The sequence below is a fragment of the Coloeus monedula genome (genome assembly GCF_965178545.1).
Source record: "Coloeus monedula genome assembly, chromosome: 6".
Taxonomy (NCBI): domain Eukaryota; kingdom Metazoa; phylum Chordata; class Aves; order Passeriformes; family Corvidae; genus Coloeus; species Coloeus monedula.
In genome coordinates, this window is record NC_138786.1 from 44292416 (window position 1) to 44531020 (window position 238605).

Consider the following 238605-nt stretch of genomic DNA (forward strand, 5'->3'; position numbering starts at 1 on the left):
TCAGGGGCTTAGAAGGGAAACTGTGAAGTTGCCAGAATAGATGAAACAAAACTTCCTCTCTGAGCTGGGGGCTCAGCAAACACAGTAGTGCACTGTGGCACTTTGGCATAGCAGCAGGGGCGTGCTGCCTTCCCAGGTCCCCTTCCTGTTCTCAGACTGTACTACAGATTATGCTCTGAACTCCCTCCAGGGTAGCGGGACACTCGACTACTGTCATGCCAGGCAGCCCCAAGGAGGATAAGAAAGGTATTTGCTCTTACTTGGGCAGACCTTGATCATTCCCTTGATTTTTTTGTTTGTTTGTATTTTTTTGTTGCTGCTGTTGTTAAGGGGGGAGAGAACGTTTTCCTAGCCGGAAGGTGAACAAAACAGAAGCAATTTTGCATGTCTTTGCAGCTAAAGTACCTGTTCCAATGCTGCCTGGAGATTTCTTTGAGAGGGGTAATTTGCACCCAATTTCTGTCCCCCTCATTTGCATCTGAGTTTCCAGAGCTTAATGAAACAGTTCTATTGAACTTTACCCTACTGTTCTTCTCTGCCTTTCTTCAAAGACAACAGGGAGAATAAGGCAATATTTACTAATAAAAAATCCTGAACAAGTAACTGCAACCATTAATTTTACGCTGGTACCTGAAGTACTAAATCAACTCAACTTCCAATTCATTAATCAGGTTTAAAGCAACAGCAACTGAGTGCTATGGCACAAAACCGAATAATCCCAAAGCCTTGGGGAACTGCAATTCACATGACAGGCATGTATAGCAGCTCTCAGCCAGGGCAGCAAGCAAATTATGTGAAATATTAGATACAGAGTAGGCCTTGGCATAGCCTACTTCCCTAGTGTGTTATTTTAGATAATTAAAATTAAATTCTTCATATTTCTTTTCTTTCCTGAAATAGCAAAGAAGGTTGGGAGCAGGATCGATGTTTCCTGACAGCTGTAAACAATCACAGGCTCCTGCCTTTTGAAGTACTTTTTTTCCTTCTGTGACTCGTGCATTTGCTTTCAAGGTCTTCCTGTGTTGATTTATTTCCAATTCCCCCAACTGATATCTAATTCTTCTCTGTACTTGGCATGGCTGTTACCCTCAATTGCTCACTTACACAAACTTAGAAAAGCAAAATCTACAGACATAATTCAAGGCTCCTACCAGTTTTAAAAAATTCAGAACTGGAGAGTAGAATGGTATCTTACATTCTGTGATGAAGAAAGTGCCACTGCACTCTTTTTCTGCTTCGCCTACTAACAAAGGCTACTCGTTAGATTATTTAATGTCACTTTTAGTGCAGACTTTTACCCATAAATACCTAAAAATATTACTGCAGTCTTTCAGATAAAGCAAGGAGACTTGGGAGTTTAGATAAACCAGGAGTCTTTCTGGTTTAGCCACAGGTCTGCAGCTTTGGCCAAGACAGTCCACATACCTGGAAATTAAAATGAAAATTCAAAGTAGATATCACTCCTTATCTACCATGAAAAACAAGAGGGCAGGTTTAATTACAGGCTTGGCATGTAGGAAGAAAAGGTACAGAAAGACTACGAATAGTAAAACATTTTGCAGAAGTACCAGCTCACTCATGCCATTCAACATGCAAGGGCTCATTATTCTCAAATATAATACTCATTATTTCATTTACCAACCAGCTCCATTGCATCCACAGTGTATGGCATGTAGCATTAACAATATAATAAATAATACTTAAAACTTCATCAAATACACAATAGAGAAGGCAAGCAAACACTAAATAGAGTAATGGAGCATTGAAAAGTAAGCTTTTATATCTCATCTCCCATGTAGCTTCCAGGATCCCACTGTGACATTGTTTCAGTACTGAAACAAATGGAACAACCCCTGTTGCGTCACCCACATCAGTCCTTCTGGCACCGTGGCGGATACCGCTGTCAGCACCGCTCCACTGAAGAACAGCCCCTCCCTGCAATAACCTCTCCACTGCCTGTAGCACAGGCATGGCTAGAAGTAGGTCAAGACTCCAGTGGTCATAAGAATTGTTAAGGAGGAACACTCCTATATTCCACAAAACAATGGACTTCCCCAGAACCATTAAGTTTGAAAAAAGTGGATCCTTCAGGATCAGACAAGGAAGAAAACACTTCCAGACAGGCAGAGATGAGAGGTGATTTAAGAGCCCAGTTGTGCACAGCAGTGGCTGTTATTTTGCAGATTAAATTTTGTGTATGCTTGAAAAAAATTTTAGGTTTGCCTGCACTCGGTACTATCTCACAAAGGGTAATTCCTTTCATTCATCTAATAGGGAAGAAGTTTTCTTCCTAGCTGCAGAAAAGCAACAGCCTCCCCACACATGTCTAACCAGAAAAACAGAACAAAATTACAAGTTTTGGTTTAGGAGGTTTCTGAGATACAGTTTGCAAGAAGCTGGGAGAATAGTTTGAGGAGGCAGTGCCAGATGCTTGCCTAAACTCTTGCCTAGCAATTTATTCCTTAACAGTGTTGGAGACAGGGCACTGAGCTAGATGGACCTTTGCTATGGAGCAATACAGAGTAACACACACTTGCTCCCAGCCTTGAAATTAGCATGGGGACAAAAGCTGTGAATTAAACTTTGTATCTTAAATCACAGTAAATACAATATTTCCTATCTAGGAGACTGCAGAAACACCTTGTAACATGGTACATTCTGAACAGCAATTAACAAGGTTGGACTTGATGATCTTGGAGATCTTTTCCAACTGTAATGTTCCTATGATTCTTAATGATCCTATGTTAGTGCAGTCTGTTGAGATCCAACAAAAGATTACGTGGGCTTTGAATTCCAGAATAAAACAACAATCCAATATGAAACATTAATCTTCTACTGTGAGATAAAAAGACCCAGTTACAGTTATTAGTCTATATCTGATTAAACTAGGCTACTTGAGGGAACAGGGAACACTGATTCTTCTCAACTTCATTCAGAAGCTCTACTTTGAAGAAAGCAGTTTTGCTATGCCCCAGGTGTCTTCTGTCCATCCATTCCTTTTGAGCATCCAAATGAGCTAGTCTCATTTATTTTATTAGCCAGACTTACCTGTTCAGCAGAATGCCTTAGTTCCTCAGAAAAAAAAAAGTGTTCTCTTAAAACTAGACTATGCCTACAGGACAGACCCTCCATCAAAGGTCACAGAATCTGTTTCACATGTTGGCTTCAAAATGCTACAGAATAAAACCAGAAGATTCCAACCTCTGTCCAGTAGCTAACAACTCCAACAGATCTTTCTTCCTTGTTAAAAAAATCCCATCCAGATGGGATCCTTGTTGCTAAAGCGCTTGCTACCTATCAGGCAGCCACAGCAGAAACTGATGAGGAAAGAAACAACTTGAATCTCTTCCTTGCCACATTATTTTTAGAAAAGCACTTTTCATGATAAAAGAAGGGTCTTCAGAAGGCAGAATTCTCTTACTGCAGTAAGAATTAGGTCACTTGAATGAGAACATTGCAGGAGGCATATTCTGAAAGCTGACCACATCTACACTGCATGATTATGTCACAGAACTCTTTTGCTAAAAGACTCTTACAGATGATAAAATTCATACAAGTTTTAAAAGTATCAGCACAAATTCATGGAAGCAAAAAGAAACCTCAAGTCTATCATTAACTAGGAGACTATCACCAGAGGTTCAGGAATTCCATGAAACGAAAATTGTTACATGCTGGTAACATACCCTTAAAAACCCGCATCATATATTTTCAAAATTCTCAATACTTCTCCTTGGTATCTGGAGACAGAATTCTAGATTAGATGACATTTGGTTTGAAATGGTACCATTGTTCCAGGGTTTATATTCCCAAAAAAATATTGCCTTAATGTGCATTCAGGTACTTTTCCTTTTTAAGTGAGCATTTGTGTGTAAGCAGTTTGCTCTGAGCTCTGTTCTTGCCAATAAAGTATGGGGAAAGTTGGCTACATCAGGGGTTACTGCCAGCCAGTGACAGCTGCAGCCATAGCATCAGGATACTTCAACTTGGCAGTAATGGAACATGTGGAATAGCTGGAAATGAGTAAGAAAGGTTTCCTTCGTGAGTCTAACTGGCAAGACCCCAAAGGAGCTGGAACATATAATTTGCCCTGGACTAGCAAGAAGCTTCCTTACTGAGCAATTATGTGCATGTTAAGCAAGGACGCGATATCAAGAAGAAAAATCTCTAGTCAATTTGTGACTAATTAACTGTCTTCTGGTAGAAGACCAGAGTAGCTGTCTCCTCCAAGGACAGAGGTTGGAGCTAAAAACAGGAAACAGGAAGGAGAATTAGGGGACAGACTAGAATAGCTGCCAGAGAATGAACATGAACAAAAAAATGAATGGACAGGTGCATGTAAACATTCCTGCTGAGCAGAAGGCTTCTATAATTGTGAGAGACTGAAATGTTAAAGGTTAAAAGACTTTAAAAATTGGCCATTTGCAAAAGCAGCAGGTGCTTTGCTGAGGCCAGGTTTGCAGCCCCCAACCAAATGGGAGGAGGAGAGTTTTTGTGTGCTGTGGTAAAACCTCTGATCCGCATAACAGCCCAGGTGCAGAGGGGGTGCGCTCCCACCTAGAGAGGATGATCACAACAAACCAATCTTGGTTTAGAAACAAGCTGGGATTTGAGCCAGATTTGAGTGAAAAGGCTGATAAGCAGCAGATCCTTCGAGGTGGGAAAATGCTTTTTATCATGTCAATGTCCTCCCTCCCCATGGGGCTCAGGTGTAAAATTCCCCTCCCCATGGAGCTCAGGTGTAAAATTTCCCTCTCCCCACCCCTGGGAGAGGCACTGGGACATCTACACGTAAGTCTGAAGGTGTTCATCCCTTCCAATAAGGCCCAACTGGCTCAACTATGCAGGTGTGAGAAACAGCCATCATGTCTTAGAAGGGATCATAAACTACCAGAGACCCCCTGAAGTGCCCCCAGACTCATTTCTGCAGCCTTCCACCAGAGAACGGAGCATAATCCACAGTGTTGTATCAGTGAAAACTCCCCCACCAAGGCAGGAACCTGGGTGTTCCCACCTGAACTTGAATGTACTGAACTTTTGAACCCATTGAACTTTTTGTTTCATGGGCTCTCCCCACTTCCAATGGATCAAGACAGCGACCATCACTTCCATCTACAGACATTTAAATTGCATAAATCAAGTATTGTTTGTGGATCCAGGGGTTCCTCTCACTGTCTACTCTTGTCGTTTCTTTCTACTTTTCTCTTTTCCTTATACATTTTCTTATGTGCTATCTTTATACTTTTATATTGTTATATTACTATAGACAATAACCATTACCGCTACATACCTCCTTTCCAGCGCAACCAAATTGTTCCAAAATAAACCTTATATATATGCACACACACACATACACACACACCAGTGTGTGCCATTTCACTGTAACACACTCCAACTAACCTATTAACAAGAATCTCAGCTACCCTGCCTCAGGGGTGGGTCCTAACAAATGTTTAAGCAAGACAGAGGAAGATTGAAAGTATCTCTAAAAAAATTTTCTCCTGCTCACAAATGAGTCCTTTCTTTCAGGCTTGGCCTTAGATTAACAACATGATGGTTTTCTGAGATGCAGCAAATGATGCCCAGTGCCTCCTAGGTCCCCAGGAAATATTATTTCCATCACCGCTCAGGTATGGCTGTGTATCTGTACTCTCCTCTCTGCAATGTCCTATTTTCAACTAATGCTGAGTTCTTCCTGTCCAAGATCCCCATCTCACATATTGAAAACTTTTCTGCCTAAGCATATTCAGTTACTCCCTGGGGCAAGTCATCTTCCTGCCTTTTTTCAAAGGTTCTTGACCCCATCAGTCTCAAACAAATAAAGCAAATGCATGGGGACTACAAGACAAAAGGATTTGGGAAATGGGAGGTTGCATGTGCCCTGAGGGTTAAGATCAACAGAATCAAAAAAATTACTACAAACCTGGCTACAAAATCTGAAAATATATTCTCCTAATCTGCATTATGCTAGCAAACTTTGTTATGCCTGTATTTAGTGGATGTCTTAAAAGTTGAGTTTATTCTATTTCTACCCCAAAACAGAGTTCACCATAAACTAAGAGAAGTAACTGCATTTCTAGGCAGGATATATGCAGGAGAATTTTTGGGACCATCTCTTAGTAAAGTCATAGTATAGTTTTTTCTAAGGGACTGTAAGGAAATCAAGCTGCACTCTTATCAGTGTTGTTGGTTGCAGGTCTATGCTAGATTCAGTGTTAGACATATCATTGCCTGTTTGGAATTTTTGTCACAAAACTGACTATTGAAAATTACTATATAAAATTGACAAAATTGATTGTGGCTTGCACTTTGCTGTCAAAAGCTATTTCAAAAACTATTTCAAAATTCTCAGCTCCTGAGATAAAATCCAAATTGTAATTTCAGCATTGTCTATTGTTCTTTTTTCACAGTTTTGGGGAATCTTTTGTGGACCTAGTCCTGTACTCTGGTTTAGTTCCTATCTGAATTTGAGGCACCAGGAGGAACCCAGGGTCAGGCCAAGAAGAACCATCACTTTATAGTTCAATGGGTTCCTGGCTTAAAAAACAAGCATAAGGTAAGGTCCACACTACTAACTGAGGGCCAGCTGGGGCTTCTATCTGAGGTCACAACAAATGCATTTTTCTGAGACTACAACTAAAATTCTTATTAAACCAATTTGTCCACTCTTATCAACCTACTTTCCTTACCCATTGAGAAGTGTTGTTTGAGCTGTAGTGGTGTGCATTGCCAAGAGCATCAGAGATGTTGATTGACTTGTCTTCATAGTCATCCTGTCTCCTGTAGAACCATTGATGCGTCCAGCAGTAGTTTTCAGGCAGCCTTTTCCAGACAGTAGTATGTGCTGCTTTTGAAATTCTACCCAAGGATCACATTCTGAAGGTATCCAAAAGGAGACTGGAATAAACTACTTGTTTTCACTTGTAAAGAAGCCTGTAGGGTATTTGCCTGCCATCACAAGAGCTCAATCGTCAGGGCCAAGGCTGAGCCCATCAGCAAAGGTCGTAGAGCTTCTGGGACAGCAGATTTAAGAAGGGGGGGAAGTGTTGTGCAACAGCTGCTGAAAGAGAGGAATAAGCATGTGTGAAAGAAATAACTCTGCTATCACCAGAGTCCAGAGAAAAGTAAGTTTGTTATAAAACAACGGCAGATCACAAAACTATGTAAAATACATGCAAAACTTCTTAACTCCAAAAGACAAGGGAATATGCAATTGAGGAGAATGAAATTAGTAAAATAATTACTGGCTTTCAATAACTGATTTCTCAGTATATAAAGAAACTATTTTGGCTTGTTGTGAGAAACAAGAATAAGAAAACTTAATTATATGGAATTATGCAATACTTTTTTTGTTGTTGTTTTGGTTTTGTTTTACTTTGTATTTTAAAATAAAATGCAAGGCTTTGTCTTCCATTAAATGCTTCCATAGAAATTTAGCTGTGTGGAACTTCCCAGCAACAATGATTTTTGTTTCATTAAATACTGTCACGGCTCAATCTCTTGTTTAACTGCATCCCATTTCACTGCCTCCAGGGGTGTCTCTTATTTTAGGTAATAAAGAATTTACCATGGAACACAGATAAAGCACACATGGATAGACCCCACTCTGTGGGTGGACATGGTACCTATAATGCAGGAAATAAGCATCTAAGGCAGATGTCTGGTTCTCCTTTTTACTAAATGGAGATTTAAACAATATAGTTAGAGCAGTTCACTGCAATTTGATCAAACCCTAGCTGCTTACTTTGGGGTGAGATGAAGGATACCACTGATCCTGTTGACTACAAAGGCAGGTTCATTTAGATGGAGGCAGATGTTCTGTTCAGACTCAAGTTCAATGAGATTAATCCTGTTCACACTCTCTAAGAGACTATAGGCACTACAGCCTGTCCTAATTAAGGGCACCTCTGGAAACACTGTCAGTAATGGCCAATGTAAAGACCCGCTCCTATTATAACACTATAATACAAATTTTGAATACACACTTTTGAAGAAAACTGCGGTGGCCTGTGAACATACATTACAAGGGACAGAGAGTTTTCAGTAGGACAAGTCCCTAGTGCCACAAGAACCACTTTACGTTCGGGTGACCAGAAAGGCTTCTCCCAGGCTGCATTGGTCTGTTATGTTCATCTACCCCAGCTTGGATTCCCGGGTTGCCCGTCAGCCTCTGCCCCTCGTCACTCCCCCAGAGCTTCCCCATTGGTCCCCGTTCCCTGGTGCTGCCTTTTCTCCGCCCCCGGGTAAAACTGTGAATTTTGGGGTCACGTTCCCATTTGCCTCTGCACCCTTGGACAGTGTAGCAGCAATAAATGCGCCTGTGGGAACACACTCTAATGCCCTTCTTGACTCTTTGCTCCCGACTGTAACACTGAACCCACCCGTGCTGCTGTGGGGGCACGCAGGACCCCACGGAGCGGGGCAGGGACAGTGTTAGAAACCTACTTATTCTCACAATGAAACTAGCATCTTAGCTTTAAAGAAATATTACAGTAGAAGAAAGAAAATAAAAGAAAAAATCCAATTGCTCCTAGAGACAAGTTAAGAAGAAACTTGGGCAACACAATTCCATATCACACATCTATATTTCACAAAACTAAAAAAGATCAATTACATAAAACAGGCCTTTACAAAAGTTTGGCAACGTCAGGTAATGAATACAGATGGTATGCATTGCTTGGAAAAATAATTTATTATGTTAGTTTACAAAAATGACAAGTTTTTACTTTATACTTTAAATTACAAGTACAGCTAGCAACTTTGATCCTACAAAAGTACCATCTATCTCCTGAGATGCAATGAAGACTTGCAACCCTTCCTTCAGGAATTGCTTGGAGTAAGTCCCAAGTCAGCAAAAGTGTAACGTAGCTTGATATTTTTGTTACTGCCTCACTGGCTAACATTATATAGTCTAATTGCAGAAAGTAGGTACAAATGTTAATGTTAAATTAACATATGAACTTTCCTGGTAGAGCCTTAACCAAATTTAAACATACCTGCAGATTGTGCCAAGCTTTCAGTTTGCAGCAACATGCTCAGAGCACAAAAGACAGCTTTCATATACTTCATACTGCAATCACTTGACAAAGTCTCAGCACTTAGTAGTTTGATTGGTACTTAGGCTTTATACATGAGGCTTCATATTGGTACAAATCAGGCACAGACATTCTGAAGTCAGAGCAGCAACTCAACAATAAAATTGGTGTTCTGGAGTGACATGAGTCACACCTCATGTGTAACCACGTACCTCAAACTTCACAGGTTGGTAAGGACTTGTACATCAAACCAACATGGTAACAGCTCCTCCTTTTATACTTCTACAATGCATTGTTGCTAAACCTGCACGAGGTGTTCTGAAAATCCAACCTGTACACTCAGTTTTATGTGCATCCATGCGATTTACAGGAAGTAAAAGTCAAGCAGTAGTTTGGTTGAACTTGATCTAGAGGGCCTCTTCCAACCTAAGTGATTCTAGGGTTCTATACCTTTTTAAATTCATTACATACTTCTCAAGATAGTCAAGTTGGATTTTTTTCCTCCTTGAATAATGGAAAAAGTGGACTGCAAATACCTTGTGAAGCTATCTTGAAACAAAAATATCATAGAACAAAATAGTCAAAACTGGGTTTATTTCATGAGTCTTTTGTAAAAAAAACCAAACCAATAGGGCTGGAATTTAGATGTAAGATATAATTAGCTTCTATCTACACACAAAAAAATTCCCATTTTGGGTACTCATTGAATTACTAGATCAGTTGAAAGACTGATAGGAAACAAAACATTTAGTCACAAGTGTGAAATACAATTGATACACATTAACAGATGAACTATCTCTCCGTGGAGATGGCTTCATTATTTTGAAAAAGCTGTAGTAGACCACATTGAAGTGGAACAAAGAGCTGCAATGTTTCATAATTTTTCAAATTTCATAAGCTTGGATTAATGTTATTTAGAAGGACAATGGTTTTTATTATAGAACTAACTTAGATTTAGTCTTCTTGAAAAAATAAAAGAACCTAAATGAACTCAAAATTCATTTCTCAGATTCTGAAAAAATATAAAATATAAAAATGACATAGTGTCAGATTATTCCAAATGTTTTGCAGTTTGCTACCAAATTATTTTTATAAGAGCATGTATTTTTCAGCAAGTATTTGTTGCTCATCAGACCAACATACTGTAGACTTGCAGACCTCCATAATGCAATGAAAAAATAGACTAAGAAAGTATTTCTCTCCCCTCTTCTAAAAGACAGCATGAAATGGTAACTCCACTGATATTACAGACAAGGGCTCTGCTACTTTTACTGCAGTTAGGATTTCCAAGCATAAAAGGATTCATTTTCTTTTTGACCAGTAAAATTGTACAGTGTATGAACATGTTTATACACGTCAATGTCTATAACAAAGAGACATAATTATGTGGACAGGATATACCTGATGCCTACACAGCTATTATAAGTCTGAACACACCTTTACATTTCAGAAATCAAGTTTGAAGGAAACTGCAATAGTTCTGGTTACCACAGTAAGATGAACTTCAACATGTATGAAGAGCTGGATTCCTTGCTAAACTTTCAAGGACTTTATCTCAAGAAATAATTCAATGTTGAGGAATTTCATTCCACTATCCTTATTTCTATTACGTTAATCAATACAATAAGGTTTGGAAGTATTAAACAGACCTTTCTGACTTCACACCAGCACAGAGACATTTCGCATCCATATAATTTGTTGAAATTCTGTAGATTCCTTGTTGTTAGTTTATACTATACTGCAGTGACAATAGCTGACTGGGAAATATGATGTAATATGTTAAGTGTCACATGAATGAGATGCCTGGGCAATCTTAGTTTAAGAATGTCCCAACCTAAATACTAGTTCACAAGAATAATTTTGCTCCAGTTTTAGGACACCAACTGCAAAAAACCACTGTATTTCATTCAGATGAAATGAACACAAAGGATCTGGAGGAAAATGACTCATGTATCAACTAACTTAATTAGGAGTGCTTGTAATGAAGTATCAGAATTAGATGGTTGGTTTTTTTAGCTAACCCCAAATTAAATAGAAACTGGCAGCATGAAATGGCAAAACATGTTCCAGAAATCAAAAGTGAGTAACATATTTTCTTCTCATACTCTCCAAGGGAAAAAAAAAAATAGGATATCAGCATTTGCTAATAAGGACATATAGAAGTGTCAGCCTCAAAACTGATACACCTTCGAAACCTCAGTAATACACTGTTATTGTATTGACACTCTTACCTACAGTCTACATATTTTTCTATTTGTTGCTTTCTTCTGGCAATGTAATACCACAGCAGAAATTTGAACATTGGAGCTATTTGTTAAAATACACTGCAAGAGCCAGTATTATGTCTGTAGCACATCAGCTGTCTCTGGTGGATTTCAACTTTGCTATTCAGTGCAAAAACACATAACAGACTTTCCCTAAGTATGGAACACAGTTAAGTCTAAATCAAAGTGAGCAAGTTTCACACATTAAGAGATGCCACAAAGTGGGACTGATGTCTGTTGATTAACATATTCAGGAGCTTCATTTTAGTATGTCACTCTAGTGAAATTTAACAAATTACTCACATTCTGGAAATATGAAGTGTTTCTTGATTTTGATACTTCATTTTTCCATTTTCAGAGATTTTTTGACTATCAAATAAGAATAATTTGTCTCACTTTTTAAAACTTTGTAGATTAGTTGTTTGTTAATTCATAGACCTCTAATCAATCAATGGACAACATACTAATGGATTCACGTTCCATGGCTAGTGAGCCTCCCTGCTGATGTAGTTCATGCTGAACAAATGTTTCTGCATTTTCTAGCTTTATGACTGCACTGGAAACTGCTCCAGAGATGACAAAACAAACAGCTCCAAGGTTTCTGATGGACTTGTTGACATTCTGCTAGTCAAAACATGTAACAAAAGTTCTGCCAGCTACATGATATCTTCATGGTTGCAGCTGTTTGAATGAAATGGTGCTGTCAGTGCTGCACCCATCAGTGAAAGCCTCAATAAAAATGGTGCACGTATTGCACTCCATACACCAAACAGCCACAAATGCAAACTGTTCTCTTGGCCAGCAGCAAAACACAGGTCATCTTCATCATTTTCCACATAAAAAACTGTGTCACTGGTGGCTTCTGTGAAGAGCCTCATGCCAGAAACATAAATTGGGCTGCTTCCCAGTTCCATGCTTGTTTAACAATGTGAGTGACACAGAAATCCTTTTGATCATCTTTAGCAAATTTTAGTATCACTTTTCAAAAATATTTTAGGTGTCAGCAACTGTTAATCATGAAGGTGATTTTAGTGATATTAACACACTGAAGAAATATACTTTGTAATATGAGTATTTTAGGTTCTAGACTAAGCACTTAGACAGATGTCCTTAATTAGGTGTAGTCTCATTTTTTGCCTTGAATCAAAAATATTTAAGGGTTCTTGCAGCAAAGTCTGTCTTTTACCATTTCCTTCTACAAACTGTTAGTAAAGTCAATGCTGGCAATCAGAAAATCTAGGCAAATGTAGTAAGAGACATACACTTTGTGGAATAATCTTTAAAATTAGACAGCACGTGACCTCATGTTAGTCCATTTACTAAGCAGCTTTTATTTTAGTAAACAAGTAAGAGTGTCAGAATTCATATGAAAAGAGCTTATAAGAAACAACTGCCTTCAACACTAATGTGATTCCATGGGAATATCAACTACCAAAATTATTGACGCAGAGTATGTGAAGAAATGATGGTATGTCTTCTGACATACTAGTGCACTGTAGATGGCAGATGAGAAAATCAGTTTAAGATCAAAACAACTCTGGTCTGAAGACAGATGAAAATAACAGATAACTCAAGAACAACTGTTGTACTTAAACAAAACACATATCAAGGAGCCATGTCCCTAAAAAAAGATAGCAAAATTATTCTAAAAGAGTGCAGTTCATGTTTTTAAATGTAATAATTTAACATGTTAATAACTATGTTCCAAAAATATTTAGTTCCAAATAGCACCCGGAAGATTCCTAGAAATTTTAAAATATCATCACCGCATATTTTCACACTACAAATTTTGTCATTATTAGGGGAAGAGAAAAAAAAAATCTAATTAATTCAGCCAGAGAAATGACAGATGTGCAACTTCAGCTTTAGAAACAGGAGAGCTGTTGTCGTTAGCACAAATGATAAATGCTAGATGTTGCTGGATTTTAACCACAACAATCTCCATTTTTGTTGTCAATATTCCCAGAAGCATTGCAGATTTTTGGAGGACTTGGTTATCAGATTCTGCTCTTTTGTACTCCTGTATAGAGCACTAAAATATTCTTCAGATTTAAAATCTAATTTAGTTATTTACATAGAAAAGCAAATAAATTCATATTCACAGAAGTCTAGACATGCCTACAGTAAAGAGTTGAGTTGAGCTAGAGTAGAAAGTACTTAAGCATGTAAAAAAAAAAAATTATCCAAGATGGAATTTTATTTAGGGATCACTTTTATTCAGATGTAAATACTAGCTCTAAGGCGGTTTTTAAGCTAAGGCATCAAGAATAAAAGTGTTCTGAAATTATAATTTAATCACAAATTGCTTTCCATCCCTTCTACTGCTGCTTCTAAATTCTACAATTAGATCAAAACCACAGGAATTTGGGTGACGTCCTCCCGCACATCCATTTTTGACAAGGCTGTATCATCAGATATTGACCTGCAGCTCACATTAGTTTCAGTATCAATTACTTCTGTGGGGTGACAAGGGCTTAGAGAGAAATAAATTTGTTACTAACACACTGCAGACACGGGGAGTTTAACATAGGTACAGTAAAATTTGACTGTAACAAGCAGTGCCACAAAAATTTATGTATCAATTTTTCTGCACATTATAGATATGAGAACGCATCCAAGTTGCAAACTTCTCATTTTTAGCCATAAAGTTATATCAGTGTTACAAAAATGCCTACTGATTTCCTTTCAGGGTAGTACTGGCATTTTCATTCATGAAAACCCATTCAGTGCTACACAGTGCAGAGACTATTCCTTGCAAGCCAGAGATGAACTGATATGTAGATTCCTTAGCTCAGAAATGGATTTTAGAATAGTAGTTTCTTTGTTGGATGGGTTTTTCATATATTTTCTTTATTTACTTTGCCGTAATAGTTAGTAAAAATGTGGCTGAGCTTTGAATATCCAAGGAGTACTTTCACCATCATGGAAGACTGGCTTCCAACAAAAATTTGAGAAGTAAATATAAGAAAATAGCTTTGTTTTGCACTGTAAAATTTTATTTTTTATTTTTATTTTGACATTTCTTGTTAGGATGACACAATTACACAATAAAAATAAATAATTTGGGCTATTTAGTAAATATAATCTCAAAAGTAATTAAGTAGTCTCAAGTCTGCTGTAAAATGTTAAGGAACTGAAGGGCATAACATTTATAGCTTATTCATGTGACAACTATTTGATGCTAAAATAGAGGGCCAATGCATTTTTGAAAGCACAGTACTGAAGCACTGTATTTCAGTACAGCATTAAAAGAATGCCTGATACTAGCTTATAAAATCTGTATGTACTTAGTACATACATAAAAGTTTGCCTGATGTACCAAATGCTAAACAGAACAAAGAAATAAGCCATCATTTTTTAGTGTGTGCAATACCACGTTTTTGATTATTGAAAACCACTGCTTTGGGCAAGAATTGGGTAACAGGTCATTAAAGGGTTAAAGTATAAAAAAATCTGGCTACCAGAAGGGACAGCAATTTATAAGATGTGCAATATACAAAAGGTTTTATTTAAAAATTATCTGCTTTTCTACTTTAAAAACTGAAACTGTGCAGAAGAGTATTATTTCAGACCAATATGGAAAAAATATTATTTCTTAAACCACAAAGGGACAATTTCACATAATGTCATGAACGGAACTTTTGCCTTCAGTAAAGAGGAAACAAAATTCACTTTGTAATATGAACCTCTATCAAAGGTGGAAGAGAGGCAAATATTACACGCTATCTAGACTGCCAGGCCAAGAGGGTAAATTTAAGAAAGAATTTCCTGGCTTTGGAGTCCATAAGTCTACTCAGTAAAAATATTTTTTTTCTTTTTTTCTTTTTTTTTTTTTTTTTTGGTGTGGTTTGATGTCTCTTCTGTTCTTCCAGCCCTTTTAGAAAATTTTATAAAAGGATATAAAACTGTTGAAAAGCCAGTCACATGGGGAAAGGCAAATATACTAAGCACTGAACATACTTAAAGTCTTAAAGCCAAAATTTTTCACCCAGTAGTAATTTCTGTCCTGTATAGTACAAAAAGAGATCCAATACTTGATGTAATAGTGAGGGAGATCGGACTGCTTATCCTTAGTTTTCTAACAATATAAAGAAGTAGTGATCCTATTTTAGGAATACATATTTCAGATTTCTAAGTTACAAGTCAGGAAAAAATGTATAAATACATAAAATGGTAAGTTTTTTACAAATTCCTTAGCAAAAAGAGAGGACATTACATTTCTGGTATTACTTCTCAGCTCAGACTCTTAAAGACCCATTCATTTATCAACAGGCACATTTATGTCAAAAAAACATCTAAACTTTGGTACAACAGGTAAGGTACACATTTATCCATCAGCAATCAATGCACCAGACCTTGTTACCACATAAGGTGATTTGAGAGCACAAGTTTACTGTTTCATAATATATTTTAAAGTGACCTTTCTGTGTTTTGGCCATAATTTGTAGGTACCATAAAGTCTGCAAGCTGGTGACATTTCATTTTGCATTTTTTAATGTTTCAGCAGACCAAACCAGTTAAAATATTTTAAATGCCGTTATTTCCAGCTCTGCTCTTGATCTAATAAAAAAAATGAATTACAAATGTTGGATCCGCTTAAAGTAAGTTTAGTTTATAGTAACTGTGGCTTGAGGTAAACACTGTTTCATGACATCCACACTCTTTGTAGAGAGCAGAAGTTTATTTGTTGATTTTTTTCTTGTCCCTGTCATGGCTGTTGAGATCAGAACAGATGGATGTGCCCGTTTTGTTTTCTTGACCCTCTGAATGAGCAGATGTGCCAGAAGTCTGCAAAAAGCCAATGCCAGCACTACCATGCACAGCATAATACACAGCAAAAGGTAAAGAAAACTTTTTAACCAAATCAGATTTTTTTTTAAATTTTAAGCAATTTAAGTTCATGGAAAAATGAATGGAGAATAAACTCAAATATTTTTCTCATTTCTGTGTCTGATTTTGATGTTCTCAGCATGTTTTTCTGTTTGAAACAGGTTGAATACAAGGTGATTGTCAAGGAAGAGCACTGTCCAGAGCACCCACAGGAACAACAGAACATTTCATCAGAGTAGGGAAAAAAAATTTTTAAAAACCCTCTTTTGAGATGGCACTTTGTGACCTGTGAATTATGCCTGAGACACCTACAGTGCTAAAAAATGACAGTATTTCAGACAAGAAATAGGCTTCCTAAATATGACAGAAGTCTGCAAAACAAAATGGTTTGAATGGTGTTAATGTTGCTACAGTACTCTGATAGCTTTGGCAAATCTTTTAAGGCACACTAGCAGTGATCCAGCCAGAAGTAGCTGAAAGGAGAATAAAACAAGAACTATCAGAAACACTTGCATTTCTTTAGACAGCAGAAAATTCTTCTATGATTTGCTCTTTGAGACCACTGTAATGCAAAATTGTGTCTAATTTGTTTAGAATATCTGAACAAATACAAATGTGCAATATTGTATTTCCATAGTATTTTACAATCAATATGACACATCTTCTCTAACAGAGAACAAAACAGAATAAATAAATGAACACGAAACCCTGCTATTAAGATTCTCATAGCCACATCACTTGATGCAGATGGGTGATTCAGATTCTTTAAAGTGCCTTACCAAGGCCATCTGATAAAACTGTTCTGGCGAAAAGAATAATTCTTATAACACATATATCCTGAACCTGAAACCAAGTTAAGAATTTTCACTAGCTTTTAGAAAATTTTGTTTTATCACTTCTTTCTTAAATGATTTTTTCAAACTGAAAGACCTATAATCAAAAATGTGTCTGTACAACACTGTATAATGACTCTCATAATAATAGGCAATTTCTGAATATTTTTGCATTATTAATAATGTTGCTAAATGTAATAAAAAAACAAGTGTCAGAACAACTCCTGTATAGGGGTAAATAAGCTCATAGCAAAGATTAATGTCACAGGTATTTCACTTCACAGTATTTCAGGAATACAATAAATTTAGTCTAGGAGGACTGCAGAAACAAATACAAGAGAATAGCAAATCCCAGAAAGCCTTTGGTGTACAAGTCCCCTAAATTATCACAAGAGTTCATCAGAATCACTCTTGGTGCTCTTCCATTTGAATGTTTGGCAATTGCTGAATCATTAAGGGTGCATCGCTCCTATAGCAGATGGAATTACTACTGTTCAAACCCAAAGAAAGAGTGGAATGGAATTTACCACAGAGAAAACTGGTGTGGTTTTGTAAAATATTCTACTGCTTTCCTCCTTCTGCTTGCAGCTTCATTTCACTAACAGCAACACTAGTAGAATCTTCCTTGGTGGCACTTGTATCCAAAGGAACCATCCCTTTCATAAGTGCTAGAAAGAAGTCACACAAAAAAACTAAGTAAGTATCTTCAGAGACAGACATGAAGTCAGTTAGACTCAACAATCATAGAGGCCTTTTTGAACCTGTGATTTGCTGATTTGTTTGACTGACCATTAATGTTTATTTAAAACATGTATTTCATTATATGATAATTTATTCCGCAAGTAATATGGTGTTCATAAATACTCAATATTCGTAAGGCTATGAATTGAGAAACTAACTTATTTTTCTAGAGAAATAGATTTTTATACTCTATATAAACACAGGCATAGCCAAGAGCTTTCCTATACACAAGAAATGTAGACTGCATTTACAAAAATTTGATTATTTCACTAAGACCTATTTTCCATTTATTTTTTGAGAATTTTTGTTTAAATAAAATAAGACAAACTCTCAAAAATTTTGTGAAGGAATATCTTTACCAACAGCATGGACTAAACCCACCAAGTAACACTGAACAGGTGTTCATACGATGTCATACTGTGTATATACCTTCACAGCAGGGTACATAATATATAGTGCATATTTCTAAATACATTATATTGCATCACAATCCAGACAATATGATTTGACAAAACATCTTATGATAAAATGCTGAAGAAAAAAAAGTCAAAATATCCAAACATTTAGCAAAAGGCAGACATTAAGGGAAGGAAAGTGGCTACCAGCTTATACAACATCTCTTTATCCTAATGGCCTTCCTTGTATCACAAGCATATAAGAAAAGTGGTCCTACTGAATATCCAGAGTGCAATTTTTAACGAGCCAGTAAAATTGTAGCAGTACATAACCAAAAGTTATTTAATAAGAAGCAAGAATTCACAGTTTGGTTAGGAGAGTTTTCACTTTCAGAAGAATGAAATCTGTGTTTGGGACGTTGGTGTGAGCTCTAAGTTTTCAGAACTGGTCCAAAGCTCTGCTACTGTATGCTATGTCAGTGGTACCTCCTGTGGACAGTATTCAGAGTAAGGCGAAAAATCATAAAGAAAGTGCATTGCTTAGCTAATTCAATTTGCATTTTTCTAAGTGATGATGTCAAGTTTAGAACCTGCCATTCCAGGTTCTTATGCTTAAGCAGCCCCAGGTTTTGTTCTAGAAGGGTGTCTCATGGCATAGTGATGTTGCAATGTCTTTTTACTTTTAAGTACATTACATTATTTATAAATGCCAACACAAAGAGTCTTAAGAACTTATGAAAAACTGTACACAGAGGGATAAAGACAGGCATCAGCAATACAGTGCAAGAGTTAATTGTTATGACAATAAAGCCTACATTCTGGACAACTTGGTTTTATTCAGCTGTGCTATCAGTCATACTACATACCATGTTGACACAAGAGTGTTGTCTATCACAGCTTATGAAGCCCTGGCACATAAATTCCCAACAACAATAGAAAGCCTCTAAGACATATGGTTTCTGGGAAGCCATCCAGGTTAAAATCTCGAAGTGATGAAATGTGCAAAGAGAAAGGCAGGACTCAATTCACAAAGCTAATGCAAAGCACGTGTAACTCTAGGGACTTTTGTACTCAAAAATTCAGGAAAATACAGTGGCCATTAAAAACAGTTTCTGAGGATTATTCTTTAGGTAACAACTAGTAGTGACTTTTTGGACCAACCGTTTTGGTCTGATAATAATATAGACTGCAAACCACGTCTAGTAAATGTTTCCTTGAATAAATTATTTTCTCATTTAAACTTCTTCATTTCTAAGAAAATGGGTATAGAAATAAAAGCACATTCCCTCAACATATTTTACAATATGTTTGTAATGGAAAAGCTGTTATAATTGCAGAAATTATACCAGTAACAAAACAGATGTTGATGTTAATTACTTTCCTTTTAACTGCTTGCTGCATTGGCAACTTTTTAGTAAATGTATATATATGGAAACAGATTTTTGTTCCCTTATCTATTTTCCAATACTATTTGTCCTTCTTTCTTCAACCCATTTTAACTGAAATCCCACATCACCCTCACAGATAAGTTAAATTATATCAAATGAGTCTGCTCCCCTTCCTCGTGCTCTCTACAAGTCACAGGAGACCCACATTGGGAAGGAAGATTCTAGTACTAGTTATTGACTCTATAATAGTCTGTAAGGTTTCATGAATTGAAGAGAGATGGAATGGGGAAACATAAATCACAAAGACTTGCAAACGGCTCCAAAAGGTAAATGAAAGAAAAAAAAATCCATTCTTCTATTTCTGAAGAAGTAAGGAGACAATTAATCACAGAAAACAGATGACAACATGTACAGGAAGATTTATTAAAAGCTACAGTAGGTTTGGGGGCTAAGATGTCAAATTATACTTCTCTGTCAAAGTCTCAAATGATAATTAATTAATATCATTACTGAAATTAAAAGTTCATGGTGTTTATGTGACTATCATGACTGAAGTAGCTGACTTTTCATTTGCCACTCACTGGAAAATCTCCTTAATGCTAATACCACTGCAGAATTTTCACTGTCCTCAAGAACTATATCAACAACTTCAAAATACGCATTTAACTGGTGGAAATCAGCTTCAGCATAAAGTGACAATCAGTCACAAACCAAAGGCTATGGAATAATCCACATATCTTAGTGCCATAAGCACTAAGTAGTGAATTGAATCACTACTGCCTTTTGTTAATCTTTTTTTTTTTGTCTCCAGAAAGTTTAGTACTTAGTGCTGGTAAAAACCAGTTGAATCAGAGAATAAATATGCAGAACTGTTTCATCAGATTGGTATTCAGATGACATGGATCCTATTTCTCTTAAAACTGCCTAAAATTTATTAAAAAGTATTAAAGTAACTAAGTCCTACCTTGTTTAATTTGGGTTAAGCAGTGTAAAGACATTGTAATATTTTAGGAATATTTATGCTGCCTTTTTAAATTTCAGTAAATTTTTGCAGTGAATCACTTTCGGAATTCTTGAGATTGGAAGGGACTACTGGAGGCCATCTATCTGAACATGCTGTGAGGCATGGATTACTCCTTTTCTATACCCACAACAGGCTCAGCTGTACTTTGATTTGCAAGACTTTGACAGGGATGAGGTTTGGGAAAATGGAAAAATCAACTGTGAGTCAAGGTAAAGTGTTTCTAAAGTACAGATGATACGGAGATATTTGCTCCTGTGCTTTATTCCTACTATTGTTATTCAGTATGCTCTGCAAAAAGATATTAACCACAACCCATAGATTCTGAAAGGAAGAGAAACCAATTATCTTTAACCTCATCAGATCAGCTCAGGACTTACTGGTGAGCAGTAATGTACCACAGCACTCATTCTAAGACGCAATGCTTTCAAAGTGTAATGAAGCCTGAAATAGGACTTACCATTACAATAGAATGCAACTTTCTGAATAGGTTCCCAGTACACAGACTGGTTATATTGAAAAGAAACGGAAGATGACACCCTTCTGAAGAAAAGTATTTTAGTATCCATGTACTGATGTGCTCAAAAAAAACCCCCTTAAAAACCTTTTTGACACTCATGCAAAGATGTGCTTATGTACCTGATAAGAACTAATACGTCCTATGTTTTATTGAGCATTTCCCAGCTGTATCAGAGATCCCATGACTTTGCATGAACAACACAAGTTGTATACACACAAGGGGGTAGAGAAACCAGTTAAAAAACCACAATTGAAGTAGAATTAGCGAATTCAACTTTCACTGCAAAAATGCTACATCTCTCTGGTCCCTCAGAAGATACACAGCTTACACAGGTATGACTCATTATGCAGATTCAGAACTCAAGGGCAGCCCTTTTCTTTGGCATAGGTTTGGGTGACAAATAGAATATATTGTATGTCTCAGTCAAAAAAACCCAAACGACTATCCATGGGATGTAATCAAGTACTTCCTAGGCAAAGACATCCATCCAGTATCTAAAATTAACACACAGAAGGATACTTAAGATGGTTCTAGCACTTCTTTTCTGAAGAGTAGAAAACTCTTTCAAGTAGAAAAAATTTTTAGAAGAAAAGAGTACGTTACCTGTAGATTTTTTCTGTGATATAATACTTACAACCTGAATTGGAGAGCAGTGAGCTGCACAGAAAGCTGTTTTGAGTTCGCCAACTAGAAGAGTGAGCAGCTGCTTCTATATCAGAAATTTCAGCATCCCTTTTCACATCCTATAGTAGCCAAATAAAAATAATTTTATCTGTCACTATCAAGCAGCTGTAAATTTTAACAAAAAGCATACAGTAGCACACATATAGGCATCTGCTGTGATTTCACACATGCTGGAAACGACTGATTTGAATTCTCTGAATTCTCAGTATTGCAGTTAGGTTCAAATTAATTTGCTTATGACTTTTATCCCCATTTCATCACTATAGAAGGTCTGCAAAAAAACTGCTTTGCCTTGAGAAAAGTACTGGGAGCACTGCAAGTCTTTGCCACTACAGTAAGTTGTAAAAATGCTCTTTCCTGTTCACATCACATCCACAGTTCAGGATATGTCATATCAGCAGGGCAGACATCAGTGAATGATCACCTCCTCATCAATGAATGGTTCATATTAATTCACTGAAGTTATACAAGTAGTAACAAATATTAGATCTATTTTCCCTGCCACTTAGGAAACTTAAAGTTCACTGATTTCTCATATCAAATATCTAAAGGTGCTTTTGAATTTTTTTGTTAAACCACGAAATAAAGTCTGAAGTATAATGTTACTATTTATGGCTAAATCCATACAGCATAGCTTCTTGGTGAGGAAAGTCATTTGGTCTATAAGCTAAAAAGAGAAGATAAATTTTAAAAGGTCTTTTAAACAAAAATCCCTGAAAAATCTCTATTAGCTCTGCAGCAAGTAGACCCCAGTTACAATACCATCCAAAATAAGACTAAAAGCTTGTCTTGGTATCCAAATTACTCAATTTCTTGAAATGAGAAGAGGTAATAATGAACAAATGCATCAGTTCATAAAACACACAAGTTTACCACTGAATTCTTATCATAAACAGCCTCAGGGAATTTTCTTAAAACATCTTGCAATTTATCATTCATGCTGATACTAAGATTTGAGAACTAAACAGAAAACAAAATAAAATTCTACATTAATTTAGAGATACAATGAGCTTTTGTTCCATCACTGAAGAACGATTTACTCCTATTAAGACTAATGGGAATTATACATATTAATCCCCTTATGTGCTGATGAGAGACTTAATACCTAAAGTGTTCATAGCACAAGAACAACTTTTAAAGAATAAAAAAAGTTTGTCTTTCCATTCTACTTCCAGAAATGCTTTAGAAGAAGAGCTTTTAAACAAGAAAGGTGCTTCTACCAGTAACTGCAATACAAAATGGCTCTCTCTTTACAGAAATTTTTATTTATAGAATGCGCTTCATTGACAATTACATCTGTATGTTGTGTTTGAGAAAATGGTCGATTGTCTGTGACAGTGAAACTCCTAAAATATTTTTATCTCTGCATCATAGTATTTATCTCTAGTTTTCCTCTGTCTTTCTTTTTCAATTTTGCTTCTGTTGGTATTCTTTTTTACTATGTTATATTTATGGGGTTTTCCCCCCAGTTTAATCTTTACCAACTATAATTTGGCCCTTTCTTAGTTGAAAAATCAAGATTGTTGTACCTGATGGTATTCTACCAGCCACTGCCTTATTATTATTACTGGAAATCTTCCATTTTAACACATACAAATAGAAATTACAATTTTTCTGGGCTTCTAAGCAACAGGTATTTTAAAGCCATCTGACAAGACTACAGAAGAGTAAGAAGATTGAGTGGAGACAAAAGAAATCATAAGAAAGGAAGAAAAAACCTCTTTTAAGGGAACATTCAACTTTGGTTTAATTTTTTCTCCTTAAAATGAAAAAAGGCTGGGACACAAGATTAGATAATGGCTGTCTGAGATCAGTGTTGGCAAGCAAGATGAAACAAGTGTATTATAAGAAAGGCTAGAAAGATAAACATAACAGAAGAGAAAGATTAATTCCACAAGTAATTTTATCTACAACGATTGCTATAAAAAATTTTGTAACAACCACGCATTTTCTTATCACCTATCAAATATCTATTTTGTATAGTAGGGGCACTATGTACAGAGCATGAACCAAAAATATCAGAAAGAATCAACTTTGATGTCCTCAAACCTACACTCTTCCAGCAATCAATTTTAGAGACTCCCAACTGACAGTAAAAATGAAAAAAACTAAAAACCAATGCATTTGAGTTAGTTCCAAAGGAGGGTAAGAAAGGCAAGCATTAAAATGATTTTTTTTTTAGTCTAAGCTAGCCTGATCACTGAAATCAGATTAGCACCCGTCTGTTACTTGGTTTTGAACATTCTGTTCTATTTGCAACAGCCGTGACAGCAATGAGTACTGTATGTCATGCAAAAACCCAATTAGGCCTGACTAAATGGAAGCCATTAAATGCTCTCGGTTGTCTAAAGAAAGAGAATTGTTTTGGAATTAGCTTTGTACTGGATTCTGATTATTGAGTTCAAGTCACACAAGCTCAGTAAGTTCAGTCAGCTTAGTGCAGTGTTATGTTCTACCGTCAGCTGATTGCATTCCACTTAGCCTTTCAAAGTTGTCCAAATTTCAATAGCTACTAATTTAGTAACGTTTGTGTGGAGGGAGGAGAAATTCAAGAAACTGAAGATTATCATCAGCAACAGACTGAATGTGCCTGTTTCATCCTTTCAATTCTTTCTTACAGAAGAGCAAGATGGCTTTTTCAAGTAACTTAATACCTTCTTATAACAGCAACTTAGTAAGCTAAAATATTCTGTATTTATTTTACCTTTTCCACTTTTTAAAAGACATACTGGTAAGTATGTCCTCATTTTGCAGAAGGAAGATGGCTACAGATGAGTTGGGGAACACAAACATCTTTTTGATAGAGTATGTGATCCTTGATTTGAGCTCAATTGCTTAGAGACACAGGTATGATAAACTGCCAAAGAAACTGATTTGATTGAGATACATAGCAGAAATACTAGTATGATTCTTCAGGTCTAATCACTTATTTCAATCACTTCCATAAGAAACTGTAGTTCTGCTGAAGCAAGCCACTGCCACAATGACAGTGATATAACAATGAACAAGCTAATAAGGGAAAGAAAGCATGTTAACAATTGGAAAGTTGAATTCATTACAAGCCAAGTTTCTAAACAAGAGCACTGGATCAGTATTGCAAGGAGTTAGTTATTCATGCTTAGCACTGCTATGAGTCCAGTGAGTGACCTTTAGCAAATCACTTCCCTTCTGTTTGCCTGGATTTCATTTATGTATGAAAGAGACATCATACAGAATCGTTTGTAAAGAACGCAAATATCAACTACTGAAAAATTACCACATGTGATTTATAAATTAGTCAACCTTTATATAGAGGAAACAGGTTTCTATATCTTTTACTTGAAAGGACAAGAGAAAATTGAACAAAACAATTTAAAAATTGCTGTAGACAGTAATTCGACAAAGCAGATAAACATTTCAGAGTAGTAAGACATCTTTTTATAAAATTTGAAAGATTTTTGGAAATTATATCCATGGCACTTAAAATGAACGTAACCCCTAATTCATCAAATTTCATGCCATGTCAATATACCTGCCATGCCATCAGCCATGGCAGCTATATGAAACAGAAACATTCATGCGGGATTTTAGTCTGTGTTTGTACTAGGAGTTAATAAGGTACAGTTATGTTGCTGATTGAAAGTAACTGGGACACAAAAGTGAAGTACACACAAATACCTTGACTTGGCCGACTCTTCGCTTTGAATCTTCCAGCTGTTGCTGTAAGGAAGTTACTATATCTTTATACTTCATATATCTTTCCTCAATCATCTCCCTTCGGCAATAGGTCTCCTAGAAATGCATTGAAAGATTTAGATGATTTAATAACATGAAAAGTAGTCAGAAACTCTGACTATTGTAAACACAGGTTTCGTCAAGGACTTTTACCACAGCAAGAATGAATTAAGTACTAACTTTCAGAGGCTGAACTACAGGGGCCATATAAAAGCATAATGTTCTGTACAGAAAAATAATGTTAAAACAAATGTAGATTAAAATGGAAATGGCCTTATCCTTAACTGGTGAATGATTTCTTGTAACCCTTTCTGAACTTCAGCAATATCATACCTTCTAACAAAGAAATTCTGTAATGTGAAATATTAATTACAGCACTGCAGAAACAAGCACTTGAAGAAAAAAAGGTTCTAAGGATATGGACAAAACAGTATTTTTAATAAGAAAACATAATGCTACTCACTGAACTAGCTAATGATTCGCTTGAATTAACAAACCTCCTACACAACCTGAGAAGTTTATCAAAACTTACTTCCTCTTTCGTTCTCCCTCCCGATAAAGACATTGAGGGAAGAACTTGCTAGCATCGGAGAACAATGAACAGCTTTGAAATACTTCATTCATGCATACCACTTGAGAGTAAAATATGCTATTGTACAAAAAATCCAGTATGTTATTTGCAAATAGAAACCGTAATGAAGCTCCAAACTGACATCCTTCTCAAAGTTAAGGCATAAAGCTTAGCTCTCTTGCATAATAAATTATTTCTTAAACAAAACACTGTGTTGAAAGGGACTCATCTTCAGAAAACCATCTTTTAAAAACTAAGCATGATGGAGAAAGACAGAGCCCAATTTAAACCAAAGACTTTGCATTCCACTCTCACAAATATTGGCTAAGTTATAACTAGAGCAAACCAGAAAATGACACTGTAATTTCAGAGCAGTGTTAAGCAAGAGAGGGCAAGTGTGAATGAGATTGACAATATCCCACATTCAAGCCTTTGCTTTGCCTGCTGAGAGCAAAATTTTTCCTTTAGCAGAAACAGAAGGTAAACACAGACCTCTGTCAGAGCAAAAAAGCTCTTCTGGGGATACCTGGAATGTGAAATTAAAGCTATACATCTCAACAATATTTTTCATAAAAAACCCAAACTTTTTAACCAGTATTTGCATTACCAAATCTGTTGATGATGACAGCAATAAAATGGTGTACAATTATTAACTGATGACCTTGTGCAGGAACACAATAAACAATGCTCCAAACAAGTATGTTTTGAAATGTTTATGACTACCACAGATTGAGAAATTTTACATAGCAAATTAAATGCAAATCATTACGTATTTGTTGATCTGTGGTTTAATACTGACTTAAAATTTATACTGTGTAAGGAAGTTCCAAATTCTTTTTTATTAAACCACCCATTTCATATATGTAAAGTAACTATGGTACAGGCATTTAGCCACTTAGCCACTGAAAATCTAATCTGAGGTTTATCACTCTTGACAGTATGTTACCACTACTGTTACTGTGTCCTACTGTGTCCAAACACACCTTGATTGGATAGTGGTGCTAAGAAAATAAGTGACAAGTACTGTCATTATGTCAAGACAAAACAAAAAGTTGTAAAGATCATCTACCTTCACTCATTAAGTTAAATATTGAAACTACTGGCATAATTTATTTAATTATAAAATTTTAATTTCTTAACATGTAATATCATTCAATAAAAATATTCTGAGACAGTAATTAACATATGACCAGTTACACCCAGTTATCAATGTTTGCTTACATTATGGAGCAGTGTTAATAATTAGAACTAAATTTTTAACCAGAAAAAAATCTGAAAACCTGAAAAAATAGACATGAAAGTAAATTGCAGTATGTTTCTGTCTATATAATACGAACATATGCAACTGTAAATGCCTTATTAAACAACTTATCTTTACATTCATAGAGAATATTAATTAACCAAAATATTTTAGAAGTACTGAGAGAGTCAAATGAAATCTGTCTCACTCCAGTATCTTTGCAATCTTCTAACAGGCTCAGTTTCTCAGGCACAGACTCCAGGTGGTCTAAAGCTACTCGAGTACTCTGAAGAAACAGAACACAAGTTAAAACATTAAAAATTACTCCATTCTTTCAGCCGTCTCACACATTAAAAACCCCAGTCTTATTAGTGTACTAGTTTAAGCTTCCTCAGTTATGGTGTTGCCATGCCCTAAAGCTCAATCCCATGTAGCTGTGGGAGTCACTGAAGCAGCCATGTCAAAGGCTCCAGCCAGGCAGACCTGCTGATGGGAGATGGAGCTCTCCAGGTCAGAGGCTGCCAGGAGTGCCTGATGCCTCTTCACGAGGCTGGAGCTGATAGTTTTTTTGAAGAAGGTGAGCTGTGCTTGAGGAGCTGGTCACCAGGTGAAGGAGCTACGGGAGGAAATGAATAGGCTACGTAGTGTTTGAACAAACAAGCAAGAGAGAGACTGATCATTTTCAGAGTCTCACAGTCGCAAGAATCTCAGGAGCCATGAACCTCCATTGTAGTGGAGAAGCAGATGGACTCAGAACCCTGCAGGGTAATTAGACAAATGACTGCTAGCCAAGGGTCTGTTAAAGATGAAGGCTGGAAGCAGGATACGGCATGTACTAGGAGGAAGGTTCCTCCACCTTCTCAGAATTTGACAGGTGGGACTGGCACCTACTACAATACATGTGAGGCTCTGGAACTAGAAGGCCAGACAACTGATGAGGCAGGTGAAGATCTTTCTGGGAGAGTGAGGCCTCCTAAAACAACACCACCTGTACTCTGCACCAAGACCTCCTCTGTTAACAGGAAAATGAAGGGTAGCTGTAATAGGGAACACCCTTCTAAGGTGAATGGAGGGCCCGATATGCAGACTGGACCCAGCTCACAGGGAAGTCTGCTGTCTCCAGGGGCTAGAATAGGGGACATTACTGACATGGGAAGACTACGGAGATGCTGCTTGTCACTGTAGGGAGAAAATTCATGTGGCCAAAGCTCTATTGGAGTTGAAGCTGGCCAGAAATGTGGAGGACAATAAAAAGAGTTTTTTCATATATATTAATGGCAATAGGCAGTATAGAAAAACGCTCAGTCCCTTACAGGATGAGGATGGTCACCTCACAAACAGGGACAGAGACAAGGCAAATGCATTAAATGCATTCTTTGCCTCTGTCTTGAACATGGATGATGGACCAAGGGGATCACTGTGCCCTGAGCAGGAGGACCATGACTGTGAGAATGATCAACTCCCAGTCGACCCTGAACTTGTGTGGGACTTGCTGCTCCAGCTGGATTCCTACAAATCTATGGGGCCTGAAGGGACTCATCCAAGACTTCTCAAAGAGCCACCTGATGTCATCACAAAACCTCTCTTGATGTTTTTTGAGTGGTCTTGGGAATCTGGAGAGGTTCCAGCTTACTGGAAGCTGGCAAACCTTGTCACAATTTTAAAGAAGGGGAAGAAGGAGGACCCCAGGAATTACAGGACTGTCAGTTTCACTTTAGTGCCTGGTAAAGTTATGGAGAAGATTATGCTGGGAAGTATTGAAAAACACCTGAAAGACAACACAGTCATTGGTCACAGCCATCCTGGTATCATGACAGGAAAGTCCTGTTATTATCAAACCCGATTTCCTTTTATGACCCCCTTGAGTCCTGTGAGCAGTTTTGGTCACCACACTATAAATAAGAAATACATTAGAGAGCATCCAGAGGAGGGCAATGAAGATGGTGAAGGGCCTTGAGGGGAAGCTGTATGAAGAGTGACTCAGGTCACTTGGTTTGTTCAACCTGGAGGAGCCTGAGTGGAGACTACACTGCAGGCTACAACTTCCTCGTGAGGGGAAGAGGAGGGGAAGGCACTGATCTCTTCTCTCTGATGACCAGTGACAGGACCCAAGGGAATGGCCTGAAATTGTGTCAGGGAGGTTTAGGTTGGATATTAGGGAAGGGTTCTTCACCGAGAGGGTGGTTGGGCACTGGAACAGGCTCCCCAGGGCAAGTGATCACAGCACCAAGCCTGCCACAGTTCAAGAAGAGTTTGGACAATGCTCTTGGGCACATGGTATGACTCTTGGGGATGTTGCTGTGCAGGACCAGGAGTAAGACTCAATGATCCTTGTGGGTACCTTCCAACTCAGCTTATTCTGTGATTCTATGGTTTATTTTTTTAAAAAATAAAAATATATGCAATGAGCACTGAGCTAAATATAGAACAATCAAATTTCCATTTTTAGATTAGACATAGTAGTGTGTACTACTGAAAAATGAATTACCACTCTAGGGAGAGTTAGGGTTGGACTCAACAATAAGATTTCACATTCACACCCATCACACAAAAAATGTAGTCTGTTGCAAGCTGCAAAGAACTGAAAAAAACAAATATCATGGTTTTGGTTTTGTGTGTAGATGAAGTTAGTTGGTCATGCACAAAGAACAGTCATGTCCCATAGGCCAGATGCCTCTGCAGTGTCTCAAAGACTGCCCTTTTATTATTTGCTGAAGAGCAAGTAAAACCAGTACTGTTTGTACTTTCTGAACAACAGTCAGTATTTCCTCCACAATTCCAAAAATCACACTTCTTTGGATAAGGCTCTGCTAGTCTGGTATTCAATCTACCAACAATGGGCTTCATTAACCATATTACTGCCCTGGTACTTCAAAACAAAATCTGTAAAACAAATAAAATTCATCAATCCTGAAATCAAATATCATTATGTTGTAAAGCCTATGCAAACCGAGTTAACTTGCCCTTAACTGCAAAAGCTCTGTTGCTAGTCCTGGAAAGTCTCGATCTGACCAACATTCTGAAAAACATTCCATTTAGATCCCAGACTTATGACCTGAAGAGACTAAAAGTTTCAGTCACAAGAGGGTAAGAAAAATCAATGGGAGCCTCTCAGCACAAGTGCAATCAACTTCAAAAAGATGGAGACTAGGAGTGAGGAGTGGAGAATCAGAACTGAACAGGGTAACCTAAATGAAGACACACCATCCATTTAAAAGCAATGATGTCTGCCTTGTTGTTAGTTCCAAACATTCAGTTTTTGAGGTTTTAAGAAATATCCATAACAAACAAAGGTCAAATTTTATAAACAATGGGATTCATTTGCAGCTAACAGGATTGAACTTGTAGTCAGTATTCAGTACCGATAAACTAAATTAGGCAGAGGATGTGAAACTCATTCTTCTGTTTCTGCAATTACATGCGTGCAAAAATATTATGTGTACAGAAATATTTCTCTATTTTCTGTGTTAGGAAAGATTTGTACTGACAGTTAATATGCTGACAATATCAGGACATATTTCTATAGAACAAGCATATGGTTAAATCAGTTTTCTGGGTATTTGGTTGGTTTTTTTTTCCTTGTGAGACTAAAGTTTCAAACAATATCTCCAATTTTCTAGGAATAAACTTTTACCCTTAGATTGTAGGCTAGATGAAACAAGGCTCTCATCCCACTGTTACATTCTGCAGCAGGAATGCAAAATGCAGTAGGAAAGAAATGGTTGAGAATTCCCAATCTGGTGCTTTTTTCTCTGAATAATTTCTATTCTTCACACTGTGCAGAAGGGAACAAGAATACATTGCAGTCAAATGTGCTAGAACAATAACAACTCCATTATCACAGGGAAAGAATTATTCAAGAGGGTTGGATGAATTGTTGCTTTAAGAACAATATGAAGAATAAACGACCTACAAAATGGGGTAAAAGGACTGATCAGCACATAAGGATATTTTAGATTTTAAGAAGTACAGGAAGAATTGTCCAAAGTGAAACAGAGTAAAAGAAAGATTTGTTAGTCACTTAGCAAGAACAGGTAAATAGAAATGAGACAGGAAAAATAATGTTGAGATCATTTAGGTAAGAACACAAACCAGAATGAGTAGTTTTGCTTTTCTTTAATACTAACACATTAATTCAGTTAGATTGATAAAAATTTACAGGAATTATATAAGACTAACTATATGAATTATGCCTGAAAGATAGGTATATCACTTCCTGAAATGGGATGCCCTGAGGATGCTCAGTACAAAAAGGTCCCTAATTGCAACATTGAACACTGCCCATGGACAAGGCCTGAAAGGACAGAAAGGTGCACACTTGTGGTGAATAAGGAAGGGCAAATCAATTTTGTAAAACTCAGCTTTAGAATTAATAAAGGATTTTTCTTCCAGCAAGAAAACAGCACTTTTTTGTTTCTCACCTGGTGAATGAGAAAGGAAGTTCAGTGATTTTCACACTTACTTAGCCATGTTTGGACCAAAACTACAATCTATGGTATTATCTTTATTAGAAGTCTTATATTTCAGTGTGTAACTTAGTTTGCAATATATTTTTTTCTACTTGCAAAATTCACCTAACAAGGATTTTCTGTAACATATGGTTCTTTACCAGAAAATTATTATGGAATCTGCAGTTATACATGTTAATAATAATGTATAAAATTGATTCTTTTTAGTATTTCTGGATGTAATCAAGTAAGAGGCCTACATGTTGCATTTAAAGTGTTTTTCACAGATGATAGCGTAGAAATATTTATATAGATATAAAATAGCTTCTTTTTTCTTTTCATTTTTTCAAGTGCTACTGTACATTCTCACTTGAAAGTAAAATTGCCTAGAGGTATCTATCAATCTCTAATGTTTCCCTCTCACAAGAATCAACCACTTCACTTTTACCACAGTAAAGCAGCATTCATTCCTAATTTGTGCTTCTTTTACAATGGCTGTATGATCAGCAAAGCATAGATTTTCCACACCACTTTCGTACAATTAGATGTAATGTTTGCTGCTTCTTCACAAAGTAGCCCCTGGTATTGGTCTGTATGTATATTTCTAAGCTGAAACAACAGAGCCTGAGGAATCCAAACTTGAAAATACATATGAAAAAAATCCTAATGTTCAGCAGTCATTCTAGTATGACACGGATTTGATGGAGACCAAGTCTGCAAAACTTTTTACTTTGAACACCAACAACTCCCCTACCCCATTAGAAATAAAATGCCTCCTCACAGGAAATAACCCTGAAATTGCAATGCCCTTCAATCTCTCTTCTTGGTCCAGCATCAAATTACACTATAAATATTTTAAGCTTACGGTATATATTACCTAACACATTTTGATAAACTATTTTACTTATGAACTGCAGAAAAATCTAAATCTGAGATGTTACATAGAGTTGAAATAAAGTTTTCTGGGACACAGGGCAGACTTAGTGGAGTAGCTCCTCATCATGCTATACTGTACATCCAATTTACAGCAATTTCTTTTTCAGCTATGAAGATTTTTCCTTTCTTCCCCACCCTGTTTTAATACAGATGACTTGTGACCTGTTCTCATCAAAAAAGGAACTCAGGCCCCAGATGTAAGCCCATGCCTTAAGCCATCCCATTTTTCAATTCTTTCTCTAGTTTCAGTGCCAAGACCACATGTCAACACTGTCTGTAAGTGGATTTAAGGAAGACGTTAATTGTCTGTTCTTCCAAAGTGTCTCCTAAATATACCCCCTCTATTTCATGCACTTCTTGTAGGGAAAAAAAAAAAATTAGCTGTGTCTCTGCTAGTCCTTATTAGTTACATTATTAAATATAATCCTGAAAGCAGAAGACCAGCCTTTGGGTTAGATGCCCACTCAGTCCTTGGTTTTTGGTTCTGTTGAGAATCATGTGGATAAAGAATGGTATAGTCTACTTGGATTTCTGAAAGGTATTTTAGATTCCTAAAGTTTAAATATAACTTCACACTCAAAATGATGCGTTTTAAGGTAACCATTACTAGTCAGGAAGCAGATCATGGGGTAATGATATGTATTACCAAGAACCTGCTAACACTGTGTTCAGTATCAATCAGAAGAGCAAAACCAACACTCAATATAATCAGGAAAGGATAAAAAAGCCAGAGAAAGAACATAACTGTCCCAGATTATTAATCCAGTTGCATCTTGACTGCTGAGTGCAGATGTGGATCTTTATTTCAGAAGGGAAATAGGGAAAGGTCAGAGAAGTTCAACAAGAATTTTCAAAGCCATGGAGTGGTGTTCCCAGGTGAGAAATTATTAAATACAATACTCTAAAGAACAGGACTCTTCAGCCAGGAAGAAAGATGCCTGAGGGCAGTAATGACTAATTTGCATAAAATCAGAAGTCACATAAAGATAGAAAATTTCATAAGGCTTTGAGCAGAAAACTGGGCAACTTCATGAATGAGAAAGAGCATAGAATGGTTCCAAATTCACAGAAACTACATCTAAGTCTGGAAGCCTTTGAGCTTTGAACGGCTGGACTCGGAATGAGTGGGAAACAAAATACATGTCAGTCCTGTTCATACAGTCTTCCCCAAGCATTTTATTTCAGCCATTGTTACGATGTCTATAGCTGGGCTAGACTGACCTTTGGTCTCAACCAGAATGGTTCCTTTTATATTCTAAAATTCTCACAGTCTTCCGAGCAGTTTGTGGAGGGACTTGAACAGGATAACAATTCACATGCTAACATTTTCAGGGACAGAAATGCCTGCCTTTTCCATAAAATGGATGAAAAGAACGGTACTGATGTCCAAATAAAAACAGAAAAAGAGAAAAAGCCACGTTTGTTGTTAGGGGAGATTCAATAAGGAAGGTGGCAATAAAAGGATACACTGAAGAATGTGAGGGAAAGGTGATAAAAGACTTTTAGCTGGCCCACAGAATTGGTCTGGTAATTAACAAAAAGCACAGCAAGCTCAAGATGGTTCAAATGCCATACTTGTATCATTAATGACTACACTCTATTCTATTAAAAAGATAGATTTAGACACACAGATAAAATGTGAAAAAGGATGTTAGAAGCACCTGATATAGAGGGCAATTAAGTACTGTTAATTTTTTTCCCAGAAATCAGAAAGCTGTATGCCATAATGCATTACAAATAATCCTAAAGACAGCAATCACATCTGTCTGCTTATGTATAACAAGCAACAGCAGGTACTGACCCAGTGCACTAACGGTACTGATAAGAGGAAGAAACGCCCACTGTACTGGCTGAGGCAGTATTAATTGCATTTTACTTAACAGCAGTTCACCTCAAAAGACTGAGTGCTACTAATCTTTCTGTTTTTAAAATAAAGACTATTTACTTTATTTTAAAATAAAAAGGGACGTTCTATGTTTTCACAGAGAATAACAAAACAAATTACTTATTTTCCATGACCTAATACAAACACTTTGATGTTTAAACTGCATGTGAACAGTTAATCCTCCTATACTGATGTGTTCTTGGTAATTGATGGTTTCACACTGTCTCAAGGGACAGATCTAAATCAAAATCCAACATATTTTATTTTTAGTCTGAAAGCTGCACTGCTAAATGCAAATAAATCAGAGCAGGTTTGTATATAGTACTCCTAAAGTTTGCCTTTATAGTCAATATATTGAAAACACATAAACATAAACCAGAAACCAAACTTCATTGACTTTCAAGTACAGTACTCCTTTCTTTTCTGAGGCAGGTAAAAACAAATGGCTATCTGTATTGCACAGATATTTTTTTTTAATTAGAGTTGGCTTAAGTACCAGTTAGCTAATCCCCAAAGAATAACCATAAAAGGATTAAATGCAACGTCATTTTAACTGACTGCAATGCATGTCAGCAGGCAGTTACTCACAATTGAAATGAAAGATATAATGTTAGAGGTGATCTAAAATGACTTGTTTTTAAAATACCTTAGTGTACTGAATACCTAAATAGCAAGAATAGGATGCACCCAGCATGTTTAAAAGTATCCTTTACCTTCCCTGTTAAAATCTGTAAAACTATGCACAACCAGCTTCAATCTCCAGCTCTCCACTGATATATCATACACTTTCCTTTTACAGAAGTGGTCCTGCTTAAGAGGCCTGAGATGCTCTGCTGACTTTTATATACCAGGCAAATTCCATGACAGCTGCGACATTCTGTGAATAGTATATTATATATAGAGAGGGAACTTTCAGACAAAACAAAAAAAAGTACTTTGTATCTTTGTATTCCACGTGTATCATGACTCCAATTACACAATTGTTTGATTTCAGCATATAAAGAAGTCATTACCTATACAAAGGTAGGCAACACATGTAACTTTATCAAGTTACAAAATGATATCAAGTTACATGCTCAATTGGCTTGTTTTTCTGTATCATTGTTTCATGAGTTTTAACAAGTAAGATTTTTTAAATATTTCCTTAGTGTAGTTCAAAAACTACACTAACGAAAAACAAATGACCTTTGCTAACAAAGCATTGCCAATGTCAAACTACTTGAACATTTAATTTAGATTCCAGATGTTTCGCATGGAGTAGACCACATTTTAATTAAGGGAACTTAATGGATGCTTCCTTTCCTGTTTGCAATGACATGGACTGTCTTTCCTCTCATTCATGAGCACATGACATCCCTGTGCTAACTAGGGGAATTGTTTACATGGGAAAATATTAGAAATGTATTCTATGAATTTGTAGTTGTTTGATGCATACTAGCAGCTGGAAACATGGAGGAAACTGTTGTCTTTTGGCAAGCCAGCTTTCTGTGAATCCACAGTCAGTGCTCCAGGTACTCTGGGGGTCAACAGGACTAGTTTTTGAGAATCTATTCTTTATTTTTTGCTTACATTTTGATCAGAGACATCCAGACATAATTCCCGGAAATTAAAACAAATATAACACAAGAGGCAGAGTGTGTAAAGTAAAGCAATGTTAGTGGGAACACATTCTTAAAAGGTGTAAAGACTTCCTTGTTGCTCATCTTCAACATTATGGAGCATTGGAGGCTAAAAATCCTTACATGTAATTTATGTTAAAGTTTTGTATGCTAACAGTATTTCATCAAGCCTTCCAGAAAGCATTACAAAAATTCAATTTTCAGCCTTCATGGGAAAGAAGAAATATCGTTCCGTTTTTCAGGTGAGAAAAACTGAAGTGCAAAGAGAAGTGATTTAAACAAGGATTCACAGCAAATCAGTGTCAGAGTAGAAAAAAAATTAAGAGTCTTCCTTATGGATTTCCCTATTTTAATAAAAAGCTGCACAATAATGAGAGAAAAAAAATCTATGGTATTGATGCCTGTGGTCCTATGGTTATAATTAGATCAAATATAAAGCATTTATAGCTAAAAAGAAGGATGTAGCGGCACACTGTAAACATCTAGTCAACAGTCTGCTGTCAAACAAAATTTAACTTATTTTGTGGTATATAAAACAAACCAAGAAAAATAAAGCATCTATCTATGTCTTATCAAGTTACATTCTGTGGAAGAACTCAGATACATATTCTACAGATGAAAGGCCAACATAATTCATATAAAAAGCAACTGAGGGAGCTGGAGTCGTTTATCATGGAGAAAAGGAGACCCAGGGAGGACCTTATCACTCTCTACAACTGACTGAAAGGAGGTTGTAGCCAGGTGGGGGTTGGTCTCCTTTCCCTGGCAACCAATGTCAGGAGAAGAATAAATGGTCTCAAGCTGCTCCAGGGAAGGTTCAAGTTGGACATTAGCAAGAATTTCTTCACTGAAAGGGTTTTTAGGCATTGGAACAGGGTGCGCAGGGAGGGGGTGAAGTCACCATCCCTGGAAGTGTGCAAGAAACAACTGGATGTGGCACTTGATGCTATGGTTTAGTTGACAAGGTGGTGTTCAGTCAAAGGTTGGACATGATGATTTCAGAGGTCTTTTCCAACCTTAATGATTCTATGATTTTCTGATTTCTCAAGAGAAATCAGATGGAACTGATCAGATGGAACTCATAGGATCTCTCTTTAAAATTACATTTACATACATATACCTACTATGTTAAAAAAAAAGTGAGAACACTGTATATTACTACTCCTAGTTCAACTGAGATAAATAACTTTAGGTAACTTAAGTCTTTTGCAATAAGGATTTTTCTGAGATTTTTATTTTCTCTAATTAAAAACTGAAGGATTTTGGTTTATTAAACTTTGGCAAAAATGTTCAATATTTGCAACATGTGGAATGCATTTTCATAATTTTGAAAGGAGCTTAGATAGAGAATGTAGGGGTTGCACCAGGAACATTGCCAGCAAGTCAAGTGAGGCGATCCCTCTCCTCTCATCAGCCCACATTTGGAGTGCTGCGTCCAGTTCTGGGTTCTCCAGTACAAGAGAGACATACAAGAGTCAGTCCAGAAAAGGGCAACAAATTTTTTAAGGGACTGGAGCATCTCTCTTGTGAGGAAAGGCTGAGAAAGCTGGGATTGTTTAGTGTGGAGAAAAGAAGGCTCTGGGAGGTCTCATCATTGTGCACAAGTATCTGAAGGGAGAGTATAAAGAAGAGGGAGCCAGGCTCTCTTCAGTGCTGCCCAGTGACAAGCAGTGGGCACAAACTGAAACATGGGAGGTTCTGTCTGAACACAGGAAATGCTTTTTCACTCTGAGGGCTAGAAAGCTAAAGATGATTGTATTACAAAAATACCTCAAAGAACAAGTGAAAACCCAAATAGGAGGGGGCAGAGGATGGACAAGTAGCTGGGTATTAAACAAGAGCAATAGATACACAGGATGAGAAGACAACATCAAGGAAGAAGGGAAGAGAAAGCTGAGCATCAGGAGAAAAGAAACAGCAGGCTGCCAGCACCCTCCGGAAGCAGAAGTTACTTGGTGGTAATGAGTAGAGGAAGGACTCCGGGAAGCCCAATGAAGGGAAGTGACACACTGGCTCACCGATGAAAGGAAAGGAAAGGGCGAGGCAGGCAGGACAGAGGATCTCAAACTGCTCCTCCTCTCCTGGTCATTTTTATAAGATCAAAGAATGTCTGTGTTCCGGGAGGACCAGAAGGCCTTTGATGTAATGGTACTTTTGGCAAGACACTAAAGAATCAAAGAAAGGGGAAAAGAAAGTATTAACCCTTTGAAACAGTATTTCCTCAACATTTATACAAGGAAAGCATGAAAATCATGAAATAATCTCAAGAGCCAACAGCAAGACTTATTTATTGAGGGAAGGCACACTGAAAGAAACACAGAGAGGGAGAGCAAGCACCTAAAAATGGATGGTGTCAGTTAGTCACATAATCTCTCTGCAAAATGCATTTAGTATTGTTATCCTTTCAATTCTTGTTTTGAATTGGATGATAAACCAAAAAACTGATGCAAATTTGAGCCTGCTACTACAGGATAATAATCTAATAGCTTTTACATTGCTGAATGGATGCAGACAGAAATTTGTTTTACTGGTGTTCAAAACCTTACTTTCACGAACATAAAAATGAGTTACTACAAAACGCATAAATGTTCATGCTGAACAGAAAATTCATATTAAATAACAGTTTTGCTGAATACTTACAGCATTACTGGGATCAACCTAGATTTATGGACATTGTAACAAAAAGTTGAACTGTGTCCAGAAAACTCTGGTCCAAGTATTCTAAGAAAATGGCAACCTCACTTCTGGGTTCTCTACTGAAAGCAACAAGCTGTTTTATTGATCAAAGGATATAGAATGCATATGTTCACTGGAATAACTTCAGGATGTGGTTGATTCCAAACTAAATTTTGCAGTCTTTTATGTCAGACTAGTACTAGTAAGGCAGAGGAATATGATTTGCAGCCTATGTTCACAAAGAACTGTATGTAGTTTACAGAAACCCAGTAAAAACCCAAGCATGGCATAGTAGCAGTGTGCACCTACAAAATGCATCCTGATCTCTTTATAAGAAATAAATACACTTTCCATTGTAGCCTCATCTGAGAATACAATGCAGATTTTTTCTCAAAAAACCATACACCTTTCTCTATAAATAATACAGAGCCAAATCTTGTATGTAACAACTAAGCTATACTCAAGATTAAAGTAAATCATCTTATTTAAAGATAAATCATATTAATTCTCTTGAAATGCCAGACTACATAATTGATTACTAAAGTAATCAGGGTATTTACTTGTTAATAGCTACGAAATAATTAAATTCACTTTATTAAACAGCATTTAACAAAATAAAAAAGCCACACAAAACACATAATCTCTAGATACTCAAAACCTCAGTTTTGCTTGTACTTGTGACTCCTCTGGAACTTCTCAACAGTTGAAGGATCATTTCAGAAAACATCTTGGTTCTTCAGCTCCTTTTATATCCACTAGTGAGTCTGTCTAATTAACCTTGTTCTTCCTTACCTTCCAGCTTCTGCTCCTGTCCTGTACAACTTGCTAGAGCAAGAAGTAGTGTACCTATCTATTGAATCATACAGGAAAATTGATCTGATTGAAAAAAAAGAGCCAAAATATCCAAAAGCTTCTTCTGATGGGTACTTTTTGCTCTTAGGCTCCTTAAGGGAGTGATCAGATCATGTGTAATATCTTGAAGGAGGTTCGTGATACAGCACTTTCCTCTGGAAACAGGAGTTGGCTAAGGAAATAGAAGACCCAAGAAACTGTCTGGTACAGTAGACAGGAGATGGAGCTTCCAGCTCAAACAGACTGCTGAGAGGAGAAGGAGCTGACAGGGCACAGAGAGAGGCAAGGGACCTCCTTGTTTGCAGCAACTCACAAAATCACAGAGTTAGATTAAGGTAAGCCTGGAAGGTTAATTCACCCAGAGCTCTGAATGGAACCTGAAAGGTTCATGTTACATTCCTTTCCCAACTTTTTTTTTATTATCTAAGTTGGCAAGTTCATCACATGGCTGCTACAACAATTTTATTGGCAAGTGCAGGAGTTAGAAATGAGTCAATTGTAGAGAAATGGAGGACAGTGGGATAGTATGATAAATAGGTTCTCCTTTTCTTCTATCAGAACAATAACTTACAAATCTTCCTTTATAAAGTAGGACACATTGGAAGTATAAAAGGGAGAAAAGCTACAGAAAAAATGAAAATAAATATTTGTCATAAAACACAGACTCAATTTGCAGGACACTGTAGTATTTGCAAGCAACTACCCTCTGCCTGTGTCAAAATAGCTCTGGGAGCAGAAAGGACAAGGAACTTGTGTAGGAACCCAGAGTGCAGAGAATATTTCTCTGCCTGTTTTGAAGGGTTCTACTCCCCTGGACAACACTGTTTTTGACCTTTGTCAAGGAGGCGAGCACAGAGACGTGAATCAGTGTCAATACTGCTGTTGATGCCACAGACATCAGTTATCTTTCTGTGCAAGAACTGTGGACTGAGTCTTATGCAAAAGTGCGGGAAAGTTAATGGTATAAATTTTGGATGTAAGAGTGTGGTACAAGTTGTGTTGCAGATCAGAGATTCCCATGAGATAAAGCTGTTGAACATGAAGCTCAATTAGGTATTACACTTGTGCCTTATCATCTCACTGATTGCCTTAAGCAATGCAAGCTTTCCCAGTGAAACAACCAAAAGAAAATGTCTGGGAGACTCTGGCCAATGCATCAGGCCTAGACACCATTTGTCTAACTCACTCAAGACCAAAGAATCCATTCTCAACATGTTTGGTTGACAGCAGACAAAGGGCTACCTTCCAAACATGTTCATCTAAAACTTTCACAATTCGGTTCGAATTCAATGGAAAGTTGAGATGTTGGGACCAAATCCCTTCCCAAGGCTCCTTATGAACCTCAGGAATTGGAAATTCTTGGTTCAATAAAGATGAAGTTTTGTGTAATATTCAGTTCTCCAGGGTTGAAACAAAATAAAGTCAAAGCAACAGATGTTACTCCAAATTACAAAATATATAGAAATGCAACATCTTGGTGCAATTCAACAGTAAAGATGAACACACCATCCAACCAGGCTCCATTACAATTACCACAAGAGATGTTTCTCATTTGTAGGGACAGAATTTGGCCTGCAATCCCCTCAAATGCCAAGGGCAGTCCATGCAGTTTTGGGAAGCTTTCCTTGCTAACGCTTAACGCAGAAATGATAGAAGAACATAAGTGTAGGGAGAAAAGATTTGTTGAGCAATATAAATCTGATTGTAATGACAAATTTGCAGCTTGGAATTTTGGACAAAGGTTTACTGCAGCTCTTCTTTTACCTGGTGCTGCTGCAGGAGCAGCCTTAAGACAATTGGATCAATTGGGCTCTTGGCTAAGTAAGAACTCTCGTGCTGTCTCTCTCACACTGAGCGATATGTTAACTGATGTTCAGAGTGTGAGACAAGCAACTCTGCAAAACAGAGCAGCAATTGATTATCTTCTATTAGTGCATGGACATGGATGTGAAGAATTTGAAGGTATGTGCTGTATGAATTTGTCAGATCATTCAGAATCCATCCATGGAAGTATACGGCAATTAGAGGATGGAATAGCTAAACTTGGAGAAGAAAGCGGATCACTGTTGAACGATTTGTTCAATTGGTTTGACCTTACACCCTTATGGAGAAAAATTTTGAAGATAGGTTTGTATGTTTTAACTGTTGTTGTAATTTTTTAGTATTTGTGCCTTGTATACTCCACTGTGTTAGACGAACCACAGACCAAGCTGTCAAGGAAGTGGTTTTGGTTCAAACAGGAGGGGGAGATGTAGGAACCCGGAGTGCAGAGAATATTTCTTTGCCTGTTTTGAAGGGTTCTACCCCCTTGGACAACACTGGTTTTGACCTTCGTCCATGGAGAAAATTGCCTACCCTCTGGGAAGAATTAGAATCTACACTGGTGTGAATTAGAATATTATGTAAGATTGTCACAGGGTGAAAAATTTAGAGGATTTGGGTTTGTTAATATAGTAAATAGATAAAAGCAAAAAACTTCAAAATTGAGGATTATTGTTGTTCTCCAGACCTTCTTCTTCTTCTACTACTCCATATTCTGCAGTAGAAGTAGTTTGGGATGATTGGATAAAGAATTCTGCAGTTCCTGTCTACATGACAAAGTAATTTATTGAACATTGGTGGAAAAGTGAAAATATCTTTCGTTTTAATTTTCATTGGGTGATTTACCTGTAAAAGACTGTGTAATCTTGATAATTTGGCATTCTCCTGCATTCTCTGCTCTGTGCTATGTCTGGATCATGTTGGTAGCTCTATTTCTCTGATAAGACTTAATAAACAACTATCTGAAAGCAGAGAAGGCTGAAGGTCCCGTTCATCTCTCGGACTCCTGGCAGACTTTAAAAACTCTCCCCCATCAGGGGAGGCATAATTATGGCACGGACAGTGTCAAACTTGCAGGCAGTTAAACTCATGGTTGATGAGAAATGGATGGCAATGGATACACGCCTGACTGGTTGTCATGTAAGCAAACCATGAGTAAGAGAAGGTTCTGATCAGAATTAATGTCCTGTCAACACCTGACAGTCACACAGCACCACACGAAGTGGCAGGACACTGAATGTCAGCATTAGCTTTCTGCTTCCACAAGGCAGGTGCTGCAGCACAGCAGTCTAATTTCCAAAGGGCCTTTCATGACTGAATGAAAGCTTTTTCTAACATATTGAATACATTTTAAATATATTTTTGAAATCAGAAATTGTTTTCAGAGATGCAGAGACTATCAAAAAGAATAAAATAATAATTTGCACAAATAAATGTTAAAAATTTATATTTGCAGCATTGATTTCATCTCAGTAGTGGTTTCTTTAGATGAAATTTTCTGGATTTTTCATGAAAAGAAACTATGGACCTGATACAAACAATTTGTGATGTCTTACTGGACATTCCTACATGAGAAGAAAGAAGCATGGTTCCAAAATTATGGGGCAAGCTGAAACTCATTCCAGCTATTCCACCTGATGGACAAACTAGCTTGGGACATCTGGATAACGCATTCATGGCATGTACAGGCATGAAGTTTTGTTCTTCCAACTTAGTATCAAATTATATTAATTAAAGATTAAAATTACATTCCTTTACGCTTTTAGTGGCAGCGTTGATATGGGCAGATGAACTGATTCTGTCTGCACCTCCCAGACCAAACAACTAAGCACACAGAGCAGTCACTGAAATATTACATCTATCCCATGGACCTCAACCACTAGAAATGTTAGAAAAACAGCATCACTGGTAGGGATAAAATCAACAACATTTCTCTTCCCAGGGATGGGATGAGGACTGAACTGCACAGAAAAATTACAACACTGAAATACACTGTATTTCATGTAATGAGTACACAAGTACTGTAGTAAAAATCTACACAGAGAGGTGCAGTTCAAAATTATCACATCTTCTCTTAAAAGTAAAATGACAGTTAAAAACCCAGGACTGCAATCATTAAAAAAAAAAAAATAATCATAATTTAGACAAATTATCAGCAATGTCATTGTGGTAATGAGTATTTTGGACCAAACCACTACACTAAGGTTAGGAAATTAATTTAAGAAACTTACCATTTCTAAGGCCAGAATACGTTCCTAAAAATGAAATAGAAGATGCCGTTAGAAAGCAAGGAATATAAACACAGTGTCAGTCAAAGAATGGTAAATAGGATTCATTTTGGGTGTTTGGTGGTCACACGTACAGGTTTTTGTAAAAATCTCACTGAACAGGAACCGTTGTACTTATTGGATGTCTAACCTTTCTATACTACTCCACTTAGTAGTTTGTCCCAAAAAGAAGAAACCACCCAGAAACAAGGTAAGAAGGGATTTGAAAAAAATTACTCCACAATACATTTTTTCAATTAGTATATTAGGTTTTCAGTATTGTTTATTTTACTCTTACATATCCCAAAGAATGATTTCTTTTTTTGATCATCTCAGACTGTAAATCTAGCATGTTTTGGAATTCATGTCGTCTTAGCATCAGGCTTAGTTTTCTTTTACACATTTCCTTAGACAACTAAAAAAGTAAATTCCATATCATTATTCTTTCATCCAGAAATAGCTCTGAATAATGTTTTATTAATAACAGGATGACATTAGTCAAACAAATAAAACAAACTTGTGTCAGTTTTAATCCAGCACAAAATACAGAGAACCCAGAATTAGCTAATTTATTGCATATATTTTAATATTCTTCTCCCATTGCAAAGTATTTTTAAGAAAAATATGAAGCTATTAAAATCAAGATACTGTACTCTGGTACTATATCCTGACTAGGTATGGTATTTTAAGTAATCTGACAAAACACATATTCAAGCGCTTAGATGAGCCCACATTCAAAGTACATAACCATTAAGACATTACAGGACATCTTACCGTACTCAAATATTACTCAAATTTTTCTCATGAAAGGTAGTATATCACATGCTAAAGTCTTTATTCCTTCTCAGAAGCAGGTCTGAGATACAGAGTATTTTTTCGTACATCAGAACAAACTTATGACAAAAAATATGCTAAAAACTCAGAAATTTTTATTCTGAGATGTTTGTTCCTCCACAAAATTGCAGTGGCAAACACTCATTTTTAAAGATTCTGAAACAAAACACACACTCATTACCATAAAAAAGATGGTATTTACAGATCTCATACATTTTTGGTGATAATGAACAACAATTCAGATATAATTTTTTTCACTTAAAGAGGACTACTTTGAAAAAAAAGTCTTAGAGTGAGTAGAACAGTTCCAGTGATAGAATAAATAGTGTTTTCAAAATGACTCATGCGTTAAATAAAGTGCATGGTATAGTTATCAAATTCTAAAAATATAATAAACTCTTACAATCTCACCAAACAATTTTCTGAAGACGAGCATCTAATGTATTAGGAAATTTACCATAGATAATTTATACACTACTTGACTGTGAAAGCACAGATATCTGAAGGAAGAAAAAACCACATCAAGCATTTGAATATAAAAACAGCACTACAGAGCACTTCAATTCGCTACAATTCACACACTCAACCAGAACTGCCAGTTAGGGAAAGGAATAAAGCAATTTAATCAGTCAGGCAGGCACATATAGCCATACAAGACACTACCATGATGCAACTTCCTGAAGTCTAAAATTACTCCTCATTCAGTCAGAAGTAATATCATTAGAACAATTTGTCAACCATAAAGCTTCACATGAAAGCAGATGCAGAATTGCTTCACATGAAAGGAGATCTTTTTACATTGATGTAACTAGATATGCACCTGTGTAAACTGCTTGCGCAGACAAGCTCCCAGCCTTGTTGAACTTGAGCTGCCAGAAAGCCAGGCCAAGATTTTTGTTTGAACAGGAAACAGCTGGATTGGTGTGTTGTGTAACTTTTGGGTCTTGCAAGTTGTCTTTTCTTTCTGGAGCAAACTGTTTGTACTCTAACTTCTTTGATACTTCTAGCCCTCAAAATGCCTTCTATTTATTATATGAGAAGGCTTATCTTCAAACAAACTCCTATGGTCAAAACTCAGATCAATACATAATTTCATTTTCCTTATGAGCGTTATCTTCATCAGTTCCCTCACAAATGCCCTGCTTTCAGTACACTTACAGAATGCTGACTCATTGATAACCTCCATATTGTATGTAAACTTTTTTTTATATTCATATTGGGAATTGTTTGCAGCAATTTGTTGTTAAAAATTTCTTTTTTTCTCTCTGTATTCTGAAGAATACACACATTACCCTCCCTCATAGCCTCCTGAGCCTCACAATTCAGACATTCAAGCCTGTTTTTGCTTTCTTAGCCATTTCCATTTGAAAGGAGTATGTTTTATTTGACTGTAAGGCTTAAATACTATTCCAAAGCCGAACTTAGGGTAAATCTGACTTTCTAAGTGCAACTTGAAAGTTCTTAGCACAAACAGCCTTACTGCTAGAAGGATTTATAATATTCTATCAGGTCCTAGCAAATATTGACAGGTCCATTCTTCCTCAGAAAGGTGGTTATGAACATTTAGTACTTCTGAGGCTTTAAATACTTACTTAGAATACTTTACTTTCACAAAAGAAAGTAACGCAGCCCAGAGAATTTAACCCAGCCAGTGAAGAAACTCAGCAGTGAGTATTACTAGCTATTGGGTCTTACTTGTCTGCATATACTTCCAAATCTGAATTCATGCTACAAGGCAGTTCAGAAAATCATAATGCTGCAATACAATTTGGTAATTTTAAGAAATTTAACAAAAAATGTAGCTAGCTAATTGAGCAGAAAATATACCTGGAGAGCTCCCATTTCTTCCTCTTTTCTGTGTGTCTTCTCTAGTAGCTCTGCAAAATGAAAAATAGAACTTGTAAACTCAACTTTCTGTCTCATGGCCTGATAGAAAAAGCACCATGTAAAATAGTCATTGAGTTTTTATTTTACAGCTTTCACAACACCCCTTTTCAGCTGATTAAATAACAGATGAAATGTGTCAGTGATATGACTGTTTCCAAGCATGGGCTGTTGAGGTGACTAAAAAACAGCCACAAGAAAACAGAAAGACAATTTGACTGGTGGGGGAAAAAAGGCTTTCAGATTCACAGACAAACTTTTCTATACTGAAATCAATCTTCTGGTGTATTTTTAGAAATGAATGAAAAAATCAAAGAGATTCTTTCTAAAGATTGACTAAAACAGACTGTCAAAGCTACACAATTATATATGAAAAGTTACTGTAGAATACTGCAGACTATTTTGACTGACAATAATTACCTCCTCTCACTAAACTGGAACAAATTTGCTAAGGAAAATAATTCACTGTGACAAAATATTAGAAAAGTTTCTTATAGTCTTTATAACATAAAATCCTAGTATCTCATATTGTCACATGTGCCAATTATAGACATTGGCACATATATGCACATATGTAACATTTCACATTAGAAATTAATTTTGTTGGAATTCTGTGGCATATGTTGCGAGTTGCTTTTCTCTTATTTCATTCACATAGTTTTATGATTAAAATTATGTTTTTGATAAATTGCAACATATTTAGAATTCTGGGAAACCTTAAAGTTATAACCTTATAAAGAGCAGGAAAAACAAAAAACCATGCTGCAGGCTTATTACTATTTTAACTATCAGAAGTTCACTCAGGAGTTTTGCATGAGAAGAGTATTGCTTTATCTAAGCCAGAGACTGACTTTGAATTCAGATATGCTCCAGTTTGCTAGCAAATAGGAGAGTTACGAGATTATGAAACTGCCTTGACAACATCAGGACTGAATTCTGACTGTCAATTCCCTCAGTATGCAAGGAAGAACAGCTAATTGAAAGTACCTGTGTTTACTTCCTTAAAAAATAAAGTTCACTGATACTTAACATAGTCATAAAGATAAGCATCAATGATTTACAATAGTAGCTACATAAAATATTCTACTGATATTAATTTGTCATCTTTCCTTTATATCGCTAATCTTTTACTTTTCTATCTCCTTCTCTTGTTACAAAGCCTCCCCATGAGAACCCCAACCCTCTGTTTTCATAGCTTATTATTAATTTCTGATTGCATGTAGATTGAGACTTATTTCCAAGCACCAGCCCTTTAAAAGGGATGTAGATAACATGCAAAAAACTTTAGTTAATTCTTTCACAAGCTGAGAGATTGACTTGCTATTCTTTCTTCATAGCTTCTACACAACTTTTTCCAAATCCTTTCTTAAAATTAGTAAAATTACCGTTTCTTCACTTTGTTTTGGTGCATTTATGTTTTTCTGCATTATTCTTTGGTATGCTTTTCAGTCCAATGATTCAACTGACATACAAATTACTGTAGCCAAATGTGCTGCCATCAACATTAGTACAAGAATTTTGGGTTGAAAAGTAGCTGCCCAGTATGTTTTCCTAGGGTATACTCCAGTATTATATGTAAGTTGATAAACATTTTTAGTGTAATACTAGCTTTAAAAAAATTTAGGAGTGAGGAATAGGTCTATGAGAAAAGGGTGGGAAGCGAAAAATTCATCCCCATGTTCCACCTGACCAAAACCCCTAAATTAGTGTACTTGACTTTGCTTTATTTTCATTCTAATGTAGTAACTAAGATTCTATTGTACAGACATTATTGTTCTAAGTGAAAAGGTTGCTATTACAAGGTTCCTTTCAAAGATCTTCTACAAATGTAAAGTAAGTTGAACTAATTTCTGCCAACAGTCTCTAGATTTGAAAGTTCTGCATCTCAAATTAGGGTTATCTAGAATCCATTTACTTTATTGTTCCCCTGCCTACATCAGCTGTCCCGCAGGACGCTTCATAAAACTCTGTCCCTGGAAGGGCAGGCAGGTATTGAAGGGCAGGCAGGTGTTATTTAACTGACAAAATATACACCTGCACAGAGCCATTCTTAATGAACATATATTTGAAAATCAAGTTCTGCATTTCAACTGATGATTCCATTTAGTATTCTATCTAAAATAATGACGTTTTCTCCAAAGCTAAAGTAAAAAAAATTAAAATTAAAGCAATCTATATTAAACAGCTACAAAAAAGCCATATATAGCATATTATATCATTCTTCTGGACATTTACAAAGATAGAATAACTTTGCATATTTGATCTGAAAAGCTCTGTTGATTTGTTTTATCATTTGTACAACACTTCCCCTATTTAAGTTCTTATGCAAACTTAAATATGTTTTATGTTATGTGCCAGAAAATAATGTTGCAATAAATTTAAGAGAATGCATTGTGTCTGCAACAGACTAGGTCACTGGCCCTAGTGGAGGCTCCTTTCATCCATCCTATGAACAGCTTCTGAGTTTCTCCAATTAGAATTTTGTTCATAAAGGAAGTTGCACAGTGGCATGGGTTGCTACAACAATCCTGCTATCATCTTCTTTCAAGGCCTAATGTAACCACAGGGTACTTGGGGTTTTTTCAAAGCAATGCATCATTAGTCTCACGGGGCACAGACCACATCCATTTATAAATTTACTAGAAGAAATAGCATTATTGAAAAAGGCACCTTTAGGCATTGATGGCTCTTCTCAAAAGATGAATAATACATGGAAAAAGACAACAAGATAAATGAAATGTAGAAATAATGATATTCATTATTACTTTTTATTTCTAGCTAAATATGAAGCTTACAACCCAATAAGGAACTATAAGCTAAAACTATTAAAAAATCACATATATTTCAGGTATTTAAAACTGCTCAAAATCAACAAGCTCAGGATATTGTCTGCAAAATTAGGGATCATACTTTTGGGCAGTTATACAAAAACAATTTATTTACAGTGCTTAAATCCCAAATCATTTAAAGATTATATCTCACTGAGCTATAAACATTGAGTGTCCTTGAAGTTACACTACAGTGACTTAGATTTGACTAATGAAACTTACAGGAAAAATACAGCTTATGATTTAAAACATCCTGCCAGAATCATTATCTCTTGCAGTTTGCCTGACACTGAACCACCACAGTACGCTGCAAAATAATGCAAATACTAACCTGGAGATGCAAGTTATATATTCCATCATACCACACAGATAAGTGAGGAAAAAAGGGTATGCAGTTATTTGAACAGGTTTTTTTTCCACAAACACCCCAGTTGTAATTTTTACTGCTGGTGAAAAGTATCAGAAAATAAATTGAGGAGCAGGTATTTACTGACTGAAACGAATAAAATGCAACAGTACTATCTTATTTTTACTAGCTGATCCATTAATACGCCAATACCTACCTAGAATGTTAAAACTCCTTCATCAACTAAAATGTTCAACTCCTTTATCTCTGTGCTGGGTGTAACAAAGGTGGGAAACAGGACATTGACTTTATATTAATTGGAGCAGCAACTTCTTGATTTCAAACACTGCATGACCTCCCATTTTAAGAAACCGAAGATAATGATAGACAACATTCCTCTTCACAATCTCAGAGAAGACTGACATGCCAGAGAAAAGTCTACAAATTGGACCAATACCACATTTTTACGTTCACCTTGTTCCAGCCAAGGGGATTGCACAAATATGGAAGTGTACACAGAATCAATTTTTACAGTCACTGAGATCTACTCATACAGTGAAAAATCCTAAAATGTGATTCAGAGTACTCTGAAGTTGACACTCACACTACAATTCAGATTTGCATTCATAGGTAATATGCTGTAAACTATCCTAGATATCTGTAGGCTGATGGTAGATTTGACTCAATACTCTCACTGCTCTGAAGCAGTTGCAGATCACACAGGGAAACACAGAACAACTCACACAGCACAAAAAATACAGCTACTATGTGGCATTAAAGCAAGAAATATAGGTTATTACCAGAAAAGAAGGGCAGTTTGGAAAAAATTGTCAGCATGATTTTTGCATCATCCAGCTAAGAAAAGCTCTTCTCCAAAACACAAATCAAGGCTTTCAGTTATATACTAGCAAAACTATTTTGGATTTCCCAAAGTTTGTAACCCTAGATATTGAGGTTTTAAGTTACGTAAGTGTATACCAAACTCTTGAGAAATCACTTAGTTAGACACCCTGATAATATTACCTTTAAATTTGCTTTGATCATAAAAATGTAGGGTTTTTTTATTTCAAGTATTTGCCATTATTCTCACTTCAAATACGCATCCCACAGCTTTCAGTTACCGTTTGGATATGTCTCCCACAAAACTGCTGAACAGATAATGCAGCATTCCTGTAGCTGCACAAGGCAGCCAAGTGGGTTTCCATCAAGTATGAAGGAATTTTCAAGCAGCTGAGTAAACCAGTTTCTCTCAGCTAAAAATTACTTACCTTGCTCACATCTACACAGCCAAGTTTAACCACATATTATACCACTTACAAGTTCTTCCCTTCACACAATGAATCTGACATGAAGGCCCTATTTTGGGGGTGAATCAAGATGTTTCTAGCCGAACCAGTTTAACCAAAGTGTTTCACAAGATAGAGATATAGATAGATAGATATAGATACATATATTCATGGCTAGTAGAGGCAGAACAACTGCAGTTTTTCCCTGTACCAGTGTTAGGTTGTGATGAATGGCTTCATAGTACTGTGACAACTGTCACAGTCTAGAAACACTCAGTACTGAAGGATGTTTCAATGAGGCTGAACCTTTGTACTGTCAGGCCAGACACCACAAATCACCCTGGCACTAAAACAACTGAGATGTAAAACAGTACTGTCACATGCTTCACACTATTTTAATTGAAATATGACTTGCCACACATGCAAGCCATTAAAGGAATTTCTACATAACCATATTATTATGATCTTAAAAGAGCTTTAGAGAAATAGGTATTTCTTAGTACATTAATTTTTGCTAGTGTGGAACAAGGCCCATAAATTACTAGTATTTCAAAATGTGTTTACGTAATCCCAAGCAAGATTTTAAAAAAAAATCAAAAAACCCATAGGTTGCAAGTGATTTTTAATACTGATTAGAGCTTTCTAGTCCATTAGCAAACTGTTATATTAACATTGAGCACATTCCACTGTCTTTAAAGATTTTAGTTCTGTTTCCACCACTGCAAGCAATGCAGTATTCATGATCATCAAGACCAGAACAGCTATTCATCTGTATCTAAATCAATAGTTTTCTCACCCACATTTAAAAAGAGCTCCAGACTTAAAAGAATACCATTTTAAAAAAGGGATTCCCTTTTGCAATATTCTTTGCCTCTTTTGCTGCTAGCAATTTATTAGCTACTGCAGTTGTTAGCAAGTAACACAGTCAAGACTTCAAAAGAATATACCTTACACAAAACTTCTAAGTTTTTTTTTAATTCGTTCATTCTTTTTATATCTTTTAGGTATACACTTGTATTTTTACTGTGTAAATTCAAAGCAGATTCTTGAAGCTACAGTAATGCATTTGCTTACCTTAACCTGAAGCAGCACCCCTAATCATAACAGAAAAAGAAATAGAAGATAGGTGTCAGAAGCTAACAGAGATAGAAACAGTTCACTGTTCAGATTCCCTAAAAGACTTAACTACCATACAGGAAACGGAACATACTCTTTTCTTTCTATTCCCTGAGGCTTAGGTAGGTCTGATGTACTGAGGCAAAACTTATAAACATTTGCATCTCCAGTCTGGACTGGTCTATACTTCTTCATTTGCAAAGAAGATAATTACTACTGGGGGAAAAAAAAGGATAGCTTATAGAAAGGAAATGTAATCATTTGGGGGCTGTGAGGGACAACAGAGAAGTGCAACTTAATCTTCTCAGAGAATTTCTATTCAAGTCATATTCATGACTTTTACAAGACTTCTAGGAATGAGTGATACGTTACCGGGTTAGGCCTAAAATCATGCAGTTTATATCTAACTTCAGACAGAAAGCATGAGCAGGCAGGGGGATAAAAAATGTTAATATTATTTACTCTAATGGCAGCTTCCAGAAATAAGCATCTGAGAACACCTAAGCATCTGAGAGAAACAGGACTACATCTGGACCATCCATGACCTAGCTGACCTCCATAAACGTGACTATTTCTTTAAAAAAACTTTAAAAAAATATGTTAATGGCAAAAAGCAGTGCACAAATAACACTGGCCTATTACAGGATGTATCCCTCACAAACGGACAGAGACAAAGCAAAGATGTTGAGCTGGGGTCCCAGTGCCCTGAGCTGGAGAACCATGGCTGTGAGAACAATAAAACTCCCGGCCAATCCCGAACTTGTGTGGGATTTGCTGCTCCTGGATCTCTAGAAGTCTATGGGGCCTGATGGGATTCTTTCAAAAATACTTACAGAGCTGGCTCATGTCATTGTGAGGCCTTTCTCAATGATTTTTGAGCAGTCTTGGGAATCTGGAGAGGTCTCAGTTGACTGGAAGTTGGCAAACGTTATCCAGATTTTCAAGAAGGGCAAGAGGATGACCACAGCACCCATGGAAAGTGACCTGGAAGTCCTGGTTGATGGCAAGTTGAACAGGAGTCAGCAGTGCCCTGGCAGCCAGGAGGGCCAACCCTGTCCTGCGGGGCATCAGGCACAGATAGCATCACCAGCCAGGCAAGGGAGGGGATTGTCCTGCTCTGCTCTGCAGTCGGGTGGCCTCACCTTGAACCTTGAACACTGTGTGCAGTTTTGGGTGCCATAATATAAAAAAGACAGGGGGCTACAAAGATGGTGAAGGGCCTTGAGGAGAAACTGCACGAGGAGTGGCTGAGGTTGCTTGCTCTGCTCAGCCTGGAAAAGAGGAGGCTGAGGGGAAACTTCATTGCAGTTACAACTTCCTCATGAGGGGAAGAGGAGAGGAAGACACTGATCTCTTCTCTCTTGTGACCAGTGACAGGCCTGAGGGAATAACACGAAGCTGTATCAGGGGAGGTTGAGGCTGAATATCAGGAAAAAGTTCTTCACCCAGAGGGTAGTTGGGCACCGGGACAGATTCCTCAGGGAAGAGGTCACAGCATCAAGCCTGACAGAGTTCAAGGACTGTTTAGACAATGCTCTTGGGCACATGGTGTGATTTTTGGGGCTCTTCTGTGCAGGGCCAGGAATTGAACTCAGTGATCCTTGTGGGTCCCTTCCAACTCAACATATTCTATGATTCATTGAACATATGTGTTGTTTCGGACGCCAGAATATTTTGGGACAATGAGTTTCTGTAATTGAAGCATGTATTGCGTAAAAGAAAAAGTTTCCTTTTGTTTCTAACATGATATCTGGACTGCCAAAGATTTTTTATATGTATAATTCCTGCTTCTAATTTACTTCCTTCAATAAGTCTTCCTCGTGTTTCATCCTGATATTTCTCTTTATTTCCTTTTCACTTTGATTGGTATTGGATGTAGATAATTTGCATATGAATATCTCTAACACTTCATTTAGAAAACCTCTTCCAACTTTCCACTTGTCCCAAGAAGCAGTCTAAAATTCTCACTGGTTTTATAATATCTCTGTACCTGTCATTACCTGAACTATTACAGTGTCTGCCTTACAGTGAATTCAAAAGTTCAAGAGTGGATACATGTATATTCAAATACACAGCTTAAATACACAAGATATTTGGCCGAGTTGCTGTAGCCTCTTCTACAGTCCAAATATGATTGCATTGTAAAAGTTTTCTGAACATGAGATTAAATATATTAAAAAAACTAAACTATAAGGTTACCAATCAAAAAATTGTAGGTCCCAATGTGCTGTATTTTAAGAGGCTTTTATCAAAAGAATGAGAATTTTTTTTTCTAAAGCTTACATGAGATTTTTTCTATCTATTCCTGGCTCCCCACTATTCCTGGGAAATTTTCTGTGCTTTATTTCAACATGGCTAAAGAAAATATTTCTCTATCTTCTGACGTGAAGTTCAAAGTGCACTGAAATCCATGCAAAATATTCCTATGAACTTATGAATACAAAAGGTGACCACAGCCCAAAACTTCATTATGTCTTAGCAACTGCATAACTTATGAGCTGGGATAGAGATTATGTCTATTATATTTGCTTAGGACCATATTGATTCCAAATTGAAACTACTGCAGGAGGAGTATGAGGGAGGGTTGTGAATATATATATATATGCGGTTAACACATCTTGAAGCACAGCTATAAGCATTCTGTTGTTTTCCTTTGAATGACGCTTATGTAGCAGCAGACATACTGTAGAGGATTCCAAAAGCTCCTGAGGGACCTTAGGGTTTCTAGTTAAAAAAAACAAATCACTGAAGAACAACTTCCCAAAACAAGCATCACTTCCTAGATGCTTTAGTAAGTTCCAGTAAGTTTAATTAAGAAACAGTGACACAGACAAATAAGAAGGCTGACCTTGAAGTGATAAAATAAAAATGTCTTGTTCTGATTGAAAGACAATTTCATTATGAAAATGTAATCAAGGACCAGGTCCTCTAGCTCTGTGGGGTTGCACTTACTAAGGTGTGTATATTTATTTATCATCAAGTTGTGTGTGTGTATATATATATATATATATATATGTATTTATTGTCAATAAATAAATATACATATATTAGGGGGGTATGCTCACAACTTTTTCACTGATGGCGCACGCAATCAAAATTTGGATACTAGTGCTCAGTATTCAGAACCTTGAAACAATCTCACTTCTGAAGTAGGCAGACTATGGCCGGCAGTTAGCATTCAGAATTTGATTTTTTTCAATAAAGGCATTTAGTTTTTATACAGCTGAAATGCTTTCTAGCCTTCTACTCCAAAATTCTTTCTCCTTTATACATCAAGCAGCATACACCATAATGCATAGAATTGAGAGGAAAAAAGCAAAGTTCAAGTAAAAGCAAGGTCTAATGAGAAGGGTGTCTATGGGAAGGGAAACTGTGTGGGAAAAATGAGGAAGAGAAGAAGGGACAGAACAAGAATGTGTGGCTTATTACTCAAATACAGGCTCTCCTATGAGCAGCGGATCATATCTGGAGACCTTACTGTATCTTTTGAGCCACTAGTGATTGGTACCAACTAATCTTGAAGTGGCAAACACATCTTCGTATCTAGAAGAGAACTGTCAGTATGTTAATACAAATCTTTACTATTTTTTATCTAGAATTATTAGTGTCTTCTCTAAACAGCTGCCACTATTAGAAATTCAGAGGTGGTAACCCAGGTATTGCTTGCTCTCTAAAGCAATGTCCAAATAAGCAAGCTGAATTCCAGCCAGAATAGAATCAAGGATCTCTTCTAGAGAGATGTTATATCACAATTAACACAGCTGGGATAGCAATACAGCTATTAACTCACAGTGAGACACAACTGAAGAGCTATAGAAAACATTCTGTTTGCATTATTTGCTCAACTCTTCTCTACAGACATGTAAAAGCATATAAAAAGCATATAAAGTCAGACCACCGGAATTTCAGGCAGACTCATTAATCAATCAATTGTCTCAGTCTTAGCAGCCACTTTTCATTGCCAGGAATACAAAATCTCCTATCTGAGTGTCCTTGCACTACAGACTTTAATCTGCTTCACTGCTGTAGGATGATACCACCACCATAGCTTTTCTTATTGAAGCCTTTACTATGCCATGATTCTACTGACAAAAAAAACCACTGCAGGCTAAAATTTTCTCTATGCCTCTATTTAACAATTTCTCAAAATTTTCTTTTAATATACATATTTCACACTAAATTAATAATTTAGACAGAAATAAGAACTTTCTTCTCTGAAAATATGAACTACAGATATCAAGAATGGTACAACAACAAAAAAAACCCCAAACATGAACAAAATCATGGAAAATTGATCCAGTAAATCAAAAAGTTTATCTGAAAGGCATGGCTTCTGCCATGAAAATTAAAATGGGACACACCAGATACCAAAAATGCAGTTGACTTTTTTTTCCCATTACCTTTAATTAATGCCTCAGTTAGATGGTTTGAAAATGGCTTGGGAGTTTCAGAATGTTGACATCTTCTGATTATACATTACCTAGTTATAAAAACTATATCCCCAAATCTGCTGCAACCAGAAGGTTGATGTGAAAATTAAAAACAAGTCATACAGTTGTTGGTTGAATCTTTGCTCAAATTAAATATCATTTAAATATCATTAAATATCATTAAATGATATTAAAACAACCCTAATAATTGCAATTACTCTTATCTTGTAACATCCTTTGTGTCAATACCACTTTTTTTTTTCATTTAACATGCTTAATGATAAAAAAAGTAGGAGAGAATATAGAAGGAAAAGCCAGCATTGTTACCGTCTATGCCCTCCTCTTACATGAGCTAAGGAACATTGTCCTGTAACTGCACTTTAAACACAAAATCCAAATCTCAAACAATAACAACAGTGAAATCCCTGTAGTCATTATAGATTCTGGATTATGCCTTTTATTTGCAGGCAAAAAGAGCAAAATTTTTTTAAGTGCAAAACAAACTTTACTCATGGCAAAACTTCTAGTACCATTAAATGTAGTAATAAAATATTAATGTAATTTCGGTAACAGAGAAAGTAATTTCAAATTCCATCTTGCTTATTATCAAAGATACATATGCCAAAAAGAATTTGTTAACACACATACACATGGTATTCAACAGTTACACACTAGAGTTGGAGTATACTGCTATGCTTTTCTTTTGGCTACTATCTACTGAAACATCTATCAAAAGACTCAAGTTCTTCTTTCAGACTATTACTAGGCTGTCATGACTTGACTAGAACAACAGAAATCTTTGCAGTTATAACTATGCAGAATTTCTTATGAGGAAAAAAAAAGATTTAAAACCCTAAAAATAAAGCTAATTGAGGAAATAATTGAGATTTACTAAATTTAGAAATTATTCCGACACTAGAAACTCAAACAAAACACAAGCCATAGTGACATTCTGAATTTCTGCCACTAAGCTTTGTGTCATGATTATTAATGCTTCTAAGGCTTTAAATGCCAATTACTTGATTCTACTTCTAGATGAAACTGTTATCATGTGTATAGGTGTTCATTAGTCATGCAGCAGTAACACAGCCAATCAGTGCTGGAATGCAGGCAATAATGTTCCTATTAGAAACAAATCTAAAGAACAAACCTTTTAAAAAAAATGTAACATACAACGGTCGTGAATAAACGCTTCCAATTTTACTTGACAAATTTTGCTGAGAAGCCATCAAACTTCAACCCTAACAATCTAATAGCACATTTATACTGCAATGAAATTCTTTACTTAAAGCTTCAAATAAACTAGTTTGGGTACTAATGAGTAAGTAATTACTCTTTGTGTCCCACAGAAGCTAGTCCAATCCAGCTGACATGGTGCTAGCACCAAGTGCTCCAGTTCCACCAGATGTGGTCAGATCACATCACAGATGGCATCTGCAGCTGCATTTGCCAGAATGCATGGAGGTCTCTTTGCTCCCTGCCCCTGGCATTGCTCTTGCTTACTTTGTCCTGCTTCAGCAAAATGACAAACCTGGACCTCCAAAAGGTCTTAGTTCATTACAATGAGAACAGCATACTGGCAAAAAACCAACAGTCCTATGCGGCTAATATTGAGTAATATATGATTATAGTCGGGTTCAAAGAGGAGGAGCCATACAACAAGGGATGGAGCAAGTAGCACTGATGGGAGTGAGAAAAACAGAAATAAGAATTCAGCCTTTTGTCTGCAGTAATATTAAATGTCTCCATGAATGGGATACTGCAATTTGACCCACTAACTCATGATTATCTTGGATTTGTGTATGTGAGCTGTCATCATAACTGTAACACAGACCTATGTAAGGAAACCAAACAATGTTTTTTTCTCCCATAATTTTGATTAGAAAACCTATTAAATAACCTGGAAAGAAAAAAAATCAGCATTATATAAAAGAAAATATAGTAAGAAATGTCTCAAAGCAAGGTCGTCATAACAGCTAACACTTTAAACAGCAAATACAGCTGAACACTCTTTTATCACTGCATATAACTGTTACAATTCTCTCCTGAATGGAAAAACATTTCCTTTCTGATAATGAATAAAATTTTCCAGGAGCACAAAGAAAGAAACTGAAACTTAATTTGTTTTCATTTACCAAGTGCAAGCTAGAAAAGATAATTTGTCATTTCTTGGTTTAGAAAATTATGTTGATATGTTTATGGGCATGGTAGCTATATAAAAATTATGGCATGGCATATGTAAATGACAAAACAGGAAATTGAATGCCACTTTCTTCAGTAAGCTCTCTCTCTTAATATCATAGGATTTTCTTTTTTTGATGTTTATCATCCCAACCATATTTATGCATATCAGCAAATTTCCTTTTGGCTACATCTGAAAGGCAGCTGCAGATCTTAATGCAAATATACACAGAACTGATCTTGGACCTATCAGCTAAGGAATGGTCAATGATTAAGGGTATCAAGGCTTTTGAAGCAGCTAGTGCAGCTCATTTGAATTGAAATAACTGGGCAAACCAAATGAGGCCAACAGCCGCAGGACAGAAGGCTTTTCTAGCCAAGGTCACTTGTTACCTGAGATGAGTAATTGTCCCAAGCCTAGAAGTGCATTTCTTAATTGGGCTGTTTGAAGATCAGAGCTAAACAATCCATTTGCGATGTTCACAGCATAGGAGAACAGATAATATTGGAAGCTCAAAGATACTGGTCCGGAAATTAAGTTTCTCTACCAATCTCAGAAAAAAGGGACTTTTAAGCAGCTTGGATGTCTTGTCAGAAGAGTAAAGAACACAAAAAAAGTCCTATCTCCATGGGATTCACTCCTTGATAAATGCTGTAAGAAAGCTTTTAATTCTACTACATGGCCCTATGTATCCCTAGGACCCAAAAGAAAACATTTAGTGCAACCAAACAAACATACATGCACAGAGGTCAGTATGACTTGTTGACACCAAACATAATGCAGCTAGAAATTATATAACACCCTATCTATTACACCTGCTATAGAGGAAGGTGCAATAAACTGAGCTAGCACTTATGAAGAAAGCCATTACAGCAATCCTTCTAATTTTTTCAGCTGTATTTAGCCTTTAAGTTTATTCCTCGGTGGGACAATCCTGTTGTTGTACTGTCCCGTGGTAACTGATGCTATACAACTGAGACTTAACAACTCAGCTGGTAAACATTTCAACTTTTGGTGAATGGCACATTTCACTTAATATCTAAAAATCTATTTTGAAAATTACACTATCTAAATGCACTAACTTATTCCTTCCACACAGCCATGTGCAAGAATCTACAGTAAAAGAAGTCTAGTAAATTTTTTCAATAAGAACTTTTTATACATAGATTTGAGGAAGAAATCTCTCCTACACTCCAAAAGAGAAGAGAATATTAAGAGGAAAATTATATATAATATATTATAACTGAATAGCAACATCAGAGCTTTTGTTTTTCTTTTCTTTCTCTTGTGCAGTGGAATAAGTGTAATTTTCAACTGAGACTTGATTTCTTATTTCTGATCAGTAGAATTCCTGGAGACTGATCACAAAAAACCCAAATTTACTCTGCTGTTTTCACTGAGTAAGAAGGTAAGAGGGCATTACTCTCACAATGGAGATTACATGGAGAAATGTATATCCAGTATGAGCAGTATAATAAATGTACTATAAAAATTTTATTTGTTATAAAAAGACACTGCAAATCTTATTACAAGGTTGATAAAAGCTGCAAATAAATTATGTTTATTATAGAATTGCTTATCCCATTCTCTCAACACTACATAATTTCTACAGGTAGACGCATTCAAATAGCAATCAAAGAAATGGCAAAATGACTGTCAAAATCCCACAAAAATGCACTGTAAACAGGAGAATACATTGAGTATTCTACAAACCTAATCCTTTACCTATTTACCTTATAGCTGCACGTCTGTTTAATCTCAACAGTGCAAACGCAAGGAATAAACTGAAGTTTGCAAAGGTGCTAAAATGTCTGATATGTTTTTATATGATGCCTCTTGCAGCCCACATTATAAAGTAGATTGACAAACACAAATTTGGAAAGTGCTTTCAATAGCTGGAGCATCATCTCCAAGGTGAGGAATGGAGAGGTACCAAGCAAACGGTGAACGTGCTTCACTGGAAAGGCCCCGAAGGGTACAACGGTTATGAGACATAGGTTAAAATATGCAGTGATCTGCTCATGCCTGTTGAGAATAGACAAAACAACAGAAAACTACTCTCTTAATGTACACCTAATGTTGAAAATTCATACTGTAAGGTTTTTACATCCTCTAGCAATCTTATTAAATGATTAAATTTCTCTTCCCTTGGGTCCTTCTATTACATACGACAAAATATAATTACAATCAATTAAAACTCCTCAGACTAAAAGTAAAGGTTTAAGCCTTAGGTCTGAAATATGTTTTGTACTGTGAAAATACAGTTCTAAACTTTCTTCAGAAAACAAGAAAATAACGAAAATGGAAACTTGGGTTTGCTCTCAGAAACTGTTTTTTCTCTCTTACAGAGAAGTTTGTATGCTTTTCTGTGGCTTCTATAATTTTACCCCTTTGTCTAGTATAATTTTCCTTTGCTGCAACATTTGTTGCCAGCATATTTATTTCAAAAGGCCTTTTATTTGACATAAGGCTTGGAATTTTTTTTCTGTATGACAATCTACAATTTTAATAATTACAATAAAATACAAATCATGGAACCCTTTCAGTTTCAAAGTAATATTTCAAATTAATCATGCTGAGTTTCTCTGACTCTATCAAGCTTTCTGACAGCATCTTTTCCAGACCTACACTTTACACATAGTACAATGTCACAGTGCAACACACAACTGTGCTTCTCCTCTAAGTTCATTTGTCCCAAAGAACTAGCATGACCAGTAACAGATTTTTTCCCATTTAATAAAAACTTGTTTTACTGTAAATATCTGTTCCTCTGCTGTCTTGATGTGTATTTTTTATACCCTAGCAAACCAGTTTACTTGAGCTGAAGTACAATAGTATTACAACTTCTTCTGGAAAAAACTTTCTCTTGGATCTTGTTTGCTCTGCTAAGGCAGAGCAAACAAAGCCTTTAGAGCAATTTAAAAAAACAGAGCTGTCTCTTAAGGACACAGATTAAAAGCACTGCTCGGGAAAAAGAGCAATGTCAGACGTGCAACTTGGAACCAGTGTACACATGCAACTTGCATACTGTGTACTTCAGAGCGCACATCAGATGAGAACAAAACACATGCAACAAATTTTAAGGTACAAGACACTTGATACTACGTTTTCTTGACCTGGCATCAAAATATTATTCATATTGGTGATTCATATGGAGAAAGAAAACTACCCAGCTTCTGATGACCACACACTCCTTATGTAGCTCTGTAAAAATGCCCTGATCACAGCTGGCATCTGTACTAGTGAACTGACACTGAGTACTGACATTTCTTCCTGACCTGATGCAGCATGATTCATGATCTGTCCAATACTGTTATACTACTACTCAAGTAAATTAGACTATTATAGGTTAGCAAATCATCATCAACATAATTCCTAATGAACAAAACTAAATTAATTACAAAAACTTTATGAGTAGCAACAAATAGAATGCTCAAATTCAATCACACTATATCTGTACATGACCACTTCAGGAAATATGAAATGCTAATTTTGTGAACTAAAAGCATTTTATGTTGCCATTCATATGGTACTAACAGATTAACGCATGAAAAATGCATAATCATCTATCTGAATGGCCCACATAATCATACCATTGATTCTCAATTACAGTTAAGGATGGAAAATTTCATAATTTAGTAGTAATAACACTGGCTTTATTGAAAATAATTCTTTGGAAATCAAAATTCCTTCCAGATAACAGAAGAAACAAAATCTGTTGCTTACTGCAAGACTACAGAATACTTATTGTTATTTAATCAGGTTACTTTACAAGTCACACACTGAAATGTTTTAAGATCAGATCAAAATAGGAGTTGTAGAGTACTGTAAACACATTGGATTTTAAAATACAATCATTTTTGAAACAGTCAAAAAAGAAACCTTAGGAAGCTTTCAGTTTTTATTGCCCTCACAATGCAATATTCCACAATGTCAGAAGCCAGCTTGATGATGCTATACTATATACATAATGTATATAAGATATATATATTGGAAAGGATAGGATATTTTTGTATTTTCAAATTTGAAATGTTTTTGCAACAAGTTAGAAACATTCCAACCCTAAAGTTGAGATCTTATCCTACTCTGTGGCTTATCTGCTAGCATCATGTGTTTCACTGTAATATATATAGACCATGGTACAAACTCATTAAACCAGTCTGTGTACATAAGCCTCATGGACCAAGAATGAAGTATTAATATTTCTTAAGCTTTTACAAGAATAAGAATGTATATAGTAGAATATTCACATTCCACTCTTACTTAAGAAGCCACTCTAATAAAACATAGCCCAACTTACTTACAATCCCCTTAATACACTCGAAAAGCATCAGCTCAACATTCCCAGCTTGGAGAAGAAAGTCTCTTCTTCCTCAGACATGAGGATAATATGAAGCTATGCAAAGCAAACTTCATCTCAAGTTCCATGACGTCTCATGGCTTGACAGAAGAAGGGCATCTGAAAAACTAAGTTCTCTGCCAATTTAAATATGCTTTTGCTAAAAAATAAACTGTTTTTTAATATTCATTAAGAACTTGATAGGGAAACTATGGATCACCAAATAGCTGTAAGATCGTTGCATTATACTCAATAGTGTCCTAACTTAATTCTGTCCTTTGAGCTCTTCCTTAATAAAAATGTGCTCCATGGATTTTAAGCACACCGCATTAGAACAAAATAATTTCCCTAGGATTTTTTCATTTTATATAGTGTCTTGCAAGGAACGGAATACTGTCTGATCATTTGATTTTTCAAGTAGAAGCAGTTTTCCATACAGACAACATTCAAGAATTATTTTCAGAAAATGCTGCTCCTAGAACATCAATCCAATCAAGAAAGTAACGTTTTAGGGCCGAGTCATCAAATATAATTAAAACCAGGAAGGCAAAGTTTTTGTCCTGGCAGCTGAAGTACGTACAACATCGATGCAGTATGTACATATGCATGAAGAACAGACATATATATTTCAATAGATGTGTTTTCTTGGGTTTGCACTTAGCTTCTTTCTTTAGTGGTAGGCATCTCAATTTACCAGGTATACTAAAACAAACAAACAAAATATCCACAACAAAATCATATGTGTTAATTTTTGTTTCACATTCTAAGTCGACAAATTTTACGTTTAAATGTTTCCACTAAACAGAGATTTACATACTGGCAATATATAATGTTGCACAAGCGTAGTGCTCAAATACTCAAAAATAAGTACTGCAATATGAACATGTGTATTTTAAAAAATAGTTCTCAGAGTAGAATTACGAATTAAGAAATTCAGCTGAGGAATATGAGACCAAGCTCAGTTCTCTCTCTTTTTTTTTTTTAATACCTAACCAGGAGCAATTCTCTTTATGACTCAGATACTGTATCTGTTTTAGCAAAAAAAATAAAACTTTACAACAACGTTTACTAAGAGTGCTTAATCACTTGCAGTGCAACTCCTTGAAAATAGACAGAAGTACTCAAATCATGCCCTTGACATGTTACAGCTTTATCCTAGAGACATAATAGATGCAGACAAGAAAAATACTGTGACTCTCTCTGCCCACTCTAAAGATTCAGAAATATGTGCCATTATTACATGTGAATTTTTTAAAAATTACATAGAAGGACTTGTTGTTTAGTAAAAACAATTAGTAGCTTGTTGCTCTGATCACTCATACTGCATGAACTGTATAGCTAATTTGCTTGTCTTACTTGTCTCTAAAACACTTTTAAGGATTTTCCCTTTTAACTACAAAATAGGTAAAGCATTCAAAAGTACCAATCACAGTTCCCATTTTCTTAAACCAAAACCAAGAAGGAAAAAAAGGTGTTAGATACAGACAGTTGTTATTCTGAACATGCTCATCAGAGTAAATATTCAACCTAGTAATTTGTCATATTTAAGCCACTAGAAGGAAAAAATGTGCAAACAGATTAAATATCACTTATTTAATCTTTATATAGAAAAAATAAAACCAGCTAGATTTCCTTTTTTTCAAGAATTCACTTACATTGTATATTCTGTAATTAAAATTATTTTGTTGTGTACAGTCAACATTAAGAATTGGTTTTACTGATGACTGAAGCTCTTCTCAAAGTGAGGAATTTTTTGGTACTGACATAGGACTTAAACTTCAATTCTCCAAATACACAATATCATTAAGACACCGTTCAGGAAAAAAAAGATTTTAAACAGCATGTCAGCTGACAGGATATAAAAGCTATTAACATAGCAATGAACTACAATGAAAACCATATTCTAGACAAAAAATTCTAGACAAAACCATTACACAAGCTCTAATTTTGAAAGATATTGAATCTATGATATAGCAAGATGCAAGATTTTAAATACTTCTTTAATTTCAAGAATATTACTATAATAAATCTTAGATAGCATTTTTTTCCATTTCTGTTCAAATTTCCAACATGATTCATCTGTATTTTAGACTAAGGTGGCTTTGACCAAGGGAATAGGTACAATAGGAGAGGAACATAGAGCCCTTGGTTCAGTTTCATTTCCTATAAGAGAGTATATTATTTAATTAAACTGCCATCTTATCAGATATTAAAGAGTTTCTTTAGGATGACATTGTTACCTAAAGAAGACTAAATGACAGCATGTGTCTGTAATGTACTTCTCAGGAAAATATTGAATTCAAGACAAGCATGGAAGTGTCTGTGTTGGGGTAGTTTTTGTTTGGTTGGTTTTTTTTTCTAAATTTAGTAACTGTAAATTGGTGATATCAGTCTGGTATAGAAACATAGTACATAACCTGAAAGCATGACAGCACCTTTCATATTAATTCAAGGAGTCCTGATAAAGTTGTACAGTTGATTACAAGATTCTCTTTATTATATAGTGTTAAACCACTGTTAAGCTGTAATTGTGCTTATAAATAGTCCTATGCCATCATTTCAACAGCTGTAAAAAAAAAAAAAACCTCACTAGTTCATAGAATACCATCTATTTTAGCTTGGTTTAAAGAAAAAAGTCATCATTCACAAAAGGAAGAAAAGATCAAATAATACATTTAAACTATTTAATATATACTGAGTCCCCATCCCCAGGTTACTCTTGTTAATTTTGATTTAGTTTCCAATATGTGCAGATAAACCCAGAAGTAAAACTAACAAATTTAGTCTCTTACTGTTAGTGAGCAGTACAAACTCAGCAATTTAAAGGGCTCATCATGCTTTCCAAACTAAAAATCTGTACATAAGTTTCAGAAAATCATCTAAACTATGTGATTCAGAAAGAAAAAAGAAATCAAAGGAAGTCTTGAAAACATCTTAGCTACAGTCTGATCCCATCTCTTACCTTCTCTTTTTCACAATGGCAGCCATATTTTCATGAGTGCATAAAAAGATAATGTCAAATGGAAACGGCTCCAGAAAAATACTAGATAATTACAGCAATGCATGTCCAGTCAGATATTTCCAGTTTTCCAATTAAAAAAATTCCACAGGGTAAGATTTCTAAATGATTTGGGTTTATTTCCATTCTTCTAGGAATCTGAACGCAGGTTCATTTTGGCAAAGTTTAAAATAACTTAGAAGTCCTCCCTCCTCCTTCCCCCATCACATTAAAAAAACCAAACATTATTTAAAGGGCAAGAACACTTATAAGAAGAAATAAATAATTTTAATAGTAATGATATTTCAACTTTATGCATTTTGAAGCTCACTATGAAAACCAAGTACAATGAAGAGTTTCTCTGAAATCCTTCAGATTCCTTCCTGTATGTATGCTTAAAAGAGTGTTCTCTCTACTTGATGCTCCCGATCACTGTTCAATAAAAGATGACTGGAAAATACCTTGTGATGTTTCTTGTTGCCACAGAAAGGACTCTTGTTCAAACAAGGGCAATATCATGCAATATATAAGAAAAAGAAAATTAATAAAAAAGAAAGAAACAAAGCTGAAGGGGCAGAATCAGACTAAGTTGTCTTCAAAACAGCATATGTATTTTACTATTAAATGAAATATAATAGGTCATAATAGAAAGATTTCAGACTATTTTGATTTTCACTGGTTCCCAATTTCATATGTTTCCTCAGTTTAATAACAGATTCCTCAGTGTCAGCGTATTTGCACTCAATGCACTACACTGTCTCTTACTTTAAAATTTGCTCTTTCTGCTTTAGTGTTTCTAAACAAAAATTGGACTTACTGACTTTAAAGTAGAAAAAACCAGGAATATAATTTGAAATATTAGGTTTTGTCAAAGCAGAGTTTTACCTACATTTTTAATCTACTTTAATATAACAGGCTCTTTTGAGTGTACATTATCCACAGCAAATGAATAACAGATAATCCTGACTGAACCGAACAGAAAAAAAGAAATTAAAATAAACTGGTGTCTTGCTTCAGGAATCACTTACCAAAATCTTTGTAAAATATACTTGTTTTCATCGCAAGTGATGAAACTAGAGGTAACTGTAAGATTCATAGAGATGATACCGTCACTATAGCCAGCTAAAATGTAAGTCTTTCAAAATTTGATTTTGGTATCCTCAAATCTGAGACAATGCACAATGATAAATGCATGAGGGATAAACTTAATGCATAAAGCCAAACAGCACAGACTTGTCCAGTTCAGGTTTGTGCTTGTGACAAAAGCATCTAACATTAGTCTATCATAGCTCAGGACTAGAACTGTTACCTTCTTAAGCTTTACTTAGCAGTATAACCTGTAAAAGAGAAATTCTAAATATGTAACAATATAAGTGTGATTATAGAGTATTATCTCAGTAGACAGTGAGAACTGGTACAGAATATGTCCTGCATCACCTGGGACGTTGTGTAAAATAGCATATTTGCAGAATATTTTGAGATAAATTATATCAGTCTGTAAATAGGAGCAATGCACCTGCTCTTCTTACATCACTACAGCCTCACTAACATTGTTTCATTAAAAAAGAACAGATATGGCCTTGCCAAATATGTCAGGTCTTATTTTGCTAAACATTTATGTGTTGACTATCCATGTCTTCTCTGAAGTAGGAGTATATTATCCTAAAATAAAAGAACTGTGCAGACTTCATGTCCACCACTATACAACACATTATGTCTAGCTTATATAAATGTCAATATATTCCAAAATTTTCTTGGAAAGGCAATTAAAGTACATCTGAGCTTCTAAGACCAATGGGTGCACCCAGGATCAAATATAGACTTTCACTGATTCGAATGATGAACTTTTCAGACTACACAGTTTGGCTAGACCATATAGAAATGCAGTAAATGAAAGAAATTTTTGCTAGGTCCTGGGTACAATTCTTGACAATGGCATTAAAAAGATAATAATAAAAAAAATACTTGTTACCTAAACTAACTTTTAAATTATTTTAAGAACACCTTGGCATGCTCAGTGATTCCAGAATGCAAATGAAGCTTAGTTAAGAAACTGGAACTTATGTGTTTTATTTCCTCATACCCTTGTTAACAGATTGAATACCTAATGCAATGTTTTTGAAATAAATTTGATAGTGAGACCAAAATCACTCTAAGAGGAAAAATGGAATCTAAGTTGTTATTTACTGAAATATCTCGTTGTGTAGCATGCTAGAAAAATATATTAAGTAGTGAACTGTATCCAAAGTACAAATCTGCAAACCTGAAATCAGAACCCACATCCTCTTCAGTTCTTCTGTATTCATAAATATTGCTAGACTTCTGAATTTCTAAAGTCTCCAGCATGATACTTTTACCAAGAATGGAAGACAAATGTAGCTGATCTTGAAGCATCACCAGGTAACTATGAAACTTCTGCTACTCTGTAAACAATCCTGAAACTCTGTCCTTCACAACTGTACTTTGCTTCATTCTCTATTCTCTCATTCATGAATCTTTATGTTAGCTTACTTGTATTTTTCAGGATTATACCACATGGACAGCCAGTTTATACCACCACAGGTACCATTGTGATAATGTTAACACTTCTACAGAGATTCACAAGGAGGATTCAAAAGCCTGCAATATCATAGGTATTTACAAACGCCTTGGTGAAGGGAAAAGACAAGAAAACCCCATAGTTAGAAGTTTTAGTAGGCCTATTTAAGCTAATAAAACTTCCTTAAACATGTTCATCAACAAAGCAGTTTAAATATTTATCCTACCTACTTTTGGTATGTCCACCATAAATCTCTATTTTTATTCTTTCTCCCAAAAAAACTCCAGGAGTAAACTACATTATCAGATCCATTGAAAGGAAATTAACAAATTAATTTCTTGAGAATACAATTTCTCTATCTCATTTTCATAATTCTGACATAAGTGAACTTAAATTAATGGAGTATTTTCACACTATATCAGGTACTCAGACAAGTGGTTTGTGTCGGTGGAGACACTCAACCACATCTATGGATATTCATGGTTATTCACAGAATCTGATAAAATGCTCCCATCTAAAATCTGTGTCATTCCAAATGCAGCAGAAAATATTTTCATCCATTTGATCAAATTTGATTGAATACCCATTTAATTTAGCAATACTGTTAAGGATACGTTGGTGTTTAAAAAAAAATAAAAAAGCGAAGGGCTCTTTTTTATCAATTAAATACATTCTGCCTTCAATTGCTTAATTCCTGCACCTGGGATTTGCCCAAAATTTCATTACTGGGTGCCTTAGTATTGTGTAAGTACTTCCATTTTCTATGTTTAAGAAACAAAAGCCAACCAGCATTCTGCATCCTAAATTTAAATTTTTTATCATTTTGATGGATTGCTTTCTCCTTTTGGCTTAACACCTTTTTTTATGCTTTTACCTGTGTTTTCTTTTTTCCCCTCTGGGAAAGTAGTTTTTCCAATTTTCATGTTCAAGTCATTGATCCATTAAACTATTTACATGTTTACATTCTACTACTTGCATCATAATCAAGGCTGGGCTTTTCATTCAGTATGTAAGAGTATCTGTTCAAGATATAAAAGCAGTCATATTTTGTCTTGCACCCTTTTTAAAATAAAAACAACCCTTTTAAAACATTTAAATGAATCACTTGATACAAAGAACAGTACTCAAAACTCACATTAACAGATATACATTCTATTATTTCCCTATCTTCTACAATTTCTAAAAAAAAACTGACTTGGTATAACGAAGGTCATAATTTTCAAATTAAAAAGAACAATCTAAGTTGACATGACTGTAAAACAAACCAATTAAATTCATGTGGAGATTGTAGCTCCATTATTCTTGCATACACTGTCACATGCTCTGTCATTTAATTAGTGGTACAAGAAAATTATATTAAATACCAAGTCAACCTGCCGATTGGTGCACTAATAAAAAGTTCTTAAAATTTTGTTCAATGTTTGTAAACATTATTATGAACTTCTGACTCTAGCTTCAAATTCAAAATTGATTTAAAAGCAGTAAAAATAAATAATACATAATATTTCCTTTCTTGGTATCAGGTAAATGAAATTAAACTATTCCAATGCTATTCCCTTTTGCGTACCAAGAAAGCTACCAATTTTTTTAAGGCTCCAATTTTTATTATCATATTCCTACTCTTCATACTAAGCCCACTCATGAAGAAAAGTGAGTCTACAGACCAGCATCTCTGAAAGAGTACCAACTATCCCTTTGTCACTTAGAGGAGCACATTCCTTACTTGAATTTATCATTCTTATATTTAATCATCGCATCAGTACTCCCCTGCACAGTTGCACGTTGAACACCATACAGGTGACAGCCATACTGTGGCTTCTGCTACATCTATCAGTTATTCAGTAACTACCAACTATTTTATCAAATTAATGACAACAGGAAGTTGGGCTCAGACGTATTTTATTTCCCTATCTCTAATTAGAATGAACACTTACTGAATTAATAAAGTCTTGAATACTATTAAGAGAAGCAGACACACTCCTGGAAGGGCTGTAACACCACAGGGCTAAAGCTAAAAAAATACACTGGTACTGAGCCAAATCATGATAACTTCATCTGTATGCACAAGATTGCTGATTATCAGATCTAATCAAAATGAAACATGACAAAGTGAATTATAAATTGACAGACATGAAGAATATTCTTAATTGTGTATATAAATAATTGGCTGTGTAATTGGAAGTACCTGCATCTCTCCTCCAACACTATTTTAATAGCAGTGCCCAAAAACAAACAAAAAAATCCCACCAAACAACACACCAAAAAACACCCTACCAATCACCACCTTACATGACCAGGTTTCAAATTATAGCTCATTAAAAAACCATGGCATGTCAAGAGACAACAAGATGCTTGATAGCTGCTTATGAACACACTCCTGACTCCCTATTTCCCCATCAAACAGTAAATTACAATTATTTAAATCAGAAATAAAATTCAAAACAAAAATTAATGTTTTATGAATGTTTTTAAGTGAAGACAGCAAGGAGGATATCTTGGGAAATCCACTAGCAGCAGTCAAGGTTACCTATCTTCCTCTGTTGCTATCTTCATACCCATGTATCCTCAGATCCTGTGTATGTATCCTGATCCCAGGGTTTAAAACTAACACTGGCCTGCATTGTTGGCACTGTGTCACCTTTTTGTAAGTTCTATTTCTCATTCTTTATTTAGTGGAATTTTAAACAATGTTTACTGTTTTCTGCTACACAGAAAACTTTAACAACTATTTAACAGTTACTTCCTTTCTCTTACCTACTTTTAACTAGCATCCACCTCTAGAGAAGACAAAGGAGAACACCATTTACTTAAAACTGCTTAAGTTGTAGTATGTGAAGTAACAAATGGAACTGAGCATACTTGGAGGGGAAAAAAGAAAGGGCCCTTATAAAAAGAAGGTATAAGATTACACACTATTTTTTGTGCTCAGTTAACAACATTACTTCTTACCACTCTTTTCAGTTTAATAACTGCCCATAATAACTTGACCTACAGCTTGAAATTTAAATGCAGGCTGTGAATTGTTCCACGAAGTCTAAACTAAATAAGTACAATAGAACAGAGATCTAAGTAAGGTTTGCTTTATTTCCTATGCACTTGCATTAAAAAGGCAAATAAGGCTTCAGGGAGATCATCTTAGTAGATAATTATTCAAATATAAAAACACTAAAGCACTATTAATGTCATATCAGGGTCTGTGTGCCATCTTTCTTAACAAATGAAGGACAGCAATAGAAACATTCAAGCTTGAAAGATCAAAGCACGTTCTCTTTCAAAGTTCTTTGTAAATGGAAGAAGAAAATTTTGACAGAATCTTACAATTCTTTTAAAACAAATAACCAGCACTGTTCTATAAAATATTTACAAGAATGTTTTTATCTGTTATTGCTGTTGTGGTGGTGGCTTAATCCCAGTTGGCAACTAAGTACCATACAGACACTTGCTCACATACACACACCCTGTTGCTGAAATGGAGAGGAGAAATCAGAAAGAAGCTAAATCCCATGGGATTAGACAAAAGCAGCTTAAAAATTAAAAAATTAAATAATAAAATTTTAAAAATAAAAAAGAAATAAAAAAGAAAAGGAAAACAACAAAAAAGATAGAAATAAAAACAAAAAAACCCCAAGTGATGTAGAATACCACTGCTCACCACTGACGTCCAGCCCCTTCTCCAGCTGTGATTGGCTCCTCCCAGACAACTCCCCTGTGTTTATATACTGCGAATAATGTTCTAATATACAGAATATCCCTTTGGTCAGTTCCCCCAGCCTGGCCATGCTCCCTTGCAGCTATTTGTGCACCTGCTCACTATCGGATCATGGAAAACTGAAAAGTCCTTGACTTAGGGTGCAACAACTAAATCATCACTGTGTTATCAACATTACTATCATACTGAATCCAAAACACAGCATGTTTCAGCTACTAGGAAGAGAATTAACTTTGTTCTAGCCAAAATCAGGCAGTTTTGGTTTTGCTACATTTCACAAAACATTTTCAATAGTAAGTCAGCCACTAGAAGCTGTAACTACACTTGCTAAAAGTTTACGCTTATCTGAGTCTATATCAATCAGCACAAAGTGACAACTAACAAAATAATTGAAGAGAATACTTATTCTGTCCAGTTCTATCAGTATGGAGTCCTGAATAAAGACTGGAACAAGATTTCTGAAGAAAACCTAAAAGGTGACACCTTTCTTTCAAAACTGGGGGAAGAGAATACCATGAAAGATCATACCACGACACAGCGAGCTATGCAAATAGCAGTCTAACTCAGACAGCCTCAGACTCTTGTACAACCCTTTTTGCCCGGGTCGTGCAATGTCCCAGAAGGTACAGCTGGAAAATATTTCTATATCCACTGTGCATGATGTAAACTCTTGTGTTATTCAGCCACTGTAATGGGTTGAAACACAGTTGACTGCATTTGCCTTTTTTGTCAGCGAAGGAAAACAAAAACCCACAAACCTAGCATTTTTCTTGGTTATCACTAGCACATTGCAGTTTGCAATAACTAGTTGATAAAATACATCTGAATGTGCCATAGAAATTACAATTAATACAATTCTACATTCTTTCTCCCTTTTATCAACAAAAATCAAACCAGTAACATACCTCTTTTTTCTCTGTGAACTTCTTCCAGAAGTTTTTCTTGGTTTTTTATCTGTTTAAAGAGAGACTGATGTTCAGTCTCCTTTATCTGTGCAAAGTGCTTGAGCTGTTCTCGGCTTTGCAGCAAGTAGCATCGCAGTTTTTTTTCCTTACTTTCTCTTTCCTTTACCTCCTCACACAGCCACTGAAGCTTAGTCTATATTAAAAAAATGGTACAATAAAAAGTAAAGAATTCTAATGACAATAAAAGGACATAAATGTTCACTGAGCAAATTGTCTTTGGAGTTAAAGATTACTCATTTGTATCTATCTGAATAATAACAATAGGGGACATTCAGATATATGACGAGAACATATGTGGACCTTCAAGAGACTCAAAAGACATATTTTGGTTGATAATTATATGTGAAAAGACAATATAGTGATCTTCTTTTATATTATTGTATTTCTTTTTAAATAAGAAGTATGAATTTGCTAGGGTAGATATGGAAATTCACTTTGAATTAGTGCACACAGACACCAAGACATAGGCCTTCCTTTCAGAATACCTTTTTCTCTTTATTTTATGTTGAAAGAATATAAAGTATTTCCCCTTTCTAAAAAAGTGTATTTAAGGTTTACTCAGAGGAGAAAAGATCTCATTGATAAGGTTGTGATCAATATAGTAAATCTAGAAGTGATCAAATGAAATACTTTCACACAGCCTGTTTAACGACAAAAGAAAATAAAAGTGGCATTTTAAGTAGTCATTCATTCTAAACTTCCCTCTGGCAGCTAAACAAACTTAGGTGAGAAGTGTATGCAAAATATTACTAGGCACTCTTTGAAAGTTCTTTTTATTATGTCAGTGTCACTTTTTCAAGTGAAGAAAATACTTCCCCCGTAACATTTCTCCTATGATTCCAATCTTGTCTCTGTTATCTATAGTGGTAGTGTTTCTTGGTCTACAAGTCTTACCCAGACCACACACCATGAATAACCTTCTCTTACATGAAAACATTCGCAATTTTTTTTCCTTAAGTCAATTCTCCTGTGGCTTTGACCTTTCTACATGAAGTAAAAACACCAGTTGTCTTCCAGAGTTTGTGATCTATTTTGATCATGAGAAACTTTCTTCTTTTAAAAGATATGGGTAAGAAATATGCTTATGTGTGTGAGTTGAGGGTGCTAGAGGAAAGCTACAAAATGAAAAGCAAGATTTATGAGTTACAGTCATCACCTTGAAGATGTTTTCAAGCATATGTGCCCCCACATTATAGGGCTTGAAAGCTTTAAAGTGGAAAGAAAAATCGTTCATTTTCCAAGAATCCAATCTAATACATTTCAGATTTAATACCAGCCTTATTTAAAATCATCTCTTGCCTTGTGATAATGCTAAAGAGAAACTTAACCCGCTGACTACATTTTCATGCTTTACTTGTCTGAAAAAGATTTGAATCAGATCTAAAGGCTATCACTGCTCTTACTTCAATGCCTTTATTTGGTGATAACAACATTGCTATTTATTTTGCTACAGAGATGGCTATATCTTGTTGATAGAAACATTCGGAAAACTATTCTGTCAGTTGAAATAACAGTCTGGAAATACCAGAATTATTGCCAAAGGAATGCTTTTGTATTTTTCCTTTTACACTTTAAGTGCCATTTTAAACAGACCTTCAACTGAATCAGATCCATCCATTCACAGACTCACCCCCCTCACTCAATTGTTAGGGCTGAAAAGGACCTCAGGGATCATCTAGTACCTAGTTTCAACCCCCTGACATGTGTAGGGACACTACCCACTACACCAGGTTGCTCAAATATTGGATATCAGCTTATTCAGTGAAATTTCAGGAGTTTTGACTATTACCTTTGTTTCTGCTAACCAGCGATGAGGATCATTCAGTACTGTTGGTGTGAGGGATATTGCCTATGGAAAAGCAGGAGACAGAGACGTAAAATGGGAATTAGACATAGAAGGAAGAAAGTCTTTCCTGATTACTGGAAATTCATCAAACAAATACATTTTTTATCAAGGAAGATTAAGCCTAGTGTTTGACTTCTCTGAATACAAGTATTTATCCATCAAATTCCTCCTTGCTCACCCAAGTTGCAGGGGCAATTTTTTGAAGGGTGAAACTTTTTAGAAACCTTGGCAATACCTAAAGTACTGGGCAGAGGAACAATATAACAAAGGAAGCTGCTTTTTTTCTTTTTTTTTTTTTAAAAACTAACTTTTTTTCACATTAGCTGTCTAGTCAAAAATTCACATTCAGAACTAGTTTAATTTTGCCAGTGACCAAAAAAAAGGAGAATTGTACAAACAGGGATCTACAAAACTTTATCCAGAAACCAAAAACTCTGCACAAGGTGGGAAGCAAATCCAAGAAGGTATGGCTCAATGATCAAGAATCTGGCAACCAGAGCAGATCACAAAACTTAATAAAAAGCCAGACTGAGCTATAAGAATACAGAGGAGAAAGCTTGTTTGTCAAACACATTTTCTTAGAATTCTCATCTAGTTTTGTGCTGCAACATCCCAACTCCATATGTAAGTGGAGAAATGGTGTCAATTGTGAAAAATTCCTATTACAAAAGCAGCCTAGCCCAGTCAAACGACCAGGAACTACAAAGTATTCTCTGTTTAAATAGCAAGACAAAAAAAGATGTAATATGAATGTACTCCGGGGTTGCAGCTAAGGCTAAAAATCCACCAGGTCAAGCACTTGTGAGTGTGGCAATGAGCTGAGTCATACATTCCGTTCTCTTTATTCTCAGAAATGTACGATGTTGATTTAAGAGGATTAGTCATGTAGAATCATACGAAGGGAGGAAGAGTGGTTTCTGAACCTGGGGAACAAATGAGAATACTCAGAAGAAAAGCTACAGGGAGACAGGGGTTGCAGGAGAAGTAGTAAAATAGTGAAAAAAAAGTTACAGCAAGCTACCAGTTTCCTGAAAATTTGGGGCTGAGTTTTCTGGATACAAGGACCTGCTCCTCAAAAGAGGAGGTTTTAAACTCTTTTCATTTTCAGTATTTAGTTCTCTACATAAAAAAACAAAGCATCCAAGTGATTTTTTACCAAAACCTTTCTTACATTTTGTCCCAATTTTAAAAGCATTTTAGGTCTTTCTTGAGGACTTCCCAACTCTAGACTGCCTAAGAAAACCTACCTCAAAATTTTGGCTCATAAAAGGTCTTTTCACACAAGCAAAAAGGAGAACGGTTTCTCACAAAAAAAAAAAAAAAAAAAAAGGGAAAAGAAAGCAGTACCAATTAATGCATGGACAGTTCTTCATAGCATCCCATTCTAATACCTAGCAATGTCCCTCTGTACCAGCTAAATATCCATAACTCTATTAGAATGATTATCTATACAACACTGACAATAATGCATACAAGTTCTGCTGCAAACTTGCATTAAGAAAATAACAAAATGTGAAGTATACTTAAAACTAGAATTACTTTGAATTTCTCCATGGAGTCCCGAGAAAAGATTTCACAAGCAGCATCAATTTCACTTCCTATCATGGAGAGAACGGATTGCTGTTCCATTTCTAAGTGACGCAGCTGATCTTTAAACTGCAGTCTGGCCTCGCTCATCTTTCTCAAATGATCTTCTTCATTGCTGATCTGCTTTTCCTGGAGAGACAGAGGAAAAACAAAACAAAGATAAATTATTGCATTAATAATGTAACATACATCATTAGCAATATACCTTTCAATCTTATAATCACACTATACTCAGTCATGCTAATTTCAACTCTTTGCCCTGGAAAAATACTACCTGCTAATAGCACTTTTAAGTTCCTCCCTTGATTCTCCTTATTATCCTGCAAATCAGTTAGGAAGAAACTGCTACCAAATGCAAACTCAACAATCATAAAGCGTACCCTCAAAGTCAAAAATAGATGTTCTATTACAAATCTCCTCATGAGTAGAAAAAGAGCCCGGAGCAAATGCTCCCATTATTACCTTCTGCCTGAATCAGTTATAGGCACCTAATCTCTATCATCAGAAGAGATCCCAGAAGGAAAATTTTATTGGCAGTGTGCCCTCAAAGGAAAACTACTCAAAGAATATCTCATAGGAAAGTGAGTGGCACTGAGGAAAGCATTTTATGTTATCATCTAATGTCAGAAAGTTGATTAAATATGTTACATATGTTTTTAAAATTCAGATTCTCTTCTTTCATATCTATGATAGAGCTGCCATGTAAAACCAAACAAAACTGCTGCTGGATTACATAAAGTATTGAATTATGCATCATAATTAATATAGAAAAACCTATCTTGTGAAAGTAAGTGAAATTGAAACACACCTGTCCGCTGCTGAGATCAGGAGGATGTAATGCAGTGAAGGGTGAACACTTTAAAGGCACATTCCAGTGCATGCAAGTTGCACCAAGAATGGTGAGAAGAGCAAGAATTTCAAAAATTTATTAATTGTGGACCTCCACAATGACAAGGTACAACAGTTTGAAGTGTATTTGATGGAAATCTGCATACATTGCTCTTATGAGACACCAGCGTCGAGTTAGGTAATGTCTAACACAAGTTCCATGAATGGGATATACATGGAATCATAGAATCATTTATGTTAGAAAAGGACTCCACGATCTTAAGAGTCCAACTGCAAACCCCACACTGCCAAGTCCACCACTAAACCATGTCCCTGAACTTCACCACATCTACATGTCTTTTGAACACCTCCAGAGGTGGCAACTCAACCACTTCCCTTGGGCAGCCTGTTCCAACATGTGAACAAATTTTTCCTAATATCCAATCTAAATCTCCCCTGATACAGCTTAAGGCTATTTGCTTTTGTCCTACCACTTGCTAATCGGGAGAAGAGACCAATACCCACCTTGCTACCTCCTTTCAGAAGGTTGTATACATATATATGTATAGGTGTTACTTCTATTAGCGAAAGAGGTGTTTTTAATATAGGTGACCTACAAATGTGTGACACTCACACTTGATAAGCAGTCTGATTTTTTCATTTAATTAATACAAAAATACTTGAGTTAGATGGCAGTTATTCCAAACTGAAGAAATCGTAAGATTTTTACAGATGGACAGGTTCCAGTATTTCTGTACTATAAAGATGGGAGCTGAACAGTTTTGACCTAGGTAAGTATTTTGAAAGTAATAAGATTGCATTGTATATATTTCCAGTATCAGTGTTCTGTTATCTCAACTATTCACTGAACGCAGTCCATCACATGTCTAAGTTCATTCCCAAAGACCATGATTAAAACAGAATATGTAAATTTATTTATTTCTTATCTGCCTGATTTTCTGAGTGTGCTAACATTCCTTAACATTCTACATCCAGAGCCCACAGGAGAATCAAAGTCACTAATGACTCAGAAGTGCAGAAGTAAAAGGAAAGAAACCAATCACTTTACCATTATTCTCTGCTCCTCCATCTTTCATGAAAAAAAAAATCCAAGGTAGCTATAACACCTATGCTTCTTTGAATTAGTATTTGCATTAAGAACAGAATGATATTAGAAGTATAAAAAGCATGGAAAAGGAAGTATTTTGTAACACAATAAGCTTCTGCTGCATTGCCACAACTCTATGCTAGTATGAGATTTCTCAAAAGGTAATATTATTTCCCCCATCCTAACACCCCTTTTGACAAGCCACAAAACCACAATAGCAAATATTCTCTTAAGTTAACTATTAATGCAATCTAGTACAAGTCTCCATCTGCATTTACCTTCAAAAGTTGAGACCACGGGATTGCACGCTTAAAAACTCCTCTGATCTTTTTCAATTTAGAGATAAAAGATTATTTTGGTCTAAAAACAGTGTCTTCCCAACATTAGGTAAGGTTGGAGCTAGGTCACAACAGACTACAGAAGCCTATGTACGCCCCTATAAACACGTTTTCTTAATAATAGATATGCTAGAACTAAAATGCCAACATAGAAAAAACGCATTTTGAATTCTCATTTCAGATACTCTTTATTAGTCTGACAAGTTGAACTTCTAAACCACTTCCTGACAGAAAAATGTTAAACCTGGAATTTCTTTAGCTTGCTAAACTATCTCCATACTATCAAAAAAAACCCCAAAACACAAAAAATCCTCCACCCCAACATTAGTTAGAATTTCTTTTACTATGCTTATGTTGCATATCTCCTTCAAATTACATCTAAATTATTCAGACCTCCACTGCTTCTTGAAGAAAAATATGAAGAAAACTAGAAGTGGTTGGTTAAACATTTGTTAGTTACCTATATTAGAGATCAGGCAAGCAACAGGATTTATATTTCTAGTCCTAAATAATATTAGCAAATCTTTGGAAGGCTACAGTTCATAACTCAGCCAAAGCACTTTTGTCTTCTTTCATTTATACAGAAACTGTGTACTATGGTATGACAGGGTATATGCTTTAATACGTACATGCTGGGCTTTTTTAGGTTTACCATCTATTTCTATAATCCATCATTTATTTTGGGTATTATCAGCAGAGAAACAAATCATGGTTAAAATAAGTTAATTTTACCTTTTTCTCCAGTTCTTGTTTTACAGACTCACATTTCCGTTTTAGTTTTGTATTTTCTTCTTCATTTTGGGTTAATTCTTCTGACAATTTATCACACTCAACTTTTATTTTTTCCAGTTGTCGAGACTGAGTCTTAACTCTGTTTTTCTCTTCTAAAAGTTCCATCTGATGGTAAAGGGAAAACAGATTACAAAGTCACTGTACTGGTTATTTTAAAACACACACAAACTCTACAGTTTTAAATCAGTGGAACGCTATTGCCAAATGGTAAATGTAAAAAATCAAATTGAGTTAAGTTATACTAAGTGCAATCACTTATCTGAACACGGAAAACATGCATCACAGAGTAGAAGAACCAAACAGTGCTTAAAAGCAGAAAATAGAAGTCTCCGATTCTGAATTTCAACTCTGCTACACTCATCAGCTTACATCATCCTGAGAAGCCTAGTATTTATGCAACTTTTCCATTACTGAAATAATTTGGAATCAGAAAGTCTAAAACTATCATTTAATTTCAGGAACAAATACTAAATTTATATTTGGAAGGAAACAACTGCAAAGACTTAGTACTTTTAAGTTCTGTAATTGTGTGGGTTTAGTGCTACTATTTTGTGTGATTAATGCTACTCATGAAAACATTGCAGAGAAAAATGAAGAAAACACAGAAAAATGAAAAAAATGACTGACTGAAAATGAAAGATTTGAGAAATGCTCTACAGTATCTAGAATTTAAAAAAGAATATAACAAAGAACAAATTAACACACACATTACTCAAAACCAGTTTCCTATTAGATGAATTGTGGGATGCAGTTAAACACAAAAATACATCTGCAAAGTAAATTTCCTTCTGAGGAAAAGCAAAAATTCTATTTCCCAATTACAAGATAGATATAACTTCTGTAAGGAAGAAGGGCAAGGAGAGAAGTTTTATGAGTTAATTTAAACACTAAATGTAGACACTAATTTAGACACTAAAGGGATTACAAAAACCCTTCCAAGGGACAATTTTAGAAAGAACTTTGGCATCCACAGTCTACAAAGACTTATGACCACAAAGACAAGCCTGCAATGCCCAAAACATTTTCTGTGAATATGCTTATAAAAATCAACTTCTCAGTTCCTACTAAAAGGTAATTGCATTATAATACCTGTAGATGGAGACAATCAAAGAAAAAAAATCCCTCACCTATATTACCCTTGAGACACAAAAGAGAAAATTAATACTTATTAATTTTCAGGTTGGACAAGGCAGATATGACTGTAATTTAACTGATCTTTATTGAACCCAATTTCAACACTTAACAATCTTCAGGAAAAGAAGGATGGCACAATTGGAAAATGTGTAGAAAACAATTAAAAAATAAATACACACATATAAACAATTTTATACGTATAGATACATATCTCTATATAACCTTAGATTAAAGATTAATACTACAAATACTTCCATACTGTCAGGCATTAGGACATTTTGTACGTCATCATTCTAAGAAAAGAAGCATGTTTTTAAAGCAAATGAGGGTATGTATTAGAATTAGGGGACAGATCCATAGCTTCTGAGCATATAGCTGAATGGGGACCACTAAGCAAACCACTTGAATTCCTATGACTAATGTAACTACAATTTTAAATAACAAATAAGACATCATAGAGGTATTGGTTGGGAATCATTTAGGATGTTCTAGAAGAAACCAAATTAAAAGTTTAAGTATCAGAATCTCTGTAATGAGACAGTAAGATCCTCCTTAACACTGTTATCTCAAAAACTCTATGTTCTCCAGTTCTATTCCATCATACAGTATTTTTATGGTACCTTCCCTACCATCCCACAAAATCCTTAACTACCTAATAAATTTTCAATCCAGTGCCACACTACAGAAAACCAGGCAAAAGTGAGGCAAGGGAGGAAAGAACAACAAAAATCGAAAGTCACTCCTTTTTACAATCTATGCAGCAGTTAGTCCTCTAAACACAGGACTCTGCACCCTTGATTTCCTGGAAGTAACTCATAAATGCATCCTCTTTTAAGTTTAAGGCTTTGGATCCTACAAATACATTAAATTTCCCTTTACTCCTCAAGTCTCTCTCAACTGACCTTTATTTTTAAAGCTTTAACTATCTTTGGACAGGATATGTATATTCCTTTCCAAAAACAGTTACAAAGGTTGGACGCAGCTGAGACATAAATAAGGTCAATTATTACTGTAACATTAAAAGACAACTGGTTGCTAGACACAAGCTTAGCAGTCTGGAAAAAAAAAAAAAAAGGTTTAAAAAACCCCAACGTTTTCTGTTGGATTTCCCTAAACGCTACGTTAACACTAAATTTAAAAAAAAAAAAAAAAAAAAAAGGATAAAATGCATGTTACATTTACCTTAATTTGGAAGAAAAGTATTTCCATAAAATTGAACTCCAAATGTAATGTAATGATGAGTTCAGACAAAAAGTAACCAAATCACCTGCAGAATGACATGTTCTCATCAGATCTTCCTAGAGATGGATATGATTTCCTATTTTGTTTCATTTACAGTCACTCAGTCAAGAGAATCTTGTGCACTATCATTTTGTATACTTCTAAAACAGTTGCATACTCTAATATCTTAGAAAATTCACCTCCCTCAAGCCTTCCACTCTTAAAAAATATACGTAGATTTAGGATTCTGGGAAAGTCATGGAACTGTAAATGAAATAATGGAAGTGAATTTTTTTAATACTCCATCTAGGTTCAACAATCAGTAACAATAAAAAGGTCCTAACTGTAGGATTTGCCATTTCATAGAAGAACACAGTCACAATCAACTTATTTTTTTCTTATCCGCATCCAGAATACACTTTCCTTCCCTCCACTTTATATCAAATATACACTCTTAATCTCAATGTCATTACCAAAGAAAAAACCACATTTGGACAGACCAGTTAAATAATGCTATACACACTAAAAATTAAGTCCCCAGTGTTAAGCACTGCTGTCAAAATATTTAATCTTAATGATCCTTCTACTAAGAACCGCCTAGGGGGTTTTTTATTGCTATCTTCACTTAAAGGTTTCTGTCAACTGTCAATTATTAAGCCATGAATGATACATTAAATAACTAAACACTAGTCCCAACAGAGATCCCTGAGGGACACCACTCATCACTGCTGTACATTGGGACTCCATATGGACTCTGAACTGTTGACCAAAACCCTCTGCATGTGACCATTCAGCCACTTTCTTATCTATCAAACAGTCCACCTACCAAATCCATCTCTCTCCAGTTTAGAGAGAAGGATGTTGTGGGGCACCACATCCACGGTGTTGGGGTTTTAGTTTAGTTTTAGGTTTTTTTCCTGTTAAAGGAATTTTCTCCCATATGCATGTTGCTAGGGGACAAATAGCTGTACTTAAGAAAGACAAAAAGGGGGATGGGGCGGGCCTGGCTACTCCTTTGTCTACACCTGGGTGTGGGGTCAGTTTGCTCTGAGCGTCCGGAGAGAGAAGCTGCAGAGAAAGGAGCTGCGGGTTCCTCGTCTCGGCCGTTTTTTTTTTCTTTTTCTGTTGGAAACAACGCCGGGATCCCAAAGCCATTTTCCCTGCCTGCTGGAGGCCGGGCTGTGGCTGCCCTGCCCCGCTGCTGCTTCGAGCTTTCGCTACGCTGTAGCCCTGCTCGCCTTGCCTGCCTGGGCCTCCGTGGGGTTTTCCCATCTGGATACATCTCGTCTGCCACCCGGGATTTGTGTTTGTGCCCGCCGCTCCAGCCTGCTGTTCCTGAGAGTCCGGGATCGGCTGCCCAGGGGTTTGTGAAGCCTTTGTTCCTTCCCTTCCCGGGATCCCAGGCCGCCAGTGCCGCGTGCTCCCCGAGCTCGCTCCGGAGCGCCCCCTGCAGCCGCGGGGGAACCATCGCACCTGCCCTGCTCACCGGGAGCCGCCAGCGCCCCTGCCGGCTGCGAGCGGAACTGCACCCGAGGGGAAAGGGCCCGACAGCCGAGAAGGCTGGGACTGGGTTTGGGATTGTTTGCTGTTACTGCCATAGTTGTTGTTTGTTTGGCTGGTTTTATATAAATATAAATATATATATATATATATATATATATATATATATATATATATGTGTATATATATATATATAGTAAAGAACTGTTATTCCTATTTCCCACATCTTTGCCTAAAGGCCCTTGATTTCAAAATATAATAACTCAGAGGGAAAAGGGGTTATTTCTGCCACTTCAAGGGAGGCTTCTGCCTTCCTTAGCAGACACCTGTCTTTCAAAACCAAGACACATGGCTTTACAGAAGTCCATATAAATGCCATCTGTAGCACTTCCATTGTCCCCTGATGTGGTCACTCCATCAGAGAAGGCCACTGGGCTGGTCAGACAGGACTTGCCATTGGTGAAGCTGTGCTCGCTGTTCCAAATCACCTCCCTGTCCTCCATGTGCCTTAAGACTAGCTTCTAAAAGGATTTGCTCCATGATCTTCCCAGGAGCAGAGATGAGACTGACAGGTCAGTAGCTGCCACAGTCCTCCTTCCTACCCTTTTAGAAGATGGGTACAATGCTTCCCCGTTTCCAGTCATCTGGCACTTCATCTGATTGCCGTATTAGAACATTACAGCTTCATATATTTCCTTTTATTGTGATCAGAGACATACCTATTTTACTACTTTTGAACTAAGATTTTGACCTAAAACTGGTACTGTTACATTATTTACTCTGAACTTTAAACTTTTATAATGGCCTGCAAAAACGTGTGTTAAGTGCTTTAAAGCCCATGCTTTATTACTTTCATCATTCAATGGCAGGGGCTGTGTGTGGGCTATGTGGGAGGAGGGGAGAAGTCTGACAATGGAATTCTTCATAATAAGTACCTTTAGCATTCTAATCTTAGCCTCTGCATCATCTTTTTCTTGTTTAAGGAGTTTCATGAGTTCTTGAACATTTTGTTCATGTTTGATTTTCACATTTTGTAATTCTGATCTAAGATCTGCCAACTCCTGTTGGTGAACCTCTCTTTCCATCTTCAGCTGCCTGTTAGCTGAAGTCATCTCTTCATGACTAGATTCCTGCTGTTTCTGGAGGTCTGAGAGTCTCTTAAGTAATTCCTTTTTGGCTTTCTCCTCTTCTGCTATTCTGTTTGTTAGTTCCACACGTACAGCACTTAAATTTTTTACATCTGCTTGCATTTCTAGCAGCCGTTCTTGGTCTTTTTTATGGAACAAGTTAATAGTTTCAAGTTCTGTCTTCAAGTGTTCCTTCTCGGCTTGCATTTGATTTTGTAGAAAGACCTGCTTTTTCAACTCATTCTCCAGTTTTTTTACAGTACCTTGAACTTCTTCAATCTCTTCTTCAAGAGATCCCTGGTGTGACTCCATTTCATTCAGTTTTACCTCTTTACAATGGAGGAGTTCTTCCTGCTGGGCTCTCTTTGTAAGCACATCATTCAGCTCTTTCCGCAGGTTTTCTATTTGGTTTATAGCTGAGAGAAGCTGACTTTTCAGATCATCTTTTTCTTTAAGGGCCTAGGAAAGAAGGAAAAAATCCCTTGTGATCTGAAGTAATTAAAGGTAATTGTTGTAAGATGGCCTTAGACATTAGGAATGTCTATGGAACAATTAACATATGTATGTGAAAATACAGAATTTTTGCTTGCTATGAACTTAGTTCAAATGTATTCAGTGTTTCTTTAAATTTACACACAGATGATGTGCAATCTCACACTTGGCCTTGTCCTTAAATTATCTAGCCTTCTAAGTAGGGATAGTTTTGGTTAATCCTCTGCTTCTCACACTCTCTCTTTGCAGACTGAGAAGTGTCTCTTTATTGGTTCCTCCAAATAGCAAGATGGAGAAAATAAAGTAATAGAGCAATGCAGCAGCATACAGGCAGGACTATTGGACACATACACCTTACTCACAGTCCACTCCATATGCTGATTTATTTTGTTTATTTTCTAAAATACTACATATGAAGTATACCAACTTTAACTTATTTTTGAAATTATGCACAGTAGATGAATCAACAGCAGTTAAAAGCTTGGTTCACATATGCATCAAAGCCAAGAAATAATGACATCATCTCCCAAATAAAAATCAGTCAAATGTAATGAAAATTCCACTATTTTCCTAAGGATCTTAAGGGTTTGGGTGTTTTTTCCAACATTGACATATTTCATGTTAAAAATACCACAGAATCACAGAATGTGTAAGCTTTAAAGGACTGCAGTGGGTCATCTGGTCTAACCTCCCTGCTCAAGCAGCCTTATCCTAGAGCACAGGCACAGGATTATATCCACATGGTTCTTGAATATCTCCAGTGAGAGAGACTATGCAATCTGTTTGGGCAATCTGTTCGGATATATCAGATTCTTTAAAGTGACTTAATAAATTTGATACTAAATTTTACTGAGAATTTTCACCAATTCCACAAGGAATGCACATTTCTTATGGATATAGCAAAATTATTTGAAATAATTCAGAACAAAAAGGCAATCAGGTTAAAAAGTGTGCAGTTAAAAATAAAACTATTTGCAATTACATCAAGAATAAGCAATGCAAAGCAAAATACAAAAATAAAAAATTGAGGACATGGACTGATGACCATCATGGGTTTTTTCAGAAAAAAACCTACCAAACAAAAAGACCTTCCTAAACCTATCTTGTAATTCTACTTGAAGGATTTGGCTAAAAAAACCCAAAACCCAAAAAACCACCAAAACCGAAACTCCAGAAAAATTTCAAACTAAAACCCGCAAGTTACTTGCTTTGAGTATGTTTTCTACATTACAAACTTAAAAGAAAATATATTTCAAAAGGCACAAGATGTTAGAAACTCCACTTTCAAACAATATTAAGGACAACCACATGGGCAAAACTTTAACTAAATTATCCCAGTAACTCCAAAAGAATGAAACCTAAACAATCTCTCTATAGCCCATCCATTGTCTGCAAATATTTCAAAAATTTCATAATTGCAAGGTATGATTGCAATCCAATTTTGAAGGTTTTCCATCAACCCTTTGAAGTCCTCTAACAAAAATCAAAGACAACAGACTGCCATTTTTTCCTTTTCTTTATTATTTTTACAGAATCTTGTCTCAGATGTTGTCTGTATATTTCAAAGCTAGTTAAATTATGTTCATCCAGTTACCTCAAGTTTATACTAAATACTGCAGCTAGATTGATTATATTCCTGTATGTAAACTGTTCCCAACTTTATACTGAGAACATGAAATATCGTTTGTACTTTTTTCTCCTTCACAATGACACACAGTTTATTTGATATTGCATATCTTCAAATAAAGAAACTTTCTTCACCAGTGACAATTACCTCAAACTTGTTGGCAGGATGGTGACGACTTTAAAAGTAAGAAAAAATACTGACGGTATTTCTTAAATGGAGCTTAAGACAAAGTTTAAGCACTGCATTTAGCATGTGAATATATTTGTCACATAAAAAGTGGTAAAATCCAAGTCAAGGAGTCTCATGTAACAAAGAAAATTTCAGTGCAGACAGTGCTATCAAGTGCCTCTACAAAGACCTATGTGTTTACATGAACAGTGACTTCAGAACTTTTTTGGGATCTACTGCTGCTTATTCACAACTCGCCTTTACTTTTTGCTTATTTGTCCATTTGATAGACACATACGATTTCAAAATGATTCAGGTATTCTTCCTTTCCTTACAACCTCCATTTTCTTAGGCAAGAGGTGACCAGCTTCTTAAATGTTTGAGAATCTTATGCCCCCAGACAACCCTAGGGCTAACCAAGATTACTATAGAATGAATTGTTGGAGCATGGATAGAGAAAATAATAATAAAAAGTGAGGAATATGATAGGCAACTCAGGAGATAAACAGCAAACCAAGGAATCACAGTTTAGATTTGCTAGAGTTTATTAATTTTAACTCAGTAATAACCCAATTCTGACTTCTCCTGTGCTTTGACCATGGTTGCATTCATGTACCAATCTCAGAACAGATTACAGGATCAGAAACAACACAGGATTAATAGACATCCCATACTGCATACCATATAGCCCTTGAAAACCTCAATCTTCGAGTAAGACAAAGCAGAGGATGGAGCCATCTCAAGCCCATCAGATTTAGTAAACTAAACTGGATAAAAGCCATGACAAAATATGTGAAAAGAGAGTATAGCACTAAAAAACAAAAGCAATACGACAGACCGCACCAGCAGAGCATGTAAGTTAAGATAAAAGCTCACAGCATAGAGTCTAGCACTATATTAGCCACTATAAGAACAAGCAACTTTTTACTCAGCCACTGGAAAATACAGACCCACAGACTCATTGCCAACAGAATGATGGCTTCTACCATTATTCTGATACAGGATGATAAGCATTAGCATTGATGTGAGTGCTTGTGTTTAAAACAGTGTCAGCAGCTGAACAAATAAGGGAATTCTTCTAAGTCAAAAATCAAAAAACCCATGTTTCTTCCTGAGAAACTTTAGAGGAGGAAAAAGAGAGGAATAAGTGGTCTGCCATACTGAACAAAGACAAATGAAAAACCCAGAAATTCTACACAATCAATTTTCAAATTGATTTTTCAAAGAAAAAGTTCTGAAAATTATACAGAAGAGGTCCAGAAGTTAAGGCAGAAAGCAGTTTAAGTCACAGTTTGCATAAATAAGATCCTTCTCTTCATTTGTAAAACAAAGGGAAAGGGTACAAAAAAAAAAAATCAACCAATCTTACCTGACTATTCTTGTCCACCAGTTCACTGATAGTTTGATTTTGTTTTTCTAACTCACGATCCAGTTTCTTACACTTCAGTTTCCACTGGCGGATGGTTTCCTGTGCTCTCACCTTCAAATCTTCTCTTTTTTTCTCAGTCTCCAGCCTGAGTGCTTCTGAATGCTTGTATTCAGTGAGATACCGTTCTGCTTCCTTGGTACTCTCTTCAACCTGTTGAGCTAACTCAGCAGACTGGAGTTCAGTTTGTCTACGTCCATTCTCACAAGCCTTGTAGCAATTCTGTATCTCCTTTAGCTGGTCCAGCATTTTTTCCTGCTGCTTCTCCCTGTCTTCCAGGTCAGATGTTAACACCTGGAATCATCATAGCAAAATACAAACATTTTCTAAAGATATGCAATATGAAACCTTAGCAAACAACATATAGCAACATTAAATCTCATTTCTATCTAAAACATGAACAGTGCAAAAAATCTGCTTGACTATCAAGGAAAGCCCTGTTAGCCCAGAGAATCTCTGCCTCTGCAATGGTAAAGAATTTCAATGCAAGACATAAAATACATACTACTGCAATTGTTCCTCTTCTGGTTGTTCTTGTTATTTTTCTGTATTGTAAGTTTGAGATCAATCACTGGCCATATATTACACTCTACACAAAGAAATAAAACCAAATAGTAAGATATAAGGAGATTAATGTAAAGATGAGAGAAAATGAGAACTGGAAAAGAAACAACAGTATTCACCACAACCACAATAATTTATAGTATATGAGCTAGTTGTTACCCAGTTTTATGCTGGTTGCATTTATGAAAGCAATGTGCTAAATAAAGGTGTATTTGATAGCACTGGATACAAAGAGAATACAGCAGCTTGGTAAATGTTTCTAGACCAAAGTGCAAAAGATGTTTGAAAATGCAGCAGGCATATATAAGCCTTTCAATAATGAATTAAATTGAAAACACACGTTTTAAAAATAAAAAGTGCTGCATTTCTCAAATTGCATTTCTCTGAACAGTCTCATAAGCAACTCAGGAAAAATAGTCCATACACCTTCTGGAAGGACATGCTCAGAAATCAGTTTTCGAAGATACACTAGCAAAATTGTATTTTACTAAGATCATCACACAGACATTCACATTAGTATTCTGCATTTTGGGCCTATTTAGACTGCTTTCATACCATTCAGTCTTTTCATTAACAAAAGATGAATTTGATAGACCTGACCTATTGTCAGTCAAACATATTATCGAGCCTCAGGGGATTGAAATACTTTAGAGAAAAAGATTAGATTTCACAATGACTGGAAAAAATGGTGAATGTAGTCTGAAATAAACAGCCTGCAATTCAGAATGGACAAGGGAAAAGTATTTTACCTATGAAAGAACTGGAAGCTTTACAGACGGATATAGAATGACTATTTAGACAAAGATCCTTCCACAAGGTTGGGGGCAGGAGGGAGACTTGGATTTGTTGATAAGGTAAGGGCTCTCTCCTTGTCAGTTTGTTAGTTTGTTTTGTTTTATTTTTTCCCTTCCAAACCAGGCCAACACCTCCTGGGAGGCAGTAAATTCTATCAATCTCTTCAGGATAATATTTGCTGTGCTGAAAAGACAATCAAAACAAGCTCACAAGATACAACTAGCAAAATTTCAATCAAAATAAGCTTAATTTCCAATGATAACAGATTATAATACTTCTTTAAAGATAAATATTTAAATTGAGTATAGCAGAAGTTAAAAATAGCCTAATAAAATACAGTCAGATATTACATTTACCATTCCACAGATTTTCTAAAATGGGTCATCATTTCTTCAGTCATGTGATTACACATGCTATTATCACTTCCCATTTCATGTCTTCCTGGAGACACCATAGAGGATGTCAGACTAAACTGATGTAGTACTGAACTCTGCCTCATTAAAAAATAGTTGTTTATATATAATTTCCCCAGAGTACACACTTCATTAACAGAACTACAGCCCCCACAAACATTTTAATGAACTATGAGCCTAAGCTTAAACACAGAAAACAATATCCAATTAAATGTAAACATTCATCTAATTGTGTAGAAGTAAATCAATCTCCAATTTATTGATTTACAGTATAATAAAAAAGAGGAACATTTGTTTTAGATATTTACCTTGAAGCACAACAAATTTATCAACACAAACTATTTGCATGAGGAGGAAAATTGGATTTTGACATGGATGTACCAATATAAATGTGACTTTTAATGTTTTCTTTTTACAGTATGTGCAAGTAAGATAAATCTTAGCAAAGAATTTGCACTTTGCTTAGAAAAGTTAAGCCAGCACAGGCCCAACAGTTGAAATAAAGTGGAAAACAGCATCATAGCAAGTCAACATTTCATGCAGCCAACCCTGTAAAGCAAGAGGATAGAGAAAGTATCTCCACACTCTGTATCTATATCATAACAGGAGTCCCAAATGTACTGATCTGTACTTTTGAATTCCTAGCTGACGTATGATAAACGTGTATCTGTGTTAACATGGATGCAGTTGTCAAAATTCTGTCTGATCTATAAGGGCTTGCACTACTGGCATTTAAAACACTAAATAAGCAACTGTTAAGACATTGTCTGAAGATATCCTCTTCTGCTCTGTATTACTGAAGTTTGGACAAGGAGCTCAATGTCACAGCCATGACTGTGCATGTACTGAAAAGGGTTCCACCCCATACAGCTGTGCCCTAAGCCTTGCAGGATGCCCTTTCACACCATGATGGGAGAATCTGGCAGAGTGATGCTTTCTTTAGACCTTACATAATATATCCTAATTTTCACATTCCTATATTGGAATCAACCTTCTAGGCAATTATGAACATAAATATTTTAAGGATTTCTATGAGACAAGAATATAGAGATGTAGGGTATTTGGGAGTTAGTTTTTGTGGAGTTTTTTGTTTGTTTTAATATTAATCCAATTTTCTCTTTTGTATTTGTTACTGTAGTTAACAGTGAGATAATCTAGGAGAAAGGTCAAGCACTGTCAGGAGGTTGCACTCATTAAAAATAAAAGAAAAAATTTGCATAATTTGCATTCCTTGGACACTTGAGTTTATTTTCCAAGTAGAAAATTACTAACCACCTGTGGTTCCAAAAAAAAATTCTATACAGATGACAAATGCTGCCTTTATAGATTAAAGATTTCAGATTTCAAGGAGCATCCATTCTCTTTCTTCTGTGGCTCAAGGTCAGTCACACAGAGAACTCAGTGAGGATCTCTGGAAGCAACCAAACTGTAACAATATTTTGTGACATACATTACACCATTATGGAGGTTCTCCTGACAGAAGCAACCCAGGATATTCAGAACAGTTTGTTGGTAAAATATGTTGTGTATGTATACAGCAATTGTTAGCTTATTTTGCACTGCGATTAGTACAGAAAAAACTGATTGCAGCACATTGTCTCTCCTCACTTTTTACACAAGACAAGTCTGGGTCTCAATTTTTCTAACCCAATTAGTTTTATTGCTGCATTTTCACAATTCCACTGCTGACAGAATCAAGGGGAAGGTATTAGCATAAACATCTCAAGTCATTCACCATAAACATAATATCAAATACTCTCCTCCTGGCTTTAATATCTTAAGGTTTTTATAAAAGGTTAATACTTTTGTGGAAAAATTAAAAACTGTCATTAAGACTAGCTACTAAGTCCTGGAGTACAGCATATTAATGCTCCAGAGATCTGAAGGCAACTATTATTTTCAAAAATGATTAGAAAGTTTGTATCAGCCCTTGGCTGTAACAGCACCACAGACGTTTAAACTGAGAGACTCTGGCTAGGGAAAACATACAACAGAAGTGATTAACAAACTCAAGAACAGATGCAACATTTGCCCCAAATAAAACAGTTGTACGTCTAGTTTTCTCCAGATCCAATATCCCAGTATGTAATCTAGCTTTCAGTTTTCATAAGAAAATAGAAGGAGAGAAAGGGGCCAACATTTCCCAGTTATAGCCGACTTACTTATCTGAAGTGTAAACTAATCACTAGAGGCACTAAACCTGTCACTCTACTACCATTCCAGATACTCCTGCAGTTTGGACTTTCTAGTCCCTAGTTTTAACTGCACATATCATACTTTTGCCCTGCATTTTTGACACCTAGTTTAAAAATAAAACCACCCCAAACTGCAAAACAAAATTCATTCTAGGACAACAAATTTCTTCTAAGAAAAGAAAACACAACACATAGTGTATTCAGTGCAACATTCCTTAAAACTCATGTGAACATTTAAAACACAAGTGAGGACCACTCATTTGGTAGAAGTTATGCAACTAATGCCCTATATCACTGTTATGTGCAAACATTCTATACTGATAAGAATACAGAAAGTCACATTTTATCCCACCACACTAATTATATTAACCACCTAAAGTAGATCTGTAAGTGTTTTTCTCCCTCCTCTCTTAGCTGCCCTGCATCTCAGCAGTACAGGCACCAGACTGTAATGCTACATAATCATACCACTGTCACTGATAATGTTTACACCAATTAATCATTGCGCCTAATTATTGTCTTATTAATTTTTCCCAAATGCAGACCTCAGATATTTTGTTCATCACTATCTGATCTGCATCTCTTGCCAATCTGAATGCATCTAAACACTAAGAACCATTAACACCAAAGATTTAGATTTTTTATGCAAGCATAAATTTTGTGAATTGAAAAATCAAAACCAGATACATTCAACCAGTCAAAAAGTACACTGATTCAGTAAAAAGTATGTGGCACAAAATCAGTTTCTTGAAGTGATGCCTTCTCTGTATTCTTCCAAAGCTTGGTACTCTTTCTGACAGATAATGTCATATGTAAATACAAGACACACCAAAACTACCTTTTTTTTCCTCTCAGGTTGATATGTGATTTTAGAGAGAAAGTGTATCAAAGCAAACAGTATCTGTACATTGTAAACCCATCTGTAGCACTGTTTCAGTATTTGAACACTGGCATGGCAATACAGACTGGTCTGCAAAGGTATTGATTTCTCCTATTTTGTAAGAATATCTTTAAATTTAGAAAAGTGTTACCTATTGATTTTCAAATACCTGAATTGACTCATAATGACAATCACTGGCTAACAATTTAATTTGTAGAAGAAGTCAAAGTAAATTTTAGTGAGATATAAGACTGAAAGATTAATATTACTGAAGATTTCTAATATTAAATAAACATATCAATTTTCTCTCAGAAAAAACTGAAATATTTTAACAAACTGACTGTCTGCTGTACTGGACAATACTGTAAGACTACTAACACCAAATTCGAATGAAGAGTAATTAGTAAATCAAACAAGTTCATATGCATAAGTCTAAAAACACGGAGAAAGTAGGGTATTGCATCTTTATAACTTGTGCACTTTATTTCTTAGTCATAACAGTTAAATCTTAATAGTTAGCCATTACAATCCCATATCTTTATGGTTTTATGCAGAAAAATGTATTTAAGATAGTTGTATACATTTGCAAGATCTCACAGCAGCACCCTCACATAAACTACAGTAGCTGAAATAAATATTAAATTTAAAAATTAATTTAAGATTGAACTCACTTTTAAACATGAGCTTAAGAATATGTTTTAACCTTTTTCATCCTCTCCATTTGACATCACATTGTGATTTTATGGCAACTGTCGGGGGCTAAATGTACAACACACACACAACTCAACTTGTTGCAAACAATGACATTTGAATAAATCAAAAGAAATTTCTAGTATCACATGTACATCAGAAGCAAGTGCAGTTAGATCCTCCCCACTAAACAAAGATAAATTGATCTCAAGTCAAACATGGCTGGTCACTTCCAACTGCGAATCAGACTATCTGATAGGAGCAGCTGTTAGAACAGGCTTGACAAAATGCTTTGTTAGTACACAAGTTTAGAAATTCACATCCTTGCATTCCTTGATGTCTCATTAAAAGAAAAACACACTAGCTATTTTCCTGTTACTGCCCCTGTAGGAGAAAGGCAGTGGGAAGCAGATAAGAAGTACAAAGTATTTTCTGTTGAGAAAATGAGGGAAGTCAAAGATTTCTAACTCAGAGAAATGACAATGACCCCAACTGAGCACTCTTGAATGAGTATTTTCAGAGCAGGAAATCAGTATTATAAAATCATTCTGATCCTTAAGAAAGCATGTTCTACAAGCAGAAGTTTAAAATAATTGTTTTTCTGTGGGTTTTTATTCAATTAATTCATGTCACCAAAATAATTAGTTTCTCAGGCACAACAAACAAAATACCAGAATGTTTTCAGTTAGTCATGGGTTGTATTAACCAGCTAAAATACAAATGCTGATTGACACCAGGAAATGAGTTCTGTTCATCTTATCCCCTACAGAAACACTTTAGGTCTTTTTAAACCTATTCAATGACCGAATTTCATAAAGCACATAGGAACTTATTTTGACATGGCTTTTTTTTTCCAAATGTAATTTGATGTATTAGTTTGATTTAAATCAGCACAGAAGTTTTCATGGTAGAAGAGCAGTAGAAGTAAACTGAACAGTATAGTCCTGTAAATCTATGAAAAGACAAAAAAATAAACTCCTACATTTGAATTTCCAACATGATGCAACATCATTTCAAGGTAAGTACCTTCACTAGGAAAATAAATACTAAATTGCTTGCTTACAGAATGCCAAAATACAAGCAAAACAAAATGTTAAGTCCTTGACTAACATGGTTTTGCAAACAAACTCTTTTCTCCTGACAGTCATGGAAGACAGAAGAAAATTGATACTGTTTAGACATACTACTACCAATGACAAATCTAGACAGGAGCAAAAAATACAGAAATTTCCCATCTTAAATAAGAATGCTACTGCCTACTTAGATCTCATTTTATGGTCAAAACTAAAATTCCAGTACAAAAGGCTGCTGTTATCCTTTTCATAGAGAATCACATTAAACAGTATGTGCTTACCATAAAGAAGACTATTAATACTTATGATTATATTATTATATTGCATCTAATTGCAAAAAAGAGAGAAGTTGTGATCTACACCTGTTACTCAACTGCACTCTCTCATAGAACAAGGTATCTCAATTTTTAAAGTTGAACTTTAGTTCTGAGGAATGATGGAATGGGGAATAAGGAAGTACTACTTTATAAAAGTAGTTCCAAAAACCATTATTAATGGTAAGTGCTGATAAAATCAGATCAACTTTTCTTTCTACATGGGAAAGAAAAGGAATCCAAACCATGAAATCATGGGCAGTAGAGCAAATACCTTTTTTGGTGTTACACAGGAGAGAAAAAAGTCAGCAAACTCAAATCCCTTTCCAAAGTTATTTACACAATAAATAACAACGAGCGCAACAGTTACTCAGTTTTAAAGGTTAATCCCCAATCTATCACCTAATGTTAAACAGATGAGAAATTATTGAAAAACCAAAAAAGTGCCACTTGACAAAAAGCAACAAAACCCGACTTACCTGTATGTGCATTACAAGCTGTGCTTTCTCCTTGTCCTTACGCTCTATACATCTCTTCAGTTCCTCTACCTCTGACATTACAGCATTATGACTCAGCTTTGCTTTAAGTTCCAAAATATGTTTCTCTAGATCTTGCTTCTCTCTCTCATATCTTTCAGCTACTGTAAAACAGCAAGAACAGAGGAACAGACTCAGTAGAAATACCAGCTTGTGATAAATTAATTTTATCTCATTTCACTTTTGGCAATTTGCTTCTCTACTTCAGGCTACTCTACAACTGCTGATTTTGACCAAAATATCTGTGAAAAATGGTATACCTGAATCATAACCTAATAGCATTTTACTGAATTAAACAGTATTTTTCAGTCATTTTATAGGGGTTTTCCACTTTTCCCCCTGGACACACCTGCTCCCCTCAAAAAAAAACCCAAAACAACAAAACAACCAAAGCCCCAACAAAACTGAATAAAATGAAATAGAATGGAAGAAACAATGGGAAAGTCCTGGTGTAAATGAAATTTGGCCACCAGCTTCAAGGCCAAGATTTTATCTCACCAGAGTAATACCTCCTAATTTGAAAGTCACATTATCTGTGAATTTTATGTCTGAATCCTGCAAATACAACCAAAGGTTTTGATAAGAGTAAGTTATAAATTCTCTCAGAAATTCAAAGGTCTTTAGTCATAAACAACTACTAGAGGCAAAAGAAAAAAAATCTCCATTTGTCTTCTTCCCGTGCATCTTTGAAGAAACAGAAATAACACAGCAAGGTGAAACATGTGCATACATTTATATAACTTGCTATTGAATCTTAACAGTTCCAGTATATTTTTATTTTCTTCATATTTTTACATTTTGTTTCGATTTATAAGACTAATAGGAAAATTAAAACATGCTTTTATTAACATGAAAGGCATATTGTTTCAAATAAATTAACTTTTAAGCAGATACATTAGCATGACCGGAGAAAAACTATTGAAATTATTACTTTGCATTACATTTCTGAAGCTAAGCCACATAAAAAAATCCAGTCAATTTCCAGTGCTCTGAGATTTGTAAAACACAGAGTCAGAGTCCTATTTTAAAAACCAAGATAACTCAGAAGCTGAAGTACGAAAATACAAAAATATGTCATTAGCCAAACCGATTAAACATCCCCCTAGACACTGGACTTGGAGTCATTATTCCTGTATTACCTTGAGTAATACATTTCTATGTTAATAAGGAGAAAGACTTTCCCTAATGTCTTTCTGATTATGTTTGAAAAGTTTAAATACAGACAGATAACTAACAATTAATTGAAGACCTTGCTAAAGTGGTAATTTAATATGCAATCGTATCTTGAAATAGTTTAAAGTATTTGTCTTCTAAATGAAACTATTCCGACTCTGAAACACTAACATAGCGCAAACAGAAGCCCTGACTGCATCATACAGAAAAATTTTCTTAGCCACTCAGGAACATGCTGCTTGAAAATTCTGCCAGAAAATCATCAGCCTTATTAACCACCTAGTCAATGACTCTTGTTATGATTTTCAAGATGGCAGAATTCAAAGTGCAAATGGACTGAAATGCAAGTTTTCTGGAAAATGATTACTTAAAAATAATACAAATGTGTTTCTTCTGTAAAAACACTATTCAGTTTGCTGAAATTGTTTCATTTGTTTTAACCATGCAAATCAAAATATTTTATAATAAATTAACTGTTATTGCTATTTGTCTGTTAATATTCAGGTGCCAATATTTATTAACTTAAATCTGATTAATTAAATGGCTGTTTTTGTTGAAATAATAGAAGAATTAGACTGTGACTCTAAGATAAAGTTAATGTCCATGCCTACTAACTAGTTTGCAGGCCTCTAGTGCAAAACGTTAGTTGTACCTGCTCTAATTCTCCTGTCATCATCTTGTACATCCTGGTAACTCTGGCGATGCATAGCAGCATATGAAAGCTGATGTTGCAATTCTACACGGTCTTCTTCTGCTCTCAAAAGCTGGGAACGAAGATCCTCAATCTAAAATATATGCACAAGCATCAAATGTTTAATGAAAAACAGAACAAAAAAGTAAATACCATACTTGTATTAAACGCTAAAAAAAATAGTACACACAAAAAATATTTATAAATAAATCTTGAGAGTACTGCAGACGGTAAACACAAAGACAAATTACCTCCTAATTACAGGCCACAAAGTGATTATTCAAAATTGAAGGAAATATTTTAATTCATGTTGACCACAGATGAGCATTAATTTCTCTAGACCAAAAATTATATGTTGCAATTGTCTCTTTACATAGCTAGTAAAAATGTCTATACAAATTTAACAAATAATATGTTTTATTTAAACTGTGCGCCTTAAAAATACAATGTATTTATTCATAAGAAACACTGGGACTTTTCACATTTTTCTTTCCTATCATATATAGTACAGCACTTACAAAGATGACAACGTGCAGGAAAATAAAGAAAATCCAACATGCTAAAGCTGAATTGAAGAAAAATACCTCTAATTCATATTACCCTATATTCCATGCACAGTGATTTAAATTCAAAACAGTAATATAGCTAACTCAAACTTCTGCTAGATACCCAAGTCAAACAACTAAAAGATGAGAATGCCAATTGCCTCCCCTTCCCTACTTATTTCAGTCTTTTTATCCAGCTCCTCTGAAAGAAGGATGTTTAGGAGAAAGGACTTTTTTTCTAAAGCAATAATCGAAATTCCTACAAATTTTATATTTAATCATTGATACATCAACAGCTACTGTTTGAAGCACACTTTAGATAGTTTTTCAGGTATTTGTTTATTTATTCTTATTCCATGTTACAATATAGCAAATACATCTAGGTCATTGATTTATCTGATTTCACCAATTATAGCACGCACTTTGCGGAACAATGATTACTAATACAGAAGTTGCTCTAAAGCATACTATGAAAGGATGTGTTTATGTACTGAAAACATACCATTATTACCACTACTATAATTAATATATATGAACATATACACATAAAAGTTTGGAAAGCAGAAAAAGTATAATGAGCCCAGTCCACATATTTTAGACACTTAAACCTGTCTTCCTATACCTCATTTTTTTCTTTATAAAACAATGTTATCAGAGTATGAGATAGTAATATTAAACAAAAAGACCTCAGACACAATCTAATATGAAAACTTTAGGATTTTTACCACACCAAAGCAGTTACCTGATGCAAAAGAGCTTCTCTACTGCCTTCAGATTCACTCAACTTTTTCCGGGACTGCTCCAATTCCTGCTCAAGCTTTCATTTCAGAGGATGATGAAGAAAGAAAAGCAACATATGAATCATAATATAAAAGTGTATTTTAACATTTAATTTTGACACAAATTAATCCATATAAGCATCTATTTAAAATGCGATATAATATACACAGTATTTTTATTCATCCAAAATTTAAAGCAAACCTTCATTTGTACTAAATCCCTGCAATACTTATTTAAATTACATAAAAAGAGTTTTACTTACAGTCCATAATTTTTGTACAATATTCTGTATCATATGAAGATACAAAGTCATTTATATTATCCAAAACAAAAATCACAAAAGCAAATTTTTACTGGGTTAAAAGTAAAAAATGGAAGATAAGTTTTAACAGAATTTCAAAAACATTGTCCCTGGATTTGAAACATACTTTTAAACTCAAATTAACAATGACTTAATATTTGAAGTCACCTTTGGTAAACACTTTATTCATAGAAGTGTTAAAGATGACATGCATTGGTAGAACTGTAATTGGTAAAACCTGTGGGGTTTCTGTGTTTTGAAAGATGATGTATTTGAATTATTCTCGAAACAAGATGACTAAAAAACTGAAGTGCCCTGAATTTCATAAAACTGGAAGTTTTCCTAAAAACATAATATTAAAAATGTGTAATCAGAAATAGTCAGCAAACTGATGACAATTAAAAAAAAAAAAAGAAACGAAAGCAAAAGCTACAAAATATTTTCTGACTTCTTCCACAAATAGCTCAAAGATCCACTTGGAAACAAATACAGGTTTTGACAGCAGAAATTGTTATTGTTGAGATAGTAATCTCAAGGAGGATGTTGAGAGCCTGGCAAATGGGCAATGTAAACAGGACCAGCATTAAGGGAATGAAGAGAACATAACATAAAACACTACATAAAGGCTTAGCATAAAGGGGTATAACTTCGAAAGATGCTAAACTTGATGCAAGAGGGAAAAAAACTGGGCAAAGCCTACTACAGCCCTAGTATCCTGCTAGAATAGAAATACAAGAAATCTTGTTTTCTATGAACAGAAAGAGTGCAATATGGCAAGAGTTCAGTAAGAGTAAATGACTATGGTGCAAAATAACCAGCATGAGTTAGTTGCAGGGATGAAGAAAAGCTGCTTTGAGCTGCTGCAAATAAGCAACAGCAGACTACATACAAATTCAGAGACAAAACAGAGAAAGAAATCAAGGATAATCCGCAAGCGACAAATCTGTCTGCCTGGCAGCATGGAAGAGTCATCAGAAGTAACACAGTATAAATAAAGAGCTTTGAAGGAGAGACACAAGTTCAGCATAGCTATACACACAGTGCCTCTGATGCAGAAAAAAACTCCGCACCTTGTATTCTTAAAGAGTAAAGAAAATTTTTTTCTACTGGTTTCTCAGAAAAAGGAAGCATATATTGTAACACATGACACTATACACTCATTTAAAACCAAACAGAAAGGAAAAAATTAAGTCTTACCTGGTGCTTTTCACTTTCATATTTCACAAGTTTGTTTCTCATGAGTTCTTCTGTTTCATCTGCTTTAGCATCTTGCTTCCTTAAAACCTTTAGAGGAGAAAAATATATTGTAAACTTCATTATAAAATTTACAGAAGCCATCATTCCAAGGCTGTTAAAAATTAAAGAATCTGCTGATACATTTAAGAAAGAAGATCTAGACAAATGCTTTCTGTCTGCATCTCATATTTCCATGTAGAGCCAATGTATATTGTTATGAAAAGATAAATATAAGTCCATGCATACATAAACACACCCATGCAGAGAACAGGGACAAACACAAAGTCTAACATCCTTCCGATGTATAGAGCTCCACACACTCAAGTTGACCCCAAACACCTTTAGATTCAGGTCTAAAAGGCTCTATAGATCCCCTACAGATTAGCTGTGTACATATCACAGAAAAAGAATATATTCTCTAATATAAAGTGCACATGTTATGAAATACAATGCACTGTAGTCAAGAAAACTCTACCATAAGATTGTGTCATAAGGAAAAAAAAAAAGGTTATTTTTTCTGAATCTGGACGGACACTTAAGAGCTGTAGAACTACAACTGAATCAACTGAAACTTTCCTGACCAAAGTTATCAACATTGATGTGCCCTTCTTTGACAACAATAACAGAAAATAAAACAAATCCATGAGGACTTTTCCCATTCCCTCTCAAACTGAGGTATCTAAAACCACATATGTCCATTTTCTAAACCATCTTACAAAAATAATAATGCCTTAAATATCAATTTCAAAATCTTGTCGCTCTGCAAACCAACACTATTTGCAGAACACATCACTGGCAAAGAAAGTATTAGATATGACAGATATTAATGACATGTAATATTTACAACATAACCCAAGTTTAGGTATCTCAAGCCATAGCAATATCATTGGCTCATTTTAAATATCACTTAGAAACATCAGCTGAGAGAGATCAGTACCCATATACTGATAATTTGCCATGAATTTCTGTAACTGTTAATTAAACACGGTTTTTATCTGCGCAACATGACCAAGCATTTTTCACACTAGTCTCAAATCAATTAATTAGGGACCTTAGCACAAATCTTTTACTTTTATCCCGTATCTTGAAGTACAACTATTCCTTCCATAATTACTTGCTAAAACAACAACAGAACAACAACAAAAACAAATACCCCTGAAATTTGTTCCCATAAATTGTGCAATTTCATTCAGTTTTTGAAAATTTTCTCTTCACTGTACACTGGAGAGCAATTTCAGTATATGAAAACAGAATAAAAGATATTAATCAACTTCAGTGAGCCCAGGCATTCAGCTTTACAAGTTTTGACTTTAAAAGTAGTTTTTTGAAGAAAATAAATGACTATATATACTTACCTCACTCTTATAACCTCACCTCAGTAAATATAAGGGTTTCAGTACAGTTTGGATTATTCTCCTGCGTGAACAGCTTACATTAAAATCTGAGACCATGGAAGACATTAATCATAACTATGCCACTGAAAATATCCTGCCACATAAAGAGTTATACTTTTAGTCATACTGATTCCTAATCAGATAATAGAAGACTGTAACACATTTAAGATACTTTCGTAAGTATTCAGTAGAGATTTAAATCTATCATTCCAGTCAACTATAAAACTCAACACTGCACACATTTTACTCAAAAAGGCTCTTGGGAGAAGTCCCAAAAAGCAACATGAACAAAAGCCTAAGATCATCGCTTCAGCTAATGCCGTTTTTGCATTACCCAAGTTGACTGGGTTTTTGCTTTGTTTTGGGCTTTTTTATTAGTTTATTTTTAATGACCACAAGTACTGGTTCAGAACAGCCTACTTGGAATACATTATGTCTATTAACTGTAACTGACCATCAGTTCTACCAGCAAAATTAGAAGCTCTGTTACAGTCAGTCAACTTTATGCCAACTTTATTTTTGGCACTAAATTAATAATTAACATAGTACCAAACATGCATGTTTTCATGTGCAGATTTGGCTAGAGAAATCAGAATCATAAAGAAAATATGGGCTGGATTCAGGAATACTAGTAAAATTTTCAAAGATTATTCCTGCTGAAAGCAAAAGATGACTCTGCATCAGTAGCACATCCTAACTCCCAGAAGAAACCATGGAAATAAATATGCCATTTCAACATACTAAGGTTCACTGACTGATAGTCAGGCTATTAAATAGGAATAATTTCAAACAAAAATGTGTCCTGTACTATAACTGATACTATAAATATAACCTTCAGTTTTATTTTCTGCATATTGTAAAACTAGCCCATAGCCATTTCATTTTAAGGAAAAAACAGCTCATACATATATATAGATATAGACAGATACACCAAAGTTAAAATACTGCAAAAAAAAGTGATGTGACAGTAAATTAAACACAGTATATGTGCACTGCTTCAACTGTGAAACATGCATTGTACCAGTAGGTGCCAGGTAGGCAGTTAATCAGTGTCATTAAGAAATGGAAACATCTGGTCATCCACAGCCAGACAAATGTCAGCTCTTACTGACAATTCAGAAATTGTACAGGTCAAAGTTAATTCTGTGTTTTGTCCCCTTTCTGTACTCCTTTTTAAAGAACCCTCCCTTGTTGATTTATGCCACACTTGTTTTTTTCTCCACTAAGGATCTCTATACAAGCTTTCTATTGTGAGGGTAAAATAAAAAAAAAAAGCAAACAAAATGTGTAAAGATCCAACTGATTCTTCGATTTCATTTGTTGTCCCCAAAGAAGGGGTTGGGGGAGTCAAATGTCAAAAATGGGAACTATGAAAAGGATGCTGAGGACAACAGTTCAAGCACACACTCCTCCCTGATGGCTCCCAAACAGCAGGCACACACTGCCCAGAGAAGCTGAAGCACCGAGGAATAGGAACAGGCCTACAGTAAACAGGATTCTCCTACCAAGTTCCTCCTCTGAAAGCACTCTAGTGTCCAGGTTGTTTTGAAGGAGACTGACAAGGAGTTGATGAGGCCTTGGAGGGGACAGGTACAGAGGAGGCCACAAGGAGACAGAATTTCCATGTGAAAAAGTCTTCACAGCATGGTTTTGGGAAGGACCAGCTAGATGTTCCGCTGCCTGCCTAGGTGGTCAGGCTAGATGAACTTTGATTTGACCAAGGAGAGGAATTCTTACAGGCCTTTATAAAAGAGTTCACTAACACAAGACTGCATTAGAATACAATGTAACTGGTATACCCCAACTGAGCATACCTCATCCACATACACAGACTATCTACTGAACCCCAAAACTTCAAAAACATAACTTACTGCTTGATAGATCAATTTTTCCTATACATGAAGAAAACTATAGGGAGGATTCTGGAACAACAGTTCTCAATCCTTCCAACTTATGATAACCTTTCAAGAGCAAATAATAACTTTTACAGCAACTTAAACCTACAAACTTTTCTTAAGCTTTGGATTTTGGTCTTATTTTGGTTTTGCTGTGTTGTTTTTTTTTTAAATAAAACCAGATTTTTTGAAAGCTGTGCACAGACCACAAACTGAAACTTGCTCTTTCAAAGTGAGACTGATCAGTGAGTTTTTCATACTACCAGAAACATACAAGCAGCCTCATGCTATAGTTTAAAGGCAAAAATGTACATCATCATCTGAATGAAAGTACTTTCCCTAACTTGCTACATTAGTGACTAGCATGGCTCCAAGCATGCTACCTCAACATAGCAGCCAGGCTGTTAAAAACAGACTACCTGGCTATTTCAGTGACAGATATGAATGAGACTTGCTGATGTTCCAAGGAAAAGACAGATTCAAACTACAATCAAAACAGAAACCATTGGCCACAGGTGGCATAGCACAGAGCCAAAGAGCAAGTATCAACAGTGCACTAAAATATCCAGGTGGCTCAGAGCACAGATCAAGTTTATGTTTGTTTAAAAAGATCGGTGATAAAGATATGCAAAAAACAATGTTCAATAACACTTTTGACCATCAGTTTACCCCAGTCTCTGTCCACCAGCTTCTTACAGTTCACTGTATTTGCAGTGGGAGGCAAACAGAATCTAAGTATACAGCTGCACAAAGAGAAAGTTAAAAAATGCTTCCTGGCCTACCCAAGTTGCTAGCTTAAGATACAACTGTAGTCACCGCCTTACCACAGTCAGTGGATTCAAGAAGTCCAATAAAGATGATTCTGTTCACCTAAAGCATGCAAAGCATGAACACATGGACACATTTCACCAAAATCCAGGAAGCCAAGCACAGAATTTTGTAAAGCCATCCAGGACACCCAACACACAGAAAAGCTGCCTACAGCCCATTTTCTTTTTAAGAATGATACTTGATCTTGTTTTAGAAAATAGATGCATAAATGCAACTATTACTTACAAAAACTAAGAGGTGACGGTGTCCTTATATTCAAAGAAAAAGAAGCACTGAGGAATCTCAAAATAGTTTTCATTTCACACAACAAATGCAGTTGTTAAAGCAATTCATGTATACATGTTAATACCACTGGCAAGAAGAGAATATTTGTTCTCCTCTCTAAGCAGAAACATGTTTCTATAAGGAATATAGAAAAAAATTAAGATACACAATTTGCATGAATTTGTTTGCTAATTTGTATTTTCCAATTTGCAGTAATTGCTGTTTAAATGCACCAAAACACATTAAGGTAAAAGATACATAAATATGTAGAAAAAATAATATTTATACAACTACACACAGCACAGACAGGCTACAGATTCAAAAGAAAAATGCAAATTTAAAAGTTAAAGATGTAAAATTTTATACATCAAGTTTTCTTAACAGTCAGTATACAAATAGATACCATCTTGGTACATAATCAGTCTATGATTATAATAATACTACAATACAAACAGGAAGTTTGCATATTATAGAAAAAACTCATAGAAAGAAAAGACAGACAAGAGAAAGGTACAAAACAAGTACAGATACAAACCAAATGTATCATCATGTTCTGTTAGATCCTGAAAATAGATAATTTAATAATTGCAATTCAGGAAGGTGATTCTCTTAAGACAGTAAAACACTGACAAGTAGTGGTCAGTTACAGGCACTGCACTTTACTTAAAAATAATAGCATTTAAACTTCACAAACTTCACAAGAATTCTTAATTAGAGCAACTACTGATCACATGCAAAAGTCACATTTGATTTGGTTTGGTTTAAAATGTGTAACAGGCAAACTAATGAAAAACTTGTATCATTAAACAGCCACAAATGCTTTAAATAGCATTTCTCTGTAAATCATTTAGGCCATATTAAATGACAGGATTTCAAAAGTCAGTCCAAACACCACCCTCCTTTCCAGCAATGTTACTTGGGAAGCATCTTGGAGAAATAAATGAAAACAGAAATAGACTTCAATAGAACATTACGTCCATGCAACGATCACCACAAGACTGAGGCCATTGTCAGAGTTAAGAGACGATTTAACTCACAATTCAAATTACAAAGGACAAGAAACAGAATAACAAAGTAACAAGCTCAAAATTATGCAGAAAGATGTTTCATCCAAATAACAATTGTAGCAAAATATTTATTTACTTTAAAATCACTAGGCTATGCAAAAGTACACAAGGCAATTCAAGTACATTCTTTCTAAAATACAGCAACTTAAGCTGTATTTTAGAAAAGAGTTCCTCAGGGAAAATGACTTGCAAAAACAGAATTTCCAGAAGAAAGGATTAAACCATCTTATTAAAACAGATGGACATCTTAGGGGAATAGGTCTAGGATGTACTTAGTATTTCATATTCATTTTGCATGAAATTCAAAAGATGAGCTACCAAGAATAAAGGTACGCAGCCTGAAGGCTCATGATGACATAGACTATGATCATTCATGTGATCTACAAAAGACCATATGAAAATTCCTTGAACTACATTTGAACTCATTCCCTTGAATTCAAGTTTTCTTTCTAAGGAAACCATGGCAGTGTCAATGTAGATTACAAGTCATCAAGCCTTTAAAAGTAAAGTCATCATCCCTTTAAAAGGATAAAAAAAATATTGTTCCATGCTGCAGATAACACTATCAAATCACACCAATTCATTGCATTAGACATCCCTTCCCCAGACTGAAGGCACTACTGAAGAACCTAGAAGCAGACACAGGCATATTAAAGAGCAATGAAAACTGAAATTCAGCACTCTAGTTCTTATCACCCACTAGGACATCAAGTGGGGGGAAAATGAAACAGTCAGTCTTTCCGAAATACTGGCAGAAGGATTACAAGCCTTTCGATAAACACTACTTTTTATCTATATCAAAAAAAGGATCTCATCTTCTAAAATATGACATCTTTGAACAGTCTCTAGCTTTATATTAAATGTATAGCATCACTCTTAACTTCAGGTTCTTCAGTATCACTGCACAGTGTAATGTCTTCCAAAAAGCCTTGTTGCAAATACTAAAACTAAAAACCAAAGAACTGCTTATTTCTTCCCAGTCATAGTATTCTATTGCACAGACAGAGACAACATTGCAAATTGTATCTTAAGGGGAGTGAAATAAAAAGTTATGCTATGTTAAGACACAGATTTTCCAACCAGGAGTAAAATCAGAAAAAAAGAAGTATTTTTCATATATTTTCTAAAACGTACAGAAAAAAAGCTAACAGCTGTCTCAAATTTTAACTTATATTCTAAACATTTCTATTTGTCTCCTAAATAATATTTTATATTTCATCAGGCATTGTTGAATGAAACTAAAAAGCAATGAAAAGCTGTCTGGCCACTACAGTGGTTTTGACTGTTGAAATAAATTAAAGTGTTCATTTGCACGAGCAAGCAAAGTTTACCTTTTAGAAAATAAAATGTTTTAATTGAGAAAATCCAGTTAATGACTTGCTTTTGTTTGCTTGGGTTTTCAGGAAGGGCATAGGGGGTAGGTTCTTAGAAGATTTATGGCCGTTACCAAAAAGGTCTAAATTATAGACAAGACAGTATAATGAAGAACTGAGACTGTATTTGGTACCATCTGGTCATCAAAACAAGCTGAGCTGGACTGAGAGCTAAAAAATGTGCCAAAGATATGAGCACTTTTGCCAGTTTGACAGGTACAGGCTCACAAATGGAACACATTCCTAACTAAATCCTAAATACATGGGAAGCTCTCATTTGCATACCTCCTGTAATTGAAGAGACATGTGTCCCAGCTGGTCCTGGCGCCTCTCTACGAGCTGTCTTTCAGCACGCATTTCTTCTTCTATCTCCTGAAGTCTTCTCTCTACCCGTTCTGATACCTTCAAAAGGAAAAAACCCATGCTGTAGGAAATTAGCGTGCCTTTTAATACATGTGAAAATATCAATGGCAAAAATGTAAACAGAGTACGGGGTGAAAAGAAAAGAGAATACATAATTTGTATTTTGTTAAAGCAGATTCAGAATGGAAGAGAAAATAACTAGTTATAGCAGCGAGTACTCCAGAAATACTCAAGCAGGCAACCAAATTGTTATCTTGCTGGCAGTATCCTCCTTTAGGTGTATGCATATTTTTCTCCACAGTGGTGGTTCTACTCAAGCGTTAAATATCCCATTATCAAGTTTAGAGCAGCCTAATGTGAAGTTGCAATACAAAAGTCTTAGCTTCTCTGTCACAAGCCTGATTAACCTCTGGAGGGACATTTCTTTCCCATCTCCAGTCTGCAAAACAGACCAGTGTTTGCCTCCTTAATGCACCAAAATCTGTGAGTGAAAAGTAGTAAACAAGAACTAAGTACATGAGAATAACTGTAACAACATAAAATAATTACATCACTTAAAGCCTTTTTCCCCAATATTTGTAAATCCATGTACAAACTAATAAAAACAACAACACGTATTTATTAAAGCAATTTGGATTAGGAACATAAAAGCTCAATCAGACTAGAATACCAGAACTACTTCACTTTTGCAATTCATACTGCTAGCAGACAGCACCCTCTTCAGGCAACAAATTAATTTTTTTGTTAAAGAGTAACAAGAAAAACACTTAAGTATCATTTCCTCCCTATCTCAAAACTAATTATTTTAAGCAACCACTAGAAAGCAATATATCTATTCCCAAATGGTATTTAAATAAAAAGAGAAAGACATAAAACAACATTCGACTCCTAGCTTCTGATGTATGTGGAGGTAAGTTCTCATCTTTTTCCATTAAGCACACCTCCATTAGCACTAGGCATATAAGCACAGATAGAAAATTTTACTACGAGCAACACAGTTATGTAGCAACAGAAACACAATTAAGGCTACACTTATGTTCTGGGCTTCACACGGCTTAACAAACAAAACACTCTTTCTTTACAATAGAATACATCCCTCAGAAAACACTTCTTGCTTGTGCAGCCAGATGAATAGACAGCTTACAGTCTGGAATACTGTATTTTTTCCTAAAACCATCAGGAGATGCCTGGTACTGCATCAAACCATGCACTTCCATCTAAGTTATGAAAGCTATGCAGTCATAACCAGAATAATTACTTACTAAAAACTAATGTATAAAAGATAAAGACCACATCATGATGTTTGTTTTGACAAGTACTACTTAGTGTTACTTCTCAGAATTCATAAAATACTCCAGCTAACAGAAACAGTGATACTATGTAGCAGGAACAAAAAAAACCACTGTCATTAAACTTGTTATATCTTTGCTCAAAACCAGGAAACAAGCTGTCATCCTTTTCCCTATACATATCTAAAATAAAGAAATTAAACAGTAGCGGTTTTGCATTTTTTAAAAAAGGTTTTGACTATATGTTTCTGAAGACAAGCTTTCTCAGATCTCTCATGTACCTTTTACAATGAAGCAAGTGAGCACTAAAGCTATTACAAAAGAAAATGTACAATTTTGACTTGACAGAAGATTCAGAAGTAACATCACCCCCAAAGATGACATTCCAAAGGAGAGTTCAGTAACTTCTTCACTGTCATGGGTCTAGCATGCACAGCAGATAACATGACACAAGGCAGCACTAGACAGGCTTTAGATTCCTGCAAACTTCTAGTTTCATTTCAAATCATCACTAACTCAGAACAAGTAAGAAATTAATTTTATGAGGTGATTTTCCTTGCCTCTAACTTCCTTCAACTCACTCCAGAATACAATTGTATTATTTCTAACAACGTACTAAAAAAAGATGGATTATATATCATTGTATTTGTCAGGTGCATGGAAATTCCAGTTACAGACATAATCCTCTTCAATAAACAAACAAAAAAATCCCCAGAACCAACACAAAACAGCAAACATTTTCATGCTACTTATAACCCCTATTTGTTTCCCATACTTTGTACATTGGTATGGTATTGGTAACACCTTGGCACTTCAGCAAGGCTTTATGTCCCACAAGAATTGTCCCATGTTTTTGTAGCCTCTCTGACCTTCCTCAGTTTGTCACAGAGCCTGTGGCATACAACAGTAGGAATTAAAAAAAAAAAGAATTAGAAACAGTTAAGTGTTAATTTATTAATTAGTACATGCAGAGTAAACTCAAAAACATACTTGTCTTCCTTTATTCCAAACGACCTTGACTCAGGACAACATTTCTAGCATGAAATATGTATCTAGAGCTCTGAATGTTACCAAAAATCTTAGTGTAGACAAGTGGTTCACTGAAGAACAGTACAAAGAATATGGAGGCTCTAGACAACGACATGAAATACTAGCAGTAAACTGCTGCATTCAGAACATATTAGAATGTGACTTCAAGCACGCATTTTTAGCAACACAGACTATCTGAACGATAATGATGACACTAGAGCTGTGTCTCCACATAAAGCTTTAAGGTAGCAGCAAAACCCATGAAAACAGATTAGGCTATCAAAAAGTTCCTCCCCTCCCCTGCAATTAAACACAAAGAACAGAATGTCCTTTTTAAAACCAGGGTGACATTTAAGTCATGCAGCTAAATATAATCTTATGGAAGATGCTGGATGCTTACTGTACAAAAAGCACATCCTACTTAGTGAATTTCTGCCCTGTTTTTCAGCTTTCCACTGTTACTCCTAGTGCACAAGTGCTGCTAACAGAAATCTATTGCAACAGATTTTTGCTGCCTTTCTTGTTACAACGCATTTTATCATCAATGCATACTTGAAACAGGAGTATTAAAATCACAAAAAGAACAAACTTTTTTCAGAGCTGTAACTTTAAATATTGTTAAACTTTCCCCTCGTGACAAATGATAATATGTGTTATACCTTTTACAAGACACCTGTGCAGTACCAAAAAATCTTATAGCCAATGTTCTGAAGGACAGTTCATTATCTGACAATAATCCTGGCCCTCTGAGATACCATAACCACAGTAACTCCACGTAAGACCCATTTCACTTGTCACTGCTGTCGTTTTCCAGAGACAGTCTATCATCATTTTATACTGGCACCATCTCAATTAAGCATCTACCTAATTTGAACTAAACTGTGCTTCGATTAAGTTGCTTTTTATGTATAAAGATCAGCATCTTGTGCTATTTGGGATGTGCTTCTATCCAAGAGATTGCAAGAAAATATCCAAGACGGCTATCTTATATAACCATAAAGTAAGTAAATATTCTTTCAATTGCTTCTATGCCTGTCTAGCAAACATCCAAACCCTTTTCAAGAAGGAAGGAATCTCACAAAATGTCAAGTTAAGAAAGAGATTTTGATATAGAGAGAGTTGCAGAACCTGAAAGGCTTTTTACCAAAACTGCACATAGATTCTCAAGTACAAGGCCATGGAGAGTGCTCAACCTGAAACAGGCATCCAACTATGCCTGTGTCACAACCTTCAATGTCATCTGGTTTTTATATTGAGATGGAAAAGCTCTCTTTACAGGTAAAATAGCGTGCATTGATTGTGTTGTGTGGATCTTAAAGTATTCAAATTCAGCATCAAAAAGGCTCTAAGAATCACAAAACTCTAATAAAAATTAATTCTGAACTACTGACTCAGAAGAACTGCAGTGATTTAGACCTTTATCATCACACACCTACATACAGGCAATTTTCAAACAGCCCCAAATATACCAAACCGTAAGAATTTAGATAGATGTCTCTAAAAAAAATAAAGACTTAAGGACACTGAACTGAAAAGAATGTTTCTACCATGAGCTTGTCCTGTGAAATTATCAAGATTTCAAGTTGACAATTTATTGCCAAGAACCATACAACAGAATATAAATACAAGGATGGCAATCCTCAAGGTGATAAACACTCCCAAATAAAGTCATAAAGGCACTAAGGACAAAAGTTCCTGCACAACTTTGCATAAGGAAGTTTTGAGAAAAACAGTATTTCCTCTTACCCAACTCACTTTCACCAATGACAATCAATTCTGAATTAAGCAATCTCATTAGAATTCCTGAATGCATACACATACTAAAGGATCTCAAATATCTACAATAACAGACCCTAGTTCTAATCTCATGCTTTGCTATGCATACTATGAGAGTTATTTTTATTCTTAACATCCATACTAAGTTCCTCTCTTTTGCATTTACCTCATCTCACTGATTCTGCCAGGCTCATGAGGTAATAGGAAACCACTAAGCTTTGAACCAGGGCAGAAGATCCAAACCTAGTATCAGAGAGCACTGGCAAAGCAGCAGTGCACAATGTTGCTACCACTAGGCTTTTTAAGTGGTGTGGAATTGGCAACAACGCATTAAGTCAGAATTTTTCAGCCTGAAAAGCAACACTCTGAAAAGCCTCTGAAGAAACGGAACAACCTCTCAAGTTAAAATTAGGGATAAAAGAGTAGTTAGATTTAAAAACCAAACAAATAAACACCCTAGAACAACTAACAAAAAAACCTACGACAAAACACGTCAACCAACACAGACACACACAAAATAACCAAAAAAAACCCCAAAAAACAAACCAGATCACCTAAAAAGTGGCAGCTCCTCTCAAAATATATAACCTATCTGAAGAACCCCTCGCTATAGGACAAAATCATAAAGATATGCAAGTTGTAACAAACACTGGAGAAGTTTCAAAAAAGAAATCCACAGAGGGATTATCACTCAGTACAGAAAGCAGACAGATCACTTCCAGATCAAGAAGCTCCTAACTCACAGGTGATTAGACTACTACTGTACAAAATTATCATTAGATGACTTTCTGTTCTAATACTGTACACTAAATTTCCACTTTTTGGCCATTCATCATACATGGCTAGATCGTTCCTAACTACCCGTTTCTTCTGCAAATTGAACCCCAGCAATTATTTTATCTTTTCAAGGAACTCTGAATCAGTGGTCTTTTTTATTTTTCCCCGTTTTCTTGCTTTCCCTCTCCTCTTTCCAGTCTTCTTCCCATTTGGCCAATGCTCTTCATAATATCAATAATCAGCAATGAGCAGAATATTCCAGGTGAATTCTTACTATTCCTACACATAAAAATCATCTCACTGCAGCTTACTGCAGCATTTGTGTCTTTACTAAAAGAATATCAGTAAATATTTCAGTTTGCATAGCTTTATTGTATGAAAATGTTCCCTCCCAACTAAGACACTTATTCTTCTGATATTCCCCTTATCATGAACAAACTCCTTCTTACACTTCAGCTCTCTTTTTTTTTATTTTTTGCTCCTCTCAGGTCAAAAGTTGTAACCTTCAATTTCACATCTTGAAACCCTACTGTAGGAGGTCAAAGAGCTAGTTATGTGGATGCCTGCATTCCAGAGGATTGAGGAAGGTTTGTTTCTCTCATGCAAAGGCACTGAACAGTTGTAGCAGCTATTCTTTTGAGAATCACCTTGGTTAAAACTTAATGAATTCGCTAATTTCCTAGTACATGAAAGAGAAAAAAACATAAGTATACTGAGAAGTCTTCTACAAGAAAAACACAGCATTTTGCAAGTATCAAGAATTCTTTATCAGATAAACTTACTTTATCCTACCAGGCTACTAGGAGAAATCAAAATTAACATTCAAACAAAGACAACCCCATCCTATTTTTCTACAAAGGCTGACAAGGCAAGTCTTCTTTCCCTAATGGACTCTATCATATCAAGAACATAACTGGTACATATAGTGCCTCTTGAATCACTGTCCAACTTAATCTAGAGTCAGGAATTTATACAAGTATGTTTATTAAGTCTGCTGGTACCAACAAGTGGTCCACGCCAACAATATTGTTATCAGTTACGAACACATCACTAAAGCCCTTGACAGAGCATTTAGTACCAATTCATGCAATTTTAGGGCAAGATGAATCACCTATGGGAAAATAAGCATATATAACACTAGCTCTGAAAAGTCAGCATTGCTACTAATATCACAGTAAATGCTTACATAAAGCATACACTCAAGCCTTATGTGTCAAGAACTACCTACAGGATTCTCACCTACTAATTACTGGGGTGATTCTCAACTTCTCTTCTTCCTACAGCAATATGCTGTTTGACTTTCATCTCAATAGCAGATCTCTTTCAGATTAAAGAAAAACAGACTGCAGTTAGTCTGCTTCCAGCAGATACAGGAGACAAGAAAAGACTGTCATGGCTGTCCTGCCTTCTTTGTTACATTTTGTCACCAAGCCTTCAGAGAAGAGCGCAGCCCAAAAAGACTCCTTCCATTTTGCTACATAGATGATAAGGATTGAAAAGGACAGGGAGGGAGGGAGGAACAAGAAGCAATATCATCATAACATGGGAAAGCTTGTATCTTTCCAAAGGTATCTTCAAAAAGTATAATAGCATTCAAACCAATGTTTAAAAAGCAGCTTCCTCCAAGGCAGTGAATTTTGAAACAGAAAAATTCACAATACACACACCTTTAAAACACTTTTACTTAAAACAAGCACCTGAAATACAAAATTTGTCTTGCTGATTTAATTATCGAAGGGTAATATTTCAACAACCTATAGTAGCCTAAAAAAGATCATGTTCAGATACACATATCAATATGCAATACCAATTACCAACACACACATTAAACTAGCAGCCCACATTTTGCTTAGAATACTAAATATAAATAATCTCTTCATGTTAGTCATACTCACCGTTTCTTGTCTTTGGGACTCAGTGAGCTTTTCAGACAATTCTTCTAGAGTCTTTCTTAATTCAGCATCAGTCCTTCATAAGAAAATATAAGTAAGACAATATTCTACAGTGCAAAAACTAAGTAACACCCGTGATAATTTTAAGCAGCAACAACCTCCCAGAATTTTTTGCTACTTCAATTTCTTCTACAGCCTATTCATAATAGATCATAGCCTATTCATAATAATTTATAGCATAATTACAAACAAGACTCAAGGGGCAAATTCATGATAAAAAGCATTTCCATTCCTCAAGTGAAGAAACAGAGCATCTAAGTATCAGCTAGGTATCAGGTCAGCAAGTACAAAATTATGGGTATATCTACACAGCCCTTTTGAACAGTACTTTCCTACTAGGAATTAACAGTCAAACTCCTGTTATTGCTGTTGAACAAAGCACGACATGTCGAGAAAGTATATAGATCATGGCCTGCAGGAGAGCTTGCCCTGAAAGGACTCCAGTAAAAAGAACAAATTAGGAGCAAAGATGTAATAAAAGAAATTCCCTAGTCCTTGTTGTTTTGTGCATATTTTAAAAAAAAAGCTGAGGAAAGCCCCATATACTACACAAATTGGAATTGATGGGTGTTATTTACATTTATAAATACTGCAGAAGATGACATAAAACAAGCAGTTCATAATCCTGCTTTCATCTACATGTTGCACAATCTCCCATTCTCCCCAAAATTATTTTTTTAAATAAAAGAGTTTAAGAATTATTTTCCACACTGTTCTTCACATGGAGTTATATTCTGTTTATACCTATTTCTCCTTGAAAGCTCACGACTGATGTCATCTCCCAGGCGAACTTGTTCACTGCTGAGATCTCGAAGAGACTGGTGAAAAGAATGCAGCTGTAAATAAAAGTACACAAATTAAGCTAAGGCTTAGGAACCCTTTTTTTTCTGTGATATTCCAAAAATACATATCTACACATATATACACTTTTTAAAATAAAGCAGACAAAAATAACCTACAAAATAATAAAACTCCATGAACTGTAGTTGAGCCTAGATGACTGGATGAGGCTTGCACACTTCTATTTCAATCAACCCTTCACAATACATGCTCATTGTAGTTTAATTTTCAGTACTTTATTTGCTAAACCAAGTTTCCTAACTATGCTTTTTTTCGGTGGTTCAGAGCTTAGACACTGCACCACCTCTTTACGCTAATGCAAAGCAAGTTGAAACATCTGAACAAGTAATGTTCAGGAGAGACATATTTCATGTTAATAGATGCTAGTATAGGTAAAACAAATTCTGCCCAGCTATATATGCTACTAAAAATAGATGATATAGGAACTTGAAACAGAACAAGCAGAGTGGTATGATGTCTTCAGGAACTACCAAGAACAGGTATCGCTCAAGACTTTACATGCTCTTTTTTCAGATCTTGGGAAAAAAAAAAAAAAAAAACAAAAGAACAAAAACACACATCTACTTTCCTCTGTAGAACCTCCCACTTCCCCATTCAGCAGGCTCCCAACTTATCATCAAAGTTTTAGGGAGCAAATAAAAAAAATGAATAGGTCATTCAGTCTTCATGGGATAGAAAGTGACAGTTAATCCATCCTAATGCAACCTATTCCTGTCAACAGTTCCATGGCCAGGATTATCGTTATTAATTTGTAATATTCCTTTGGTCTATGCCCTAAATTTAAACCTTAATCTTCCACAACCAAGCTGACTGCCTTCAATATTCAGACACAGGCACTACTACCTCCCTTGTGTGATTACCCAGAAATTTCAACCTGACCTAAGAGACTTTGAAAAATTGAGCATATTTTCAAAATGTGTGTGCTAAGAAGGAGAGGGACTTAAATGTGTCAAAAGATTATTCGGCTGAAAAATTACTTCAGCTAGGAAAAGTCAGAATAGGAATAAAGAGACACCAGTTACAGAAAAAAAGAAAACGCCACAACTTTAGTTAAGCAGTACTGCTTTATCTCTGGTCTAATTTCTACCTATAATCATGATCAATGACTACTTGTAGTTCATCATTCCTCAAAGCACTATACTCTTCTTACAAAATAGTTAATGAAAAGAAAAAAGCCATATTCACTCACTGAAAAGCAAGAATAAGGAATAAACCAACGGTTATCATCAAAACTGGAAAAAAAGCTATTTGCCTACACACATATTTAATACGAGGAACTTTGTATGCATTGCAGGAACTCCTTTGAATAAAATTTCCAAGATATTTATAGAATATCTAGAAGTAACCTAAAATAGTCCTAAGATTTTTTGATGGTTAGAAGGAAAGATTTCCACATAACATTATTTCCTTCCAAGGATTATTTTCCACTCTTACCATGCGGGAGGAAGGAATGGGGAGAGAACTAGATTAAAAAGATAATGAAATGGAGTTAAATAAAAGTCTAGGAATTTCTATAGTTTCCCAAAAAGTCAACTGAGAAAACATATTGTAGTTAAGTTTAAAATTATTTGGAAGCTGAGACTGATTTAATAAAGACTGATTTAATGAGTACCTTACAATCAGCTTCTTTAATATTAGTCTACACAGATTCACTCGAGCAAGTCTAGCCACTCTGTCTGAAAAAGCAAAAACAGGTATTGAAATCTCCTCTCTACCTCTAGGATAACAGAAACACTTTAATCTTATTCATTAAGGTAATTAATTTATTTTTTCTGAAGTCTGCAAGCAGACACAAGTTAAGGGGTATGATGGCAAACACATCCTCTCCTCCTCCCATCATCTGCCTGAAGTACAGGGTCAAATTATCCCACTCACAGGTCAGACCAAGAACTAAGATGAAGAACTAGTTGGATCAAAATCAATCCAAGCTACACTGAAGTAGAAGCAAAAGCACTAATACCCTATGCCATTAACTAAAGCAGAATAATCCCCTTCACAGCCTCACTGAACTTCAGCATGAAGGTGAAAGATAATTGGTTGGAAGGGACCTCTGGAGATCATCTCATCCAAGCCCCCTGCCAAGGCAGGGTCACCTAGAGCAGTTCCACAAGGCACTCATCCAGGTGGATTCTGAATGTCTCCAGACAGGGAGACTCCACAACCTCCGGGGGCAGCCTGTGCCACTGCTCTGCCACACTCATTGTAAAGTTCTTCCTCATGTTGAGGTGGAACTTCCTGTGTTTTAGTTTACGGCCATTGCTCCTTGTCCTGTCACTGGGCACCACTGAAGAGTGTGGCACCATCCTCTTGACACCCATGTTGAGATATTAATATGCATTACTGAGATCCCCTTTCAGTCTTCTCCAGACTAAACAGGCTATTCAGACATTATTTTTCTTTGTCATTAGATGGCCTAAAAAGTAGGGAGATTATTTTCGTATTTTACTTTTGATATCGCTACCATCTGCATCTTTTTTCTCTATAATGATCTGCATGAAAGTTCATGACAGATACAAGAGGGGACTGCCTAACGAAAAATAGCAGGTAACACTGAAAGCACAAATCATAGCTGAAACATTCTTAGCTGCATCTTCAGAATCACCTCATTTAATGTAAAAGCAAAAAGTCTGGTGACCACATATTGCCTATTTGGGACAGCAACTCCCATTAGTGTTCTGTACCTGGTCCACATTATCTGCCTCACTGACAAATCGAACACTTGCAGATCTAGACCTTCGATGTTTATTGCCCTGTGAGTCTCTATAATCCCTGAGAGGAGAAGTGGGCAGGAAGTGGCGGTTCCCTGTAGGAGATATGAGATTAAAAGAGTAAGTAGGAAGACAAAATTTTGTATGGGAAATTTTTCATTTTGCTTCATGACAAATGCATATTTCATCCTGACAATGTCCTTCCAGGTCACGTTACAGACAAAACAACTACTAAATTACATAACATGCATGTGATTCTTTTAGCTCTTCTCTTCTTCAATTTAAACATTTCTTACTCATGACATACAAGTATTCCAGAAAGTAGAATTGTTTCTCCAAGGAGTGAGTAGTTTTTCCTCAAATTTTATTTGCCCAACCAACCACTTTTTCCTCCACATAAACCCATTGGAGCTTCAAACTATTATATTTCACAGCTTTGACATAGGAATGAAATTTTTAGAGCTTTCTACTAGAATATGTTAAGTACCAGCTCTGGAAGGAATACTCCTCCCAAACATACCTTTTCCTAAAATACAATGAATTTTCTGAGACATACAAGGAAAAAAACCTACTCTTCTGTGGGTCATAAATTACTTCTGTTTTTTTCTTTTACACTGTTTCCAAATATCCATAATCTCATGCATTTAAAATTTAAATTCCCTTTTTGCTGTGAAGCAAGCTTCAGAAGCTGCAATATCTTCTGGATTTAGCTTTAACTTGTATGTACCTACAACTCATGCAGTGGAAAATTTATTTTCTCAGCTGAAAGAATCAACATTTCATTTAGATCTCTTGGGATATCAGCAGAAAATACTACGTAACAGAAAGCTGGAAAAATTTACCACATAAACAACTGCATAACTTAATGCAGGTCTCCCAAATTTTTAAACTGAATTTCTTTGATGTAATCAATGATGAGTTTCCATGCCACTATTTCTACACATTTTTCTTAATTTCCTCTTTGCATAACACAGCAATATGACATAATTTAAGCATACTCAAGCCCTTTAAGTATTTTACCTGATGTTCCTTCTCCATCCAGGTCACTGGGATATAAGCTTGAGAGAGATGCACTTCTCATCCCAGAGTTTTGCATTAGTCGCTGGCTCCTTAATTGACCTATAGATTGTTCCAGTGTTTCTTTTAACTGCAGAAAAGTTGTAATTTATTGAAGCATGAACACAGACTTATTTTTTAAAAAGCATGGAAAATATTATTTATTTAAAAGTCATTAAGAGAATAAAAACTATTTTTAAGCCAAGTACAGCTAAGAATTATTAACAGCTTTTCTTCAATATCTCATATATCACATTCCTGCAATTATAGCAAAACATGCTTCCAACATTGGCAGCTTAAAATATAAAGTTTCTTAAAACAGTGGTGCACCACATGGTGCATCACCATGAAAACTCAAAAGTTTGTCTCCTACAACCAAAATAAGACCTATTTGCCAGCAATGCTCATTAACAGTCCTGCAAAATGCAGAAAATAACTTCAAAGAAACTAGTTTTTACTAGAATTTTTCTACCAGCCCTACCTGGAATCAGTTTTACATATGGCTATCAAATTTCCCTAAGCAGCTTTACAGAAACCCCTATTTTCAGAAGTTTCATTTCCAGGAAAAGGAAGACATTCCCAATTTAAGAGTACAGAACTAGCTATATTCAAATATTAGTTCTTCATTTTTCAAACTTGCATCTCATTTTCTACAACTGCATTTGCTAACTTTGGTTCTTAGCCACTTGGTTTGTCACACCTTTATTTTACAATCCACAAAACATCAATTTCTAAAGGTTCTCCTTTTTCTAAGAGAAGCTTGTAAACAATGGTTAAATTGATGCTTTACTCATGCAGAATTATACACTGTGTTGGATCTCTTTCTCTGAAGAAAACAAGCTTTCTTTTCTACGCATTTGCTTCTTCACTCTCTCTATCTTCACATGTAAAATATTCCTATGTAAAATGTTCCAAGGCAGCACCTGCTGCAGCTTGTTTGTAACCAAATTGTAAACCTCTCTTGCCCTAGCAGCACTAACTTGTTTTGCTTTCTCTAAGACACCTGTTTTCAAATTTGTAGAAGACTCATTTTAGAATTTTCACCCTTTCTGTAGTTTAGAGCAAGCTGGTCAACAGATCCAGAAACTGTTGTAGAATGACAGGAAAAAAGCTACATCAGTATGATCCCAATCCCATTCCCTGCTATAATTCAGCTTTTATCTTGTCACTTATTCATGCAAAATAAACATATTCCCTAATAATCCATTTCAGCTACACATATTGTACTTGGCATAGCACCATAACGTAATCTACTGGGTGCTTATAAACCAGAAAAGTAATGAAGCCTACAAAACCTGTCATGGTTTCATTATATAACACATTACTATACTATGATTTAGATTGCTCTAATAAATATGAGAAGTTTCTGTTTACAGCTACTTAACTCCTTATATATTCTGTCCATTAATATCAAGTTTTCAGCTATGAATTCTACTAATGGAAAAGACCTAAGAAGTTAAGATAAACTGAAAGTTGCTCACAGTTGTTATTGCTTTGGTTTGTTCCTTGTTGTATTCTCTGTATTGTCCTAGCAAATGGTCAACATGTCTTAGATTTCTGTTGGTATCCTTAAATAAAAAAGTTTTAGAAAAAAAAGTGAAAACAGAAATCTCCTCTAACCAAACATTACTGTTGTCTTTATCCTTCTTGATTTCTAAGATTAAATTGAAAACATAAGTGCTTTCTAAAGGGTCTACACATTCAAAATCCTATTCAAGTAATCAGAATCTGAAGTGGTACAGCATGGCTAAAGGAAGGAAAATAAAGAAAAAGGAAAAAACAAAACCAAATGCTATCATTTCAGTACAACAGTAAGTCCTCAGTTTCAAATAAAAAGTTTTTTCAAGTTTCAGCCATTTTGTAGAAAAACCTTTTTAATCCAAAGATCTTAACATTATCTGCTTGTAGAACAGAACAGTGATCTGAGAAATAACAAGTTTTTGAAGGAGAACACACTAGGTAAGGTCCCTGTGTGAGCATTCTCTGACCAGATGAGCAATTGGATCAGATGGCAGATCTGCTGAAAAGCAGTCCACAAAAAGCAGTTAGCTTAAAATCAGAATTTCAGAACAGCAGCTAGAAAGATGTTAGACAGAATCAGGAGAATACCGAAGAATCCCTTTTAAAAACCAGTCAGACTGTATTCTTATTAACTTATTATCTTTTTTTCCAGATTGATGTTTATTTTCGAGGTAAGAAGCTTTGAAGTTTAAATTTACCATTCTATGTTGATTTTTCTCATATTTTAAAAGGAAAAAAAATACTTCTGGCCAAACAATAAATAATAAAACATACACCCACCCACTCTAGGTATTCAGAACTGTCAGCAAGAGAAGAATGGGAACAAATTCTCAAGCATTAATGGTGTCAGGATAGCTAAATGTCTCCTCCCACTTGCAAAAAAAAGTCAGATATTCCCTCTGCACCTTCCACTGAAGAAGCAGGAATGAGATGAACACTTTTTCTTGCTCAGGTATGTAAATCTTACCAGTTTAGAAACAATGCTTCTCACCGTGCTTTTTCACATCTAGAAAATATTTGAAATGTAAGCTCTACCCTGAAGGAATTGACTGCCTACATATTCATCAGAAATTTGGAAATTTACACAGTACAAAGACAACCAAGACAAGGCTGAAACTTTCTCCTAGAAAATTTAATGCCTCTTGTGAGAAACTAACCAAGTTGATTTGGCCCTATTCAGTTTCCTAACTTTATAAATAGTATTCCCCAACATGTCACTGTTTCTAACAACATTCTACTACTGTCTGAAATAACAGCTGTATAAAAGTCTAACAAGCCACACACTTTCAGCTCAAAAGCAGTATGATCAATTTCCCAAAACCGTTTTTGGTTTGCACAGAAAGCAATATTCCCATCTGTACAGTATATTCCACAACTTTAGAAATGAAAATTTGACCCTGCGTTACAGAAATGCAGGCTCTATAAATTCTTTAAAACCGTATTTTGTAAACAACCTGCAAAGTGCTTGCTAAAGTATGGATCTTCTCTGTAACTTCTTCAGCACCATAAATCTGAGCTCTCTTGTGGGATGCTCTCAAAGGCCGCCTTCCCATCTGACCCGTAAGAAAGTTGTCTGAATCACTGGATGAATCTGCCATCAGTATCTTGAAGCCTAGGCAGGAAGACCAGAAAAATTACTTATGTTAATTCCTGAGTGCAACTGAACAGTCTTGCACAATATTCCCAAAGCAACTTCACAGACTCAGACTACATTTACATTAGCCTTTCTAGTCTGGGTCAGCAGGATGTACTTTTGAAGCAGATCTTCCAGCCAATCCTCAATTATTACCTTTGTTCACACTATGAAGCAGTGTCAAGATGCAGGAGGCATCTTGCTCTTAGGAGCAAATGAAATCAAAATAGGCACTCTCATTGCTTCCAAATGTTCAGTACTCATAAAATCATGGCCCAAAGCAAATTCTCCCCCCAAAACATACAGTGGAGACATCAATGCTTTATCAATCATCCTGGTCTGCAGAACCATTCTCCTCTACCTCCCACTACTCACTAAGCTGTATTCAGAACGGAGATTGCTAAGTCTCAAGGATGGCAAGAGAGAGGGAAAATAGGTCAACAATCATCAGACAGGGGAAATTATTAAAAACTACAGACAGCTATGCCTAGTATAGTAAAGTTACATAGTAATAGATTAAAATAACTCTCAAAAGGTAGATTAGATCAAAATTTTTTCTTAAATTATTACACACTGCAGCAGATTGCCTTAAGGTCATGGAATGACTTGACAAAGAGAGACTGGCAAACTCCTGAATGCCCTGTAGTCAACAAAAATAAAGTCACAGTAAAGATGTCATTCTTCTAGCTCTAAGAGCTGAAATTTCAAAAAGGAACCATGGATGGACTCAAATCTTATACTGTATTTTATATGTAGGCAATATGATATTTTTCCAGATCCTTGTATTTAATTTTTAAAAGGTTGCAAATTTGTGTCCCCCATACTTGGATAGAAACCTATCCAATAGGAAAGGAGAGCAAATCAATGTGCTCAGTCTGTGCTCAAGTACATCAGTATTCCTTATATTTTCTGAACTGGTGAATTTATCTCATCTTTCCTCTTCTTATCTCACCTCACTAAAGCACATTTTTACTAACAGTATCAGAATTCATTATTCCAGTGCCTCACTCTAGTCAGCTGCAATGAAGTCTTAATGAGACTGAAAAAGCACTGTGAAACAGGAAATACGGGATATTTTCAAAGACAAAGAAAAGTAAAATAAATAAAACACTGGTAGAAATAATAACATGGAATAATATTGGTTTTTACTGTAATTTGGTAAAAAAAAAAATCAAAAAAACCCAAAAAACAAGCAGACCCAACCATAAGAGCCCCAACTATTGAAAAGCAAACAGTGGGGAAAAAAAGGGAAATAAAGATTTACAGCAGGAAAGATTAATGGGTTTATTTTCAGCTGTCCAAAAATAGGCTCATTAAAATATTTATTAGCCAAAGCACAAAAGAAAGGTCAGTAATCAAGGTAGACGCAAAAGAAAGCAGTAGATAAGGAGAACATTTTGTCTGAAGAAAACTTACGATTTATGGTTAAGCATTCCTCTCTGTTCTCATGAGCAACCTAAAAGGAACCATAAGTACTTTTAAGGTAAAGAAGTTGTTTTATATAAAGCGACATCCTCATTTTTAAAGGAACTGTGCAAGTTTCACTTTAGATTAAAAAAAATAAAAATCATAAAGTAGAAATTTATAGAAATGTTCCGTATGCACACATTTGCCCATCAATTGAAACAAAAAATAAAGCTTATTACTTTTCCCAAAAAGCTACACTAATTTCAGCACATGATCATTATTACCTACTTGACAATGAGAATCATTCAGCTCTTACTAGTTTTTAGTGCTACCCGAACAGATCATAACCTTTGTTGAACTGATAAAAAGCATCAATACTCAGTATTTTTCTTTCCTGTAGAAAACAGAGCATTTCAGCTTCACTAAGGACTCTCTTGTTAAGAGATCTGCAAGGTAAGAAGTAGAGCCGACAATCTGAACGTCAAGTTCACCAGCTCAAGTAAAAAAAAGATAAAGTCAGTGTACACAACCTGATTATTCCTCAAGTGTTTTATTTGTTCAGCTCCACACAGACTCACCTATCACTAGGTAACTAACTTAGTGTTAAAGGTATGGTTGAAGCCTTACAACTAAGACTGAGCACGACCCAAAAAAAAAAAAAAAAAAAAAATTACAGCCATTCCAGAAAGGAACAAAATGACACCTGAAAGGCCCTTTCCTTCAGTGCTTGTATTTGAGCCCGGAAAAAGCCAGGAAGGTGATCCTATATGGTGACATTTCATCATCGTGCCTTCAGGGATCAGTACCACATTTTACTGTCAATTTTGCACACCGTGCTCCCTGCACTCTTCGGCAGCACGACACAGAAAACGAACCCTCCACACTGTTCGTACACAATGCCCTCTGCAAACCCTCCTCCTGCCGGGCACGCAGGGAACTTCACTAACAGCCGACTCCAGCTCTGAGAGTCTCCTGGTTCTTTGGCCCAGACAGGACCGTGGAACCCGAAACGGCGCCGGGCGCGCCGCCGGCCGGGCCTCCGGACTGTCCCGAGGCACCCCGCGGCCGCCGCGCCCCGCGCCTCCCGCCGCCGCTCCCATCCGCGCCCGCCCTCCCGCGGTGCTCCGAAGCCGGACAACCGCCTCCCGCACACCGTCCTGGCCGCGGCCCCGGCTCTCCCTTCCCGCACCCCCAGCCCTCACCGCACAGCGCTCCGAGGCGAGGCCGCCCCGTACCCGGGCACCTTCCGCCCGCCTCACCTCGCCGCTATGGCAACTTGAACTAGCCGCCCTGCCGCCAGCTGCCGGGGCCGCGGGCCGGGCACCGGGCCCTCGCAGCGCTACATGGGACATGGAGTCCACAAGCGGCGAGCCCGCCATAGGAAAGGCAGCGTGCGGGACTTCAACTCCCGAGAGGCTTTGCGGTAGCAGCGCGGCGGCAGCGCGGAGAGGGACGGGCAGGGCCCGCCTTGCCGGGAGACCGCTGGGCCTACGGGGGGCGCTGGCGGGAGGTTCCACAAGAGCCCTGGTGTTTATGATAAAGTTGTTTTGTGAAACGCTAAATTTTTACAAAATACACATTGGTGTTTACAAACATGTCAGCTAAACGACTGCGAAGAGCAGAAACAACAGCTGTTGCCCTGGTAAAGCAGATGAGTCTGTTCCGCTTCCGAGCAGACGGCTGGCACTCTGGAAAAAGGCGTGTGAGCTACGGAGAGCAACTGTTCTTATGAGGAGGCATCTCCCTTCCTGTTTGTTGACTTTTCCTTGTTTCCTTAAGCCACGCATCTCCCTGTTGTGTCCATTACCCTTATGTGCAGTAAAAACGACCAAATATTACACACTGCTACCCTGATGGCCTTGAAGAGAGAAAAGTTTTTCATGGCTTTTTCATGAAACAAAGCAAAAGGAAAAGCACAAGAATTCCTCAATGTCCCGTAGCCATAAAACTCAAAAACTACCTTGAAATAGAAGACAATTTTTAAAATATGGACATGAATTGTCAAGAACCTAGAAGAAAATATTTCATAGGGCTGTTCAAACACTTGATGCTGTGTCAAAGCAGTGTGTCTAATGCATTTTGTTCTGACAGGCCAGAAATTATTTGCGATACTAAAATAGAAACAGGTAGGAATTGGTGTATCTTCCAAGTGTCTAGTATGGCAAAACATGTTGGTTAGTCAGAAAAAAACCCCACCAAGTCTTTTAATCGACTCTTTACTGATTTATTTTCCCGGTTTAAATATTTCCTCACGCAGATATTCCAAGATGTGGCTTTTGATATCTGGTGATCTATATGGAACACCAATTAGACCTAATTGCTTCTTTGTTAGAACCCATTGTGGTTTATCTGATTTGTGTATAAACCACATAAGCAGTGCAAGGATAACTGACAAACCACATCAGATCTGGCAGATGATAATAATGTTATTTTTTTCAGAAAGCACCACAAAAACAATGGAATTTGGAGCCTTGCAGTGCTTGAGATGATACGTACTAAGTGAGAAACCATGGCTGTCACTAGAGGGAGTGCCTGTAAAAGTGGAAAAATATGCTTGTCAATTTTTGCTGTGTTTAAATTAATAGGGACATGCGGGGATCGTAGAAAAAGCACCAGAAAAAATGATCTGCAACATACTGTGATTTTAAAGTGATTTTCTTTCCTATTTGTTTGTTTGAATCAGAGAAAAGGACAATTTAATTTATAAAAATTATTTAATTTCTCTAGCCTCAGGGCATACAGGATTTTGCATGTCTGTTCTTAGGATTATATTTATAATTGTGGATGTACGCTGGTTGGTGATACTTTTAATACATTAACTGGTTTTAGTGTATAAAAGAGGAACATTTATTAATAGTCTACAGGGTTGAAAAGTTGCCAGTCACTCTAAGCTGCTAGATGCCATCGTTTTTCAAAACTGATATGGTCAGAACTATTGATTATTGTTCTTTTTTACAGCTTAAAACGCTTCCAGTCTTGACTAAGCTAAGCAACTGTGTTCTATCATTCCTTCAATACAGGTCATGTTTCTAAACCTCCCATTTTCCTTACTGTCCTGTGAAGAATCCTGTTTGTCTACTTCTTGATGATAAAGTATTCCAGACAACTCTATAAATGCAAAGTAAACTGGAATAATTGCAGCATATTCCCATATTTCTGCCATGCACGGTGTATCTTATTGCATCTTATTGCATTGCTACCTGTGTTTTTCTATTCGGAATTTACATTCTGATCTAGAGTTCAGAGACCTCCCTAGCCTGGGATTATCTGTAGGCTTATACTCTTAGTGCCCCCATCACTGGGCCTATTCCTGAGAAAATTGAACAGAAGGAGCAGGAACTGTCTAGAAGAAGACAGAGCATGGCAATGCAAGGCCAGCAGCTCCCTCAGGGCCAGGCACCAGGAGCCACAGGGTATCCTCCTAGAGCAGCAGACAGGGCCTGGCAGCCGATTCTATCCCACCAGCCCTGCCAGGGTCTGGGCAGCTGGTGGCTTTTGGAGCAGCCACAACCCCAGGTACTGTCACCTCCTGAGGGAATTGGGCCAGGCTAAGGCAGGGCCAAGGTGGCAGCCATGGCCAGGCAGGACAGTTGGAGACCAGCCCCAGTGCAGTAGTGCTGGGGCAGGGACTGATAGCCCTGGGGGCTGACATAGTCCTGGGCTTTGTGCAGGCTGGGGGAAGGTCCTAGTGGAGGCCAGGGGGAGTCAGGTCCATCAGTGCTCTCAGCTCTGACAGGCTGCTCTAGGGAAGGACTGCAGGCTGTGAGCCAGGTGTGGCCACAGCACAGAGAGTGACACAGTCCTGCAGCATCTCAGCAGGACTGGGTCGGTGATATTGACAGTCACAGCAAGGCAAGGAATGAAAACAGATCCAGGATCCAGATAGGAGGAGCAAGAGACACCTGGAGACAAGACTACAGTGTAGGTCCAAGGTCTATCAAGGAGACAGGACTGGAGAGAAGACCAGAGACAATGCTACCTTTCACATCGGTCCCCAGGAAATGCAGGAAAATGAGTCAGCAAGACAGGGCTGCAGGAATCAGGCTGGGAATGAATTCAGTGTTTAAATATCTCAGTCCTGAGCTGACCCAGAGCTGTCACAGAGGGTACATGGTGCTGGGGTGGGCAGGTTGGCCAGGACAGAGCCCTGACAGAGGGAAACAACTGAATGGTGATTGCAGACTTGTAACCAGCAAATTCCTTAAACATGCTAGAAACTACAATGCAAACATCATCTTGCTCTTCCGAGCGAAGCCAGTGCCCATGGAAACACCGTGTGGTTAGCAACAGTCATTTTTCTCTCTGAACTCTGTTGATGTTCCTGGTTCAGAATGTGCAAGCCAAGTCTTGAAGCACAGAAGGAGGTGCATCCAGACCTGGAGCTCTTCCCAGGCTGAAGTTACATGTTCTGTCCTGTTTCCTTCAAGACTATCAGGCCTTCAGCAACAGGAGTCCCTTGCTTCTCTCATTTATCATTCAAGCCCAGAAACCATATATTAAGCAGTTCTTATTTATTTTAGAATCTGTTCCAAACATCTTTGTGTCAGCCTTGCCATTTCTTTGGTATACAATCTTTCACAGTTTCCATTTTTGATCCCTTAGAAATAGCTGGGAGGATACTTTTCCTTCCATTAATTCTTTCTGGACTATCACCACTGCCACAGAGGCATTGGCATACCAAAGCTTCTGATGCCAGTATGTATGTGCATGCTCTTTTTCCCTAATAAATGAAAGATAATTCAAAATACTTTGCTCTCAGTGAAAGAGCAATGAAGCAAATTACCCTTCTTCTTATTTAAGAGTCTGAAACACAATTATGATGGAGTAGTTAATGCAGGTTACCCTATTAGTAAAGGTAAGTATGCCAGATGAGTGAGTAGGATTTAGTTTATGATGTGAATGACACAAATCTTGGGACTACTTATCTTCCCACCAGTAAAACTATTTCTCCTTTATTTTGTCCATGCACAGTGATACATAAAAAGTAACTCTGAAGTTGGAATAAAAGTGGGAAAGGGGCGGGCTGCCAGAGAGTACACACAAGATATTGTAACAAATCACTCCAGCAGTACTGTAATTAGAGATGTGTCTCCCATCTCTGGTCTTTTCTGGCAAATGAGGTCATGTTGTGAGAAGTAGGAACTCCTCTGTTATGCTCAGAGTCATATTAAGTCATCAAAATTGGTTGTGCGAAAACAGAGATTAAGCTGGAAGAGAATTTTATGCTGCTTGAAGCTGACAAATTGCCTCTGGACCGTGCCAGGCAATATTGTTTGCTGGATGAAACAACTATAACTTGTACCCACCACACCTGGAAATCAGGTGTAGAATGGGCTCATGACAGCTAAGAGATAGGTCTAAAAGACAACAGAAATTCCTTTGATGATGCATTTGTTTTGCTATATGGTTTTGTATGGTTTGTGTCAGCTTGTGTCAACCCATATTTCTTTGCCAAAGCCAAAAGGAGCAGAGATTTTCATTTCTTATTTCTAATATGGTATACAGTGTCCCTGGGACAAGCTGTTACTTTGGCAGTAAGAAGCAGAAAACCAGATGAGAATGTTGATATCCTGGAAAACCCTATAGGCAGGTATAGTGCTGCATGATTTTTTGTAACATGTAGCACATTAAGTGAAGTTCATTAAGTGGCTGATTATTCCCGTTGGATAGAGGATCCAAGGCAAGCCTAACTCCACTAAACTTTTATGTTTGCTTGGTCTCTGATATATTTGCATTTGATTTTTAAAAATTATGGCCATGGAAACCGCAACAGCATGAGAAGAAAAAAGAAAGCAAGTCCCACAGATCCTGGCAAAAGCCTCCCTGCAGTACAGGTGGGCACTGAGGTGATGTTTCCAGATCTGGGAAAGATCAGTGGCATTGAATGGAGCACACAGTAAGGAACCCTGAGCTTGCACTGCTACCCCATTCTTGTGATTTGCCCTCAGAGATCAGTAAGACTTCAAAGTATTATGAAATAATACAATTGTGCCCCACAACTGATATAATAGGTGGATGAGAATTTTTATGTTGTCTGTGGTTCCCAAAACAGGAAAACAGGCTATGCCCTATGAATGCCAGGCAATATTACCCTGAGTGTGTTGGACAGCAATATAAGTTTTGCAGATTGTAACAACTGTGGTAATGTTGTACTTGCTGACTCTCAGTTACTGTGCCAAACAGGATATGGCGCATCTAGCTTCCAAAGAGGACACAATGGGTGGCACAGGACCAGATGGGGCAGCAGCACAGTATTAGGTGTGTTTCCACTTTCAGAACCTGTACTACTTTGTGGCTTTCTTCTTCATGAAATGTGGCGTTAGCTCTTGGCTGGGAAAGAACATGATCCCACTGCTGAGAGATGGCAACCTTGAAAACCTTGGTAGCAGCCTGGAGCAAGCCAGTCTGGCTTATGCCATAGTGTAATCTGCTCCCTTAGCACCGAGCAAAGTGGTGAACAGTTACAGAGCTCCATGTCTGACTTGGCAAGACACCTTTTGTCTCTCTGTGCCTCTGTGGAGTGTCTATCTCTCTTGTTCATTTGCCTTGAAATTCAGTGATCTGCCTGTGGCTTCGTTGTTATTTAGTCAGGTTGATATAGAGACCAAAAAATGGTGGTGGATGGTGGCTCTTAGGGCTGCAAGTGAGTTACAGATGTGAGCAGTGTGTCAGAAGGACATGACTGAACAGGACATAGGACAGCCAGTGTTCCTAAAGGAATTCACACAATGCAGTGTGAAGTTGTCTAGAACACTGTTGGGGGTGCTTTAGCTTGTCCCCTCTCTGGGACACGCCTAAGTATACCCCATCCTAAACAGGCTAAGTGTAACTGATGGGATCCCTCATGTACACAAGATCTAACTGCTTAACATAAGACCTTAAGATCAGGATTTATGTTGTATTTCTTTATGGGCACAGTATCATTTGCTTACCTTTAAAAGATTTAGTGAAGGGATTCATTACATTTAGGAAACACATACTGGTCAGCTGACTTAAAGTACTTTTAAAGAGTTATATCAAAATAGTGTCTGATGTGTTGTACTCAAAACATTGGAATAACTCTAATGTAGCTGGAGGGGAACTATTTATCCAAGAATATTGTAGTCTAATTTACACTGTGCATAGGATACATTTTCAAGTTTCCTCCTCTGAAGGTTACAAACATTTATTTTGACATTTTTCTTGTTGTGTACCTACTTAAGGTGACAATAATTCCACTTTATTTCTGTCAAGGTTAGATTTTTTTTTCCCCCATTTTTTTTCTTCAGTGAATGGATTTCATCTTTTCTGATAATGTGGAAAATGCTACTCTGTCCTCTTTTGCTCCATCCTGTCATTTTCAAAATCATTAATTTCAAATTTTCAGTGCTTTTTTAACTGCTTTACGTTTAGCACATATCTAACTTGTAGTCAGTGAATTTTTGCTTGTCGTAGAGGTCTGCTTTAACTTCACTGCTTTCATAGGTGAGTTAGTATGGCTCTTACTCAACCTCTTTCCTTCTGTTCCTTTCCGCGAAGATGCCAGGAGGAATGGTCGGGATCCGACGTTTCGCCGCTGCCTTTGAAAACGGCTCGACGGGCCGGTCCCGCTGCCGGCGTGAGTCTCGCCCCGGCAGAGCAGGGCTGGGCTGGGCTGGGTAGGGCAGAGAGCCCGCTGTCCCCACGCAGTCCCGGCCGCCCGCGGCAGGCGGCCCCGGCGCCCCAAGGCTGCGCTGGATCCGCCGGCTGCGGACGAAGCGCGGGGAGCGGCGGGGTCCCGGGACACGGCGGTGAGAGCCGGGGGACGGGCGCTGCCGGGGGCGGACCCCGGGGGACCCTGCGGGAGGGGTGCGGAGGAGCAGGGGGCCGGGTCCTTGTGGGGCGGCAGCGGCGGGGAAGGATGGCCGGCGGGGTGGGCGCGGGGCCGGGGCAAGGAGAGGGACCCTGCCCGATGGCGAGGGCGCGCAGGGCTTGCTGAGATCTTTCCTGATCCCGCTTAGGGAGGAGGCGGCGTTGTCCAACACAGGTGCCGCCTTTCCCCGGCAGCTTGTCCCGGCGGGGCAGCGTTGTCTGCTCCTGCAGCTCTGGAGTCTCCTCGTCCCCTCGGAGAAGCGAGGGGCAGAGCGGGAGCGGACGGCGAAAGATGCTGTGCGTCACGGTAGCCTTTCACTTGCTGCTGGTGCTGGTGCTGTGCAGCCAGGGCATAGAGAGGTGTCCTTCAGACTTCTGCGAGTGCTCCGACTGGGAGGACTACAAAATCACTTGCAGGGACATCCACTTCATTCCCAGCCTTCCGGAGGATACCCAGACCCTGTGAGTACATTGCGATGGTTTAGGGAAGCAAAGTCGTCGTATTTTGCAAGCAGGAGATGCTCTGAGCTAATGTCCTGTGAGATGAGGAAGTGGCGAGGGGGGAGAAGTGCTGCAGATTACCTGGGCGGTACAGGATAGAGGGAACGGCAGTGTGCACACTCTGCGTGTGGCTGGAGGAGGTAGGAAAAGTCACTCTCAAACCTTAAAGAGCTGTGAAGATATGGTTGTTCATTGGATCTTAAGAGTTCTGTGTAAAATACTGGAAAATTAGTAACTGGGCTGTTTGTGGGCAAAGTGAGCCCTAGGCTGGATTCTGTGTAGCAAGTGCTTAGCAGGTGAGGGGAAGGAAGGGTAGATCAAACAAGTTTTGTGATTAGAAACTGATAGGCATTGGATGTGTCACCTCACAGAGTTCCACGAAATTCTCTGTGCATTTTCAGCTTTGTTAAAGCTGGAAAAAATAAATAAAATCCATGAGAATTGAGAATCCAAGTATACTCTCTAGGAGATGGAGTACTTCAGATCAAAGTGTGGAGTGTGGGATAAAGCAGCAAATTTAGAGCTTGCCAAAGTGATAGAGAATTCAGGTACCTAAGCCTAAGTGTTTGGTCCATTACAGGCACTGTAGATCTTGTCTGAGTTCCTGCTGCCAGTCCAGATTAGCATCTTATGTCATATCTGTCAGTTAAATACTGTAGTGCGACTGAAATGGCACCTGTTAGTTAGTTAAAACTGAGCAGACAAATCACTCCTGGCTTTTACTTTGTTTCTTGAGTTACAAAATGTTTCTAGTCTTTGTGGGAAGGTTCTTTTGTAAATATAGATTACTTTCTGATAAAGTAAATGAACTCAAACTCAGTTGATTTAATTGCAAGATAAAACAGTAACAGATTGATTGGTTTATGTCTTGATAGTGATTCTCAGGACTTTATTTTAAAATACAAACCATTAAGTTACTTGAACTTATTTGAATGCTGCTCAGATTTTTTAACACTGAAAGTAAAAGCTTAATTTGATCACTTGCCTAGAAAGAAAGAAAAAATTATTTATTTCCATTATTTTTGCTTGCCTTTAATTTTTTTGATGGTTAGACTGAAATATTTCAGTTAAGATTCTAAATTATACAAGTTTTTTGGTTATTATACTTTTATATACACAGTTTATTTAGGTTGAAATTGCAGTGATGTTACTATAGTATGTTCTATGAAATCTACCAAGTAGTATGTTCTTTGAAATCTACCATGACAAATTAGAAAATATAGGAGTTTCAGTTTATAGAAGCAAATGCCTTTGTACAGACATTTAAAAGAGTTAATAGAAACAATGAGATCACATAATGAAATTTGATACTTTCCTTGAAACATGCTGGTTTGATGGCTGAGAGGTACCTCTCTACATACAGCTCCAGAAATAAAGCACTCTGGCTACTAGAATTCTAGTGTTTTAAATATATGTAATAATGGGGGCTGTAAAATAATAAGCTATTGTTTTGACAAAACAAAAACACCCAGTGAAGATCTTATTTCCATGGGAGAAATAATTAACAAAAACAAATGAAAAATATTTTTCTGTTTATTTTGGGTGAAATTTAATCATGTTCACCAACTAGAGTGACCATTGCAAACTTCTCAAGACAGGTACTCCCTACTGTATCAGGAAAATAGTCCAGATAATGACAATTGTGATTTTATAGTGTATGGCAGAAGCAGTAGAACATGCACTGCAATAGTCTTTTATTTTAAAGCAAATGGGAAAATTATCTGAGGAAATAAGGACACAGAGCTCTTTTCACACACAACCCCCTCCCCAAACAAACAAACAAACAAAATACAACCTAATCAACCAAACAACAGCAACAAAACAACAAAAAAACACCCCTCTTTTTAACTTCAGTTTGAAGTTTCCTCTCTGGGTGAAGTGTGTTCATTTTTCTTCTGTTCTCTTACTTGAATTGCTGAAGTCTGGTGGGCTGTACCTAGTTCTGTAGTCCCTTGCTCTCTGTAAATGTCTTAAACTTCTTTACCTCCATATGTTAAATGGGAGCCATAACAGTTACTTATATGTGTTTGCTGCTTCAGTTTGCAGTTCTGAGTGTTTTCAGATGCTTCAGACTGGATTATTTGCACATGGCAGATAAAATAACACACAGAGTTTTTGTGAGAGATTGTGAAGCGTGTTACCTTTATTCCATCATGTTTTCATCCTTTTGCCATATAATAGGCAATAGTTCCTGATCAAAGACAAAAGATTCCAAAATAATTGAAGTTTCTGTTAAACTTAAGAACAAATGAACACTTCTTTGAGATGAAATATGTAACTGTACACATCTGCACATTTTATGTTGAAACCCTCTACAATTTTCCCTAAATCCAGCAAGTTTGTTACTTTAGGCAAAGTAATTATGCTTCTTGGTGGTAAAATGTGAACCTCAAGATTGCCAGTTTAAAAACTTTTGTGTGGCTATTCAGTTTTGTAGGGTTTGTAGGACTAAGAGACTGGTGAGTCTAAGAACACTTTGCCAGCTTTTGGAGATGATGAGCTCTTTTCAGTGCACAGGATCTTGAAATTCCAATTAAAGTTTCATTCTGATTATTCAATCAGGACTGTTCTCATTTCTCTACCCTATTTTAAGGCAATGGGGCAAACCTTTATTTAAGAAATGCTTATAAGAAATTCCAATAAATGTTTATTTCTAACTCTTTTAGTAGAAAAGTGACATGAACTTAAGCCAGAAAAGTGTGTTTATTTTAAACTGTTTGTAATGTATTTATCCAAATATAGTTAATGCAGGTGCTTATCCAGAATGCCTGAATGCGCAGAATTGATCTTGGAGATATCCTTTTTTCTACATAAGATTTTTTTTTTTAGTTCCTTTTCTGGGAAATTAACAAGAGAAGTAGAAAGAAAAAGGTTGTGTACATTATAGGTAATTCTTGTCTTGTTGCCTGAAGTTAAGGATTATATAATCCTTATATAATATAGACACATACCATACTTTGGCAGGGAAGCCATTCCAAGTGGTATGCAAATTCAGTACTAAAAATATGGAATAACTTATCAATTATTTTGTCATATCTATATTTTTATGCCTCTCTCTGAATAGCTGACACCCTGACTTGGTCTGTTGCCATTTTACCCCCTCCTGGTCCTCCTTTGCTTCTGCCTTTGCCTATCCTTGTCTCCAGTTCTCCATGCTGTGACAGTGGCAATACATGCATGGTAGTGAGGAGATTTCAGTCCCAGCCCCTTGGCTGGCAGTGTTTTTCTCTTCCACCAGCAAAGTGCTGGAGCAGAGCAACGGTGCTGTGACCTCCTCTGTGTTGGAAGGAATATGGCAGAAGAGATCCTGGCCTTTCAGTGCAAGCAGTTCCACTAGGAAGTGGAGGTTAATGGCTAGGAAGTGGAGGTAAAGATTTACTTACACATACAGATCACCAAAGCCCTACTGAACATTTGTCCAAAGATATAATTGCATCATAATGCTTGAATTATTGTAATATCCTTCTTGCCCTCATTATGATGACACGATCAGATGGTATCGCTATCACAGCATCACCTCAATGCACTTCTCAATGCTTTTCATTTTATAAATTTATTTTTAGTAGCTTTTAATTATTTTTCTTTTGACAATAAAACTAATAAAGTCTTTCTTCTTATTTAGTGTGCATTTCGTCTCCTGCATTCACTTACTTAAATAACTTAAATCTCTCTTCTCCCTTCCCTTCCCTTCCCTTCCCTTCCCTTCCCTTCCCTTCCCTTCCCTTCCCTTCCCTTCCCTTCCCTTCCCTTCCCTTCCCTTCCCTTCCCTTCCCTTCCCTTCCCTTCCCTTCCCTTCCCTTCCCTTCCCTTCCCTTCCCTTCCCTTCCCTTCCCTTCCCTTCCCATACTAATATGGTTTCTATGCTGTACCCAGGTGCTGTTTTCACATCAACACAATCAAATTTGATTGAAACTGTACAAGAGGATATTAGGCAAGGACAATGGAACTGGTAAATAAATAGACACAAAACCAGTAGAGTTGTCAAGAATATGCTCTTTACATCTGGTATTAAGCTACAATTCTACATCTGCTCCAGTATATTGGCCATAGGTAGGATACTGCCTTTTGACTAATGCAAGGCAGCTCACCCTTCAGGGATAAGGAACCCTAATATGTGATGTTTACTGTATTGGCAAGGGTGAGCATGTGGATACCAGGCTAAGATGTAGTGAATCAGCTGGTGTATTTAGTTCCCCATGCTATTGTTAGCTTTTAATAAAGGACATACAGAAACTGTGCAACGTTTTACACATTTAAAATGTGATATTTAGAAGTAGCAATGATATGTCAAATGCTCATAAATACTTATTGATAAAAATGTTTTTTTGAACTGGAGAACAAAATACATAGGGACTAAACAGTTTTACCTGTAATAACTGTGTCACCAGCATCCACATTTTTTATTTGCTTAATGTGTAATTTAGAGCATTTTGGTTCACAGAAGCCATAAGTAATACTGAAGGCGATGATGTCTCTAATTTACATACAAAATAAATACACTGATTTAAAATATTTCCCCCAAACTTAAATCTTAGGAATTGTCTGAAATTCAGAGATATTGTGATTTCAAGTAATTCTAATAGTTATCTTTTTATAGACTTCATTGCTTCAGAATTAAGTATGGAGCCTCATAAATGCATCTTCACAAAACAACCCTGCAACCTAAGCACATAATTGTTATTATCCCTATTCTAATGCTGAAGTACTGAGAGTCTAAAAAAACATGAGGAACACTGACATGCTTAGACAATGGAAGGAAACTATTAGGTTATCCTTAAGAAAATGGAAGTCATGCCCAGAAAAGGAAATCTTTGGAAACATGAAGTAACACAGTAAAAAAATACTTTCAAGAGAAACTTGTAGTATCATAAAAACTCAGTATAGTCTTTAAAACATATCAAATGCTAATCTCGAAAAACTATCAAATTACAGTGTCAGTATGAGTTTTGTTTGAAACGAACTGAAAAAATTGAGTAGATTTAAATTCCCTGAACCAGATAATACTTGTGTTAGTTCCAAAGGCAAAAAATTGCTGCATTACCTAGTGTAGTATGCAACTTACTGTTTAATTCAGCCATGGTGACAAAGCAATGGAAGGTCAAGAGTGTAGCATAATTCTTTTTAAAAATGTTTTAGGGAATACCTTGGGAACTAAATGCTTGTTGGTCTGTCTTCTCTGAAAGACTCTGAAAAACAGGAAGGACTCAAGCTGATAGATAGGGTGTAGTGTTTGCTGAGTCAGTGATGGTCAAATGATGGGATGGTCAGGCCCAGAGAGTGGTGGTGAATGGAGTTACATCCAGCTGGAAGCTGGTCACAAGTGATGTTCCCCAGAGTTCAGTGTTGGGGACAGTTCTGTTTAATATCTTTATTGATGATCTGAACAAGGGAATCAAGTGCACCCTCAGCAACTTTGCAGTCAACACCAGGCTGAGTGGGAATGTTGATCTGCTGAAGAGTAGGAAGGCTCTACAGAGGGATTTGGACATGGGGCACGAGAAGTCCATTCAGGCTGAAGGAAGAGTGGCTGAAAAGCTGCCTGGAGTCAAATAACCATATATTCTGTATATTCTGGAGGTAATATAGAATGGCAGCACTTTTTGAAATAATTTTTTAGTTGCAATTAGTTCATTTTCCAAAAAATAGTGAGTTATTTTCACTTGTAAAAGTATTTAGCTATTTCTGAAGTCAAAACCTGATTTGAACCTTCTTAAAATATATATATTTTTTTTTTTACCAAACACCATTATACTTACCAAATCCGTGAAATTGTTTTATCAATTGTCTTTCAGGTAATGTTTTAAATTATTCTATGTACATACTGCAACATAAAATGTTTTCTAAATACTGTATTTTACATGAAACTGTAGTTTCTTGTCAAATCTGATGCTTGTTATTGTATTTACCTACATATTTTGCTTAGAAAGGCATGGTATTGCTTCTATAATCCTGCTGTTAACATACAAAAATCCTGTATTTGACATACAGTAGGTCCAATATACTAGGTTGAAAAATTAGTGTGTGTTATCATCGCAGTTAAAGTGAAATGTTAAAGTGAAAGGATTTTTTCATAATCACAATGGTAAGTTGAAGCACTGTTATAAGGGTTCTTGAAGTTATTTACAAACTGTGCACTGCTTTACTGTGCACACACAGGCCAACTCAAAGTGAGCAAATGAAGAACAGGAATGAGTGACAGTAAGGGAGCAGAGAAACTGCTGAAGACCAAAATAATATCTTGTAAACATTGAATACAATATTATTTTTCATTCCTTTCCAGTCACTGTATCAGTAGTATTTATTGTACATTTGGAACATTTAAATTTCCTGTGTCGTGGCACAGAATCCCATCAAATGCTGGGAACTGTACAACCTCAAACCAAAAAGCCATTGCCATTCCTAGGAGAAACAAGCATTACTTCAGCATTTTTTAACTGCACACCAAACTTGCTCAACAGAAAGTAGAAGGATTGCAAGTAGTTCTTTTGTAAATGCTGTGAAGAGCTTAACCTCAATGAGAATATCACACATTTTTACAGAAGACACTGGTGATAAGGCAGTAGAAATTCATTTGTACCATTTCCTTGTCCTAGAAGATGACGAGTTTTGATCATCATAGTAGCAAAAGAGTAGTTTATACCAGAGTTAAAAAACTCTTTATTTTTAGAGTTGATTTCAATGGAGATTCAACAGACTGATTCTGTAAGTGTTACACTACACTGAATCTTGAATTGCTACTGTAGTCAGTTTTCATTACAGTGTTTTCTTTTGACATAAAATTTCCAACCCATTACACTTCAGAAGCACACAACAGCTTTCTCTTGAACTGGGAAACAGAGCTTATTGATATATCTGTAAAAGAAAAGAAAAAGCTTAAATTTTACAAAAAAAAAAAAAAAAAAAAAAAAATTCATGTGACTACTAAGGGGTAATTTACAGGTTTTTTTGCAAATAGCTAATATCAGTTAAGAGGGCAACTTTTCATGAATCTGACTCATACAGACTGTTTATATATTTGCAAAATCAATAAATGTTTGATGTTTTCCTTAACATGGGTTTACAGAACCTCAAAACAGTCTATAAAAGGTGATTATATTTTGAAAACTGGACTGTCTCAGGAAGTGTTTTAAAAATGTCTAAATGATCTGCCTTCATCACCAGGTGTGACTGAACCTTCCCACATGCTGTTCAGAGAGACTACTGTGAAATGCTAATCTTCCAAAACAGGAATAAGAAAAATGAGGTACAGTCTCAGTTCCTCAAAAACTCAACTTTAAACATGCTTTGGTTGACCACACCTAGGCAACTACTATGTGGTAGCCAAAATTTGGAGAGTAGAAAAAGTAGCTTTTTTTACTCAAAAACAAGAAGTGACCCATCTACAAAAGGCCATTTTATGTCAACAGCTTCTATTCTATTCAAGATTGTGCAATCCAGCCTGTGCCCTGATACCTTACACAAGTCAATGGGAAATGATACTCAGGATTTTGCAAAATGCAATGCTATGGACTCAAGCTGAAGCAATGAGAGCAACTACATTAAACATTAAACATTACAATTTAAGCATCAATTTAGGCAATGAGCTGCTGACGCATACTAAAAGAAGATTAGTTCTCTCTTGAACTCAAGTCAGTGAGTGTGATCTGTCTAGATCTAAAAAAGAAACAGGTATTTTAAATGGCATTCTTTATGAAGAAAGGTTGAATCACACAACATGGAAAGTTTGAGCTATTTTTTTCTCAGAAATAAGTAGATACATAAATATGGAGGCTGAAGAACCAGTCAAGGTAATTGAAATGAAACCTAATATAATTTAGCATAGAATCATACAATAGTTTGGGGTGGAATGCACCTTTGAAGATCATCTAGTCCAACTGCCTCTTCAAAGAGCAAGGGCATCTTCAACTTGATGAGGTTGATCAGAGTACCATCCAGCCTGATCTTGAATGCTTCCAAGGATGATTTATCTACCACCTTTATGAGCAATCTGTGCCTGGGTTTCACCATGTTCATTTTAAAAATGTCTTCTTTATATTTAGTCTGAATTGACCACCTTTTAGTTTAAAATCATAACCCCCTGCCTTATTGCAACAGGCTCTACTAAAAATGTGTCCCCAGCTTCTTTTTAGAAGCCCTCTTTAAGTGCTGGAAGGCTGCAATGAAGTCTCTCTGGAGCCTTCTCTTCTGCAGGCTGAAAAAACCCAGCTTTCTCAACCTTTCCTCATAGAGAGATGTTACAGCCCTCTGATCATCTTTGTGGCCCTCCACTGAACCTGCACCAGCAGGTCCATATCTTTCCTGTGCTTAGTACTCCAGAGCTGGATGCAGTACTCCAGGTGGGGTCTCACCTGATCAGAGGAGAGAAGCTGAATCCCCTCCCTCACCCTGCTGCCCACAGTGCTTTGGATGCAGCCCAGGACATGTTTGGCTTTCTGGGCTGTGAGTACACGTTGCTGGATCCTCTCATCCACCAGCACCCCCAAGTCCTTCTCACCAGGGCTGCTCTCCACCTGTTCATCCCCAGCCTGTGTTGATATTGGGGGTTGCCCTGACCCAGGTGCAGCGCCTTGTGCTTGGTCTTGTTTAACCACATGAGATTCCCATGGGCTGATTTCTTGAGCTTGTCCAGGTCCCTCTGGATGACATTCCATCCTTCAGGTGTGGCAACTGCACCACTTAAGCTTCGTATCATCAATAGATTTGCTGAAGGTTCATTCAGTCCAACTGTTTATGTAATTGATGAAGATATTATTCTCTGCTGGGCACAAGACTTGTGTATTTGCCCACTACTGGGCACAACACTTTTCACTGTTCTCCATCAGGACATTGAGCCATTGACCACAACCCTCTGCATGTGACCATTTTCAGCCACTTTCTTATCTATCAAACAGTCCACCTATCAAATCCATCTCTCTCCAGTTTAGAGAGAAGGATGTTGTGGGGCACTGTGTCAAACACTTTACAGAAGTCCAGATAAATGACATCTGTAGCACTTCCATTGTCCCCTGATGTGGTCACTCCATCAGAGAAGGCCACTGGGCTGGTCAGACAGGACTTGCCATTGGTGCAGCTGTGCTGGCTGTCCCAAATCCCTTCCCTGTCCTCCATGTGCCTTAACATAGCTTCTGGGACGATCTTCCCAGGAGCAGAGATGAGGCTGACAGGTCAGTAGTTGCCACAGTCCTCCTTCCTACCCTTTTAGAAGATGGGTACAATGCTTCCCCGTTTCCAGTCATCTGGCACTTCACCCAATTGCCATATTAAAACACTACAGCTTCATATATTTCCTTTTATTTTGATCACAGACATTCCTATTTCATTACTTTTGAACTAAATTTTGATTTTGACCTAAATGGTACTGTAACTTTTTTTACCCTGAACTTTAAACTTTTATAATGGCCTGCAATAAAATGTACTCTACAATAGAGAAGAGCCATGTTTCTGAAATATTGAGCTGAAAGTCTATAAATGGCTGCAAAGAAAGTTCAAACAGGAACACAAAATTTCGAAAAGAGCAATCTGAAGAGGTTCACTTCCTACAGGGAAGGAGAGTAAGAACAGGCTGTAATTGCTGGCTACTATTGTGTTTAATCGGAGAACCACTAAGTGCCTATAATTGCTGCCAGCTGCTCAGCAGAGGTAAAAAAGTGAAACTGAATGTTAAGAATTATTAAGATAGAAATATAGATGAAAGTAAAGGAACATGTTTTGCCTCTGATTGCGTACATAGCACCTGCAAAAAGGACATTCAAATGTATAAAATTACTTGCATACAAAAAACAACTACATAGCAGCCACTAGCCTGTGTTTCCTCAGATCCTCCTTTTTGCCTCACTAGAAGACATGCATGCTGCTTTTCTTTTTCAGACATAACTTCCCTTGATCACTATGATCTTTCAAAGATGATAGGGTAGCCTCAGAATGATATCAGCCAGCTCCCCCATTGCCCGTAGGTGCAACCCGTCTGGTCCCATAGATTGCTGTATGTCCGGTACCCTTCTGTGCTTCTTTGGTGTATCCTCTACTGCAGGTACTGCCCCATTTCCTTAGGCTATGCTGCCAGGAAAAGGACTTAAGAGGCCTGGGAGCAAATTAAAAAAAAGAAGTTACAAAAAAGTGGCCTGATTTTGGCTGGAATAGAGTTAATTTTCTTCATAGTACCAAGTGTGGTGCTGTTTTGGATTTGTGCTGGAAAAAGAGTTGGTAATTCAAGGAGTATTAGTATTGTTGGCAGTGCTTAGAGAGTCACAGCCTGTTCTGCTTCTCACACTATCCCGAGCTGGGAGGGGACACAGCGAGCATAGATACCATCTTTATTTCAACCCCCAAATTTTCTCACTTTTACTCTTCTGATTCACTCCCCCATCCTACCCTGGGGGGAGTGGGTGAACAGTGTGTGGGGCTTATTTGCCAGCTGGGGTTAAACCATACCAAGAAGGAACTGGGGCCTTTTCCATGTCCTTTGTCACTAAATCCCTTGTGCCCCTGAGTGGTGAGCCCGCAGTTTCTTTGTTTTCCTTTCATGGACCATGTACTTCCAGAAGTCCCTTTTGTTACCCCACACATACCTTGCAGTTTCAACTCTGTCAGAGCTTTGGCTCTTCTAATATGATCCCTGTATATGAGATTATTCGTATCCTGTGCCCTGGGCAACTGCTTTTGGTCAATGTTCAGGACAGGATCTTGGGTGAGATGGAGCTTTCTTCATGACCCAGTAAGATAATGTTTAGGTTTTCATGCTCCAGGACACTCCAAAGATTCAGTACACACACTTGTTCCCCGGCAACTAACAAAGGTCATTGGAACTAAGACCCATTAGTCAGAAAAGAAACACCCACCAAAATGGTTTAAAAGACTCCATGGCAAAAAAAGGCAGTTTTCTCCTTATCCATTTAATTAGTGAGTTTCCACAAATGGCAATATAAACTAAGAATATATGAAATATAATTTTCCTGCAGAACCTCTCTGAGAGGTAACATTTCTCTTCCTTCCTCCACAAGGACTGATGAAAGTTAGGAAAAGGTAAACCTCTGTCACAGGAGAGTGAACAAAGGTTAAAAAAATGAAAGTCTAGAACTTAACATAGCTATTAGAAAATTAATTCTATTCCTTTTGATGGGTAAATTAAGTTCCAAAGGAAAAAATTATCTGACTTCCTCAGAAACTATCTCTATTACAATGTTCTGTCAAGTCTGACCGTGACTCACATGCATTCAGCTGAGCCTTAGCCAGTCCTCATGGCAATTTTGAAATTCATGTAGCTGAAAAGGAAAGGTTTGCTTCTAATATAATTCAAAAAATGTGTATCTATACTCTTTGCAAAATCCCAACTCTAAGCAAAGAATTATCTTTTTTTCTGGCTGTCAGGAAGAAAAGAGGAGAATCTTTACCCTTTCCACCAAAATGATGTTATATTTTTCTTCTTAACCTTTCTTTCTTTCTTTGTATTTGCATATTATTACTTTTTTTTCTTCTTCTTCTTTTTTTGTTGTTGTTTTTTTTTTCATTTTCTTGATTTTTGCATGAGTCAGACACATGTATTACACAGTTGTTGGACTATAGAGGCCATTCTCCCAGACTGAAAATGTTTCAGCAAGTCCTATTTACACTACAGACCACTTGAACCATGTCCATTTAAAGAAATTTTTTAATGTTTATTTGGGAATAAGGAAGGAATTTGATTGGAACCTGACTAACTGAGCAGGGATTATAGAACAGCATGCTTTAGTTAATAGTATTTTTTACATTGAAAATGTAAATGAAGAAATTTCCTGCTATTCCATTAGAACAAAAAAAGCAACATCTGGTTTTGTGAGACAAAGAAATCTGAGGTCATATGTGACAGAGAGGAAAGAGGCTTTAAAAGCCTCAGAGGCCTTTATAGAACAGTCTCAGAGAGATTTTAAATTTCAGAAAGATCCCTGAAACCTAATTTTTTGTATATAAAAGGCACATAAACTACATAGGAAGTTGCTTCAAGAGTGCTTGAATTTCTACGGAAAACACACACAAGCAGTAATTCTGGTTTCATATTCATTTTGCTTAAATAACTTTCATTTATAAATTGCAACAATGACAGAGCTCTGGCTCAGGGAAAAGAAAGTAACCCTATTCCAGAAATGGGTGTGTATTATGTATATAAATATATAGCTTTCTACTTCTCATGTTTATCTATATCTATCTGCAGTCCTACATTACATTTGGAGGCAAGAACTATCTATGTCCTGTCCTCCTGCAATGCCCACAGTTACAGGGTTTTGGTCCATGAAGGACAGATATATAAACAATGAATGAAATAATTAATATAAGTTTCTTGATTTTTTTCCTATATGAGGAATGTAAGGAATGACTTGGTGTTGACTTGTGGTGATGACAGTGCAAGTTAAATACAGGCAACTATGAGAAGTGTATCTGGTATGCAAATGGACATTCAATATGTAGCCTCTTTTAAAAGGTTCCAGATTAGTACTAAAAATCCAATGGCTGCCTGTCAAAGGGGTTTTTTTCTCCCTGTTAGATTGTGTAAAATCCTCAGTGAAGGATGAGGGAAACTAATAAATGCTGATACAGAAATCTGGTCAGCATCCCTGACATTTCTATTACGAGTAACCGAAGCAATGGAGTACCAGCTGGTATTTCAGACTGTACAGCACTTAAGGTTTAGAATCTTAGAGAAACTGCCAAAGATAGCAGACATAGTACTGGAGTACTATGATGAAGCTGTTAATATACAAGTAAATAAATCTAAGCTTTGAGGTTGATCAAAGAGAACACATTCTGCATATGTTTGTATCTTTACTCAGATCTTCCTTAAGAAATAGCTTTCACTGTTATTTTCTACCCAATACAAATGTTTATGTAAGAATCTTGTGTATTAAGTATAAGTTAATGCAGTTACCTCCTCCTCAGGGAGACACTTCCATATACAGGGAAAATTTAGTTCTTTGTTATGGGGAAAAATAGTCTGGTTAATTTCCAAGGTTGTGACAATCTGGATAAAGACTCTCCAAAAAGATTATTTATTAAAAGTAGGAAACAAAGGAGAAGAATAAAGGAAGTTCCACAGGGATCTGGGTAAGACCTTAGGATGTTTAATATACACTTATAAATGACCTGAAAAAAGGGGATGAACAGTAATGTAACAAAGTTTACTCATGCTAGGAAGTTATTAAGGTAGTAGTGCTAAGAGCTGACTATAAAGAATTTCAGAAGGCTCTTACAGGATGTAGTGTCTGGGAAACAAAATGGTAAATAAAGGCTGGTGTTTATAGAGGAAAGGATTCAGTGGGAGAACCATATAAAGATACATATACTAAAAATGACAGATTCTGAGCTCATAATTTCATCAGGAGGAGATCTTGACATTATGTTAGATCTTGGCATTAGTTCTGAATTCATGTTTAGGAAGAGTCAAAAAAACCTGCAACAAACGCACACAAAACAAATAATCATGAAGCCAAAACCTAAATCTAATTTTAGAAAATACTGGGAAAGGAACAGATAACATACTTTTGTCACTCTACAAATTTAGGGTTTGCCTGTACCTTGAATACCTTGTAGAGCAGATATTGCCACTTGGGGTAGAAGATTTACTTAGAAATGGAAGAAATACAAAGAAAGCAGGAAGGATGACCAAAGGTACGGAATGGTTTCCAGGGACGTACAGGAGGATGAATCCTTCCCTAATCCTGCTGGCTACACTATTTCTGACACAAGCCAGGATACCATTGGCCTTCTTGGCTGCCTGGGCACACACTGGCTCATGTTCAGCTGCTGTTGACCAGCACCCCCAGCTCCTTTTCCATTGGGCCACTTTCCAGCCACTCTTCTCCCAACCTGGAGTAGTGTATGGGGTTGTTTTGACCCAAGTGAAGGACCTGGTACTTTGCTTTGTTGAACCTCATACAGTTGGCCTCAGCCCATCAATCCAGCCTGTGCAGGATCCTCTATAGAACCTTCCTGTCTTCAAGCAGATCAACATTCCTGCCCAGCTTGGTGTCATTTGAAAACTGACTGAGGATGGGATCATTCCTTCCTATAAAGTCATCTTTTTTGACTCAAATCCAGTCATAAGCAGTGGGTGATCACGAATTGAGTAAGGATAAGCTCCAACATTGTGGATTGGTGTTTTTCAAATCCAGTCATAAACAGTGGGTGATCACAAATTGAGCAAGGATAAGCTCCAACATTGTGGATTGGTGTTTTCTGTTTGCTATAAATTAGCAAGTAACCAACCTGAATTCTTGCCTGTCAGTCTGAAAGTGTCCATATGTACCTCAATTTGTAGGAAGAGGATACATTAGCAGTAAGAACTTCCTTTCAGTACCTAATTGTCCCAAACACTGGCCTGTACACTTTCATTTTGAAAGCATCTATTATTTAATTTCTTAGGGCTGGGCCAGTTTTGAGAGATACTTTATGTTATTCTGTTGGACTGATAGTTAATTGTAGGAAAGCAGCTATATAGTCTTCTTGCATACTCAGAAGTGATTCCCCACTTTCAGAGTTCCTTTGCTTTGTTAATCTTTCCCTCATTCTTACCACATTGGTAATACTAGCATTGGACACTAGGTGGCTGGTAATCATCTTCTGGTAAGCTCAGCATTAATTTCACTATGTGCAATGTCTTTTCATAGCTATTTTTGCACCACTGAAAGACTACAACATATTTATTTCAGAATAATTTAAAAAATATATTTTTGTGTGTGTTGGATTTAATTTGATATAAAAATCTAGAAACAAATGTGTCAACAGCTCTTTACCTAGCCATTACTTTGCTGTCTTGTTTATTTCTCCTATATAAAAGCTGGAAGGTCATTACTTGTTATAATTTTCTCAGAAAAAAGAAATTAGGATGTAAAATTTTTTACTTTGTTTCAAATTGACAAACTCTTTCATATTGACATATGGTAAATTTCCCCCCCTGTATTGGTGGAGAATAGTTCATTAAAATACATATAGCTTTTGTTGACATGATTCAAATTATAAACCATGTAATTTCAATCTGAAATTCTTTGGGTGGTCTGTATTTACTTATTGTGTTTTGTAGATGTGCATTTAAAAATTTTTAAAAATGAAGATACAACTACATAAAATATATATTTGCTTTCCTAATATATCGTACTAAAGTAATATCACTGATACTGCTGTGGATGTTAAAATAATGTCTGTAAGGTTAGACATATATTTATATATTTCTGAATATAGAAAATGTGAAACAATTTATGTGTGAGGAAAACACTGGTTTCACATGGATTTTTCACATATTTGCCTCCAGATCCTGTTAAAAGATAATGTCCTCTCGACACTGGCATGGCCTACTAGGTGCTTTTTGCTTCCTTATTTATCCAGAATTTCCAGGCTTATCTGACAGGATGTGTAAATTTCAAGATTAATGTAAGATTTCAAGATTAATGGGAGCTCATTTAACGTAGCTCGTGAATGATGAGTCAGACTCAACTTATTCATGGAGTGGGATGATTGTCTGACATAAGAGCAGGAGGTCAAGAAGAGACCTAGGATGATGTTTAAATTCTTCAGTTTCTAGAAAATGGAATTATTTGTAAATGGCAAGTTAAGTAATGTAATGATTGGGGATTGAATGTAACAATGTGTGGATCAGCATTTTTTAGGTGAACAGGGGACCAGAGGTATATAAGAGGGATTAAAAGTGAGCTTGGATAGTCCAAAGTGACTTAAACTATATTTTTCTTGGCTTTTGAGCTCTAACAATCTAAGGTGGAAGCCTTAAGACTGCTTTCTCCTCCTAATGCACCTGGGTTACCATTAGACTTATTTGCAGCAGGGGCACATTGCTGACTGACGTTCAACTTGGTGTCCACCAGGACCCCAGGTTTTTTTCTGCAAAGCTGCTTTCCATCTGTTTCCTCCCAACAGTGTTGAACCCTGGAGTTAGTCCTCCCCATGTGCAGGATTTTGCACTTTCTGCTTGGTGAACTCTGTAAGGTTCCAGTTGGCCCACTTCTCCAGCCCGTCAAGGTCCCTCATTCTCACTATTTTACTTTAAGACCTCTTAAAACCTGGCTGAAACCAGAACTTCCACAGTAATTATTGTCAGCTTCCTCAAAGGCCTGGAAATACAGACAGATGTTGACACAGAACCACAAAATCAGCAGGCTGTGCTAGACTATACGGAGGTTTTCTACAAATATTTTGTCTAGGATTATGCTAATGGAAGGAAGTAGTGTGTGAAGTGGAGGAGGGAAAAGGATGAGAGAGCACTGGTATGGGTGTCACAATGCTATGGGTACAGGGGAATAAGCGATAACCTCTGGACCAAGTGACATTCCACCAGTCAGGGGCTTGGCTGGAGCCAGGTGTATTGAGGTCAGGAGAAACATCAACCCACTGTTGGAAAAGTGGAAGTCTTTACTCATACTTGCAACAAGTATATGGAGTGGAGAAGGTACACTTGGGACGTAGATTCTTCCCTTGGGATTATAGGAATGTACATTCTCTTAATTTATACTTTTAATTAAAGATAAAACTTTTAAGAATTTCTACAGATATTGTTATTATTAAACTCTATTTCTACAGTTTTATTTCTTGTATGTAAGTTCCAGAACCTTGATAAATCTCAAGATGATAATATATTTGTCTATGTAAATCAAATACAATTATGGTAATCAGAAACTAAACAGAATCAGGAAATTATACTAATTTGTTTATTTCTTTTCTCTTTAACTGTTGTTAAACAACAACTAGGGGAAAGGTTTATCATTTGTTCTTGATTATTCTTCAAATTATTCATTGACTAGAAATTCTGTAAGTGCGTTCCCAAACTCTATTGGAAAACCAAGGATTAACAACAACAAGTTGTAACTGCAAGTTTAACAGACATTGTAGGCTGATTTTCCAAAGCATTTCCTCCTTTCGTGTTTAGAGGAGTGAGTCTGCTAGAGATTCATCTGTTAAGAGCTTGGCTGTTGATAAGTATCTCCCTTAAATATTGTGGGGTTTTCTGAAATCTGCTGCAGATGGGTAAGGTACATGCCACCCCCCATCAGAGGTCTGGAAGAAGAATGTACTATTAATTACAAAGAAAATAGAGAATTCTGTGGAGATAGTATGTAATTGCTCTAATTCAATTTTGGCTGATATACCTGAATTTCTTGCTCAGAATGAGGGATAGGATATCTTTGTGGAGCCTGAAATGATGAAGAGAATGCTTATTCTCTTAATACTTCATTTACTTCAATGAGCAAATATGTTTTGCTGGTCATGCTGTGGACCTTGAAAGGCCCATCATCACCACTGACTGCTGAGGGATGATGCAGAAAGCTGTAATTTAGATTGATGAAGCACAGCAAGCAAAGCAAGCCACATAATGGAACAGGAATAGAAATGAGGCAAAGATGGCAACACTGGGAAAAGGCAAGATAAGAACAAAAAATATTGGAGTAGAGCTGAAGCTGTGTAGGACTTTTTAATGTTAAATTGTACTTACCAAAGGAAATTAACTGCCAAACTTTTATTTCTCTAGGAGGTTTATGGAGACTCATCTAAGAACAATTCCAAGAGATGCTTTTTCCAATCTCCTCAACATCTCTAGGATGTAAGTTCTCTTCTGTTTCTGATATTATTCTTTTAAATTTTTATTAGAAATCACTCTCCTTCTCCAAAATTCTGTCTTTCTGTATAAAAACTTAGGAAATGAAAATATTCTTGTACCTTTGCATCCTCACCACTTTCAGTTTAGAACCACAGGTAATAATCCTATTGTTTATAACCTGAACCAGCTATAGGAAGGCATTCTAAGCATTTGTGAACAAGACCACTCCTCCTTTATTGAAGTCGATGTGATAACTAAAGCTATAAAACTTTGTTTTAGTTAGCAAGTTACAGGAAATCGTTTCACTCATAAAAAATTAACATATTCAATTGCTGGTCCTGGCTAAAAATTTGTTTCCAGCTGCCAGCATGATTTGTAGCACACCTCATTGGAGACCAGGGGCATTTCTAGACCAGAGATGGACTTTCACCAAAACATTAATATTTGCGTGATGTGAGAGAGACTTCCATTGTGTCACTTCCTTTGTGTGCAAACATATGCATGGATACAGTCCATGAAAGCAGAACCAGCATCCTCTGTCTATTTGCCTCACAACATTTGTCCTGTTGAAGGTAGCTATGTTAAGGAAACTTGCCTGTCCGACCATCCACGAGCCACTCTGACAGTCATGTTCACACCATTACCGGCTGGACCGACCATTTCCCATAGCAGAGTCTCAGATGTCCAGATCTTTCAATAGTTTAATCTTGATTCAATAACTAAATAACAAAATAGCCCGAGCTTGGTGCCTCCAAGCAGGGACCCTGAACAAAGGAATCTCTGGGCTTTTACACCCTCACAATTTAAGTGCCCCAACATCTGTGGTCATTGGCTCTTGCTGTGTCTCTGAGTGTTTCCCTCACCTGGCTGGGCCACAGGTCCCTGGGTCCTTTGTTATGCAACAGGTCAGCAGTTCATGGCCCCTTGCTTCAGGCTCCTCCCACCCAGAGCTCAACCTGCAGCTCCCACTGCAGCTGCAAACCAAGCTACCTGCACTGAATGGATTCCTCAACAGCTGCCCTTGCACTGTACTGCTTGTTGATGTCAGCAGTCTTGACAAAAATTTGTCCCACATTTGTCTGTTCTTTGTCGCTGGCCCATAATCTGTGATCTTGTGCATGACTGATGCAGTGAATTTCTCTGCCACCTCACAATTCACTCCCTAGAATCAGAGCCGTGTAATTTAGAAGGGACTTCAGGAGGCCTCTAGTCCATGATCTGCTCATACAATCCAATCAGAATGCTTAGGGCTTTATCAATCTGGTGCTCAGCTTTATCTGTGGACACTGTTAACTAAATAAGCCACCACATTCAGCAACAGGCCCAATTTTTCTTGTTCAGCTTTTTATTACTAATGTAGCAATAGGAATTCTTCTTCTTGCCCTTGATGTTCCTTGCAAGTCTCAATTCTATATGAACTTTGACTCACTAGCTGAGTATTACCATCTAGGAATTCATGAAAAAGGACTTTGGGGGAACATAGTCTGCCTATTATATTTTATAGGTTCATCCAGATATATTGAAGTAAAGACTTTTTATAATCATTATAAGTAATTGTTCTTGAATATCTGCAGCCTCATTTACCATCAGTTTAATCAGATAGATGGTATATTGTTTGGGGGTTTTTTGGAGAGGGAGAAATATCCCTCACATGATGGATGGTATCGTATATAGAAAGGATAAACTTAGTTTAGAACAGAGATTGATTCAATATAAAAGGGTGTCAGCTCTTCTTTGGCTCCAAAAACTCCAACTGGCAGTTTAAATTTGAATACTGTCAATGCCCATCTGGATATTTCTTATAGCATTACTACTACCACAAAACACGAACTCCCACCTTCTTGATATAAACTTCAGGTTAAGGAATCAGTACCTGTATTTTAACTGCAACTCTTATGTGTATGTCTTGGCCTTTAATGTACCACGTCTCATTTGCCTCTCCCAGCCTATAATTTCCGTGCAATGAAACTGTGCAATGAAAATTTCCAGATCATTCCTGGTTTTGCAATTTCATCTAGAAAATGTTCTGAAGTGTCAACAGGGGAATATATACTGTGTTTACTGTTCCAAATACAGCAGTTCATTTTGCTATATGGTTTCTACTATATGATTTGCACAAATAAACACAGATTTTTTATCTGTACTGAGTAGAAAATTTAGTTGTCCTCTTTATGAACCTTATTTAAACAAAAATTTTAGAGCTACAATTTCTCTTAAATTAATGCATGTCTATGTATTCTTGATAGCCAGAAGTAGAGAATTTTTTCCCCTGTGCTGCTTTTCTACATGAATGAAAGAAAAAGCATTTTAATTACATGCTTAATTGCAAAGCTAATTGCTGTCAGAAAGGCGTCACTGAATAAAAGAGTTTTATAGGATATTCAAATGCAAAACAAATTTCTGGTTTCCACTGTTAATCATGCAAATACACTAAATCTTGGTAAAATGACTTCACCTGCTGTTTTCTGCCGACTTAGGGACGTATTGAACATTCAGTATTTTTAAGGTCAAGGATAAGAAACTTTTTTCCTGGGCTTAGCATGATGTTTTGGGGTCACATTCATGAGTACCTCACAAACACCTGGTCTGTAGCTCCTTGAAGTGTTTTCTCCACAGCTTCTCTACACAAAGGAGCATCCCAGAGTGCCCTCTGCCAGCAGCCCCATGTAAAGCACGATTCCTGTGCACCACTTTCCTGTGCAACACAGTGCCTTTCCCACCCTGTGCACACTGCTGTCCCATAGCCAGTGCCACCACTCAGCTCCCCTCACCTAGCATGTTTCTGCACCTCCCGTGCTCCCCACTGCCAGCTGATACAGCACAGCCTCAGCTCAGTTTCCATTGCCTTACCTGCTCCTGGTTGTCCTCTCCTGAAGTGCCCCATGTGTTACCAAGCTGGTCTCCAACAGCAGCAGAGGACAACAGGGCCAGCTGGTGGGCAGCAATACAGGGGATGCTGAGGTTGGAAAAAAAGCAAAGAGAAGGAGAAGGAAGAAAATAAGGGCTGGGAGAGGGCTTTGTGGCTGCTGCCAAGTGTTGATCTGATCCTGTGCTCTCAGGCTTTCTGAGTGGGCAGCGGTGATTAAAGTGTTATCTGCAAACAGACTTCCTCTGAAATTGTGCATTTGGTGTTCACTGCGTATCTCTGCATTCATGATGAGTGTTGAAGGCATTCTGAAATCCTGCAAATTAAACAGAGCCAGTAGGGAGAGGAGGTGCTGAATTGTAGCTTGCCTTCAAAATGGCAGTTTAAACATGCTTTCCTTTTTCTGATGCGACTCCTTCCAGTTATGATTGCTATGGTTTTTATTTCTTACATTTAATGTGTTGTGTTATCTGTTCATTAGGCAGAGCCCAAAGATTCTTGAGGCACTCTGAGCACTTGGAAGTAAATGTTTATGCACTATTAGTACAAATTTCTGTTTGACATTCCCACCTCAGACAAGATTTTGAGTGTGTTTGTGTGGAGGTTTGGGTGTTTATCTAGATGACACTAAAGCAAATAAAACTACTCATTTTCCTGTCATCAGTGGTGGTGTGGTTTAATTAATTTACACAAATACATATGTGTACTAGTTTGAAAACAAACCAGTGGGAGGCACCAAGTCAGAATAACAATTTAATGGGGAAGTTTAAAGAAAAGGAAAGAAAAAACAACTAAAAGAAAACACTGGTTCAAACTGACAGAGTCAAGATACAACCTGAGTCCCTGTTAGGCAGGGTGGTGGTAGCAGTCTGCTAGAATTATGGCTGCAGTCCTCTGAAGCGGTGATCCTGTAGAAAAGAGGGTCTGCTCTTCCTCAGAAGGTCCAATGGTGGCTGTGTAGCTCCTGTCCTCTGGAAATCCAGTGGAAAGGTCCCCTCTCTGGTGTTCAGCCTCAGCTTATATCCACGCTGGGATGCTTGGTTCCTCCCTCTGGGTGGAGCATCTCACAATGGGGTAATGAGTCATGAGGCCAGGTGTTGATTGGGCTCATTAACAGATGATAGTCCAGAGGGAGTTATCTATGAGTCATGCGGCAGGACAATGATGGGCCATTAACAGCAAGATAGTCTGGGGGGAGGAGGCAAGGAAACACTGCCCCACCTGATTTCAACGGCTGATGGGGATGGTAACAGAATACACTGCAACCCAGGACAATATGCTTGTAAAGTAGAAGAGCAAAGGTCAACACATGAAGAAAGTAAGCCATTTCCTTCCCACTGTGTACCACAATTTTAAGACATAAAACTATACCTCAAATGGGTCCCAGCCAGACAACATATAGTAAAAATGTGACATGAAGCGTGGTGGGAAAGTACATAATGGCTGCAGGGGTGAGAGAGGGGAGGAGGAATCATCTTCTCTGGCTCTTCTCATACATGGGAGAAAAGCACCTGCTTGCCTGATGTAAGGTGACTCATTTTGATCATGGAGCACACAGAAAGTACTCTCCTACTTCCTATCTTTTACAGGAGGATACAATCTTAGCTCATTATCTGTTTTTAATTTCATTTTCTGTCAAACTGATTTTTATATATCAATTTGCTACATAAAGAAAAAATTTTAATAATATGTTATTAATACAATGTATCTTTTGGTGCATTAAAACGTAGGGTCTTTTAAAGTGGAATAATTCATTTTCTTTAAAGACTGAAACTAATTTCCTGGGAAACAGACATTATTACTTACAGGAAAACAAAATTAAAGCATTTCACATAAATATCTAACTCTGCAACACTCAATTACAGAGGCACAGACTGGACATATTTTCTTTATTGCATTCCTCTTTTGTTATCTTCCTTCATTTTGGAAGAGGCAAACACCTTTGGAAAAGCAGTATTACTCTAGAAAGAGAATCTGATAGTCATGCAATCTCTACTTGTTACTTGTCTTTCTTTTCAAAGACAGTTGAATACATCTCCAAAGTGACCAATACAAAACAGATTTCATGCTCGATGAGTTAAAATTAATTTGGGTAATGTGCTTTTAGCTCCAGTCTGGAAAGGACATCAATTCCCCCCCAGTCAGTGCTATTAGTCATCTTCTGGTTTTTAAGGCATGCGCTGGTCACAAAGTTTTCAGTCCAATTTTTTAAAGCATTTAAAATATTTTTTTAACAGACATTGAAGAAATAAAGATTTTTATTTTCTAAAATTTACACAAAAATTAGTAATCTGATTTATAACTGATTGTATTAGAAAGCCTTCCTGGGTTAAATGATCATATTTTAATTTATTCTTTACTGTTACTACTCCTTATACTATCATTGGGAAAAATGGAATGTTACAAATCTCTCTTTTGTTTAAGGAACACAACCCAATTGCAATTAATGTAAAATAACAGATATTTTTAAAATTATATATGACTCTAGGTCTTTGTAGGTCTGCTGATTAACAAGGAGGAAAGCCACGTGACACAATTTTTTTTTTTTTTTTTAATTTTGACATCTAAAATTGATGTCTATGACTCATCTACTCAATTTAATTTTGTGCACTTAAAATAGTTATCATGTTGCTCAGGGTTTGTGTAACCATGCAAAATATTAAAAACTGCATTAATCAATTTTGATCAAGAGTATCAAAATGTAGTACCTAAATATTTTACCGATAATTATAGAAATTTATAAGGAATTATTTTTTAAAGAAATATATACCAATTAGAAATATGATATAAAATACTATTAGAAAAGTAAATAAAATACAGTGATAGATCACTTAAATCCTATTCCAGTATTAATACATTTTAAAGCTAAGAGGTATTTTGAAAGACAGAATCAGGTAATTTAAAGAGCAATAGATCAGTTACACTGATAATCAGCTCTAGTTAGTTGTATTACAACTTTATTCACACTTCAAAGTCTTTGATAATAGTTGCAGTATTATAATTCTAATGATAGTGGAGAGACTGTAGAGCTGTTTTCTCATCACATTCCATGGATCACCAGCAGTGCAAATGATACTCAGTCTGAACTGTGTACAAATAAATATTTCTTGTCCAGTTTTCTTTCTGAGCCACCTTACTCCTTTATGACACTCATTGCATGGCTAGAGTTTCTCTCTAAATTCATGTTATAGCACGTTTTACTCAGCAGTATCAAAGTAGTGGTTGCCCTGATGACTTGTCTCTTTCCAGAGAAATTGCAACAGTTTTTACAGCGATGCCCCAAAGGTCATCTTTGTTTCTTTCCTTCCTTTTTTTAATTCTTTAGTATAGAGAAATATGCCAATTTACCTGAGGCTTAGATTCACCTTAGAGAACTCCAAGGTGATCTTAAGTGGGGAAAAGGGAAGAAATATGATGCTGAACTGTGAAATACTGGTATCCACTTTTGCTGCTTATTAGCACTGCTCTGTTGTTTTGGTTTGACTGTGTTCTGCAGTATAGTGTGAATCTAAAGCATCAGTCAAGATCAAGACCCTTAAAAGGATTTTAGAAGTGTATCCTTCAGACCCTGTTCATGTGTCTGGCAGTGTCATCATAGCTGGGTGAGAAAAATAATGACATAAAAAATGAAGTGGCATGATGGGCATGGCTTCCCAGTGTCTGAGACCTGTTTATTTTTCTGTTTGCTGGTGTTTAGTTACATCTCTATAGATGAAACACTTCACAGTCTGGAGGCCCATTCCTTCAACAGTTTAAGCAAAGTCACTCACATGTAAGTACTGTAATTAAATTAATGAACGCAGTGATGAGATCTATTTGGGATGTGTGGAAATAACATACATGATGATGTGTGAGTTTTCATTCCTGTCTCCTTTGTAGCTAAATATTCCTTTTCTCATTTCCTTTCTCCATAATGTAGAGTGAGTCAGTCTCTTTTTTGAGCTTATTTTATTGTGCTGGTTTTCCATACATCTTTTTGGTTCCCTTGCTCTTCTGTATCCGCCTATAGAAATGCAGGTAAATGCAGTGAGAAACTAGTGGGACTTACATCATGAGCTTGATGTAAAGTTGAAATAAAATGGCAACTAAGAATTATTTCTGTCAATTTACTGCAGTGAAGCATAAAACAGTAATACAAGGATCAGAAATAAAATCAGAAGGACCAAAGCACAGAGCAAAATGGCACTAGCTGGAAACATGAAGAATAAGTAATCATTCTGAAAGTGCACTAGTAGAATGAAAAGTGTTTATATGGTTATTAAATGGAACAACAATAATATGGAAAAAGGCTTCTGGGAAGTGTTTTTACACCTTTTTTTTCTCATGCTTTGACCAATCCTCACCACTAGTGACACGCTAAGGGCAGTTACAGAACTGGTAGGATACCTGCATCCAGAGAATTCTTGTCATTCATCAGGACCCTGTCAAAATGAGAATGTAATGTATTGAATAGAGAGCTCCATAGGATCCATCCTGTATCTGGTACTCTTCCATGTTTCCATTACTGATCCAAAGGAGGGATTGGAAAGTGTGCCACAGTTGTAAAGCTCAGCCAAATTACAGTTTGGCATATTTCAGAGATTTTTTGTTTGCAGAGGTGCCTTGGGAGAGCACTGTTGGTCACCATGGATCCAGAAAACATTGTCAGAGAGGAAGGTCTTTTGTGTCCAGAAAGAAAACATGCCAGAGGCAGATCGATTTTTTAAGGTTGTTGCAAGAGGTGCAAGCTACCACCCATTTTCACACTAATCTTTGACAAAGAAAAAGGAATAATAACATTAAAGTAGATTAGAGGAGATTCGTGTCAGACTCTAGGAAATGTATTCATATGGCTGGTATAAATAAACACTAGAATTGTTTTCCTGGAGACATTGTCTCTACCACTGCAGGCATTTAAGGCTGTATGATCTCAAAGTCCATAGATCTATTTAATCTTCACTCAGAGAAAGAGATTGAATTAGATGATCACTTAATACTGCTGTATTTTCTATTTTTTTTCTTTTACTTTACACAGTGTGAAACAGAAAGACTAACAAAGTTACAGGAGAAAAATATAATTATTGTTAATGAAGATAAAGAGAGAAACTAATGCTGGAAAGTGTCAGTGACTCCTCTAAGAGAACCTGAACCTGACTAGCATATCTAGAAGCAGAGTGCAATATCCTGAGATCTACTTCAGGCCAACAACATGCTCCAATAGTATTCCAAAGAGTTTCATAGCAAGACTTTGGTGTGATATCAGTACTTACCTTTGGTTATAATGCTATTCCCTATTCTGTAGATGTTTTTTTCCAAGCCCGTTGTGTCCATGTTCTCTCTTCCTCTTTCATAGTTGTGTCTTTAGAATTTCTTGTTTAACACAAATGAACATTTAATGAAACATTTACTGGCAGCACATTTTATAAGCAACGAATAAAGCATCTGCCACTATGCACTACAAATTCCTCATGTGATACTTCTTTGGTGGTTCACTTTATTAGAAATTAAAGATAAAATGCTCCAGAAAGCTCCAATATCACCGCATTGTCACACCCACTCCAGCCCTCAGGCCTGGATGTGTTGTCCATGACCGGGAAGCTGGAGGTCTGTGCAGGAGTCAGCGGAGTTCACAGGCACCCACCCTCATGTCACCTCTGGCACGGGCTGTGGGGAGGGCACTGGGGGAATGTTTCCTGCTCCACTATACAACGGTATGGTAGTGTGGGACCCCTTATATTTCTCACAAGGCACTACCAAAAGAGAAACTGTACACAGACATACAAGATATACTTCTTTTTTTTTCTGCACAAGAGCCAAAAATACTACCCAGGACAAGACATCAGAACTCTGCTCACAAAAGTTACAGGAAAACCCCAGGCCTTTGGAGATAGTCCACAAAGAAGGGCAACCTCTACCACTCAAAAGTGCTTACCAGGTTTATAAAATCTGTTTGGAAGTTAGGCACATGTATGATTTAATCAGGGAATATCCAGGCATCTGGCAAGTTAGTTGCATATAAGCTGTGAAAGAAAGCAATTTATAGATCTGATAATTTTTATGAATTGTTTCCATAACTCCTGATTTGTTAAGACTTATCACTGTTAAATTTGATTTACTTTCCAAACAACAGGATTAAACAGGGATAAATTTGTGTCTTGTGCTATGCATTTATTTTATGTTCTCCATTTACACAGTATTTTTAAAGTATTATTGCTAAAATAATACTAGGTTAAGATTATCACAAAGTATTTTAAAGGAGGTTGAGATTACTCTAACAGTTTTGAAAAGTCATTTCATGGGGTTTTATTTTTACAGCTTGTTTTTCCTTGAACTTTCAAAAAGTACAGCTTTATGTAAATAATCTTTTTACCCTAACTGAAACTTATACACACAGTTTCATTTTCAAAACATTTCTTTTTAGACATAACTTCTTAGGAGAAAATTTAGTGTTTGTGGAAGGGAGGAACTAATAGTTTGGCATGAGCCAAGTGTTATGTGAATAAGCATCCTGTGTTCATCATGATCTGTCTGCCAAGCTTGTTAGTGCACTTCAGCTTTGATCACCACCAACCCATTTTCTCAGTCCTTATTTGGTTCATGTGCCTCTGTTCTGACTTTCTGTTCCTTCCAGACCTCAGCTCTTTAAGCATAGGTCATATTTTTATGCATCCATGCCTTTCAAGTACTGAGCAACTTCTGCAAACTAAGGATACTGATCACCTGCTGTATTTTAATGAGCCACATCTCATTTTGCTGGTAATTAATGGCAAAATTTCCACCCTATGAAGATGTAAATAAGGAACAAGCTTTTGCTAGGTTTTTTTTTCTCCCCAATTGTGTTAAATTTGTCTCACAATGGTTTCTTGTTTCCTCTTTTTGCATTTACATTTTTAAAGTATGTCTGTTTAAGAAATCAGAACTGTCTCATACAATTACATAAGTATTTATTTTTTGTAAATGTAATTGTGAAAGGGTCTGATAAACAATCAGTGTCTCTGTGTAGTTGCCTTACTAGTAGAGCTGAAGCTTGGTTACATTACACGAAATAAAAACCTGTTGTAATTAGGTCTGTGTTTCTCAGGGAAACATTCCTGTGAATGGAACCTCAGAAAAATTCACTCTTTCTTTTCCTCCTTTCTCTGTGTCTTGGCTCACCCTCCCCTGCTCTCTCCCTACTCTCTTCTCCTCACTCATAAAGCATTCTTCTCTTATACAACCACATTAAAAGCCCTCTGAGCATTTGGGAACACAGCCAAAGGTTATGGTTCAAGTGGCTTGTCCTCATATATGTGATGTCATTTGGAGAGCAGGTGGGGGACCACTCTCCAGCTCTGCAGTGAGATGGAGCCAAGGGCCAGGGCAGCCCCACCATCCTCTGGGCCAGGGCTGCACTTCTCTTGGACAGCTTGTGACGCCAGGCCGTGGGATACAGTGCTGCAGAGAGAAGAGAGAAGCAACTGGAGAGGAAGACTGAAGAGATTTGTGGAGGAATGCTGGATACCTGCAGTGAATTTCAGAGCACTGGGATGAGTGCTGTGCAAAAAATTCTTGTTAAAATCTGCAGTCTGGAGGTAGGGAACAGACTGTTGGGAGCCTGAGCCAGTTTTCTGATGTCAGTGCTGCAAAGGCTTAAAACAGGTGCATGCAGATGAAATAACATGGATAGTTTGGCTGCAGAGGGAAAATAAAACATGGAAGTAGATGTACAAGTGAGAGAAACTGTACTAGTTTGAAAACAAACTAGTGGGAGGCACCAAATCAGAATAACAATTTAATGGGGAAGTTTAAAGAAAAAGAAAGAAAGAAAAACTAAAAGAAAACACTGGTTCAAACTGACAGAGTCAAGATACAACCTGAGTCTGTTAGGCAGGGTGGTGGTAGCAGTCTGCTAGAGTGGTGGCTGCAGTCCTCTGAAGCAGTGATCCTGTAGAAAAGAGGGTCTGCTCTTCCTCAGAAGGTCCAGTGGTGGCTGTGTAGCTCTTACCCTCTGGAAATCCAGTGGAAAGGTTCCCTCTCTGGTGTTCAGCCTCAGCTTATATCCACGCTGGAATGCTTGGTTCCTCCCTCTGGGTGGAGCATCTCACAATGGGGTAATGAGTCATGAGGCCAGGTGTTGATTGGGCTCATTAACAGATGATAGTCCAGAGGGAGTTATCTCTGAGTCATGTGGCAGGACAATGATGGGCCATTAACAGAAAGATAGTCTGGGGGGAGGAGGCAAGGAAACACTGCCCCACCTGATTGCAACGGCTGATGGGGATGGTAATAGAATACACTGCAACCCAGGACAGAAACTAAGGTAGCTACAGACAAAGTAAGTCTCAGAAGGTAGAGGGGGGGCCCCAGGTTATTACAAGAGAATTTTAAAAAGCTTATTTAAAACATTTCACAATTTCTGACCTGGATATCCTTAGTCTTTGTAGGTATCTCAGCATAACATTGATTATATTGCTACTCTAAGGCTAGATTTGCAATTTCTGAATTCTGGGCCTAAACAGACTCAAGAATGTGTCAATATTGCAAGGCGGGTATGAAAAGCATGTCTGGTAAATGAAATTTAGAATCCACTTAAATATGTAAATGTTTGTGCTTTTTAAAATGTTATTAAATTCAGATAGAATGTTAAGTAGCATATTAACCCTTCTGAAAAGTTAGCTGGCAAACATATGTCTCAATTAATTAATTAGCCTAATATTTGAATAGTTCTTACTATTACTATCGTTTTTAGATTCATTTGGATTTGAAACTAAGTAGTTATATCTTTGCAACTAAACATAAGTTCATAGCTATTTTTAAGTCTTCACGCATATCTTTATATCATCAAGTGACTTTCTCTGCACATCCATTCTTAATGTGATAAAGTTTTTTGTGTATTTTCATTAAAAAGGAAAAGTGAATTGCTGTTCTTGGACAGTCAGGTGGTGATTTGATTGTAAACCTAGTACATTTTTAGTTCCTAGTCTGAGTGCCAGAACTAAAATTTCAAACATCATTTGTCTTTAAAGCACAAATAAGCCAGTTTTTAAATGGTTTCTGTATTTTCAAAAATAAAGTAGAAGTTGAATAGTTTGTAAAGTAACTTTGAATACTTTTATAAATACCCCACGAATAATTCTCTTAGCTTGTGGGTAAGTAGCAGCATGCTTCTTTCTTATGAGCATCTCTCCGTAATTTTAGTTAGGACCACAAAGTGAAATGTTTTTTCAGGACACCTTTTGCCTTTTGGCATCAATGGTCCCCAAAAATGCCTACTAACTGTCTCAGGTTTTCTTATACCTTAAACGCACTGAATGCCCAAAAGGACTCAGAATTGTAACACTGCTGTATGCCATGATTAAGTTGTATTTGTAGAGTGTGTTGAAGTTTCATTTCAAAAGTAATTTAAAATCAGCTCTCATAGACACTTAGATATCTGGGAACTAGTTTACTAGGCATTTACAAGTACACTCTTTGGCTTTATCTGCATTTTAGGCAGTGAAAACTACTAATAGTTTTCCTAGAGCTCCTTTTCAAAGAACCATAGCTTCTTAAATTCGCAAGTTTCAATCTTTTCAACTCACCAATTCATAAAAGATAAATTATATAAGTGCAAGCCCTGCTTAATGAATTTACTGATAATCAACTTGTTCTTCTATCTTTATGGACCTTTTGGGATTAATATTTACAACACAGCAGTCTTTTGATTACAGTTTGAAAATTAGGATCATATAACATTTATGTGCCTTTGAGTGTATTACGCATGACTGATTACTGTGAAAGAAATTGTAAAATCCAGTTTGTCCTGTTAACTGATGAGGTCAAAACAATTCAAATATCTTTCCTCCTTACAGGCTTAACTTCATAGGCTCCAATATCAATGGAGCAATAGATATCCTTTAAATCTGTGATTTAGGGAGGAATTCCTTTCAGTACTCTAAGACTAATGATGTTTGAGTGTTTAAAACAGGAACAGCAGCACTGTTCATGAATGGAAATGAATTTGAAGATCTGTGGGGAGGAAAGGGTTGAAAAATAGAAGACTGGCAAGAAGAGAGAAACATAAATTGGATTAGAATTGTTTTCATTCAGAGACCAGTCTTACACCGGGGAGATGTTAGAAAACAGTGTGCGAGAATTACGTATTTGTGTTTGTTTTGGTTGTTTTTTGTCTACTAAAGAAGAAAAATTTTCTGACAAGATAACATAAAATTGTGAAAGACTTAAAAGCATTCTTCCTATAGGCTTGGGGCCTCTTTGTAAGCAGGGAAAGGAGATAAGAAGTGCGGAGATTGTAAAACACAGCCTGGGGAAGGTTTGCACATGTTCCAGGCTCTCTTTGATATGTAAGGCAGGAATCAGGCCTCACTGTGTTGTGTCCCTGCTAACACAAGCCTAGCAGTCTCTGTGTCTCTGCTCACTTTTTTTGAATCCTCCAGCCAGTGAGATGATGGAATACATCTACTCTTTGCACTTTAGCTGTGTGTCGTGGTCATCTTGGTGTTGCCTAAATATATCCAGGGCACACAAGATCTTCCTCTTTTTCATGCAGATAAAGTAAGAGGCCACATATTCAGGCCAGTCAAATGCAGGAGGCACATTTAACTGGACTAGAAGTAGGGAAAATTTGATTCCCGTCCTCATTTTTTTTCTTAAGTGTAACATTCACTTTTGTCAAACCAGCTTTTATTTTTATACCTCTCTCACCTATTTTGACTAGACACTTCTAAGCCTGTCTTTCAGCTCCACAATGGCCCTTTTCTTCCTTTTGGGCTTTAAGACACCTCTGTAATACAAAGTGTAGTGTGAAACGCAAATATAAATACAGTATATATTAAAGCATACTTCTTTTTTAATCCCAACACCACCAGTTCAAGAAAATTGAACAGCTGGGACATAAACCTTTTCCCAATGTTTAGGTGAATCATATTGACTCCCTCACATTATTTAGGATTTTCTCTCATTACTGTGCTAAGTGTCTCATCTGGCTGTTTAAAATATTTTATTCTGAGATTAATTAGTTTTTCATTTGCCTTTTTTAATCAGCAAATGTCCTCTCATGGCCCAATTACTTAATAAATCAAAATCGTATCTCATTACATTATTTTGCTCTTTTAATTTTAGTACAATCTGCTGATTTTTAATTCTTATTTTCAATACCCTCATCCAAATAATTTATGCAGAATACTATGAATAGCAACAAGCCAAAACCTGATGACTCTATGATACTCCAATGCATTATCCATTTCCAGGCTAAAGGCTGAACTGAAGACTCTCTTTCCCTGGAATATACTTGGTCCACAGAGGAGTAGAAGGCCAGGAAGCTCAAGAGTCCAACATTCTGAAAGCAGTCAGTGATGGAAAAAACATGTCAGTTAATGTTTATGAAGTTAATTCCACTGTTGGGAATGTGATAGCTACATAACTAATAAAATAACTGGAGAGAAGCAAGAAACTAACACTGAGAGGATTTCTTTTAAATACAGAAACACAGCTACAGTTCAAAGTAGCTAACAGATGTGAAGAATAGTTGAATGCAGCACTAGAGTAGCAGTACTATAGCTATTAATGACATGAGTTTAACATGCAAGTAAAAGGTAAATCCTCATTTCCCTGCAGGGTTTTAGTAAACAGGGTGAAAACTGATGACTTGAAGGGTGAAGCAGAACCGTTTTGTTACTACAGCGATATATGGAGAGGTTGAAATTTTTGTATCAGTGTCTACATAGTGATTTATCTACTAACTCCTGTCTCTTTTTCCCACTTCTATTTCTTAGACAACTTGTCTGGGTTATTTTATCATATTAAAGCAATTCCAGAGGTAGAGGTAGTCTTAAATCCCAATTTCCTGATTCTTATATTATATAGGTTACTTGGCACAGTTAGGCCATGGTAAATTAAATACTAGTGGTTTCTGCCCATTGGGTCTCTGTCCAGTAGCAGCACTTCTTTGACTGACTTAAGGCTGGAACACCACTGACATAACCTTCACCACCATGCCATCTAAATCTGTCATCTTTATCAAATTTCTCCATATAAGTAGCCAGAAATGTTTTCTTCAGGCCCATTGCTCTACGGCTAGTATCAGGAGGAAGCCTGGCACCATTCTTTCTATATGGTTCCTATTTTAAGAAAGGCTGAGAGTTATTTCAGCAGTGTTATGAGACCAGTGTCCAGAGCAGATTTAAGGTAAAGAAATAGAAGCAAACATGCAAAACCATCCACATCCTTCTGGAAACAGTAAAGAGTCCAGGAAATGAAATGTCTATGTGTGATGGAAGAGGGCTTTTTAAATAAAAGATGAAAATTGGTAGGTCTATTGAATCTACCTCAATAATGAGAATTTTGGCACAGTCTGACTGGTGCAGCCAGACTGCTGGCTGTTGTTATAGATAAAAAAAAAAAAATCTGCTAGAAAATAGAAGATTAAGAAAGATTGAGGGGAATTGCATTAAGGGAAGAGACAAATATTTCAGAAAAATGAGGAAGAGTCATGACCACCACCACTCCAGTGATGGTGGTGGCTGGAGGGGCAGCAGCCCCACCAACACACCTACAGAAAGCACCATCATGGCCACAGCTGTGATCGGGCTGTTTTTTCAACATGTGCAGACTAAAAAGCCATTTGCAGACTAAGCTGTCTCCTGGGTAGAAGTATTTAAAGATGTAACTGTGGACAGAAGATGTAAGGAATGAAGTTTGTGTTGTGTCTTGCCTCATTATATAGCAAAGAGATATGCTGTCCTCTATACTGCTGCTCATGGCTATGTAGTGAATGGTGGGTCCATTTCAAGTCTCAGAACAAAGTTAAGTGACTGAGCCATCTCTCGATGAGTTCTGTAAAAGAGACAGGAAAAAATAATACAGAATACTGTCAGACACATGAAGATAGAAAGCAGAAAAATAGCACATAAAATAATAAGGTGCATAGATGGTTGTAACTTGATAGGATTATTATAAATCCTGAAGATTTTACTTTTCTTCTTTTTACTGAGCTTTGCAGACACAAAACCCTCACTGTGTTCAATGTAATAGCCATTACCACAAGGTATTTGTTTTGATTTTAGGACCATGCAGACAAAGGATCCATAATCAAATCTTAGGTACTTCTTACTTGCTTCAACAGGCCAGTCCCCAGGATGGCATCTATCCAGACGATAATGCATCATTGTAAGATTGCTCTGGTCTTGAGCTAGTGCTGGCCAGTACAAAAAGCTTATTGCAGGAATTAGGTCCCTGGAATTTCATTCTAACGTTGCTGATTTCTGTTGTGATAATTAAATATTAATTGTCAGTGTTCCTCCCTTTTTACAGTGAAATTCGAAATCTTAGAAACTTGGATTACATAGATCCAGATGCCTTTAAGAACCTCCCACTTTTGAAATATCTGTAAGTATTTAGTATCTGTAACAAATTGGTACTTAAATTTCACAGATGACTCTTTATAGCAGTTTTGTTAGTTTGGATTTAATTTTGGAATTGATTGCCATGTTTTTGCCTGTTACTTTATTCTAATGACAGAAAGCCAGCAAAGGTAGGGGTTGGAACTCTTACTACTTTTGTGAGAAAGGAAAACATGTTCACAATTTCTTCAGTAGTTTTCCCATTTGTCTTATCCATTAAATATCTACAATACACTAGTGTTCCTTGGCAAAATTCCACAGCTAGCTTTTTTTCTTATAAGTGCTGCCTTACTCTATTTTTGTAGGAAATAGTGGGAAGAAGGGACACAAAAAATATATACACGTCTTTAGTATTTACGAGGCATTTATACAGGGTTTTAAAGCATACCTGTCGGCCAAATGTGAAAAGCACACCTATAGACACCTGATTTCATATGACCTCTAGGGCAGAAAGAAATCCTGAAAAATGCCCATGATTTTCTAAAGAAACTTCTGTGATTTTGAGTAATATTTGGAAGAAAGGCCTCTTCTGTGTGTGTGGGTGGTGGGGGCAGTGGCAAAGAGGAAAGATTTGTCCAGGTTTTTCCTATAGATGTGAAAGCAATAAAAAGGAAAGTAGTAAAAAATTCCAATTCAGGAGAATAGTTTTAAAAATTGAGAACTATATTTTCTTCAGTTATTTTCACTCTACAGAAGTTCAGAAAGAAGGGGCTTTAAGCATTCCACATTTTAAGACAGTATCCCTTTTTAGAGCTATAGGAACAGCTCTTAGCCTCAATGAAAGATAGAGGATTCAGGGGCCCAGACTATTAAATGAAGCAGCCTTAATCTCTCAAGTTAAAATAAACCAGAGTTTTAATTATTTTCTCCCTATCAACCTCACAAGCTACTTCCCTCTGCAGATCTGCCTAGCTGTCTTTTTAGTCTGTGTTTCCATTTTTTAGATTCTATAATTTATCATAAGTCTGGTATTTTGAATTTTTAAAATTGTTCTGGTATCCTTCTATTTTGAACAGTTGATTATAAATTAGTTGATTGACTATAGAGAGCATGCAATAACCATCCTGTGCTATTGAACACTTTAAATGCACTGTTCATTGCTGTTCAGTGATCCAGTAATTCTTTCTGTTTCTCCTCTCTTTCAGTGGTATTTTTAATACTGGACTCAAAGTATTTCCAGACCTCAACAAAATCTATTCATTTGATGTGAATTTTTTGCTGTAAGTATCTGTCCTCACAGCTGGTTAGAATATTGCCATCCTCGGAACACAAAAAAAATGTATAATGAAGGTTTCTGGTTTTGAGAAAAATATCATGTAAGTCTGACAAAGCAGTTTTCCTCAAGTGATATTTCAGTGATCATTAGCACCAAATCTGGAGAATGCCAGGTCACCTAGCACTATATGTTTGACCTGAATTCGAGACATGGACACGCAGCACATTCACAATACGCAACTTCTACAGGTCCTTTGCTTTTATTTTGTTTCTGGTTTTGCAATGGCTGTCCAATACCTAAATTAATCTGAAGTCAGAATAGTGTGACACACAGGACTTGAGCTGGCATACATCCTGCTAACATCAAGTCATCCTATCAAAATTTTTCTAACAATTTTGAGCTGGCATGGTGAAGCAAACTGCAGAACAATTTCTTGAAGAAAGAGAATGGGAATGCAAATAGGGGCAAGGAGGTCTCCCACTATTATCCTTAAAGGTGTTTCAGAAACAAAGAGTTCTACTTTGAACTCTAAAAATAGCAGGTGTTTCTCAGTATTTAAAAAGAAGAGACAACATCTACCTGTTTAATCTAAATTAAAATTTTGGGTTGTAATCAAGTTAAGGAGGAAGAGTAGCTCAAATGAAGACTTGCAGCCTGATAAAAGGTAAAAGTATCTTGGTGACTTCTTGGTCCCAGAGAAGAGTTAGAAATTTTATATTGTAGCAGTTTTCAGCTGGAGGAGGCTTGAATGCTGGATGGGCTAGGCAAAAGGCAATTAAAAATGAGGACTATTATGTTAGAAGGTGACTTGCAAAGACATGATTGATGATCTACTGCAGCCTTGTTTCAGTGCTGCTAAGGGGTGTTTTTGGTCAAGAAGGGACAGTTCCCACTGCATTCATGGTCTGCCACTGGCAAGATGAACCTCAGAGCAATGTAGAAATGCTGCTTGTTTTGCTAGAAAGTGTAGGAAGCAATGAGATCTTCCCTTCCGAGCATCTTCGAGACCAGAGATAAGCCTTGTTCTAAATCATAGACTCACCTTGACTGTAGGCCTCCAAGATTGAAACCTGAGTCATTCAGAGCCCTGAGTAAGATATAACTACATCTTAAGAACTATTAGGGAGTTTCTCAAAGACCAAAAGGGCTTCAGCTTGGATTGAACTCTGCTAGATCTACTTGTACATAGTAGAGAAAACCAAGAATTAAACAGGCTAGATGAAACCAAGCAGTTTATCAACCATCTGTGTTCTTACTTCCAACCAACTCAGTGCCTTTCTAAGTGGCAGAAAGCCAAACATTGTTTTACTTCTGCCTTGATTTTTTTTTTGACAGAGATCACTAACAAAAGATAAATATAGGTCTTATATGCTACACAGAGTTTTTAAAGAATAGACCTGTACTTTCAAGGAAGATAGTTCTATGATGTATATTTCTAAATATTGCTATTCAGTGAAAGACTTTTTGTTTCTTCCATCAAGAAAAATAATTATTTTGAAAAATCATAGGTTTCTAAATAATGCATAAGGTATAGCTGGGGAAAACCCATCCATTATATTACTATTTGCCTTTGAGGTCAAGCAACTTACAAGTAAACATTTATCTAGAAAAATGAACCAATCTGCAAAACGTCAAACTCAAATGACTTGTGGTGGAAACCACCTATCAGTGAAAATTACTTGGAATGAAAATGGTTGTAGTACTGTTCAGTGTTAGCACATATATATGCACAAATGTAGCACAGAAGAGGAACGAAGTTATTTCTGGCACATGGATAATTGCTAAGACTTCTCAGCCCATGGACTTTAGTAGGCCGTACCTAATCCACAAGCTGAAGAAAAAGAAAAATTTGTGCAAACTTTCACAGACTATAATATGATTCAGGAAAAATCAGAAAAAAGGCAATCAGAGACTTTGTTCTGCCCTCTGTTTCTACCAGCTTTTTTTCTCTCTTCTTTCTCCAGTTTAATCATAGTAAATCTCTTTAGTTTTCATTTCTTCCTTTTGTTACAAGAGAATTTTGGTCTGAAGATACATGGTATTTATTAAGACTGCAGAGTAGGAGTAAAAAAAGTATTTAAGAACTGAATAGTGAAACACTTCTTTTGACAAGAGGTGAGAAGAATCAGTAAGTTCTTCCACTTACTAGTGAAAGAGATGTGCTAGATGCACTTCTGTAAAGTAAAATGCCTCTGTCCTGAGTAATGTGTTATCTGATATCTTATCTGAATTTGGAGAGCAGGATTTCAGCTCTGAAGCCACATGGGTTGTTCAGTTGACACTGCAGCTAATGCTTATTCACTCTGCTAATTCTCTGGCTCCTGAGGCCAGGGTCCTGTCTGTGCCATTAGCCACTATTATCACAGGCTGGCACACCTCACCAGAACTACAAAACCCATTTACCTCACGAGCTGTCATCCTGGATGCTGGAACATGCTCAATTCTTCATCCTACATGTATCTTCTGGCCTTAGATGTAACTAAACAGGGTATTCTTTTAAACTTATTTATTTAAATAAATAAATTTACATTTATAATATAATAAATATGGAAATTTTATTTAAATGATATTAATATCATAATAAAATACATTAAAATCATTTATTTAAATAAATTTATTATATTTTAAACTTTATTATCAAGGCAGAGAACAATTAATAACGAAGCTGTTCTTGAGATGCTCTGTTGGGCAAATGTTTGATTGTGATATTTTGTCTCCTTTTTCAGTGAAATTGCAGATAATCCTTATATGACTTCAGTGCCTGCAAATGCTTTCCATGGGCTTTGTAATGAATCTCTAACCCTGTAAGTTCTTCCAGTTTAAGTCACAAGGCAATTACCTCTCTAGTAATGCATATGGCAAAATGTTTATAAAAAAATTATTCCTGTCCTACTCTCTAGGAGTCTGCAGCCAAGAAACACCATAGACAGACAGTATCCATACTCTAGTTTGCATAAATTCTGTACCTTGACAGCTATCCAAATCAGTCCTGCTCTTTTCTTTAAACTGGCTTGATTAATGTGGTTTTGTTTTTCTATGACCCTAGTGCCAGTGAATGGTTATATTTGAAAAAAATCAAAGGAGAAAGTCTGCAAAGTTCTCCTCTTGTAAAGCTACAGCAGGGTTAGAACTGTGTCTAACTTTTTTTGCAACCTAAGTGGCACATACCATGGAAACTAATGGATGGCAAACATCAAAAGAGTCATATTTTAAAGAAAATTGTTAAATAAAATTCAGTCAGTCAATGTGAGCCACAAGATAGAGCTGATGGGAGTGAAAATTACTGTAGTGAGTTATGACCTGAACTGGGAGGAAGAGCATTAGAATGCAAACAAATGAATTCTAAAGAAATTCTAAAAAAAATTCCTTTTGCTCTAAGGGAGGATAAGAATGAATTCTAAAAATTTAAGCCAGGCCTGATAGTAAAATCAGACCTTTTTTGCTAGTTGTTAGTTCCTTTAGCCTTCCTTAATCATTCCTAGCAGGATTTTGCTTCCCTGCTTCTAGCCTAAGGGTGGGCAAATTATAGCTAAGTGTTTTAATCTATCATTGCTGTAAAAAGAGGTGAAAGATGGCACACCTGCCACATGGTATCCTTTACTCAGGTGCACTCAAGAATGCTTCTGGGCATTTTTTTGACCTTGTGCAGTAACTACTGCTTCTTCAAGAGATTAAAATTAACCCATCCATAAATGTGCCCTTGCAAAGAAAAATGATCCATAAGATGTTAGGTATTCATGTATTGAAGCAGCCCAAAATACACGAATGTAATTTTTTTTTTTTTTGCCTGCAGTAAACTCTACAATAATGGTTTTACCAGTATTCAAGGCCATGCTTTTAATGGGACAAATCTGGATGCGATGTAAGTAGCAAGTCATTCTCTTCCTTCAGCAGAAAAAACCCAAACTTCTCTGCTTATTTGAGGCTCTAAAACGCATATTTAATTTTAATTACTTTTAAGAAGCAAAGAGAGGATATTAATTTCAGCCAGCAATAACAATATCATTGCTTAATGTCTTTTGCAGTGTGCTTTCATTTAGTATATGTATTTATAGCTCAGAAATAAAATCATGGCAAGTAATTCCAGTGTGAGTTTTGTTCTGGTTTGAAGCTACAGTAAAACTTTGTTTGACCAGGAACTTTTCTAAGATGATTTGGAAGATAATTATGCTTTTTTTTTACAAGACTGTTTTGTTTTAGTAAGTGTAGCACTGATAATGGTAGCAGCTCTTCCACAAGTATCTCTTACCTGCAAAAAAGAGGGTGCTGTAAGGTGCTGGGAGCAATTCAGAGGAACCAGCCACTTATACTAGAAATGAGATGCACATCTCAAAAGCATGAATCAACCATTTCATATTTCCCTGCAACTTCTTACTGTATTTTCTGAAAAATTAATATTTACTGAGTGAATATCCTTTTTACACCATACCCAAAATCACCTGCCTCAATCATTAAGACAGAATAAATATCGGTTCTAGAGACTCCATTCACTTTGGCAGAGCTTACTCTTGTCCTCCAGAGGCTTGACTGAAGAGTTTGTCACTCTCATGAGTAAAGAGATTTCTTCATCATGAGCTCTTAAATTAACCAGAGAGACATGAGGATAGATATTTTTAGTACTTTAAATTAGGCTTAAATTCTATAAGAATTCCATAAGAGCATCCTTCACATGGTCTTAATCTTTCCAAACTGCCTATTTTACCTTAGCAGCTAGCTAAACTTCTTAATGTCTGAAAGGTTTGAGTTAAACCAAAAATCTGAAATAGATCTGATTTTATTCACACTGGTTCAGTTACTTTAAACTTTAACATGAAAAAGGAAGTTTTCCATGATGACATAGTGTTTGTACTAGTGCCCACAGAAATCACGAGATATAAAACATGGCAAAATAAATCCAGTGTCTTGACTGAATCCCTCTTAGCTGCATGCAGCAATACTCAGAACCTTTTCAAGCCTTAGCCAATACATGAACTGTGTTGGTTCTTCCATTTTGACAGAACACGGGTTGGACACTATTTTGTAGAAATTTTTCTTTATGCTTCTCTGATAGTAGGCAGGTGCTATTGCTTCTGTCCTCTTTGGAATTTCCACGATTATTAAAGAATCAAGTGAAAATGTAGTTTTAGAAGATACGGAGTCCTAAACATCTGCTTTGTTGAACTGGGAAGTAGAGAAGCAGACAACATATACTAGCTTCTGTAGATACTGTTTGTTTACTTTTAGAAAAAAAAAATGTAATTAATATTCTTTAAGGATATTTAGGTATTTTTTAAGGTCAAGAGTAGAGGGCTTTACAGAGAGATCTGGACAGACTTGAGAGCAATCACCAACCATATTCAATTTAACAAGAACAATTGCTGGATTTTCCATCTGGCACAGTATAATCCTGGTTATACATACAAAGTGAGAGGTTGGAGAGCAGCCCCATAGAAGGAAATCTGGGGGTCCTGGCTGATGGCAAGTTGAACATGAGCCAGCAGTGCCCTGGCAGCCAGGAAGGCCAACCCTGTCCTGAGAGGCATCAGGCACAGCATCACCAGCCAGGCAAGGGAGGGGATTGTCCTGCTCTGCTCTGCACTTGGGCAGCCTCACCTCGAGTCCTGGGGGCAGTTTTGGGTGCCACAATTTGAGCAGGATATCAAACCCTTAAGTGTGTCCAAAGGAGAGCAATCAAGATGGTGAAAGGCCTTGAGGGCAAGACTTACGAGGAGTGGCTAACTAGGCTTGTTCAGCCTGGAGAAGAGGAGCCTGAGGGGAGATCTCACAGCAGCCCACAGCTTCTTCAGGGGAGGCGGTGGAGGGGCAGGTGCTGATCCCCTCTCTCTGGTGACCAGCGATAGGGCACAAGAGAACAAAATGAACCTGCATCAAGTTCAGATTAGACATTAGGAGAAGGTTCTTCACCAAGAAGGTGGGCAGTCACGAGAACAGACTCCCTAGGGGAGTGGCCACAGCACCAAGACTCTCAGAGTTCAAATTGCATCTGGATGATGGTCATAGTCATGCTTTTGTTTTTCAGCATCCTGCAAGGACCAGGGAGTTGGACTCCATGACGCTTATCAGTGCCTTCCAACCTGATATGTTCTATGATTTATAATCCTAAGTGAATCCTTCCAGAGACTGGCTATGAGGCACAAGTTAATCAAATCTAAAAAGAAAAAAGAAAACAACCAGCAGAGTAACTAAAACTAGACTAAAAAACTAAAAGCTAAACTAAAACTAGTTCATGGGTTTATCTACCAGCAGTAAAAATGGTTTTTATTACAATAAACACTTTTCTCCTAATTAAATCATATGACATTTACTTGGAGTAAAGCACTATTGCAGATGTGCAAGGCAAACTAGGGAGCTGAACATCAGTGGTAAAGCCTTTATCTCTTTGATAGACTACACTAAAATTTCTAAACTAATTTTCTTAAGTAGTTTGGTTACCATATGACAAGATAAAGTATAATTTTGCTAAGTGCAAGCTTAGAGATTTGTTGTTTCTAGCAGCAGCATTAAGTTAATGCAAGAGGCAAATATTTAATTTTCTCAAATCTGACATTTATAATTTGAACTCTTGGTTATCTACCACTGTACAGTGAAGGAAGTACCTGTTTTTGTCTGGGTCTTATCCAAGAGCCTTTGAACTTAACAAAAACAGGAGCAAAAATAAACTAATAGAAAAGGGTGAGAGAAATTTGAATGGGTTTTGAATTATTATCTCAAGGACAAAAATAAGTAACAGAGTAAGACAAAAAACAATAGTAAATTTTTGGCAAATTATTCAAAGACTTCATGTTCCACCCACAAATCAGAAGACATTTTGGTAATCTCAGAGGATATTTTCTACTATGCCTTATGCCTTTCTACCACTCTTGCAGTATTAAAATGCCTATGTAATTAAAGAGGGTCAAAAAAATTAATGCAGGTATAGGTGAAAAACCATGGATAAATGGTTTCCATTATCACACTGAATAACAGCACTACCTAGTTGATCTTGTCATCCAACAAGGATCTGTGTTTAACAGCAAACCACAGTATTGCTGTGTAAGTTTTACAAGGGCAGGGGAGTAAGAAACCAGGAACGACAGGCTGAATGACACTTACTGAAAAGCATTCATCTGACACTTGAATCCCTCATCTTAGCCCATCATTAAGGTCCATAAACTGCATCACTCCTGCAAAGTGGTGCTGCTGCACCAGTATTTATTTCTGTAAGGTAATTGGTGAGGAAAGAAGAGTTTTTAAAAGATATTTTCAGTGAATGGCAAAATATATTTGTGATGAGCTTTTACAGAACTATCTAAATTATTGAAGCAGAAAGTGTGTGATCTCAAAATCTAATTACAAAAATAAACTCCAAAAGAATATATTTACTTTGGTATACACTTTCAGGGTTCACTTACAACGCTTGGCACAGCTCAGAGTTAAGATAAACAATTGTGTGGAAAAATCATACGATGAATCCTTAGTACTGCTCACTTACCAATGCATCTTTTTTGCCTGTTCTCTCTTTCTTTAACCTCCATTTCATAATCCAGCTGGATGCATAGATACATTAACATGTCTCATGTTCAGAGCCCACTTAATACTATAGTAGTGATACTGAAATATGTGTCCAACATATTAATCCTGTCCTTGTTTTTTATTCTCTGCTGCCTTATTTTAAAACTAGAAGCTGAAAACAAGGTGCAGACAATATGTAATTCCATAAGTCCGTGAGGTGTTCCAACTAGGATCTTTGGTAACTTAACCTGATTTTTAATTAAGTGATCCTTTGTAAGAAAATGTTGCAGAACCTCCCTTTTAGCCTAATCTATCTGTTCATTCTTATTCCATCACTCCCTGCGCTGATAAAACTGGACTGCAGTAAAACCTAATGAGTGAAATAATTCAGCTTTAAAAACCACCAAGAAAGCTGTGTCCAGCTGCAACATAGGGCATGGCACGAGTGACCTTGTACTATGAACAAAGAGAAACAGAAATCTTTCACATTTAAAGAAAGGTATGTGGCACTATACATTAATTAGTTGAATAGCTGGTCAGAATTTTTCATTCACATCTTTTACCCCCAGAAAAAATAAAATATTTTGTAAATTTATCTTCAGACCTTACATTATTATTCAGTTTTTCATCTCAGTTGAATATTTTGAATATTCAGGATTTTGGTTTTCTTTTGACAAATCTCACTCTTGATATTTGCTCTGTATCTCCAAAATGGGTGACCCTAAAGAGCTCCCAGAATGCTCTCAATAATGTAACCTTCATACTTTTGTTCCTTACATATCTATATCTATATCTATATATCTTTCTCCTTTTTGGAGACTAAGCTGTGTTTTCTTCTTCAGCTTTTTTGGTCCTTGAGAGTTGCTGAATATTAGTACCTGGTGGTTGCTCTTCTAAAACAGACTTGAGACACTAGCATTTTGAAACAGAGCATGCATGCCACTCAAGATGAAATAAAAGGTTGCTTTTCCTTGTGCAGACTCTCTAGTCTGTCACTTTATGAGGCATGCATTGATACTGTCTGAATACTCAGTATCTCTGTCATGCCCTGACCTTGTCCTGTTTTACACAGCACTTGAAATGTTCTGTTAGTGTTTTGTGCCCTCAGAAGGTCCTACTCAGCATGCTGCAGTCATGGTGTTTTCTGGTGGGGTTGAGGCTTAACCCAATATTCTTCCCACTTACCCCTGGACCTTGAGTCCATAGAGATTCTGTTGGACACAAGTATAGTTGGCTTACTGATGTGACTGGATTGAAAACGTGAAAAAGGGCCTTCATTTACTTACATAGCACTACAAAAACATCAGCATTTCCTACTCCAGATTCTGCACTTACTACTACAGATTTCCTGCATAGTTCATACTGAGGTATTCATGTATCTTATTGCCATCCACCAACTCTACAATATTATGATTATTCTAGTGTCCCCACTGCAGCTAGATATTACACATCAACTATGTGATTTCTAAAACTTCTAAGATTTGTTTAGACATGTTGATATCACTGTTCTGGTTTTCTCTTCTGCAGTGAATTTAAATGACATTCTGCATCATTTAGCTATCAGTAACAACAGGATTAATGGCACTTTCAGAAGGAACCATACTGACTCTACTTAAGCTTTCTTTGTCAAATTAGTATTTACCAAAGCCTTATTCTTTCCATTTAAAAGCAGTACCTATCAAAATATAAGGGCTTAAACAACTGAAATCAATTAGCAGCAGGAAATTATACATTCTGATGGGCCTGACTCATTGATATGAAAACTGGCAGCTAACACCATAGCCCCTCCTTAGTAACACATGGTTCTGTACTTCCCAAAGTCTCTAGCTGTTTCTATTAGTAACTTTGAAGATTTTTATCATGTAAATCAGCTATTATATTTCAGGTTTATTACTCACTATGGTACTCAAATATCAGGGGAAATTGGACAAGCAATTAACTGGTTGTATAATAGTGTCTAGTTACTAAAGCAGGCAGGTTTTATTAGGTTAAGCAGGTTTTTGTGTCCTTCAACACTACAATCTAGATGTTGAAATCTTGGATTAATTCTTAACTTGGTTGCTCTGGTTTGAATTTTTGTATTCATTTTGCAGACAAAATCATGAGGAAATTTGCACACTAAAGGCAATGTTCACAACAATAATGTGCCATTTCCAGAATATGAAAATCAGTTCTCAGAAAACACAAATGCCAGGTGATCCGAGAATGCCATATATTTATAAAGAATGAAAGCTTATTTCAAACAACAACAGCTGAGAAGGTGATGTAAGCTATTTTCCCCTGTAAGAAACAAGGCTTAAGGCATGAGTGATGTCCAATGAATAACATGCCAGAAGCGTTATTTGGCTCCCTAAGACTTTCTGTTGTGTAACCCAGATGAAGTGCATTTACTTCTCATTTCTCACCATGGTGATCAATACAAGCTTATATCCAGTGAATGTTATGAAAAAATTGCCAGTGACTTCAACCAGGACTGGATTAGAATATTTCCTTAATTTTTTCCACACCATGGCTTGCCAGCTGGGCAAGGGAGGGGATTGTCCTGCTCTGCTCTGCTCTGCTCTGCACTGATGTGGCCTCATGTGGAGTCCTGTGAGCAGTTTTGGTCACAATATAAGAAAGATATATTAGAAAGTGTCCAAAGGAGAGCTGTAAGGATGGTGAAGGGCCTTGAGGGGAAAGCTGTATGACGAGCAGCTCAGGTCACTTGGTCTGTTCAGCCTGGAGGAGACTGAGGGGAGACCTCATTGCAGTTAGAACTTCCTCAGGAGGGAAAGAGAAGAGAAAGACACTGATTTCTTCTCTGTGATACTCAGTGACAGGACCTGAGGGAATGGCCTGAAGCTGTGTCAGAGAGGTTTAGGTCGGATATTAGAAAAAGGTTCTTCACCCAGAGGGTATTTGGGCACTGGAACAGGCTCCCCAGGGAAGTGGTCACAGCCCCAAGCACTGACAGAGTTCAAGTGTTTAGACAACAGTCTCAGGCACATGGTGTGACTCTTGGGGCTGTATTTTGCTGGGCCAGAAGTTAAATTTTGGTGATCCTCATGGGTCCCTTTCAACGCAGAATATTCTGTGACTCTGTGAACTCCACAGACAACCTCTGACATCTGTTGTGACCACCTTCCTATTGCACTTTTTATCTTACTAGCTCCATCACAAACTAGCTTGTAAATGTTTATAATAGGGTACCAAACATCCAACTCTTTCCTTGCTCTTCTTATAACAAAACTTCGCTCTTAACTTTTGACCTGTATATGGAAACCTCCACCTGACTATGGAGATTTTAAAGCATTTAAAACTTTTATTGAACTCACAGCATGGAGGAAATTTTCCCATTTGTTCATAATGTGTTCCATCATGTGATTCCCCATACCTCATTCTGATGAAAGAAAACAAAACTATTTCACCTCATCCTCACACATATGTACTTGAAGATACAGTGTGTAGGCACATGCCCTTATGTGTATGACAGAGAGAGAAAAAGAATTTGGAACAAAGATAATAAATAAATAAATTAGCAAAATAAATTACTCATTGAGAAATTTAATTTCTTTTCAAAATAGAAAATCTGTATTTTGTTTCTTGGGTACACAGAAAATGAAGTAACTGATTATGCTTCAATATGTCATTGAGAATGGATGGCCTTTAAACATATTGCTTTTGTACATCCATGCAGGCAAGTAAACTCGGAATCTACTCTAACCTATGAATAACTACTTCCAAATCACTGTGTTTTGTTTGTTTCTGCAGCTATCTGCACAAGAACAAATACCTTGAAGTTATCAATGATGATGCATTTCTGGGAGTGCACAGTGGACCAACTCTACTGTAAGTAGGAGAAAATAAAGTCGAGAAAGCTTTAAAAATAATACCATTTTAGTTTACAATTTCTTTACAACCATTAGCATCAGAGCAGCAGGGACAGGAATGGCATGTTTACAGAAATAATGCCAGTAACAAAACCTGTGCTTTAGGGAACTGATTTATGAAATGCTTGCATCTTACATTATGTATACTGTTCCTACCAATTGTTCTTCCGGAAGATTCTGTACTACAACCTGTCTTACGGCTGCACAATTGTAATACAAAAGAAGGACTCTTGTGCCACACAGGTAAAGGAAACTGAAAGAGATGAAAAAATAATTTTAGACAGAAAAATAGTTACTTCTGAGGCTCTTCTTTTTTCTCCTGTTATTTGGCTTCCAGTCTGATTTTATAATCCTCCAAAGAACTTTTCATTAAAATTAGGAATCATAATACAGAATGAAAATAAAACTTTAAAGAAGTTAAGAATTTCCAGAAGAATCACATTCCCTGACTTGAATTGTCTAGTATGTAATGTAGTGCCTATGGCTGATCACAAGGAGAACTGAAATACTGAAAGGGGAATTTCTTCCTCCACTGCAAATCCAGATGGTGTCGGCAGTGCTCAGTCACTTTCTCCTCTTCAGGAAAACAGTATATTCATAGCAGAATAACAGTGTATTGTTCTTGGAAGGAATCCTAGTAGCTACCTGCAATAACAAAAGGTGCACAAGTCATTATTTTTCCTTCAGAATCTTTTCAGCTCCAGAAAATCAGTCTGGCTCCAGCAGGTGAAAGCTTGCAGAAGCACAGATTTTTGACTCTGGATTATTGTGGGCATTTAAAGCATCAGTGTTGTTGTTATGCCGGACAGGTGAGCAAGTAATGGTGTGCTGCAAGGGGTTGTGGGTAGTTAACTGTATGCTGTAACAGCCAGAGAAGCTTCCTGAGCAAGGGCTAGCTTTGAGATGTGTCAGCTACACAAAACCTCTTGGTTTAGGGGCTAGAGATGCCTTCCTAGGATATGCATATCTAACTGTAAAGAACTTCCTTTTTACCCTGTGTTTTCAAGTTAGATAACCCAAATGACTTGAATTTTTTCTAGTCTTCTGTAACTATTGTGCTAGCCCAGCTACCACTGATCCTTGATCTCAGGACATGTTTTATACTTGCAGTATAAACAGCCCAGCTATCCATCTCCTATTAGAATTATATACCTTCATGGCTAATAAGATTCCTAGCAGTACTTATAACTAAAGAGAGGCGTGGTACTTACTACAGTGCCATTACCGAGAGAGGTATCGCTTCTCAAGGGCACAAGGCCAGAAATGGCATGTAAGCACAGTAAATCAACAGTGATTTAAAAAGGCAGAGTATTTCACATCATGATACTTTGATATGCTAGTCCTAAGCTAAAGCTCCTGGGATGGTGTCACAGTTTAACACTGGCCTGCACCTCAGCTCCACACAGCCGCATATTCGCCCCTGCACCCAATGGGATGAGGGAAAGAACTGGAAGGGTAAAAGTGAGAAAACTCACGGGTTGAGATAATGTCATCTTAATAATTAAAAAGGGATGTTGAAGAAAAAATCAGAGGGGGAAGAAAACAAACGAAACCCAAGAACAACAAGTGATTAACAAGAACAATTGCTCACCACCAGCTCATTGATTCCCAGCCAGTTCCCTGGCAAAGGGAGTCCTGGCAAACTTCCACCTAGCTCTTACTGCTGAGCATGATTTGATAAGGTCTAGGATATCTCTTGGTGAGCTGGGGTCAGCTGTCCTGGCTGTCCTCTCCCAGATTCTTGTGCACCTTTAACCTCCTCACTGGTCACATGGTGTGAAAAACAAAAAATGCCTCGGCTGTGTGTAAGCGCTGCTGAAACATCTCTGAATTGTCAACTCTATTTTCACTCCCAAATCAAAAACATAGCCACATACCAGCTACTGTGAAGAAATTTAACTCTATGCCAGCCCAAACCAGTACAGAATTAATAATTCAAGTTATTAGCTTTTAATTCTACTTTAATGTAATTTTATTAGCAGGTTAGGGAGGACTTGTGGTACCCACAGAAAACCAGGAATTATTCTGCATGTGTGATATAGAAAAGGTTTGCCACAATATGAGCAACAATTTAAAGTGGAATCCTTCCACCTGGACACATCTCTTAGCTGACCTTCAGGAACTAGAACTATTTTAACAGGAACAAAAGAGCTCCTGAAACTCCCACATATGCATTACCTTAAGAGGGCTGAAGTCAAAAAATGAAAACTGAGTGACAACCTCGTATGTGTTGTTGTGTCATGTCAATGGCCATTAACACCTCCCACAGGAGACAAAAATGTCCTTGCAATTGGTGCCTTAGTATATAACCCCCACTATACCATCATGACCAATGAGTTATTTACAGAGACCACAGATTTGTTAACTTGTGTAACAGTCTGAAAAGTCTGACCAATACAGCCCCTCCATATTCCCATGGGCAGTGTAAACAGCTTGTTATAAGAAATAATTTGTTACATCATTTTTGGTTCAGGCACCTTGGTATTCTTAGCTGGTCGTTGGATCTTCCTCAAAAAGAAAGTTTTATTTACAAAACTGTTTCATCTTGAAAATTAACTCTATGGAAAATGATTGTGAGAATATTGCTTTTTTTCTGGGACAATGAATGATATTGCTTATAGTGGCAGCACTATGCAGAAAGAAAATTTAAAAACCAAACCAAACCAAACCAACCCAAAAAACCAAAAACATTTATAAGGAGCTCTAAAGAGAAATTCTGTCTTGCCTCTCCACCAAGCTGGCAGAACTTATTGTTTGGAGTCCCCTATATGCACTCTTCAAGTGAGATAAGAATTTATGGTCATTGGAACATGTTCCCCACAGATTGTGCTTTTTTTTTGGTCAGGATTTCAGCAGCAACAGTAACTTAAAGGCTGAAAAACAGAACATGGATCCACCCCTAATAGGGTAAGGTTCCATTCTGGCTTTAAAGAAACCAAATGAGATTTAACTACAAAGAATTGTGCCTGACTATATGTATGTTGTGTGAGTTTGGCCATGCTCTCAGACCACCTAAACTTAAGTAAGTTCTAAAAAGTTAGTTAATTTTTTTTTTTTCCAAATTTGCACAACAGCAGAGGAAGCAAGGATTGTAATCCCTGAATAGTGGAAAACAGATGTCAGTAATTCTGGTTCCTTTGTCACGGTTGTATACTCAGATGTATGTGGATGTATCCACAGATTGCTCCTTTTAGAAAACTAATTTAACAGTATGATGACAGTACACTGCTCTTCACCTCGAAATGAAACCTTGGCAAGGATTCAGCAACTCAGTGGACCTGATTTACTAAATGCAACAAGAGCTGCTGCCTAGAGCAAAAGTTCAACAGAGTACAACAAAAATACCATCAGGCTCATTGTTCAATTAGCTTTTACACAGCACAGTCCAAGCTGAAAACGTTACAGTCACACAAGATACATGTGAGTAGTTAATTATCTCTAGAATGCAGAATTTCTCTTTAAAGCATCATTTCCCAATCTAGGAATGGTTCCTGCCACAGGACACAAGCAAGTCTTTGAGCAAGAGGAGCACTCCATATTTTGCTAATCAAACAGTGCTAATTTGTAGATTTAAAAAATCCTTCAGTAGAAATAAAATAGTATCTGTAGTTTAAGTCCATCTATTATATATTTTACGCTTTTTAAACTATTGCAGTACTCAGAAATTTGTATATGATTAGGTAAAAATTCTCAATTGTACTATGATGCATTCAATTTCATTTTCTTAATTACCTGTCTTTTAAATTATTGCTATTACTGGATTTCATACTACAGTTGCATGCTTCCAGCAATGAAAAGGCTTATTGACAAAAGCTATTATCTCTTAGATCTAGTTCTGAAATTCTGACTTCATAAAACCAAAAAAGAATTGGACCAAAATATAATAATCCAGGAAAAAAGAAAGAAAATCTGAGCAACTACACATCTGTTTAACACTTCTATAATAAACAGTTGGTTCAGAAAACGACAGCTCTGAATTCATAAGCTATGTTTTATTCCCACATTTATCTGAACCTCTCCAATGTCTCTTTAACATTCAATATAGTGTGTAAATTTCATCTGAGATAAGCAACAGCCTAGAAATGTCACAAGAGATTTATAAAAATGTGAGGACGAAACACAACCGCTACCAAGCCAAAATGTTGAAATTGGTTGAGAGCACTTTGGTTGCTGTTCCGCCTCACTGTGTAGAACTCTACGCTAGCACTCCCAGTACCTCAGCGGGCTCAAGACCACAGCTACTTAAAAGCTAAAGTCTGGTCTGGCTCTAGGCTAGCAGTGAATGTTGCTAGCCTTTTCCATAATCCTGAGCATTTGACACCTTCCACAACAATTTGTCTGCCTGGTTTGTGTCTCAGCCTTGTGGGCATTTGTCAAAAGCCTTGTAGAAGTCCCAGGAGACTTTGAGCAGATCATAAGTACAACACTCAAGAGAAGTCTGCAAGGCAGGACTTATTTTTACAAAAACCCCTTACATGCTGACTTTCCCAAGTTATATCATATTTGGTAGTGGCTTGTTTGCTGCCTTTCAGCAGGAGAGCTAAGCTGAAGGTTCCATGACTCTTACCAATTCAACTACTTCCTCCTTCATCTGCTTCAGAACTTTCCTGGTGAAAACCATCCAGTCCTTGTGACTTGCTATCATTCATTTTATCAGTTTCCTCCCTAACCTCTTTTACAGTCACTTCAGTTTGAGACAGATCCTCTTGACAAGTCCATCAGACCTCTTGCCTCTCCTGTGTTTCCTTAAGTGTGCCAGCTACAGTTTAGCAGTGCCAGCAAGACACTCTTACATGCAATGTAAGCACTGCCATGTTTCAACATCATCTTAGGCATCAATATTATTAGATGTTAATGAGGCAGACATAACTGCAGTCAGTTCCCATTTTTGTCAGCAGACCAAAATCAGGACTGATCATCCTTGACTGATTGGGACTGACCATACTTGACTGATCAGGGCTTGGTAAGAAGTGACAGGACAAGAGGAAACTGCCTCAAGTTGTGCCAGGGGAGGTTTAAATTGGATGCCAGGAAAATATTTTCACAGAAAGGCTTGTAAAGCATTGGAACAGACTGCCCAGGGAAGTGGTAGAGTCACAATCCCTGAAAGTGCTCAGAAAACGTGTGGATATGGCACTTGAGGACGTGGTGAACATGGTGGTGGTGCTAGACTGATGGTTGGACTGGTGATCTTAAAGGTCTTTTCCAACCTTTATGATTGTATGATTCTGTACTCTGGCACACAAATCATTCAGGAAAATGTGTCTCCTGTCTGAATGCAGGTGTCACTGTTGTACCAAGAACAGCAAAAATGACACAAGTCTAGTTTCGGGTTAAGTGGCCAGAAGTGGCTATATTTAATTGTCTAAATCAGCTTATATAGCTTTGTTCGCAAGGGTGGCAGAACTCTATTGGGTGCTTGACTATCTGCCTCTCAGAGCGATTGGCAGAATGCTCTGACACCATTTTCAAAATATTTTTCTCAGTGTGGAAAACAAAGACACAAACAGCCTGCACCTGTGAAATAGTTTACAAAATCTCAAACTGTTTCCCAGCTAGTTAGCGTGAGAACAGAGACTTTCACAGGCGGCTGTAGAAAGCTAGAAAATTTCTCTGCTAGCCTTTTAGTATCCACATGCAGGCACAGATATTACAGTCTTGGCAACTCCAACTGCTTGGATTCACATGGCTCTGAGGATTAGTAATTGTTTATAAACCTTTTCAATCTAGTTTGAAGACAGCTGCTATGCTGCTTGAAGTAGATTGTGAATCTGATTAGATAATCATCAAGACTAGATTTGTAAGGTAAAAAAATCCCTGAGAATCCCACACTTTCCTCTTGGCCAGCTGACACACACTTTGTGACTAGCGAAGTGTGGGCCTATGTAGAGTAACTAAGAAGTTACCTTCCACTGCGAGACAAATTATCGCCAGACTCCCGGGAGGCTTTTTGATTTGCAATAGCAGTGGTACAGAGAGGTCACAAGACTTCTTGGTGGCAGACACCACATAGCAGCAGTTTAGGGACTTCCCAAACTGGGATTTTGGAAACTTCCAAACTTCTGAGCTATTGTGCTTAATACGGCCTATGGATGGGGCCAAGTATCTATAGGTAGCTCTGCAACAGGATTAATCCTAAATCAACAAGAACTTCAGGGCATCTGTGCCTAAACTTTTCACCAAGCTCCCCAGTATAAAACAGAGTGTTTGAAAACAAAACCTACAATACTTGTCTGCTTAAATATATACCCATAGGCACATACATAAAAGGATTCACAGGATTTGGTAAGATAGAATAGAAATGACAGTCTTACAACTGATTCTTCCAAACCCTTTCTTCTCACTTAACAGATGTTTCTTTCACACTTTTTAACATCACTTGGTAACACTCTGAGTTGCCACAGACTTTGCATGTTCACCTCTGCTCCCTGGGAAATTGTTTCCACAGCTGGAGCCCTGGGCTGGCTACTCCCTTCTGTTCACAGCTCTCCAGGAGCTGCAGCTCCCTTCCCTGTACATCCAGAGAAGCTCCTCTCAGCAGCTGTTTCCAAAGCATGAGCCCTTGTCCCCCAGGGTGTTCTTCCTGAGCCAGCCATTTCTGATGGGAATGTTACACAACTCTGAATAAAACCCAAACAAAAAGGTATATTGTCCTTTTTGTTACTTAGCTTTTTGGCCTACACGATAAACCATGGCATTGATTTTCACAATGGAATGATGCAGTTCTGTGAAAAGACTATGCCTTCTCTTATTTTTAAATCTCTTTAAATCGCCTCACATTCTTAGGTGTTCCAAAACTTATCTCACAAGAGTGAATAATCATTACCCATCACCTTCTTTACAATCTCCATGGCACTATAGCCTTACTGCTGTTTCCAGACATAGCTTTTCCCAAGAGGAAAGTCCTTATCTGTACCTTATTACTTCATATATAAACAACTTGATACTTTTATCATCCTAGCTGTAGCTTTCCATGCTCGTATTATAACTGCATTTAGTATTTTTAGAACTGCATGTAATATTTAAGTTACAGTCATACTAGATTTACAAAGTGAGGTTTTTCTGCTCTATTTTCTATTTCTTTCCCAAGCATTCTATTCCCCTTCAACATTACTAAAAGCACTGACCTGGAATTCGCAGAGGACTCCAAGACCTTTCCAGAGTGCTAGCTAAATTAAACCCCATTGTCATCCATGTAAAGTTAAAATTGCTTTTTCCTAAATGTACTTTACATTCATTAATTTTGAATCATATTGACTATTTTCCTGCTCAGCCACGTACTCTTGCAGGAGCCTTCTGCTTTAGACAATCAGCTTTAGCTTTCACTACCTTGTATTACTTTGTGCCAGAAACAAGCTTTGTTGCAGCTACTCTCATTTCCTTCCCATCCTGTTTAGGAGTATTTCAGTAGCACCAGCACCAGCCTGGCCTCTGTGGGCCCTGCTGCAATGACCTGTATATTCAGATACCAATTAGTTTTCCATTCTTCCTCTAGCATGAAAACTTGTCATCTGTTCTCAGGCTTTCCCCCAATTCTTTTATTTTTCAATTAATCCAGGAGAGACATTCCCCTTGCCACATAACAGATTAGTTCTCAACAGCCCTTGATATCTGATTTTGTCAAGGCTTGTCAGAACTCCCAATTCATTGCACAAACAGAATCATCTTTCTCCATAAGCTTGTGCCAGTACATCTTCAAAGAACTCTCAAATGTGTGTGAGGTGTAATTTCCCTTTCAAAGAGTCTTAGCATCTCCCATCACACAGCATTTAACCTGCTGCAAGATAGCTGCCACCACCATGAGCACTTGATGGAGACCCATGAGGGTTGCTGAAAGGCCAACTTTTTCTTGGTAAGATCTATCCCAAGATCTAATTTATCAAGATGTTTTACTGGAGAAGAGTTCTATAAAATGTCTCAAAGGGGGAAAAGGACTTCGCTCAGGAATTAGCAGGGCTTGTTATGGGAGTTTTGAACTACATTTGAAGGGAAATGGGGACACAGCCAGGCTCAACAGAGATAAGGTGTGGAAAGGGGAGCGCTATAGCAACTGCCCAAGGAATAAAGGGAGACTTAAGAGGGGCTGACTCCAGTAAATACAAGCAAAGATATAACCACAAGAAAGGACTATGGGACATCCCTTTGCACCCTCTCTGGGATATTGACACAATACAAGCAACACAGCAAAACATAATCAGTCCAGGAGGTTCCTGGAAAGCACTGATGACAACTTCCTCTCACAGGTAATGGAGGATCCCACATGGAATGGTGTGCTGATTGGCCTTATACTAAGAAATATGGAAGGCCTTGTTGGAGATGTGAAGGTTGGGTGTAGGCATAGCTATAGTGACCATGAGATTGGGGAGTGACTTGGATTAAGAGGCAGATGCCTCCTCAGTAAGTTTGCTGATGACACAGAGCTGATACCCCAGGGTGCTGTGCAGCCCTTCAGAAGGACCTCAACAGGATGGAGAGATGGCCAGAGAAGAACTGCCAGAAATCCAGCAAAGGCAAATGCAGGTCCTGCACCTGGGGAAGAAGAACCCCATGCACAAGTACAGGCTGGGGGCTGACCTGCTTGTAAGCAGCTCTGGGGAGAAGGATGAGGGGGTCCTGGTGGACAACAAGCTGTCCATGAGGCAGCAGTGTGCCCTGGGGGCCACGAAGGCCAATGGTATCCCGGGGTGCATCAGGAAGAGCATTGCCAGCACGTCAAGGGAGGTGATCCTGTCCCTCTGCTCAGCGCTGGTGAGGCCACATCTGAAGTGCTGTGTCCAGTTCTGGGCTCCTCAGTGCAAGAGAGACTTGGAGCTCCTGGAGTGGGTCCAGTGGAGGAGTACAAAGATGATTAAGGGTCTGGAGCATCTCTCTCACAAGGAAAGACTGAGGGAGCTGGGCCTGTTCAGCCTTGAGAACAGATGACTGAGAGGAAACCTCATCATACATATGAAAAAATTTCTTTACTATGAGGGTGGTCAAATGCTGTAACAAATTGCTAAAGAGGCTGTCTCCTGTCCTGAAAATGCTGAGAAATTAATGGGGACAGCTCAGAGCAATCTGCTCCAGGTGACCCTGTTTTGATCAAGGAGGTCAGACTGGATGATTTGGAAACTCAACTATTCTGTGATTCTTTAGAAGGTGAAGTGATAGCAGGCAACATTCAGACTCTTCTAAGAGCCAGTTCAGGCTGTTGGTAGAAACACCTATTGAAAAGAATTTTATGTAGTTGAAATTAATTAGTTCTGACATATTAAAAAACATATGATAGCAAGGAAGTTTTTAGAAGTGAAAAAGTCCTCCTACAAAGAGGAGCAGCATTTTCTAACTCAATTTAAAACCAAACAACTCAAAAGGGGAAAAAAAAAAAAAACCACTGCAAATCCCAGTGTTTTAGACATTTAAAAGTTGCTTAAAGCATAAAATTAGTTCTAATTTCCTTTTAGGTGCAAGAAACCAGACAATGAGCAAGACTTCTAGAGGGATAAGAAAGTGTAAAAAAAAGCTGCATTATTTATTATGAGGGTGTTCATAATAAAACAGTGCTCAGAAAATGTTTCTACACTAGAACCCTTTTTACAGGTTTACCTCTCCACAGACAGTAACTCTAAGAATATCTTGACTTCAAGCATCACTAGAAGAGGTTTTGGGACAAAGCAAAAACTGAGTAGAAAACACAGGTGACAGGCACCTGGCAGTTTGAAAGGAAAAGCCACCTCCTCATCAACTCTGCATCATCTCTCTCATGAGTCCACCTCAGCAGACAAGTAGAAAGCAATAAACATAATACTCAGTTTTCTGAGAGATTCAGGATGGACTAAGACAGAAAATTTTAATTTCAGTATATAGAGAATATATAGGAATTCTTTTAGGAATTACAATGCTTTCTATTAAAGTGTGCCAATAAGTTACAATGAATCTAAAGAAGTCTAAGGGAATATAACTCTTCCAATGGAAGATGTGATTTCTTTAAAGAATTTTTAAAACTTCGTGTTTGCATATACATTTGTGTCTGGTTGGCTTTAAAGGTATAATTTTAAAAGTTATGATATTTCATTATAATTCATATTCTGTGCTATAAGACATTAAAAGACAAGAGCTTTAAAAGACAGTGAAAGTCACAGAGAAATGAACAGCCTACTTTAATTTGAATGGTATCAGAACTTAGCAAGGCAATATGGAATCCCCACCTCCTCTGGATTTGATTTTTATTGTAGAATTCTGTGAAACTCCTGAAGAACTGTAACAATCTGAAAAAAACATCTGATCCAGTCATCTTTTTCTTTACTTACTTAGGGACATCTCCAGAACAGCTGTTGCCAACCTTCCAGCCAAAGGACTGGAAAGTGTAAAAGAACTAATGGCAAAAAATACGTGGGCTTTAAAGAAATTACCAGCTGTAAAGGTATTTCTTCAGCTAATGCGGGCTGACCTATCATATCCAAGTCACTGCTGTGCTTTCAAGAGCTGGAAAAAAAAAAGTGGGTGAGTTTCACTAACTGGCATTTATTTTTTAAGTATGTCAGTGAAGACAATGTTTTCTTAGTAATATAAAAATACATCTATTGGCACTTTTGTAACTATTTTTTCTAGGTATAGGCAATGTCCTTTGAAACAGATTACAATTGCAAACTGACAGAAGAATTTTTTGTAGGATCTTTTGCAGCAGTTCTTCCTCTTGTTGAGCCCATAATTAAAGGGAAAGAAAAAAGAAAAGGGTAATGTGCTACAGCAAGGCCTGGGAAAAAAGTGTTGGAGGGTTTATACCCTCGTCTTGTATGTTTTCTAACTGAAAAGCTTTTGACTACTGAAAATTTTTTGACTGCAAATACAGCTGCATCACACCATGAGGTACAGGATTCCAAATTGCTGCACTGCTAGTTAACTCTAAAGAAGCTACTGAACAGAAATTAGACTGATGGAAGTTCTGGGACAAATGGAATTGTGAACAATAGTGAAAAAGAACGTAATACTGTATGTATTATCCAAGAAGTTATAAACAGTAGGTAAATGTCTTCTTACCTACTAAGAATGTAGATTCCAAAAAAGAAGATAAGATTATGGATGCCAAACAAGTAAAATTACTACTGAGAATAAAATTTTAAAAATGCCAGAAATGCTGTCGTACACTATATGGTCTGTTAACAAAAATATATCCAATCACATTTTTATTGCTACATTTTTATTCAGGATGATTTGCTTTTGAAGCATTCCCTTTGTTTACATACTGTGTGCCAATCAGACTGTAAATGCCAGCAGTGATTTCCCCATCTACTCTTTCAGGATCCTGGAGTACCTGATGTGTAACCAGAGCAGCCACAGCTTTCATAAGAGATCAGTCAAGGCTATCAGAGACCCGTTTTACAAAGATTATGCAGAAGAATACACAGACCACACCGATGCTGTGTATGACACAAACACCAAGTTCACAAATTTTCATGAAAATTCCCATTATTACATTTTTTTGGAAGACCGTGGAGAAGGAAATTTTGGCTTTGGCAAAGAGCTCAAGAACCCCCAAACAGAGAATGTCCAGACCTTTGACAGTCATTATGACTATCCTGCCTGTGGAGGCAATGAAGACGTAGTATGCACGCCAGAGCCTGATGAGTTTAATCCGTGTGAGGATATAATGGGATATCAGTTTCTGAGGATTGTGGTGTGGTTTGTGAACCTGCTTGCCATCCTAGGCAACATTTTTGTCCTTTTCATCCTTCTCACCAGTCATTATAAACTGACTGTACCTCGCTTTTTGATGTGTAACTTGGCCTTTGCTGACTTCTGCATGGGGTTATATCTCCTTCTGATTGCTTCAGTGGATCTCCACACCAGGTCAGAGTACTATAACCATGCCATAGAGTGGCAGACTGGGCCTGGCTGCAACACAGCCGGGTTTTTCACGGTCTTTGCCAGTGAACTCTCTGTGTACACCCTGACTGTGATCACTCTGGAGCGCTGGTACGCCATCACCTTCGCCATGCGCCCCGACCGGAAGATTCGTCTCCGTCATGCCGTGCTCATCATGCTGGGAGGGTGGCTCTCCTGCATCCTGCTCGCCCTTTTGCCACTGGTTGGTGTCAGCAGCTACAGCAAAGTCAGCATCTGCTTGCCTATGGACACTGAAACACCAGTGGCTGAAGCCTACATTGTCTTCGTTTTAATATGTAACATTATTGCTTTTGTCATCATTTGTGCCTGCTACATAAAAATCTACGTAACTGTGCGAAACCCCCAGTACAAGTCAGGGGACAAAGACACCAAAATTGCCAAGCGGATGGCTGTGTTGATTTTCACGGACTTTCTGTGCATGGCTCCCATCTCTTTCCATGCTTTATCTGCCATTATGAACAAACCACTGATAACTGTCTCCAATTCCAAGATTTTGCTGGTACTTTTCTACCCACTCAATTCTTGTGCCAACCCCTTTCTTTACGCTATTTTCACCAAAGCTTTCCGTAGAGATGTGTTTATCCTGCTAAGCAAGTTTGGGATATGTGAGCATCAGGCTCAAGTCTACAGAGGTCAGACAGTCTCAGCCAAAAACAGCAGTGGGTCTTACGGGCAGAAAATCAGCCGAGGGATAGGTCAGATTCTCACAAGCATTCAAGACCCAGTCAGTGATTATCTTCCTGCTGTGACAATGCAGAACCAAATTCTCATGGAAGAATGCAAGCAAACTGAGCTATAACATCCCAAAGTATCACAGCCAAAATCTGGTCAAGGGGTGATTTGTGCATACAGTGAATCAAATGAGAAGATAACCTTGCCCATATCCTTTTTCCCCAGAATATGCTTAGCTGAAAGTACCTCCAGAGTGGTCTTCTTTTGGACAAACCACTTATTTGAACCTCTTATCAGTGCAGGGCAAAACATACGGTCCTGATGATAATTCTAGAGGTAGATGTGAATGCTCTGCCTAAATAGGAAAATTTATATCTATAAACTGAGCAAATATAAAATACACCCTAATCTAAAACAAAATGTAAGAAGCAGGAGACCAACAATAAGACTTTGGGGTACTTATATGACTGAAAAAAAAGGACAAAGTTTGATAATTAAAATCATATTAAAAAAAAAAAAGGTTAAAGTTCTCAAACACCTACATGTCAGAAGGTTCAGTTATTTTTCTAATAGCAAATTTCTGAGACTTCCACCAGGCCTAAACTGGAACAGATTTTTTCTCATTCTGTCATCCTGACCTAAAACAAATCTAGTCTTTTGTTTGCTGTTCTTGGTTTAGTTCAGTGAGGTGGGAAAAGAAGCTTCTTCTTCATACTGCTTTTATTTTGGTAGAAGGAAAATTATCACTGATTTTGCAGCTGTTCATAGGATAACAGGTAAGAAACATTAGGGCATTTGTGTCCCTCACTATCACTCTCTCACTTTTTGATAAACCTATTTAGGAGCTGGTTTATTTCAATTTGCTTTGAAGACCAGGCTACCCAGTCAAGTTAATGAAGGTTGTTTGGGGGTTTTTTGGATGACTGATCCAGTTTTTACCATAGTCCAATGCTGTTTAACCTGAGCATGCTTATTGCTCCGAACACCCTATAACTCCTGTTTTCTTACCACTACTGCTGTCCCTACTTACCTCACTCTTACAGGGCAGAACTGTCCTTTTAGTACTTTCTATGTTGAGCTGCCTCAAACCTAGACTTAGACCAGGGAGTAGGTCATGCCTTTAGGTTACAGTTTACTGCATTGAAGGCTGACTTTTAGCTCCTCCAACATGTTTTAAGAACATCTCTCTATCTTGTAGTGAGATCTGTTACCTGACCTTTGTAACATTTGCAGTACAACTACAAGAATCACATAGTTATCTTCTGGCTGGCCACAGCCTGGCTGTAGGTAGGACATATACTCTCCACAATGTGCTTAAGGAAATCCGTGCTCAGACACAAGGAACAACCCTCAGTCTAAAGCACTAAAGCATCCTTCTACCATACCTGCTGCTAGATGGGGTCAGGCTTGGCTGTGCTCAGCCCATTCATATACCACAAACAAATGAATGGAGGCCTGGCTCTCTACACCTCCTGCAGACATCAGGACTCGGGGTAGGAGCTGCTCTGCACCAGCTGCATTGTTAACACCTGAGTGGCCTGAGTGCCTGGCTTTACTGGCAGGATCACACCTGTTCCCAGCCAACTCCACAGACTGGATCTGCAGAACTGCTACCAAGGATCACTCATCTATTTGAAAGCCTTGGCATAAGAATGGAAAATTTTGTGTGAATATTTGCCCTCAGGTAGGTATTTTTAAATTCGTTTTGTAATATCTATGCTGATCTTCATGGAATTATAGATTAATGATTAACTATAATTAAATTAATCAGACAATAGTCAGGTCTTATGTAATCTAGGCTAGTAGTGTCCAAGAAAACATAATGATAGAGCCCTCAGAACTGCTGGCTACTACAGCTGGAAACTGAGTGATTGCAAATGCCATGTACATACTCTATTAGAGTCTGTATTTTCGAAATATTTAAAACTCAATTTGATTCTGTATTTCTGAATATAAATGAAGGCTGCTTCAGTGAGCAAAAACAAGGGCCTAGATTCATGAATTCCATGAGATGGTCTTACACAAAATAAATACTCTATCATCGTTAAAGCCATTTAAAAAAATCTACAATATTGCATTATAGATTAATTTAGCTGCTTATTTTGAGGGAGAGGCATGTTTCCATTTTAGGTTGATTCTCAGCAAACTCTAAAAGCAAAACTGCTGAAACTCGTGCGAATAATAATTTATGACCTCCTCTTCTGTAATCTGGACTCGCTCAGTGTTACATCAGAAACAAAGATAGCTTCTTAAGTGTGCAGATCAGCAAAATTCCCTACTCTTGAAACAGCTGTGTTTGTAATGATCTGGCCATGTCCGAGAGTTCCATACAAACATGGGACTTTTGAGATGCAACACCCTCCAGCCAGGTTCTGCCACCCTTCTGATACTGGCATAACCATTAAAGGGAGAAAAAGTTTCCTGAGTGCCTTTATTTACTATCTCAGCAGCAGCAAAGACAATCAAGTTCTAATGGACATTTATCCTACAGACTTCACAGACACTAGTGTACCAGAGGAAAAGAAAATTCAAGCTTAAATCATATTCTTTTTCAGAAAGAGAAAAGACTAAACCAAAATTGATGTTAAAAGTGCTTTTAAAAGTATGTATTGGTTTGGCACAGCCTGGTTTTACATAGCAGGGGGCCACAAAGGTGGCTCCTGCGAGGAAGCTGCTGGAAGCTTCCACCATGTCTGGCAGAGCCAATGGCTGATGGCTCTGAAGATGGACATGGTGCTGGCCAAAACTGGGCCAATGAGAGAGGTTGGCAACACCTCTGTGATGACATATTTAAGAAGAAAATCAAAACAAAGTCACAAGGTTGTGGATTCTAGTCAGAGAATAGGAGGAGGTGAGAACATGTGAGGGAAAACAACATGGAGACACCAAGGTCAGTGGAGAAGGAGGGGCAGGAGGTGCTCCAGGCGCCGGAGCCGAGGTTCCTCTGCAGGCCGTGGTGCAGACCATGGGGAAGCCGCTGTGCCCCTGCAGCCCGTGGGGATCCACGGGGGATGCAGAGATCCACCCGCAGCCCGTGGGGATCCACGGGGGATGCAGAGATCCACCCGCAGCCCGTGGGGATCCACGGGGGATGCAGAGATCCACCCGCAGCCCGTGGGGATCCACGGGGGATGCAGAGATCCACCCGCAGCCCGTGGGGATCCACGGGGGATGCAGAGATCCACCCGCAGCCCGTGGGGATCCACGGGGGATGCAGAGATCCACCCGCAGCCCGTGGGGGAGGTGCCCGTGCCGGAGCGGGTGGATGCCTGGAGGAGGCTGTGATCCAGTGGGAGACCCGCTGGAGAGAGAGGGCCCCGCTTCCAGGCTGGAGCAGCCTGTCCTTGGGGGACTGCACCCCGCGGAAAGAGAGAGCCCCGGCGCAGCAGTTTGGGAGGGCTGTGTGCCCGTGGGAGGGGCTCACGCTGCAGCAGGGGCGGTGCGGTCGCTGCTCGGGAGAGAGGACCCACGCCAGGGAAGTTCAGGAGAGCTGTCTCCTATGGGAGGGACCCACGGCCTCACAGGGGAAGACTCCTCTCCTGGAGCAGCGGAAGGAAATCCCGGTGATGGACTGACCAAACCCCCAGGCCCTGTCTCCTGTGCTGTCGGTGGGAAGGAGGGAGGGGCAGGGGGAAGGTGTTCTAAGGGCTTATTTTACTTCTCATTATCCTCCTCTGATTCTGTTAGTAATAAATTCACTTTACAGCTTAAGTTGAGCCTGTTCTGCCCTTGAAGTGTTTCTCCTGGTCCTTATCTCACTCATGAAGTGTTTGTTAATTTTTTTTTCCTTTTCCCTCCTCTGCCCAGCTGTGGCAGGGGAGGGTGAGCGAGTGGCTCTCCTGGGTGCCTGACATTGGGCCAGTGTCCAACCACAACAAAGTAACATGGATCTTTCCAGAATATTTATTTCACAGAAACTAGTAGGACATTGGAAAGATGTGGTATGTTGGACTGGTACAGGTTCTTGTAAATTAATACAGCTGTTTGCTGTTACTAATGGATGATGGATATATTTACACGTTATTCAACTTTTCTGTCTCTCATCATTGCATATACATTATGCCTGTTAAAAGAATTCTGAGATACTGCCTTTATCAATGAAGTTTGATATTTCCAGTTTGTCTTGCATATTCCTTCTTGTGTTTAACTTGGTAAAAAATATTTTAGAAGCTCTTGGAAAGGTCCAGGCAAATAGAATTTAAATATTTGCCAGATCTTTTATTGTAAATGTTTGTATCCTATAGATATTCTCTTCCATTTCTGCTCTGATCAATCCCTTGAGACATTTTTGGGTTTGTGCACACCTTTATGTAATACTTGATATTTTAAATCTGTGTGAGCAAGTTGTATTATTTCTGGCATTTAGTATATATGTTCTCTAGACTACTTCAGAAATAATGCAAAGCATGGGAATAAAATGTTTTGTTTGAAATTGGAAGAGGCTCAACAAGCTTTTTTGGGAAATCTTAAAATATTTTTCGTATAGAAGAAGTTAATACTGTTTCTCTTGCATTCAGTGTCATTGTTCTCCTTGGCTGACCTACCCCATGACACCCTGTCTGATTCAGTTTTGGGGTTTTAGCTCAATCACTAGCTGTGAGAGGGATGTCCTAAATAGCCATTTCAGACAGTGTAGTAGGGATAGAAAGGAACAGCAGTAGTACTGCTGAGCTCTGGGATTCTAAAACCATCACTCATTACATCCAAAATAATCCGAACAACCACCTAACAGCCATGGGGTCCTCTTCAAAAGACTAAATCTGGAATCTGATCTATTCATTCTCCTTTTTAAACCTAACATATATGGTCAGCTGCACTGACTAAGGATTGAACAGTTCATTAGAAAACACTTCATACTATGAAGTTTGTGTGGTGGAGAGAGACTACTGCAGGAATTCTTGAAATAACTAAATGAATCTTCTCATCTGCTACATGAAACAATATCCCTCCCTCCCACTAGGTCTCCCCTCAGGGCCTTCCCCTTTGGTCTGTATTTGTTAAAAATTTTTGCTGCCAAATTTTATGTTCAGTAGTTCTTATCAGTGGGGGGGATGGAAGGGAGAAGTTATCTTTGCTATACAGATCCTTGCATTACCTGAAAAAAACCCAAACAAAACACTTGAGTGACAACTCCCAGTGCTGCCAACTGTCAAAGCAATCAAATATCAGTTAGCTCTTGACATACCCTCCCTGTCCCAAAAACCACAGCTGACTTCAGTATCTGTACACTTTACCACTCCCTGTAATGCTGCTTCTCACTATATGAAGTTTTAGGGTGCAAGGAAAGCACAGCTGGACGAAGTCAGGAGTAGCAGCTGACTTACTGAAACTTGTTGTTAAAGGTTGCTGTGGGTAATAAAGTTTACATAGGTTTATGGAGAGACTGAAATTTCACAGAAGAGAAAGCTGAGGGAAGATACTAAACCCACAAAACCTGTATGACTGGGGATGCTTCTGAACTGCAACTACATGGCAGAAGGGAGGCAGTACTCAGGGAGTGTATCACATGTACTTGCCAATTCTCCTACTCTTCACTCACCACATACTGTTAGCAGCTATCACAGTCAGGACTTTGGCACAGGTGGACTTTTGGTCTGTTCCATGGCAGCCACTTTTCTTCTGTTCATGCAGTTCCCTATTCAGACTGCAAAGACAGCTTCAATTCCATCTTCCTTCAGTAGGTCTGACCTCAGAGCTCAGGTAGGTAAAAAAATCCATCTGGGTGAAGAACATATTCCCTGTTCACAGCACTGCCTCAATTAATTGACCCCTCATGGCTCAAGTGCTTTCACATGAGGGCAGAGAGTAACCACCTTCTCTCAGAACCCTGCACAGAAATGGGAAAATACAATGTTACCATTTTTTGGAACATCATACGGCTCTGAGATTTCAGATTGGAGGACAGAAAATCCTGATCTAGGGTGGCAGATAATGCCATTATTTTCTCTACATAAATTTCTGTGATTTTATCTGCATTATGTGCATTACATTAGTAACACACCATGAAGACTTCTTCATTCTTGGACAACATAGGAAAAAAGCTGGAAAGTTGAGCTGGAGCCGTAGTTACGAACACTTGGAACTTTCTCTAAACAATTTAACGGCTTTAGGTGACCTTTGTTAGTCTCCTCTCTCTCCAACAGAGAGACATATGGGGGTTTTTCACAGAGTAGATATTGGTTCTAGATGACATCATCTGCAACAGGTCACCTATAGTCAAAGTAAGCATACCCTGCCCTGCTGATGGTATTTGGATTCTGAAAATAGCACAAGCAATCAAAGATAAATTTCACATCACTACCATAGCATTTTGGTTTATTAACATAAATGCCCTCTTGCTTCCTTTCTTGTGGGATAAATAAAGTATTAACGCTCACAGCACAGTCTTTGGAACCAAAGACTGTACCAAAAAATGTCCTTAGAAAAAGAAACTTGATTTGAGTAGAAGCCCTATGCTTATGTGTTAAAATGAACCAAAGCCTCCCTCCCAGGCTGTTTGGGCAGGCTGATGAGTAATAACAGCATAATCTGTACTGTTTTTCTAACAGATACCAGGCATCTGCACTTTAAAACCACTCAGTAATCAAATGGTCTCAGGGTTGCTGTTAAAATTGGTCAGTGAGGCACAATTTTAGTTGCATATTATGCCTTTCCCTTATGCATTCTCTTCCTCCTTTGTAGGGATTCTGAAAACATATGACATTATACTGCACTTACATGTAGGCTTTGTGGACTAAGGCACGAGATGTTGAAGGGCCCTCATCACGCCCTGGAACAGAAGATGGTTAAGAGGTCTTAGTGACGCACACCAGGAGATTCTGACAGCATCGCCAACCTAGAATTCACACTGGTCAATAAGACATCTCCAGAAAGCTGGAATACTTTTCATCTGTTTAGTCACTTCCATCTGACCAGACTTACTTTTGTATGACTGGAAATCATGATGTGAAAGTGGACAAATGAAGGCTCTATGAGGTCAATATACAGAGTATTTCATCAGAACCCATCAGCTCTAACTTCCTATTCCCATCCCACACCTGCCGCCCCCCCCCCCCCCCCCCCCCCCCACGTACACACATTGGTATCAATTTCCACAGTAACCTAGTAATTTCTAGGTTCTTAGCTTAGACAGGATACCAGTCCTGTGTAGTTTTGTAACTGCCTGGCCTTACTTTCCACCCTGAAAATATTGGGTAACTATTCCAAAACGTGGAAAAGTCTCATGAACTGTAGCACAGGACTTGGATCTCACTGGGACCATCCTGAACTTACTCCTTCCAAGAGTTTAACTTCTGTGGGATTGATATAATCAACTTGAATCATACCCCACCTTTTTGGGAGGACTTCTCTGCACCGTCCTGATTATATGCAATGCCAGGGCTTGTACTTGTGGCCATCTCAAGTCATGCTGCACTGTTGCACACCTGTGCAGTTTCACTAGCTTGTGAAGCTTTGCTAATGAGTTCAAGAAGAAGGTTCACACTCATTATGGTTCTCAGCTATTCAATATGCAGCTGTGATGAGCAGTCTCCTTTCGGTTCTTAATTTTTCTTCTCTCTGAAGGAATGAAATCTGTCCTCAACTGAACATCAACTTCATTAACAACCTCTATTGAAGAGCTCATTAAACAGTCATTACAAAGTGACTGAAATTGTTGGATTGTTACTTGCATATATACTGTGATACTTTTTATAAGACCTACTTTGCTCCCAGGAAGAGCTGCTCTGTTTCAAACACTGAGACTGTTATCTGGTGGACTGCCAAACCCATGCTGGTTGTCTTACAGTTTCAGCTGAAATGACAGTGGCTTTTCTTTGAAAAGTGAAGAAAAAGTACAGTACTCATGTCTTTTATGAAGGCAAAGCTGCAACAAATTAAACCTGAGCAGTAACATGAGTTTTACCAAAATCTTTCTCACTGCAGGCTCTGAGGGTGTTACCCGATGGGGTCTTCCCCATGGCTGGCTGCTGACATATACAGGATAGCATCTGAAATACCAAGCAGCACCAAGGCTTTATTTGTGCTGGTTTCAGTTTGACTGTAGTGAGAATTCCCTAAGTTATATGTGGATTACTGCTGCTGCCTAGAGGGAGCTGCAGAAACAACAGATGAATTCTTTTTTAGCCAGCTACAGATTTCTGACTATACCCTGCAACTGTCAGTATAAAACAGCAAGAGCAGTATTTTCATTAAAAAGCAAAGAGAGCATGTGACACACTGGCACATGCACTTTGCCCATGAAAAGTTCAGAATAAAAAAGGGGGTTTTTGTTTCATACATACACTTCTCCTTTGACAAGAAAGTATGCTTGCAATCTCTCCTTTTGTTTTTTTAAGGCTGGCTGCATTATTTTATCTTTTCCTCTGTACTCTGTTTCCTCTTTCCAGTTTCTTTTTACATCTCCTTTCTCTGCTATGGCAAAACCCCACACTCTATTTGAAGAATTATTTTATGTTTCCCACCTACTATCTAAACTGATTTAGGCTACATGGCAACACAGGAACCTCAGAGAGAAATAAAGCTGTTTAAGGACATGAAAATCATTCAGGGCAGAAAATGAAAGCTAAAAGATACTCTGAATAAAGACTAACAGCAATTTGATCTGCTAAGTTTGAGAACTGCTCCACTTTGTCTCTGCCCCCTCCCAAAACCAACTTAAGTGATACATGCGAAACCATCTCAGATGTGAATATACTTCACCTTTAGCTACCTGATTTTTAACACCAGTATCATCATCACACTTATCAAGCCACGTGCCAACTCTTCATACATACATGGTATTTCACTAGATGCTGTTTTAAGACTAAAACTACTTAGTAAAATCAGACAAACAAATTCAGCCCACAAAAACCAGGATGTCAGAAATGTTATTCCCAGCACTAATGTTTTTTCTTCGTTAAGAGCATGAACAAGGTGAGCTCAGGAGGAAAGGGCCTCCATCCTGCAACAATTTGAATTTTCTGAAGCAAAAGGCAATCCGTGCCAAAACAAAACCTACAAGCAGTATTCCCAGCAGGTGAAGTCTGCAATAAATCCTTTTTTAGAAATGCTGTACTTGCCACAGCTGTACGTTTCCCAGAATATATTACCTGTTGGAACCAGACAGCCCACCTAGACTCAGCCAGTTGTTTCTCCAAGGGGAAAGGTCTGTATGAAATACTCAGACGCTGGTACAGCAGGACACATGAGGAGCCCTGTCTGCAGAGACCTCACATCAGGATTCCTGGGAGAAATTGGAAAATTCAGGCAGCCAAGAGCTTTAGCAGAAAGTACTGCTGTCCGTATTTTGCTGGTCAAAATGGTTTTCCACATCACAAGCAAGGAAGGGCTGTTCTTTACCTTGACATTAACTCCAGCAAGCTCCAGTACTTGTAAAGCAGCGTCTGGACTCTTGGGATTCCAACTGTCTTCTGTTCCAGACATTCAGAGGGATTTTTCCACAACACAATTCTTCATTCGGCTCCTCTAGCAAAGGAAAAACATTTCTACCTTGGCAGAATCACACATCCACACAACATTTTTTGCTGTTATGAGATTATTTACTATTTTTACAATTTAATGATAGTCCTTGTTTTGGATTTGCTACTGAAATACACTTATCCAAATTAAACACCATGTTTTCAATTTCAGTAAATTTTTATTTACCAACCTGAACTAAAAAGGAAAACAAAAACTAGATGTATTTTTAAATAGTTATAATTGAAAAGCTTATTAAAATAGCAGTTCATTAATATCCATCTTCAGAAAGCAGTTTTTGACCCATGGAAGTGAATGGGCAACTCAGTATCATTTGTAATGTAAAGCACTATTTTCATTTATTCTCTCTCCACATTATCTATTTCAGATAACCCTCTTTCAGGTCACACAATGTGCATATTATAAATGTGCATACACATTTATAATATGTAAAAAGGTGTAATTGCACAGGCACTTCACAAAAAGTAATTGGGAAAGTCTTCACTCTAAAGAAAAAAACTGCCCTAAACCTATTTTCTGAATATTATATATCCACACTGAAGGTCAAACGTGGTTGAACTGCAGTTTATCTGACTGTACTACAGATGTCCTTACCTCTGAAAGGATTAGATTTTGGCATAATCCCATTAGTGGTAAAGAGTGCTGAAATCTGCTCTGAAAACAAGGGGCAAGTCTTTAAGAGTATTTTACAAACAGAAGTCTGCATTAGAAAAAACAAAACACATACTCAAAAGCTGATACAGTTTAAGACAAGTTGTAAGGAATAATGTACAGTTGAAAATAAATGGGGATATACTGAAAGCTATACTAATGCACTAAGATTCTTATCCTCATACCTCTGCAATGACAATAATCAAGCCATATAAAAATCAGATAACAAAAAATTATGCATTTTTAAATATACTTGATTTTGAAAAAAAAAACATCCTTCAATACTTTGCTCAGCCACAGCTGGGAGAGCACAATTAACGTTCAATTATAACATTCTCATCTTTCCTCAAAGGAATGATTTTTTTGTGTGTTTTAACTTAAATTTGCCATTAATTTGTTTTGCATTCTGCTTTGCTTCCTCTTTTGTCAGGGTCCTTTTGGCCAAAATAACAGGCCATTTTTTTGACCTGTTTGTTTCTTATGTGGTGTGCAAGCTACAACAGCAATGATCTCTTTTGGAAAAACACTGGATTTTTTAATAGCTATTTATCCAGAATCAACTCCAACTCCTTTTCAAGTAAGGCAAATATTATCGAAAAAGCAGTATTGTATTTTTTTAGACTTGTTTAAGTGTTGAGGGCTGGAGAGTAAATAGGAGTACTGGGGGATGGGGAGGAGGGGATCCACCCCTGAGTACTAGGGAAAAAAACAAACCAAAACACACCACTCCTCATGAGTCTTGGTTTGCTACACATTGATGCCACTGTAGATAAAAAATTAGTTCAAAATCACCACATCCTAAAATACAACCCCCCCATACAGGCAGTATAGTCTACATTTTATTTTCTAATTATTTGAGAGTTTCAAGTTCAAAATTTAGATTTAAAAATAATCACAAGTTCATGTCTCAAGATACCGCTTTTAGACAGGAACTAGAAAGGTATCACCTGCTTATGCCAGAAAGCAGTTCTGTCAGAATAAATTAACTAATGAAGAAAAAACCTTATTGATCAGCCAATTATCATCCAAGCACTCTGTATTTTACTTCTTGGTATTTTCTCGCATTTCCCCATACAGGACTAACATCATGATGTCACACAGAATCATTAGGGTTGGAAGAGACCTCTGCAGAGCATCCAGTCCAACCCCCCTACCAGGCAGTGTCACCTAGAACAGGTGACACAGGAACTTGTCCAGGTGGGTTTTGAATGTCTCCAGAGAGGGAGAATCCACAGCCTCCCAGGGCAGCCTGTGCCACTGCTCTGCCACGCTCATTGTAAAAATGTTCTTCCTCATGATGAGGTGGAACTTCCTGTGTTTGGCCATTGCGCCTTGTCCTGTCGCTGGGCATCACTGAAAAGAGTCTGGCACCATCCTCTTGACACCCATGTTTGAGATATTTACATGCATTAATGAGACACCTTCTCAGTCTTCTCCAGACTAAGCACGCCCAGCTCTCAAGTCTCTCCTAAGACAGATACTCCAAACCCTTGGTCATCTTTGTAGCCCTTTGCTGGACCCTCCCCAGTAGCTCCTTGTCATTCTTGTACTGAGGAGCCCAGAACTGGACACAGCTCTACAGATGTGGCCTCACCAGGGCTGAGTAGAGGGGGTGGATCACCTCCCTCAACCCACTGGGTACTGTTCCCCAATGCAACCTCAGGAAACCACTGGCCCAAACAACCAAGTTTTTCAACCAATCTTGTCTTAACACCTAGCCTTAGGTTACCATGGGGAGAAATCCTTAAACAAATATCCAAGTCTGGCCTCAAGATTAAACTGTGAATTTTTTTTATAATACTGTGATGATATTAAATTGAAAGTCTGCAAGGCAAACTCAACATGTAAGTGACAGTGAAATTACCTGCACGTGATGAAAATAATTCAGAATCTTCAACATTATTATGGATTAGTAATAAGCCTTACATATTAAACAAATGCACATGCAAGATAGTAAATGAAGTGGCAAACATTTTTAAATAACATCTTTAATTAAAGTTTTTGCAAAGGCAAAATATTAAACTTAAAATAGGTCTTAGTACATCAAAATACTAAGTTCTCTAATTGTATTCCAAGCATGGCCTTTGAAACATAATATCCTGTATATCACAGAGGAGCAACCTTGATCTGCAATTGTACAGAATGAATTTTACAAACATAATAAATATATTTACCCCCTTACACATAACAGTATATGTACAACAGCAGTTGACAATAGTAGCTCAGAACAGCAAAAAAGGATAGTCCCCCACTCCATAATCTATTGGTACCCTATGCACTCTGGAACATGTCTCATTGGATGACTGTACATATAGCTAACCCCAGGTAGTTTTTTCCTGTTTCAAAAAGCTCCTTTTGTTCCACAACATCTAATCCACCAAATAATAATTAAAAAACACACTGCATGAACTGCCTGAAAAAAGTAGACGACATGGAAACCAATGTACTGGTTTTTACACATTTCCCAACCAATCACAGCAATGGGAAAACGAGACTTTAAATGCCAGACACCAATACAGAACAATATGCAAGTTTCTTCATCTTGTATAGTCGCTAATCTCAAAGTCTGAGAAGAACTCTAATCTCAGATGGGGGTGCATGGGTGGTGTGGGATGGCACACAGTAAACCCCACGGTGCTGTGTAAGGCAGCCCAGTATCAATCCAGTGTGCACTGCCCTAAAACCACTGTTCATTTCCTGGACATCTTATTGCATTCTATTAGGAAGCTTTTGCTTTGGGGGAAATTTTGGGGGGGCTTTATTGTTTTTAAAGGAGCTTTTACAAATTGAAGAGATTAAATCAATACGAACTTTAGTTAACAAGGTCTCTAACTCCTTCACTGAAATTAAGAAACTTTACTCTGGTAGTGTTATGTGGTGACATAATTACTGCAAACTGTCAAGTGGTGAAATTATTTTCACAGACTCAATGAAGTTTACTTTAACACTTCTAATTGTGCAGCAGAAAGATAAGAAAACATTTATTTAAAAAATCAGTTACATAACGCAACATGTTTTTTGCTTTCTTCTAGAAAATGTGCTTCGGAATCGCATATCAATCTTGGAAATAAACTCGGACCACAACTGTCACTTTAAATAGTGTTTAGGAAACTGAATGATGTTTAAATGCAAGTTGTAAGTACAATGCAGGAACAAGGAGTATGAAGTCTCAAAGAAATCTTGTTGCTAACTAGCAACTGAGGGGGAATAAAAACATATTTTATTTAAATAGTCCAATAAAATTCCTTATGTGACTAAATTCTCTATTATCTCCTTAAAAGAAAACATTTCAATTTGTTTTCCACTTAGATGGTTTTAAATGATTGCACACACTAAAACCCAACAGAATTAGCACAAAAAAATGTTGCTTTTCTGATTGAAGCACTGCAGGAAATTTACTCTCTCAAGAATCATTGTCAGACTGGCAAAACAGGTATTCTGCAACTGAAAAGGCACAAGACTCAATTTTGCCCAATTGCCCTACAAGTTTCCATCAGCCATCATGGTTGTAATTCTGAAGTTATCTTCCCCATTTTTTTTCCATCATAAAAAAAGGTGCTCCGTTATCTGTGCAAATTTTAACATAAGCCCTCTTGAAACCATTAATTGTTTCCATAATACTGAACTATTTAAATTGGGAGAAAAAAAAAAAGCTATTTCTAAGGGGGGAAAAAATCACTTATGAACATGGGAATCCCTTGCCCTCTGAAAGGAATGGTTTCTTTTGAATCTAATGAAATGGTCTGTTCAGTTATATAGTTAAAACCATGATTAAAAATTCAAGTACAATAATAAAATTAAGCAAACTACATTCTTACAGCAAGCTGCTACAATAAAATGAAATTAAAACATGCTTTTTGACTTAAAAAAAGGAACACTTGATGTAGCAATAAGAGCACAGTTTGGTATGTGCATGGTTTGACTGGCTTTCCCAAAACTTCACAGGTAAGTTTTGTCTTCAAATACAAATATCTGAAAAGCATACCATACAATTAGCTTGCAAGAGGCTGTGCAAGTTCAGAAAGCTTCTAACATCCTTCAGAACAAATTAAGCTTAATTACCTTTAAAATTCAGCTACCCCTTAAAAATAAATAGAGAGGCTATGCAGCTTCTAGTACATGTATGTGGGAGAGAAATATCACTAAGTTCTATGAAAATGAAGTGTTGCACAAGTAAACTGGGTTCCAGTAGTATAAAAAGGACACTATAGCTAAAGGCATGTTTTTTCCTTTTGTTGGTTTGGTTGTGCAGCATTATGGAAATTTTTCTGAAGTCCACTACTTAAGACTTACTGGTAACAGACATGGAATAGGTGAGGGAAGGAATTAGTTGGTACATTATTGATTTCCTTGCAGTTGTACATAGAAGTGTCAACAGTGGTAAAAAAATAAAATATCTGCCTTGTTCAGAAGAAAGCAAACACCAATCAGTTTGAGATACCTTGAAAGCCCCAAGCTAAAAATGCACTCTAAATGATGATCCCATTATTGAAAAATCAATTAGAAAAATCATCAATTAACTTTTCATAAAATTTATGAATGTAGACTGCTTTCTAATAACCATATGGCTCTAGATACGCCTACAGGCAGTTTTAGTCATTATCAATGAGAGCACAGGTGTACAAAATCACAGCAATAAAACCTTCTTTACAATTCGTTGTGATTTTTCTATGTACTACTGACTACAAATGCACTTGGAGGCAAATAAATCAGAGAATGAAAATTAAAGCAGTTGTTACATACTGCTAAAATACACTTGTGACTTTGTTAAATAATGTTTAAGATGTCTCATTCTCAAGCAAAAAAAATAAAGTCAGAAACCATGTCTGCTTCTCATGGTCTTCCCTAATTTAGTTAAAATTATCTTTGCTGTGTCCTTTTTTCATAATCTTTTCAAGCACCCAACAAAATGCAAAATTTTGAGCCACATGAACATTCCTTCCTCAACAGTTTCTGAAGTATAATGCTCATTCCCTCTCCTCACTCAAAAGTAACTGCATTTCCAAAAGCAGGGTTTGCAAGAATGACCTACGCACAAAGAAAAGTTGTTCAACTTCTGAGGTGAGAAAAGGGAAGGAGGGGGGAATAACTTTGTTGCTTTTCACAAATCGAACACAAAAAACCCCCAAACAAATAAACAATAAAAAAGGCAAGTGAAAAAGTGACTACACAAGGTTTAGTGCATCTGACTGCTTGATTTGCTGTTACCAAGACAGCCTAAAGATACTCTAACAAAATTTGTGTTCTCAAAGCTGTGCAGCTCTCTTCACGAAATTACATGCCATCTGGAAACATTAGAGAGATTAACTGCTGCAGGTAACTTCTGGCTATACTTTTTAGTAAAGCAGATCTTTGATTAAGAGTTGCAGCTAGGATGTTAGGATTTTTATGTGATTTTCTGTATTAAAAATTTAGTCATTCCTGTGGTCTGTTAATTATTTGTGGGTGTCTGGACTACATACATAGTAAGCAGGTAAGGGAATGCATCTTTTATGGCATTACCTAGGTATTGGATTCAAAGGGTCTCCAAACCCTTCAAATATGTATTTTTTTTTTAGATCAATGGAAACTTACTTGTTTCAGTTCAGTGATGCTGAACCACCACTAAATAGCAAGAATGCAATTAACAAATTAAGTAATCTGACTTTTGTGGGGGATGAGGTGCTTCAAACTTGAAAAATGCAGCCCTAAATAAAACCTATCACATGAAATTAAAGTAATTTTGAAATATAAATCATCATTTTACCATTTTGTGACTGCTAGGAACAACAACCTGTTTATGGGGAAATGCATTGAAAATAACAAATAGATATAATAATTAATGAGCGTATCAGAATTAAAAATATTTTCCTTATACGAGTTATTTAAAATTTAACACCTTAATTCTTACCCTTCTGTACAAAGCTTGCACGCAGTTTAAGTACGATTCTGACCATCCTCACTACCAAAAGGAAGTGTTCAAAGCAAAGATTTGTACACACAATAAGCATTTTCAGATTAATAATCTATGAAAGGGAATAGTTCCTTCAATCAGTGGAAGAAGTATTTTAAAATCTTAAATCAAGGGCAGGGGGGACAAAGCCTTACATGCTAAATACCAGCTGTAGGTACCTGTATGTAGAATTGATAATTAAGGTATTCCTAACACACAAAACCAGCTCCCAGACAATGCTATAGCTGCTACAGTCCATGGCTTGCTCATCTGAAGTAGTGTCTTTGTTGCCACATTTTACCTTTGTTCCAATACTTTTGTTTATTTCTGATGTGCAGATACACATTTTGATTGGAGTATACATCCAAGTCTCAACCTTTCCTGCTTTTGTTTTGCTTTTTTTTTTCTTCCTTTTACAGGGAGTTCTTTTGTTTTGTCTTTTAAAACTTCACCATTCTGCGTCCCCAATGGCTTTGGAAAATACATAATCTCTTCCATTAAGATTCATGATGCCATCTTTGAGATGAAATTTCCATTTGTTTTTACTTCTGTGAATCTAAAAACAGGGCAAAAATGTTAAACTATTACTTTGCCTCAGAAATAGGTGATAATGCGTAATTATAATGGCAAGAAAAATAACTATTAGACATACATTACTAAATTATTAAAAATACTGAGTGCCACATCCAGTCTTTCCTTAAGCTCCTCCAGGGACAATGACTCCACCACATCCCTGGGCAGCCCATTCCAATGTTCAACAACCCTTTCTGTGAAGAAATTCTTCCTGATGTCCATCCTATTTGTTTAATTTAAAACTAAAGAAAATTGAACAAATTTCAGTCAAAAGGTAGAGGAGTAAACTTTGGAAAACCTAAAAAAAACCACACCCAAACAAAAAACCAACAAAACAAAACCCCCACCACATACTGCAAGCACAGAGCAGACAAATACTTTCAGTCTATCAAAAATTGCATCTGAAAGAGCGAAAGATCACCAGATGACCAGATACTCAAAGAATACAAAGACTTTTCAGAAAGCTGAAATGCTGTCCAAAAGGAAAGTCTATCATAAACTTTTGCAGATGGAACAAAGATGCAATTCTAGATCAAAGATGATCGAGAAAAAGTTAGAATTTTATGTAAGTCATAAACACACGAAGCCCTGCTGCATTTTTTCCATTTTTACCAAGCATAGGAAGTCTCACCATCTACCATTAGTGCTGTAGAAACAGTAACGTAGCACCAAAACAGCTATGACCATATCACTCTACTAATTATTTGCAGTACTGTTTGGTCTGTTCTCACTTAAAGCTGAAAAAAAGACCATCAGTGGCAAAAGTCAGCAAATAAATGAACAAGGAAAGGTCTGGCTTATACACACTACTTGCCCTACTGAATTGCATTCCACAATAATCCCTGATCAGAAACATTTTAGCTGCTGTGAGGTTAGAAGGAGGGTCCTCAGACTAATAAATAACTGAATAAAGATGGGAAAACAAGGGTAAGAACACAGTTTTTACAACAAAATGAGTTCATTCCAGCTAAGATTTGTGCTGGTTAGAATCTACAGAGTTTAAGAGCTCACAAAGAATCTGAAACATGACGAAACGTACTGATCATACAAAAAACCAGTTACTGAAGAGCTGCAGAACGATGTTACTGCCCTAACTCATTATGTAAGAACACAATGGTGGCATTCAAGGCATACGAAGATAGTAACAATGGGGAAAAAAAAAAATCAATTTCAATTTACATGGACAATAAAAGTGGTGGGTTTGAATTAACAATTACAAGCCAGGAAAGAGATTCCAGTGTTCTAAGACTTTCCCATGAGAATATCAGCTCTGTGTTCAGTGGGGCCAAAAGCATACCAGTGCAAAAACTACTGCAGAACATTGCTACACCAGTAAATAAATTGAAGTGTTACCTGTGTTCCTCCCTAAACCATATCTACGGAAAAATAAAACAGATCTGGCGAATGAAAGTAAGAGCAATCAAATGTTTGAACAGTTGTACAAGTAACAACAAAGTGCAGCTCTGATTTCAAAGATATGACTGAGGAGGGTTATGACGGTCTACAATATCGTAAACAGCACAAGAAAGCGAAAAAGAAGATGCTTTAGAACTAGGAAGTATCATATGAAACTAATGGGTTTAAAAACTAAGCGATCCTCCACACATCACACATGCATTTATGAAACTTCTTGTCGTAAGACAAAGTTTTCAAGGATTCAAAAATAATCAAATCGATTTCTGACAAGTAGAGGAAAAAATCCTCTGTTGGCCATTTGAGAAGGCACTTTCTCTTCCTCAAGAGACAGTTCAGAGAAGGATGGTAAAAAGGTCTACATGAGCATTACTACCTGTCTGCCCTTGTCTCATAGTTCCACCACCATCAGCTGATGGAGGACACAGCAGGAGGGAGCTGCTCAGATCTAAGCTGAACCTATGTATTTTACAGACAAACTGAATAATGATTGGTTGAAAAGAGATGGAAGTCCTTTCAGAGCATGTGGCACTGGAAGTTAATGATGGGCACTGTTTCCTACCAAGTTCCCATTCTTAACTTTTAAGAGGATGAGGATTTCAGAGTAGTTCCTGTTGCTCAGCTTCAGCAGCTCCCAATAAGCTTTTCTGACTGCTGTTCTGAGGTCCCTCACTATTCCTTACAATTTGCCTCAAAACAGTTTTGGATTACAGTCTGGAGGAGACAGATGGCTGGATCACTGGTAGATGGATGGCTGGTAGATACTGATACCACTTCATCTTAAATTTTGTGTTGAATCCGATGGCAAGTCTAAGCAGAGTCTGAGCATAACCAAAGACTTGCTAACATAGCCATTCTTTGCAACGTAGGAGCTTTTATTCAACAAGCTTATGGCTTTTTTTTTCTGCTTTAAAAATTATCCCTATTCATTATAGTCCAATTAATCGAGTACAGGAAAAGAAAAAAATCCACATTGAATAATCTGTGTATTACCTCAGGCAAAAGGTTCTGATATCATCTAGACACATTGAAAAAAAAAAACCAGCACAGATGAATCCTTGCACATTCCAGGGAAAACATGATCCCCTGTAATGACTGAATTCTTGCAAGACCATTCAGCAGAATTTAAAGCAAAACAAGCACAAGCATTCCACACTGCCATTTCATATAGCACAATGCATAGCACAGAAAGAGCCTTCTCCTCTGGTAACTATCCTATCATTCAGAAAAGATACTTTTAGTGATCAAGGAACAGTTTTCCGCAAGTCTAAATCCTGATGACTGCTTTTCCTGTTCATAGCCACAATAAATGTACAAACCTCTCCTGATCCCAGAAGACTGTCCTTTTGTTAAAGAGCACAAAAAGACAGGATGAAGAAAAATAAAATGCAGCCAAATTCTTCTAAGCTTTACTCATTACCAAGTTTAGTACAAACATGGTACACAAACCTGTTTTAAAAACAAGAGGTAATTCCCGTATTTCCATTCATATTATAGTCTGTACAGATCTATCTGTACTTAACAGTCACAAAGACACTACTTAAAAATTATGACCTGATAGGAAGAACAGAGAAAGTAGAACTCTTGGATGGTTTTCTGTAGAGATTTACCTTATCATACTGGCACACAACAACATTTTCTGTATCGAACAGTTCTTGTCCTTCCTCGTCACTCACATCATCTTCACTGTTCAGAGGTTCCTGAAAGAAACACATGCAAAAAATTATGTTTGGCAAGATTAGAGCTGTTACTTCAATTATTAACATGAGGCTACAGTGTTGTCTATAAACACAGGACCCAAAATGCAATTGAGGTGGGGAATATTAGGCTTTCCAACAGAGTGCTGATGCTTCCTACCCTCCATCTGGAGAAGATATACTCTTACGAATTTTAGTCTGGAACTTCTGTCCAGGCCAGATTCTGAGCACTGCAGCCTTATGTCACTACAACTACTCTGTTCCTGCTCCTTCACTGCAAATGTTCATACAAAAGTATGCAGGTTTTCATTTTGAGAAAGCATCTAAGCAGTGGAAAGGTGACATCAAATGTGAATAAGCCAAGGAGTTTAATTTTTGAGGGCACATAAGGAGCAATGTGACCATAAAAATAAAACTCCATGGCTTATTCACATTTGATGTACCAAAACTGAAAACAAACTTCAACACACACGCTTTTATGTAACAAACACTTCAGCAGCTAAAACAACCACTAATAAATGCAGAACAACAAATATACTCCCAAATATATATGCGAAGTGGAAGAGTTGCTAGTGAGAGAAGAAGGTGTACTAGAGGTCCTAATTCCATTCAAAGTAATGCTATGTTTAACTGAGTTCAAAATCTTTAAGGAAGTGCTCCACTCAAAGTAGCTGCTGAGGAGCAAAGGAAGCAAAAAATAAAAAGATTTCTGACATGCTGATAATGAAATCTTGGCATCTAAAAAATTCCCTCCAGAATGCTAGCATTAAGGTTAAGGAACACTCAGTATTTAAGAATAATGACCTATACTTAATAAGGCAACTATTAAAACATTCAAACTGACATGAATGCTGAATGATATAATGGAAAAGTGATGTGAACCCAACCTGTAATTTGTAACAGAAAAAATACTGTTAAGACACCACTGTAAATGTACTACAGAAAATCTGATTATTTACAAGTTTTACCTGCCTATCTTGCATGGGTGATACAGACTGTGAAACTGTTCATACTGGCATTTTAAATGGAATCTAAAATAATTGGAAAGGCTGTAGAGAAGTCTGGAAGCAATATGGCAGTTCAAAATGCATTTTAGGGACAGATTTAGGGAGTACGAAGCTTCCTGTCTGAGACGAAGTATCAGTACTTTTAACTTAGTAGTATTCCCCCACCCTCTACCCATTTTATACAATTTCTTATTCTTGTGGGGCTTTTTGGTGCAACACACCAAAACTCAGTAAGAACCACTGCCTGAAGTCCAAAACCAAGCCAACTCAAAGTCTAAATCAAGCACACACTATTAAGAATGCAACAACTCAATCCTGTTCCTGTCTCCGTATTTCATTAAATCAAGGTCAGATGTGTTTCTAGAAGACACTTTATAATCAAATTTGAGTTCTCAGCTTGTTCCTGTGTAACAGAAAGCAATGGAATAGCCAGTGACATACAGGTAGACCACATCTGTTAGTGCTATCAGTGAGCCAAATACTGCTCTCCTTTTTATCAACCTTAACACCCTGCTTTTGTATGCACTTGGTCTCAAGTGAAGTTGACTATTTCTGTTTGCTCATGAAGGTTTCATGATTTCATGACTGACCTCTCCATAACATCAAAAATATTCCTACTGAAGTTTGTTAAATGGCGTTGGTCACAGCTAACTTTTGCTGGGTCGCCCCACATCCTCCCCAGCTGCATTTCAAGGTGCTCTGCTAATACACACCATTTTCACAACTTCAATATTAGAAATAAACTATCTGAAGTACAAGGGTAAAAGTTATATTCTCAAAATTACTGAAACATACTATTATTTGGAATAGACAGTTTTCTTTAAAATACCAAGAAAAAAACTGAACTGAAACACAACCATAACGTTTACCTCTTCAACTTGGCCATCTTCACCCCCATCTTTTTCTTTCTCCTCCTCTTCATCATCATCATACTCTTCTTCCTCATCATCTTCTTCTTCAGATGATGTGTCCCCTGTTCCATCAACTTGGAGAACAAGTGGTGCTTGTGGTTGTGCCTGCTGTTGCTGTGGCTGCTGCTGACCGGCTGCAGGAATCTGTGCTTGAGCTGGTGTAGGGGCAGCCACTGTTGTAGGTATAACTTGAGTTTTATTTCCTGTAAACAGGATCTGCTGAGGCTGAATAATCACTCCTGTCTGCTGGGAAATCCCTCCAGGGAGAGGAGCCAAAACCTGGTGGAATATCATTGTAAGTACTATGGCTGCTAACGACAGACAAACTACCACATCACAGCCTCAAAGAAAAAAATTAAAGCATATCAATCTGGTTTGAACAAATTACGAAGAGTTACAAATATTCCACCTATATCAGGTATATAATTTTAATCACATACCTTCTTTTACTACTTGATGTTCATTTTCTGCATTTTGCATTGCTAAATTCAAGAAAAAATTTTAAAAGTCTATCCATTTTAAAACATGAGCACTACCACCACACTTGAGTTCCAAGCATAGCACTGGAATGTTTTAATTCAAGTAAAAGATGATTTTTAAAAACCTTCTTTATAAAAAAAATTAAACTCTACAAATTGTTAGTCATGCTTAAACTGTATAACTGTGACACTATGATAATATGACTATGTTAAATTCAATGCTAACCCAGTCTGGACAAACAGTTGACCTTGTAGCTGAACAAAAATCTTTCTAAAACATACTGTATTCACTACTAAAATAACCAAGGACTGTGAGTTTTCGGTATTTTGTTCTGCGTGTTATGTGACGCAGAATCATTTCAATTAATTTAAGAGTATGTAGACTAGGATTATGCACATACTATAACTGTCATCAGGAGAAGCACAAAAGAAATTTTAAACTGCAGTCAGTATCTGGCAAGAATAAAAGTGACATTAAAAACAACATTTCAAGATTGTTCATTAAAAAAAACCAAAACAAACAAAAAAACCCACCAAAAACCCCCACCACACTTGACACAACTTTCTCTTTTTTTTAATTTTACCATTTCTGACTTTGTGTTCAACTTGCTCACAAAAACGCAAGCTTCTTTAATAATTACTATTATGGTTTTTTCTTCCAAGTGCTCCTATTCGAAAAATTTCCTTTACCTGCTGAATAACAGGTGCTTGTACCCCGCCAGGCTGCATTTGTGGTATAACCTGCTGCTGTAGAACCACTGGCTGCTGTGGTTGAATAATATACTGAGCTCCATTTGCAGTTCGAACTACTTGGAGGATCTGGCCTGTAGTAAAATAAGGATCAAATTAACCAAATGTACAAGTTCACTTTTAAAACTTTCTTAGTTTGGAAGCTCGTTTCCTGGAAGAATACTAGTTGCAATTAAAAGAGAAACACTAAAACGATTCACTTTCTTCAGTGAAAAGATATTATGCAATTGCAGCTGTGCCAGAAACAAAGAATAGGGTTCTTTACCATCTAAATATGATAATGAGGTATGCAATCCAAAAATAAATTTACTTTTGCAGGCCACAGACTAATCCTTTAGCACAGCACAGTATTTTAAGTAATAGCTCCCACTTAGGAGCATACCTCCTGTTTCAAAAGACAGATTTTACAGCTGGAAAGACAAATTAACATAAACCAAAACAGAAATACAGATATTCACAATACAAAAATTCTATCCACTGCCAACACCATGGTATTTCCAGGGTCCTATGAAATGATGACCTTTCCTCAGAATTTTTCCCTTCTGATTGCCACATTTTAAGTAATTCCTCTGTCCATAACTTTCTTTGCAGCATTATTCGCAGGTGTTTTTTTGGAAAGAAAAAAAAAATCTATCCTTACACATATCGTCCACCTCTCCTTTCTGTTCCCACAATACCTGCACTTGATTTCCTTTTGTCATCCTTTAGCTTTACCATCTTTTACCCTTCATCACTTAACAAAATATGTCCAAGACACAAACACATACTTGGAAATAGCCTGCAATACTGAAAAAAAGCAAGAGCTAAGATACATTCCAGCATTAGTTTTTCACATTTCTTATCAGAAAGGTGGAGTTAAACAGAGAAGAAATTAAATTAGATAATCCTGAACTTTATACATTGCCCTCAGAGATGGATTTCTGTTCTCCCTCCACCGCAAAATGCAAAGCTCTATTTACTGAAAGAGCTAAACATGTCTGAAAGAAGGGACTACCCCAACCCTAGTCTAAGAAATTACTATAAATGTTCAGAACTGAAGTATTACGACGAAAGTAACAAATATGGGCTGCAGATTATTCTGTGCCATAACAAACATAGATGTGCTTCCTTAAAATTGGGAATATTTTGATTTTTAGAACAGCTGCACATTTAAATTTTACGTCAACTATATACCATTGAAGTTTTTAAAACAGGAGGGTTAAGTCTCGGGTGATTCTGAGCATACTAGGTGAACTACTCTGGCAAAAGCAGCAATAGATCTAGAAAATGAGATTTCTCAGGCCTTTATTTTCTGTGCAATATAGATCTATAATCAGGTTTACAAAATCAACATAATATAAAAGTACATTGAATTATCAGATATGCTGATCAAAGTAACATTTAATTATATTCTGAATGCATGGGATAACAGTATTTAGAAACTGTAAATAAGAAATAAAGTTAGAATTGCTAGAAAAGTAAGAAATTCCACTTTGCATGCTTAGCAGGTACAAAAAACCTTAAGACATTGCTTTTCTGAAGCCATGTGGAGTTGCTTTCATAATGGGATCTGAAGTTTCTGCACAGAAATAGTGATACTGCTTTTATACCCAGCACAGTACCTCAGCTCGGATCATGCATCACAAAGCTCAGATGTACACAAAAGGGAAAGACATCAACACCAATCCTTGTGCTTGTAAGTGGGGAAAACTTACACAGACTCTAACCTACAACACCATTAGGGCAGAACCACAAGGTTCATAAGAAAGTCAGGGAGCAAAAAGTGCAGGAATCAAATAAAGAGATTGCACTACCTTGTAAGGGTGGATTCCCAGACTCTGCTTTTTAGCAGTAAATAACAAGAAGTAAGGCCCAGAATGTTTCCCTCTTAAACCCCCTTGAAACTATAGTTTGTTCTCAACATTACGATTACCTGAATTTGTAAGTATCTGCTGAACTGGAGTAACACCAGCGGGGAGAGCCAATGTAGCTGCAGTGGCTGCAGCACTCTGAAATACAAGAAAAGCTTTTTAACCAAAAACATAATATTGACAGTGTTTCATCTCACAACATTCTGCCTGAACATACCTTTTTATTGCTGTTTACAGTGTTTTCTCACAAGCTTCTGCAGCTACTGAAATGCAGGCATTTCAACTGTACATAATACTACATATAAAAATTATTTTATTTTCCTTCTTTAATAGGAAGAAGACTGAAGCAAAATCGCTAAATATCACACCCTAACCCAATTCCATGTGGTTTCTTTGTTTTTCTGCAAGCTCAGCAGATAAACCTCAGCCTTCTCTGCTGATTTATTAATACAGTACAACACTACATTGTTCATGTGGCAACTTTAGTTGCACTTTTTCAAAGCAACTAAGGCTATGGGCCTACAAATCTGAAGAAACATAAGGTACTGAAGCAATGATTATGTTCGCCTGTCTTGTTTTCACAAGGAGTAGTAATTGGGTTTGCACTTTACTTCATTCTGTAAGTGATTTGCATTTCAAGTCCCTCATCACACAGTTCCTTTGAGTAAATCTACACATACTGTGTGCTGACTGTTCACAGAATGACTAATTTTTTCTCTCAAGACAGCTGGTTCGAAGAGAAAGTGGAACTATCAGTGAGTAATGATTTGAACCTGCAAGGAAACTGAATTCCAACACAATTTTGGGAGCTCCAAACACAAGAATCTGTATTAAGCCCTTAACTTGCAGGGGGTGATAGACTTCTCTAGAGGCCTCTCCATTTCAAGGGTCCAACTTCAGCTGCCTATGGAAAAGCCTCCCTTCCCCTACTATAAGGGAACCATGGCCAATTACTCTTTGTTACTGTAAGGAGTTAAACTTTATTACTGGGTAGAGTGCAGATTTCCCATTCAGAAGAAACAGGATCTCCCCATCTGTCTAGTCAGTATAACAATTACAACTTAAATGTTTCTAATAAACACAAACAGTATTTACAGTTGATTGTAACTCTTTGCTGAATGGTAGTTCTCTGTGGTATACAATTCATCAACATTTTGACAGCAGTGGAGTTTAAAAAGCTTGGCATACTCATTTTTTTGATACCCTGAGATAACCGAGACCGGACAAAAACACATATAACTGTTGGATTTGTGAAGTTACAAATCCCATTGAAATGGCTGTCAAACATAAGAAAAAGGTGAATGTTTATGTGCTCTTGGCTTGTGGGTAAATCATGCTATTCAAGTAACAAAGTTCAGGCTCTTTTCTGTAGCAAGATCAGCAGGTAAGGGGAAAGTAAAGGCTAAGAAGGCTGTTCCAGCTTCAAAACTTGTTGCATCATAAAACTTTGATTTATGGGCTTTTATCATAGAACTGGTAAGAATGCTGTGAATTATGATCATAATACACATATTTAACTTATATTAGGGGTTGTTTTCAAAGCTTTGCAAACAACTTATTTTCCTTTAAATTAAGCCAGAGCATTTAAAGCAAGATCAGATAAGCAATATTAAACTCTAGAGAGTGTAAGAAAACTGGTCATTCACTGTAAATGACCGGACTCAGTTCTATATACTGTTACATAATTAGTGAATCAAATTAATGTGACCAGCAAAGATCTTTGTGAAATGCTAAATTATCTCTCATTCAATGTAAACTTTAGTGTGAGCGTATTTAATGCTTTTTCCTGCATCTAGAAAATACCCTATGCTTGCATCACTTGATGGTGGGGTACTGGTACATGAGCACATCATCATGCAGATTCATACCAGCAGTATTCCAATTTCTGATTTTAAAAAAGTTTTGGTTAAACATATTTAAGGTAAGTCGTAGATTTGTTATCAGAACTGAAGTTATAGACTGCTGTTCCTAAATTGCAGTAAGTGCAGCAGCAAAACCCAGAAAGATGGCAGATAGCTTTACCAGTGTGTCTTAAATTACTTTTAAGCATCTGATGACTAATATCAGATTTGTGTTTAGTATTTAATCAAAACAATTTACATAATGACAGAGTAAGCCTGTATAAACTTCTGCTTCTCTTACCATGCCTGATGCATTCATATGTGGTATCAGCTTGGAATCTGGCACAATAACCTGCTGCTGAGGAGCTAGAAACAAAAAAAACCCAGCATTTAATGAAAAGTACACAATCTGCCCAAAATAACATCCAAGGCAGAGCAAATTAGAAAGACTATCACCCAAACATCAGTTGAGCTTCATCACAAAAACAAATAAGCAGTCTCTAGCATTACTAAGTTTTACTCTCAAGACAATATTCAACAGCAGCTCTGAGGGGTGATATGACTACTTTGCCTTCATAGATCTTATTTCAAGGGCTTCATTTATCTATTCTGAATCTAGGTAAAGCAAGACTGAAAATATATTTCTGAAATTAAAGGTATTAGTGAAATGTTGATAAAATTGATGATGTCCAGTATCAGAGTTCTTCAAAAACAAAAGTAGTTAACTTTTAAAACAGACTTAAGCAAGGATTATTCCAAGATGAAGAGTAACAGGATGCTGCAGTTAGCCTGAGCTATGTGCAGTCAGCACAGATGTACACTCATGATCTTCACTGTTTTTCTAATGCAGCAGAAGCAGATGAAATGTGATAAACCACCTGTCCCACACAACAAAGCAGTTTTGGTGTTCTAAAGGAAAGAGACAGCTAAACTGTACAAACAACCTGTTGATCATCTCGAAGTGCATGTGTCCGAGTCTATGGAACAAGCAGGTTGCCACTGCTATTATCAGTGACAGTAAACTTGAATGTGACAGAGCAATTTGAATGAATTAATCATTGACAAACTATTGTCCACCCAATCCTTTAAACAAATGACACTTAAGAATATTAGGAATAAGAGTTTCTGGGAAAGAGTCTGGGGTAGGAAATCTCACAACCTTGTACAGAGATCTGAGGGCATCTCCAACTTTCAAGGAAATGAAGGAGGGCAAAAGTTTAAGGAAATCTCATGAACCTGTGCCAGGACCACAGAAAGGACAGCAGGAGTCTCCATGACAACCATTCTGATTCCTCCCTGGGACTGCACCAGGTCATGTGAAGAACTACTATACCATCTCCACCATGGAACAGGGAAGTCAAGTAATTCATGAAACTGCACCTCTGCGATGGAAGTACTTTGATATCCTAATTTTATTTGGTCTCCATGCTGTCATTTGGTCATAAGCCAAAACACTAGGCAACAATAAATCAGCTTTAAGCGTGTTACCCCGGGAGCACAGGGAACAACCTCCATGTTCCAGGGCAGGGAACGCGGTCACGGAGCCGCGGCTGCTCCGCCAAGGGGCCGCCAGAGGGCGCGGTGAGCGGCCGCCCCTGCGGAGGCCCCGAGCCTTTGCAGCCGCCGCGTTTATTGAGACGCTTTCATCTCAAAATTAATTTCATCCCAACGCACAAAACTGATTTATGTCTAGCCAAAATAAAAAGTACTATAAAAGAAAATAAGCAACCAACACGATCTTTCCCTCCCCCTCAAAAAAGTGCCCCAAACCAACCACAAAAGGACAACTAAAACGACACCATGGAAAAACTAGTCACATTAGTTCTGTATTGTGTTCAATGTATGGTGGTTGGGTTTTGGCTGGTTTTGTGGGGAAGGATATCAACCCGTATCTATCTTTTGTGCCTATGACAACACAGGTCCTCTGATCCATGAAATCTGTCAAGAAGACTGAAGTCTGTGACTACCACAGAAATATTTTAGGTCACGAACTTAACACACTGAAAACTCAATCAAGCCTTTCATACGTAGCAGATATGTTTACTGTGCATACATGCAGTAAAATCCAGTAGTATTTATCTCAGTTTTCAAATGAAATTATAATTGCTGAAAAAGTTTTTAATTATTAATGAATACTCAGGACAGTAACTACAGGAAACAATACCATTATTCCTAGCTAAAATACACCTTGTACATCCACATCTACAGTGTGCCATCTTTTAAGACAAAAAAAAACCCCCCCAACATATATTCAGACTATTGTACAAGTATTTTTCATGTCCTAGCATTGAGTTATGCCAACCAATAATGGTTTTCTGAAAAAAGTTGCTCCTGATGACATTACCACCTCATGACTGAACTGTCAACTGCTTATGTATATATTGGTTTGAACTTAGAGCTGCTAATGGAATTTTGAAAGTCATGCACTCTGAAAGCATGTTATGTTGTAGGAGACCAAGAGAAGAATTCAGCTTTTTCAAAATCTTCTAAAGAATGTGACTTAAAACAAATACCAAAACACTTTTCACCAAGACAGCTTTCTTGACCCATTGAATAGAGAGGCCAAGTAGAAAGACAAAAAGTTAACCACCAGACAAGCATCCTGCCCTAGATTTAAGATATGCTAAGGAGCTGGACTAACTTCAGAGTCTTTTTGCCAGAGTGTTTAGAGATTATGTCTGACCTTGCTGAGATGCTGGAATAAGGACCTGTTGTGGCTGAGACTGCTGCTGCACAGTCTGCTGCGGCTGAGGTGTGTGATGGTGGTGGTGATGATGCTGCTGTTGCTGCTGCTGCTGTTGCTGTTGTTGCACCTGCAATAAAAGCTGCTGCTCTTCTGAATGGAAGCCATCTACAGCCTTAGACTGCATCAGCTTGTTCTCCCACAGCTAGTTTGGAAAAGGAAAGAGAAATATCTGTGTTCGACTTTTACTCAACAGGATTTGTAACGATGTAACAACAGTACTCCAAAATTGAGTTTGTTTTCACTGTTTATTTTGTGCAAAAAGCCCAAAAAGCCTTCAGGCAGATATAGACAAAAGGTAACTCCACAGAGTGAAGAAAAGAAATTAAATATCCCTTGTCAGCCCAAGATTAAGCTTTAACATTCTTCTTTCTTCCAAGTGTGGAAGATTCACAACAACCCTAATAGAAGCATGAATTTAGATAAACTAGGAACTTTAAGTAAGACTTCAAGTTTTCCATTTCCCTATATTCCTTCTTTCTTACCTCTTTAATCACAAAAATAATTCTTTATTACAACTTTCCTCAAGCCATTTCTTCTTGGAACTCCTCAATAAAAGTTGCTTAAAGACCACTGCCTCCTAACATGTTTCAACAGAAGCTACCAGTATACCTAAGATAATGCCTCTCTACAATCATTTATACAGTTTCTACCACAATATCAAATTCAGCTTCTCCAGCCCTACACTTCTTTATGTCAGCTGACATATCACCAAAGGACAGACGCAGATGCAAAAGTGCAGCTCTTGTGAAAAAAGCAACACAAGTATTCTGTAATACATCTGAGTCAAAAAGACTACGGGCACCCGGGACTCATGATTTCAAAATCTGCTTAGGGCTCCCTTCTTCTTCAATACTTCATTTTCCTTCTTGTCTCTTTCCTCATTAATTTTTTCTGACATCATTTGCGGAACACATCTGTGACACAAATACCAAAGCACTTTTTTTATAGCGCTTACTGTGTTTCCATCAAGACAGGTCATGGTCTCATGGGAAAAGTCTTCACCTGTTTCTGTCTAGTCAAACTCAATTTGTTTCCCACTCCATCTATTTTTTAATACTTCAAAAATACTGTGAATGTGGAACACCACGCTCGCTGAAGAAGATGAGACAAGATGGCACCTACTTTCCCGGTTTCCTTTATTTTTGCAGCGCTGTTTTGCCTTTTTTTTCCCCCCTTCTTTTTCCCTTCCCCTTCCAAGGGCTTTTTTAACTCATTAAGAATTTGAGGAAAGACATAGGAGACCCACTAGAGCTCAGGTTAACATCCTGCCTTTATTTTGGACCTTTGGTTTTACACTCCATGTAAAACAATTCTGAATCAGAGCTTCAGGCAAGTGTGGTGCATACAGTGTGATTTATTACGTACCAACCTCCAAACGACAATACTTTTGCAAACAACAAACCATACATACAAAAATCTGAAAATGCATCAACAATGCAACTCTTCTTCAAAAAGACAAAAACATCAAGCAGTGCAGACATTTTATTTTTCCTGCAGAGAAACACTAAGAACTGTCTGTCTCTAAAATAAACATATATTTCCTTTTTAAAGATGCAGTGTTTTGGGGATCAAAGTAACACTGCATTCAGATGACTGCTGATATCAGATTAGGGAAAATTAACAAAGTGAGCAGATCTGTCTATATAACAATTCAAATGGTATGGGGGCTACAGATATGCAGATTACAGTGCCTAATCAACTAAAAATTAGTATTTCTACTGTGAACAACAGCAGCCAGATTTGGAAACTAACTGCTGTATTGGTCTATTTTAAAAAGAACTTTTAAGTTCAACTTACTGTTTTGAGTTCCATGAGAACTTGTTCATCCACTCCTTCATCCAGAAAAACTTCTCTGACATCATTAATGACATCTTCAATTACAGACCTGTACAATTTAGGCTTTAAAAAAAAAAAGTAACTAGTCAGCACTGTTTTGAAAAAAATCTGTCACTTTAACATTAAAATAAGATTTCCCCCCGACGAAAAACTGCATTTCAGAATACGCCACATGTTTCCGAGTGACTGAAATATCCAGGCAGGTGTAAATCAGGAAGAACATCTCAAACAAGGTGAAAAGGGAAGGGACTGCTCACTATCCTTTGTGACGTAACTACAGCACAAGAGTTACCAAGCCGTGAAGAGCATAATTTAAAACAGAGAAAAGGAGATTGTTTTCCATTCACTCAATTTGTTTTCTGCTTGTACATATAGATCCTAAATACACAAAAATGCTTGGTTGTGTGCAAAATGCATTAAAGAACATTCAAAGTTTGAAAGTATATTAAAGACAGGAAAAGAAACTTGCTAGTGCTTACTACTTCAACAGGCACCAAGATCAGAATGATCCTGAGCTGAAAAAAAAATTGAAGGCTCAAAAAACTGGAAGGATTCATGTGAATGTCCTGTTCTTCCTTACGTATTTGTTTTGAGAAACTCTTGAAGACTTCTGTTTTCAATCAGTACTTATGCTTTCACATTTCAATTTTTCCATTTTAGGGAAATACTAAAAATATGTTATTATTACACTGCTTTCACACCTAAACGATCAAAAATAAAGTGAATTGACAGTTCACTTTAGGTTGCCAAAAGAACTTCTGGAGCCTCCATTCCTGGAGACACTCAAAAGCCATCTGGACATCGTCCTGGGTTCTAGCTGGCCCTGCTTGTGCAAGTGGATTGCAAGAAGACCTCCAGAGGTCCCTTCCAATTTCAACTATTTTGTGAATTTTAAAATGAAGGTACAATTTAAAACAGAGAATGCAAACACTTAACATCAATTAAAGCACAAAATTTGATTCACAGAACCACACGAGAACTGTACTATGCACATGCTGTACCTTTTAAACAGTACAGCTTGGACCTCTCTTTGTATGTATGAACCTCAATGGGATTTTGGCTGGGCTTAAATATCTGTGCCATCTAATTGCAAGGTAGCACTACAAGCTGTAAATTATGGTTGATCAGTCTTGCAGCCTGTGAACCATATATATACTTCAGTGACCAAGACTGCTCCTTGGGCTGGGAGTATACCAATTTTAAACTGATCAGAAAGTAGCCACAACTTTCTCCAATCTGTCATTCCCCACTGCCTAACTCCCTTATGCAATAAATCCTGAATGATGCCACATACATCAGACACGCTGTATATATGCAAAACAATCATCCTATACTGGTGCAGTGGGTTTGACACTCCAGGAAGGCTGTACCTCCAATGCACACACAGGAAATCTGCACCAAACACAAGTAGTTAGCCCAGAGGTGCTGGAACTACACAAATTTACTGCATGCATTGAAGCATTTATTTTATGCACAGACATTAGCTTAATGCATTCCAGAAGTATTGAATTTGTTGCAGACATGCTAAAGAGTATATTGCACACGTTATGGAACTGTTATGCCTAAATTATGGAATAATGTAGGGAGACTAGTAGCACGTGATTTAGTAATCCACTGAAAATGTGAGTGGTCAATAAAGCACAAAAAGGAAGCTGAAAATCTTTACCTTTAGATGCAGGGAGAAAAAAAAAGGAAAATAAAACTTAAGAAAGTGCATTAAGATTACAAGGGAATAAAAGAACATATTTGGAACCTGGAAATAAGCAGTCTGAGGGCTGCTTAAGGCATTATGTCCTTACTGTTTAAAAAAACCTCTGCACTGGGGCATGCTCAAGTTTGTTGGGTTTTTGTTTGTTTGGTTGGTTTTTTTTGGGTTTTTTGTTTGTTTTTTACAACCCCCGCCCCAGTCCCTCCCACCAAAAAAGAGAAAGAAATGCAAAAATAAACCAAAAAACCCCAACAAAACCCAACAAACCACTCTATGTTACTGATCACATTTCAGATTTAAAACATGCTGCTGCAGATCAAGGAGCTGAAATGTTATCATTTATCCTTTTGTTACCTGTCTTTCAAAAAAATACCACTAAAAATTTCTGGCTTCAAGTCACAGGGTAAGTTTGCCATCCTTAACAACTACATTTACAGCACCTATGTCCACAGCTTCTCCAAAAGAAACAAAACATACCATACTGCATGCTCACTTACCCAGGTTTCAAATACTGCATTAACTGAGCTTATAAACATTGAAACAGACTTTCAAAGCCAGCCTTGAGTGCTAGTATTTTAAACCTGTGTAGTAACTCAAATACCAAGCACCATTAACAGGATTATTTTTCCACTTAATTCGTAACAGATGCAAAAAGACATTCCACTTAATAATATTAAGTCCTATTATTTCTATAATTAAACAAATTGCATGAAGCTTATACGATTCACTAGCACGGAAATACTACTTAACCTATTCCATATATTGTTCCTTATTATATTAAAAGCATCTGTTCCTTAATGCCAAAACCACATTCTACAAATAAACATGCTTAACCTCAAGCATGTAAGTTACTTTATTTAAGTCAAGAGAAGTACCTGTGTGCCTCAAATTACAATCAAAATTCCTGCAGGATGGAGGGTGCATTTTCTCCTTTAATCCTCCTCTCCCTAAATTACCTCTTAGGTCTACTTTTCTAATAAATGGGATTTTACACAAACAGGCCCTAAAAATTTCCACCAGTAGATACTTCCTCCTATCTCCACAATCAGGTATTTCTGTCAGGTTTATTTACAAAGCCTTCTGAGTCTATAAAGCCCTGTAAGAAAGATACCAAACTGACTCTACAGCCCAACAGTCTGCTTGGAAATTTCCTTTATTCCCTATGTAGGTAAGAGAAAAAACAAATTAAAGCAGATACTGGTTTCTAGCGTCCAGCATCAGTTTAGCAAGACCTCAGAAAGGCAGGTTAAGAGCACATATGTTTAATCTGCCATTGCTGACACAGGATCCTTCTGCATTACTTCCAACAGTCCAAGCAAGTGGCTAAGTTCCCCAAAACAAGACAGTCCTGCAGGGGTGGAGTGAGCCAAGGACCATGCAGGTTTACAAGCCCACCAGCAGTCTGTATACGCATGTATCCTTCTGCATGAGCCTCACAGTGCACTGGAACTCAAAATGGGTCAGAATTTTCAGACACTGTTCTAATCACACAGTAATATACATGGTACACTCATGGCTCTGTGATTAGGAGGAAGAAAAGAGAGAACAAAATATTTGCATGCTTATAATGAAGCAGTATCTGCCTGATTTTACCTATAAACATTTACATAATACTCAGAAATATCCTGTCCAGTTGAAATTCTCTTTTGTACACTCCTACTGAACAGCCAGCCCAGGTGGATGGAACATCTCCCACGCTGGGGGCAGCAATGCCTTCAAGAGACATTTACAGTGGAATTTTGAAGAGCATCACAGAATGCTCTTTTCCTACCTCAAAAGAGCATATCCTGTAAGATTACAAAACAGTCATAAGTTCCAGGCTTTAAAAGAAAGGACACTGTATTGTTTTCAACATACACTAGGTGTTAGCTTTAAGTATTATTTATACGATGCTGAAGCTGTTTATATAAGCCATCTAAGACACTGGAGTTGAATGACAATTTTCATACACTGCTTACTCAAAAAATAAATACAATTCCTGAATAAGTCTAAAGATGGGATAGTAGGTGAGCTTTCCAACAAGTTTCTGCATTAAGTCAGAGAAAGCAATGAGAACAAATGGAAACTTTAAAAATTGCTATTAAAATAATTGTGCTTTCATCTGGTTTATATTAAAGTGTCTCCCTCATAAAGAGTACATTGCTGTAAATGTCAAGCTCTTTTAAGAGCAAAATATTCAAATCACTCTTCAATAAACACTATTCCAAGCACTTACTACAGATTAAAGACAACAATTAAAATTCCTGATTTATTAGATACAACCACAAACACATAGAAAAGATTTGGAATCTACTATTTCCCCCTCCAGGAACATAAGGGAATGATTATATTTTACTTTCTCTGTGCATCTTGTAAAGAAAACTCTTGAGTATGGTGACACTGCTACACACACACTCCAAATCCAGGAGCAAGCAGCAAGCTATTTTAAGAAATGCCACATGCCTTTGGGGGCTTACACTTCCCACATTCCTTCCGCTTCAAGGGTACAAAAACTGCAATCCTTTGTAATTATTATCACAACACCTGGGATTTCAGAAGTTTCGATTTCTAATAACCAACACATTATGGAGAGACAGACCACAGCATGCTTTGTACATTTGAAAACAGTTTGATCCTGGTTGCTTCTGCAGCCGTCCCTGAGACACTGCTAATTTTCTCCCAGACGTGCAGTTACCGCTGTAAGCCAGCCACATGCAGCCAGAAGGGCACACCGTAAAGGTAACTACTTCTAGTCTCAATTACATCAAAGATGTGCATAAAAAAAAGTAACACAAATAATCTACATTGTTATGTTGTTGTGGACTTTTACAAATATATTACCTTCATCCCCTGTAAAATCTTATACTACATATAACTGTTAACATCTAGTACTTGTCCTTTATTGCAGAGAACAGATTTCTAGCAATTTGGATTTGATCAGATGCTGACGTGATGCCATTGACACATTAGGCTCCAAGTCCAGCTTCCTAAAGTCACATGGTTGCAGCACTTCAAAATGTTCCTACTCATCTTTGGCAACCCTTGGGTAAGCTATGTATTTCTTGCTACTGAATGAGACCCAATTCGACAAAATTGTAGGATTTTACTACTTAATTGAAAACTAACCTAAAGCATACCTATTTGAAACATGCTTATTTTAAGCTTGGCTTTTACTATTCCAAACATTGACACCTTTCAAAAAGAACTTCCAGTACAGAAATACAGTGAAAGAAAACAAGTTGTAGTAAATTGTTGAGTCAAAAATATTTAGAAGTACTCTGGAGATTATTCAACATATATATTTTTTGCTATTCAGTACCACCGTGGTCAAGAGAGAGAAGCAAAACCCCTAATTTATTACACAGAAATAGATCCTTTTCTTACAATCAAAACACAAAGCAAGAAGTTTATAAACAGAAGGACAACTAAGATTCAAATCACACACATTCAGTATGCAGCCTGCTGAGTAACTGCCCTCTGTGTAACAGCTGACTACTCTCCTAGAATTTTCTGATGCAAAAGCTGACAAAATATCAAGTCAAAGATGTTTCCTTGCAATTGCATAAACCTAACTGACAAGCAGGTCTGTAAAATTTCAGATTTGGAAAAGAAAACTAAGACACTTTGCATTTTCTTTCATATATTTTGTACTACACCAAATACTGTAATGAAACCGAGTAGTGAAAATTCCAAACCCACTGCTCTGGCTGGACTGCACTAAAATATTTGTAGACTTTAGACACCAGAAACACACAAATCACTGAGTAGCATCTGCAGCCCATGATCCATACATAGAACTTGAATATTAGCTTCACTTTTGGGGAAGACAGCTGTAGTCAGACCTTGGCAAAGCACCATAAAATAAATACCACGACTCTCCTTGATACACTGGGAAAGAACCGTTTAAATACTCCTTTCCCCACGAAGCAGAAAAGCTACTTTGAAGACTTACAGGAGCACAGGAACGTGTGCGAGCCGTATGCCAGGGACAAAAAACCCCAAACCCAAAACAAACAAAAACCCCACACCAAAACCAACCAAGCAAAATAAAAAATATTTTAAAAAATAAAAAAAAAAAAGGAAGGAAAAGGTAAACAGACTCAAATGCACGAGGAGATGAAAACTGTCTTTGTGCAATGCATAGAAGCAAAGGAAAGCCCATTGACACAGGCTAGAAGACACCTTCACCCCCGCAAAGCACCACCGCTCCGCAGGCCGGTGGCGACGGGGACGGGCGGCGCTGAGGGAAGAGAGCGCGGTGAGAAAGGCCGGTCGGGATCCGAGGGACAAGCCGCCCGTCTCCCAGCCTCCGCCGCGGACGCATGCACCTCCCAGCCCGCGCTCCGCGGCTCGCTCCCTATTTAAAGGCTGATGTGGTGTTTAAATGGAGAGGCGGTGACGTGGGGCTGGAAAGCACCTTCCCATCCTAGCAGAGTCTATATTAGAGAGCGGCAATAGCGCTATATAAACAGGGCAGCCACAGGGAGGAGGAACACAAGGAGCAGGGAGGCAGAAAGGCAGGGGGAAGCCATGATGGATCTGAGAGCCACAAACAAGGGGGCCGAGCCCGCCGCCGGGACGCCGGGTTTGTCTCCTCCAGCGCTTCGGGGCGGGGGTCGCGGCCGGGGGCGCGCCGGGGAGCGGAGCGGCGGCCGTGGGGGCTCGGTGGCAGCGCAGGTCTGTGTGACTGCTTGTTGCAAACCTCTGTGAGTACAAGTGCAGCAGCGAGCCACCCGCCAAGGTGCAGAAAGCACGAGAAGGGAACGGGGCAGAGGTTTGGGGCTTTTTGTTTTTTTCCCCCTTCTCTCTTTTAAAAATAAATACTGCCTCGCTTGCCAGAGTTGAGGGCTTTCGCCTGGCTTAGCCGATCCGGTCGGACTGGGATAAGTGCTTTTCAACCATCGTCTCCTTCTTACAAAGCAACATAAAATGGCTCCAGCGGAGCCCGGGCGGGCTTCCCCGACACCGCAAAACCGAAACCTGGCTCGGGCGCCCCTTCCCCTCGCCTCGGGGCGGGCGTTAGCGCCCGCGCTCCTCCGGCTCTCGCCCCTTCCCCGGGCGCCTCCCGCCGGCGGCGGCGGCGCCCCCCGCCCGACGCCCCTTCCTTCCCTTCCCCGCCGGACCCCCGGCCTCCCCGCGGGGCCGCCCCCGGGCCGCCGCCCCGCGCCCCCGCCGCTCCGCTCCCACCGCCTCTCTCTCCCCGCCGCCGGGCGCCACAAGTTGGCTGCCGCCGCGGGGGCGAGGCTGCCCCGCGCCCCCCGCCGCCCCTGCTCGCCGAGGGGCCGGGACCGCCCGAGGCGGGCGGCGGGAGGGAAGGGAGTGCGGGGGAGGGGGCGGCGGGCCCCGCCGGCCCCCTCCCTCCGTGCTGCCCCCGGGGCCCCCCTCGCCCCCCGACCCGGTCCTTACCACGGGGTTTGTGTTAGTCGAGCTCGCCATGTCCCGAGCCCCCCGGGACGCCCCCAACCGCGGGGGGGGGAGTCGCCCCTAAAACAATAAACCTGCCCGGCTGAGTCCCCCCAGCGCCCGCGCGTCCCGCCCCGGCTCACGGGCGGCCCCGCGGCCTGTGCCGGGCTCGCTCGCGGCCCCGGGGCTGCAGCCGCCGCGCTGCCGCCTCGCCCCTTTATATAGCGCGAGCCGAGCGCTGCGCGAGCGGCCGGCGAGCGGGGGACGCGGGCGGGGGAGCGCGAGGCACCGCGAGAGCTGCCGCGAGACCGCGCCGGGCCCGGCGGCATCACGTGGGGCGCCCCGCCCCTGCCTCCATGACAGCTACCGAGGCGGAAGCGGGTGCGCGAGGCTGCGCGGCCGGGCCCTACCGAGGCGGAAGCGGCTCCCGCTCGCGCCAGGGCGCTGTCCCCGCCCGGCGCGTGACCTCACGGGGCGCGCGCGGCAGGCGGCGGTGGGGGCCGGGCGGTCCCTGGCGGCGGGCGGGAGGAAAACACGGAATTGTTTAGTTTGGAAAGACCTGTGAGACCATGGAGCCCAGCCAGTGACCGAACACCCACCACCGTGTCAGCTAGACCAGGGCACCAAGCGTCACGTCCAGTTTTTTCTTTAGCACCTGCACGGATGTTGACTCTACCACCTCTCTGGGCAACCCTTTCCAACGTCTAATCCCTTTTTATGTGAGGAAATTCACCCTCATGGCCGACCTGAACCTCCCCCGTCTTCCTGTCACTGGTTGCCTGGCAGAAAAGGCCGATCCCCACCTGGCTACAATCTTCTTTCAGGTAGTTGCAGAGAGCAAAAACGTGCCCCCTGAGCCTCCTTTTCTCCAGGCTAGCCACCCCAGCTCCCTCAAGCTGCTCCTCATCAGACTTGTGCTTCAGACCCTTCACCAGCTTCGTTCCCTTCTCTGGGCATGCTCCAGCACCTCGATGTCCTCCCTGAACTGAGAGGCCCAGAACTGAACACAGGGTTCGAGCTGCAGCCTCACCAACGTCAAGTGGAGGCAGACGATCACTGCCCTGGTCCTGCTGGCCACACTATTGCTGATACAGGCCAGGATGCTCTTGGCCTTCTTGGCCACCTGGGCACACACTGCTGCTGTTGATCAGGGCCAGATACGGTGGCCACACCAGGGCAGAGTGCTGGGAGCAGGGCTGGCAGCCCTCACAGAGGAGGTGGCTCAGGCCCTGCTGTCCATGCTGCTGGTCACAACTGGTACCAGGCTTCACAGAAATCAACACGCCATGCCTCACCTCAGTCCCTAGGAGGTTGCTCCAAGGCAATTAAAAACTGCAAGTAACCACTGCAAGGCAGAAATGGGTCTTCCTGGCCCACAAGAAAGGGGTCCTGAGCCCTGCTTGGCATTGTGAGCACTGGTGCCTTTCCTCTCAAGCAGTTGCTTAAAGACTGCCTGGGCCAAGGTGCTGCTGTCATAGGCAATGTGCTATTACTTGGGCTGGTAACTGAGGCTGGAGCTGGCCAGGAAGCGGGAGGCAGCACAACCTAAGAAGTTACAGATGTCCTTCCTCAGGGGCTTGTCAAGGCCCACAGGTGATCACTGCTCTGTAACATTTCTGCTTTTAACAGTTCTTCACCGAGACGGTGACAACAGGATCTCTCAGCTGTGCAAAAGGTTGTCGGAGCTCTGCCAGCTGACTTAACTTCCATTTTTCCCTCTTTATTGTCTTTTCTTCCATTCCCTCTTTATCCTTTTTCTCTATGGTAACCTATGAGAGGCATGTAATACGGGAAAATCTTCTCAGCTCTGAGTATTGTTATGTCAGTGTTGACCATTCCCGCCTTCGCTCAGTCCTTAGCACAACTTTTGAACTCCACTCATCCCTTAGACCTCCACCAATAACTCACCTGTATAAAGTCCACTCAAGCATATATGAAAAATAACATTGAATTCTGACTTGGTGTACACAAGGCATAGTAGGTTATATCTCTTCAACCATTATGGTGATGTAGACTACATTTCTTATGTAACCTTCAGCCTGAAGTCCTCTCCATTAACTAGCCCTAGTAACAAGGAACTCCTGTCTGGTGTCTTCTGATGGGGAGGAGTTTGTTAGTTGGTATAGTGGGTACAGGAGGCCTTCCCCTCTGATTTCTCAAAATCTTTAATATCTACAGTAACAAACACTACCTTCCCTGCTAGAGTGCAGACTTTGTATAGGGGCATGACTGGTTTAGAGTGGGTCAGCTGATTAAGTCACTATTCACTGTGTACATTGCTGGAGCCCTGGCCAAAAGAATAGCATAGTTTACAAAGTTCTACCATTTTCACCTGTCCAACCTCACCTTTTTACTGGAGTTTTCCACCTGCATAGCACAGACAACAGGACTGAAGAGGATCTGCCCACTCAGAAGCCCTAATTCATGGTCTGTTGAATGAATTACAGGGATTGCTTGAGTTGCTGGTGTTACTTGACTTCTGATGCCTCTGATAGGAAAGCAGTAGTATCTTGCAAAAAGTTTGTACTTCACTGTGAAACAAAAGTGCCGAAATGACTGGCATCTTACCAGGAAGGAATCGGGTTGCCATTCATACCCCTTTTCTTTTCAAGCCAAGGCATTGCATGGCTACAGTTTCCTACCCTGGAGCCTCCTCCCAGTTTTTCAGAGTGGCTATTTAGTTAAAAAAAAATTTAATATGTGGGCATGTTAGCAGTACTGCCTCGGTCTGGTATCATGCTCCTTCCCATATTTCACCAGACTGCCTTCCCAGAAGGCAAGACCTGTGTGCACAGCCCTCTCACAGTTTCTCAGGCACAACTCCAGTTGTGGCAGAGCACTGCAAACCCCTGAGTGCCTCTGAAGAGTATTGCTGTGAACAAAATCAAACCCTCATGAGAAATGCCCCATTGAGTCAGACTAATGGTCCATTTAATTCATGACAATTCAGCTGCTGCTTGGGGAGTCAAGTGAGTTGGCCGCTTCCTGAAGTCTGTTCACCCTGGCTGCCTGCTATATGGATGTTAAGGGATTCTACTTCATTTAGCATTTTGTTAGACAGGAGTAACATACATGCTTGTGTATAGAGCAGGAGCAACGCTGATAGTCTGGGGAGCATCAGAAGGCATAAGCTACATAACAGCATTACTTTTATAGTTATCTGTATTTATCTGCCAGCATTCTCCTTTGTTTGCTGGGCAAGCATGAATCTTACTAAGTTTGTGTGTTACCCTGTCTGTCATCTTTCTCCCTGAGGTTTCTACCACTGACAGCTCACGGTGGCTTCACCAGGTTTAGCAATAACATAGCTGTACTGTTGGGTGGGCACTTCTATTTTAGCTGTTGGGCTGTCTAGACTTGAACCCAATAGTGAAGACAGACATTACATCAAGAACAAAGATGATAACATTTGGGTAAACTATCTCCTTCAATGCAAAAATCGTGCCAAATATGGGATGGTGTAGGGAAAAACCAGTTTGTGCACAAGATCAAAAGCTGATCCTTGCTGTGTTAGAGAAGGAAATAAAATAGAAAAGGTCCCACTCAATTCTAGACACAACCATATTTCTTTCTCTACCAAATGTTTGAGACAAAGACAAACTATATTTTACAGCTACCATTTTTCACTCCGATACACACAGTCTACATTGAGTGCCCTGAATGATTCCTGGCCTGTCCAGAAGCATCCCTTGCTTTCCCTCAGCAGAGCAAATGACTTACCACTGCAACAGTAGCTAAATTAATACAAAGGGTCTAGGATACGGGGATATTTGTAATTCATCTTCTTTGTAGTCCATCATGGAGCTACTTCTTTTAGAATAGATATTTTTGAACTTGTGAATAGGAAGCAGCAGGGGGTGGGGAAGAAAGAAATAAATTTTCTTCAGTATGATTTCTGGGTTGACCACCCTTCCATTTTAAAGTTCTTGGCAACTACTAATGGGTTGTTCTACACCGTGTATCTTTCAAGAAGACATTTGCAAAGGGATAACTGATACATAAGTATTTGCTAATGGGGGAGGGATGGGACACGCTTGAATATAGAAAGTCAAAGATGCAAAGTACCTGTGATTGCCACAGAAAACCACCAGCTAGCAACTGAGCTGGAAGAAAGAACCACAAAATCTTGATGCTAAGTTAAAACACACTCAATGTAAGTTGCAATCTTAATTTCTATTTGATTGCGTTGTTTAGTTAGTTTTTTTAATTGAGGTGTTTTTGGATCATCTGAAAATTGAAAAAAAAAAAAAATCTGAAACTACTCTTCTGCCTCCCAAGAGCAGACCATGAGTATGCCTGACCTCCTACACATGGAAAAATCACTACCGGAGCAGTATCAGCATGCACTCATTTTTCTTTGAAATAATTTCTGATCATACAGGGAAGAATAGAGTACCTAGTATGAGGTGTTGCTGACAACAGTGGTTTTTAATTTCCTAGCTCTTGAAACAACACATAACTTGTTTTGTTGATGACTTGTGATTATGTCTACTGGTTCCCCTTCCCTCTGAGGGGGAGTGGTCGAGCAAGGAAAACAAAAATTGGTCTTACCTATATTACAGGATGACAGAATGAGGCTCACCATCAGCACACCTTCCAGATTTGTCATCATTGTCTTGTCCACACTACCAATCTGCTCTTGAACTGGCAAACTCTACTTCAGGCATGGAGATAACATACATTTTCACCCAGTATATTTATTACACTCTTACCTTAAAAACAAGCTAAGCCATTGAACACTTTTCAGAAGGCTTTGGCAACACAGTAGTATTATTAGTCACGGAATTAAACCTTCTCACCTAATCTCTGAAATGGCATGTTTTCAGAACACTTTTAAACTTTAAATTGCAATAGCATGTGTTAAAGGATAAAACAGGAACATACATAGAACTAAGGCAGTCTAAAAAATATTCATAATGGACAATGCTTCTTGAAGTTATGTTCACACATTGTGAGAGTAGAGCTTATTTTCTCCTCTCTCTCACTACTTCCATTCACTGTACAAAAGAGAGAACATAACCTTAAATAAAATTTGAGAAATTTTGTTTGTTTGTGAGGGGTGGATTTTTTTGTTCTTTTTGTTTCTTTGGGGTTTTTAAGTGTCCATAGAGAGCTAAAACCAAAAATAAGTGGCCCAAGCCACAATCCAAAATGTTGGGCACAAGCAGAAGTTAACAACAGACACATCATAGTGAAGCTTTTCTGGGTGCAAGGAGCCCTCAAGAGTCAGAAGGGATGCTGACACATAGCAAAACTTAGGTGACATGACTTTCAGTGTTCAGGTATTGAATAAAAATTCCCTAATTACATGGTATAAATTATATATATTAATTGACATTCTCCTAACAGCCTGCTCACCATTATCTAGTACCTGGAAACCAAAACCAGTAAACATGTCCCTCTTGCTTTCAGCAACAGGCTTTCCAAAAAGGTTTTTTTAGCAAGGCAGAAATGGAATGAAATAGCTCACATCACCCTTATTGCAAGGTATCTCTATTCTTCCTTCTAGTTGGATTTACTGTCATATCTAGAATTTGAAGCACATCAATATGCTTTATCAAAGCACACTAACACCAGTTTTAAGGGTCTAGTATATGTACAATTCAACAGCCCTCCTCACAGCCCACAGAGAGCTAAACCTTATCTTACAGCAGTGTATTTTTGCATCTCATGATCTTGCAGAGGCCAGGCAATGTTTCAGTGAAGTCTCATCTTTGAAGTGCTAGAGCAGGCAAGGCCTTCAAGAAATCTTTAAAAAGTCCCTAAAATTCTGAATGTTAGAGCTTCTCTGAAAGGGTGTGAGGTGAAGGAGTGCCTCTGAGTTACACATTAAGCTTTTATTTCATTATTAGATTTGTAGAGGCTCAGGCCTGCTCTGCTCTTACCAAGTACTTACTGAACCAAAGTAGGAAACATGAATAATTTTTCTTTAATAGAGACTGTTTACTGTCAGAATACATAGAGTTTTTTGAAAACAACTTATATATACACCTTTCTCATTAGGGCATGTCTAAACTGGACAATAAACCTATGAGCTTAGTTATCCAGTTGGAGCCACACAGCTACCAACATAAGAAAGCCATCTTCCCTGCCCCAAGCAAAATACCCAAGTTGCAACTTCACAGAAGACTACATAAGCAGGTGACCGGCTACTATTCATTACTGTAGCTCCTTCTGTCCCCATCTGTTTTCAACAGATCTCTCACCTCTTCAAACACTGGAGAACAGCACCACAAAAGCCAGGAGACCGATCAGGGATTTTCTTCTGAAGCTGCCACTAAGAGTTGCCTGACCCTCTCCTGTCAATGCCAGGATTTCTCTTCTTGCAGAATCATAGTTCCCGATCTGATTTATACACAAACTCCATGTCAGATTTTGCAAAACTGTTCCTTTTCTAGGGCCACTCGTGTCTCCTCTGCTTAGGAAATTGACTTTCCTGAAGGAATAATTTCATAGGTGTGCACCCTGGTCTTTTTAACAGCTGTTTCAAGTAAATGATCAGCTACAGCTGGAGGAGACAAGTAGGTCTTTTCCAGGCTCTTGCTATGTGCTGCATTTATTTTACATCTCAGCAGAGGTTTTTACCTCCGTGGATTTTGTGGATCAGAGATTGTGGGTTTTTTTCCATGTTTCTAGTTGACAAAACTACACTTAATGTGTAAAGGCACAACTTGAGATGCTGACTGTTTTTCTCACGACCCCCAAGTATTCAGTGATAATGAGGATTTCAGGCATTCGTACTTCCTTCCCATACCACTGTGTGCTCGTTCTGTCTCTGTGCCACCACGCTCTGCTTTTGCCGTTGTGCCAGTTCCTTGCTGTGCTTTTTTTTTTTTTTTTTTTTTTTTTTTTTTTTTTTTTTTTTTCCCTCCTGTGCTGGCTAATTTTTAACCTGGATCAGTTTCCTGATCTGGTTCATAGGGCAGCCCTACAAAAGACGTGTTAGTGCAACTGAAAGAGCTGACAGGAGTAGAAATAAGTGACCAGGGGAGGAAATGCTTCAAAACAACGTTGTTGCCAAATGCTTTGTCATGTAGAAAAGTCTCCAGGCTTCCTTTTATTGAAGAAGAATTGGCCATTACTAAAATGCACACCCTGCTTGCTGTAATCAAGCTCTCATGCTTGTAGCAGGAAGATTACTGGTCTTAGAGCATAGACCACCCCTTCATTTTTCACATGTGTGCATGATTGGCATAACGCTGAAGTCTCTGCAAACTGAATGATTCATAATTTGAATACAGAGTACTGATTCTTAAATAGCTAAAAAAAGTCCCTAAAATTCTGAAGATTAGAGCTTCTCTGAAAGGGTGTGAGGTAAAGGCATGCCTCTGAGTTACACATTCTGTCTTAGTATCCTGATGAAGTGCTTTTAAAGTAGTAACATTATTCACTCAGACAGTAACTGTTACGAATCACAGCTACTCAGCTGTGATGATGTTCCAGCAACAGCCAAAATATTGCTGGCTCTGATCCATGAAACCAAACAACAAAAAAGTCAGATAAAAAAAGCCAGACTTAAAATACCAATTAGTCTCCTTACACGCAATGTCCTACTTTACTGATCCAAAGCAGAGCTGCACCTAGCGTGCTGATAAATATTTTTACTGATTACTGCCATATATTCCAGCCAGCAGCTATGATGTGCAAAGGTCCAGAGCAGAAATGAATTAACTTCAGCAAAGTTATTCCTGATATATACAAGCATCAGAGGATGGAATATCCATAGAAAAAAATTTGCAGAGTGACCTATATAGTGTGCTGTTGGAGGCCTTACATACCTCAGGCTCCATGTGGTGCCCTAAGATAGAATAATTCACCTGGGTACGCCAGAGTACAGATAGGCAGTGTGTACCTATGGCGTGGTGCTGGTCAGTGTGAGTGATAACCCTGTGATTCCTTTGGGAGTGTGTGTGTTTGTGTAGCCTCAGCTTCCCTAGCACAGCTGGAAGAGTGGGAGATGGCACACAGCCTACTGCCACCAAGCAGAGATGTGCTGGGGCGTATTTTACTCAGTGGTTTGTCCCTCAGCCACATGGTTACATGTCTGCTAAAAATGCTTTTGTGCAAGGCAGGTTTGCTCCACTTCGGATGCTCACTGCCTCCCACTTAATACTTCTGTTCCTTTGTGCCCAAGTGAGTGGCCTTGCAATCCACACCAGCTTCTGGGTTGCTGAGAATTTTGTAGAGCTCATTTAAGGGCAAGGAGTCCTACAGCTTTCATGGAAAAATCATGGGTGTGCCCTACACTTTGCAGCCTGTTCAGAGGTGATTCTATGTCCCCTCTGGGACCCAGCATGAGAGGCATCAGACAGACAAGCCAAATAATTTTTTTTTCTTTTTCTCACCTTTTTTTCCCCCCTTGATGAGTCCTAGGGTTGTTTTTCACAGGACTGGGTGGAATTTGCAGAAAACAACTCCAGTTCAGTTTTGTCTGAATTCAGTCTTTCCAGTGAGGAACAGTGAACATAAACTCAGCTATGGCTTATGAGTAGTTAATGTGGAGTTCTCATTCTGAGGCTAATTATCTAACTGCAAAGCTGCACTAGTGTGAGAACTGCTGGGCAACTGGAGTCCCTGGCTTTGAGAGAAAGGGAAACAGCAGGCATGAGCCAACCCAGTTCCTCCTGTAATGGAGCTATAGGGCTCTAGGCATTGACTGTCATTCCTAACTTGTGACCCATTGCCAGAGCTCCTCTCTGCTCCAGTCTTCATGATAATCTATATAACCTGTGAGTCTTTGGCATACCAAGATTTTGACAGCTGCAAACATGTTAAAAAATGGGAAGCTACACATATAGACTGGAACTCACATTTTCCCTCAGCTGCTTCCTGCTCCCTGCCTTGCTGCTGTGGACGAAAGGGAGTTTTTCCATTTAAGCATCATCTTCCACTACAGAACTTCCTAGATTTGTAATATAGCCTACTGATATCAGCCACCTCATTTCTCCCACAGAGACTCTGGGCAGATTAGTAGTCAGTGTGGCTGTGTCTCTGTTGAAAGAAAATATTTCTAGTGAGGCATCCCATCACATCTGCAATACCTGCACTATTTTATGGTATGAGCAGAGCACTTGCTAAGCAGAAAACAGAACTTCCAGTTTATAGAGTTTTCAAGCAGCTGCATTTTTGTTGGAGAGACTGACCCATGCTCTGACCCATCTGTTCAGATGCAGACACAGTGTTAAGTTATTGGGTGAGGACCCGATGCTGTCTTTATTGGATGTGGTCTGTAGGCACAAGGGATTATTTTTTCCAAGAAGTTCTAGCTGTCACTGCAGCCAGCTCCTGGTAGTCTGAACTTTGAGCTCAGCTGGGCTCA

At 37.6% G+C, this 238605-nt stretch overlaps 3 protein-coding genes across 7 annotated transcripts; 1 reads left to right on the top strand and 2 right to left on the bottom strand.

Moving 5' to 3' along the window:
* Window positions 1–17463: 17463 nt before the first annotated feature.
* CEP128 (centrosomal protein 128) lies at window positions 17464–122327 on the bottom strand (the record flags this gene model as incomplete). Its single annotated transcript, XM_082283912.1, has 23 exons — window positions 17464–17627; window positions 21659–21767; window positions 25366–25479; window positions 27442–27519; window positions 43702–43725; window positions 46399–46448; window positions 73134–73326; window positions 74983–75042; window positions 76579–76755; window positions 79633–79797; window positions 84483–85133; window positions 88331–88681; window positions 95791–95951; window positions 97673–97805; window positions 98999–99073; window positions 100535–100621; window positions 107683–107799; window positions 114527–114599; window positions 115328–115419; window positions 118126–118247; window positions 119173–119299; window positions 120690–120776; window positions 122184–122327. The coding sequence occupies 23 exons, from the start codon at window positions 122325–122327 to the stop codon at window positions 17521–17523; spliced, it is 3297 nt and encodes a 1098-aa protein (XP_082140038.1). The 3' UTR covers window positions 17464–17520.
* A 9564-nt stretch (window positions 122328–131891) lies between these two features.
* Window positions 131892–191160, top strand: TSHR (thyroid stimulating hormone receptor; the record flags this gene model as incomplete). Its single annotated transcript, XM_082283195.1, has 10 exons — window positions 131892–132061; window positions 149604–149675; window positions 156236–156310; window positions 165808–165882; window positions 167042–167116; window positions 169839–169916; window positions 170906–170974; window positions 178357–178434; window positions 188769–188957; window positions 189756–191160. The coding sequence occupies 10 exons, from the start codon at window positions 131892–131894 to the stop codon at window positions 191158–191160; spliced, it is 2286 nt and encodes a 761-aa protein (XP_082139321.1).
* An 11973-nt stretch (window positions 191161–203133) lies between these two features.
* On the bottom strand, window positions 203134–229490 carry GTF2A1 (general transcription factor IIA subunit 1). 5 transcript variants are annotated; one of them, XM_082283141.1, is made up of 9 exons: window positions 229290–229490; window positions 222158–222259; window positions 220298–220502; window positions 217916–217980; window positions 215836–215911; window positions 213864–213997; window positions 212653–212973; window positions 210690–210779; window positions 203134–207649 (listed from the first exon to the last, which is right to left on the bottom strand). In XM_082283141.1, the coding sequence occupies exons 1-9, from the start codon at window positions 229317–229319 to the stop codon at window positions 207542–207544; spliced, it is 1131 nt and encodes a 376-aa protein (XP_082139267.1). In that variant the 5' UTR covers window positions 229320–229490; the 3' UTR covers window positions 203134–207541. The 5 variants fall into 5 exon arrangements, with proteins under 5 accessions (XP_082139267.1, XP_082139268.1, XP_082139265.1 ...); XM_082283142.1 differs by lacking the exon at window positions 229290–229490 and adding an exon at window positions 227984–228169; XM_082283139.1 differs by lacking the exon at window positions 229290–229490 and adding an exon at window positions 223863–223984.
* Between the last annotated feature and the right edge of the window lie 9115 nt (window positions 229491–238605).

Coding starts and splice junctions, on each gene's coding strand:
- GTF2A1 (XM_082283139.1), bottom strand. CDS start 223,940: ATGTTCTTTTATTCCCTTGTAATCTTAATGCACTTTCTTAAGTTTTAT. Junction 217,981..220,297: donor TATTCCAGCATCTCAGCAAG/GTCAGACATAAT, acceptor TTTTGTTTCTAG/CTCCTCAGCAGCAGGTTATT. Junction 207,650..210,689: donor TTGTGTGCCAGTATGATAAG/GTAAATCTCTAC, acceptor CCCTGTTTTTAG/ATTCACAGAAGTAAAAACAA.